This window comes from Girardinichthys multiradiatus, chromosome 20 (assembly GCF_021462225.1).
Source record: "Girardinichthys multiradiatus isolate DD_20200921_A chromosome 20, DD_fGirMul_XY1, whole genome shotgun sequence".
NCBI classification, from domain to species: domain Eukaryota; kingdom Metazoa; phylum Chordata; class Actinopteri; order Cyprinodontiformes; family Goodeidae; genus Girardinichthys; species Girardinichthys multiradiatus.
Window position 1 is genome coordinate 30,667,310 of NC_061812.1, and position 260,493 is coordinate 30,927,802.

At 39.2% G+C, this 260,493-nt stretch overlaps 15 protein-coding genes across 30 annotated transcripts; 9 read left to right on the plus strand and 6 right to left on the minus strand.

Annotated features, from left to right (window-relative positions):
- The first annotated feature begins 11,498 nt into the window (after nucleotides 1-11,498).
- inavab (innate immunity activator b) lies at nucleotides 11,499-36,683 on the plus strand. 4 transcript variants are annotated; one of them, XM_047346956.1, is made up of 12 exons: nucleotides 11,499-11,758; nucleotides 20,918-21,126; nucleotides 21,421-21,498; nucleotides 23,623-23,742; nucleotides 27,446-27,579; nucleotides 29,769-29,891; nucleotides 29,994-30,225; nucleotides 30,396-30,446; nucleotides 31,556-31,862; nucleotides 32,790-32,930; nucleotides 33,090-33,792; nucleotides 35,222-36,683. In XM_047346956.1, the coding sequence occupies exons 4-12, from the start codon at nucleotides 23,688-23,690 to the stop codon at nucleotides 35,312-35,314; spliced, it is 1,839 nt and encodes a 612-aa protein (XP_047202912.1). In that variant the 5' UTR covers nucleotides 11,499-11,758; nucleotides 20,918-21,126; nucleotides 21,421-21,498; nucleotides 23,623-23,687; the 3' UTR covers nucleotides 35,315-36,683. The 4 variants fall into 4 exon arrangements, with proteins under 4 accessions (XP_047202912.1, XP_047202910.1, XP_047202911.1 ...); XM_047346954.1 differs by lacking the exon at nucleotides 21,421-21,498; XM_047346955.1 differs by lacking the exons at nucleotides 20,918-21,126; nucleotides 21,421-21,498.
- Nucleotides 36,684-38,588: 1,905 nt separating this feature from the next.
- adipor1a (adiponectin receptor 1a) lies at nucleotides 38,589-49,196 on the plus strand. 2 transcript variants are annotated; one of them, XM_047346958.1, is made up of 8 exons: nucleotides 38,589-38,738; nucleotides 42,171-42,379; nucleotides 42,469-42,582; nucleotides 44,204-44,375; nucleotides 44,500-44,686; nucleotides 45,545-45,732; nucleotides 46,022-46,215; nucleotides 47,486-49,196. In XM_047346958.1, the coding sequence occupies exons 2-8, from the start codon at nucleotides 42,233-42,235 to the stop codon at nucleotides 47,612-47,614; spliced, it is 1,131 nt and encodes a 376-aa protein (XP_047202914.1). In that variant the 5' UTR covers nucleotides 38,589-38,738; nucleotides 42,171-42,232; the 3' UTR covers nucleotides 47,615-49,196. The 2 variants fall into 2 exon arrangements, with proteins under 2 accessions (XP_047202914.1, XP_047202915.1); XM_047346959.1 differs by lacking the exon at nucleotides 38,589-38,738 and adding an exon at nucleotides 38,775-38,907.
- A 1,988-nt stretch (nucleotides 49,197-51,184) lies between these two features.
- On the plus strand, nucleotides 51,185-53,163 carry rabif (RAB interacting factor). Its single transcript, XM_047347927.1, has 3 exons — nucleotides 51,185-51,318; nucleotides 51,764-51,915; nucleotides 52,605-53,163. Exons 2-3 carry the CDS (start codon nucleotides 51,772-51,774, stop codon nucleotides 52,851-52,853), a joined length of 393 nt encoding a protein of 130 aa, XP_047203883.1. The 5' UTR covers nucleotides 51,185-51,318; nucleotides 51,764-51,771; the 3' UTR covers nucleotides 52,854-53,163.
- An 8,240-nt stretch (nucleotides 53,164-61,403) lies between these two features.
- Nucleotides 61,404-83,007, plus strand: kdm5ba (lysine (K)-specific demethylase 5Ba). The gene is made up of 27 exons (XM_047346384.1): nucleotides 61,404-61,727; nucleotides 65,454-65,531; nucleotides 65,808-65,930; nucleotides 66,100-66,270; nucleotides 66,796-66,921; nucleotides 67,710-67,803; nucleotides 67,898-68,004; nucleotides 68,100-68,258; nucleotides 68,366-68,485; nucleotides 70,469-70,627; nucleotides 71,193-71,374; nucleotides 72,232-72,394; nucleotides 72,540-72,659; nucleotides 72,896-73,090; nucleotides 73,315-73,496; nucleotides 73,709-73,833; nucleotides 73,940-74,090; nucleotides 75,893-76,013; nucleotides 77,812-78,167; nucleotides 78,456-78,594; nucleotides 78,696-78,875; nucleotides 78,962-79,120; nucleotides 79,359-79,778; nucleotides 81,111-81,198; nucleotides 81,286-81,464; nucleotides 81,580-81,840; nucleotides 81,932-83,007. The coding sequence occupies exons 1-27, from the start codon at nucleotides 61,575-61,577 to the stop codon at nucleotides 82,067-82,069; spliced, it is 4,449 nt and encodes a 1,482-aa protein (XP_047202340.1). The 5' UTR covers nucleotides 61,404-61,574; the 3' UTR covers nucleotides 82,070-83,007.
- A 2,788-nt stretch (nucleotides 83,008-85,795) lies between these two features.
- On the plus strand, nucleotides 85,796-91,954 carry nelfcd (negative elongation factor complex member C/D). Its single transcript, XM_047346386.1, has 15 exons — nucleotides 85,796-85,935; nucleotides 86,371-86,480; nucleotides 87,346-87,455; nucleotides 87,556-87,665; nucleotides 88,063-88,170; nucleotides 88,445-88,597; nucleotides 89,016-89,146; nucleotides 89,428-89,593; nucleotides 89,677-89,811; nucleotides 89,897-90,036; nucleotides 90,347-90,461; nucleotides 90,543-90,638; nucleotides 90,722-90,862; nucleotides 91,403-91,532; nucleotides 91,655-91,954. The coding sequence occupies exons 1-15, from the start codon at nucleotides 85,879-85,881 to the stop codon at nucleotides 91,687-91,689; spliced, it is 1,737 nt and encodes a 578-aa protein (XP_047202342.1). The 5' UTR covers nucleotides 85,796-85,878; the 3' UTR covers nucleotides 91,690-91,954.
- Nucleotides 91,955-92,251: 297 nt separating this feature from the next.
- ctsz (cathepsin Z) lies at nucleotides 92,252-101,583 on the minus strand. Its single transcript, XM_047346385.1, has 6 exons — nucleotides 101,318-101,583; nucleotides 98,253-98,416; nucleotides 97,893-98,072; nucleotides 97,654-97,804; nucleotides 94,417-94,579; nucleotides 92,252-92,869 (listed from the first exon to the last, which is right to left on the minus strand). The coding sequence occupies exons 1-6, from the start codon at nucleotides 101,443-101,445 to the stop codon at nucleotides 92,744-92,746; spliced, it is 912 nt and encodes a 303-aa protein (XP_047202341.1). The 5' UTR covers nucleotides 101,446-101,583; the 3' UTR covers nucleotides 92,252-92,743.
- A 9,919-nt stretch (nucleotides 101,584-111,502) lies between these two features.
- Nucleotides 111,503-126,510, minus strand: npepl1 (aminopeptidase like 1). Its single transcript, XM_047348790.1, has 12 exons — nucleotides 126,162-126,510; nucleotides 122,527-122,712; nucleotides 122,188-122,358; nucleotides 121,994-122,083; nucleotides 121,681-121,762; nucleotides 118,638-118,780; nucleotides 117,964-118,041; nucleotides 117,762-117,862; nucleotides 117,445-117,568; nucleotides 117,183-117,359; nucleotides 115,158-115,268; nucleotides 111,503-112,335 (listed from the first exon to the last, which is right to left on the minus strand). Exons 1-12 carry the CDS (start codon nucleotides 126,309-126,311, stop codon nucleotides 112,177-112,179), a joined length of 1,572 nt encoding a protein of 523 aa, XP_047204746.1. The 5' UTR covers nucleotides 126,312-126,510; the 3' UTR covers nucleotides 111,503-112,176.
- An 816-nt stretch (nucleotides 126,511-127,326) lies between these two features.
- Nucleotides 127,327-141,462, minus strand: LOC124857391 (serine/threonine-protein phosphatase 6 regulatory ankyrin repeat subunit C-like). The gene is made up of 28 exons (XM_047348647.1): nucleotides 141,303-141,462; nucleotides 140,882-140,965; nucleotides 139,917-139,995; nucleotides 139,709-139,779; nucleotides 139,427-139,627; nucleotides 139,037-139,124; nucleotides 137,650-137,792; nucleotides 137,004-137,216; nucleotides 136,429-136,507; nucleotides 136,234-136,348; nucleotides 135,806-135,888; nucleotides 135,593-135,701; nucleotides 135,124-135,192; nucleotides 134,895-135,035; nucleotides 134,325-134,381; nucleotides 133,938-134,049; nucleotides 133,781-133,852; nucleotides 133,512-133,713; nucleotides 133,320-133,407; nucleotides 133,019-133,136; nucleotides 132,712-132,931; nucleotides 132,538-132,622; nucleotides 132,340-132,420; nucleotides 130,663-130,808; nucleotides 130,363-130,445; nucleotides 130,123-130,205; nucleotides 129,897-129,988; nucleotides 127,327-129,816 (listed from the first exon to the last, which is right to left on the minus strand). Exons 1-28 carry the CDS (start codon nucleotides 141,327-141,329, stop codon nucleotides 129,632-129,634), a joined length of 3,126 nt encoding a protein of 1,041 aa, XP_047204603.1. The 5' UTR covers nucleotides 141,330-141,462; the 3' UTR covers nucleotides 127,327-129,631.
- Nucleotides 141,463-142,642: 1,180 nt separating this feature from the next.
- On the plus strand, nucleotides 142,643-176,606 carry LOC124857519 (natural resistance-associated macrophage protein 2-like). Of its 6 annotated transcripts, XM_047348808.1 has the most exons (18): nucleotides 142,643-142,778; nucleotides 155,364-155,449; nucleotides 158,198-158,334; nucleotides 158,547-158,666; nucleotides 159,406-159,525; nucleotides 159,631-159,737; nucleotides 159,827-159,897; nucleotides 159,986-160,053; nucleotides 160,933-161,088; nucleotides 161,221-161,379; nucleotides 161,495-161,581; nucleotides 162,576-162,695; nucleotides 162,812-162,961; nucleotides 163,070-163,143; nucleotides 163,482-163,635; nucleotides 164,964-165,017; nucleotides 172,326-172,341; nucleotides 173,383-176,606. In XM_047348808.1, the coding sequence occupies exons 2-18, from the start codon at nucleotides 155,416-155,418 to the stop codon at nucleotides 173,391-173,393; spliced, it is 1,638 nt and encodes a 545-aa protein (XP_047204764.1). In that variant the 5' UTR covers nucleotides 142,643-142,778; nucleotides 155,364-155,415; the 3' UTR covers nucleotides 173,394-176,606. The 6 variants fall into 6 exon arrangements, 3 of the variants coding, with proteins under 3 accessions (XP_047204764.1, XP_047204762.1, XP_047204763.1); XR_007035612.1 differs by having other exon boundaries at nucleotides 164,964-172,628; XR_007035613.1 differs by having other exon boundaries at nucleotides 164,964-172,601.
- Nucleotides 176,607-178,356: 1,750 nt separating this feature from the next.
- On the plus strand, nucleotides 178,357-184,701 carry cnpy2 (canopy FGF signaling regulator 2). Of its 2 annotated transcripts, none has more exons than XM_047348810.1 (6): nucleotides 178,357-178,635; nucleotides 178,813-178,920; nucleotides 179,001-179,116; nucleotides 182,775-182,972; nucleotides 183,137-183,233; nucleotides 183,328-184,701. In XM_047348810.1, the coding sequence occupies exons 2-6, from the start codon at nucleotides 178,821-178,823 to the stop codon at nucleotides 183,369-183,371; spliced, it is 555 nt and encodes a 184-aa protein (XP_047204766.1). In that variant the 5' UTR covers nucleotides 178,357-178,635; nucleotides 178,813-178,820; the 3' UTR covers nucleotides 183,372-184,701. The 2 variants fall into 2 exon arrangements, with proteins under 2 accessions (XP_047204766.1, XP_047204765.1); XM_047348809.1 differs by having other exon boundaries at nucleotides 178,482-178,635; nucleotides 178,793-178,920.
- On the minus strand, nucleotides 183,888-194,223 carry si:ch211-159e12.5 (uncharacterized protein DDB_G0284459). Of its 2 annotated transcripts, XM_047348805.1 has the most exons (3): nucleotides 193,863-194,223; nucleotides 193,619-193,722; nucleotides 183,888-191,677 (listed from the first exon to the last, which is right to left on the minus strand). In XM_047348805.1, exons 2-3 carry the CDS (start codon nucleotides 193,702-193,704, stop codon nucleotides 188,116-188,118), a joined length of 3,648 nt encoding a protein of 1,215 aa, XP_047204761.1. In that variant the 5' UTR covers nucleotides 193,705-193,722; nucleotides 193,863-194,223; the 3' UTR covers nucleotides 183,888-188,115. The 2 variants fall into 2 exon arrangements, with proteins under 2 accessions (XP_047204761.1, XP_047204759.1); XM_047348803.1 differs by having other exon boundaries at nucleotides 193,619-194,223.
- A 3,880-nt stretch (nucleotides 194,224-198,103) lies between these two features.
- LOC124857278 (EEF1A lysine methyltransferase 3-like) lies at nucleotides 198,104-203,077 on the minus strand. The gene is made up of 3 exons (XM_047348480.1): nucleotides 202,045-203,077; nucleotides 201,864-201,975; nucleotides 198,104-198,756 (listed from the first exon to the last, which is right to left on the minus strand). The coding sequence occupies exons 1-3, from the start codon at nucleotides 202,210-202,212 to the stop codon at nucleotides 198,359-198,361; spliced, it is 678 nt and encodes a 225-aa protein (XP_047204436.1). The 5' UTR covers nucleotides 202,213-203,077; the 3' UTR covers nucleotides 198,104-198,358.
- Nucleotides 203,078-203,222: 145 nt separating this feature from the next.
- On the minus strand, nucleotides 203,223-213,945 carry stx16 (syntaxin 16). 3 transcript variants are annotated; one of them, XM_047348476.1, is made up of 9 exons: nucleotides 213,492-213,945; nucleotides 209,729-209,740; nucleotides 209,488-209,595; nucleotides 209,234-209,374; nucleotides 207,051-207,213; nucleotides 206,840-206,928; nucleotides 206,572-206,715; nucleotides 206,358-206,438; nucleotides 203,223-204,625 (listed from the first exon to the last, which is right to left on the minus strand). In XM_047348476.1, exons 1-9 carry the CDS (start codon nucleotides 213,615-213,617, stop codon nucleotides 204,521-204,523), a joined length of 969 nt encoding a protein of 322 aa, XP_047204432.1. In that variant the 5' UTR covers nucleotides 213,618-213,945; the 3' UTR covers nucleotides 203,223-204,520. The 3 variants fall into 3 exon arrangements, with proteins under 3 accessions (XP_047204432.1, XP_047204434.1, XP_047204435.1); XM_047348478.1 differs by having other exon boundaries at nucleotides 213,537-213,944; XM_047348479.1 differs by lacking the exon at nucleotides 209,729-209,740 and having other exon boundaries at nucleotides 213,537-213,945.
- Nucleotides 213,946-217,046: 3,101 nt separating this feature from the next.
- Nucleotides 217,047-243,162, plus strand: dgkab (diacylglycerol kinase, alpha b). Of its 3 annotated transcripts, none has more exons than XM_047348864.1 (24): nucleotides 217,047-217,460; nucleotides 218,045-218,125; nucleotides 219,899-219,975; nucleotides 220,970-221,114; nucleotides 221,940-222,014; nucleotides 222,116-222,165; nucleotides 225,039-225,113; nucleotides 225,208-225,324; nucleotides 226,206-226,323; nucleotides 226,458-226,546; nucleotides 227,886-227,996; nucleotides 228,083-228,181; nucleotides 228,263-228,313; nucleotides 229,774-229,847; nucleotides 236,931-237,005; nucleotides 237,087-237,172; nucleotides 237,256-237,345; nucleotides 237,434-237,594; nucleotides 237,735-237,799; nucleotides 238,181-238,271; nucleotides 239,802-239,982; nucleotides 240,071-240,191; nucleotides 240,422-240,482; nucleotides 242,189-243,162. In XM_047348864.1, exons 2-24 carry the CDS (start codon nucleotides 218,053-218,055, stop codon nucleotides 242,267-242,269), a joined length of 2,166 nt encoding a protein of 721 aa, XP_047204820.1. In that variant the 5' UTR covers nucleotides 217,047-217,460; nucleotides 218,045-218,052; the 3' UTR covers nucleotides 242,270-243,162. The 3 variants fall into 3 exon arrangements, with proteins under 3 accessions (XP_047204820.1, XP_047204819.1, XP_047204821.1); XM_047348863.1 differs by having other exon boundaries at nucleotides 217,049-217,482; XM_047348865.1 differs by lacking the exon at nucleotides 217,047-217,460 and adding an exon at nucleotides 217,602-217,669.
- A 7,814-nt stretch (nucleotides 243,163-250,976) lies between these two features.
- Nucleotides 250,977-257,470, plus strand: LOC124856205 (probable nuclear hormone receptor HR38). Its single transcript, XM_047346480.1, has 7 exons — nucleotides 250,977-251,109; nucleotides 252,524-253,356; nucleotides 254,180-254,309; nucleotides 254,535-254,698; nucleotides 254,812-255,014; nucleotides 255,111-255,289; nucleotides 255,388-257,470. The coding sequence occupies exons 1-7, from the start codon at nucleotides 251,043-251,045 to the stop codon at nucleotides 255,648-255,650; spliced, it is 1,839 nt and encodes a 612-aa protein (XP_047202436.1). The 5' UTR covers nucleotides 250,977-251,042; the 3' UTR covers nucleotides 255,651-257,470.
- Nucleotides 257,471-260,493: the final 3,023 nt, after the last annotated feature.

Consider the following 260,493-nt stretch of genomic DNA (forward strand, 5'->3'; position numbering starts at 1 on the left):
ACAAAAGAAAATGTGCCAAAAGCAAACTACAAAACAGTGATTAAAGGTTCAAAAAACCCAAAAAAAAATACAAGAAAGACAAAGTTGACAAGATGGTGTAGAGGCAATGCAGACAATAACAATAGGAAGCAACACTTCTCGCTTTTCTTTTTTTTTTTTTTTGCTTCTTGCTGTTGTTGTTTTGAGAGTAAGGAAGATAAATTTTTTAAATGAAGTTGATATCATGTGTTATACTAATGAGTAACCCGCTGACTTTATTATTTCCTTGAAAAGTAAAATAGAATATTATTTCCTAACTGATAAATTAAAATCTTTGCAACTCTATTCAGATAGTTTAATACTTGACATTTATTATATACTTTTACATCTCAAAGGTGCCTTTTAGTAAGAATCAAGCTGACTGCTGTGTGCCTTTTAGTTTTTATCTGGGGACTGCACCATAAAGACCTGAGTTGTGAACTACTGAGGGTGGTTGAGCTTCTGGGTGGTTTTATCTAGGAAAAGGAAACACTGTAGCTCTGTCTAAGTGAACTCTGGATTCTTGGTCACCTCTCTTATCAAGGCCCTTTATCCCTGATTGCTCACTGTGGCCAGATGTCCAGATCTAAGGTCCAGGTGACGGCTAACTTCTTCCATTTCCAAATAATGGAGAACACAGGATATTCAAAGTTACCAATATTTTTTGTATATAATATATATAATATTTTTTGTATCCTTCCCCAGATCTGTGCTTTGACCCAATCATGTCTCTGAGGTCCACAGACAGTTTCTTTGACTTCATTATTTGCTTTCTGCTCTGATATGCACTATTAGCTGTGAGATCTTAGATAAACCAGTGTGTTTTATCTAAAATCATGCTGAATCGGCGGAATTTACTACATGTTGACACCAATCAAGCTGCAGGAGCATCTCAAGGATCATTAGTGGAAATCTAATTCACCTGTACTCAATTTTGAGTCATACAGACAACTACTTATGTACTTATTATCTTAAGATGTTTATGATTTTTACAAATTACATAAATGTCTATAAACAAGTATTCAGTTTGTCATTATGGGTTTTTTTGTGTTGACATTTTAAAGATAACTTTACCAAAATCTGTTTAGTCACTCACCTTTAATGTCAGAAAATTTAGAAAAAATGAATGGGTGTGAATAGTTTCTGGTGGCTCACTGAAACAGTATTTCTTTCAGCACCCTGGGTTCGAATCCCGGACCTGGGAACCTTTGCCAATGTCTCCCCCACTTTGTCGTCTTTCCTGTCTACCTACTGTCGTAAAAATGAGAAAAGTAAGGCCTATATAGCCGCAAAAAATATATATATAAAAAAAAAAACAATTTATGATACTACTGTGGGCACGGAGCGAAATCCCCACTGAGTGACAAATTAAGCATAAACCTATTCTGTTTTACTCTATTGAAACACATCTTTCCGCTGTGAGGTCTCCTGAGACAAAGCCTGCAGGTTCTCCATTCTGAGAACTTGCCCTATGATTGAACAGGCCTTCACACACACACAAGACACCTCTTAATACTAAAAATGTAACTTCTCAGAATTCGGACGTGTGTACTTGACTCTGAGAGGGAAGTTCACGTACTAGAAAGTTCAAACGTTCAACCATGCCCACTGGATTTTCAGTGCCGATTGCAGTATGAATCACAGAGTTTCTAAACTGAGAGAACCAGGTTAGATGTCAGACTTTGGTGGCAAGGTCAGGAAATTCCCAGCTTCCTGCTTTGAGACGTAGCGTATTTTTATACCACGCAGCAAAAACACTGCCCTGGCTTACGAGGGGTCAATTTTTTTTTTTTTTTTTTTACTGCTTTTACACCAACACATGTACAGTGGGGAGTATTTGAAATAATGCAGATTTTGCAGGTTTTCCCACTGGCAAAGCATGTTGAAGTCTTTACTTTTTAGGTACTCTTCAACTGTGAGTGATAGAATTTGTGTTTGAAGATTAAAATTAAGATTTCTGACCTAGTCAATGGCCTGAAGAGAAAATCACATTGTGTGAATTTAAGTATTTTATTAGCATTGTATTGCAAGACAGCAGTATTTGATCACCCAACAACCAGTAAGAATCTCAGCTCTCACAGGCCTGTTAGTTCTTCTTTAAGAAGCCCTCCTGTTCTCCACTCATTACTTGTATTTATTGCACCTGTTTGAACTTGTTATCTGTATAAAAGACACCTGTCCTCACACTCAATCAAACAAACTCCAACCTCTCCACAATGGCCAAGACCAAAGTGCTGTGTAAGGATATCAGGTATAAAATAGTAGACCTGCACATGGCTGGGATGGGCTACAGGAAAATAGCCAAGCAGCTTGGTGAGAAGGCAACAACTTTTGGGCAATTATAAGAAAATGGAAGAAGTTCATGGTGATGGTCAATCTCCCTCGTTCTGGGGCTCCATGCAAGATCTCACCTCGTGGGGCATCAGTGATCATGAGGAAGGTGGGGGATAAGCCCAGAACTATATGGCAGGACCTGGTCAATGACTTGAAGAGAGCTGGGAGCACAGTCTTAAAGAAGACCATTAGTAACACACTATGCCACCATGGATCAAAATCCTGCAGCACATGCAAGGTCCCCCTGCTCAAGCCAGTGGATGTCCAGGCCTTTGGGGTAAGAACGCTGTCAAAAGCAATGTGTATGTAAAGACGGAAATGTGTGCATATTAGTCAATAGTTGTGCATAAGTAAAATCCAAAAGAGGTATTGTATATTTTCTCTATAAGAATACAAAATAAAATGTTACAGCTTCAAGAAATTACAAACACAAAGTTCAAGTTTACAGTTGTGGTTTATTCTTTATGAATACAATATGCTGTAACAGTTTGTGAATACGATTTCTTTTCTTTGAGAATACGAATTTACATCAGTGACTTGGTGTCACGTGATCTCAGGCTCAGAATATAGTGGGTGGAGTTATACAATGATGTACAGTAGGTGGCAGTATGCACCTCTGAATTTGTTGCGAACAGCAGAAGAAGAAGCAGCACTAGCGCCAAAAGAACGGACCAAGAAACTACGGTACAAAGTCAAGTAATGTTAAAGTTTATATATGTCTTAATGTCGTTAATATATGCCCCCTCGTCCCTTCTTTTGGCGCTAGTGCTGCTTCTTCTCTTCTTCTGCTGGCGGTTCGCAACACATTCAGAGGTGCATACCGCCACCTACTGTACATCATTGTATAACTCCACCCACTATATTCTGAGCCTGAGATCACGTGACACCAAGTCGTTGATGTAAATTCGTATTAAAGAAAAGAACTTGAACTTTGTGTTTGTAATTTCTTGAAGTTGTAACATTTTGTATTCTTATAGAGAAAATATACAATACCTCTTTTGGATTTTACTTATGCACAACTATTGACTAATATGCACACATTTCCGTCTTTACATACACTGTTTTTGACAGCGTTCTTAGCCCATACAGGCCCCTCTGACGTTTGCCAACTACCATCTGGATGATCCAGAAGAGGAATGGGAGAAGGTCATGTGGTCTGAGACAAAAATAGAGCTTTTTGGTCTAAACTCCACTCACAGTATTTGGAGGAAGAAGGGTGACTACAACGCCAAGAACACAATACCCTACTGTGATCCATGGAGGTGGGGGATGCTTTTCTGCAAAGGGGACAGGACGACTTCACCGTATTGAGGGGAGGATGGATGGAGCCATGTATCGGGAGATCTTAGCCAACAACCTCCTTCCCTCAGTAAGGGCACTGAAGATGGATCATAGCTGGGTCTTTCAGCGTGACAACGACCCGAAGCACATAGCCAGGCCAACTAAGGAGAGGCTCCATAAGAAGCATCTTGAAGTCCTGGAGTGGCCTAGGCAAACTCCAGACCTGAACCCAATCGAAAATCTTTGGAGGGAACTGAAAGTCCGTATTGACCGGTAACAGCCCTGAAACCTGAAGGATCTGGAGATCTGTATGGAGGAGTGGTCCAAAATCCCTGCTGCAGTGTGTGCAAACCTTGTCAAGAACTACAGGAAACGTCTGATATCTGGAATTGCAAACAAAGGTTTATGTACCAAATATTAAGTTTTGTTTTTTTGATTTATCAAATACTTAAGTCATGCAATAAAATGCAAATAAATTACTTAAAAATCCCAATATGAGTTTTCCAGATTTTTGTTTGAGATTGTCATTCAGTTAAAGTACCTAGGAAGAAAATTAAGACTTCTACATGTTTTGCAAGTGGAAAAACCTGCAAAATCGACAGTGTATCAAATACTCGTTCCTCCCGCAGTACTTTTCTTTGAGGAAACCCCCTTTGTATCAGTTAATACCTAGCACGCACAGAAGTCTCTTTCCAATCAGATGCTCTGATCTCCAACTTGAAAATATAAAATAAAAACATTTCATGTAGGACAAAATGTGTCTTCTTTCAAACAAATGCAAAGATTTCTACTTCATTTTAGGAAAAAAAAACATAGATCAAAAACAAAATGATTGAAATATGTGCATTGTTGCTGATTCATTTGAAATTTGTGGAACTGTGCAGCTTGTACATTTCTAACCATGCTTTCAGTTTTAATACGAGAGCTGTTGACAGCTGTTTTCACATTCTCAGATTGCAGTGTCCACTGCCAGTTACTGTTCTCAGGTTTAACATCCAGCTAGTTCACTTGTTTCTGTTAATGGTGCAGAAGAAAATGCCATAATGCAAAAACAGATTGCTTCAGTTTGCATTACCTTTTTTGTATGATTTCATTTGACTAATCTAGTCACCTTCTTGCAGGCAAATGTTAATGCACTGCTCAAAAAAATAAAAGGAGCACTCAAATAACACATCCTAGATCTAAATGAATGAAATATTCTCATTGAATACTTTGTTCTGTACAAAGTTGAATGTGCTGACAAAAAAATCATCGATGGAAATCAAATTTATTAACCATTGGAGACCTGGATTTGGAGTCACACACAAAATTAAAGTGGAAAAACTACAGGCTGATCCAACTTTGTAATGTCCTTAAAACAAGTCAAAATGAGGCTCAGTATTGTGTATGACCTCCCTACAACGCCTGGGCTCCTGATGAGACGGCGGATGGTCTCCTGAGGGATCTCCTCCCAGACCTGGACTAAAGCATCGACCAACTCCTGGACAGTCTGTGGTGCAACGTGATGTTGGTGGATGGAGCGAGACATGATGTGCTCAATAAGATTCAGGTCTGGGGAACGGGCGGGCCAGTCCATAGCTTCAATGTCTTCATCTTTCATTAACTGCTAACACACTCCAGCCACATGAGGTCTAGCATTGTCCTGCATTAGAAGGAACCCAGGAACATATGGTCTCACAAAAGGTCTGAGGATCTCATCTCGGTACCTAATGGTAGTCAGGCTACCTCTGGTGAGCACATGGAGGGCCATGTGGCCCTCCAAAGAAATCCCTCCACACACCATTACTAACCCACTGCCAAACTGGTCATGCTGAAGGATGTTGCAGGCAGCAGATCACTCTCCAAGGTGTCTCCAGACTCTGTCACGTCTGCTCAGTGTGAACCTGCTTTCATCTGTGAAGACCACAGGGCGCCAGTGGCAAATTTGCCAATCCTGGTGTTCTCTGCCAAATGCCAAGCATCCTGCACGTTGTTGGGCTGTGAGCACAACCCCCATTTGTGGACGTCGGGCCCTCATACCATCCTCATGGAGTCGGTTTCTAACCGTTTGTGCAGACACATGCACATTTGTGGCCTGCTGGAGGTCATTTTGCAGGGCTCTGGCAGTGCTCCTCCTGTTCCTCCTTGCACAAAGACGGAGGTAGTGGTCCTGCTGCTGGGCTGTTGCCCTCCTACGTCCTCCTCCACGTCTCCTGGTGTACTGGCCTGTCTCCTGGTAGCGCCTCCAGGCTCTGGGCACTATGCTGACAGACACAGCAAACCTTCTTGCCACAGCTTGCATTGATGTGCCATCCTGGTTGAGCTGCACTACCTGAGCCACTTGTATGGGTTGTAGAGTCCGTCTCATGCTACCACGAGTGTGAAAGCACCACCAACATTCAAAAGTGACCAAAACATCAGCCAGAAAGCATAGGTACTGAGAAGTGGTCTGTGGTCCCCACCTGCAGAACCACTCCTTTATTGAGTGTCTTGCTAATCACCAAATATTTCCCCCTGTTGTCTATTTCATTTACACAACAACATGTGAAATTGATTGTCAATCAGTGTTGCTTCCTAAGAGGACAGTTTGATTTCACAGAAGTTTGATTTACTTGGAGTTATATTGTGTTGTTTTAGTGTTCCCTTTATTTTTTTGAGCAGTGTATATCTTTAAAAGCTGAGCTCAAAATATATGTAGTGTTTTGTATTGCTGTTCACAAACATAACATTATGATCTTCATACAAAACATATTAAAGCACAGGATGTTTCCTTTGCAATTTAAAAATTGCAGACGTTTTTCAAATACAGTTTTCACATGCTAGACTTACATAACTTTAATATAAAAACAAAGTTGGTAGACTGTTGCCTTACAGCAAGAAGGTCCTGGGTTCAATTCCTGACCCGGGGTCTTTTTGCATGGAGTTTGCATGTTCTCACCAGGTACTCCGGCTTCCTCCCACAGTCCAAAGACATGCCTGTTAGGTTAATTGGTCTTTCTAAATTGCCCTTAGGTGTATGAATGAGTGTGTACACGGTTGTTTGTGTGTTGCCCTGCGATGGACTTGCGACCTGTCCAGGGTGGACCCCGCCTCTCGCCCATAGACTGCTGGAGATAGGCACCAGCTCCCCCCGTGACCCATTATGGAATAAGTGGTAGAAAATGACTGACTGTAGTGTGTTTTTTATTGAAAAAAAACAAATATATATACATATATATATATATATATATATATATATATGTATATATATATGTATATATATATAAATATATATATGTATATATATATATATATATATATATATATATATATATATATATGTATATGTGTATATATATGTATATGTATATATATATATATATATATGTATATGTATATATATATATATGAGAAGTCTTGTCTGGTTAAAATATCTCCTGTTAGGCTCACATGACTGGTCTGACAGTCTGGGACATACAAAATGAAAGGTGAGACACTGACTTTCACATCTTATCAAAGTTCCCTTACCCTTCAGCCGCCTGTTTCTGTGCATGTCAATGGTGAGACAATCATCTTGTATTCTTCCCACACCGTTCTTTGTGTAATCTGTTCCGTGGCTGCGCTTTACTCATATCTGGACTCTCATCTCAATACAACATCACTTTTGATCTTATGTGTGTGAACTTGAAATCACCTCACTAAATGACATTTCCATCCAATAGCTCTTTCTACAGTTACTCACAATGTCTTGTGTAACAGAGGTGAAGAGGACACATATGCACAGACGTGTCACAGACATTTTGAGAATCATTAAAAAGTAATTCAGTTTAGTAATTCAGTTTAGGAATTGAAAATTGTTAATGAGATAAATTCATGACACACAGAATAATATATTTCAATTGTTTATTCTTGTACAGTTTATTGATTATACCTTACAGCTAATGAAATCCCTACATTTTGTTTCTCAGAATACTCTAATAATTCACATTATGAATTTAAAAAAGTATTTTAACGCAGGAATTATAGGGCCATGATGGGGGAAACACTAACTCATACGAACTCAACAGTTGTCAGACAGCCGTTGGCATCCTCCACAAAGAAGCAAGGAGGAAAAAAGTGTGCAGCCCAAAAGATTCAAGAGGCAGTAAGAGGTTCAAGAGCTACTGCACACTAACATATCTCTAGAACCTGGTCTAAAACTGCCCCATTCCGTGTGTTAACCCGTCCTGAACCAGAAACAGCGCCACCATCGTCTTACCTGGGCTTAGAAGAAAACGACCAGTCTTGTTGCCCTGTGGTCCAAAGTTATCTTTTCAGATAAAAGTTGATTTAGCATTTTGAAAATTAGGTTTTAGGTGTGTATATTAATCTGAACATAGACATACTTTTCAATTAGTTAAAATGTCTGTATACATCTTCTTAATTTGTTGATTGTAAAATTTAAATATTCTGGGAATTCTTTGAATCATCAAAATGAACAGAAAAAAAACTGTGTAATGAATCAAATCAATATTAAATCACACTTTCTAAACTGAATTACAGAAATAAATTCTCTCTTTCAAGGATATTCTTTATTAAGATCCAACTGTGCTGTAGACTCAAGATGACAATGATGAGAGTCTGGCAGACCTTGAACTAAATGTAGGCTGAATAAGGTAATGATTCACCAACAAGTGGATATAATAATTAGTGAACCCTAGAAGGTAATGAGCAAAACAGCTGAAGATATAAAAATATATAGTAAAACCTATTACCACATGTGACACATTTTCACTCTTTGCTGCAAGAGGCAGACCTAATACATATAATATTTTAAACACATTACTATAAGCAAAGAAAAGGCAAACAAATGATCAGCTGAATTATTTTATTAATAAATGTATGTATTTTTATCAGTGTGGGTTCTTTTTCTGTCCTTAAAGGGGCTACTTTCTGATTGTCTGTCACTCACTCCTTGCCCCGGTCCTCAACTGATTTGTAACTGCCAGTTGACACAAAGTGGTTTCAGTGTGCTGAATAATATCTGAACCAGCGTACCACAGTACCCGATCCCACACATGCACTCTAGTCAGCTGGGGTCACAAATGTGTTTCACTGTTAATTTGTAGATCACAAGCCGAAAGTCAGAAGTTGAGGTAAATCCTGAGGTACATCAGGAGTTTTTTTTTTTTTTTTTTGCTTTGTTTTTAAAATGGGACTTGAATTTAACATCCTGCAATAGTAACATGGCTAAATAAAACTCCTAATATTCTGTTGGGGATTTGGTTATCAATGTGCTCCATAGCCCTGCCAAACACAGAAACCATTTAAAGTTGAAAAGGTAAACATGACCGAAAACCAAAAATACAACATAAACAAATCTCGAAATTACTAAAAAATAAAAAATCAAGACAGTGGATTAAAAAATAACAATGAGACTGTGTTGAACAAAGAAGTTTAATCAAACCATTTTAAAGATGGTGTAAAATAATTGGTTCTGATCAAATTATTACTTTGCTTTTAATGTTCTGTATGCGTAAGGGTCTGTTTCTACTGATGCCTATTAACCCTTTGGATTTTCATTTATCTTTGGTCATTGATTTATTAATCCATTTTCATTTTCATCCATCCATTTTCATAAAAAAAACTTGTGAAGAATACATCGTTTCCCTGAAGTATGCTTACAAAAAGTTTAGTGAGTCTACAGACTGTCTCCGCCCATTTGTTGAAGTTCATCTGCAACGTTGCTTGGCTCCAACTATAGCTGCCCTCAATTCTGTCAGTGGCACCATGCATTTATTTTTCACAGTTAAACCACAAAAATGCAGAGCATTCACACTGTCATCTCACCAACGGTGCAGCGAAATAAATGAAACAACTTGATGTGGTTTCCTAGTTCCTTACTACTTCAGCTGAAGTCTGCATGAGCAACTTTTGATCTGTGCAAACTCAGCTGAAACTTAAGAGAAAGAAAAGGAGGCCAGACGTTACTTAGACAGTGGGCACCGTTTCACTCTAAAATATGAAAAATATGATTAACAGTCCACAATCGGCTCTGTCTGGGGTGCACTCGAGCAAGGCACTGTGTGTGTTTACACAAAATACTTACAGCACTGGAGTATAATCAGATGAGTTTTTTCAATGCTATTAAAGGAAAGATTATAATTCTAGAGCAAAATTATAAAACATATGTGGTATAATCTTTATTTACCTTTCCAGTATGATGATGTTTGTGATGTATCTAATGCAGTGTCCACTCTTTGTGACAGTTTTTTCCCCATCCTATCTATACTCAAATGTTTACTTTATTTTATTTTCTTCCTCTATTATATATGTTTTATGTGAATAAAAATTGGTCTGTTTCTTAGAAGCAGGAAGCTGTTTTAACAACAAAAATAAAATAAAAATGAATGGAACAGAACCAACTTCATCTTTTGACTTTGGAGTCATCATTATGTTTTTCTTAATCCAGGATTTATTAACTTGTTTTGAACTGCATAATTTATTTTTTTAAAGGGATCATAGACTCTAAAGCATGTTTAGTCAATGCTGAATTATTTTAGAAAGGTCCTTTATTGCTAAAGTGTTGCATCTAAAATAGTTTAAATATAAAAATTAGCAGGTGATTTGTTAAATAAAGTACAACATTCTGAGTACACAAACTATCACGTTTTAATGAATTGTTGCTTGATGTTAAATATTTTTACAAATTAATTTTCTGCAAAGTGCACCAATAAATACATATACAAAATATAATGTTCTGTCATTCATTCATTCTTTCATTCAGTGCGAGTTTGCATTTTGTTGTTTCTTTGTTTTGCTCATTTATTTTATTTACGTATTTATTTAAAAAAAAAAAAACTAGTTTAATACGTATGTTCATTCTTTATGTTTACTCGCAGGATTAATAATAGTGAGAAACGGTGTCTGCTCGGTGTTAATGGTCGCAAGTCCCACAACTGAAGGTTCATGTAATGCTCTGCTGACCTCTAGTGGATAGGTTTAAAACCACAGCAACAATGCATGAGAAGGGAATGTTTTCACAAGGTCAAATAATGAATCGTGTAAAAGTATCACATCATTTCTGTGGAATTATCATTTGCTGTCACAAGAATGACTTTCAGGTTTATAATTTTTAAATATAAAATTTGATCAAAATAATACATTTCAATTTTAATTTTTTACAATGTACAAATTCAGAATATTTGGGAGATTCCATTTTTTATTTTTTCAAATTTCAAAGTCTTTGGGCCACATAATTGTAACTGAAAGTCTAAATTATTACTTTTAATTTCTTAGTTGTTATGGTTTTGTATCTCAAAATTCTAATTTTGAAAGTCTAAATAATGAGTTTGACTGTTGAAATTATGATTTTGAATCTCATAATTAGGACTTTAAGGGTCAAAACAATGACTGTCGGAATCAAATGTATTACTTTGAATCTATTTGATGTAATATTACGCTAAGACATTTTTTACACTGGGGGAAACTGCCCACACCACTGAGAATCTATGGGGCGTTCACAAGCATACAAAAACCCAGTAATTTCTCCAGCCCACTAGTACAAAAGATGTAGGCCTCCTATAACTCTTTCAGATAGTCGTTTAACTATAAACTAGGTTATATAGCGATGTTTTTTTCTTGTTGTTTTGTTTGTTAGTTTTTTACACTTAGACTGCAGAAACACAGTACCCCCAAGCGGAGAAACAGAAATAACAAAAATTTCGAAGTTTAGATCTCTTTATAGAAAATGTGCATGGACGTATTGTATGAATCTGCTTCCTTTTAATTTTCAACCATTTATATTACTTAATGAACATGTAATTCCCGAAAACAGGGTCCATACAAAGCAGGTGGTTACCTTGGTGAATGCATGTTGATTCCTGCACGTTTTCGACTGTACGTGAAGGTAACACTGCATTGCTTTACTTTACTGAGCTCCTGAAGTATCTTTTTCAACAACGGCTGCGTTTGGGGGACTAAATTTAGCCTAAAGTTTGGGGGTTTTTTTTCGCGGTTATTATGAGTTTGACGTGACAAATAAACTTGGAGGTTTGTTCATTGCTTTTGTTGGAAGTATAAAGTAGAAACTTCCAGGTTAAATCTGGGAGGATGCGTGCAGCCAATGGAGCGCTGACTGTATGGATGTAGCTGAGGCACGATGCTAGCAAGCTAACTGGCTACAGAGGTAAGAGGAAAAAAAAAAGTTTTCAGTTTTTACAATATAACTTGTTTTTGTATAACACGCTTAGATAAAGCCATAAAACCTCCCATGGTTGGTGGTAACTTAGATGTGAGCGTCGACGTTTTATTTCCTAGGGGGGATGAATCCTCTTTAAGAGGGACAGTAAAGTTTGAGAACCTCTTTAAAGCTGCGGCCCAACAGCAACTGTATGCAGCTGACTGATTACATGATGTACATTCATGGTTTGTTTGATTATACTGGTATTCTGTACTTTGAGGGTTGTAGTGGGGGCACAGGAAGAGACAGACTGACACCGTCTGACAAGTTGGGAGGTAAAGAAAGTATCATCCCTCTGGTCTTCACGCCAATCAGTTTTCCAGGTATAGGCAGAGTGTAAAGCTGATAAACATTACTGTATATCGGTGTATTGTGGAATATCTCTATTAACAGTTTAGAAATATAGTTTCATAAAGAGAATATTAATATGAGAAGAAACAATAAATGTTTTAATAGTTGAAAGTAGATTATACACCCTCTGTGTGAGTTAAAAGAAATATATATATATATATATATATATATATATATATGTGAAAGTATAGTCCGAGCAAACTATCTGCTCAAAAAATCTGCCATTGCCTTGTTTTACTTTTTAGTGTATGCTTTTTAAGTCATCACTTCTGTCCTATCATGAAACCACTCTGAATGTAGGTTAATTATAAAACAGAGCTATATGTTCTGCACATTTGTGATGAACCTTTCAAAGAACACTTTGTTTCATTTTTACTGCTTCAATGATTTACATATATTATTTATATATGAATAGTTAATGCATTGTACTAGAAATATAATAGACAACCACATATGGCAAACAAGCAGTCCTTTGCGATTGCAACATTGCTTCATATAGATATTGTCATGATAACTGCCATTCAAAGTATTGTGCATCTCTAAAGATTAGAACTGAAATGATCTATCACTAACATTTGTTCATTATTTTGTTTCTAATGCACAGACCTAAGCAAGAATATAGCATAAACAACTGCTTGCTGCAGCACTTTTCTGCACTCTGTTCTTCATAAAGTAACACAAGCCTACTGATAGGATTTTAGCTAGATATTTAGTCAGGCTATCAGCTCTGACAGCATTGCTATCAGTTGCTTATTAGAAACAAGGCCATGTGTGCCTTTTTGCTTCACACTATTGAAACTACTCTTAAAATCAGTAAATTACAAAACACTATGGTTTCAGCACGTCTGATGAACCTTTCAAAGAAATCTGATAGGTTCCCTTTTACTGCTTCACTCAGTGTCATGCTAAACCTACAAGCTGGAATCATCTGATCTCTGAATAATACTGTACATTATTCATAGGCAACATGAAACTATATGATATAAATTATTCTTGTTTCAATGAAAGACAAAACTAAAGAGAGCTAAGGCTGTAGGCGAATTTATTTCCATAACATTTTGTTAATAGTAAAATGGGTCAAATTTAAATTCAAAAACTGGTGCTGAGCAGTTTATTTTTTTATACCTGCATCAAATTATGTATTTTAAGTTGCTGTATATATTGGTCAAAGTTGGGTGTTGTTTACGGCTGAAACAATAGAATTAATCGTGAATTATGGATTATTGAAATAATCGTCAACTAATTTAGTAACCGAATAATCGTTAACTGGAGTATACAGACTCTAAAACCTGACATTTGCTCAAAGAACAACCCACTCAGGGTAGTAGTTAAGCCAAAACTGTACAAAAATATATACATTATGCATTTAAGATGAAAAACCTTCTTTCTCTGTAAATATGCTCTATCCAGAACTATAGCTGGCATAGCTTTAGCTTTACCTGGTCCAAATTCTGTAAAGAAATATCTCCTATTAAGCACCTTTTACTATCAGTTATCATTTATTAATTGTAAAATATATTCAACATATTATTCGATTAGCAAAATAATCGTTAGTTGCAGCCCTAGTATTAAGAAAATGATCAGTGTCATTGTACTATAGATGTCTATAGATGACAACAGGGTTTGTGTGGAATCAACAGAGGTTGGGTATTTATGTGCTTTAGAATTTCATACCCCGTCACACTGTTTGAAATGCACAATGGCGTGTGGAGATACACTGCAGTAAATAAACAGTAATCCAGGATCACCTTTTTACTTTTTTCACACATGTCAAAAAAATCACCAGCATGAATGTCTTGAAATTAAAGACGTATGTCCTGCACATATTCGTCACTGCTGCCGAATTTACATAAGCACTACTCGTATGTCCCAACAATGACCCAATATTAACATCACTTAATCTGTATGCTCTGGGTGCACTGTCTGTGCTGATGAAGATTCATTCACCTCTGTATGCCGAATGCTTGAAGTGGCTCCAGCACCAGGGCACTTTGTGTGATTAATTCAGCTAATAGTTACTTAACCACTTGAGGGAAGTTACAGACTGTGCGTACAGCATTAAACTTACATCCACAGATAATCCAAAAAGAAAAAGTATAAAAAAGAAAACTTCATAAAAGTCAAGAAATACCATCTTATTTCACTGCACTCTTAAATGCTTTCTCTTTGATATTTAAGTTGCAAAGTTTTGCTGGCCTTAATTGTAGATGGTTTGGTGTGAGAGAAATAGACTTTGTTTCATCATACTTTTTTGCAATTAGTGTTTAGAAACGAGTGATTTCCGGGTTTCTTTACCATGTTAATGATTCAGTATTCACCAGCTTAGAAATGTATTTAAATGTAACCTCAAGTATAAAAACTGCACGCAATATATGTCATTATTTTTTTAAACAAAGATAAAACCAAAAACATAGAAAAGTTAAAAAAATATTTATATACTGTATATACATAAAAGTACATCCAGAAAATACATAAAACCTTAAAATTTAAAGGGGTTGAGCTATACCTTTTACTATGAAGGCATCTATCATCTTAGTCTGTATATGAAGTTAAACAACCATAACTTAATCTGTCTGATGCAATCACAACTTCTCTTCTTTCATTTCTGGGCTTCATCACTTTTAATTTGTTCATAAAGCAGAAGAGAAGAAGTTGCACAGTAAACAATATAGAGTAATCAAAGAGGATGTTGAAAGCTTATAACTTCTCTGTCCAGACAGGCACAAAGAAATTTAAAGCAGTTAACCACAAGCCGCTGAGGTTTGAAAATCATGTTTTCTGTGTGAACAAACATGAAGTTTAAGACGCTTTCCTGTAAATTTGTGTAAGTTTGGTTCCACGGTGTTCCAGGATGTCTGTGCATTGCTCCAGTCCTGTATGCAAATATCTGCAGCATTGATTCGTGTATGATGGTAGCTGTAGTTTCAGTCAATGAAGAGCCTTTCTGCCTTGCAGCGGACTCATTGGTTAGCTTGTGATTTCTGTGCAGTTTACACATTCCTGAGCTGTGACCTGGGGGCAAGTGGCTTAACCCCCGCAACTTCACAGACCTGTCAGTGGGGTGCTCATTAAAAACTCATGCTGAGTATCCCCACTCAGTTCAAACTTGCATACCTCTACTGGGGGTACCTCGGCACCCAGAGATATCAGTGTTGCCAAAATACACGAGTAATTGATCGGTTTATTGGTTAATATTTGAGTGTTCACAATGTGAACATTTTACACCAGGATAATTCAAGAACTTTAGCAACATAAATGATCATACTACTGGGTTTGAGGATGTTGAGGGATTGTGAATTCATTCCAAACCCTCCTAAAACCAGCATTTGTTTTTAAATAAGTGGTCAAAAGAAATGATGTCCAGTCACAGGGACACCTATGGCAAAATATGTGTTTGTTGTTGACAGAAAAACATTTTTCTGAAGAATTTATCGTTATCCAGTCTTTACAGAAAATGCTAAATAATGCGGCTGAAGGCCTGTGCAGTTAATCAAACATGTGTTTTAATCTCTTTAGGCTCCAAATAATCACAGAAACAATACGATAATGTAATTAGGGCTGCCGCTAATTACTTTTTTTTCCAAGTGTCTAAATTTTCACCAAAAATGTAAACAATTTAATTTCAGTTCATTTCTTTCAACATATAAATTGTGTGTTATTGCTTGCCACAAAAAAGGTTAACAGAGACTTTAGGTAAATGAAAGTATATAGTATGTTATATGTGACTAAATAAAATGAAGCCCAATATTTATCATATGGAAAAATACACCAATATTGAACTGAATATAAATAAAAACTAAGGCTTATTATAGTATTCCGGTTATTATAGTTGACATCACTGATTACTTCAACCAGTCATGGCAGGCCTAAAGGTCACTGAGTAAAATATATTAGAATAATTATTTTTCTACAATTCGCATCTTACTAATCTGTTGGTTTTCAAATTCAATTCAATTCAAAAATACTTTATTAATCCCAAAGGGAAATTAAATAATTTGTTGTTTATAAAGCTAACCTCTGTAGTAAAATCTGCTGCACCCACTTAGTGAATGTTTGTATTTATAGAATTTGGGTCTGGAAAAGTTTTGACCTGTAATACGTTTAGGAAACCTGTGTTTATATAGAGAAGTGAGCTGGATCAGACCGGGATCCTCACAACACTATGTGCAACCAAAACACAGATCATACATTTCTCAAGCTTAAAAACAAGGCAAGTTCAAACTATTCCTCCTATATGTATAAACTTTCTGAGATAAAGGTCTAAAAATAGAAATATACACAAGTAGGGGAGTAACGGAGGCTGCATTGTACTGTTTCAATATGCATCTTTGTGCCACTTTCTTGTGGAAAGACTTGCAACTTGATGCTACATTAGATGATGTGCTTCATCTAAATAAGATGCCCGTTGAACGTTCAAGCCTTTATCTCTGGACGCCAGAGATTAGCATAGTTACTCTTATTACTCTGTCCTGTGGTTGTCCATTTATTAACACCATGTTGAGTTTTGAGAAGCAATGAGTTTACCACGCCTCTAAGTGCGCTGGTGTTACATCATCATGTATGTTTGGTCTACATTAGGAAAAGGCAGTTATATTATTTATTGTTAAAAAATGTATTGTAATAGAAATTAGTTACCCTATGGTAATAATGAGAACCTATAACTGAAAGCAAGGTGGGACTGAAGTCAAATGCCTTGAATGTGTGAACAAACTTGGCCAATAAATCTGATTCTGACATTATTATTTGGTTGATCACTTTTAAAGTTTAGACTATTTTTGTTTGTGTTTGTTTCTTTGGATCATCAAAAAAAATGTGTGTTAATTTGACTGCGTGCAGCCATGAAGACAGATAAACTGTTCAATTCTCTTTTATACTCGTCACCATCAATAAGAGTGTTTTAAACTCTAATTTACTCCTGATCTGCATTAAAGCACGGTGATGCATTTGTTTTAAAGTCATCGTTGTTGGCACATTGCTGTTGTTAAAGAAGAGGGACTTTTTGGTAAAATATGTTGGTGATTAAATGATGTAAAACTATTTTAGCTCCATTCTGTTAAATGATTTCAGAGTCAGATGTTTGTCTAAAGCAGAATGGTTTAAATGCAGTGTTAAAGTAGAAGAAATAATATTCCAGAGATGGAACTGAAGTTGATCGGATCTGATGAAGAGTCATCTGGTGGGATTTTTCTGATGGAGGCTTGGGAGGAAGAGACTCAGTTTAGGGGTGTACTGTTTTGGGGATTGTTTTTTTTTTTTTCTGAACCAATTTAGGCCCCCTTACATGAAAACCTAAAACATAGAAGAAGGTTTATGACATCTGAGTGAATAGAACTGAACTCCCTCATCTATCTTCCCCTATTTAAATAGGGGAAGATAGATGAGGGAGAGGAGATGAAGGGTGAAGGGATGCCCTGCTGAGGCTATGGTAGGGTGGGGTCAAAGGAATGTGGTAAACAGGGATAGATGGGTGAGATGGGTATAAATAAACTGGTGGGGAATTATAGGTGGGGCTGAAGCGGGGGAATTATAGGTGGGGCTGAAGCGGGGGAATTATAGGTGGGGCTGAAGCGTGACCCTGTTTACGAGCCCAAGTTAACATATTAATCAAAGAAATCTTCAAGTATTCATTTCTCCTTGTGTAAAATAACGTTCATATGTTACGGCTAATGTTTTGTGCAGAGTAGATTTCCATGATCCAAGTCATAATCCTCTGCAGTGCACACCTGAGGTGTCTGTGCTTTAGCTTGTTTTCACATCTTCATCAAAATCTCATAAAGATGAATTTAACCACATGAGAGGAGCTGAGAAGGAAGGCAGCAGCTCCGAGGGCGATCGTCTTGTCACTTGATGGCTCCATATCTAACCATGAAGGACTCAAGGGTATTTAAGGAATTTGTTTTGCCAGCTGCTATGTAGTCTGCACAGAACTGCTCTCCGTCTCTCAGGAGCATCTAGTTTATATAAACTAGCCACGACATCCAGTAACTGCTTACCTCCACGGTACTGGAGGGATGTTTGTGTTGTGCTGCAGGACTGTGGGAATTTCATTTTTCTTTACATCATTAGATGACTGTTATTGTCAGATTTTAATTGGCTTCACAGTAGAGTTTTACAATATGTCTCACATTTCCCTTGGCCAGAGTAGGTCATTAGTATGACAGCACTTCCCTCATTTAGGGTTATCAGACTGTTCGGATTGCAGCGTGTTTATACAATATGCTGCTTCTGTTTTGTATAACAAGATTATTTTTTCCTGCTGCCTTTTCCCAACCCATCCTAAGGGTTTAAATCAGCTGCCCTACGATTTTTCCTTCCTGTCATCATGATGTTTATTGAAGTGTTTTTGTAGTCTTCACCATTGTTGTAAATCTTGTGGACAATGTTACATTTTCAAAAATGTCTTTTTAAAAAATTTTTGTATCAATTTTACTTAAATTAGGAAGTAAATTGAGAAGTCTTAATTTTATAGCCTGTTTAAATAGAAATGATATCCCTGCTTCTACTCTGTGGTTTTGTGATTTGAAAGAAAAGCCTTGAAACAAATCATCTGATAAAGATTTCTGCACGGAAACTACCATCTTTTCAAGGACCGCCATGCCAGAAAAAGGAGGCCTACTGTTTGTCATGGTTGATATCTGTAAAATGTGTCCAGTTGTGTTCACACCATCAAGGCCAAATGTAGTTCGTGTTACTGACCCGTAACTATGCAACCTCTGTGACTGAAGCTGTTGCTGCTTCCTCTGTGCCCATGTCATTTGAGAGCTGATTCTCCAGTGTCTGGGAATTGCTGGACCTTTTTGCTGCATGTCTGCGCCCCAACATTCCTGGAAAGCCCAAATGAATGTATAGATTCAGAATGACTTTAAGCCATGCAGTGGCAGAGCAGGTGCTGTAAGTCATCTTAAATCATGCGGACTTCCCGCTGCCATTTGCTTCTCTATGTTTTTACGTGACAGGCCACAAAACATCCTCTGTGCGGGCATTCCGAAAGTAGGTCGTCAAGTGGGAACGTTTCAGCAGCAACATGCAGACGTCTTAGTTAATTATTGATTTTTATTACTGTTAACAGGGTTCTGTAAGGCCTTTTAAAAAGTCTAAGTGTTTAATCACTGGACCTTGAGCCTTTCCTGCAAACCCACAAAATAATTCTGGTCCGGAATTGTTTAGTTTACGTTTAGGTTATTAAAATCAAAATGTTTCTGTTGCCTTACCCATTACTAGCCTGTTTGTCATGGGAGGGTGTATATAATTTATCTGAAAGTAAGGAATTTTGTACTTTATCAACAATCGTTATGAAGCAGGCTGTATACTGCTATAAAGCATTGATATGAGATACTCTGGGTGGAAACACAATGGACACAGTTATATTTAACTTACCGCAGTTATGAAGCAGGTTAAAATCTTATGAATACAGTTAAACCCAAACTAAACTCACCCTAAACCCTGACAAATTTATTTTAAAGTGATCTTTTAATTTTTGGACTGGCCAAATCACAGTCCCAACTTAAATCTGTTGAGGACGCTAAAGATTAGGATGATGACAAGGAGGCCTTTCAACCTCAAAGACCTAGACCTCATCACCAAAGATAAATTGCCAAATTACATGTGGAAACATGCAAAATGATGGTCAGCAGTAATAAAAAGCATCCAATTGGTGTAATCCCAATAGAGATTTTTCCACTGATTTATTAAGAAGGATAATCATCATTTGACATCCCATTTTTAGCTGTATGCTGTAATTTAAAGTCCGTTTTTATTTTTGTGATTGAAGTGAGTCTTACATTTAAATCATCGTGGTTCTATAAAGGTCTTTGAAGTTTATCATACTGAAACTTGCAGGAATCCTGTTTTCAACAACCAGGAGATGCAGTAGTTAACGATTACTCTACTTAGATATCTGCATCACTGTAGTAAAAAACAAGTTAGAATGGTAATTATCAGAAACTGGTAGAATAACTTCTCAAGTGTTATAATCTTTTAAAACCAATAAAAATGGCCAAAAAACCACAAAGCTGTGGTTCCCGAAGGGTGGGTCATGACCCCAAATCAGCAATTGTGGGTTCTTGAGGTCCTCTATACAAATCAAAGGAAATAACAAAAATGACCAAGAATAAAGCACATTTATGGGGTTTTATCTTACAAAGAAAAGAAAAAAAACACGAACAAATTGATTAAACAATTAGTATTGATGTGGTTTGTATTTTATTATACATCTATTTTATCGACTAACAACAAATTCTTGTTTACTGAAGCATTACTAGTCAGAGTCACAAGTCTGCTGAAAAGTTTGGAAAGGACTGGATTAAAGAAAGCTTGGCTTTATTCATTCCTGAAAGTTATTTTGCAATCTTTTCCATAAATCTGAGCCTAACAACAAGTTGGTACAGGAGTCACTTATTGATGTTTTTGTTTCTAAAGTGAGATGACTTGTTGAAATCATTTAAGATCATTTGAGTATGTGTGTGAATGTTAAACATTGATCACAACATATTTAAAAACGAGAAAATGCCTTTTTTAAGCAAGCTGCACCATTTATTTTGTCTTTCTGGTGATTAAGCTAATCAAATATTTGATTAGTGTTGACTGTTTTGTAAACGTTCCTTGGATTTATTAGAGCCAAAGCGATTCTGAAAGGAAACTGTTTCAACCAAGTTGCCACTTGTGTGTTGGTGTGCTGATAAGGGGGTAATGGTAGGTGTAATTCCTCAGTGTGTTGGTCATTGTTGTTGACACAGTTTCAAACTCTGCCAACAGAGTTGGGTTATATGACACCATGCTTAAAGTGATCAGCCCTCTGTGAATGCGGCCACTCCTCTTCAGAAAGCAGCGCGTTCTCAAAGGGCGAGTCGCTCATTCCTGTCAGGACTCCACACCGCTCACATTCTTCCTGACATTCAAGTCACGGATTCTCAGGAGGATAATTTCTCCTTGATTCTGGTGGTTTTTCTTAAATTTCCCACAAAGTAAGTACATTTCACATTACTGTTTATCTGGTGGTGTCTGAGGAACTGTTACTTTAATCTAGTTTCTTTTTTATGATATAGGATTTCTTTTTTTTTCTTTTAAAAGGGTTGATATATCACAGCTGTAGGGATATGTGTTTATAGCATTTTTCTTCTTATAAAAACTCTATAAAGATAAGAATAATAAAGCTGCAGAAATGTTCCTTTGTTGAAAAATCGTTTCTCAAACACCTTGCGTTCTTTAGACATTTCGATACTAAACATGCAGGGTTTCCTACTGCTTTTCCTATTCAGCTAAACTTAAACCAGAAAGTGGGAAACTAACAACTTCTAATGGCCTAAAACAGATGATCAGACTTCTGTGATTTATTTGTGAGTATTTTTCTCTGTATTGTAAGAAAATGCCTGACTGCTTAACCGTTTGATTTAAGTGATGCTGCTTTGAACTCAGCATTGACATATCATCTCAGATGTTTTTTTTTTTTTTTTTTTTTTTTTTTATTTTTTTTTTTTTTTTTCAAAAGATACTTCCAGCCTTTCAAAACAGACCTTTTTTCCTGTGCATCGTTTTCTTACAAAGTTATTTAACGTCACATAAGAGACTTATAGTAGTTGCCACTTTTAGTTCTGGAAACAACTTCTGGTTCTTGTTAATACAGGTCTTCTTGGAAATATTTTTATTGATAAATGTCGAAGATGTTTAAGCCGATCAGGGTGGCTTCTATGCCCTTTAGGTTTTTAAAGCATTCAAAGAAGATGTTTTTTTTATTTTTTTTATCTTGGTTCTTATAGTTGGAGATATTTTAGGTTTTTGGGTTTTTTTTTTCTTCATTTCTGTCAAAATAGCCTTAAATACATGTTAACCTATTGTGTCTGAAATATCACAACTGAACAATCTTCTACTTTTAGCCTTTTGTGCATCAGTGTTTCCCCCTAAAGAAAACAGCAGGATATTTGTGGTTTGATGGCGTAACAATTTCATAGTCACAAGATTTGGGGAGGCAGTTTGTCATCTGCTTGTCATGTTCTCGATGATAAGGGAGACATTTTAATATTTACTGTATGGTCCTCAGTGGCATCATGTGCCAGGACCAAGAAGCTTATCTCTTCAACGACAGCAGGGGAACCTTCTGGAGTGACCATCTCCTGTGTCCTGGAATGCAATCACCATAACATTCCTGGTTAATAATCAAACCAACAGGGCTCGCATTCTGTCTTTCTTTGACATCAGGTGGCTTTATGTCTCAAACCAGTTATTACATGGACTGAGGTATCAGTCATCAGAGAGTTGCCAAACAGGCAGTCACAGGAAACGTTTTAGACAGAGCAGCATGTGTCTGTACTCCCGCTGTTGGAGACACTGACTACACCTGTCTGTGAGGTCAAAAAGGTACGTCACACCTGAATCACTGAAGCTATAAGTCACAGGATTAGGTAATGGCGGGTAGTGTTGGGAAGGAACATTTTGCTGCTCGTCTGTTGTCCGTCAGTGTGATTTATAAGGGCAAATTCTTCATCTTTTGTGAATATTTCTAATGTTGTGCCTGGACTCTTCCTGGCAGAACTTGCTTCATAAATTGTCCGCAGTCTATTGACTCGCTGCTCACTGCACAACTCCAGCCAGCCGGTCCGGTCAGACCTCTATGGGACTGTCTAAACAGCTGTGCTGAATGCTGAGTGGAAGGAAATGGTCTGTCACCAATGAATGAGCTACAAAACGTGGAGAAATTTATTGTGTCAGTACAGGACACTCGATTAGGGAGAGGGAAGCATAAACTTAAGCAAAAATAATGATAACAATTGAGAACAAACACCAGCTAAATTTTGGAGTAGTCTTCAAGTGTGTGATTTTTATTAATTTGTTTTATGCACAACAAACAGCATGATTATTAGCAAGCTGGTGTCAGTTGGTTATTTAGTTAGTCTATCAATGTGGGTAACCTGCCCTCAGACTGCTGTATTACTGACATGCCACTCGTAACATGCCAGATGTGGTTTTTAAATAGCAAAACCTCAATAAGATTGATGGGTGCTGCTCCTATGGTTTCCACACCATGACTGTTGGGATTTTTCTCAATCAGAAATATTTGCCAACAGTCAAGTTTGTCTTTCCTGTGTGAAAGGAAAATGTGTAGGAGCCTCCTTTCAGTCAGCTGGTCAGCAGTATGCAGCAATCGTCGGGGAAGGGGCTGCGGTGTGTTACTCTATGCTCCCTTAAACCACCAAGATCCCTCCAGTTCTTTTAAACAATTTTATGAAGAAAACGTTTGTAATTTTGCAACTGTTGCTGTTTACAACCTTTTTATAACTTTGTACAGCAAACTTGCCCATTAATATGCAATATCTATTTTTAATTATCATAAAAATCTGTTTTCCTACCTCAGAAATTTGGCCAGAAACCTTTATCCTAAAGACTCCACAAACTACCTCTCTTTGTTGTGTTTATTCTAATAAACGTTGAACCTAAAACCAAGTGACTGGAATTGTGATTCACAGGACATGGTGTGGCTGTTATCTTTTGCTTCAACTGAAAACTAGTAACAACAAGTGGATCTACTGACATGGAAGTCACTGGAGAAATCAGCGACACTGACAGCGGCATCATCCTTCATTCAGGTAGAATACTTTTTAATGCTATGTTGTTAAAAATGTTGCACTTAAGTAGCTAGAGATTATCCAGAGATTATCCATTAATCACATGAGGGGTGGACTTATGGAGACCAACAACCAATCAAAATGCTGAGAGTGCCATGTTTACAATTTAGTTTTTTTTATCTCCTTAATGTAAAACAAGAAAAGCAGTAAAACATGGCTCTTCAACATTAATGAAAAGTCTTAAATCTCTGCAACATGAGCTCATTGTCTCTTATCTTCCTGCTGTTTCATTTGATATCATCTCAGTGCACCGCACAGAGCTGCACTCACAGTCGATACCTTCTGCTAAACCCATTGACGTCATTTCCGACTCCATTCATGAATGCTGTTTGTCTTTTAGCTTTGCCAGGCCGTGTTTAATAACTCTTGCTTCAAACAGAGTTTTTTACTTCCCTTTTCTAGCACTTCTGGTACCAAACAGATCAGAGATCCGCTGGTTGTGAAATGTTACCAGATACCGCTCGTCATTTCAGCCTGGCCAGTGAGCACAACCATTAGCGTATCCCAGCGGCTATCCTTCTTGCTGATACAACATGTTGAACAGTGGTGAGACGTCATTCCCATATCCAAGATTTGACTTCTGAGACAAATCAAATGCAGATAAAAGAGCTGTACAAAAATATGATACAGCGAGCTGAGCTTTTTTAATATAGAAGCTTGCTTCTAAATATAAAACTACTGCTCAGACTTTAAAAAAAGAGTTACGCAGTTACACATTTATTTAGAAAGCAATGCTACAGCTTCTTACCTGTTTGTTACAAAGTTAGTCCTACACAGAACAAGAAAAACAAATGCTCTGTCCCTTCCTTCAGCAGGCCATGAAAAGACGACATGACAGACAAGTGAAGGCATACTTTTTATCATGCCTTTCTACATACCTGTGCAAACAGCAGGTACATGAACTCTCCGCACTAACAGCAGTAGGCCTCAATCATTAATCATAGTTTTATGTCTTTGGTTCAGGTGGCAGAGAAATCACCTGGTTGTCCGACCAACATCTCCTGTGTTTCAAGCACATTATTTTCTCCAGTTAAGCCCTCAGCAGGGTCTTACACTTGATTTTTGATTGTTTTTTAATGTCAAGTTAGTTTGAATTAGTCATTCTAGACAGTTAAGGTGAAGTGAAATCAAGTTGTTTGGTATAATGGGAGAGCCATTTTAAAACTGAATAGGGTCCACTGTTTTCAGAGCACCAGATTAGTTTCCATGTCCTGACACATGATCCAGATTAAACTGACCCCACTGATTTTAGCATTTCACTTTCTCTCACTTAATACCATCCTGTTTATTTTAGCCTCAATGCAAATGCTGCAGAGAGTTTAGCAAGAGATTTAATTATATTCTTAGCAGCTAATAAAGAAATGAGGAACTGCCTGTGTAGGCCTGCTAATCATATCCCAGTGTAACTGCAGAACCTGCAGATTTGTTCATTGTGAAACTTTTAGTTACGGGATCTTCCTCTTTCTAAATAACTTCAGGCATCATTCCTATTTTTACTAGAAACACTTGTTTATTTCTAGAATATTTACACATTGCTGAAGGCCTTTTGTCCCTCATATTTCCTTTCTGTTTGTTAGCGTGTACTTGTGCGTAGAATTTGATGTTTGATCAATTTGGATTTTATCATTAAATGTTCTCATTTCACCTGTTTGAAACTGGCCACATGTATTTAGGATGTAGAGATGTTTGTAGACCTTTTGCTATCCAGTGAGTTTAGCTAAGCTGTGCTTAGTAATCGTGTAAAAACAATCTTGCTTCTCTCAACTCCAGGAAGTTTAAATTGTTCCCTTCCTTTACGTTATGTTATATTTATTCTACAAAACTTTTGACCAATGGGTTTTGACCAATTTGTTTATGCAGTAAAGTTCCCATTGAATATGTGATTAAATGGACTTGAGTTGAATTCGTTTAATTCTATTGTAAGGCAAATGAGTCTAAGTTTGGTCAAATTAATCTTTGGCCTTTGTTTTTTGTTTTTTACTACAACACATATGAGCATTTATCTTGCACTTTAGACTAGCCCATTACCAATGGTGCACAATGGAAAATGCATAAAGTGTAAAATCAGTATGAATGTGGTGCTTTTATTTAGAAAGGAATAGTTATTATTTTACATGTGCTGCCCACAGTCATTTCTCTGTTTTGGAAGCTACATTACAACCCCTGTGTGTTTGCCAGTGTTAACTTATGCTAGAAATAGAAACTCTTACAAGAATGTGGCATTTTTACCAATACATGAGCTCCAAAGAGCTATGTTGTCAATGCAATAATAATGAAGAATATGTAAGGAATGCGTGATTTAATGGTTATTTCCATTTGTCATGAATACACATTTGCATGTCAATAACATATTCAATATGTTGGATAAAGTCTCAGTCGAATGGATGCCCACACCTGACACAGAAGATACTGTTACAATCCTCATAAACAAGTTAATATTTGTAATGTAAAATTTAGTGAACATTTTCCTTCTTTCTCTTATTGTCTCTACCTGAACTTGCATGAAAATTACAATTGCTTCCTATAATAATATGACACAAAGGCAAACCGTAGACAGCTTGACTTTCTACACCCAGTGCTGTCTACTAATGTGTCCTTTCTGGCATTCCTTATGCTTTAATGGAGCCACGTGGTTTCTGTCTACACAATGAAAAAGAGTCAGGCTTCAATGAAAAAGGGGAATGTGTCTGGAAATAGAGGGCAGCTTTGGGCTATTGTTGCACTGTCACGTTTTCTTCCTGTTGCACCTCGGATGTTTGTCAGTACCTGCAGGGATTCCTCAAGTAATCTCTGAAAGTATGTGGCCCTCGGTGCATTGTAGCTAATAGCTCCTCCCACCCTTGAGACTAATCTCCATGTAATCAGTCAGATGGCACCAGTCATACTTTTACTTTGTTTATGGGTGCAAAGATCCTGATACTGATTGTGCGGTTTCGGTGTCACTAATGAGGAACGCACAAAAGACAAGAGTTTATTCTTCATTTAGAAAAATTATGCCTAAACTGCCATGTTGGCTGCCGCTGCCTAGTCGCTAACTGAAGAATATGCTTTCCGGTTGAAACTTTGATTCACTGCTGTGTTAATAACCAGATTAGTTTAAAGACAACTTGAATTAAAAATATAAATAAAATATTTCTGCTGATTTTTCCTCTTGAATTATTCCATACACATTAATCAAGGAAGCCTTGTTTCACAATAACACTTTAAACATTCTTGATCTGTTCCTTTAACTATTAATTGGCTTTGTATTAAAAATGTCTGTTTTGCATATTTGTGCTTAAAGAGCAGGTATTGAGTTTGCACACAGACTTGTCACCATAATTCAACGCAGTTCAGCAGCACTGAAAGTGATTATTCAAACAACACCTCTGTGGTCCGGAGTCGACACACGAGCCTTCGCAAAGGCAGAAATTATTCCCTGTACTTGTGTTACAATGGGGGCAAACTTGCACTTATAATAAATTTATATTAAACTTAAAAACAATGTCAGAGTTTTATTGGTCTCTGTTTTATTTTAAATCCCTGTTTTTTTCTGTTTTGAGTTTACTGTGTTACTTATTAATTACATTTTACCCCCTTGTGAGCTTCATTATTAACTACTGCATAATGAACTTTATTACTCTCAGACCGAGTCACGTTTTCATTCTCTCGTTGCCTGACGCAGGCTCCGACAGTCCAACTACGCATGCAAAGGACGTGACCACACACACACGGGCCATGAAGCTGAAACACCAGGCTCTCCAAGACCGGCTGGAGATTTGCATACTGGAGCTAAAGAAGCTCTGCATCCGAGAGGCTGTGAGTCGTGATCTCAGATGAGCCGAATGTTACAGAACACATTTTTAAAGAGGATATTTGTTTGAATTGATATGCAAAGATGTTGGTAGAAAAGCTAAGAAATTTAAACTGGAGGTGTTAGAAGTATGTTTAATCTGTAGAGTCAGCTTGTTGGTGATTCATTACCTTCTTAGCAGGTTGTCTAAATGGCCAGAAGATGATAGACGTCGTAGAAAACTTTATTTACATTTTTATAATCAGATTGACAATAACACAGAAGTTAAAACATTGGAATATACCAAACTGGACTTCAGGGATAATAAGAAGTTTGCTTCTGTTGCCAGTGAGACTCACACTGTTTTAATTGTCCCCGGGAGGTTTCCTTTTATTTTGCCCTACCCCTGAGCAGGGGGCTCGAACCTGCAGCATTCCATCTGCGCATGGCCCTTTATAGCCCCTCCAGAGTGGCCCTTTATTAACAATAATACAGAAGTATTTTTAAATATAAAGGTAACTAGAAAAGTAATCAGAGAGCGCAGACTTCCGCCAAGGCAATGGGCTCATTGACGCATGTCAGCTCTTCTCTATACTAATCATGGTTCTTTTATATAACCATAAAACTAACTAATCCTATAGAGTTGGTATTTGTAAAACTTGGTAAGAATTGTGTATATCTTGATGCTTTAGACAAAGTTTCTTCACCAGGGGCAAGGGCAGAAACGACTCTTCTGCTTGTAAAGGTTGCTGATCTGCCCTTGAAGAATCAAGGAAACTCCATTTGTGAACGTGTAAAACGTTCATTCATGATGTGAACCTTTTCTTTTGTTGTTTATTTCAAGCTTGAAGACACATCTCCAGCAAACAATCTCTCTGTACAAAGCAAAAGAAAGAAAAGCAACTGTAAATATCATTTTTACTAAACGTTCTCCAGAAAACTTTTGTCATTGTGTGAAATTGCTTAAGTTATTAGTAACAGTGGGCAGTGAAAGTATTAGTTTATAAGGTTTTACAGTCGTTATGGATCTTTGATTTAAAAACATTTTTAAACATAGTTTGTTGAAATTCAATTGAAGATACACCTGGCATTTATCGTCTCCATCTCTCCTTTCAGCAAGAGACGTGAATCTGAATTACTTTCTCTTACAAGTTAGAAAACAATCCCACATTTTAGCAGACAGAAAGTTGTTTCTGTATCATAAAGTACAGAAACAGATTGCATCTTTAAGGAGATAAGGAAAAACAGTAAATCATACACCTTCAGACTGGTCCCTACTATCTTCTTCATAATTACCAGTTTAGAGCTCTGCTAACAGATAACAGAAGCTCTTCAAATGTAATGATCTGCCCCATATTCTCCCATTTCATTAGATCAGATGACTAAAGTTTTATTTCAACATCCTACATCTTTCAAAGTGGCATCTTTGTATTTCTGTTAAAACGAATAATCCCTTTAATTATTCAGTCCTAACTTCCTCTATCCGTGTCTCTGTGTCTGCTGAGTGAAAGATGCAGTAAAAACTGGCACACACGTTACAATGTCATTTCCAAACTAGACACATTCAGACATAGGTGCAGTGCTGACACGCATAGGCGCTCCAAGGCGAAATCCCAAGTTGGATCATTGTTTCCCAATGACATTTGGGCTGGGCAGTCCTGTTGAGACATGCTTAGATGAACTAATGAGAGTTACACTGCCTCTCCCTCCACTAAGTGACGGTAAGTACATTCATAGACCACAATTAATGTGCTTATGTAAGAATGGTGTCTCTGTAATAATGGACTTGCCTAAAATGTTTTTATTGTTTTATTGTTGTTTATTCTTCTGCCTACAGAATGTTGTCTTGCTTGATGTGAAACTGATTTTATTAGAAAGTGAAATCCAAAAGTATGCGGTTGTGAAACAAAATCCCCCGTAACGCCAAATTGTGCAACCAGCTCTTTGAACCTGTCTGTCTGAACACGTTAAAAAAGGATCCGATACAGATTCTTGTGTATTGTTTCATAACCGCCATGGAGGTGGTTGGATAAACCCCTTCAAAAGAGTCCAACAGGAAACTAAACATGGGATTTTAACGGTCATTATTTTGAACAAATCTTTGTTTTGATCAACTGTTTAACCAAGCCTCTATCTGACCTTTGAAAATGAAACTTTTAGTGTTGTTAAAATATGAATATATGTTCTGATTATTATATTTTTTGTTATTGTTTAGGAGCTGACAGGTCAGCTGCCAAAAGATTACCCCTTGCTACCAGGAGAGAAGCCTCCTCAGATTCGCAGACGCATCGGAGCTGCGTTTAAACTGGATGAGCAGAACATCCCTCAGGGATCGGGGGTACACGATGCATTTGCAGATTGCAAGGTCTGAGATTTCTGTTTTGACATGATGGAGAAACCTAACATTTCTGTTTTATTCGCTCCCCCGCATCGTTTCCAGAACTCAGAACTGAGTTTGGTGGATGCTGACTTAGCACTTCAGATGAAGATTTACGAAGCTGCTCGCAAGCTCTCTGAGGAAAATCACCTGAGCAAGGCTGTCAGGAGGAGTCGGATACTGCAGTGCAAAACGCAGGAAAAGAAACTGAAGAAGCTGCAGGAGATGGCCTTTCAGCTGCGACTGGAGTGTGGCCGATCATCGCCACTCCCTAGTTTTAAAGTTACACAACAAGGTGAGAGACTCATGAACACAAACAGGCACTGAGTGACAGTTTGATGGCAAATCCCTCTGAATGTCCCTCTGATTTAACTTTTAGAGCTCATGAAACTTCACAGACTTGATTACATCTGGTTAATAAAATGGGAATGATTGTGTTTTGTTTCCTTTTTTTTTTTTTATCAGATCTTGGCACGTCTGATAGCTCTTTATCTGATTCTGTGGTGCAAGATGAAGGTAGGAATTAACATGTCCTAATTTGTACAAGTGGAAAAGTTTTGTGTCATTTTTCCAGTGGGAGGGAGCAGCTTCTATAGTTGGAGGTGTGGGCAAGCAACAATAAAACATACACCGATGTGAAAAACATTTACCTTCTTACAAATTTCTTCTGTTTTTGCTTTTTTGTCACACCTAAATGTTTCAGATTATCAATGCCAATTCAAACTAACAGTGAAAAAGTAATTGTACCCTAAACCAAATAACTGGCTGTGCCACACTTAGCAGCAACAACTGCCTTCAAACTAAAAATTAGTTTTTTCCATCGCTGTGGAGGAATTCTGGCCTAGTTTTCTTTTCTACAGAAACTGATTACCAGACAGTTTCATTTAGGATTTTCTGACAGAGAACAGATTTCCTGGTTCCGTCATTTATGGCAGATTTCCAGCTTCTGAATCAGTATGACTTCCCCTGGCCGTCACACTTCCATCACTATGTTTGACTGTAGGCATCACGTTTCTTTTTTCTAAAATGCTGTGTTAATTATGCCGGTTGTAACAGGACACACACCTTCCAAAAAAATTGAATAATGTGTTGTCAACCCACAGATTATTTTCTCAAAACAGCCTGGGTATGCGGTTTTCTATTTTATTTTATTTCACGTGAAGGCCAAGTTGGTTTTCGATATATTTTTCCCTTGAATGAAAACCTCAATTTTAAACAAATTTTTTTGTTTGCTTTTTACATTATCTTTGCCTATCCATCAGTTGTCAATGCAGTTATTCTTTGTCATAGTCACCGGGGTCCCTACATACAGACCTGATTACATTTGGTTAAAAAACATGAAATAATTAAATATGACCGGGAGAGATTTCCAGCCGTCATCTCTCTGGGTCTGATAAGAAAATGTATTTGTTGATTTGAAACATATTGGTATAACACAAAGAGAAAATAGAATTAATCCATAACGTAGCAAATACTTTTTTACAGTGCTGTATAACCGTTTCATTTGTAAATTACTCCTTCCCTGGTTGCATTTCATAGAAGATGCTGTGCTAAATGATCTTTGCGAAACAATCACTTCTATTATTACTAAATACTTGCCTACTGTGCATGTATATTTTTTCCAGAAGTTACAAGCCAGTTCTTGCAGCCATCCTCAGGGCTTCTGTACCCGGGGGAAACAGATCCTCCCCAGCCTCTCACCATGACCACACATTCCTCCATCGACGGCTCCTACGTGTCTTCATCTGTGGCTCCACAGTCCCCGCTGTCTAACCCCTGTCAGTCTCCTTGTCCCAGCTTTGACTCCAATTTGAGTTTTAACTCCAACCCTGCATACGACCTTCCTCCCATCCAGCACTCCCCATGGTCGGAGTCTAGTCTTGACCAGCCTTACCAGAAGAGCAAGAAGTCACGTTCCTCCAGCACAATGAGGTAAGACAGGCCATCCATCATGACTCCTTTCTTTGGTTTTGAGTTATTTAAGTGAAAATAGGGGTTCTGGGCTTATGGGTGAGCAGCGTTGTGTGGAGTCTTTGCTTTCTAGCTGTGACTCCTAGACATTTGTAACTCTCTTTAAAAGGATGTAAATTGCTTTTTATTTCTGAGATTATAAATTGTTTGTGATCTTACAAAAATGGTGTTTTCTGTAGTAAATATGTAGTAAATATATTGGCACGTTATGTTTGGTCCAACCAGATGTTTCAGTTCTAATGCCGATATAAGAAATCCCTGAACCACATCCTCTGCATCTTGCTGTTCTGTAGAGGATGTCAGTAATCTGTTGGAATGTGCAACACTGCCATCTTCTGATGCAGTGGTGCTACAACATTAAATGGATAGGGCCAACAAACACAACGAGGCATAACATCATGGCCACTAACACAGGAAGTAAATAGCATGTATCTTTTAATTATGGTACCTGTAAGTGGGCGGGTAGAGTACATTAGGCACCAAGCGAACATTTCATCTCTTAGTGACTTAGATGCTAAAAAATTAAGAGAGTTTGAAATGGTCCATGAGTGGATGCTAATATATTAGAAATTACATCACCATGTAAAAAATATTTAGATTTTATAGTCTTGATTAGGGCTGGAGCTAATCAAGGGTCTTAAGTGTAGTTTTTGTGGAAGGCCTGGAGGGTTAAAATTGCTCAAAAAACATAAAGGACTTTATGTATCTAGATTTTTAGGATTTCTTCTTTTTAACGTCTGATGTTATGGTGGTATTGTAATTCTTACTGAGAACCCGCTAACTTGTCTCAAATCTATATGGAGACATAAAGAAAAGAATCACCCTCCTACCACAAAGCCTGTAGTGTTAATCACAATGTTTATTGGAAGATCTGTGTTCTGTCTTCAGTACTCCAGCCAAATCTGAAGTGTTGCCACCGTTGGAGGCTTGCTTACCTCAACAACTCTCCCATATGACATTGAGTCGCACCCCGTCCAACAGCACCCCCTCCACACCAGAGCTGCGTGTCCACAGACAGCTGTCCCTCAGGTAGGTACATCTAAGACAGACTGCCAGTACTGCATGCTTAACGTTCATCTTAGGGAGGGAACATTAACATAATTCATCCTTTCTTATATTATTTAGACATTGTTTTGGCCAGTATACATGTCCACTCATAATTAAAGCTGTTCCTTTGCCATTTCACAGGGTGTCCAATCCTGAATCCTCATTTTATAAGGAACGTGGTCGCACCAGAGGTCCCAGGCGACGACTGACAGAATACCAAATAACATTACCAGAAGCTCATTCTCCTACAATGGGCTACAGCAGCCATGCAAGCTCTGAGGATAGCAGCTCTGAACACTCCTTTTCTATTCACAGCAACTCCCCGTATCAGGAGTTCCCCTCTCATTCACGCAGACAATATCAGACTGCATTCCTCCTTGTCGGCCCAGAAGGCAGCTATGGACCTCAAGGTCTCCCTCCCACTGGCTTTCATCGTAATCCCAGGTCTCTAATGAGCCCTGTGCTTCCGAGACCCTATTACAATGAAGAAATGGTCTACAGCCCTGACATGGATCTGGCTCGGATCCATGTCCCGCAACAAATGCCTTGCACCCCCAACAGATATGACTGTTATTATAGAGATGCTGCTATACCCCACCAGAGAGCACAGAGGCCTTTGCCTCCTGATATCAGACTCACCCCCCCACCACAGTTGGACAAAATACACTACCTCTCTAACGTTCACCCACGCCATATAGTGAATGAGCACCTGAAGTCCTGGCACCGCCGCAGTCAATTCCAACCACCAAGGTCTCGCTCTCTGGACAGACAGGGAGCAGTCAGGCTGAAAAATATGTCAGCTCAAGAGTCCGCTTGCTACCAGAATCACAAATACCACGACCAAGTAAGAAAGCCCAACTGCAATCTTTTCACAGCAGTTGTTTTGATATGTTTACAAGTATTAAAGATTAAAAGTACAGTGCCTTGCAAAAGTTTTCAACTTTATTTTTCACATTTATGTCATGTCGCAACCACAAACTTTGATGCTTTTTTTGGGGGGATTTTCTATGTTACAAACCAACACAGAGTAGTAAATATCTGTGAAGTGGGAGGGAAAGGTACAATACAAAGCAATACATTGTTTTTAACTTGGTGTTTTTTTCTTACAAATGCAAATCTAAAAAAATGTGGCATGCATGTGTATGCAGCCTCCCTAGTTGTGATACCTCTTCATAAAACCCAATGCCACCTTCAGAATTCACACATCTATACATTTTCTCAGAGATTTGTTGATGGGAAGATAAATAGAGCTAAATATAGTGAAACCCTGTTAGAAGCTGCAGAAGATTTCTTTGAAGTCAACACCCTTAAACATACACACAGAGCTTCAGCAGTATGCTTTAGATCATAGCATGTTGACGTGTTAAAATGGACCAGTCAAAGTCCAAACCTAAATCCAATTGAGAATCTGTGGCGAGACTTAAAAACTGATGTTCACAGAAGCTCTCCATCCAATCTGGCTGAGCTGGAACTATTGAGCAAAGAAGTGAATGTCCAAATTTTATTCAGAGCTGGTAGAGACATGTCCTGAAGGTCCCTGAGCTGAATAGATGCGTAATCCACGCGTTTCAGATTTTATCTTGTAAAACGTCTTGAAAATCCTGTATTATTTGCCTTCCACTTCACACAAGTATGCACTACTGTGGTGGTCGGTCATATAAAATCTTAGATTAGTTTTATTATTTCTAATGTGCATGTCTCTAGTGGTTTTATGTCTGTCCTGTTTTTAATTTCAGTAAAGCACTTTGTGTTCCAGTTGTATGAAAAATACTCTATAAATAAAGTTTAATTAATTGATGGAAAATTTCAATAAAATACATTGAAGGTTATGGTTATAATGTGACAAAATGTGGAAAAAAAGGGTACGAGGCACTGTAATCATTAATAACTAAATACATAAAGTTGAACCTCATTGCTTTCATTTAAGAACCTTACGGTGTCTTCTTGTTTTAATGAATTTCATCAAATTATAGCAGTGAAAGGTCCATCCTGTGCATGCTCAGGATAGCAGTGAGCATTAGGTTTGCATCTCTAGCTATTAAAATGTGTCCATGCAGTTTAAATATATCATCTGCCTGTTTTCTGTTTGAGTCTGTTAGTTTGTGCGGAGAATAATCCCTTCCACCTTTCCTCCCAGTTGAAGTTTATGATGAAAAAGACGTATTACACATGTAAAAATAATCGCTTCCACTGAGCAGCAAATGTAACGGTTGTCATTTCATTATCAGGACCTTAAAGATAAATTCTGCTTTTGTTCTTTTGCCAACTTTTAGGTTATCCAAAGAGGAGCGGTGCAGAGAGCTGCAGAAGAAGCTCCAGAGCACTGGCTGATAGACGATGGCTCCCACTACATGAGTCAAGTGTGAAAATCAGACTGATTAATTCACTAACTGCAGTTTTACACGTTGAACTAAAGTACAATGGTCTGAAAATTAATTGTAGTGTTGAAATGTATTCTATCTCCTTGTCTCATTTGAGCACCTAAAATGAGGATAACATTTAGAACATCTTCCCAACAGAAATTCCCTAAGGGTCATAGTTTCCTCAGCAGGGTTGAACATGCTGCGGATGTTTAGATTTGGTTTAGCATTAAGGTCTTATCTCTCTACTTAATGGTACCATGCCGAGGGAATGGAGTCTCTCTGCTGCTGCTTGTCCTGTTCAGTCTGACACCATGACTACTGCCAGCTCAGACATGTTTCTGTCATTAAACACATAAATGTTTTGTATGTGGAGCAGCTAAATGATAGCATAAAGACAACAGGATCTCCTGCAAAAGAATCTCTGTTTGTTGTTGATCAACAAAATTGTTTGTTTTAAAAAAATGTTACATCCTTAAACTGTCAAAATGTATCACATGAATTATGGAATGCCGGTACAATGCTTTAGGTACTTTAGTGTTTGTGTGAGGATGTACAAAGAAAAGTCACATTTTTTCCTAGTAGATGGGAGATGATGTCCTCCTTTTCAACCTGTTTTAGGGAAATAATCAACTATATAATAAAAATTAAAGGCATATCTTTAGACATAATCCACGTTAATGAACTTGAGCTGCCTGTAGACAGCATCTTGAGACTGAGCTCTTTCTTGTGTGTTTTACAGAGAAATGTGACTGTGTTTCTTAGGCTGCCCTGACTAACTTGAATGACTAAACCACTCAGATAGTTAAACCAAGGTACTAACCTAATCATATGACGACAAAAGTAGCAAAGTGATACAAAAGTCGAAACTGAATCTCTTGGCAGCTATTCAGAGGTCGAACTAAAATTCAAATCCTTACAGCTTTAACTTTGTTTTTTTATGTTCTGTTTCATGCACCACAAATAATCTGACTACCAGTGGTTGCCTAACAATACCATCATCTCTTAACCTAGTAAATATTTAACTGCTAGACAAGTTGGGGAAGAAGATTCAAGTGAAAGTTTCAGCTGCATCCTTTTGTCTTGAATTTAATGTGGTTTGCACCCCGAAAACCACAGACAGCTAGAACTTGAAATCAAAACAAACATGGACCAGAGTATATAGAACAAATCTAGTGTCGTCGTTTTTATATATAAATATATATAAATATATTAAATAGAACACAGTCATGTTACCTTGTGTGCCTCTTGTTTTTTTACTGCCTTTTTTTTCTATTTATCTGTGTTTGCACTTACCATTTGGTAAATGTGTTGCTGTTTAACAAAACCTCTGATTTTGGTTTACCTATGGAAGTAAACAAATATTTGAATGTAACTTGGTTTCATTAACTTGTGCCTTTTTTCTTACATGACTTTCGAGCTTTTTTATTGAAAGATTGATATACATGACTTGTAAAGGATTTTCTAAATAATACAGGTATGAATAATAGATTTATTGATGGCTAAATTCAACCCATTACATTAACATCTACATCTAATTCTTTTTCTGTGACAGAGTATTAACCATAAAACATTCATATGCTCAAATTTTCTATTAGCAGGTAGAAATTACAGCCAAATGTTATTTTTTCAGCTGCAGATTTATTTCCATATTGGCTCAGTTTTATTGTACTTCCTACAAAAAAAACCTTCGTTTTTATCAGACAGTTTCAATAATTCCCCCTTTAGAGTCTTTTTACTCTATTATGTTCAAGTGCAGCAGTAATTTTGTGTCCCTCCTCATGTTTCAACTCATTTTACTGGTATATCCGCCATTGCAGTGACATTTATTGGCGTCCCTGGTAAAGATGTGTAAAAAGCCTCAACATAAAGGTATATTGTTATTGTAGCAGCCTAGATCTCACGTTGAAATGTAGAAAAATCCAACCAATTTGAAAACATTTATTCAGAGGTAAAAAACATCCCATGTTAAAAAATAATAAATATATATTTGTTTTTGCTTGCACAATTATTTGGTGTGCTTGATGTTTAAATATCTTGCACAAAGTCCTTCTCACTTAGTCTTCTACAATATCTAACAAGGTTGGAGCATACAGAGAGGCTCTTTTCGGACAGATTTTTCAGAGTTCTCAGTCCTCTCGTATGTTCTCGTCTCTAGTTCAGTCCACAGGTTTTCCATATAGGATTTAGGATCCTTTTGACTGAGACAGAAAGACTGATTTTGTGTCTGATCAACCATTTTTGTGTTGATTTGTCCAAATGTTTTGGATCATTAGCTTATTGAAAGATCCACTGATTTGCATTTCACCAGTAAAAGCCATCAGTTTTTTTGTTTTTCAAAGAGGCAATGATGCCATGCTCTTTAAAAAGGTTCTCAGGGTCGTTGCCAGCGAAACAGGCCCACAGCATCACAGATCCTCCACCTTGCTTAGCAGTGTGCATGAGGTGCTTTTCCTCATATTCATCCTTTAGCTATATAAGGGAGTAGAAAAGGCATACACTTATTTCTTCCTATCCCATCTCATTTTTTATAATTTAATAAATACAGTGAATGTAAAAAAAAAAAAGGATCTTATCTTAAAGCTTTTCACATCTTTATTGTGAAAGATGGATGAAAATTATTCATTTAGGTTTAAGATCATCTTTCAAATGTACCTACATGTTTCTTCTGGCTGGAAGTAATATTAACATTTTGGAGTTGTTCAGCCAGGGTCCCGACTTTATTCTGATAGAGAAGATTAGGGTGATTGCATGGAGGCCTTTAACCTTAAGAGATTTAGTGCTCTTCGTCAAAAATAACGTGTCAAAATACCAGTAGAAACATGCAAAATACGTTGTTTTTTTGTTTGTTTTGCTGTAGTGTCAATAAAAAATTATCCACTGATTATTATTGAAGGAACTATAAATATTTTTTTGACTTGCTGTTTATTAAAATGTTTAAAAAAGAAAGAAATGCAGTATTTTCCGAACTGATTATCATTTTAACATTGTTTTATGATCTTTTGAGAGATGTTTATTATCAGAGATGTCTATTAACAGATTTCCTGGTTAAAGGCAATTAGTTTCACTAAATCTGCCATGGGTATGAATAATTTTGGGCCTAATTGTACAAACACATTCTGTTTCGAGGCTTCACTCCACAAACAGAAATGCAAAACATTAACGTAAGTACGGTTTTAGGATTCAGTTTTGTGTTGTATAATTTTATTACGTCATTTCCCCCCACTAAATAAACTAGCTTGACGTTTTTTCTAAATAAAATTGCCACTTGTTTGGCCAGCGTCGTAAACAAAACGTATTTGATTTAGCTTTTAGTTTGAAAGAACTGGAAGGGATTCAGCTTTGCTAGGAGACTTCAACTTCCGGACGTAGCTTTGTTTCGCTCAACCATAAATAATTTACCTTTCTGGTTAGGAGTCTTCCTCGTCAGGTAACTTCGGGGCATTTGATTAATATTTTTTGCCAGTGTTAACCCTGCTGAGTGTTTAGCTAAGCCTGTGGCCTGGTGTCGTCGTTTGTACATCTCTATTTCTGGCAGCAAGTGCGTTGCAAAAGAATCAATTTCCTGTTCGGCTGGTTGGAGCTCGGTTAGCTAACAGGTAACGTTAGCAACCTGATATTTATGAGGCTGTTCAAAACTAGAGGATTTATCGACCTCATCGGTTCTCAGTGTTTATTAACTCGGCGTATTTTTAAAAGATGTTCCCAACCGTACATTATTCGCACATTAGGATGACTTCGTTTGTATTTTAGGGTAGTTTACATTTTGTTCTCCATGTTCCGTCAGACGCTTTTGTGTTTTGGGGGTAATGAATATCTGTCGAGAAGCCGTTCGCCTACAAACAGCAACTTTGTTGAAGGTTTCGTCGTTATTATTAGCCTTAGCATCACATCAGAAATCATTTTACTGATTGAATCATGTAGATTAATTCTGCCCTGTTAACATGCCTCTCTGGAACCTGTAGTTAAATGTTAATAATGGAAAGTGATTTATGCTACACTGTAAAAAAAAAAAAAAAAAATCACGTATTATTTCACAGTTAAATTAAAAGATTGTATGTCTTCCTTTAATGATTGAGAATCTCTTGTTTAAATCTTGGTTGGTATGAATTTGATAACGACTGAACTCCTTTTGAGAATTAAAAATCTGCTTCAGCTTGTGTAAACTAGTATACTGTAAACCTTTAGTCTGACTAGATAAACTGGATTAGTTAATGGATAAGACTGTTTAAGAAACTTGTCTGCTTTTTTTCTTCTTTTTTTTATAAAATAAAAAATGTATTAATTACTTTGAGCTGATATCAGCCTTTTAACAGAATTAATATAGAGTTGCACAATATATTGCGAATTCATCGGCATTGTAGCATAGGTGTGTGCAGTGTTACTATTTCCAAAGGGCTGTTTAGAAAAGCTATCAAATTACTTGGTCAAGAATTCATTCTTTGCATCCTGGTAATAAAATCAGACATTTGGTTGCAGTGTATGCTGTCACAGATGAGAGAGATAAGGGAGAGAAAATGTGTATTTTTCACAGCTGATCTTGTCCTTTTATGATTTTTCTGATATCTTGCTTATGTGTCATGCTGAAATAATTTTATCTTTGTATGACAACACATTTATATAAGTTTTACTAGCGATGCACTGATCAGGCCTTTTCTGGCCAACACTGATATGCGGTTTTCTGCACTTTCCCAATTTTGATCATTTCCGTTTTGATTTTCTAAAGACTATAACATAGAAGAGAAAAGATGTGTAGATTTGATGGTAGATTTGAGTCCAGCAGAAATCTAGCAACATTTTAAGATTGACCCTAACCTTTGTCTGTTTTTGATTAAATTCAAAGAAGGGCACCAAAGTACCTTGACAGAAATTGGTGAAAGTTCTTAGTTTTGATTCATTTTTTGAATAAAAAAAATATTTAGACTTTTTAGCTTTTAATTCACTGATCACCTGTTCTGGACAATCAAGGGAAAATGTGGCAGATTCTGATTCTTCGCCAGTTGATTGGTGTATCTCTAATATTTGCCAAATTCTTGTTTGATCAAATTTGCTTGATGTTTTTTTAAATAATTCCTTAACTTTCTAAAAGCCAGGTTTTTGATTAGATCCCACTTTAACTTGGACGTTTTCACCGAGATGAAAATACCAATTTACAAAACATTACAGTTGCCGTCCACTTTGCAGTTACATTTGTGTTTCAGCAGAGTGCTGATTTCTACTGTAAACTGGAAGTATTTTTCATGAATGTGTTAAAATACACTGCCCCAAAAAATAAAGGGAAGACTCAAATAACACATCCTAGATCTGAATGAATGAAATATTCTCATTGAATACTTTGTTCTGTACAAAGTTGAATGTGCTGACAACAAAATTACACAAAAATCATCAATGGAAATCAAATTTATTAACCAATGGAGGCCTGGATTTGGAGTCACACACAAAATGAAAGTGGAAAAACAGACTACAGGCTGATCCAACTTTGATGTAATGTCCTTAAAACAAGTCAAAATGAGGTTCAGTATTGTGTGTGGCCTCCATGTACCTGTATGACCTCCCTACAACGCCTGGGCTCCTGATGAGACGGTGGATGGTCTCCTGAGGGATCTCCTCCCAGACCTGGACTAAAGCATCAGCCAACTCCTGGACAGTCTGTGGTGCAACGTGACGTTGGTGGATGGAGCGAGACATGATGTCCCAGATGTTCTCAGTTGGATTCAGGTCTGGGGAACGGGCGGGCCAGTCCATAGCTTCAATGTTTTCATCTTGCAGGAACTGCTGACACACTCCAGCCACATGAAGTCTAGCATTGTCCTGCATTAGGAGGAACCCAGGACCAACCGCACCAGAATATGGTCTCACAAGGGGTCTGAGGATCTCATCTCGGTACCTAATGGTAGTCAGGCTACCTCTGGCGAGCACATGGAGGGCCATGCGGCCTTCCAAAGAAATGCCACTCCACACCATTACTAACCCACTGCCAAACTGGTCATGCTGAAGGATGTTGCAGGCAGCAGATCGCTCTCCACGGTGTCTCCAGACTCTGTCACATGTGCTCATTGTGAACCTGCTTTCATCTGTGAAGAGCACAGGGTGCCAGTGGCGAATTTGCCAATCCTGGTGTTCTCTGGCAAATGCCAAGCATCCTGCACGGTGTTGGGCTGAGAGCACAACCCCCATTGGTGGACGTCGGGCCCTCATACCATCCTCATGGAGTCGGTTTCTAACCATTTGTGCAGACACATGCACATTTGTGGCCTGCTGGAGGTCATTTTGCAGGGCTCTGGAAGTGCTCCTCCTGTTCCTTCTAGCACAAAGGCAGAGGTAGCGGTCCTGCTGCTGGGTTGTTGCCCTCCTCCATGTCTCCTGGTGTACTGGCCTGTCTCCTGGTAGCGCCTCCAGGCTCTGAACACTACGCTGACAGACACAGCAAACCTTCTTGCCACAGCTTGCATTGATGTGCCATCCTGGATGAGCTGCACCACCTGAGCCACTTGTGTGGGTTGTAGAGTCTGTCTCATGCTACCATGAGTGTGAAAGAACCACCAACATTCAAAAGTGACCAAAACATCAGCCAGAAAGCATAGGTACTGAGAAGTGGTCTGTGGTCCCCACCTGCAGAACCAGTCCTTTATTGAGTGTGTCTTGTTAATCGCCAAAGATTTCCCCCTGTTGTCTATTCCATTTGAACAACATCATGTGAAATTGTTTGTCAATCAGTGTTGCTTCCTAAGTGGACAGTTTGATTTCACAGAAGTTTGATTTACTTGGAGTTATATTGTGTTGTTTAAGTGTTCCCTTTATCTTTTTGAGCAGTGTAAATGGCCAATGTAGTACATTAAATGTTGTCATTCCGGGTTCACAGGAGGAAGTGTCCTTGTCCCAATTGAATACAGGACTTTGAGCAGGTCATCGGGCAGTCTCCCTATGTCAGTCCGAAACGGGTCTGCCAGTGATGCAGACTGCCAGATCTCTGAGGACTGCAGTGTCCCAGATGTTGAGCTGATAGAGCTCGGGCCACTGCTGGAGGAAGTAGGGGGTCGGCTGGGTTCATCTAAAGGTGTCCATCCAGAGGTAGGACCTCTCGTTTCTTTGCCTCTAGTCCAGAAAAATGTTAGCATTCTGTGTCTCATTAACAAAGGTCTGTTCTGATCTCTTTAAAGGGAGCAGCAATGATTGCTGATGAGGAAGAGGAGGATGATGAGGTGGGAGAGGTTCTGACTTTACCTCTTCAGGCTCACCATGCCATGGAGAAAATGGAGGAGTTTGTGCACAAGGTAATAAATTGATTCAGTTAAATAAATAGGATTTGTAGTTGGTGTTGGAGCTGTTCCAGTTTCCCCCTCATCATCAGCCACCCTCCCTCTAACTGCTGTAGTCTGGTTGCCCTCAGGGTGGCCTGGCCCCGTTTTTACCACCGCTACATGAGCTCATGTTCATTTTAGTGGGCTCAGCCCTCGAGTTAGCCAGTCTGGCTTCACATCAGTGCTTTCACATCCTGTTGTTGAATCACTTTCTAATGCTACTTTGCTTTACAGTAAATTTATTGGATTTGGGTTACAGTAAATGTTGCCTGTTCTCATTCTCAGATGTGATAAAGACAGCAAACCAGTTTGTTTTGATTCTGTCAAACAAGAATAACCGTTACAGCTGCAGCTTTAAATAACCTCAGCTAACCGACAAGTTCATAATTGTGTACCAGCTCTTTGTAAACTACATGTGGTTCAATAGCAAGCCAAAACAAGCTTTAGATCGTACCATTAGTTTGATTAGTTTTATGAGGTGTTGAAATACTTTTAAGACACCTGACCAGATAAAGTTTGGAGAAACGTTTTACTGACCAGAAGTGAGTTTTGTATATTTATTTGTACATCAAGGCACTCTTGACGTTATTTCTGACACTAGATATGTGTGAATATAAACCATGAAAAGACAAAAGCATTTGTAAGTTGGCTTTTCATTGATGTAGAAAAAAAAACTGGCAGCTTTTTAAAATCAGATTAAACCAGACAGTTTATTTCCTCCTGCAGGTAGTGTCAAGGAGAACTGGGAACACATCTCCACCCGCTGCAACAGAGAAGGCCATAATGCCTATAATAAACAATGAAATCAGACCACAACAGCATTATTCTCAGATTGTTTCATAGATATCAGGGTTTAAAAGCCACATTTTCCCACTCAAAATCAAGCTGTGTGGAAATGTGTAGCTAGAATGGATGCTGAATGAACTGTGCAGATCCTGCTTCTTTGTGGGAGAAAGGAAAAAAGAAGAGCACTATGATCGGGATTAATACCTGCTATCTAAAGACATGATTTATGGCGATTTCATTGTGGTTCAACTCCCGGAACTGAATTCAAATTTCTTCCAGTTCAGAGAAAGTTTGTAATAATCCATAAGTCCTTTAATAATTAAAGTCTGCAGATGTATCTCCTAGGAACAGTAAAACCACATGCAGCTGCAGCAGCTCCGTTAAAACTTAAAGCTGTGAATAATCCTGGGCAGTTGTGACCGTTTTAATTTAAATCTCAGAACATAAACGCAGTAAAATATTCTAACTTTACTGGTTAAAATGATTTTATGTGTTACTCTCTCCATCTCCATAGAGATGCTGAAAGCTAAAATCTGCACAGGCTTTAATGACAGCTTTCCACTAAGTTTGTCTGATTTTAACGTGTTTGAAGACGAAACGCTGAGATATTCACTATCGGTGACTGGGTGTAAATAATGTGTGGGGAAACAAATATACAGCTGGTCCAGGTTCCTGCTTGGGAAAAGATGGGCTTGAAAAACTGACCCAGAAAAATACCCTGGTTCCTGGAAAAGAGTCACAGGTAGTTTGTTCAGTGATTGTGTATTTAGTCCTTCATGCGCAGGTAAACATTGTTGCTGCTTTGCAGGTTTGGGAGGGTCGCTGGAGGGTCATTCCCTTTCATGTCCTGCCAGATTGGCTGAAGGACAACGATTACCTCCTGCATGGACATCGACCTCCAATGCCTTCGTTCAGGGCCTGTTTCGGAAGTATCTTCAGAATTCACACTGAGACGGGAAACATCTGGACTCATCTGTTAGGTAAGCATGAAAACTCATTTACAGTTTCTCCTACTTTTAATCATATGTATTTTTCTCATTTCTGTTATCACCAATTGATCAGCTAAATTGTATGAAGGTCCTAAAGCTTTGCTTCCTTTCTCAGGGTGGATCTTATTCGTCTGTCTGGGCACTTTAACCATGTTGCGCCCCAACATGTATTTTATGGCACCTCTGCAGGAGAAGGTTGTGTTTGGGATGTTCTTCCTGGGAGCAGTCCTCTGCCTCAGCTTCTCCTGGCTTTTTCATACTGTCTACTGCCACTCGGAAAAAGTCTCTCGCACGTTCTCCAAGTAAGGACTTATTGTGCTGGCAAGAAATAACTAAAATAAGTGTCCCTTGCTGGCCAGAAAAAACTAACTAACTAAACTTACAGTTGTACTCTGTTTGCTAATGAGGTAGCTTCTGAGGGCAAAAGTTACACCGTAATTTATTTAGGGTATCAAAACAAACCCTGCTGCATACAAATGTATGCCACACTCAACATTTTATGCATATAATAAATGAAAAAGACTAAACAGGATGAGTCAAGAAAGTGTCTTTCCACTCAGAGAAGCATGGCAGCCTAGCTTAGTTTTGCAAAGTTACATCTCAAACATCCGAAAGACTCCTGCAACAATCTCCTTGGGAAAGAGGAGACCAAACGCACCACGTCACATCTGGAGAAAACCAAACATCAGAACAAATGCCTCGCACCAACTGTGATGCACAGCGGTGCTTAAATGTAAGGCCATCTGTTTGCCTGCTCAAGCTAGACCCAAACTGGGTCACACAACAAGACGCTGATCTCGGGCAGAGTATCAGGTCTGAAGCTAAATAAGTTGACTGAAAAGCTGTGGTGGGACCTTAACAGAGTTGTGCAGAAATGTTAGTTCCTCTTCTCTTTTAAATGAACCATTTTAAGTTTGGATTCCAGCAAATCTCCTGTGGACCAGCTCTTTAAAACAGCCTGTCCTTATTGTTGTTCATCTCTACCTGCTTTGTCTAGTCTTGCTTGGTTTTGATTTTAGAAGAATCAAAGTGCAAATATAGTTGAACATGTTTGACCCGGACAGCTGCATCTGCTTTGGCTTGACCTATTGAGATAAGTGAATGTGTTTTGAGTCTTGGATGGAGACGTTGCGATCATCACTGTCGCCTTCTCTCCTCAGGCTTGACTACTCGGGCATTGCCCTCCTGATCATGGGTTCCTTCGTGCCCTGGCTGTACTACTCCTTCTATTGTTCCCCTCAGCCTCGACTGATCTACCTCACCATTGTATGTGTTCTCGGCATCGCTGCCATCATAGTTGCCCAGTGGGACAGATTCGCCACCCCTCGTCACAGGCCAACAAGAGCAGGTGAGGACAATGTGGTGTTTTTCTTCGCGCTGTTTAATCTGTTGTGTCTTTGGGCATTTTGCTTTGGCTTGATTCTGGTCTTATCACACAGATAATTGTGTTTTGGCTTCACCTTTCCAGAAGTGGGATTTTGTACTTGCAAAGGTTGCGGAGGGAACATTAAGAAACATCTTTTGTTAAAAATGACTGATTCTGCCTTTTTTAATGTCGGAAAATACTTAATTCATGTTCCTTTGTTTTGCATCAAAGTGTTTATATCTTTAAGCATTTCCATTTACTCTGTGCTCAGGCGTGTTCATGGGTCTTGGACTAAGTGGCATTGTCCCCACCATGCACTTCACTATAGAGGAAGGCTTTGTAAAGGCCACCACAGTCGGACAAATGGGTTGGTTTTATCTGATGGGGGCCATGTACATCACTGGTGCTGGTCTGTATGCAGCCAGGATCCCCGAACGCTTTTTCCCTGGAAAGTGTGACATCTGGGTAAGTGTATAATGTGTCAAATACTACAAATGTACAAATTATACACAGAATGGACGGCGTTTGAAATGCTGTTGATACAAAGTTAGGGTTTCAGCATCGTTATTCAAATAACAAATTAATTTTCTTTCTTGGTTTATATTTTATAATTTTAAAAGGTAGATTAAACGGACATTCAGATTAGCTTGTTGTTTGTGTAGTTTTAATAATGCAGAAGACAGGTACTCATGAAATCTGACACAGAAAAGTTCTGTTAACAGTAGAGAACCACTGATCGGAGATTTTGTGGCAATTTCCAAACCTCAAATTTAAAAACCTCTAACTTGGTGATACTGACGCTCAAAGTGTTAAAACGTTTTAGATAAGGCCCAATTCTCAGTCTTAGTCACAGGTCTTAAGTTTAACTTACTGTGACTTGCAGAAACCCTGTTTAGCTGATCCTGATTGTGTATTTAGAACATTAACAATGAATATGTTTATATGAAGATTTAATTGTCCTAATTTGTTGTAAAATTAAAAAGAAATCCAGGAACAGGTTACGAAGGTGTCTTGTTCTGCATTTCTAAAGTAAATTTATAAATGCAGTGACATGTGTACAGGACTATTTACCCATATAAAGCCCCACAATCTCCTTTATTCTTCTGCAAGATAGATCACAGCTCACTAACATTTTTTCTTTCTTTTTGTTTTATTTTGCACACATGCCCCAAATTATAAAAAATATTAAAAACTTCATATTTAAAAGAAAATGTGTATTAAATCTTTCATACAGTTATAGAAACGTATATACAGCTGCCTTAAGAAGCCTTTGTGATTAATCATTAATTATTTATAAGAAGCAAAGTAAGGCCATCTGTTAGAGAGCAGACAATGTTACACAGCTCTGCAGTTTCACAATTATTTCCACTGACAAAATTATTACAGAGTTGACTTTTTTAAATTGTCTTTTTAATATTATATAATAATCATTAATATGGTTAGCATTACTAAAACAGTCTGTCTGTTTTCCCTGTTTACTAAGTACAAAATGATACTAGCTCGGAGACTTCCAGAAGCCTGCTAGCATTTCCAAAATCCAGCACGTTCTGTGACAGATAGAAATCTTTTAGCTCCTGGCCTGGTTGGGGCAGATCGATCATAAAATCGTCCGTTTCTGGTCACCAGCTGATTCATCACTAGTTTACAGGCTCATACCAGCTAAACTTTACCATTTAGATGTATTATTCAACAGTACTGACGCAGATGTCTTTCACGTGTCTTTCCTTTTCCGCAGTTTCATTCTCATCAGATTTTCCATGTTCTGGTCGTGGCGGCAGCGTTCATTCATTTCTATGGCGTCTCCAACCTGCAGGAGTTCCGCTACGGCCTTGAAGGAGGATGCACAGATGACTCTCTACTCTAAAAAGCCCAACTGTGACTTACTTTTCTTTACAGCTACACCCACACAAACAAACACACACACACACACACACACTTAAACACGCAAAATGCTGCTGAACATCAGTATAGTCTTTTTGCTCCTTCTGTACTTCTGGGTTGCTTACATCTTCTTTGGGTTTTCGTGGTCTTTCTGCTTTGGCTCTTTTTGCTCCAGTAAAGTAGCACCTACTAGCCAATGTATTACGGAGGGAACAGACATCAATTATTACCATGATAATTGTCAGATAAGTGTTAAACATAGTGTTTTCAATTAGGAAAAAATGTGGGATTTTAACCAAGTCTGATAGCCTCTTCATAGATTCTCTCTGTTGCCCCCAAGCTCCTCGTGGTCTGTTACAGTTGCACAAAAGGGTACAGAGGGTAATATTATTTATGCTAAAGGAGAAGGCATCAAATGCAAGTCATTCTCACTCACATGCAGGTTAGAGAATGGTTGGGAGGTCCACAGCGGCGTGGAGGCTGGGAAGAACAAACACGGCTGCGCGAGGAGTTGAAACCTGTATGGATGTCACCAGATGTTTGTTTTCCTTGTACCGATATCGATGGCTCATGTTTGGCTTCTCAGCAATAAAAAAGAGTCAGATTTCTAAAATCTCATTGAATAGAAAACTCCAGTGTTTTTATATTGTTTTAAGGTGAATTTGAAACCTGTCCTGGCAGATTGGAGAAAAGCCTCTAATCCACCTGCAGAATAATTTAATGTGCATAGTTTTTATTGAGGAATCAAATAAATTCATTGTTTCCGAGAACATCTTTGATAAAATTATTACAAACTAGATGGGTTTGGATATTTAGGCTCCTATTGACAAACCTCCAAAACAGATTAAAGGTAAGCTTTTCAATGCGACACAGGAGCTGTAATTGTTTGTTGCTGCTGTGTAAAAATCTAGCAACCTAATTCAGGTTAGACTGGGACTACAGGCCATCGCTGATCAATTAGGAATAACGTTTCAGCGATAAACTCTTAGAGTTACTAGTTCCTGAGCTGTGGCCAACGTACGGATCTGAAACGGCGATCAAACCGCATCTTAGTCAGCTGGAGAGTTTTTCTTTTCTGCTTGATTTCAGATCTAAAAAGGTGTAAATGTTTAGCGCACCTTACTTTACAGGATTCGATTCCAGACTGTAATTCATTAAATGAGGTTTAAAATATGCTCTGGATGATTAGTAGAAACTTTTGCGTATTCCTGTGCCTTAGGCCAATGGAAATGTTTTCAAATAAAACGGCCTATCTTAACAGTCAAAGGAGCATCCAGCATTAAGGGATTTTTTCTTCTTTCTTGTTTTCCTCACCATGTATACAATCAAATCATTATTAAAGTTGCAATTCCATTGATAGGTTGTACACAATTCTGTTAAAAGACTCCTTTTTCTAGATGATCTTATTCAAGCTTTATTACAAAGACTAAACATGAGTATCCCTGATTTTGTGTAATGTTCTGTGTAGAAAGTGATGAATCATACATTTCTTTGAAATGTAAATCTAAATATTTATTGATGGTAATATTGGAAAATTATTGTAATAAATTCTTTTCCACATGTAAGTTAATGTTGTTTCATTTTGCAACCGTACATTTGAACACATACAAGTAGACCTATATGCAAAAGCATTCATAGTCCATTAACTATTTCACATTATCCCACATTAAAACCATATTTTATTTTATTTAGATTTTATGATAGACCAACTGAAAGTAGTGCATATTTGTCATTTGAAAAGGTTTTTATTTTGTATTCATTTTTTACTCATGCACATTTAGAAGTTGTGGCGTCCCATTTGTTTTCATCTCCCCTCAGTCAATATTTTATAGAACTATTGTTTTTTTTAATGCAATTACAGCTGCATGTATTTTGGGTCTGTCTCTTTCATCTTTGCACATCTGGGAAAAGCAATTTTCTAGAATAGCGATAGATTCTCAGTTAAAGTCCCAGTAGAGTTCAGCAAACTATATGTTCACGTTTGTGATGATAGGAAAGATTATACTATAGATTTTAGAGGCATCACATCCAAACAACCAGTTAGCATTTTTAGACCATTTAATTGTTGTCATGGAGACTTGGTGACCCCCAAGACGCCACTCTTTGCTGTAGTTCTCAGTAAACTTTGGAGATTTTTTTACTTTCTGTAACTCAATTCAATTCAAAGATACTTTATTGATCCCCGAGGGGAAATTAGTACATCCTGCTCACTGACCAGGGTGCCAAGATAAATATGAGTCCTCATCCAAGTCTTGGGCCAGCGTGATATTAATTTTATACCCCATGGAAACAGAATGTCATAGATTACATAACTTCCAAGAATTTTGTTAAAAACATATTTTTACCATATGGATTTTTTGTTGGCATATTTTCCTATTTATTTTAAATAATTGCTGCTTTTACTATAATGTATGTATTTTATTGCAACAAGATTTGTGCCACCAGCACCATTGCTTATTCCAATTTTATCTCCATATATCAGTGGTTCTTAAACATTTAGATTTTGAGCAATTAAGTAATACTGACACAGACGGGAATAGTGTTATAACTCGGTTATTGCTGTTTAAAATGTGAAAACATTTTTATTAAGTCAGTTTGATGGGCCTCAACATTGATTATACTATTTTTAGCCCTTTATGTCAGCATTTCTGTATTTCTTGTAACTTTTAACGCAAAGGTATCATTTTACAAATATATTTTGTTTTTTATTCATCCACCCATTATCTTCTGCTTATCTGAGATCAGGGTGTGGGGTAACAACTCCTGGAGGGAAACCCACACATCCCTCTCCCCAGCGAATCTCTCCTGCTCATTGGGAGATCCCAAAGCACTTCCAGGTCAGGAGGGCCATATAGTCCCTCCATGATGTTCTGGATTCACCCCAAGATGTCCTCCCAGAGGGAGATGTTTAATAAGCAGAGATGAGGGTCATAAGACACATTATACAATTTGTTAATTAAAAAAAATCTTCTTTAATGTGTGTCCTGTTCCCTTTGAAAACATAATTTTGTATTGGTATTTTCTGGGTCTGGATGTGCAATAAAATGAAATAAATTTTAAAAAGTGGATTTTTAATTTGAACTTATTGTATAAAATAAGGCTCACACCATACCAATCTAACAATTATTATAATAATTATTTTGAAATATGAGATTTATTCCATAAAATGTTTAATACATCAAATTCGTTTGTAACTATTGTTTTATCTAATATTAAATAACTATTTGTTGATACGTAATCAAAACTTGCAAAAATAAAGGCATACATGGTTAAAAATGACTACACATATTAGCATTTGGTTTTCAAGATCACTAAAACACTTCTTGAAACTTTCGTGAACATCAGATGAGACGTGGAACAAATTCTGGAAATTTGAGTATGCAAGTTCTGTTTGTAAGCCCAAAAGCTAATAAACCTCACTGGCGTTATAAAGACTAATCATAGAAATACTGTTTGATTGTTCAATTCAATCTTAAACTGTAGTATTGAATTTGACAACATGACATTATATGAACACATTTAAGCGTCAAAGACATCCTTTGTTGATGCGGCACCTCCTCGCAGGTAGTTGTTTGGCTTCGGACTCGTTTAATGGTTGCACCGTAACATCAGCTAGCATTCCAATGACTAACTTGGCTGTCTAACAGATTGCTTTTCTTCAACATCTTTTTCTGCTTCATAATTCAGGTACGTCTCAAATAAATTGTTCGACGTAAATATGCATGAGTGATATCCAACAGCATTCAATGAGGTCATTTGTCTCGTTGCAGGGGGTCATATTCAATGTTTTTATACGTTTTAGCATAAAAATGAGGCGCCTCTTTTTGGTTGCACTATTTTAGCATATATCTGAGATTATAGTTTACCAGTTGGTCTAAGTGTTCATAAATCAATGAGCGTGTTTACCTGTAATAAACTTCCGCTCTAGAACGTACCGGTTTTGTGCGTTCCGGTGCAATCGCTGTATGAGCTCAGCCTTTGTTCCGTTCAAACATTGGGTTGTATTGGATCAAACGTATAATTCTAGTTGAGGCATTAATTGTCCTTTTATAAGAGTGTGTTTCCCGATTGAAGAGGCGTTGTCTTGAACATCCATGTCTGTATACATCAATGTAAAGTCACTGCTTTTCAGGACGCAACATGGATAACAATCAAGAGTCCAAAGACGGCACTGATCGATCTGACCTGGTGTCTGAGGACGGGAAGAACACCAAGTCTGTTCTGTGTCAGCGGTGCGGGTCCAAGGTGCTGTGTCCTGGGATGGCCGTGTTCACAGAAAACGAAGTATGTTCGATTGATGCAGAGGATGCAAAAAAGAAAAAGTGTACATTTACAGTTTTACTGGTTAGAATAAATGCCACAGATTTAATGTGTAATGTTCCCGTTATTCAACCAAAAGATCATGTTCGTTACTGTAGAATATCTTTTCACTGTTAAAATCAATTTACATTGTTTTTTTAACACAGATATTATAAATATATTCTGAAATTGAGAGAAACATGACCAAGGTGTTGATGTAAACCAGATGTTTTGTGCTTTAATTAAGCATTAAAAACCATTAACTCAGAGACTAGTTGGAAAAAAAAAAGTCTACAAATTTCTGCTCCTTTCTACTACTGGAGAAAAGCGATGTGCAGTCAAAATAAAACACTGACATTTATAATTGTGACTTTTGGTAAACATTACCAGCATGCATAATTCTAAGATAATAATATAAATACTTTAATTAAACGACTGTGATTTAGTATTAGATTGGTTTGAAAGAGTTTTTTTGTCAAACATAGAATTGGTGCTCCTCATTAAAAAGATTTTGAGAATCAAAGTGTAATCCTGCTTTATCTAATTGATTGTACGCATTCTAATTAGATATAAATGCAAAAATACTCCACAACCCTTATTTTACTTTCTGTTTTGTACTCTTAGACAAATCTTTCTGTGCCATCTGTGCCCCTCCTCTCTCTCTCTCTCTCTAGCTGTTCCTACCATCCATGCGGAAAAAGAGCGGCCTCAGCAACGCCGAGGCCTCAGTCGACGGTGACACTCTGACCTCTCACTGGTTAGTGGATGACATGTTCAGTTTTGAGAACGTGGGCTTCACGAAAGACGTGGGCAGAATCAAGTATCTCATCTGTGCAGATTGTGAGATCGGACCAATCGGATGGCACTGTTTGGACGACAAGAAACAATTTTACGTTGCTTTGGACAGAGTGAATCATGAATAATGCTGGAGCAGACATAAGCCCTAAAGGACTTCAGAAATGCTTTGACCAGCTATGCATTCTTTTGTGGATTTGCCCCAATGAATTGACCCTTAATCGATCCATCATAAACACACTTAATGGAACTGCTATGTGTAAACCATTTGTAATAATAAGGTTGTGCCACATTCATTGCTATCTGTCAGACATCATTGTCCTAAGACTAACTAATCTTGACTCACTAATATTAAAATAAGTTTTGAAAGTTTTTCTTTTCTTGCAGCTGTTTCCTGGATGAAATAAAGTCATCAGATTTTATTGCTTATAACATTAAGATGTTTCTAGAGTCTTCTGCAATCTTGGAAAAATATTCTCATAAACTCTCTCTATTTGTCATATTTGAAACTGTGCAAACTGGTGTGCAGTTATATTCAGCCCCCTCTGAATAATATTTGTATTTATGACAGCTGTATTTCCAGCAGCATGTTTTTGGGGATATTTCTCTTCTGGAGATTTGATCGTTGCCTATTCTTTAAAAAATAGCTCTGGTCTGTGAACATCAAATTTTAAGTCCTGCCACAAATTCTAAATTGAAATTAGTTCTGGGCTTTGACAGACTCATTCTAACACATGAATATGCTTTGGTCTAAACCATTGCATTGTAGCTCTGGCTGTATGTTTAGGGTCGTTATCCTGCTGGAAGGTGAACCTCCTCCCCTGTTGCAAGGCTTTTGTTGCCTCCAACAGGTTTCTTGCAGGATTGCCCTGATTTAGCTCCATTTACCCACCCATCCATCAACTCTTGACTAGCCTCTTATTGTGCCTGCTGAAGAGAAACATTCCCACACCACAATGATGCCACCACCACCATGTTCTCATCTGACCAGGGCACCCTCTTCTGGCTTGTAGAAAACTACAATTTTGCAACTGTAGCTTTCTTCTTGCCACTCTTCCGCAAAGGCCAGGCTTGTGAAGTTCACGATTAGTCCTGTCAACAGATTCTTCCACTTGAATTTCTGCGGATCTTTGCAGCTCCTCCAGAGTTACCATGAGGCTATTGACTGCTTCATTGGTAATTGCTCTCAAGGCCCCAGTCTGTCAGTTTAGGTGGGTGTCCTTGTTTTTGTAGATTTACAGTTGTGATAAGTTCAAATCCTGGAATAATGTTGTACACCCTAACCCCGCTATGAACTTCTCAACTTTCTCCCTGACCTGTCTGGTCTGTTTCTTGGTCTTTATGATCCTATTTGTTTGCTAATAACCTCTAATAAACCTTTGAGGCCTTCATGAAACATCTGGATTAAAACTGAGATTAAATTATACATTTCTAGATTATATTCATTTATCAGGTCATTTCTGAAGGCAATTGGTTGTACTGAATTTGAATTTTGGTATCCAGGTAAAGGGGCTAAATATGAATGCATGGCAAACCTTTCTGGTTTTTGCTGGTCAAATATTTTAAAAAACATGCATCATTATTCTTCTCCGTCACAGTTATGCACGACTTTCTGTTTCTAATCACATTAAATCCAAATAAACATTGACGTTTGAGGCTGTAATTTGATAAAGTGTGAAAATGTTCGAGAAGTATGACTTCTGCAATTCAAAATTGTAACTGCAGTGCTAAAATGGTAAATATTAATCGATCTCTGAGCTGCTTTACTTTTAGTTTAGTGCTACATTTCAGGTTAAGCAAAGCACGTAATTCTGGTTCAAATTGTCTCTTGAAGCCTGTTAGGCCCTTTTCAATTACATGCTGCAGTATTTTCTACTCTGCACACGTTTCTCCACTTCATGCAGTATCACAGAGGAAGGATCTTTATTTTATCTTTGCATTGATTAGACGGGCACAGCTTATAAAAAATGGCTTACAATACATGTATAAAATGGGTATTACCCTGAAAATGTTTACTACTGCTTTTTATTACAGAGAAAGTTGAATATAATTTGATTCACAGCTTGCAAGACATAATTAAATCTATTCAATCAATGGTTATTAAATACTAAATAAATGAGGCCATTGCAAATCGTGTAGTTTTATTATAAATCAATGTAAAGCAGCGGTATTTCCCACTGTGTTTGTAGTAAACCCCCAGGCACACATGCCTTTATTTACAATAAAGTGTTTGCTGGATTTAAAAAGTAGAACAGCATCCTAACAAAAACGTTTTAGGATGCTGTTCTACTCTACAACACTAGATGTCCGGATTTGATGGCTTGACAAACTCATTCTACATTGCATCACGTGGTCCATTGTTTGAATATAGCGCACTTTCCAAGCAGCTGCACACACATTAACCCACACATAAACCCTAACACGGTAGTTCTTAATCTTAGTGGAACAAGCACCACAGAAGAAAATACCAAGGTTCCTGAGTACCAGTGGGTATGGGTTGGTATGATAAAGTCACAGTATAATAACATTGAATCACATTGCTGTAGTTTGACAGTATTTACACCATCACTGCGGTTAAAATAACTCGAAAAAAATAGTTTTATTTGTAACATTTATTTTTAAATATTGGAGGCAAGAGGATTGCAAGGTGGGGCAGTAGTTAGCATTGTTGCCTTGCTGCAAGGCCTTGGGTTTGAATCCCAGCCTGGGATCTTTCTGAATGGAGTTTGCATGTTCTCCCCATGCATGCATGGGTTCTCTCTGGGTACTCTGCCACAGTCCAAAAACATGACTGTTGGGTTACCCGGTTACTCAAAATTACACGGGCGTGCATGGTTGTCTTTATGTTCCCCCCGTGATGGATGGGTGATCTGTCCAGGGTGTACCCCGCTTATCGCCCAGCGATCACAGGAGATGGGCACCAGTCCCTCAGTGAGCCTGCAAGGATAAGCGAGTGTAGACGACAGATGGATATTTTGATTTTAATACATAAACCTCATAACACAGTATCAACACCTGACGTTAAAAACACTTATTCATGCACAGATGTAAACATTTCAGTTAATGCTGATGTTAATTCAGATGATATTAAGTTGATGAGAAGCTCCTAATCTATGTCTCTTTCAGTAGACCTTGAGCACACTGCTCTGGTATCTACAGGTCCTTCTCAAAATATTAGCATATTGTGATAAAGTTCATTATTTTCCATAATGTCATGATGAAAATTTAACATTCATATATTTTAAATTCATTGCACACTAACTGAAATATTTTAGGTCTTTTATTGTCTTAATACGGATGATTTTGGCATACAGCTCATGAAAACCCAAAATTCCTATCTCACAAAATTAGCATATCATTAAAAGGGTCTCTAAACGAGCTATGAACCTAATCATCTGAATCAACGAGTTAACTCTAAACACCTGCAAAAGATTCCTGAGGCCTTTAAAACTCCCAGCCTGGTTCATCACTCAAAACCCCAATCATGGGTAAGACTGCTGACCTGACTGCTGTCCAGAAGGCCACTATTGACACCCTCAAGCAAGAGGGTAAGACACAGACAGAAATTTCTGAACGAATAGGCTGTTCCCAGAGTGCTGCATCAAGGCACCTCAGTGGGAAGTCTGTGGGAAGAAAAAAGTATGGCAGAAAACGCTGCACAACGAGAAGAGGTGACCGGACCCTGAGGAAGATTGTGGAGAAGGGCCGATTCCAGACCTTGGGGGACCTGCGGAAGCAGTGGACTGAGTCTGGAGTAGAAACATCCAGAGCCACCGTGCACAGGCGTGTGCAGGAAATGGGCTACAGGTGCCGCATTCCCCAGGTCAAGCCACTTTTGAACCAGAAACAGCGGCAGAAGCGCCTGACCTGGGCTACAGAGAAGCAGCACTGGACTGTTGCTCAGTGGTCCAAAGTACTTTTTTCGGATGAAAGCAAATTCTGCATGTCATTCGGAAATCAAGGTGCCAGAGTCTGGAGGAAGACTGGGGAGAAGGAAATGCCAAAATGCCAGAAGTCCAGTGTCAAGTACCCACAGTCAGTGATGGTCTGGGGTGCCGTGTCAGCTGCTGGTGTTGGTCCACTGTGTTTTATCAAGAACAGGGTCAATGCAGCTAGCTATCAGGAGATTTTGGAGCACTTCATGCTTTCATCTGCTGAAAAGCTTTATGGAGATGAAGATTTCATTTTTCAGCACGACCTGGCACCTGCTCACAGTGCCAAAACCACTGGTAAATGGTTTACTGACCATGGTATCACTGTGCTCAATTGGCCTGCCAACTCTCCTGACCTGAACCCCATAGAGAATCTGTGGGATATTGTGAAGAGAACGTTGAGAGACTCAAGACCCAACACTCTGGATGAGCTAAAGGCCGCTATCGAAGCATCCTGGGCCTCCATAAGACCTCAGCAGTGCCACAGGCTGATTGCCTCCATGTCACGCCGCATTGAAGCAGTCATTTCTGCCAAAGGATTCCCGACCAAGTATTGAGTGCATAACTGTACATGATTATTTGAAGGTTGACGTTTTTTGTATTAAAAACACTTTTCTTTTATTGGTCGGATGAAATATGCTAATTTTGTGAGATAGGAATTTTGGATTTTCATGAGCTGTATGCCAAAATCATCCGTATTAAGACAATAAAAGACCTGAAATATTTCAGTTAGTGTGCAATGCATCTAAAATATATGAATGTTAAATTTTAATCATGACATTATGGAAAGTAATGAACTTTATCACAATATGCTAATATTTTGAGAAGGACCTGTATATTTTGGAACAGTGTCTCTCTGAAAAGAAAAATAGATTGTTTTAAAAATAAAATCTATTTTTCCTAATGGCTGTCTAATGTAAACATGGCAAAAACACTGAATTGTGTGGGTTTCTGAGAGCTGAGTCAGTGACCAGTAGTATGCAAGAGTCTGAAACTGAGAGATGAAGACTAAGGATGCAGAGATGGAGGACAGAGACAGAGAGGTTGATAAAACGATGCACCCCTGACCAGTTGAGCAGCACCAAACAGACCCAATCAAGTCTACAAGCAAATTTGATCCACTTGGTTAAAACTCTGCTGCATTGTTTATGTACTGATCGGAAGATTCTTCTGTTTTTTTTGGATTGGTTCTGAAATCCAAAGAAAGGAAGTACTGAACCACCGACACCTGTGTCAAAATTAAAACACCCGGTGCCTACCTGCAGAAACAACCTTGAGGCTGGGCCAAACAAACAATGTACAGAGAATTTCCGTCTAATAAGCCGACGAGCAAGATGCTCAGAACCACACGTCAAGAAACACATTCCGGATCACTGAGAGGTGACACAGTGAGACCCAGGACTAAAGGTTAAGTGTCTCATCAATTTATCTCAAGCTTTTCTGGGGCATCTGAACCTGTTGGCCTGTGAAGGCCTTCATCTGGTGAATTCTTTTCCAGGCTTTTTGTAAAGTTAAGTCGGGTATTTTAAAATCCAAATTATGTGCATAAACTGTAAGTTTACCTTTCCAGAGAGAAAGGCCTTTTAATAAGGTTAAATCCTTTATTAGCTAAAGAAAACCGGAACTTTCATTCTCAAACACTTTAGAGTTCCCTTTAAGTAGTGAGATTTCATGTTTGTTTGGTTATATCCTCTTAGGTAATCAATCATATCACAGTGATTTCTAATAGTATAATTATTGATACTTTTGTCACTAGATGCAATGTAATCATTCAATTCACAATTGAAGTAGTAATATTCTGATTTTGACAATAAATATATTTTCATGATATAGTTTTCTCATTCCGTTCATACAATTTAGGCTGCCTGAAAAGGAGAATTTAACCTCGGACAGAAAGATATTTAAAGATTTGAGACTGATTATTTATTTAATGAGACTGATAGGATTTTTATTTCATACTGAAGCTACCCATCCCTTGGGTTTAAGCACATTCACCAAGTTAAGTAGTATTAGTTTTCAAGTGCTTATTGCACAGAATATTCTGCCTTTCTGTTGTTCTCTTCACAGAGTAATAAAAGTCTAACAAGCTGATATAAGCTGATTTATTAGTCTGCTAGGGTAGCCTGGAGTCAACTTCTTTACACATAATACCACTCGTAGCTTGCCAACTATAATTTTAAAACAGTGTTACCTTAACATATGAAATGAGTGGCCCACCTTTAGTTTCCACACCAGGACACAATCTGTTTTTTGCAATGTGAGCTGTTTAAAAACATTCATATTTGTATTTTTTGTTAGCAAGGGGGAAGTGTGGTAGCCTCCTTTCAGCCAGCTGACTGGCTGAGCACTGCAACATGTTGGGGAGACGCAGTGTTTTCGAACTCTTTATTCCTTACAGCCATATCAAACTGGACATCTTCTCGGTAACACTAACTAAAGGCAACCCAAGTAGTACAGTTGGAGAACTTTGGCTTTGGTACATTGTTTTCCAATTGTGTTAATAAGATGATTGATGTGTATTTAATGCTTCTCTTGTATTTGGGTTTGAATACTGAAACCATTATTAACACACAATTTTATGGTTTTAGGATACCTTATCAATAGAAGATAAATTAAATTAAAGCAACTGTGCAAATTGTATGTTTCATTATAACAGATGAAGGTGTACACAATAGGAAAAAAGTGTTTTTTTATGATGTATTGAAGCCCTTTTTGTAAAAACTTTTTTGTAAGCTTTGCACATTTACATATGCGCCATTTGTTTTTGCTATAACAACCAGAGCCACCTGCACATTATACTCTCTGAAAGTCACCACCAGGACGCCAAATCGAAACGGAGAACAGGGACATTCAAATCAGCCTTTTCTGAAATGTGAAGCAAAAGCAGCACTAGAGTATTTTTAGCAGCATTTTAACATGTGAGGTTTCTGAAGATCCTGTCAAACAATTTAAGGCTGAGCGAATGAGTCATACCTTTTTACAGTTTATGGAGGTAAGAGGTCTCATCTCAAATAAGGCAGAAAGGTGGTGAAATCCAAAAGTATTTATTTATCTGTTTCAAAGTGTTTACTTGATGCAGCCACTACCTTTAAATAAATACACTAGATGCTATTTGAAAAACCAACACAATGCAGTGATATGAAAGAAAAATGATACGTGGTTTTCAAAATGTATTACAAATAAAAATCCGATTCATACCTCTTTACTCTGATACCCAACATAAAATCAAATGCAGCCAATTGTCTTTAGGGCCCACCTTATTAATAAATAATGCCCAGCTGTGTGTAATTTAATCCCAGTATAAATCCAGCTGTTCTGTGAAGGCCTCAGAGGTTTGTTAGAGAACATTAGTGAACAAACATTATGAAGACTAAGCAACATGGTAAACAGGGATGAAGGTGTAGAGAAGTTTAAAATAGGGTTAGGTCTGATCAATCCAACATCTGAAAATGGAAAGAGTATGGCAAAACTGCAAACCTACTAAGACAGTGGTCCAACTAAACTGACAGAATGGGTAAGGAGAGCATTAACCACAGAAGTAGACATGAGGTCCATGGTTACTCTGGAAGAGCTACAGAGCTACATAACTCAGGTGGAAGAATATGTTGACTAGACAAGTGTTACTTGTGCGATCCACAAATCTGGCTTTTAAATATTATGCGATGAGGAAAACAAACACTCCCCACAGTAAAACATGGTGGTGGCAGCATCATAGTTTGGATGTGGTTTTCTTCAACAGGGACAGGAAAGCTGGTCACAGTTGATAGGAAGATGGAGGATGAACAAAAAAGTGTTAAAGGCTAGAAAGACGAGATTTGGGAAAGGTGAAAAAATTTGGAAATGTTCAAAGGGTATTAACAATTTTCAAGGCACTGCAAATTTTAACTATTTAAATTACCTTATTTACAAGAGTAAAATATATTTAAATTATATATTTATTTTTTGTAATTATTTGATGACGACACGCCTGGTAACAACTTGAACATGCCAACTATAAAAAATTGAAGGGTTTTTGTACAAGTAATGATTTAAGTTATTTTACATTTAATAAATGTTAGTACATTGAATTCAACAGTTTGTCAAAATGTAAAAAATAAATGTAGGATCTCGATTTATTTGTGGCTGTTGGAGTTTTTGGAAACAAATGTTTACCATAAAAATATAAACAATTGGTCCCTGGACATATGACTGCTTTCTACCAATGAACGGGCTTCTCTGGACCATTTAAAAACATAGTCCCGGACAGCGCGCACTGATCTGGTAGGTGTGTTCGGATAGCAAACACAAGAGTACAGTCTTATAAGTCTATTTACTCAGCGCAACCGGGCGGCCTATGGAGTAGGCACCACACATCTCGTCCGTTTATTTGTAAATCCACTGGACGCTGTGCACCGCCGTGCCAAAAAAAAGTGGACGAATCGAACACAGCCAGTATGGAGGAAATCATGTTTGACTAAAACGCGGAACTGAATTAAGTCTTGTTCTCAAAGTGTTAACAGTCTAAATAATTTTCCCATACTGCTCTCGCTTTTAACTGTTTCGAGTTAAAATGGAATTATATCTGCGTCGTTACTGAGCCATTTATCTTCCTATGAATTTACACTGGTTGTACTTCATATAAACAAACAAATACATCGAATTCAGATAAAACATAAATTCACAAAAAGTTTGTTTAGGTGATTTTAAAAGTGCGTAATGTATGTTCTTTTGTGAGATAAGTCCGAGCTCATGGGTGTCTAACTTTTGAAGCGGAAGCACATGGTATACCAGCTAGTCTCCAACTGGATAATACGTCTTTGAGTTCAATGAGTAGACAGTGGACATGAACTGAAAGACACATTTTCAAAGCGATTATAACCGATGTGAGGAAGCCCTTTTCTGTATACCTTCAGCTGGAGTCTTATCAAAGATGCAACAATGACTCAACCGCAGCTGAACGAGTTTATTCCTCCTCCGGAGTGTCCTGTTTTTGAGCCCAGCTGGGAGGAATTCTCCGACCCTTTTGCGTATATCAACAAAATACGACCAATTGCGGAGAAAACTGGCATTTGCAAAATCCGACCACCACCGGTGAGTGTTTTCCTTCTATTTATTTTATTCTGAATTGTTCTCCGTTGTTGCGTGCTGCCGTGGCCTCGGCTTTTGTGGGTAATTTTAGCAAGCAAAGTTGTGTTTTTAGACGGCTTTCAACATGGCGGATTGCGGCTCCGTTGTAAGCTAGCCCGAACTGGAGTTGCTGGCACCAACGGTCAGCAGCTTTTTCAGACATGCCAGTCGGGAGGGAATCTGTGTCACTATCCAAATTATACCGAGAAAAAATTAAGCACGCGTTAAATGATGAACTCTATGAACAAAGCGCCATTTTTTAAAAATAATATTTGAAACTTTTAATTTCGCCAGTATGCAAATATAATGTAAATTGCCTACATTTGCGCAGAATCAAGTGCTTCCTGGAGTCGGGCCTAAATTAAAAAAAAAAGGAAGCTAAAAAAAATTAAACTCCTTATTTGACTATTAACGTATTTCAATGTAAAACGCAAGTTTAGTGGGCAGGATCTGTCGGATTTAGCCAGCATGAGGCTTCAGTTGGGCCCGTTTAAAGCTGCAGTTGTCAGACATCTAACTCTGGCTAACGTACGTGCTCGGTGACCAACTGTTTATGGAGAGAAAAGGGTCTTTCAAACAGGACACTTAATGGACACTTTTTGTCTGTTTACGGCCTTATTGTATGCCATCCCTTCACCCGATCTACGATTATCGAAGTGTTCGCAGTGTTTGGGACACATAGACTAACCTATTCTAAAAAAAATTTTTAAAAATCCTCGCATACTTATTATTTTTTACAGATTATGATAATTGTGTGCGTTTTATACCATAATCCACACTTCTGTTAATTCACAGCTGATTAACATTTCCAATGACAAAGAATGATTGCATAGATTTACAAGGACAGGCAAAACACAAATTAATTTCAATTTGACCTTCTTTTTAAGGTGACAAATTGCAGGGACCTTATTGAGGGTGTGCCCAAACATTAACTTGCATGAGATAAAATGCAGATTCTGCCGAAACAAATTATCTTTGCATGACTGCTGTGTTCTTTGGCTTGTATTCTCTTTTGTCATTTTGATGTCCTGGATGAAAGGGAGTTTTGTGTGGCCTGTGTATTTTCACATAACGTGGCAGTGGTGGCCTGCAGAAATTGGGAAGCAGTAAAAGGCCCACTTTGCACGGTCTAACCAGACAGCCAGGGGTACAGGGAACTGAATTGTTATGAAAACCCGGTGGGTGGGGTGACTGCTTCTCAGTGTTTGCTCATCCAATGGTAGAAAGAAGCCCAGCTCATGTAAACAAAGGCAAGTGAGAGAAGGTTTGAACAAAGATTGACTGCTTATGGTTAGCTTGTCCTCAGAAGAAGAAGTGAAGTAAGACAGATGGTTAACTAATGAAATTTGTTTTTAGGTGTGCATGTGCACTGAGATCTGCCACAGTACATTGCTTGTGTAAATAAATGTATAACAAATTGACAGAAAGAAACTAGTAACTAACTTGTAATTTCCATTGGCATGTATTTTTAACTCTTGAGGGAGTGCTTTTCACATTGTCAATTATATTTTTGTAAGGTGAGGAGAGTTTAACATTGTTTGACAAATGGGCACGCCTCTATATATAGGAGCCTGTTTTTAGAGCTTTCCTGAAGTAACCTCATTGCTGTATTTTATTTCCGTTTTTCTCTCTTCAAAAAGAGTTTTTGAAGCGGAAGTAAACATTTCACCACAACCTGTTTTTGATCAGAGATTTCTGGGTGCAGAGTATGTGGTAAAAATTTCCCCCAGGGCTCTAGGTAGGTTACAGATTGATTTGAGATGTTTTTAAGAGTATTTTTGGGCTGTTTGTTGTGAAATATTGAACACTTGTATTTGTTATTTTAAATGGAAGGTCATTAGGGATTGGCAGTTATCCTATTGTTTATCTGGAAATAAAAATGATAAGACTTGTGAAAATGGCTCCCCGAATACTGACAATGGATGCATTTATAAAAACTATTTAAATTAGGATTTTTGGGGACATGATTAGATGCACTGTGCTGCTGTTATTCAGTAGGTCTTGAGAACTGCTGGGTTGCCGGTTCGAACCCCCACTCCATCCTTCTCAGTCGCTGTGTCCTTGGGCAAGACACTTCACCCAGTTTGCCGGCTGATGGTTGTCAGAGGGCCCGGTGGCGCCGATTGTATGGCAGCCCCACTTCTGTCAGTCTGCCCCAGGCCAGCTGTGTCTACAATGTAGTCTACCACTGCCAGCGTGAATGTGTGTGTGTGATTGGGTGGATGACTGATTGTAGTGTAAAGCACTTTGGTGTCCTCGGACTTGATAAAGCGCTATGCAAGTGGAGGCCATTTTACAAAAATAATGCATGAACTTTGTATTATGTTTTGTGCTGTGATCATGTTTATGGGCAAAACAAAAGTAAGAGTGGTGGGACCTCATGCACTGAAAAAATCCAAGGAATACTTTTCCAAACATTGCTATATTATAGACAAAGGAACTGGTGCACAACACAACAGGTTATTTAATCTATAAAGATGATCTTTCAGCGCCTCTCAGTGCAAGTGTTTGGTTTCTCCAGTAACAGAACTTCACATCAAGACATTAAAGCATCCATATCTGTAAAGGAAAAACTGTGTGATAACTGTGCTTGTTTGTTTTTAGTTGGCCTAAGAATACCAAACTGTGTGAAATGTTATTAAAAGATCCCCTCATGGTACGCCTTCAATAGAGTCCTTTGTCTTCTTTGAACTGTCGTAAATCAGACAACATTTATTATGGTAGTTTAACTCATACTAATACAGACTCTCTAGCCAAACATTAAATATTTCAGTGCTCATTATTATCATGCTATTTGTGAGAAAGGCACATTTTCCTTTACACTCCAGGACAAATTTTCACCAGTCGTTTTACACTCATTTGCAAATCCTCTCACTCGCAGAAGGACGTGTGCCATCACACTTTTAATGGCACACAGCTGAAATTAATTTGCTGATTGTTGAAGAGCAACTCTGTTCTCGAAGCTTGTAGGAAATGCTTGGAATGTACGAAACACAGTTTAAGAGTTTTAAATTTAAGGATCACAATGTTTAGATTAATAGGACGGATGCAGATACCAATCTAGTTTAACATCTGCCTCTCTAACTCTTGTCTATTTTTATGTGCAAGAATTCATTTGCTAAACAAAGTAATCGGTCATTTTAATAAAGCATTTATCTTGTTTTGCTTGGCATTCCGCTGCCTTTTTAATGCTTAAAATCATCACACAAAGTATGTTTATCCATTTGGTTTACATTGAGCCCTGCATTATCCACACGGGGTAACTTTTCCAATGTTGAATGAAGAGGATTTTGTTTGCTTATTTTTGTGCAGTTGCAATAGTTTGAGTTGAATTTGGGTTTTTGGAATGTATTGATAGCTGGAGTAAGAATTTGTTTGACATTCCAGTGACGGGACACAAACAATGGTCTATTGCTTTTTCCCAAACAAATTAGTCTCATTGTAAATCATTCGGCATGGATTAACCAAACGGACAGAATGGATTGCAAATCTAGTTTGAGGACAGTTTCCCAAACAGCAGTAGGCATTTTTTTTTTACTCCTGCACCAATTGTATTCTGTTTTTGGTTTTTTTTCTTTGTTTTTTGTTTGTTTTTTGAAGGAATAAACATTTGAGTAACAGCAACAGTTTCACTGTAACCACCAAAACTATCTCATTCTGTGTGAATAATTTAATTTTTTTTTCCTGCAGGAATGGCAGCCTCCTTTTGCCTGTGATGTTGACAGACTAAAGTTCACACCACGAATACAAAGGCTTAATGAGTTGGAGGTATTTACTTTTTTGTGTTGCTGCCAGTATTGAGCTTAAAACTGTGTTATTCAGTTCATCACTGTGTTCATTCTGCTCTGTTTTCCCTAAACATTTAACACAGTACACAGCATCAGCATATTCGATAATTTCGTCATCATAAGCAGAATAAATATAGCTTTTGTCCATTGAGAAAATAAGATTCGACAAGTTTTACACGTTTCTCTAAGATGGCCTCCTTTTTGTTTTGGAATGCTCTGTGATTTATTCAGTGATTAATATTTGTTTTTCCTCTAGGCTCAAACTAGAGTTAAACTCAATTTCCTGGATCAAATAGCTAAATTCTGGGAGCTCCAAGGATGCACTCTGAAAATTCCTCATGTGGAGAGAAAGATTTTAGATCTGTACCAGCTCAATAAGGTTAGTTAAACAAATGTAATTTCAAAAGATGGCATAGCAGATTCTTTTTTATTATTTATTCTACTTTTATTTGAATATTTAGCAATTACAGATGTATTAGAAAACTTTCCTTTTTCTAAATTCTCAATATTGATTTTTTTTTTTTTTTTTTACTTGTTGCTTTTTCAAGTTGGTGAATGAAGAGGGAGGCTTTGATGCAGTTTGCAGAGAACGCCGCTGGACTAAGATATCAGTCAAGATGGGATTTGCTCCTGGCAAGGCCATCGGCTCTCATCTGAGGGCGCACTATGAGCGGGTCCTCTACCCATATAACCTTTTCCAGATTGGATCCAATCTACCTGTAGGTCCCTTCACCTGTTTTCTATTTACTGCACCAGTCATCAGTCTTATTGCTTACAGCTGTGTGGAAGTTTATTAGACTACTCCAGGCCATTATAACCCACTCTAAAGCTACATGCTGTGCTGTTATGAAGTAGTAGTGACTACTAAACTAAACCCTTTTTTCTTTACAAAGTAAATGTAAAAAAAATATATATATATATCTTTCTTTTAAATTGTAACTTGAGATGACCTTTTGGATTTGTTTTAGTTTCTTTTATTTAGAACTGAAAAGTAACAGTTCCTTCTTCTGCTGCTAAAATATTATTACAGTCATCATGTTATTTTGTATCATTTATTATTTTTGATTTATTTTTTTCCAAGTGTCCATTGCACAGAATATTACTATATATATATATATATTACTATATATATACTATATATATATATATATATTTTGGAAACCTTAATTTTTAAAACCATGATATACTTTATTACAGGTGACCAGCCTAGTTTGACTCATTAAATTGTTTTATTGGTTTTGCAGAAGGCCACATTAACCAATGACACTAAAGACAAGGAGTACACCCCACATGACCTGCCACAGCGTCAGTCTGTGCAGCCCCAGGAGACCTGCACCATCGCTCGTCGAGCTAAACGAATGCGATCTGAAGTAAGTCTGTCAGATTTGTTCTCTTGTCAATTATCATGTGACTTGTAAGTATACTTTAGTTTCCACATTGCAGGTTGAGGTGAACAGTGCATAGCAGGTAAAAGATTAGACACCCAGCATGCTTTTAAACTTAAAATTTTATTGGCTTACCCACAGCAAACATCTTGGATTTGACTGAATAGGATAAATGTCTGATGCCTCTCTGATTGACTGGGTCCTTGCAACGAAGGCCATAAAAGTTGTAAGCTCAAGGTCCATCTGTATTTGACTGAAAGTTTTGCTGTGGCAAAAAAATCTGCACTGCACTGGTTAGAAATTATTTTAAAATTACCTTTTGAGTTCATAGAAGCTTAAAAAGTCTGGATTGACAGTGGTGGAGGTGCATCGTTACACTGTGTGGCGCTGATCCGTAAATTGGGTCTTGATGGAGGCTTAATCAGGAAAAAAAGAGCTTATACTTTTTCAGTGTCATCCCTCAGCACCATGTGAACAACCCCTGGCCACTTGGCAACAAGTGCTTAAATTGGCAATGAACTACAATGTTAAAATAGAACGCATAGCTTTTGTTTACGTCATGTTAACCACAGTATCCATGTTGCTAAGATTTTAATATCTTTTGACTACAATATGAGATGTTTTTATATCACCGGCTTACAGTACAAATAAGCTGTTGACCCGAATTTAAGAGGTGTTCAACTTTTCAGTGGTTTTGTTTGCATCCTAATGGTCTAAGTGGACAGAAATGTACAACTCACTCTGTTTCTCTCTCTCTTCTGTCATGACTGCAGAGACTGTCTTTTAAAAAAGAACCTGTTGAAATTTGTGAGAATCGGCCCAATCTGAGAAGGAGAATGGGAACCTATGTTGCCAAACCAGAACCTGGTAGGAATTATAAATAAAAATGAAATGTTTTGTTCTTCTTTTTTTTTTTTGTGCCTCTTAAAGTGTTTGTTTGATATCCATCCTTGTCTTTCAGTGAGAATGGCAGTCACTGAAATAAAACAGGAGCCAACTGAACACAAGGACCCCACAGAACATGAAGAAATTGATTTAAATAAAATAAACAAACCTCCACAAAATAAAGTAAATCCTTTACGTTGTTTCAAGCTGAGGCCAAACAGTTTTCACATGTGTGTACAGCTTGAAGTTACTACTGCATCACTGTTTTCTCTTTATAGGTGGACCAATACATGTGCCTGATATGTGGTAGTGGAAGTTCAGAGGACCGCTTACTATTGTGCGACGGTTGCGATGACAGCTATCACATCTTTTGTCTTATTCCGCCCCTTCATGATGTCCCTAAAGGTGACTGGAGATGCCCCAAGTGCCTGGCTCAGGTGAGCTGCTCCACATCCTCAGGGAGCTGACATCTGTTCCTGACTGGGATTCTAAAATTGTAGAACCTTGAGGTGTTAAACATGTTTTTTTTTTTTATGTTTTGCAGGAATGTGGTAAACCTCCTGTAGCATTTGGCTTTGAGCAAGCCAGCAGGAGCTACACCCTCCAAGCTTTTGGGGACATGGCTGACTCGTTCAAGTCTGATTACTTTAACATGCCAGTTCATGTAAGGTTACATCAACACCTGTACTAACAATTTACCTTGTAAATGGTTCTAAGCAATGTGCAGTTCTATTTCTTAAGATTGCTGTTTTAATAGTGTTGGTGGCTTAATGTGTAATCATGATGTGGATGAAAATTGATTAGATTTGTACAGAGGCATCAATGAACATGGCAGGTTTTATCGGGGGTAATTATAGTAGGATCATCGTCATGGGTTTTAGTACAGGCCTCAGAAGGTTGTCAATGGTTTCAGTTTAGGTTCAGCTGTAAAGCAAAAGAGCAGCATTGTAAGTGAACACTGGGATGGACAGGGAAGTCTCAAATGATTTGGGCCTTGTCTAAAAACTGCAGCCATGACTGTGACTTTGATGGTTTTAAATATTTTATAGCACAGTTCATTGTGCTCTAAAACCAGTGTTAGCTTAATAAGTAACTCTTAATGTCTTTCTACGGTAGAAATTAGAAGTTATGCCAACAATACCTGCTTTCTTCATCAAGGCTATTATAACACACATATAGGACCCTATATCAGTGATATGGACAAGATCGCGAATACCACAGAATCCAGTGTAGAACCGAGAATATTGTCAAATCTTTGAATTTGTTCAACTGTAGGGTTTCCCTGACAATCTAAGCATTTTCACCTTTTCCACTGATTACAGTGAAAGTTAGACCATGTGGGCCACTGCTGCTTCCTGTCTGCTTGATTTGTGGTCCTCAACAGACATCAGTGTGGGAGAGATCTGACCTCAGCGCTGCAGCTGCTTTAACATCAGTCACTAAGTGTTACTGCATTCAAAACAAAGATCTTAGTTCATGAAGCAGGAGACCAACTCCTTGTTAGTTTTTTTTTGGTTTTTTTCAAAGATGGTGATTTGGATTATTATCATGGTATTAAAAGGCTTTTCTTCTGAAAGTCAGGTAGCCTTTATAAACAAATGATAATGAATAAATAATAAAACTTCAGGTGTTTTTGGTGAAGTGTTGATGGAACAACAGCAGCACTCTAAAACCCAGTTAACTTCCTGGAGGGGACAGAAGATGTTCTCCTCAAATCATTTTCAAAAAGAAAAGAAATAGGTCTGAAAAGAGTAAAGTGTAACACTACTACTGGAAACTGTTACACCATGAAGTTTAAGTTCATATAAACATCATATTTAATTGTACAAAATGGCCTTTTTTCTTTAGTCTAGAGGGGGAATTAAAATCTCTTTGCAGGACCCTGGATCTTGTGAATCATGAAATGTCATCTTTGCATATTAAAAATGCATTGCATGTCTACTCTGCTGTGCCCCTCCCGTTGTGCCTGTTCTCCATCTTACTCAGTGGAGTAGCAAAGGAAAAGCTTGTGTGTTCATTTATGTAAAACATTGGTGGGAATGCGTTCGCTTTGTTTGTGAACATAATAGCTCCACTGTCGTATCAAACACGTATCAGTTTTTTCTTTCTTCTACAAAGATGTAAAAAAAAAAAAAAAAATCTTGAAGGGCTTTAGAAACACTCCAAATCCCAGTACAATTGGGATGTTTTTATATTCAACTTTTTAGTTTGACACGTTAGCCTTATCAATAGAAACGTATAGCTGTCCAGAATGTAAAACCTAGAATATGGAAAATGGGGGGGGGTACATGTTATGATGTTTCACATAAAAATGTTCTGTCAGAATTTCAAAAAGGCTGTTAGTCTAAAATCTTTTTTTGTCCCTTCTGGTACATATATGACTTCATCTAAACAAATGCACTGATAACACATCTTAAAATAATCCTTTTCATGTTACTGGGGGTTTATACTTGCTATACATATATACACTTCCATGGACAGTTTAGTGGTGAAGACCCTGTTAAAACAGAGCAGAGCACAAAAGAAATGACTTGGTGAACTAAATGGTTAGGATTTTGTGCATTTGATGCTGTGCTGTTTTCCTGCCTCAGTAATGTTTTTTTGTTTTGTTTTTATTATCAACGATGAGCGTTGTTTTTGCTTTCAGATGGTTCCTACTGAGCTGGTGGAGAAGGAGTTTTGGCGTCTTGTTAGCACTATTGAGGAAGATGTCACTGTGGAATACGGAGCAGACATTGCCTCGAAGGAGTTTGGGAGTGGTTTTCCTGTGACAAACAGCCATTTTGAAGTCTCTCCAGAGGATGAGGTATTGTATGTCTCCCGTGGCAATACACGTCTCTGCTGATGAAGCGACATGTTGTTTTTTTTGTTTATCATTTGTAAACATTCACATTAAACTGTTCCGTTTTGTTTTTTTGACTGTGCCCAAATTGAGTGAGGATATTAAGTGTTAAACTGGAGAGAAATGGTTCGGCGCTGATGGTGTAGGGGTTAAGCGCGCGACCATATACGGAGGCTACAGTCCTCGAAGTGGCCGTCCCGGGTTCGAGTCCCGGACCCGGCGACATTTGCCGAATGTCTCCCCCTCTCTCTACCCCTCTTTCCTGTCCGCCTACTGTCAAAAACTTAAAAATAAAGGCCACTAGTGCCAAGAAAATATTTCTAAAATGGAGAGAAATCATTTCTACAAAAAAGTAAATAATCTGTTTTGATGAATTCTTGATAGTTTTATTTGTAGAAATAAGCACAAGTACTTTAATATTGTGATATTTGATAATAATATGATATATGTTTGTGATGAGTAATTTCTTTAGCTCGATCTGAGTGTGTAGTGTGAGTTCGGAGTGATGAGACCTGTCTCTGACCTGCAGCATTACCTGACCAGCGGCTGGAACTTGAACAACATGCCCGTTCTCGATGCCTCGGTGCTGACTCACATTACAGCGGACATCTGTGGGATGAAGGTTCCCTGGCTGTATGTGGGAATGTGCTTCTCTTCTTTCTGCTGGCATATCGAGGACCACTGGAGCTACTCCATCAACTACCTTCACTGGTAAAGAGCCCTCTTCTGACTTGGTTATTCCATTGTATTCTTCTCTCACTAAGAACAGTTTGTTTTGTTTTGTGCATGACTTTGCAGCTTTAGATATGTCTGTATATATTCGTGGCTTATCTTAAGTTTTTTTTAAAGCTTTGTCCTGTTTATACCAATTTCAACATATTTAGATTTCTTTTCAACAATCGTAATTCCCAGCATTCACAATAAGTCTTCTATTTGTAACTAATACGACGTCACGCAAAACCTGAGAGCAGTCGCTGTAAAACAAGATTTTCCCACTAAAACAAAGACAAAAAGGTTTTCCTAACTGTTTTTACCATTTTATAATAATAGTTAGGAAAATTACCCTGGTTAGTAACATCAGTAACTGAAAACATCAGCCACTGTGTGTATTTACTAAAGATTTTAGATTCTTACTGTAATACTGAGGGTGCAAATGGCTGCAATCATTTCCAAATCCAGAATGTTTCATAACGGAGCTTGAAAGCTCCAGAGGATACGACGCTGTACTGCATTCAGCCTTTCTGTTATCTAGTGAAGTTATCTCTTTATTTTAAGCAAATAATAGTCTGGAGCAGAAAATAATTTTCCTGTTTTTTAATTGGCTTTTTACAGCTGTCTTGCTTTCACCTCGCCCATACTGAAAATGGATTATTTGGTGTTCTTTACTTACTTATAATTTCCCACCAATGTGCGTTTGGTTAGTTTTTCTGTGCAGGTTCTACTTCATAAAATATTTTCACAATACTTGAAGCCCTGTAAAATAAGCCAGTGTAGAAAATTGATTCATGTATTGCCTTTAATCATTATCGATCACCCTATATGAGTAAAATTGTTTGTCACCTGTGCAGGGGTGAGCCAAAGACATGGTATGGAGCTCCTGGTTATGCTGCAGAGCACCTTGAGTCTGTCATGAAGAAACTGGCTCCTGAGCTGTTTGAGTCTCAGCCAGACCTGCTTCATCAGCTTGTGACCATCATGAATCCCAACACGCTGATGAACAACGGCGTCCCGGTAATCCGCTCAGCTTTTACACTCAGATACTGGGAAACAGACCTATATCATCACACATCACTTCTTTGTTCATTCTGATTCAAAATGAGCATAAGAAATACATTTATTTACCATGTAATAAATGTTCCTTTTTCTGTATGTGTAGATCTACCGTACCAACCAGTGCGCAGGCGAGTTTGTCATCACTTTCCCCAGAGCTTACCACAGTGGATTCAACCAGGGTTTCAACTTTGCTGAAGCTGTCAACTTCTGCACCATGGACTGGGTGAGGGGGCCTATAAGTACCACAATATATCTACATACAAGTTGACTATGGTGTAATCCATTTGTGCCACTTCTTAAAGAGTAGGTTCTTTATTAGAACATCAGTGTCATTTTGGTTGTTCGGAGAAATCTAGCAAAATGCATCAAGAATAAAAAACAAAGGTTTCTCGTTGACTGATGATGATGGTTCTCAATTTTTGCACCTGAACTCAATCTCGCCTTCGTGTTCTCTGGCAGGTGCCCATTGGCCGTAATTGCGTGGACCACTATCGTCAGCTGAGCAGGTACTGTGTCTTCTCCCATGATGAGATGGTTTGCAACATGGCCTTGAAAGCAGACACAATGGATGTGGAGCTGGCATCAGGATTGCTTGAGGACATGACCATAATGATCCAGGAGGAGAGGGAGCTACGAGAAAAAATAAACAAAATGGTGAGAAGATCACGTTTTCGGTTCCTGGGGTTTAGTTAATTCAGAATGAAGACAAGAAGGTGAATGAAACTTAGCTTGACGGTGATGTTCCTAAAAGATGCACCACCTTGCATGAAAGAACACCTTATAGAGATTTAAGTAGGAGACTTTTATTGACTGCACAGATGCCACATTTGGCTTCACTCTCTCCTCTGTGGCTCTGAAATCTGGATATTTGTCTCCAGGGTGTGGTGCAGTCTCGACAGGTTGATTACGAGGTGCTCCCAGATGAGGAGCGGCAGTGCTGCAAGTGTCGGACCACCTGCTACTTGTCTGGTATCACTTGCTTCTGCAGGCCTGACAAGATGGCTTGTTTGCATCATGCCCAGCACCTCTGTTCTTGTCCCCATAGCAACCTCACACTCCAGTGAGTCTTCAGTAATCCAAACAACCGAACAAACTCACCTGTGAATTTTACTGCCTCATGCCACTTATTTTTATTTCCTTCAGACTTGTAAAAAAACATACATTCAGGAATCTTGTCACATGTGTTCTCCTTAACATTTAATGCATTTTCTTAAATATTGGCTTCTGGAGAAGTTTATATTTTCAAAAAAACAGCTTCTGTCTTCTTTTCAGTTATAAATATACCCTTGATGAATTATTTCCCCTGCTGGAAGACGTGAAGCTGAGGTCAGAGTCCTACAAAGAGTGGCTCTCTACTGTCAAAGAAATTGTGGAAAACAAAGGATCCAAGAAAAAAGGTGTCGTATACCCTTTATTAAACGTTACTCCGTCATCCAGTGACACATTTAAACAATTGATTGTGTTGCCCGTGTTTTCTGAGGCACAATTCTGTTTTCTGCTCAGGTTTGGAAGAGCTTCACAGCTTACTGGAGCAAGCTGAAACTAAGGCTTTCCCTAAAATTAGCCTCCTGGATCATCTGTCCGCCGTCACCTCCGAGGCTGACAAAGTTGCTGTGATGGCACAGCAGCTTCTCAATGGAAAGAGGCAGACAAGGTACTAAAAATAGGCTTGAGATGCTGCTGGACTGGAGATCCAGCTGCATTCCTGTTAAATCGTAAGGTAGCATCTCTTTCTCATTGAAGTATTTGCTGTGTTGGTTCTGCTTCATAATTAATCAAGCTAGTTATAAATCACTGCTTTCAAGCAGACATGTTTTGGTTTATCTGTATCCCGTAACTGAATTATTGTTGGTATTGGGGGTGTAACAGTACTGGTATTCATACCAAAAATATCTGGTACAACCTTGTCTGTTCGACATCCAACTTACCTGAAAGCACTCAGCTGAAACAACGACAATCGGAACATAAACATCACAGGTACTGGAGAGAAATCAGCTGACGTCCAAATGGCTATCTGCAGCATTCAATCAGCCCAAACTCCAAACATCATCTGATGCAAGTTGGAGGAATCTTCATTTATAAGAGAGGATTTTCCCAACAGCTGCTCATGCTGCATTCAAGTACAGCAGGGACATGAGGTTGTCGATATATCAAAACAACTCCAAAGTGATTTGAACATGTTTTATTTTCAAAAATGGACACAGTCTTATTTAAAAACATAAACATTGACCATTTTCAAGTGGTTATATTGTTTTATCTCTCTATGCATGCATTGGCTATTCCTGTTTATACAAACAACTATGTTCATTGAAAAAAATTCAACCAAATCTCAAGTCAGTTCTATACTTTCCACTTCTGTGTTTTAAAGCATAATACAATCTAATTAATTTCAGAAATTGAAAAAGACTTTTTGTTTACTGCTGACTGAAGTAAAAATAATATATTTGTATTTATTTGTTTTACCCTAGTTGGTACTTTTATAACAGTTCTTGGAGGCATTGCAGCATGACATCAGATATGGGATTTCTGTGATGAAGTATTTCTCATAGAAATTCTGGGAAGTGAAAGTTCCATCCTGTTGTGTGTACGCGTACACGGCATCTATACATCAGTTTATTAGGAAATCAATCGTTAATATTTTTCTAAATTGTTTTCTAAAAAGAAAATTTGAAAAATGATAACAGTAGAGGGCGAATTGGGGCAGACATCTTTGACTCACAAAACTGTGAATCCGATTCAGCTTTATTGACCAACTTTGAGCAAACAACCGAGGAATTTGACCTCCTTTTCACACGCTCAGTTTCCAGACAAGTAAATACATTATGTAAACTTTGAAAAAGTCTACCCACCTCACCTGGGTGGTGCACCAGCCCCCTGATCAGCGCGTGTGGAGCTTATTGGAGACTCTGTATAAAATGTGTCGGTTTAAAAAGGATGTAAAAATATCTGCATATCTGTCAGTGCTGTCTGATGTTCTGAGCAGTAATGATTTGTCCGGGTAGCAAAGCTACATGAAAGCGAACTTGTCACAAACAAGCATGAGTAAAAATAACATCCAACAACTTTCTACTTCCAGATTCATGGATAGTGGCCAATGTAATAAAATGTCCCTATTCTTTGTCCACTTGCTGCCTGTTTATTCCAAGCATTTTAAGTTTGCATATGGTTGAGGAAACTTCAAATATTTCATTTATCATAATATCTTTGAAAAGTAACAGTCTACATGCAATATTTTCTTGAACTTTTCCTCTTCTTACCTCTATCTGTTGTCTATGCTGTTTGTGGCTAACCAATGCAATGGGTAGATATTAAACACACAATGTGTCTGTTTTTGCCATTTAATGAAAAAAGAATAATGGTGGTTTAAAAAAGCAGTTGAATCTTTCTGCCAGAGATCCATACAACAAAGCTTGTTGGCGTTACTGTCTTGTTAAGCCGTTTCATTTCGTGTGTCAGGTATCGCTCTGGAGGAGGAAAGTCTCAAAACCAGAACGAGTTGACTGTGGAAGAGCTGAGGTCCTTTGTCCAACAGCTGGACAACCTGCCATGTAACATCCGACAGGCTTCTTTACTAAAAGTAAATAATGTATTAATCAATATTCATATAAGGTTAAAGTGTGTTGATGCATTTTTTTCTTAATTCTTTATTCTCAAATACAGGTCCTTCTCAAAATATTAGCATATTGTGATAAAGTTCATTAATTTCCATAATGTAATGATGAAAATTTAACATTCATATATTTTAGATTCATTGCACACTAACTGAAATATTTCAGGTCTTTTATTGTCTTAATACGGATGATTTTGGCATACAGCTCATGAAAAGCCAAAATTCCTATCTCACAAAATTAGCATATTTCATCCGACCAATAAAAGAAAAGTGTTTTTAATACAAAAAACGTCAACCTTCAAATAATCATGTACAGTTATGCACTCAATACTTGGTCGGGAATCCTTTTGCAGAAATGACTGCTTCAATGCGGCGTGGCATGGAGGCAATCAGCCTGTGGCACTGCTGAGGTCTTATGGAGGCCCAGGATGCTTCGATAGCGGCCTTTAGTTCATCCAGAGTGTTGGGTCTTGAGTCTCTCAACGTTCTCTTCACAATATCCCACAGATTCTCTATGGGGTTCAGGTCAGGAGAGTTGGCAGGCCAATTGAGCACAGTGATACCATGGTCAGTAAACCATTTACCAGTGGTTTTGGCACTGTGAGCAGGTGCCAGGTCGTGCTGAAAAATGAAATCTTCATCTCCATAAAGCTTTTCAGCAGATGGAAGCATGAAGTGCTCCAAAATCTCCTGATAGCTAGCTGCATTGACCCTGCCCTTGATAAAACACAGTGGACCAACACCAGCAGCTGACACGGCACCCCAGACCATCACTGACTGTGGGTACTTGACACTGGACTTCTAGCATTTTGGCATTTCCTTCTCCCCAGTCTTCCTCCAGACTCTGGCACCTTGATTTCCGAATGACATGCAGAATTTGCTTTCATCCGAAAAAAGTATTTTGGACCACTGAGCAACAGTCCAGTGCTGCTTCTCTGTAGCCCAGGTCAGGCGCTTCTGCCGCTGTTTCTGGTTCAAAAGTGGCTTGACCTGGGGAATGCGGCACCTGTAGCCCATTTCCTGCACACGCCTGTGCACGGTGGCTCTGGATGTTTCTACTCCAGACTCAGTCCACTGCTTCCGCAGGTCCCCAAAGGTCTGGAATCGGCCCTTCTCCACAATCTTCCTCAGGGTCCGGTCACCTCTTCTCGTTGTGCAGCGTTTTCTGCCACACTTTTTCCTTCCCACAGACTTCCCACTGAGGTACCTTGATACAGCACTCTGGGAACAGCCTATTCGTTCAGAAATTTCTTTCTGTGTCTTACCCTCTTGCTTGAGGGTGTCAATAGTGGCCTTCTGGACAGCAGTCAGGTCGGCAGTCTTACCCATGATTGGGGTTTTGAGTGATGAACCAGGCTGGGAGTTTTAAAGGCCTCAGGAATCTTTTGCAGGTGTTTAGAGTTAACTCGTTGATTCAGATGATTAGGTTCATAGCTCGTTTAGAGACCCTTTTAATGATATGCTAATTTTGTGAGATAGGAATTTTGGGTTTTCATGAGCTGTAAGCCAAAATCATCCGTATTAAGACAATAAAAGACTTGAAATATTTCAGTTAGTGTGCAATGAATCTAAAATATATGAATGTTAAATTTTCATCATTACATTATGGAAAATAATGAACTTTATTACAATATGCTAATATTTTGAGAAGGACCTGTACATGCATCTTTGTTCTTAATCACAGTTACAAAGAAACTCCTGTTTTTAATTAAACTACAAAAACAACAGATATGTGAAATAACCTAATTGCTGTTGTGACCTCCAGGACCTGCTGACCCGGGTGGATGACTTTCAGCAACGCAGCGACCACCTCCTCTCCGACGAGTCACCCAGCCCACAGGAGCTGCAGGACCTGCTGGATGTGAGTCTGGGCCTGGACGTGGAGTTACCGCAGCTTCCCCTGCTGCGGGAAAGGCTGGAGCAGGCCCGATGGCTGGAGGCTGTGCAGCAAGCCAACAGCAGGCCCGACAGCCTGTGTCTGGACACCATGAGGAGGCTGATAGACCAGGGTGTTGGCCTGGCCCCTCACAGCTCTGTGGAGAGAGCAATGGCTCGCCTGCAGGAATTGCTGACTGTGTCGGAGCAGTGGGAAGAGCGTGTGCTCGGTCTACTGGAGGCCAGGTAAGAACTCATTTTCTAAAGTTTAAATTGGCATTTCCACACATTCTACTTTATGGTCTCCAGCTGCTTTAAATAAACCAATTTTTCTGGAAAATAGTCTGATTTATCAGGAATGTTTATGTCCAAACACCTCATCAGATTTAAATATCAACACCAGAAACAGTTTTTCTTTTGTGTTATTTACACCTACTGCCAAGAGATGCAAAAATCGGAGGGCTTTTTTTTTATGTAAATATGTCACGTTACTGGAAAACTGTCCTCTAACAACTGTGTGCTTTGTTTATGTAGGCCGTATCCCAGCATTGACACGCTCGATGCTGCTTTACAAGAAGTAGAGAACATCCCTGCTTATCTGCCTAACTGTCTGCAGCTGAAGGATGTCGTTGCTAAAGCCAAGAAATGGCTTAATGAAGCAGAAATGCTTCAGGTAAAACACACTTTTAGGATGGATAGATAGATAGATAGATAGATAGATAGATAGATAGATAGAGTTTGAACCTTTAAACTAAAAACACTTTTCTTTTCAAGATGGGGGGGCGAATTCCTGTGTTAGACAGCCTTTCTGAGCTGGTCCTCAGAGCAGAGGGTATCCCAGTAAGACTCGACCTACTGAGTCGACTGGAGGCTCTCATTAGCGACGTGCAGAGCTGGAAGGAGAGCGCGGCGAAAACATTCCTACTGAAAAACTCACCCCTCTCTCTCCTTGAGGTAAAAAGATTTTGAGTGTGATTCTATGCAAACCTGCTTTCCAGTGCTAGTTAAAAACCTTAGACCTTTTATTGTTGTGTTTTCAGGTCCTCTGCCCAAGATGTGATGTCGGTTCTGGGCATCACAAGTGCAGATCTAAGAAAGTAAAAGAAGCGCCACAGCTCAATAAAAAAGCTTCCCCAAAACTGGAGTCGGTTTGTGATGTGGAGAGAGCTCTGTCTGAGAGCAAGGACTCTGCCTCTGCTGTGAGTATAACAAAAAGTGTCCACCTCTCACACCATGGGTGTAAGAGGTGGACACATTTTTGTTTTTCTTGGATATAATTATGAATGACTCCAGATTTTTGAAATGTACAAATAAAATCTGAAATGATTAACAGAAGGAAAGTGTTATTTTGACCTCTGTAATAATTTCAGCTATTGTAAATGAGAAAACATCGACTGCAAGAATTGGTTTTTAATTTCTAATTTGATCTCTCTACAGATGAGCACTCTAGCTGATGTCCGACACAGGGAGATGGAGCTCCTGCTGGCTCTTAGAGCTTCAAACGAGTCCAAACTTCTGCCTGCTGAAAACTCCTGTGCACTTAACTCCTGTGTTTGCCAAAAGGCACCTTCGGGTGCCATGGTTCAGTGCGAGCTGTGTCGAGACATTTTTCACAGTGACTGTGTCCCAACAGCTGCAGACCTTGAGTACGGCCAAGCCTGGCTCTGCCCGCTGTGCCAACGGTCAAGGAAGCCTCCTCTGGACAAGGTCCTACCACTGCTGGCCTCGTTGCAGAGAATCCGGGTCCGTCTGCCAGAAGGGGATGCTCTCCGCTTCCTCATTGAAAGAACGGTGCGATGGCAGCACAAAGTCCAGCAGGCCTGCACAGACGGGCTCCTGGAGAAGGTGCCAACCATGGTCAGTTGAACATTAACTTTTTTTTTTCATGCTAAAACCACGAACTTTACTGAATATGACGGAGCAAGACACAAGTAATGCTTAATTGTAAAAATGAAAAGTGTGGCATGCATCCTTTCAGTCGGATACCCCTTAATAAAATCTGTCAAATGCTTTCAGTAGTCACCTTATTAGTAAATTTAGTCCATCTGTGTGTAGTTATTTTTTCCTCGGTATAAAGGACAGGTGTCCTGTGAAGGCCTCAGATGTTTGATAGAAAACATTCGTGAACAAACGGCATCATAGAGAGCAGGGAACACAGCAGATGGAATACAGTTGTGGAGAAGTTTTAAAGCAGTTTTAGGTTATAAAACAATAAACCTCACACCCAGGAGTATTCAATCCATCATCTGAAAATAGAGTATGGCACAACTGCAAACCTACCAAGGCATGGCCTAAAATGACAAGCAGGCCAAATAGGGCATTAATCATAGAAGCATATATGAGGCCCTTGGTGAGTCTGGAGGAGCAGCAGAGATCCGCTGCTCTGGTGGGACCGTCTTTTGTCAGGTCAACTATCAGCCAAGCAGTCCACAAATCTAGCCTTAATGGGATATTGTCAGGAAGTAATGTTTGCAATTTGCCACTAGTCAGAAGAGTCCGAAATTAATCTTTTTGGCCTTAACGCCACTCCCACTGTAAAATGAAATGGTGGCAGCATCATGCTGTGGGGATGCTCTTCTTCAGCAGGTACAGGAAAGTTGATGGGAAGATGGATAGAGCTAGACACAGCAAGATCCTGAAGGAAACCCCGTTAGAGGCTGCAAAAGACCTGAAACTGGGTCGGAGGTTCACCTTCCAGCAGGATGACGACCCTAAACATGCAGGAACTTAATGGGTTTGGACTAAACCATTAATCTTCATGTGGCCTAAAGTCCAGATCTATATCCAGTTTAGAATCTATGCCAACACTCAATTTATGTTCACAGGAGAAGAATGGGTTCGGATGTCAGGCTCTTGATGTGCAGAAATGGTAGAGAATTACAACTGCTAGTCTTTTAGGGCCATTGCAGCAAAACGTGGTTCTAAAAAGTATTAATCCAGAATGGTTGAATACTAAATCACAGCAAACTTCAGAAGAAAATTGTAACAAATTTTGTAAACTGTGTTATTTTACTTGGATTTCACAATTGGACATTACCCTGTGTTGGCCTGTCACCCAGTATCCCAACAAAATACATTAAAATTTGCAGTTGTTTCAAGTCAAAATAGGAACAGGTTCAAAACATTGAAATCTCTGAAGGCAGGTCAGGAGATGTGTGTCTAATACTGTATATCTACATTGTGTTTCAGGCGAGGCTTGGACCTAAATCATCTTCATATCTGACTCAGGAAATAAATGGTTCATTTCACACAAACCATCTCTTTATTCCTCTCCAAGGTGAGTGTTTAAAAGCTGTTCTTTTAAGAATGTTTTTAATTCTTTATTTCTTTTTATTTGAACAGTAAACTGTCATATTTGTTACAGCACTTAGTCCTGAGCTGGAGGAGCTGATGGTGGAGGGGTTCCTGCTGCAGGTCACCCTTCCTGAGACCGAACAGCTCTACAGATATCTGCTGTATAAACTGTCCCCACCACCCTCACACAGCTCCCCCAGTGGGAATGGGACAGAGCAGTCTGAGAAAGACAGTCCCCGGCACAACAAGGTCAAAATCTACTTCTACTTATTTCATTTATTTAGCACTGAAAACAGGAAACCATGAATGATGCAATGAAAGTCAAATTAAAATGGGTTTTTAAGCGTTTTTTTTAAATGTGCAGAATGGAAGCCCCAACCCGAAGAAGGAAGTGAACGGACAAAACAGAAGAACTAAACGGCGTAAGGATAGTTCTGACTCCCAGCATAGTGAGAAGGCTAAAAAGTCTCGCAAGAAGAAGCCCAAGAAGAGCAAAGAAAGAAGTGAAGAGTCCAAGAGGACAAGTTCCCCTTCACACACTGCATCTGACCCTTCTCTTTCAGATTCAGAGGAGGACTTCTCACTGTGTGCTGCACCATGGTGCAGAGAGCCTGAGGGCGATGAGGTATGTTTCTTCTGATGGTTTTGATTTGTTTCTTTTTTCAGTGACATTGATGCTCATATTTACAGTTTAGTATAAATTCTTATCGTTCCAGGTAAACTGGGTCCAGTGTGACGGTAACTGTAATCAGTGGTTCCACCAGGTTTGTGTCGGACTGTCTGCTGAGCGAGCCGAGAGAGAGGACTATATTTGCATAAGCTGCACACAGCCTGATTACAACAGAGGGGAGTGAAGACCAAAAAGTGATGTTGAAGGATGAGCAGTCAATATTACACAAGCCGCAGCACTTAAACGCACACTTGAACTCTGTGTGTGTGCTGTGGTTTCTCCTTTTTACCTTCTGGCTTGCCCTCAGTGAACATGGTGCTATTTCCTTTCCCCCCTAGAGTTACTAAAGACTTCTGTCACTGTTTTTTGTCACTTGGCTGGTTTTTCAGCTAATCCTTTATGAAACTTTCCAAGACTGGATGCGGACGGACGTGGTTTCGGAAAAACCAACGGCGCAGGGATTACCTTTTTTTTTTTTTACCAAAAAAAATTTACTTTGACATTTCATAATTGTTTTTCTTTGACCTACATCTGAACAATGTGAAACTTATATTTTCCTTGTAGATTAAATATTATTTATCTGAGCAATAGCTGAACAGATTCTGGTTCAGTTTCCAACTGAGCTATATTTGTGTGTAGGAAAACTTTGATAAAATGCCTTCCTGAAGCAAAAACCCTGATGAATTCACCTCACAGATTCTAAAAATGTCACTCAGTACAGTAGATATACGTGCACCTATAAACAGAAGCCGCTACTTATCTCCTACAAGTGTAGAAATTTTGCACCTGTTCTTTGCCCATATTCCTCAACAATTTACTGACTTTGATATGAAGTTGGGTTTCCTTTTTGTGCTGTCTGCAGAGGAAGGCGGAAGTCATGGAAAAGACTCGATGTTCAATAAGTGAGAACGAACTGCCCGACATCAAAGGAATGTACATTTTGTTTTTTGGGTGTTTTCACTTAATGGTTGAGGTTGAAAATATTGTGTTGGACTTAGATTTAATACAGACTGTGTGATTTATTTACCACGGGTATATGACCTTTTTCTTGCTCCTTTGGATAAATAATATAATTCATATGTTGCAGTTTGCATTATTAAATAAAATGTTTGTTCCCATAAATGTGGATTCTTTATTTCTCTCTGAGCATGTAGAACTGCATCATGGCGCTTATATATCTTGAGTTAATGTTGGATTGTGCTCTGTAGCAGAATCAGGTAATATGTATACAGCTAACATTCCCAGGTTGGTACTTGTGGTCTAATGAAAATTAGATAAATTACACACACACACACACACAATAGATGGATAGGTAGAATGTGTGTGTTTCTGACTTCATAGATCACAAGAAAAGGTTCAAATAATACCGAAGGTAGTCCATGCAACACGGGTACATTGAAAAAAAATTTGAATATCATCAAAATGTTGAATATTTTTTGTCACTCATTTCAGAAAATGAAACTCATAGAATCGTTGCCTGTGGTGAAACATTTCAAGCCTTAATTTCTTTTAATTTTGACGATTGTCGCTTCCAGGTAATGAAAACCTAAAATTCGGTGTCTCTGAAAATGTTAATATTGCAACACAAAATAAAAAGGAATGTCAGGCTTCTGAAAGTATGTTCATTTTTATTCACTCAATACTTGGTTGAGGCTCTTTTTGCATGAATTACTGCATCAATGCGGCGTGGCATGGAGGCGATCAGTCTGTGGTTCTGCTAAGGTGAAATGGAAGCCCAGGTTGCATTGATAGCTGCCATTAGGTCATTTGCATTGTTGGGTCTGGTGTTTTTCCATCTTTCTCTTGACAACAGCCCATGGATTCTCTGTGGGGTTCAGGTAGGACCAGTTTGCTGGCCAATCAAGCTCAGTAACACCATGGTCTTTGAACAAGCTTTTGGTACCTTTGGCAGTGTGGGCAGGTGCCAAGTCATGCTGGAAAATGATATTGACATCTCCATAAAGTTTGTTAACAGAAGGAAGCATGAAATGCTCTAAGATTTCATGGTAGATGGCTGCATTGACTGTGAACTTCAGAGGTCACTGGACCAAAACCAGTAGATGACATTGCACCCCAAACCATCACTGACTGGCAACGTGGATTATGTGCCTCTCCACTCCTCCAGATCTTGGAACCTTGATTTCCAAATGAAATGCAAACCTTACCTTAATCTGAAAGGAGGACCTGGACCACTGAGCAACAGTACACTTCCTTTTCCTTTTGGTCCAGGTAAGAAGCTTGTAGACCATGTGCAGGATTCATCTGTGCATAGCAGTTCTTAAAGCTCTGAATCCAGCCTCAGTCCAGTCTTTGTGCCGTCCCCCCAAATTTTGAAATTGATTTTACTCGACAATCCTTTCAGGGTTGTGGTTATCCCTGTTGCTGGTGCAGTTTTTCCTTCCACTTAACATCCCATATGCTTGGATACAGCACTCTGTTAACAACCAGCTTATTTAGCAATGACCTTCTGTGTCTTACCCTCCTTGTGGAGGGTGTCAATATCTTCTGGACTTCTGTCCAGTTAGCAGTCTTCCCCATGACTGTGCAGCCCACTGATCCAGACTGAGACCATTTAGAGTCTCAGGAAATGTTTGCAGATTTTTTGAGTTAATTAGCTGATTAGGGTGTAAAACCATGAGTTTCCAATTCCCACCCCAGGGGGGAAATGTAAGCACACTGCCTGCCTCATTAATGGGTACCCAAAGACCTGCAAGACTACTTACTGAAGTTCATAATCACACCCTTAACATTTTTGAAAAAGCAATTCAATTTGCTTGCATTTATACGGTGAAGAAATTAATCCCATTTTAAGAAAGAATTAACAAAGCACATAATTTTGTTATCCATAACAACCCCTATAAAATGTAACTAAGGCTTTTTTCGAAATCTAATTTGTTGCTAATCAGGAATTTGTGATGCATGAAATTCTGTTTCAATGGGTTCTACAAATGACATGACCCTAGGCCCGTCTCTTTAAGTCGCTGACCACTAAGCTGAAGGAGGATCTTTATTTGTCTTTCCACAGCGCACAGTAAGGAGGGTGGTAAGCGGGTAAAAAACCTTGACACTGAAAGAACGGCAGCAGGTATGCCAGAAAATGTTTCTGTACTACCATCACAAATGTAAATACGTGGAATTTGCTGAACGTTACTGGGACTTTAATTAGAATCACATGCTTTGGTGACATTAATCTGAGATTAAGCTTTTCAACAACAAACACTCCAGGGGGGTCTTGCATAAAACACAATATGAAGATGTGGAAAAAGCCCCTCACACCCCCAGTTTGATATGGTGGTGGATTAGAGGACCACAGGTCATGGGGCTGTTTCCCTTCCAAAGGCTCTAGGAACTTTGTTCGAGTCATTCTGAAAAAATGCCTGGTGAACTGTGCCAGTTAATAAGCATAGAAACATCTCTAGACATGAAATGAACCTTCTTGCATGGTCATCTCAGTGCCGAGATCTTAATGTTAGGACTCTGGGGGATCTAGAGAGACTGTGCAGAGGGAAATGGTCCAATTTCCCTCTGAGTCAAACAGAACAATTGTTGTCCTGTTGGCATTTGGCAAAAGAGGTTTGTAAAAATTAACCCAAAATCTATAATATAATTAACTATTTTTTGTTTAAATCAATTATTCGGATCAATATAAGATGTTTTCCCAACAGAAATAAATTAAAAGTTTTGATTTTTCTAATTGTTTTAATTCCTAGCTACTGCAGTGAAAATATTTATTAAAAGCTAGAAATATTTGATCGAATTAAATGGCCGCTAATGCTATTTAGTTAAAATAAATGTAATTGAAGCACCAGGACAACCAATTTCAGGATGTGATTTTAACTTGAAACAAATGAGCCTGTCAGTCTGTGTTCGGGGAAAACGCTCAGGTCACCGTGTCGCCATCTTCCTCCAGTTGTTGTTAGCTTACTTGCTAAAGAGGCAGCATTTAACTGCTGGGTCGGTGCTGGCGCGGCGTCTCCTTTTCTTCCCGTCGCCATGGACGAGGTGTATTACGGAGGTGCAGGAGACTGGGAAAGCTCGGACGGACCCCTGGTGAGAGCGGGACTTGTTGCTGTTTTATGGCCGTTAGTTAGCATTAGCTCGGTTAGCAGGCTAACTAAATACACGGATAATGAGCATTACTCCAATTTGTTAAAGTTTAGCAACGTCATCTTTTTGTGATATTTATGTCTCCACATTAAATCATATTAAATGCTTATATTCGGTTTATTACTTTTAGCAATAGGCAACGTAAAGTTATAATACTGAATATTGATATTGTTACGAAGAATACAGTTGCTTCAGTCTGTAACTGTGACACAAAAGCTCCCAGACAATCTAAATATGATGGGATTTCTATTCTGTATGTTATTGTCCTAATATTTGCTTATCAGTTATGTATACTATGGCCAGAATTAATGTTGGAAAGTGGATGCACGCTGCGTGAAACTTGTCTATATTTACATGCTGCATGTGTTGTGGAATCAGGAGGATGGTTACGATGAAGAAAATGATGGAAAAGTTCAGGAGGACTGTCTGCAGAAATTCTCCAGCAGAGATTACATCATGGAGCCGGCAGTTTTCAACACCCTCAAAAGGTAAGTTTCTACTTTAAAATAGATTTTTTTTTTTTTTAAATCGATTTAAATAAAAAAGTTTTATTGCAAGTCAGTAGAGCATTTTTGATCTAAAAAGCAGAGGAAGTGTCTGGCAAAGCATAAAAAAAAAATACTAACACAAATAAATCTTTGACATATCCAAGACTCTAAGCAACATCGCTCCCACCCGTCTACTATTTATTATTGGAAAAATAATTGGGTGTGTTTTGTGTATTTAGAAATAAGTGAGTGTTAATATTTAAAATGACCAGAAGGGGGCATCATTTGCCCACGTTCGCAACATTCAGTGACGTATGCAACATTAAACACCGTGCTATACAGATTACGTCAGTTTTTACTCTTTGTTACAATTACGTTTTTTCAGATCAGATCAACTGAGTAAATTCAAAAAGTGGCACTCAAATGATGATTTTACGTATTAAGAGGAAAAGCTAACCAAAGAAACCTAGCCCTATATAAATATACAATTTCCCTTCTTGCTATATAATAAATGAACTATCATTAATCACATCTTTGGTTCAGTTTCACTAGCGACACCCAGGCCTAATTACTGCCTGAGAATCAAAAACTACATTTAAGAAAAAAAAATCATACCAACAGTCTAACATGGTGGTGGTAGTGTGATGGTCTGTGACTGCTTTGCGGTTTTAGGACCTGGACAACTTGCTGTAATTAATGGAGCCATGAATTCTGATTTGACCTATACTTGCAAGCCAAGCTCTGAATGGCTAAAAAAAATTGCTCAAAAACAAAATTGAAAGTTTATTAAGGTTGTATTAATAGGAAGGCAATAACAATAAAGGTAAATGCTGTGTTAGAAGTCCTGCTGCTGCTGTTGTTGCAGATATTTCCAAGCAGGTGGCTCTCCAGAACATGTCATCCAGCTTCTCTCTGAGAACTACTCTGCTGTTGCACAGACTGTTAATCTGCTGGCAGAGTGGCTTATTCAGATGGGTGAGTTATGAAATAATTATTGTTTCAGAAACTCTTTAGAATGTGTGCTGTATTGAGGATCAGTTACTAATCTGAAACATATTTCTTTTTGGGGCTACAGGTGTAGAACCTGCTCAGGTTCAAGAGCGAGTAGAAAATCACCTCAAGAGTCTCCTGATAAAGCACTTTGACCCCCAGAAAGCAGATTCCATCTTCACCGTTGAAGGAGAGGTGGGTTTCATGAGCATCTTGTTTGCAATCAGTAGCGAATACATTACAGTCTGTCCCTATTAGAATCGCATGATGTATTGAATTGCATTCGTCACTGCATGTCAGTGTATGACTGCTTGGATGCAGTGTTTGGTAGAACATTAGGTTCAAAGTATCAAGCATGCTCTTTCTACATAATAATAATGTATTTACCCAGTTGTATGGACTCTTAAATATAAATTGCCATAAAATGTAGTTTAGCAGATCCGGACGCTCACAGAAAGTGATATTGTAATGGAAAAGGTTTTACTGCAACCCCATATTACCATGATAAAATTCCACAATAATACTGCTGTTGCATGTTTTCCCAATATTGCTCCTTTATATGAATCTAAATCCAAGTCTGATTTGTTTTTAGACTCCTGCTTGGCTCGAGCAGATGATAGCACACACGACATGGAGGGATCTCTTCTATAAGCTGGCAGAGGCTCACCCTGACTGCCTGATGCTTAATTTCACTGTAAAGGTACAGTACTGTTTTTAATGTTATTGTATTTTCTCATCTGTAGGGGGAGGGGCTGTTTTTTTCTAATTTATTTGATCTGAAATTAAAGACAATCAGATTAACCAATTTATCAGTTCCTGTATTGACTGTAAACTTGCTTCTGATGTCCTGGTACCATACTTATTGCACTCATAGTTAGTTCCATGAAATTCACAAATAAATTAATGTGTTGACGAATTAAGTCGATGGCCAAAGAAAGCTTCTTTATAATTTGTTTTTGCCTGTTTGTGTTCAGCTAATTTCCGATGCTGGTTATCAAGGAGAGATTACTAGTGTTTCCACAGCGTGTCAGCAGCTGGAGGTGTTCTCCCGCGTCCTGAGGACCTCTTTAGCCACGCTGCTGGATGGAGGAGAAGAAAACCTGGAGAAAAACCTGCCAGAATTTGCTGTGAGTCTGTATGCTTTTTTTTTTGTTTTTTTATAGGTGAAAGAGAACTAAAGTTGTTAGAATACTTGCCACTGTAGATCTCCACCCATCTATGGATCTCCATCCATCAATGAATGGAGATCTACTGCTCTTTCACACAAAACAAACAAAAATACCAAGAAGGGAGAGGGAAGCTAAAAAAAACAAGTCACTCTCTCTTTTATAAAGCCGGGCTTTTATGGAATTTAATTCTGTGAATAAAGTGATAAAAACATCATGGTGTCAGAGAGAGGTGCCTGGGTCAGATAAAAGTACTGGAAAGTCCAAAGAAAACTACAGAAGGCCTGATTTCAATCGGTTTTATTAACAATAATAATAAATAAAAAAATCTCAGTTGGAAACTATAATCCTTGCAGACGTTCATTCTTCTTTCCTGCAGAAAATGGTGTGTCACGGCGAGCACACGTACCTCTTTGCCCAGGCAATGATGTCTATCCTGGCTCAGGAGGAGCAGGGCGGTTCAGCTGTTCGTAGGATCAGCCAAGAGGTCCAGAAGTCTGCACACGAGAGGTACTGTTTCCTCGTAACTGAGCCAAAGCATGTTACTTAGGGAGGGTTGACCAGTTCATTTTGGTTGGACCACTGAATAAATGTAATTGACTGCATGAGACTGAAGAGACCAAAAAGTTGGGTTATGTGTTGGCAGGGATGGAAAATCTCATAATGTTTAACTTCCCAGAACGCTTCCTGTTCTGTTGCCAATTCTTTTATGATGGAAAATAAGGTGGCTGGTTTGTCTCTGTGTTTATGATGAATGCCAGTAACAACCATGCTGATGCTGTTTATCACAGGGGTCACGATGCCAGTCAGATAACCCTTGCTCTTGGTACAGCAGCAGCCTACCCTCGAGCCTGTCAGGCACTGGGCGCCATGTTGTCTAAAGGAGCCCTGAATCCTGCTGACATCACAGTTCTCTTCAAGATGTTCAGCAGCATGGACCCTCCTCCTGTGGAGCTGGTAGAAATGAAATCTCTTTCATTTCATTTATATCCACTGCATCCTTGAGCTTCTAATACCTGAAACTATTTTCTTGTCTTTAGATCAGGGTACCGGCCTTTCTGGACCTTTTTATGCAGTCACTTTTTAAGCCTGGGTCAAAAATTAATCAGGACCATAAACACAAATACATCCACATCTTGGCCTACGCTGCTAGTGTGGTTGAGACATGGAAGAAGGTACAGACTATAACAATGCTCTTTGCCTGTCTTCCTGTTTTAAACCACTATAACAGCAGCCCTCCTACCTTTGTTTACATATCAGAACAAGAGAGTCAACATCAATAAAGACGAGTTGAAGTCAACATCTAAGGCCATTGAGACTGTGCACAGCCTTTGCTGCAATGAGAACAAAGGAGCTACAGAGCTGGTGGCTGAACTCGGCACCTTATACCAGTGCATCCGGTGAGTCAGACGCCAAGATCCTCAAAATCTCATTTTTTGTTGCCGTTTCTGTTCTGGGATCTGTTCGTCATGGTTTCTATGCAGTTTGGAAACAATGTTTGGAAAAAGTTTCCATACATTTTCCAGATTCCATTTGCTAAAAGCTAAAAATCATGATTTCTAGAAAAAACAGAAGGCTTTTTACATTGATTTATAGTTTCCCCCTTTCTCTGGTCTTGCCACCTACCAATCTGTGTTTTTCGGTCCAGTTTCATTGATCGTATCTGTACAGCTCGACGTTACAGGAACCTTCTTTCACACTGCTCCGCAGGTTTCCAGTGGTCGCTATGGGAGTTTTAAAGTGGGTGGACTGGACAGTGTCGGAGCCCCGCTACTTCCAGCTCCAAACAGACCACACTCCAGTCCATTTAGCCTTACTAGATGAGGTATGACAACGTTAACAGATGGAAGCGTTTGCTCCTTCAGATGAAATCTGACGAAAGCAACACATTTTTCTTCCACCTCAGATCTGTACGTGCCACCAGCTGCTGCATCCGCAGGTCCTCCAACTGCTCATCAAGCTTTTTGAGACGGAGCACTCTCAGCTGGACGTCATGGAGCAGGTGGATGTTTGTGGCGGTGTCATACCTTCTTCAGGTCTCGGTTGAATTCTCAGCATCTCAGCAATGTTTTGTTTCCATCGTAGCTGGAGCTGAAGAAGACTCTGCTGGACCGAATGGTCCACCTGCTGAGCCGCGGCTACGTTCTGCCGGTCGTCGGCTACATTCGCAAGTGTTTGGAGAAACTCAACACGGATATCTCCCTCATTAGATACTTTGTCACTGAGGTAACAGCTGCTTTTGAGTTTCGGATCAAAATGTTTTATAGAGCTCATTTTAGTGGTCTGTTTGAAGACAAACTATTTCTTCTCTTGATGTTTGTTGCTAACACAAAATTCATTCATCCAGACTAAAGATGTTTATCAGTGCCTAAACGTTTGCTACTAGGTTGTAAGAAAAACACAAAACCACTACTACTACCATTATTATCCAGAAATCTTAGTACTTTGACCAGTTTCTGTGAATTTGTGTGTAAAACGATAATACTTTGCAATATTTTTTATACTTTTTTGTCACATTTTGACATACTGCTATGAATGTTATTGGGATTTCCTTTTGATTTTATGGCAGTAGTCACCTTTTAATCCCATTTATCAGACAAGGCAGAGATGTCTTGTTTATTTTTACAAATTCAAATCTGAAGTGTGGAGTCCATTTGTATTCAGCCGCCTGGTGTAATCGACTAGGAGATGGACCTTTTTATAAAAAAAACAAATGAATGTTTTGTTTTTTTTAACAAAGTTTAGCAGGGAGTGTTTCTCTTTAAGGTGCTGGATGTGATCGCACCTCCCTACACATCGGACTTCGTACAGCTCTTTTTACCCATCCTGGAGAACGACAGTATCGCAGGAACAATCCGGACCGAAGGAGAACATGACCCGGTTGCTGAGTTTATTGGTAAGTAACGGGACAGGTTAAAATTCACTCTACTCTAATTCGCCTTTGCTACTTAGTTTTCGGTTTCTAGAGAGATGTTGCTTCATCCTTTTGAAAGCCTAACGTGTGGTTAACCTTTTCAGCTCATTGCAAGTCAAACTTCATTATGATTAACTGAGATGGAAATGATGCTGAAAATGTCGAAACTCACAAGGAAAGGTCCAAGAAGACCAGATCAATGAGAATCCAGGGTTCAGCTCCGAGATGGACTTCTTGACAAGGCAGCAGTGTCAGATGTTGGGCTGACCAAACAGCTGCTGCTCAAGAGGAAAGGCCTCTGAAGATGCAGCTAAATGTTTTTTCCTCATGTGTATATTTTATTTTCTATGTTTTATCTGAGTTCATGGTTTGTTTTTTTTACAATAAAAATGTGTTTTGTCTGACCTTCTTAATTTTCTCACTAAAAACCCCAAAATAAAACAAAATCATCTTCCTCTTATCGTGCTGCACGGTCAACCAGGTGCCTTGCTGCAAGAAGGTCCTGGGTTCAAATCCAAAAACATGACTGTTAGGATGATCTGTCTCTGAATTCTCTGTGTGTGTTGGACTGGTGACCTGTCCAGGATGTACACCATTTCTTGCCCAATGGTGGCTGTTGGATCCTCCATTTATGCTGGGAAAAAATAAAAACTGTTTAATGTTAACTGTATAAACCTTACATAGAGAATTCCCAAAGGATGTATGAATCATCAGTGTTTATTGGCACAGTTTGAAACAAAGGAGATGATTCGATCTTTATGCTGAAGAATCTTTAGCCCAAAGTAGCAATAATTGACATTAAGTGCTAATAAGGCACATAAAAGTTGTATCTCCTTTATAATATATTATAGTGCAATAATCAGTAACTGAAAACATTCAGTGTCTGCTTGCTTTGGTTTCCTTACAAATTAAAGTGTTTGCGTAGAATATCCTGCAGAACAAAATGTCTCTTCAACAAACTGCATTTAAATTTCTCTAGACAAAAAAGGTTTTAACAGATGCATCAAACCCTCCACCAATTAAAAATTGTTTCAGCCTGCAGGTGTACTCTTCAGTAAAATATTCAGACCTTGGCATTGAATTTAAAAGTATAAAAAAAAAAGGATTCCCTTTTTATCGAGGCATGTAAAGTTTCCCTTCGCCCCGTGACAGGAAGACAACAGATTACAGCATCAGCCTGACCAAGAGCTCATCTAAAGGTAATCTTTGGGGACGATGGGATCTCCATACATGCAGTCCTCTTCAAGCGCCAGGTTGTACTTGCTGCCGCTTCCTCCTTTGTAAGCGCTGGTCACAATCCTGAGCCAGCCCTTCTCACCCTGAGGAGAAAACAAACAATGAGAAAGAGTGTCTGCTAAAAAAATAAATATTTACTTAGAATAACCCCTCAAATTCTCATCAAACCACCACACAGCCAAGCTGGTGTATTTATATGACTAATTCTGATTAACCAAACCAAAGACCATATTAGAAGCACAGTTATGCCCAGCGGTCTCTAATCTTTTCCATTTCTCATATTTAAACAACCTTTACTTAATTTAATGTCTGACAACAAAAACAATAGATTTTTCTATATAATTGTAAATTCAGATACTAAGAGGTTGAATATAACAACGTATTGTGATCTGGGATATTTTAAAACACTAAATCTATGCAAAACATAACATTACAAGCCTGTTTAGGTCATAAGATCAGATTGTTTTTTTTAAACTGACAGAACTTAGGTTGTTATGATTTATTTTAAAACCGAGTCATTCCTCAGACATTGACAGATTTTTAATCTTGAGTTCTGATTTTCCTATCTGTTCTTAAAAACTCTGATCTGAAGTGAATCGAGCTTAAACTACTAGTCTGGTATTCTGTAAAGATTCTGGAGGCTGTCGAATGCCCATCAAACCACCTCCAATAAGAAGCATTGACGTCACATTAATTAACATTAAAACAAAAAATTTCCATAAACGTTTTTTTCAGGTGAAATATGTTGACTTGTTTTTGCTGACACTAGGACGAGGCATATTCAAAAATTACAAACACACAAACTCAAGAAGAATGTGTTTATGCATTGTTTTAACAATATGTGAACACACTTCGTATAAAAGTGCAGTTCCTCTGTGCACCATGTCGATATATTAGTCTTATTTTCCTGACAGTGTTGTGAAGAATGTCAGTCCATCGTTGGAGTTATGTGAAATGACACCTGATCCAGCGAAGTTTGAAGACCTTGATAATGTAACTTAATGGGAACAAGCATCAACAACGTTCTTGTTTCTAGACAGTGATTGGGCCCATAATATTTCCAGCAAGTATTTTAAAAAGGTAATCGGGTTATAATCTGTCATTCAATAAGTTAGCTGGCCCAAATGGGGCTTGGGATCAAACTCCAAATAAATGGAGATAGGGTGTAGTACAAAGAGCTCAGAATTTATCCAATTATATTTGAGATTTGAGCATTTTTATGGCTATTCATCTGAATAGATCACGAACATACTTGACTACAAAGAAAATTAAACTGACTTTGAGGGACAAAAATGGCCGGACATCGGTACGAATTGGCCAAACTTTTAACAGGACCATTTTCTCTCCAAGACCTGATTGTTTAAGCAGCTTTTTTTCCACCTCAGCCTGTTTTAGGTCAGTTTTTGCCAACAGTGATTCCAGAACAAATACGTTTTTTTGGGGTATTTTACTTCTTCACTGTTGACTTGTTTAGAAGTACTTTTTTGTGGTATAACAAGTCTTTTGTATGAAAATACTTGGTCGATGGAAGCATTCAAGAATAAAAAAAATTACGCTTGTGTGTTTACAATTCACAATAGTTTAGATTGACATAAGATTTGAGAATAATGGCAAATAAAGAATGTCTCACCCATGGCTCTCCCCAGGAGTTGCGAACGACCCAGTATTCGACCCCGTCCTCTACTCCCCATCCAGCCACCGACACAATGTGGTTGATGAAAGCTTCCTCCTGGTATTCAGAGTACAGACCTCCAGTGTACGCATCCAGTTTATCTGTGGCCATAATCCCACAGCTGAAGAAAATAAAACATCTCGGGTCATTTCCTGTTTCTGGTTAGGGTTGTAGACGTTACTGAAACACGCTGGAACAAGAATGTTTACTATATACAGGTCCTTCTCAAAATATTAGCATATTGTGATAAAGTTCATTATTTTCCATAATGTCATGATGAAAATTTAACATTCATATATTTTAGATTCATTGCACACTAACTGAAATATTTCAGGTCTTTTATTGTCTTAATTCGGATGATTTTGGCATACAGCTCATGAAAACCCAAAATTCCTATCTCACAAAATTAGCATATCATTAAAAGGGTCTCTAAACGAGCTATGAACCTAATCATCTGAATCAACAAGTTAACTCTAAACACCTGCAAAAGATTCCTGAGGCCTTTAAAACTCCCAGCCTGGTTCATCACTCAAAACCCCAATCATGGGTAAGACTGCCGACCTGACTGCTGTCCAGAAGGCCACTATTGACACCCTCAAGCAAGAGGGTAAGACACAGAAAGACATTTCTGAACGAATAGGCTGTTCCCAGAGTGCTGTATCAAGGCACCTCAGTGGGAAGTCTGTGGGAAGGAAAAAGTGTGGCAGAAAACGCTGCACAACGAGAAGAGGTGACCGGACCCTGAGGAAGATTGTGGAGAAGGGCCGATTCCAGACCTTGGGGGACCTGCGGAAGCAGTGGACTGAGTCTGGAGTAGAAACATCCAGAGCCACCGTGCACAGGCGTGTGCAGGAAATGGGCTACAGGTGCCGCATTCCCCTGACCTGGGCTACAGAGAAGCAGCACTGGACTGTTGCTCAGTGGTCCAAAGTACTTTTTTTGGATTAAAGCAAATTCTGCACGTCATTTGGAAATCAAGGTGCCAGAGTCTGGAGGAAGACTGGGGAGAAGGAAATGCCAAAATGCCAGAAGTCCAGTGTCAAGTACCCACAGTCAGTGATGGTCTGGGGTGCCGTGTCAGCTGCTGGTGTTGGTCCACTGTGTTTTATCAAGGGCAGGGTCAATGCAGCTAGCTATCAGGAGATTTTGGAGCACTTCATGCTTCCATCTGCTGAAAAGCTTTATGGAGATGAAGATTTCATTTTTCAGCACGACCTGGCACCTGCTCACAGTGCCAAAACCACTGGTAAATGGTTTACTGACCATGGTATCACTGTGCTCAATTGGCCTGCCAACTCTCCTGACCTGAACCCCGTAGAGAATCTGTGGGATATTGTGAAGAGAACGTTGAGAGACTCAAGACCCAACACTCTGGATGAGCTAAAGGCCGCTATCGAAGCATCCTGGGCCTCCATAAGACCTCAGCAGTGCCACAGGCTGATTGCCTCCATGCCACGCCGCATTGAAGCAGTCATTTCTGCCAAAGGATTCCCGACCAAGTATTGAGTGCATAACTGTACATGATTATTTGAAGGTTGACGTTTTTTGTATTAAAAACACTTTTCTTTTATTGGTCGGATGAAATATGCTAATTTTGTGAGATAGGAATTTTGGGTTTTCATGAGCTGTATGTCAAAATCATCCGTATTAAGACAATAAAAGACCTGAAATATTTCAGTTAGTGTGCAATGAATCTAAAATATATGAATGTTAAATTTTCATCATTACATTATAGAAAATAATGAACTTTATCACAATATGCTAATATTTTGAGAAGGACCTGTAAAGGCAGAACAGAGTTCACTAAAACTTGCTTCAATAAATATCTTCTATAATAAAATCCTGTAACCTAAGCATGTACCAAAGGTAATCTGCCACCCTGTGTCATCTCCTCTTAAAATGACCATTAATAATTATCATTAACATGTAAGGAGTGTATCTATGTATATCTCCATGCAAATGTTTTGTCAGGTTTCCTGCTTGGAGAGCTGCTGTGATGGATACAGTATTGTGCAAAAGTTTCATTTGTTAAACACTGATACAATTTTTTTCTTCACACCATGTTCATAAGAAGGTTCCTAAGAAGTTGTTCTTTGGGTTTTCTGTAAGTCTGTCGAGGTACTGTGGATATTTCCATCACTGGATTATTCAGGCTCAATTAGCTTCTTGGTGGGTTCTTAAAAACTTGCTGATCTAAACTTAATGAAAAAGAGAAATATAATAAAGGGGGGGAGGGTAGAGATTCATCACAAGTGAATCATCTTTTCAAAAAATAAAGAACCCTGAATTTTTTCAACTTTTTTTCTTCTCAAAGCTGCAAACATCAGCAGATTATTTGTGACAGACTGCACAAAAAGAGTGCATATTTGTGAAGTAAATGAAAAATGATACATGGCTTCGCCCCCTCCCCAATTAAAATGTTTAAAAAGTTTGGAGATTGTATTCAGTCTCCCTGTTGAAAAATAAGGATACCTGCACCATGATGCTGCTACTACCATGGGTCACAGTGGGGATGTTGTGATCAGGGTGGCTTTCCACCACACAGTGTGTACCACAGGTTTGCTGTGTCCTCTAAACAGCTTGTGGTAAACTCTAAATGAGATTTCTCATGGCTTTCTTTCAACAATAGCTTTCCTCTTGCCACACTTCCATGAAGATCAGATTTGTGGAGGGCACAAGTAATAGTTTTCCTGTAAACAGACTCCCCACCTGGGTCGTGGATCCCCGCAGCTCCTGAGGCCTTCATAGAACACCTGGATTTATACTAAAATTTTATTACACACAGGTGGACTCTGTTAACTAATAAGGACACTTATGAAAGCAATTGGTTTGCTGGATTTTATTTAGGGGTATGAGAGAAAAGGGGGATCAGAATCCAATCAGATTTCAGATTTTTATTTGGAAAACATTTTAAAGACCATGTTTTCTGTGATTTTAAAAAAAAAAGAAAAGAAAAAAAAGCATGAATACTTTTGCAAGGTACTTTATGTCAACTGAAGTGTTTGGCCAGTATTTTCAGACTGTGATTATGAGTTGTGTTTGCACGCATGTCCGCTGTGTGTTTCTGTTTCCTGGCAGTCTTCATGCAGGCATTTTTGTATGTGTATCATAAAATGAAACAGACCTGATGTAATGGAATCTGGACCATCATCCCAACTGAATTTTAAATTTAAACCTGACCCAAATGTTACTAACCTGATTGGTCCTTTGGCGTAAATCTCAGCCATCATCTTCTCTCTCCCGCTGACAGAGCCGTAGTCTCCCACCTTCCACATAGTGTAGTTCTTGACGATGTTGCATTGTCCAAAGGTGGTGCAGGTGCCACACTGGTTGAAGGGCTTGCATTCTTTCAGGACACACAGAGCATGTAAATGTCTGATTCACGCTGGATGCACGCTTTTCCTCCTATTACTCCACAGGTTTGGCTCTCTTACCCTGGTCTTTAGCCTGGTAGTTGTTGCAGGTCTCATCTGGGATGCCGTTTGTGTTGGCATACTCCCAAACTCCAGTGTGATCCCCTCCGTGGCAAGTGCCAGCATTACCGCAGTCGACCACATGCTGCACAGAGAGATAGGCAGAAGGCCATGCTCCTTTTCTCTTGATGTTGATGCGATCTAAAAAGGGCAGAAAAATAATGCTTTAAAGATGAAATGATAACCTCAACCAGTTTCTGTCTGGTTAGAAGAGGAAATGAAACTGCTACAAACATGTAAAAATATATTTCTATCCAGTGATGATGCCTCAACCACAGAGTGTTTTAAAGTGTGTGACAGCTAGAGTATGCCGACTAATACCTGCCATGGCGCTGGTGCTGCCATGTGCCCAGCAGGAGCCACAGTACTGGGGAATGTGCTGGTTGCGAGTCGTGCTGACAAAGTTGGTTCCATTGATGTTCCTCCAGTCCCACACCTTGGGCAGTTCAGAGATGTTCAGGTACTCATGGGGTCGAGGACTGGTTCTGGAAAACAGAGGAAACTTTCTGGGGTTTTTTTGTTTTGTTTTTACCTTGGTGTAGATTCAGTTTATATGATTTTCAGACTTTTAATTGAGCAGAACTACAATTTATGCTCCTGCTGAGAGAACATTTAAATCCATAATGACCCGGTTTTTAATCCGACACCACAAACACACTTGTTTTGTGGAATGGTCATTGTTACTGAGCCTACATTCTCAGTTCAAATGTGTAAGTAAAACCGTCAAGGTTATTTTTCACCCTTCCGTTTCACTTCTTTAAGCTCAAAAATAACTCCACTTACAAACTCTAGAGGAACAGCATCCTCTACTTCTCAAATGTTTTATCGCACACATCCAGAACTGTAAAAGAAACCTGACGGATGGTTCTGCAAGGCTTATATTACCACTTTGCACAAATATTCATTTCAGTATTCATTCAACTCCAGTAAATGCAGAGCTGTGGTGGTATTTTTCCACCCTAAACTGAAGTAAACGGTGGTTCTTGCATAAACGCCTTATTGTACAAGAAGAGACTAACTTTATTTTCCAGAAACCTAAGAATTGCTTTTGTTTTGTTTTCATATAGGTTTAAAATCAAAAATCAAAATCAAACTGTATTGTAAAGAATCTGTAATCATTTTAAAGTTTTCAGTCCAGCTTCGACCGGTATACATGTTAAGGTTTTCATGTTTGTGTCAATTTAAGGCTGTCTTCATGCAAAACAAAGCTTTAAAAAAAATACTTTTTGCTTTTTTACAAATAGTTGAAGTTTCTATAAATCAAGAACTGTTTAATTGTTCAGTTAAGAATTATTCATTAACCTATGTGACCATTTTAAATCTGCACAAAGGAAAACATTTTAAAAGAAAAACACCATGTAGATCTTTATTTTACAGTCATTTTGGCCAGTTAGGGAACATTTAGAGAAATAAAACTACTTGCACATACAAGGAGAGAACTTGTTCCCTAAAATGATGAAGGGGGGCCGCTTCCAGGTATCAAGTCAAAGAGTTAAGGTTTCAAAAACTGGAAAGATCTTCCCTCATATCAAACCTACAGGCTAAAGTCTTTTAAACGAGATGCCAATGGAGGCGCTGGAGTGAACAGTGTTTTCTTCTGCTGAATAACAGTAATGCCGTGCTGACCCTCCCCTACATACTGCTGTGCACAGCAGCTCAGCTGGCTGAAAGTAGACTAATACGCTTTTACCTAGCTTACAAGAAATACCAACTTAGCTGCTTGGTAATACGTCCGCTTGCAAAAATCTGAGAGCTGCAACTAAAGCATCGCCCTCCATCACTCGTTAGGATAATGCTGTTTTAAAAGCTTGTTGGAGAGCGATGAGTGGCTCGTCTGTTAATGAGCGGACTGCGTTATTTATTTATTTATTTATTTTGCAAGAGGAATAACTGTAGCTTTTCTGTATAAAATAAAAGCACCTGCATCAAGCTGTAAACACCGTGATACAAATGAAACCGCACTATTTTTGCTCAAAATTATCACACAATGAGAATCTCATACCATACATGTCTAAAGTGACACAATTCGACTGTTTAAATACGCCATAGATTCCCTATAAAAATGTAATACCAGAAGGTATGGGTTGTTTTGGCAGTGAGGGCCGGTACAAAGTCCTGCTGGAAAATGAAATTTTCATAAAGCTAGTCAGCAGACTAGTCAACATGAAGTGCTCTAAAATTTCCAGGTGGGCAACTGTGCTGACTGGGAATCTTACAGCTTCATAAAACCATCACCAGAGATGACATAGCTCCCGAAGTCACTGCTCTCTACCCTAACTCCAGACACTGGGACCTTCATTTCCAAATCAAAATGCACAAATAACATTCAAATGTGGACTTTGGACCACTAAATAACAGTCCAGTCTTTTCCTGCTTAGCCCAGGTAAGATGCTTTTGGTGTGGTTTATAGATCAGGAGTGGCTTTACACAAGAAATGTGACAGTTGTAACCCATGTCCTGGACTCATCCTTGTGTGGTGGCTTTGAACCTCCCCCTCTTAAATGGACTTTGCTTCAGCTCCCTTTTCGTACCACAGGTTTTCCTTCCACCCAACTTTCCACCAATATGCTTACATAATGCACTCCAAACATCCAGATTAATTAGCATAAACATTAAAAGGCTTATGCTGGACAACTGTCAAGTCAGCAGTCTACCCCATAATTGCGTGGGCCATTACATTTTGTACTAACTTTCGTTTTAATTGATCTCATCTAATATTAGATTTGTTTTAAAAAGGTTATTCTTGATTTTCCATTTCCTGTAAGCCATAAACGAAAATGTGCAAAAACAAACATTTTAAATATGTTAATTTGGATATAATGCATTTCACTTTTTGAACTGAATTAGTTAAATCAATGAGCTTTCTGATTAAATCTAAATTTACTCAGAGACACCTGTGTAAATCCCCCCCATCTCGTTCCACAAAAGCTTCCTCTTTTCAGCGACGACTGTGCAGCTGCAGCCCGTCTACTTCCTCCGCCTGCTCGACTCAACCTCGTTGTTTGTGGTTAGACGCTAACAGGGAAACTCTGACGGTAATCTGTTGGTTTACTGTATTTCCTTTAGCTCCAACTGGCACAAAAACAGGAAGAAAATTCAACCAAAACTTCCACACTTTGTAATGGATGCTTATTTTAAGCCACTTTATGTGATGTACGCCCTCTTATATAGAAGAGTATTAAAAAATAAATAAAAATAAAGATATTCCTCATCTTTGAGGCAACTTATTTTGTTCACAGAACTGCTGCTCTCTGATTAGCTAAAAGCTCATAGTAGCTAAAAGCTACCGACGCTTTTAGATGAAGTAAACAAAATAAATTCCCACCGACCACTTTAATGATTTGTAACTTCTAGGTAAAAGTTAGTGAAAAAGCAGCCCCACTAACCTCAGACCGAAGTCGTTTCTCCTCGGTGTGCGGACATAACACGGCTTCTTCTGGTTGAAAAACACTCCGGCAGAAACAGCGGACAGAACGACCGAAAGCAGGACCAGAACCGCGGCAGTCCGAGACATGTCTGACACCTTTCTGTCACAGCGGGGAGGACAGGACTGGGTAATTAATGGACCCCCTGCAGCCGAGACAAGCTGGACACTGACGAGTTAGTGGGGAAAGTCTACACTGAGCAGCAGCCGGTGTTCCGAGATTAAGGTCACATGACTGAGTCAGGCAGCCACATGTTTAACTGGCGGGTCACGAGTTCTACAAAAACAATATGACTCTGCATATTTATAGAGACAGCAGGAAATAACATTGATTATTTGTCAAAATCACTGTTATTCACACTCCCAAAGCTAAAGCATATATGAAGTAAACAGATCGGACGGTAAAATAGCGAGAAACTGCACTTTATGAGGTCGGGAATAACCATTATTAATATGACTCATAGCTGTTTTTCCCATTTATACCATAGTTATATAAAGTATAAGTTCTGTTTCCCTTTTGTTAGAATAGGATAAGAATGCTCATCGACGCACATTACAAGGATAAATGGCCCAAGGTCTGTCACGAATGACCGAAGGCTGGGGCACTGGGTTTGATGGTGGAGCAGCTGGTATAACTGGTTTGATTAGAATGCTACAGCACACTTAGATTAAGGATGGACACCTGCTACTACACAACCTAACAGATAGACACATGGTGACACATAGTCTACTGATAATCACTGAGGGAGGGAACATCCATTGCATCAAAGTGCCAGATATAAAAACTATATGTGACCTTCTATCGAGGCTCTTCGTCATCCTCTAACAGACTGCGACGGTCCGAGACGAGAGCCTCAGCGCAGATCTCTGTAATCATTCCTCTGCCTAATTTAGATTAAAGGAGCTAAAAGTTAGAAACTGGTTGAGAGTCGTTCCTTTAAGACTCTTTAGATAGAGTGTGTGATCGCTTCTGGGGACCAAGTACCAGAGGAACTCCGAGACGTCTGACCGCCAACAGGGTGCAGTAGCTCGGACAAATTGGTGTTTCCGCCCGCGCCCCAGAGGCGAAAACCACTTTTGGATAGGGTTGCCACGGAAGGACAAAACATCACAGCAGAGGCCGCAAACTAAAAGGTAGTGAGATTCCTATAAAAACATTTCCAGTGTTTTTCCTGTAAAAACACTCTGGCTGTGTTGTTAGTTCTGAGTGAGCTGTTTTGTAATTCTTGGAGTTCCGAATAATTGTTGCGAATGCGTTAAGAAGTGATAAGACGTGTTAATAAGCGGTGCGACTTTAGGTGTCACACCGGGAAGAAAGGTACAATCTTCTAAAAGAGACTAAAGTCTGGGGGAGAAGGTTTGAATTTCCTTTATTGCATGCAAGGGAAGATAGTTTTTCCTCGCACACAATATAAAGCGACCTCCCTGAATGAGGCAGCTAATACTTGACTAGGTTTCAAGGTCCTGAGTTCTCTTAAAGAACTCGGAAGCGCCGCCAAGGGGAAGTATTAGTTTTCAGTGGCTCCTTGGACTTCTTAAAAGTTCTTAAAGCTGCTTACTTCCTTGTGAGTAAACACGCAGAGATAAATGCGAATCCTCGGCATGGTTTCAAAGTCCTGCGGTTCTCTTAAAGAACCCAAAAGGGCTGCCGAGAGGGGGTCTTGAGTTTCAATGACTAGTAATTTTTCCTTAAGAAAATTTTAAAAGCTGCTGGCTCCTTTTTGAGTAAACAGCTGTATAAATATAAAAGTGTAACATCAACCGGCCAGTGTGAATGTGTGTGAGTCAATAACAGTGAGCTGACGGAAGTGACGGGGGACACATTACACTGACGGACTTTGACTGCTACATGCTAAGCTAACAGACCATAGCTCACTGAATAAACTCTATTGTGAATAAACTTTGGTGTCTGAGAGATAACGAAATAAGCTCTCATTTGGACCAGGAAACGGTGCTGTACCGCCTGGTTGGCCAGAGTGTGTGAACGTGTGTGTGAAGTGAGAGAATGACTGAGAGAATCACTAGAAAATGAGCTCCCTGCTTGTTCTGTAGGAGCAGGCTTGAAGACAGGGAGGAGAAACATATTAGCAAGTTTCACCCACAAAGACGCTTTAACAAGTTAAAGCAATAGTTTGATGGAGCTTGTTTGGGTCCCGAAATAATTGTCAGGTCACCAGAAAATGGTAAGAAATTATTTTTAACCATTAAGTGACACAAAGTGGTTCCACTCTAAAATTTGGTATTTACAGGGTAATCGATGTTTTATGTGGTCAATGTCTGTCCATTTTGTCTGTTTTTGTGAAATGAATGTCTGTTTCATGTTATGTAAAAATTATGGTATACAGGTCCTTCTCAAAATATAAGCATATTGTGATAAAGTTCATTATTTTCCATAATGTCATGATGAAAATTTAACATTCATATATTTTAGATTCATTGCACACTAACTAAAATATTTAAGGTCTTTTATTGTCTTAATACGGATGATTTTGGCGTACAGCTCATGAAAACCCAAAATTCCTATCCCACAAAATTAGCATATTTCATCCGACCAATAAAAGAAAATTGTTTTTAATACAAAAAACGTCAACCTTCAAATAATCATGTACAGTTATGCACTCAATACTTGGTCGGGAATCCTTTTGCAGAAATGACTGCTTCAATGCGGCGTGGCATGGAGGCAATCAGCCTGTGGCACTGCTGAGGTCTTAAGGAGGCCCAGGATGCTTCGATAGCGGCCTTTAGCTCATCCAGAGTGTTGGGTCTTGAGTCTCTCAACGTTCTCTTCACAATATCCCACAGATTCTCTATGGGGTTCAGGTCAGGAGAGTTGGCAGGCCAATTGAGCACAGTGATACCATGGTCAGTAAACCATTTACCAGTGGTTTTGGCACTGTGAGCAGGTGCCAGGTCGTGCTGAAAAATGAAATCTTCATCTCCATAAAGCTTTTCAGCAGATGGAAGCATGAAGTGCTCCAAAATCTCCTGATAGCTAGCTGCATTGACCCTGCCCTTGATAAAACACAGTGGACCAACACCAGCAGCTGACACGGCACCCCAGACCATCACTGCCTGTGGGTACTTGACACTGGACTTCTGGCATTTTGGCATTTACTTCTCCCTAGTCTTCCTCCAGACTCTGGCACCTTGATTTCCGAATGACATGCAGAATTTGCTTTCATCCGAAAAAAGTACTTTGGACCACTGAGCAACAGTCCAGTGCTGCTTCTCTGTAGCCCAGGTCAGGCGCTTCTGCCGCTGTTTCTGGTTTAAAAGTGGCTTGACCTGGGGAATGCGGCACCTGTAGCCCATTTCCTGCACACGCCTGTGCACGGTGGCTCTGGATGTTTCTACTCCAGACTCAGTCCACTGTTTCCGCAAGTCCCCCAAGGTCTGGAATCGGCCCTTCTCCACAATCTTCCTCAGGGTCTGGTCACCTCTTCTTGTTGTGCAGCGTTTTCTGCCACACTTTTTCCTTCCCACTGAGGTGCCTTGATACAGCACTCTGGGAACAGCCTATTCGTTCAGAAATTTCTTTCTGTGTCTTACCCTCTTGCTTGAGGGTGTCAATAGTGGCCTTCTGGACAGCAGTCAGGTCGGCAGTCTTACCCATGATTGGGGTTTTGAGTGATGAACCAGGCTGGGAGTTTTAAAGGCCTCAGGAATCTTTTGCAGGTGTTTAGAGTTAACTCGTTGATTCAGATGATTAGGTTCATAGCTCGTTTAGAGACCCTTTTAATGATATGCTAATTTTGTGAGATAGGAATTTTGGGTTTTCATGAGCTGTATGCCAAAATCATCCGTATTAAGACAATAAAAGATCTGAAATATTTCAGTTAGTATGCAATGAATCTAAAATATATGAGTGTTAAATTTTCATCATTACATTATGGAAAATAATGAACTTTATCACAATATGCTAATATTTTGAGAAGGACCTGTATGTGGCAGGATACATTTAATTTAAATTGTTTTCTGATATGAAAATAATTGGAATTTTTAGTTTTTAGGTCTGGGGAAACAGTTCAACCAAGAGGTAAACTGGGGAAGCAGTCCTGGCCATGGACTGCCTGCTTGAAGAGTAAAAACATTTTAAACTGTCTGATGCTCAGTGTTATTTATTAAATAAGGTATTATCTATATGCCACCTAAGGGTTGCCACAACAATAATTAGAGACTACAAGAGCAGGTCTGATCCTCAACAGTACCATTATAATATTAGGTCAGTTCTTTATGATAAAACAAAAGCGCCAGAAAGGGAATATCTCTCCTCTCAAAACATGATTTCAACAGATGTTTGGACTTTTTCCAGTCAGGTTCAGAACGATCAAATTATACTCAAATTTAACACAAGATGAAATGCACCTCAACAGAATTACTGGACTGGACTGAAATAGAAAAAACTTGAGTTAACTGAAACAAACTCTAGTTACTTGAAATAAATACAAAATGTAATTAATGAGAAGAACTATAGCTGACTGCAACTGTACGGTGTGTTTATAAAACTGGGTAAGACAAACTAAGATTATAAAACATAACATGCCCTTCATTTAAGCTTTCTAAACTGATGAGTGAGTTTTTTCTACAGGACTCAGTTACAGTTAAATGGAATTGAACCACATTTTGAAAATGGCATCTACGGATTGAGATACTTACATTCCGATTTAATGAACACTGAATGAATACCCTGACCCTTTTTGAATCCTACACTTAAAAAGAGACCAATTGAAGTATGGAAAGACATATATATATATATATCCTTTGAGGCATAGATTCAACAAGGTACTGGAAACATTCCTCAGAGAGTTTGGTCCATATTGACATGATAGCATCACATAGATGCTGCAGATTTGTCGGCTGCACATCCATGGTGCGAATCTCCCGTTCCACCACATCCCAAATTCTCAGGTAGGCTGTGGCGTTGACACGATGCTCAATTGGTACTAAGGGGCCCAACATGTGCCAAGAAAATATCCCCCACACCATTATACCACTACCACCAGCCTGATCTGTTGATACAAGGCAGGATGGATTCATGCTTTCATGTTGTTGACGCCAAATTCTGACCCTACCATCCGAATTTCGGAGCAGAAATCGAGACTCATCAGACCAGGCAACCTTTTTCCAATCTTCTATTGTCCAATTTTAGTGAGCCTGTGTGAACTGTACCCTCAGTTTCCTGATCTTAGCTGACAGGAATGTCACCCGGTGTGGTCTTCTGCTGCTGTAGCCCATCCACCTCAAGGTTTGACGTGTTGTGCATCAGAGACGCTCTTCTGCATGCTTTGGTTGTAACGAGTGGTTATTTGAATTACTGTTGCCTTTCTATCAGCTCGAACCAGTCTGGCCATTCTTCTCTGACCTCTGGAATCAACAAGACATTTGCGCCCACAGAACTGTCGCTCACTGGATATTTTCTCTTTTTCGGACCATTCTCTGTAAATCCTAGAGATGGTAGTGAGTGAAAATCCCAGTAGATTCTGATCAAACCGAGCGTTTGAACTGCAGCAGATCGTCTTGACCATGTCTACATGCCTAAATGCATTGAGTTGCTCCCATGTGATTGGCGGATTAGAAATTTGCATTAACGAGCAGTTGGAAAGGTGTATCTAATAAAGTGGCCGGTGAGTGTATATAAATATATATGTATGTCTGTTTGTGTGTGGATGTAAAGTGCCTTGCAAAAGTATTCGGCCCTCTTGAACTGGTCAACCTCTTGCCACATTTCAGGCTTCAAACATAAATATATAAAATTCTCATTCTTTGTGAAGAATCAACAACAAGTGGGACACAATCGTGAAGTGGAATGAAATTTATTGGATGTGTCAAACTTTTTTAACAAATAAAAAACTGAAAAGTGGGGCATGCAATATTATTCGGCCCCCTTGCGTTAATACTTTGTAGCGCCACCCTCTGCTGCAATTACAGCTGCAAGTCTCTTGGGGTTTGTCTCTATCAGTTTTGCACATTGAGAGACTGAAATTCTTGCCCATTCTTCCTTGCAAAACAGCTGGAGCTCAGTGAGGTTGAATGGAGAGCGTTCGTGAACAGCAGTCTTCAGCTCTTTCCACAGATTCTCGATTGGATTCAGGTCTGGACTTTGACTTGGCCATTCCAACACCTGGATACGTTTATTTGTGAACCATTCCATTGTAGATTTGGCTTTATGTTTTGGATCATTGTCTTGTTGGAAGATAAACCTCCGTCCCAGTCTCAGGTCTCTTGTAGACTCCAACAGGTTTTCTTCCAGAATGGTCCTGTATTTGGCCCCATCCATCTTCCCATCAATTTTGACCATCTTCCCTGTCCCTGCTGACAAAAAGCAGGCCCAGACCATGATGCTGCCACCACCATGTTTGACAGTGGGGATGGTGTGTTCAGGTTGATGAGCTGTGTTGCTTTTACGCCAAACATATCGTTTTGCATTGTGGCCAAACAGTTTGATTTTGGTTTCATCTGACCAGAGCACCTTCTTCCACATGTTTGGTGTGTCTCCCGGGTGACTTGTAGCAAACTTTAAACGAGACTTTTTATGGATATCTTTGAGAAATGGCTTTCTTCTTGCCACTCTTCTATAAAGGCCAGATTTGTGCAGTGTACGACTGATTGTTGTCCTATGGACAGACTCTCCCACCTCAGCTGTAGATCTCTGCAGTTCATCCAGAGTGATCATGGGCCTCTTGGCTGCATCTCTGATCAGTCTTCTCCTTGTTCGAGATGAAAGTTTAGAGGGACGGCCGGGTCTTGGTAGATTTGCAGTGGTCTGATACTCCTTCCATTTCAATATGATTGCTTGCACAGTGCTCCTTGGGATGTTTAAAGCTTGGGAAATCTTTTTGTATCCAAATCCGGCTTTAAACTTCTCCACAACAGTATCTCGGACCTGCCTGGTGTGTTCCTTGGTCTTCATGATGCTCTCTGCGATTTGAACAGAACCCTGAGACTATCACAAAGCAGGTGCATTTCTACGGAGACTTGATTACACACAGGTGGATTCTATTTATCATCATCAGTCATTTGGGACAACATTGGATCATTCAGAGATCCTCACTGAACATCTGGAGTGAGTTTGATGCATTGAAAGTAAAGGGGCCAAATAATATTGCACGCCCCACTTTTCAGTTTTTTATTTGTTAAAAAAGTTTGACACATTCAATAAATTTCATTCCACTTCACGATTGTGTCCCACTTGTTGATTCTTCAGAAAAAATTAGAATTTTATATTTTTATGTTTGAAGCCTGAAATGTGGCAAGAGGTTGAAAAGTTCAACGGGGCCAAATACTTTCGCAAGACACTGTACAGGTCCTTCTCAAAATATTAGCATATTGTGATAAAGTTCATTATTTTCCATAATGTCATGATGAAAATTTAACATTCATATATTTTAGATTCATTGCACACTAACTGAAATATTTCAGGTCTTTTATTGTCTTAATACGGATGATTTTGGCATACAGCTCATGAAAACCCAAAATTCCTATCTCACAAAATTAGCATATTTCATCCGAACAATAAAAGAAAAGCGTTTTTAATACAAAAAACATCAATCTTCAAATAATCATGTACAGTTATGCACTCAATACTTGGTCGGGAATCCTTTTGCAGAAATGACTGCTTCAATGCGGCGTGACATGGAGGCAATCAGCCTGTGGCACTGCTGAGGTCTTATGGAGGCCCAGGATGCTTCGATAGCGGCCTTTAGCTCATCCAGAGTGTTGGGTCTTGAGTCTCTCAACGTTCTCTTCACAATATCCCACAGATTCTCTATGGGGTTCAGGTCAGGAGAGTTGGCAGGCCAATTGAGCACACTGATACCATGGTCAGTAAACCATTTACCAGTGGTTTTGTCACTGTGAGCAGGTGCCAGGTCGTGCTGAAAAATGAAATCTTCATCTCCATAAAGCTTTTCAGCAGATGGAAGCATGAAGTGCTCCAAAATCTCCTGATAGCTAGCTGCATTGACCCTGCCCTTGATAAAACACAGTGGACCAACACCAGCAGCTGACACGGCACCCCAGACCATCACTGACTGTGGGTACTTGACACTGGACTTCGGGCATTTTGGCATTTCCTTCTCCCCAGTCTTCCTCCAGACTCTGGCACCTTGATTTCCGAATGACAGGCAGAATTTGCTTTCATCCGAAAAAAGTATTTTGGACCACTGAGCAACAGTCCAGTGCTGCTTCTCTGTAGCCCAAGTCAGGCGCTTCTGCCGCTGTTTCTGGTTCAAAAGTGGCTTGACCTGGGGAATGTGGCACCTGTAGCCCATTTCCTGCACACTCCTGTGCACGGTGGCTCTGGATGTTTCTACTCCAGACTCAGTCCACTGCTTCCGCAGGTCCCCCAAGGTCTGGAATCGGCCCTTCTCCACAATCTTCCTCAGGGTCTGGTCACCTCTTCTCGTTGTGCAGCGTTTTCTGCCACACTTTTTCCTTCCCACTGAGGTGCCTTGATACAGCACTCTGGGAACAGCCTATTCGTTCAGAAATTTCTTTCTGTGTCTTACCCTCTTGCTTGAGGGTGTCAATAGTGGCCTTCTGGACAGCAGTCAGGTCGGCAGTCTTACCCATGATTGGGGTTTTGAGTGATGAACCAGGCTGGGAGTTTTAAAGGCCTCAGGAATCTTTTGCAGGTGTTTAGAGTTAACTCGTTGATTCAGATGATTAGGTTCATAGCTCGTTTAGAGACCCTTTTAATGATATGCTAATTTTGTAAGATAGGAATTTTGGGTTTTCATGAGCTGTATGCCAAAATCATCCGTATTAAGACAATAAAAGACCTGAAATATTTCAGTTAGTGTGCAATGAATCTAAAATATATGAATGTTAAATTTTCATCATGACATTATGGAAAATAATGAACTTTATCACAATATGCTAATATTTTGAGAAGGACCTGTATATGTGAAACAGATCCTTTAAAAGAGTGTTTATATCCTTGAAACCTTTTTACATTTTCACAAGCGACGATAAAAACAGGGCAAGGCCCACTGTAACTCTGGAGGAGCTGCAGAGAACCACAGCTCAGATGGGAGAATGTTGACAGGGCAGCTATTAGTCACACTCTGTTGTGGAAGCAGTAATCACAATTGTTAAAGACAGCCAAAAGAAATTCAATCGCTCTGATTGGCAGAAAACTAACTCTGTAGACATAATGCCTACTGTGAAACGTGATGGTGGCAGCATCATGCTATGGCGATGGTTTTTAGTACGGACAGAAAGGCTAATGAGAGTTGATGAGAAGATGGATAGAACTAAATACAGGGCAATCCTGGAAGAAAACCTGCCAGAGGTTCACCTTCCAGCACAACGATCCCAAATATACAGCATGAGCTGTACTGTAATGGTTTAGATCAAAACATATTCATGACAAACCAAATTCCAGAAACTAAACCCAGGTAAGGATCTGTGCCCAGGCATGAAAATCATTGTTCACAGATGCTCTCTGTCCAATCTGACAGAAGTTGAGCTATTTTACAGAGTGGCCAAAATCTCTTACTGTGCACTGTAACCCGTAATTGTGACAAAAGACGGTTCTAGAAACTAGTAGGAAAAGTCTTGAATAAGGGGACTGACTGCAAATGTACGGCATGCTTTACAGAATTTCTATTTGTAAAGAATTTGAAAACCATCTCCATCTTTTTCTGTCCATTTCCCACTATTTTATGTTGGTCTATCACGTAAAAATCAGAATTACGTTTCGATTTGTGGTTGTAAAACAAAATGTGGAAAAGTTTCTTTTGCAAGGCCAAAGCTATATGACAAATATGTAATATGGACATGCACATTTGATATGGCACATTTTTCCACATTTATTGGAACCAGTAATTCACAGCTTCCTGTTTCCTTAATAAATGACGTTCAAGCCAGTTTCTCTTTAAAATGTGAAAGACAAGAGAACATACCATTTAAGTGAAGCACGTGATTTCTTTCCATGTTTGGAAATGGCTACAAAGGCTAGAGCTGAGCTGTACTGTGCAACACCTGCATTGAATTCATGATGACTTCAGATATTGTTTCACCTTGCCGATCACATGACTGGCTGAGTGTAAAGGTCTTGTGAGTCAATCAATGATAAAGCTTTGACACAAATGTATTCTTGATTTTGGAACCTTAACAAACCTGGAACAAATACAAAAACATCTGCTTCAAGTTCACATACTAGTTTTATTATTTTCTCAGATGGCACCGCCTTTACTGAGGGACATCATGATTGTCAGACATGTGGAAACACGTCATTGTGAAGGACTGACAAACACTGCTACTAGCATAACATATTACACGTGTTTTAAGCTGACAAAACATCTTATTTCTCTAAAACGAACTGTTAAAACCTGCGGTGGGCACTTAATGCTCGATTTAGTGACAGGATCACGCAGTTCACCAGGATGAATACAAAGTGCAGTGGTTCCCGACAACTTTAACTAATAACCCACCAGAAATCCCAATGTGTAAGACATAATGGCAGAAAACGAATAGTTACAAAGATTCCTGTAGATAAGTTGATTTTAAAGAAAATTCTGTGAGGTATGTGTTAAACTCTTAGTCTTTCAAAAATAATCACAATAAACCTGATTAATAAGACAAACCCCCACTTTTCTTTGATTTCTAATCTTATAGTAAACACCAAAAAAAAAAGATGCAATGGAGCTGATCAGTAATGAGGACAAGTGAAGATCAGTGTTTGATCATCGTCGTTTACACCACTTTTGAATTTATTGATTGTCCATTATCAAACACCAGTTTAAAATGCTTCAACTAACTGGAGGAGCTTCAACCGCCGGGGGTGCTTGGAGGTCGAGGAGTGAACTGTTTGCTGCTCTACACCAGTCTGCGTCTCTTGCAGTCCCGCTCCATCTGGCCTTCAGGCTTGTTGCATGGAGCTCCCAGAGGAGACACCTGGTTCAGCAGGGAGTCATCTGATGCCTGGCCAAACAGGGCCATGAGCAAAGCAACACCGAACCCAGTGGCACGCTCACCCTGCAAAAACAAAAATAAAGTGAACCATTCAGGACTGACCCCAATGCTTGGTGTTTAATTTGCCTTTAATGATCAGTTCCATCATTTATTTGGAGGACCTGATGCTGAACACCAGCATAAAAAATGCTTCCCTGAGACTGTAAAACCAGCTCCGACAGTACCGAAAAAGTGGTTGAGAGCTTCGGTTCTTTAAGAGCCGGGTCAGAGAAACTACCAACAGAAAAGTTACGGGTCGACAAAATGAGTGGCAAAGTCTCTTGTCTTCTGAAAAAGTTAAAGTTCTTACAACTGACTCAACAAAGAAGGCATAAACCCAACAGACAAGACTTGCCTTTAAGCCTACTTCTTTATTTTAATAAATATGTTCAAATCTTTTACCCATTGTACGGCTCTGGAAAAAAAATGGACCACACCAAAATGTTCAGTTGAACCTATTTTAACATTTCTCGTATAAACATTTGTTTCATCCAGGATTTTTCAGGCCTCAAATCATGAAAAGAAGACAAGTTTATATTGATCTTTATTATTATAATCATATTATTAACTTAGGAAGGTTTCATAAATCAGTATTTGGTAGAATAACCCAGATTTTCTATCCCATCAGTCCCTCACTCTCATCACCTCATTAAACCCAGATAAAAGCTATCCTATGTAGAGAGGCTGATTTTAGAACATTTGTAGTGGTCTTTTATTTTTCCCCCCACAGCTAAAAGTTGAAAGTGAGCATTTTAAGCACAAAAAGTCAACATTCTGGTCTTCAGTTGTCTGAGTAACTTGTTTCTTTCTTCTGAAGCATAAAGACAGCAGCTATGTTGGAACATGTCCTCAAGTTTAAATGAATGATTTGTTTGCTAGTTTTATTACACAACAAGGAAGCCTCTTGTAAAAACAGCATCACAGAATAGATTTTTAAATACTTCAGCTACACCTATAATAGTAGGAGTCTACTATCAAAAATATGTCTGTTTGATGATATGTCAAGAGTTCTCATCAATTAATTCCCTCTACTTGTAACCCTTCTCATTTAAAATGAGTTGTTTTAGTAGAAGCAGTAAATACCGGCAGATATTTTAATTGAAATTTATAAACTCGCAGTGGATCATATCTAAATGTAATGGAGCAAACAGATCTACTTCAAAGTCATAATAATGGCCTGATTTGTACTCGTACTTGTCGTTTTCCGCTTTATCCGGGACCGGGTCGCGGGGACAGCAGACTTAGTGGCTCTACTCCGAGCTCCTCCTGGATGGCCGAGCTCCTCACCCTATCTCTAAGGGAGTGCCCGGCCACCCTACGGAGGAAGCTCATTTCAGCCGCTTGTATCCGGGATCTCGTTCTTTCGGTCATGACCCAAAGTTCATGGCCATAGGTGAGGGTAGAAACGTAGACCGACCGGTAAATTGAGAGCTTTGCTTTTCGGCTCAGCTCTATCTTCACCACAACGGACCGGCACAGTGTCCCCATTACTGTGGCAGCCGCACCGATCCGTCTGTCGATCTCCCACTCCATTCTTCCCCCAATCATGAACAAGACCCTGAGATACTTAAACTCCTCCACTTGAGGCAGGAACTCCCCTCCAACCTGAAGAGGACAAGCCACCCTTTTCCGGTCGAGAACCATGGCCTCTGATTTGGAGGAACTGATCCTCATCCCAGCCGCTTCACACTCGGCTGCGAACCGCCACAGCGCATGCTGTAGGTCTTGGCTAGAGGGAGCCAGCAGGACCACGTCATCTGCAAATAGAAGAGACGAAATCCACTGGTCCCCAAACCAGACCCCATCCAGCCCTTGGCTGCGCCTAGAAATCCTGTCCATAAAAGTTATGAACAGGACCGGTGACAAAGGGCAGCCCTGCCGGAGTCCAACATGCACCGGGAACAGGTCCCACTTAGTGCCGGCAATGCGGACCAAACTCCTGCTCTGCTTGTACAGGGACCGGATGGCCCCTAATATAGGGCCCCCGATTCCATACTCCTGGAGCACCCCCCACAGGGCATCACGAGGGACACAGTCGAATGCTTTCTCCAGGTCCACAAAACACATGTGGACCGGTTGGGCAAACTCCATGAACCCTCGAATACCCCGTAGAGAATATAGAGCTGGTCCAGTGTCCCACGACCGGGACGAAAACCACACTGTTCCTCCTGAAGCCGAGGTTCGACTATCGGTCGGACTCTCCTCTCCATTACCCTGGCGTAGGCCTTACCAGGGAGGCTGAGGAGTGTGATCCCCCTGTAGTTGGAACACACCCTCCGGTCCCCCTTCTTACGAAGGGGGACCACCACCCCAGTCTGCCAGTCCAGAGGCACTGTCCCCGACCGCCACGCAATGTTGAAGAGGCGGGTCAACCATGACAGCCCTACAACATCCAGAGACTTGAGGTACTCAGGGCGGATCTCATCCAACCCCGAAGCCTTGCCACCGCGGAGCTTTTTAACCACCTCGGTGACTTCAGCTTGGGTGATGAAAGAGCCCAACCACGAGTCCCCAGCCTGTTTCCACCAGGGAATGCGTGATGGCAGGATTGAGGAGATCCTCGAAGTACTCCTTCCACCGCCCGATAATGTCCTCAGTCGAGGTCAGCAGTCTCCCACCCCCACTATAAACAGTGTTGGCGAAGCACTGCTTCCCCCTCCTGAGGCGCCGGACAGTTTGCCAGAATCGCTTCGGGGCCAACCGGTAGTCCTTCTCCATGGCCTCACCGAACTCCTCCCAGGTCCGAGTTTTTGCCTCTGCCACAGCCCGGCAGAGGCAAAAACTCAGGATAAATATCTGAGGGCTGACTGATCAGACATATCTACAGTAAATCTAAAATTACTCACCGCGTGAACTGGGGAAGCAATGTCGACGTGGACCCAGACACCGGGCCAATCGAAGCCCAAGTGGGAACCAATAAAGAGGCCAGCACAGGAGCTCTGGGCATTCTCACGGTCCTGAAAAACAAAGTGATTACAAAAAATAATATTCAACCCTACATCTGTCGCTTTAACTTTTCACTTCAACATCAACACAGAGATACAACAAATGTTCTGCAAAGTTCTCCATGTGTTACGACTTAAAAAAAGAATACTCCTTAAAGAGAGCTTCATTTTTTATTTACCTGGAATTTAAAATGTCTGCGAAATGTACAAGACATCTGCTCTCTATTAAATAGTTTCAAACATAAGAGGAAAAACAAGATTTCCCAGTTTGGGGTAGAGAGGCACTGAGAAAAATCAGCTGGTGACTTGAATCATAACAGTAACCAGCTGGGTAGAATCTCAAAAATCCTGTCTTTTTCCAATCAGTGAATACACCATACCAAGTGCTGCCATTAGGGTCCAACATTTAAACTACAATAGTATCACAATTTTCCTGTCTCTTTTCCTTTTTTTTTTACAATTACACAGCAAGTCAAGCACTTTCTATAAGCTTTAGTATCTCAGCCACTAAAAATCAGGTGTGAACATTAAGGAGAGTTAGGGCTCCCACAGAGCTAGGTGTACTGTGAGCATCGCGGACTCCGTGAGCACCGTCCAATTTCACACACTTTCTGCAATGAGGAGGAAGAGCTTATTTGCCGTGTAGATTTAAAAAAGAAAAAGAAGAGTAGGTGGAATATGAGGCAATTACACCAAACAAGGAACGAAAAAGGGGAATACACTGTTAGAGCGGTAGTGACGCCATGCGCCCTCGTGACTGGTTATTCGGAGCAGTGCGTCACATGGAAAACATTTCCATGTGGAGACTTTTTCATGCCAAACTGTTTATTGCGTGACACCGCGTATGTGAAAACTGAGCTTTGTTCGGACGTCTGTGGAATCAAGTATGCCCAACTATGTGGGAACAATTAGAGCTAATCCAAATGGACAAACATATTATCGATCTGCAGATTATTAATACAATTATTACAATTGAGATAGAATATAATATCCTACCAAATATTTTGTCCAAGCAGTTGTTTGCCATTGCAATATTGAAAACACTGGACATATTGTTTAACTCCATCAGTGACAAACATCTTCTTCTGTGTGGACACTGTTACTGAGTGAACAACACTCAAAGGTTACCCATTTTTACAAATAGCGGTTTTTACATTATTTCATTTATTAGGGTAAAATAATTCAAGTGTTCAATTCCCACAGCCAGATCTGATAGCTGCCAGACAAGAAATCACTTAACCCTGCCTGACAACATTTAGTTGGCTCAAAGATCTCAAGAGTAACACATCATGCCCAGATCTAAAGTCATTCCCAAACAGATGAGAAACAATCACAGACATCCATCAGGCTTTGGGTCTCCAGTGAACCACAGCTCAGAGTTAAATCCGATTGTTGCCTGACTTTATACCATTCATGCTTGAAGGCCATTATGATGTACTCTGCCAAGTAGAGGGGCAGAAATTCCCGCACAGTGAGGTAAAAGACAGACCGCCAGTTATCACAAACACTTGATGGCAGTTGATCACACCAAGGGGGGCACAACCAGATGGTTTAGGGGGCAATTACTTTTTTTTTTTTTTTAACCTAGAGTCATGTTGATTTGAATAATTTTTTTCCCTTAATAAATGAACTTATAATTTAAAAATATTGTTTTTTGTGTTTTGTTCAATGATCCAAGATGTTTAAATGCTACAAAAAAATGGAAGAATCTGTAAGGGGGAAAACGTTTCTTTTTCACAGCAACTTCCATGTATAAAAAAATACTAAAAGTTAAAAGTTGTTTCTATACCGTCCATAGGTAGGTAAACAAATCTAAATTTAGACAACCAAAATATGTCGGGCCTGCAGCAACGGTTGTTTCCCTCCAAGGCTACTTTTCATGCTTTGAGTCATGAAATATTTAAGTCTCGGGAGCTTGTCACTTACAGCCACAGAGTTTTTCATGTCAGCCACAGCTGAGGTGAATTCGCTGAAATGCATCTCAGGACAGTACACCAGAGGGTGGGTGAGATCGCCGCTGCTGCGACCTGCACGCACACACGCAACCTCCCATTGCTCGCTGTTGGTCATGATGGCAGCGTGGTACTTCCCTGTGGAGATTCCCTGAATGGGAAAACAAGCAGAGGCTGTTAATACAAAGACGATACCTGCATGACATGTTCCTGTGTTAGTTTAACTAAAGAGACACCTGAGCCCCCGTTAGAGTGGCCATATCCAGAATAATGTCAGCAGACAGATCTTTACAGGCGTACACCACTCCATCTGCCAGCACCAGCCTGCCCTCTGCATCAGTGTTGTTGATCTCCACTGTCCTTCAGACAAAAAAACCCCACAATTTTAACTATTTACAGCAGGTCACATACATGTTGGGCCTGGAAAATGATATTAGACACAACCTTAGTGCTGTCATACAGATGCTGGGAGGAGAAATCCCAACCAACAATATTTTAGGAATAAAATAAATTGTAAAGGAAATATATACTTTATAGTGTAAAAGAGTCTCACTTTCCAGAGTAAAGAGTGTGGATATCATCGGGTCGAGTAGCTGTAGGTCCCACAGAGTTCTCCGCAAGACAAAACACTGCATGGAGGTTATCCTTAAAGCCCTGAGGATGACAACGGAGAGACGCGGATCAGAACCACCTTAAGCGTCAGGAACAAAGGGGTGGGTTCAAAACAGCTAGCATCATTTTAGCAGCTACCTCACCTGTTTGATGGTGGCCTTAAAAGCTCCCAAAACAGCAGCAGCTCCACCACAGTCTCTCTTCATTCCAGGCATTGTAGTCTAATGAGAAGTGCACAAAAAGCACGTGTATTTTTATTTTTTACATTAATTCATAAAAAAAAAAGGCATTACAAAACATCCCAAAATTAGTTAAAACTAATCTCAGTCAGTCATTTTCTACCGCTTATTCCATAGTGGGTCGCAGGGAAGCTGGTGCCTATCTCCAGCAGTCTATGGGCGAGAGGCAGGGTACACCCTGGACAGGTCGCCAGTCCATCACAGGTCAACACACATACAACCATGCACACACTCATTCATACACCTAAGGGAAATTTAGAGTTACCAATTAACCTAACAGTCATGTCTTTGGACTGTGGGAGGAAGCCGGAGTACCCGGTGAAAACCCACACATGCACGGGGAGAACATGCAAACTCCATGCAGAAAGACGCACGGCCGGCAGTCGAACCCAGGACCTTCTTGCTGCAAGGCAACAGTGCTACCAACTGCGCCACCATGCAGCCCACCTAATCACAGCCAATCAAGCTTTATTAGTCAGAAAAGTAATGTTTAATTATCATCTATAAATCACCTGATATTTTTCCTACCAACTACTGATCAGAGTGCACAGATTTGGCGTCATGACATCACTGCTCACCTTTCCCTTGATGCTGAGTCCACCAGTGTCATACACGATGCCTTTGCCCACCCATGCGATGGTCTGCGTCGCCCCGTCAGGAGTGTGGCTCAACACCGCTAACGCAGGAGGATTCTCTGCTGCCTTTCCAACGCCATAAATACCTGAGAGAGTGGAGGAAAAGGTCAACGGTTACTAATGAAGAGCTGTAGGAACAAAGTGGCAGAAACTGACAGATTATAAATTGAATCACATTGATGGGTTATTCTTTCATGAATAACTTCTTTTCAAATTGAAACTTTTTTAAATAATTTTTTTCTGGGCACTAGTTGCCTTCATTTATCCCTTTTTTAAAAAAAAATAAGGGAACAGAAAATAGGTGTGTGTGGGGGGGTGGGCACGTAGCAAATGCCAACGGGCCCGGACCGGAATCTGCAACAGCCTGCGTTGAAGACCAAGGCCTCAGCACATGGGTCGCATGCCGAACCCCTGCGCCACTGTTGCCGTGCCCTGGGACTTTATTTAAATATTAAAATTGTTTAATAATAGTTATTATATTATTAAATTTAATAGAGCAGACCATAGATGTGCAGTTTTAACCGTTGTACCCTAAACATGTTCCTTGCCGGAATAAAAACCTAACTCCTACGGACATTAGTTGCTCATCCAGCTCACAGTGCCGGCCTCCACCTGTGAGTGGATCACCAGCTTCCTGACTGACCGGCACCAGCAGGTGAGGCTGGGGAGCATCTTCTCCCTTCACAAGAACCATCAGTGCCGGTGCCCTCTAGGGATGTGTTCTCTTCTTTTCTTCTCTGTGTACACAAATGGCTGAACCTGAGTGGACGCGTCTGTCAAACTGATGCGGTTGTGGTGTGATCCAGGATAACGATAAGTCTGCATACAGACAGGAGGTGGATCGGCTGGTCCACTGCTGTGGTCAGAACCACCTGAAGCTAAACTCACTTAAGACTGTGGTGATAACACCCACCATCCTCAACACCCAGTCCACTGGAGATAACATCAGATTCTTAGGTTCAACCCTTTTTTCAGGATCTAAGATAGTTCACACACAGTCCAGAAAAAGGCCCAGAAGAGAAGGCCCAGAATCTTCTACAGTAACTACAGCCTCAGGAGCTGCTGGTCATCTTCAACACCAACATTATCCAGTCTGCCCTTTGATAATTCATCACTGTCTGGTTTGGTTAAGCCACAAAACAGAGTGCAAGAAACAATCCAGTCTGCATAGAAGTCCATTGTTGCCAACTTTCCCTCCATCCAGAACTTACAGGTACAGGTCTAGAGTCCAGAAAAGGCCAGCTAAAATCTCTGCAGTGCTATCTGCCAAGGAAGCGCCGCCCCAGAGACAGTTTTTTCCCTCAGACCGTCTCCATGGTGAAAACAAGGAGACGCAACCAGAGGACTCAGCTGCTCTTGAAGGAAAACAATAATGCATATATTTGCACTATTCTAACTTGTTTCCTTTGTAAAACAAAACAAATTTGTGTAAATTTAGAAAAATAAGATAGATAAGATGTATAAGTTAAATATATACGTATTTTAAAAAATAGTTTAATCTCCTCTGAAGTAGTGCTGCATGATAAATGTGATAATGTTTGGGAAATATTGCATTAACAGTATCACTTGCAGTAAATAAATAATTAAAAAGTATTAATGACTTTCTGCTGTGGGTTAATAGAAAACATATATCCCAAATGAGTAGTTTATCCAGCTACTGGAGAAAGAAAATAAAATTCATTATTTCCATCTAAATGGGTTTTTAGTAAAGAAGTTGTTTCTGGCTGACATCTGCTGCTTCAGCTAAAAACAACTTAGTTGTAGTTTATGGATGACTTGACCACCTATCCATAATAAACAAATTAAGTATAGAATGATCCTTTATTTGTTCCTCAGTAGTAACATTTATTTGCATCAACATCAAATTGATTGATGGAAGCTCAGTGGCAAACTAAAGATAAGCAATTATAATGAAATAAAATATTTGCATGACAAAATAAAAAGGTACACACTTCTATAAATGACCTGGGCCCTGTCCCAATACCAACACTACGCCCCTCTATGAAGTGTGTACATTGCAGAAGTGCACGTATGGGCTGAAGTGCGCAGGTTATAAGTGTGCAAAATTGGAGAACTGGGACAGTAGGGGTTACATCACCAACTTGCACCTCTGCACCGTAACTGCAACATCAAAAAATGTCGAGACCTGTCGCTGGTTTTGCTGCTAAGAATTATTTTAAAACTGCGACAAACAATTGTTTTGAGGAGAAGAAAGCGCAGGAATCGAAGGAGGCATATAAACCAGACTCTTGCAGAAGTGTTTTCAAAGTTGTGGGCTACAGACCGCCCAGAATCACCTTGCAGCCAGTGGCGTCGAGCCTGGAAAACCAGTAATAAAATATATATCGTCGGCTTGCTGTCTGAACTTTAGGCAGTTCTTATTATTCTGATTTGATGAGCTGATTAAATTGATGATTGTGATTGGTTTTTGCTCAAAACATCACATGCAGCAATGAATTGTGGGTAATATACATCGGCGAAGTCCGCTTAGATGCACGCTTAGTCGAAGGGGGAGGGGCGAAAGACCACTGGAGAATTGGGACACATTATGCACTCGAAACCATCAACGGGTATGCACAACGGGCCACTGTGGCTCAGTAGGAAGAGTAGTCGTCTTGCAATCGGAAGGTTGTGGGTTCGATTCCAGCTTCCTCCTGCTGTATGTCAATGTGCCCCTGGGCAAGGCACTTAACCTCAAGTTGCCTACCGATCTGCGTATCGATGTATGAATGTGTGTGCGTTAGTGAGTGCAATTGGGTGAATGTGGCTCTAGTGTAAAGCGCTTTGAGCGGTCTGTATGACTGGAAAGGCGCTATATAAAATTCAGTCCATTCACCATTTACAATTGCGGGGCACAAAGGTGAAAGTGCGAGTATTGGAACAGGGCCATTAACATTTATCTTGCGTACTTTTAAATTATATATTATATATAACAGAAAAAACCTTTATAAGTACAGAAAGCCACAGACACACGTAAATGCAGTACCTCCAAATCCTCTTTGTTTCAGTTCCTCTCCACGAATGATGACCGGAGTAATTCCTAGTTCATTTCCCACAGCTTTTATTTCCTGAAACGGACAAACATTTGCTACAGTGGAATTATTCCAGCTTATCAAAATGGCAGCACTTTTTTTTTTTTTACTGTCTAGTGTGGAGTATCACTCAGCTTCTATTCAAACAATCAATGAAAGGCTTTCAGAAAAATGAATTTCCAAAAATCTAGCAAAATGTCAGAGTAAGATGCTGTATGAGCTACACTGTAGTGAAGACAACAAAGTTCCCCAAAGACAATCACTTACATCTAAGAAGTGGTCTGTGTTCATCTCATTGCATGGTGTGTCCACAATGCGAGCTGCCAGACGTACACCATCAGCAGCATTGGCGAGACACTGAAACGTACAAAAAACAAATAAAAACTCATTTGAACATTAGAACGTGAAATTCTGGAACTAAAACAGGGAAAACTAAACAGACAAAGCTCACAGAGCAGTACCCGAATTTCAACGTCATCCAGAGGACTGCTGTCGTTACCAACCGCCACAAACTCCACAGTCACGTGCTTTTTCTCAGTCCTGCGAGACGATGCAGAGCGACGGGTGAAGAGGGGAAAGGCCCTGGCGACGGCGCAAGCAGAGGCAAACACATCTGAACGCTCACACACCACCTACAGAGGATAAAACTGCTTAATAACACTAACTTCCTACTGGGTGACCAGGATTGGACCATCACAGGACCCACGGAGAAGATGGACAAAGAAATCATCCCCATTTAGCAAATAAAGGTTGACTCTGACATTTTTACCGTTATAGATAAGACTGATGAAGCTACTGACCACAATGCAGCGGTTGTTCCCTCCAGGAAGGCAAGAACGGATCAGGCGTGACAAAAAGTGGACAGAAGCCGGGGTGTTGTGCCTGCTGACCCGTGAAGGAAGAGCGGCCACCACGGCTTGATTTAGGTACAGGGGGCAGCTGTCTGTGGGGTTCGGGTTCAAAGCATTAAGAGCTGCCTGCCAGGTCTGAAAAAACAAGAAACCAAGGTGAAACTTACGGTTCCCTGGAGGAAAACTATATTTTTTATTGGTGTTTTATAGAGATGAAAAAATATTATGGACACAGTAACTCACTAGTATAATTATACACCGTAAGCTAAAAATGTATAACAATATATATTTACATTTTGTAAACAATTTCAGGTGAAAATCTATATAACTAACCTGATACTCCTGACATACAGGCTATGAAAGCAGCTGTGCAAACTTTTGGACAAGCTATCAATCACTACCGGTTTACAGACGCGGGTTAGGAACGATGACAGAAAAAAAAGTCAGCCGAGACCTGATTAGTTTAACTGTAAAATGAGGTTTGAACAACTTTCTACACAGATAATTTTGTGTACAGGTAAAGCAAAGGCCTCTCAATACCTGGGAAAACAAGGGCACTGAACTGAGTTAAGTAACAAAATTGTCAGTTACTCATTTGAACACCACAAAGTTTTTTTATTAACTGCAAACCTTTGCATGACTACGTAACGCTCACATTTCTTGCCTCGTTATCAGAATATCAAATGATGGCTGCAAAAAAAAAAAAAAAAAAAAAAATCAAAAATCAACTAGATCACAGAACCTGCTAAGCCAAGTAAAACAAATGAACCCAACGTATAACAGCTACAGTATATTTGCTGATTGATGCAAATAAAATAAAAAGACAGCTCTTACTATGCATGGCTTATCTTAATAGAAATATCAGCATGAATGAATTTGTTCTCCATGTATGGCAAAGTTTGGGACTTTGATAGGAAAAACACACATTCAAAAACACTGATATATATTACTGGATTGGACATCACCTATTAGCCCCTACAGATAGTGTTCTTCGCACGCAGACGTCACTGCTATGCATTGAGTCATGTCAACAAAACCCACGTTGTCCCGATGTGGGATGAGCACGCATCTGTCACAAAAACGGACGTAAGGCGCTCATCTTTTATGCAATTTTTATAATATTGCTCATATTAAAGATGAGAAAATTGCTGATGATAAATAGAAATATGTGCTCTCCCTGAACATATATCTCTAAGCAGCGGGGGAACTGTGTATTATAGTGCTGACAGGTATACCTACAGTGCTATAAAGATCGCCATGCTGTCAATTGATTTTTACCAACTCAAGCTGCATAGTTGTTATTATTGTATCACAAGGAGGACCAGAGAGGGAGAAGATAAAAAATAAGAAAGCACCAAGCACCGATGCAGCAAAGTACTGTAAGTTAATATTTATTCATGAGAGAGCAGGTAAGACATAAACACTTGTGGCAGAGAGTGAAAACGCTAGCATAACCAATCCAGCAGAACTAGCTTAATGAGGAGGTTAGTTACACTTCGAGGAATCCAAGTGGCCCAAAATAATCTTAATAAAACAACATTTTTACAAAGAATATTGCAAATTTTAGAATATTTTTAACAAACAGAATCTGAATTGTTTAATGCTGAAACGTCCAGGAATGCAGATTCTGTGTACCCTTCCTAAACTCCACTAATAAATTACTGTACATGACTCCTGAAATCCATGTGTTATATTAGTCAGTCAGTCATTTTCTACCGCTTATTCCATAGTGGGTCACGGGGAAGCTGGTGCCCATCTCCAGCAGTCTATGGGCGAGAGGCAGGGTTCACCCTGGACAGGTCGCCAGTCCATCACAGGGCAACACACAAACAACCATGCACACACTCATTCATACACCTAAGGGCAATTTAGAGTGACCCATTAACCTAACTGGCATGTCTTTGGACTGTGGGAGGAAGCTGGAGTACCCGGAGAGAACCCACGCATGCACGGGGAGAACATGCAAACTCCATGCAGAAAGACTCCAGGCCGGGAATCGAACCCAGGACCTCCTTGCTGCAAGGCAACAGTGCTATCAACTGCGTCACCTTGTGTTATATTATTTAATCTTTATTTAACCAGTTAAACTGCTTGGTTTTAGCATTTTAAACACTGTACCGCCTTTCATGTCTTACCCGTGTGCATCACTTATTTTTCAACAATGTTTCACAAACTACATTTCCTGTCAATTATATCTCACTTGCATTCAAGTCAAACTGTCAAAGCTATGTCTTTCTACTCATTTTTATTGGCCTTTAACGAGAACCAGTTCTGTGTACCTCCGACGCTGCTTCTGCAGCCATCCAAACTCAATGCATAGCAATGGCCCATGTGTGTCATGCAATAGTCACGTGATGTCCAGTCCCGCAAAATATATATCAATTTTCAAGATTGAAACTAGACGTATGCACAGTTTGTTAGTCTGAGGAAGGGCAGCATGCCCAAAATTTTACACAATGATGTGGGAGCGTAATTAGGTGTGTGGGCGTAAACATAAAGCTTTGGATTTTTTTCTTCATCATTTTACTTTTTTATGTTTTGTTGTGGTGACAGACACGCTCACCCATTTCCTTTTCAAAATGAAATTTTTTTTGAGCTAACAAAAAAAAGAAGGTGGAGAGAGTCATTAAAAATTGGTTGATATAATCAAGTGGATCTACTGAAAATCCTCTAAATGTAAATAAGTCATACTGATGGATCCACCAATCAATCAGTCAGAGGTTGTAACTGGCCAACCTTGATTGGTTGCGATTGGTCATTGGTAGGTTTAATCCCACCATTTCAGGTGAACAACCATGGAGCCCATTTTCTGTTGGATTTAGGTAAAAGGTGGAGTTGGTGGAGGTTGGTTGACCTTTGAGGACTTTGAAGAAACTTTTAACATTTTTAAAATAACAGCAACATAAATAAAACTGCAGCACAGACGTCCAGGTTCCACTTTACTGATTAATGTCAAATATATTCCAATAAAGTTCATTGTGTCTGTATACAATACAGTCTTTGGGTTCTTTGTTTTATTAGACAAAAAGGCAGGGACAAAAAAAATTGCGTGTCTAATAACAATACGAGGAGGGCAATTTAACTCAGGCGACTGATTACTCTACGGATAAAAGTATTAACTTCTCTTTTTGCTTGGATCTGATTACTGGACTTTCTAAGACAATCATCGGGAACAAGCTGAACAAGCCTAATCACTCTATAAAGGGGTAAAATAAAAACAAACCTCATAACCAATAAACGGAAAATATGTCTTTAAATGTGATATCAAAATCAATTTCTATTGATCAACCAAATTAAGCATTTAGACAATGTAATACTTACATTTGTTAATGGAGCTGTTCTTTATTTTGGTTATTTACAGATAACGGAGCACAAATGAAAACGATATTATCTATTTCAACCATATTAATACGACTAATAACCAATTAAAAACATGAACATATTTTTTACCTTCCCTCGGGCTACTTTAACATGAAATATCAGAACTTGTGTGAGAACTTTGTCGACTCTCTGTGTTAGCCTGTGTTATCTCCAGTTAGCGAGGCGCTAACACTAGCTAACACCCGGCTATAGCATTCCCTCACCTCTTTGCTCACGACGGGCTGCAGTTTTCCTTTGATGTGGCTCCAGCTGACTTGTTGCAGGTTGTTCTGCTGGCCCAGTATCAGGACGGGCCGACTCTGGGGCTCCGAGTCACCGGCAGAAACCTTAAACTCCAGCACCACGTTCGCCATTTCTGCGACTCAATCCACCGTCTAACAGGAAGCGGTTCGCTGATGGTAAACGTTATGCTGCGTTCAAGGCGCTGACTGGGAACTCGGAGATTTTACTTTCCATCATTAAACAATAATTAAAACAATAAACAAAACGCTGCGCTAAATCAGATTTCCTTGGCGGTAACTCAAATTAGGCTAAAATAAGGCTAATAATCTCATTAGCCTTATTGATGACTATATATGGAGTCCCGGGTCCGGGACTCTATATATAGAGACCCGAAACACGTGTTGTGCGGCGACATTTGCCGAATGTGTCCCCCTCTCTCTACCCCTCTTCCCTGTCTGCCTACTGTCAAAAAATAAAGGCCACTAGTGCCGAAAAAATATCTTTTAAAAAAACCAAACATTAGTATAAAAACAGCATGAAGAAGTCCAATGAACACAACAGACGGGTAAAGTTGAACAAAAAGAGTGTTAGCTTATGAAACTAATTTCCAAGCTCTGAATATTTCACATCGCACTGTTTAATCCGAGTATGGCAAAACCAGAAAACCAGATCCTGCAAAAGACTTGGAACTGGGACAGATGTTCACCTTCCAGCAGGAACCCAGGCTCCAATAGAATAGTTTAAGAATACCCATCTAATAGAATGGTCGAGTCAAAGTCCCAACCTAAATCCAACTGAGAAGCTGTAGCAAGACTGATATTTTGCAGAGAAGGATGGGCAAAAAGTTGGTAGAGACCAACCCTCAAAGATGCAACTGCAGTGAAAGGTGGTCCAACAAAGTATTTTACAAATGCATACTTTTCAGATTTCCATTTGTAAAACTATGCTTCACTTTCCTTGCATTTTAAAATTATGCAGTACTTTGTGTTAAGCTGTCATCTAAAACCTTAATAAAATACAAACACATTTATTGTTATAATGTGACACAATGTTAAAAAATTCAAGACATATTAATAGTTTTGCAAAGGAATTTAACTGATATTTCAGGTACTTAAAAAAGCAAAAAAGGAGAAGATACCACTTGGATGAAATTGGTTTGTTTTACTCTGTCATATAATTGCAACCAGATGTAAAAGAAAATTCTGTATTGAAGTTATTTCGTCTTAAAAACCTCAGTAAGATGCAACACATAACCACAGAGCAGCTCTTGCAGACAAACATCAATCAAAATATTTGCAAGTATTTGTTTTTAACTTCAAACATGAAATAATACCTTTATTTTCAGATTGTAGATACTTAAAGCAAGCTGTACAGTTGTGCAAATGGTTTAAAGCCATAGATACAAGGAGGTATTACTGAGCAACAACACTTTAAATAGAGCAATGGTTGCTTGATTTATTGTAGATGTGTTCAGAACTAAAAAGGAGAATAAACAGCTGGGGAAGGGCCTAAATTCAAAAGGAAAATGAGACTGAGATAAAAAACCAAGATAAACAGTTTGTCTTTAGTATCTCAAATAGAAAGACTGTCTTCATTTCAAAAAGACAAAATAACTTATTGTGGAAACAACGGCTTAATCAGGCTTAAAATACAACGAATCAGGCAAACAATAAGTCGCAAAGAAATCTAATTAAATGTCTTCATTTTGGTGTCAACATTTGTTGAAAATAGTTTAGTTTGACTGTCCTTTAGTCTTAAACTGGCCAAGAAAATAAGATACTCCAATTTTTTTAAACTTTAATTAAAAGTTTACCATTTAACTGAAATTAATTTATCCGAAATTTGTTACTTCTCTATTAAGTTGCAATATTTAAATGTGAAACATCCAGATACATCTGTTGGTTATTGCACCTTCAGTGCAGAACGCAATCACCTGAGGTTATTTCTTTATAAATGAATCTTCTATATAGTACATGTATTTATAAATACACATCCTGTAAACAATTTGATGAAAATCTTTTAAAAATGAAATGTTATAAATGATCATTTATAGTAATAATAATTATATTAGTGTTACTCCCAATGTACAATCAGAAAATAGTCTTATTAATTGCATAAAAGTTTACAGCATCTATTAAATGTTTCTAAAATACCAAATCCAAGGCATTTGTAGATCAAACTCGCACAACAAACAGCCACTTGTTATTGCATGAAAAACATGAAATTGGGAAAATTCCCCAAATACTCCCTGATATTTAGGGTTTAGTTTGTTGAAGGACACAAAATTTTATATACCAGAATGACAATCCGTATATCATTATAAAACAATATTCTCAAATATACAGTGGTGTGTATAAAAGTTAAGTCTGACAACTTGACAACTAGTTAACCCATTCGGCTATGGGACTTAGTCATAGAGGACAAACACTAAAATACTGGATTCCTACTCATTTTTCATTTGAGACCTCCAAACCTTTCCAAACGCAACGTTCCTGAGTTCCCAGTTTTTTATAGTTGTTTTCAAATAGAAAATAGTAAGGTTTAGCATGAATTTATGGCAGATTTCTATAAAGTGGTCAGGGTTTAAATTAGCAAAGAAGGGGAGGTGACCATAAGAAAGCAAAAAAAACAACACGAGAAAGGAAGTCATGAAGGACACAAGAAAGGAAAGAAGTTCACATGGAAGGAAGGCAGGACACTGAGAAGGAAAAAGGAAGAAAACATGGAGACTGAACACAAGAAAGGAAAAATAAACTAACTAGGGGTAGGACACAAGGATGAAAGGACAGAAGGAGGAATCTCCACAGTATGCATAAGAGCACATGGATGGAAGTGGGAAAGAGGAGACAAAACGAAGGGAGAAAGAAAGGACACAATTAGGAAGCACACAAAGGAAGGGCAAAAGGAGGGATAATGGGACAAGTCTGGAAATACGAAGATTTTTCCATAATATCTTCTTCCACACTTATCCAGACCTGAAAAACACTGAAATAAAAATCTATATTTTTCAGGCTGTGCAGAAACCTTTAAAATAATCAAAAGATCTCAGTAAAATTTGTGGCACTTCATGCTCATCAAGTAATATTCGACATACTGGAAATTGTGCCCATTAATATCATAAATTTAAATCAGATAAAATAGGGCTCAGATCGAAAAATGCCCACACTGAGCTATAAAGAGCACCTAAAAGCTAACACTGACTTTTCAGAGTTTAAGTTTAGCTTGTTTAATGCGCTCACATCAACACTCCCATTAAATTCTTCATAGTAATTCATGATTTGCAAAACTTAATCTAAAAGCTCTACAGGAACATATAAGACTGAGAGTAAAGAGACGTAAAAATCTCTACTTGTGCAGGACGATATACATGATGAGCAGCAGCTTGGCACGTGTTCATAACTTGCAGCTCGGAGCTGATAAACTCCCTTCATTGGTGCTCGCCCGGCGGTCTTTAAGCATGACACAAGTTTCCATTGGACCCGCAGGTGGCAGCAATGCTACAGTTCTTCAGGACGGGGCCGAAATGGGAGGCTGTGTCTGCCTCTCTGGGAGGAAACGGCCTCATGGTGGAGAGGATCAAGGCCAGGCAGTCTGCTACGTTTTTGTTTGGGGCGCAGGCCAGAGCTGGGGTGTGGCCTGCAGGGAATCAACAGGCAAGAGGTTTCTGGTTAGAAAAGTCCTTTGATGTTTCTTCCCATAGAAATAAATATTCTTACCATCTTCATCTACAGCCATAACTGCTGCTCCTCTGCTCAGCAACACCTGCACAACAGTGGCCAGGCCTTTTCTCGCTGCAATGTGAAGGGGCCTGCAGGACAAACAGAGGTTTTTACAGTTGCATCAGATAATCATGTCTACGTTGTCACGGCAAATGCTTTAATGAGAGGCTTTTTCAAGTGTTGGTCATGTTGGTGTTGTGCTCAGAGCTTTGCAGCTACTTACATCTGGAGGGAGTTGTTTCTTGCATTGATGAGGGAGGATTCAGTGATGTCCCCGAGGATCAACAGAGCACACATCTCATGACCCTACGGAGTGGAGCACATCGTTCCTGAGTTTAATGAATGATTATTAGACTGCTTGTTATCACTGCTGATGACATTAAATAACCTTGGTTCATGCTAAATTTTAAGCACCACTCCAACCATAAAAATTGATAATAGTGCATTAGTTTGCATGTGTGACCTTGCTGCAGGCTAAGTGAAGTGCTGTGTTATTATTGACGTCCACCAGGGTCAGGTCTGGCTTCGCCTTTTGCAGCAAGAACTCTGAAAGGTAGACAACAAGCAGCAGCTAACAGGTTATTATATTACAAGCATCTACCTGCTGTTTTTAAACAGGATGTAAAACAACTTGTAAAAAACTGAGAAAGAGAGGGTCAAAACTACAAAAACCAAGCACAAAAAGTAGTCAAGAGCTTGAAATAGTTTTGGTCTGTCTCAAGGTGTCAATAACACACCAACTGCACACATTTCAGCTACCTACCAACAGCCATGGTCTGTCCACAGTGTGCTGCAACCATTACAGCAGAGAATCCAAAGTGATCTACAGCATTGACCTGAACTCCATGAGCCAGGACCAGCTGGAGCCCAGCAACGCTCCCTGAATAAGCAGCTGCATGCAGTGGCGTCCTGCACAGGAACACATCAAAACACAAATAAAAGCAGAATGAATTAAAACCTATATAAGCAGTCAAAAAACAAAAATACAAACCAAACAAATACATATAAATCTGTTAATTATGTCAGTCAATACAGTATCGTTTCTGCCATCTCCCAATAGAATAAAAAGTTGTGTGGGAAACTTACAGTGTCTAAACAAAGTATTCAAACCCCTCAGTTTTTCCCATTTTGTCATGTTTAAGACTTTAAACTTCAACGTGTTTTAATGGGATTTTATGTGATCGATCAACTAAATCTGAAAAGTGTGCCAATACTTTGTAGAACTACCATTCAATTCAATTCAATTCAAATTCAATTCAAAGATACTTTATTGATCCCCAAGGGGAAATTACAGCTTCAGGTCTTTTGGGGTCTGACTCTACAAATTTTGCATTTGTAGAGACTGAAATCTTTTCCTATTCTTTAAAATAATTACTTGAGTTCAATCAGATTGTGTGGAGAACATTTGAACATCAATTTTCAAGCCTTGAAACAGATTCTCAATTAGATTTAGGTCTGGACTTTGACTGGGCCATTTTAACACAGATATATTATTTGATCCAAACCATTTCATTGTAACTCTGGCTGTATAGTTAAGGTTGCTGTCCTGCTGGAAAGTGAACTTATGCCTCATTGCAATCCCAGTTTTGCAGCTCTCTGGAACGAGAAGACAGGCGTGTTTTTGTGCGGGCTAGAGCTACCGTGCCAGACAGTACGATGTTGATCCTGCTCAATAGAAGACATTCTTCAAGTAAGGCTTATGTGCCTGAGTAGAGATAAAAGTTAGGTTAGGAACAGGGCGATCAAGGTTCCTCTTTGACTTATTTTTGGTGTGTTTTTGGACTGTTTGTGTTCAGGCCTCGAGCTGGCGCTCTTCTGCAGCTTCCACTGAGTGATGGTGTTTCCTACTGTGTTTTAAAGTTAACCTGGGCTCCACTGACTGGCTTTAAAGCCAGCCATTGAGTTAGATTTTTACTGTTTGAAGATATTTCAAGGTATTTGAGATAATACAACAAACCCATGCTTTGGGTAGTCTATTCCCCTGTGGATCTCTGTTCCCTTCTTATGAATTCCTAAAAAATCATAATCAAAAGATCATAATTACACATCAATGCCCTGGATTGAGCTCAATCCATCTTCCCATCTGTTCTGACTGGCTTCCTTGTGCCTGCTAACGAAGAGCATCACCCAAACATGATGCCACCAACACCATGTTTCACTAGTGGGGGCAACGTGTACATGGTAATGTGCAGAGTCAGTTTTTCACCACACACTATTATACCCCTAATCCACAATGTTCAGTGTTGGATTTAACTTTTGCCACATGTTTGCTGTTTCTTCTACATGGATTGTAGAAAACTGCAAACACGGCCTCTTTTGGGTCCCTTTTTTCTTGCCACTCTTATGTAAAAGCCACATTTTTTAAGTACATTTCTACAGATTCTCCAGAGGCTATGAGCAATGTTAAATCAAGTGAATTTGATATGAAAATAAAACCTACCGTCCTTTGTCATCAGTGTGGACAATATGAGGACCGACAGTCTTCACTAAAAGCCCAGCAGCAGCATCATGTCCACCGATTCTGTGAGGAAAGCAAAAGACATGTTAAAATGATCAATGACTACTATAATCTCATCAAAATGAATGCATACTAAACATTTGTATTCATTAAGGATTTTAGGTATATTGTAACGCTCACAAAGCACAGTGCAATGGAGTGAAGGGATTTCCTTCCTGGTTATAAAGTTTGTTCTCCAGTAAAACGTGTAAACATCCTTCATGACCTGAGGGAGGCAAAAGGTAAAAAGGTTGATTCTCACATACCATTTGCCAAACTGCTTTAGTGAAGACAATATAAAACATAAATTGTCACCATGGTATGCAGCCCAGTGTGTGGGTGTGTAGCCCCTGAAGTCCAACATGGTGTCCAGAGGATCAGCTTTTTTTGCAGCTTTCAGCAGAATGTGGAGCAGCTTTGTGTGACCACAGGATGCAGCAAGGTGGAGCGGTGTCTTTCCCTGAGAGTCTCTGCACAGGGCAGAAGCCCCATGATCCAGCAGAGCCAGAACAGAGTCATCACTGCCCAACATTGCCTGCAAAACAAGCAGACAAAATAGTTGTTTCTGGATGCCGTTAAAAGTCTAATGAAGTTAAAAAGAAGATGATGTGCACTAACTCACGGCTCTGTGCAGGGCAGTAAAGCCTTGTTTATCTGCAGCATCTGGATTTGCATTTTTCTCCAACAGTATGTGGACACAGTCGGTGTGACGTCCCAAAGCTGCCAGGGTGAGAGCTGTCCTAATAAACAAACAGGATTCAATGCTTTACAGGGCCAGGCGGCTAAGGCTGGCTAAAGTATCCTGGCTGGGAAAATTAGCCTTCTGTGATACATTTAATTTAACCTATTGAAACAAAGCTGCATCAAGGAAACCTTTTTTTAATTTAAACAGAACTTTTACAGTCAATAACAGAGTCACTCACTGTCCCTGTGTGTCTTGACAGTCGATGATACTAGCACTTTGTTCCCTGTTGACCAGTAAAAGCAGACAGTCCACTTGGCCTTCAGCAGCTGCTCAAGTGAAAAAGACGGATCATTCAGAGTCTACTAGAGACTAAAACTAGTTAATGTGTGTCGCAAGACCAGGTTAAACGTGCCTGGTGAGCTCTACATACCTGCAGCATGCAGAACAGTCCGCTTCTGCTTGTACTCCTTCAATGTGTAGGAAGCTTGGTGCTCCAACAGGACCTCCACACATTTGGAAAAGCCTCTCTTCGCAGCAAGGTGGAGCGCAGTTTGGCCTTCAATGTCCCGCACATCCAGACTGACTAATGTCTCACAAAGCAAATACAAGGCGTCGCAGTGCCCATAATATGCCTGCAGGAATGAAGTAATTAGTATCAATAAAAGCCTGCAATGAAGTGTCTACAGTTGTCATACTCACGGCTAGGTGCAGAGGACTGATTGGAATATTACTCTCAACCTCTTCAAGACAATTAAAAGAAATCTCCAAGAGCTGCAGGAGTAAAATAAATAAAAAAATGTACCTCCAGGCTGCAGTAACTAACACAGAAAAGAGAAACATAAAAGGCACAACTGACCAGTTCTAGATGCTGTTTGTTCCCATAAGCTGCTGCATAGTGAACAGCACTGTAACCCCTGCTGTTCTTCAGAGTTGGATTGGCCCCGCTGTCGAGCAAAAAGTCTAAACACCTGAAAAAAAGACAGGAAGAATCGTATCGTACAGGTTTTATTGTCTCCAAAAAATAAATTAAAAAAACCCTCCCTTCATTATAATTTTTCCAATTAGTTCTAGGGGGCATTTACATTTTGATTTTCTTGTGGTAGTTTAAAGACACTTATTTGAGACTGTGCTTTAAAGCAGTCGACCTTAATATTGCCCTGGATACACTCACTGCAAACAACACTGGATTACGTAAAGCTGTACATTAAAAGTACTGTTTTCAGCTGACAAGTGATTTACTTACAGGGAGGCTTCTTGTCTTTTTTCCTCACCGAGGTCTGTCTCGTATTGTAATCCCCCCCTGTGGATAAAACATGCAGGTACATTGAAAATAAGGATTATCTGTGCAGAATGAGAGAAAGAACTGCTTCTTCCTGTTTGTTGATGAGACTCTGTTGATTTTTAGGTTGCCCGGCTAATGAGAAACTCATAACTAAGAGGTACCAGGTTGCAGTACCAGGTTATACTGACAACACTGTTCGGGGTGGAAGTTGTTGCTGAGTGAAGAAGACAATGTAGCCATTTCCAATATCAACTAGGTGTCTAGAAATGAAGTCAATAGGAAGCAGAGAGATGGAAGAAGCTGTTTAAAGCTGTATAAAAAATAAATAGAAAAAGCATAATTTTACAGGACTCCGATTTGCGCAGTAGGTAGAGCAGGAAGGCTTGAAAATACATGTTGAACGTAGCTTAATGCCTTCTTATGTTATGTTCTTAAACAGAAATCAGAATCAGCCAAAACTGACATTATCAGCTCAAAGTCATATCTCAACAGATAACATGTATTAGAATAAAATGGCGCAAAGGTTCTCACCCACAGAAAGTGTGTGAAGCAGCAGCATAGTGCAAAGGGCTGCAGCCCGTTAGGTCCGCCTCGTTGACCTCAGCTCCTGCTCTCACTAGAGAAATTGTACATTGGCTGTTCCCATTGGCTGCAGCGTAGTGCAAAGGAGATCTGTGAGACAAAACAGGAAAATCATATATATATATATATATATAAATTAAAGCTTGGGCCATACTGCATCTGTTACCAACTACTGTACCTCCCCAAGTTGTCCTTTATATCCAGTTCAGCTCCACTATTTATTAGCAGATTTAGACACTTAACATTTCTGTAAAGCAGAAGAAAAACAGATATTAGGGGAACCATTAAATATCGTAGGTAGACTCTGCACACCATATGACCATAAATAAAACGAAGATTAAAGTTTTTATACAGTTCCATTTGTCATAATAGCCTTTATTTAAAAGTTGAGCAGAGAGGATAGGAAGCTGAGAGAAAAGAGGAAGACATGTAATAAACAGCCAAGGCTGGGAGTTGCATTCAGGACAGCTACATCATGAACGACTTTATTACATGGAGCACCTGTTCTACCACAAACAACCAAATCTGAGTTTTGATCTGTAGGTTAAATTAGTTAAATTCTTACATTTACTCCAGTACCAAACAATATTTCTGGTCAAGCCTTAATCTGTAGTCAGGTTTGAGTTCAATAACGTTTGACTACTCACCCTCCAGAGGCAGCTGCATGTAGGCAGGTCCTCCCATAATCATCTGGGGTGTTTATATCAAACTCTAGGTTTGGGATCTGGCCATCTTGAATCACATTGTAAAACTGCCCTGAGGTAAAAACAACAACAAAGAAAAACCAAAAAGCTGTCAGCTGCTTAAATCCCACAAGAGCAGAGCTAAAAATAATGATTTAAAAGGGATTCTCATCTCACCATTAGACAGTAACTTGCGGCAACAATCTGGGAAGCCAAACAATGCCGCAAAATGAAGTGGAAGCATCCTGTGAATCCCCTGTCTTTAGAGATCACAACAGTGTAAACTTCAGCATGCATGTGCAAAGACAGGAAACAGTATTAGACCTGAAAACTGAAATAATGACATCTATGATAATTTGCTGTTAACTTGTACAAGTTTCTGCCTGGTTTCTATTTTATCTGCTGCTGAATTATGTTTTTATTGCTGCTTTACACTAAATGAAAATAGCTGCTTCAACTAATATGAAACAGTATATTCATCTTTGAAGTTATTGGAGGGAACAGTAAAGGCTTTTTGAGGGTAAAGCAACATTTATGTGATCATGTTTTCTAATACGTTTTAACCATAGATATGATAAAAAAGCCACTCATTCAGACAGACTCACCTGCCTCTGGCAGCACCGTTGGTCAGCAGAGTACTGGTCAGCAACTCCTGACCGTATCTTGCAGCAACGTGAAGAGGAGTGTTTCCGTTTACATCCAAGCAATCAATCTCGCTACCTGAATGAAGAAGACAAATCTTACATATGATACACCTTTTAATCAGCATCAGTCACATGCTACAACAGGATGTGTGTTACCATTCTGGATCAGGATCTGGGAGCTTGTGAAGCGTCCGTGCATTGCAGCCATGTGTAAAGGGCTTTTTCCTTCCTTATTCTGTTAAACGTTTTGAAGGAGAATTAAACATTTAATCCAATAGAGGTCTTTAATCCATGGTAGTCACTTTAAACACTTTTCAATCTCTTTCAAAGCAAATTTGAACTCTTTTCCAACACTTTCATCATGTGTGAAATATTTGGATTTTGGTTTAACATTACAAGAAATCTGATGCTGCTCTGCTTTAAAGAACCAGCTTTTTTGTGTTATGTATAGAAGAGGGGGAAACAAAAGTCCCTGATCAGGAAACCTCATAAATATGCTAGTTTTATTTTACCTTAATGCTGTTTTATCTTTTTCTGCAAACAGAAAACAGGCACCATTTTTAAAATACTGAAGTTTAAACATTTCCAAGGAGCTCCAGGACCCGCACAAAGCCTTTAAGTAATTGCCCAAATCCTCTTGATCAGGAGATTTAACATTTAAATTAATTACACTCTATAACCTGAAAGGCTTTTTTTTTCCAAATAGTCCTAATTTTATACATAAATTGTACCTGGATGTTGACATCAGCACCATTGTTGACTAGGAGCTCGAGACACAGCACACCGCTGGAAGAGATGGTGGCCAGATGCAGCGGAGTGTTGCCTTGATGGTTGGGCTGGTTTATGTTGGCGCCGCTGTTCACCAGTTCAGTGGCTACAGAGTCCTGGCCGGCATGACAGGCCATGTGGAGTGCCGTGTTCCCAAAATTATTCGGCTCGTCGGGCTGGAAGTACACAAGAAGAATATTGTAGGTTATAAAACCTCTCGATTTTTAAAAGACGTAAATGACTTTGTGTTATATGCTTACATTCTAGTGGCATTTAAAGAAAAACAAACTAACCTCAAAGCTGCATATAACATTATGTTGGTATGTAAAGCATGTTCAGTTGGCTTTTAGTAATTGGTAAAGGTTCAAAAGAAAGGCGTCAAAGATTGTATCTGCAACTTTGAAGTAATGGCTGCAGATGTATTCACACAAGTTTATTATTTAATAAAAAACAAGAAGATACAACCCGATCTAAAAAAAAAAAATAGCGTTGATCTGGGTAAAAAATTTAAAACCGATTATAAAACTCGCTCAATTGAACAAATGTTTGACAATCTCTCAGCAGAAAGATTATTTCTGTTTAAAAGTAGTATTCTGGAAACACTGTTACCTCCACCTGAAGTCTTAGCAGACACCTGACCGCCTCCACGTGTCCGCTGGCAGCTGCAACATGGAGCGGAGTGTAACCGTGTTTCTCTTTGCACATGACATCTACAATGTGGGACAACAGCAGCTTCAAAACGTCCAAATGTCCTGCAAGAAGAGCTTTACAGTTACTGTAGGAATCTTCAATGCTTTCACAAAACAGCACAAGTTACTCACCTGTTGTTACATAACCGGCAAACAGAAACATACCAGACACTGTGTTGAGAGCTAGTTTAACATGAAGACTGTCTTTTTCCCCATCGATTACAGGTTGCCATTTAGATGTAAGATTGGTTGAAACCAGTCAGAACATTGTCTGCAATGTCTAAAAAGGCTGCAATAACTTGGTTGCATAAGTGCACACCCTAAAAGTAAGACTTTGTGAAGCACCCCGGGCAGATTTCAGTTCAAAGCAATTTTTTTATTTTATCAACATGTTGCTTCTGATTGAAAATACTGTTGACGTATAGGAGCGGCGGAGCAGGAGTCCTGATTTTAATCCAATAGAGAATCTGTAGAAGGAATTGAAGATTAGGGTAATGGGAAGGAGGCCTCCCAACCTCTAAGCTTTGGAAGTCATCACCAAAAATAAATCATCAAAATATCAGGAGAAATATGCAAGTAGCTGATCAGTAGTTATAGTAAGGGACTGACCGGTGCAATGACAATAAAGATTTTCCATTGACTATTGTCTAGTGTATAAATAATTAGATTTTTTTAAAGAATGTTAATGAAAATTGTTATTATGAATTATTCTTTTTTTAAAATGATTTTCCTTTAACAATGTTGTATTAGGGTTTGTCTTATTTCCTATCAGAAAGCTATTTGGTTGAATGAAAACAATTTTGACAAAGAAAGACACGGAGGCCTGGCTAAAATATCTAAAGCTTTGAGAAAGTGTCATTGTAGAGTGAAAAGTTTGGCTTTTGCATCATACATCCAACAGGTATGTTTGGCACATAGAGAACACCCACCGTGAAACATGGTAGTGGAAGTACCATGGTTGGGTATTTAAGGTGGATTAAATTAAGAACAGGTCCAAATACCAAACCTGTTTCGACCCAAACCCTTCAGGTGTCTGCTAGAAAGCCGAAGGTAAAGAATGGTTTCATTTCTCAGCATTAAGGTAAGACTTAGCATCCATCAAAATCAACAAAAGAAAGGCTTTATAATAAAATAAGGTTGCTTTATTGTAAAATTAACTTATTTTCATTAATAATTAAGTTACAGGATGGAAAGAGGTGAGACTCCTCTATTTTTCACAATGCTGTTAAAAGATTTTGTTTCTAATATTCAGAAACTTTAATTCTGGATAAAGAGTTGTTTAAAAAAAAAAATCTAACTTTACTCACCAAGATGTGCTGCCCAGTGTACCGGCTGTCTCTCCTCCTTATCTTTGGCATTTGCACTGGCTCCTTTACGCAAGAACAAGTTTACCATCTGTAAAACACAACAACTGGCTAAATAAATGTGCAACCCCCTCTATACCAGTCAAGCAAGACGCCTAGATGGCAAGCCTGTCTGTTATTCATTAGGAGCTATACCTCTACACAGAATAAATATTGTGATAAATATAACGTCCTTTTACACAGTAAAACACAAACTAAAACCCAAGAAAATATCAAGCCATCACTTGTTTTATTAAAGGAAGTAAACCTACTCTAAGGTTTAAAGGAAGACATAAATTATTTTTATGTTTACAGAGAAATCTTTTGTCTCATTTTATCATCTTAACAGGTTACCTCAGAGTGGCCGCTGTGTGCTGCGTGATGTAGAGGCGTTCTTCCCAATTTGTCTGCAACATCCAGGCTGCAAACATGGGGTATGAGGGCTGCAGCACAACCGGTGGCCCAGTTTGCAGCTGCCATGTGTAGGGGAGTATGCCAGAATTTGTCCCTTGCATTGATTTCTGCTTTGTGTTTTAGCAGCAGTTCTACAGCCCTCTGTGGAAAAAAAGAGTAAAAAATCAAATCTAGTAATTGCTTTTCAAATGCTTTCATTTTGAAAAAGGTAAATAAAAATACTTCATTTCTTGAGGCTGCGGCTCGATGTAAAGGAGTGAGCAAGCCCTGGTCCTTAGCGTTTACATTTGCCCCTGTCACAGAGAGTAAAATCATTAACAAACATTAGTTCCTTTCAGATGGGCGCTGCTTGTATGTTTTATTCACTATGCAGTAATTTTCAAGACATTTTTGTCCAAGCACTCTAATAATCCAGACTTCTTTGGTTTACCTGCATTTATAAGCAGTTCCATGACATGAACGTCACCCATATAAGCAGCAGCATGAAGCGGGGTGCTTTGTTCTTGGTCCTGAAATTTAAAATAAATTTTTTTTAAATTCAGGGGCAGAAACATTTCTCCACCTGTAAAAGGAGCCTGTTGTTCTCAGCTCATTAGTTCTGGTTCTGTCTGTGGTCCCTACCCATAGAGGCGTGTCTAGTTGACATCAAAAGGAAGTTAGCAAAAAGATCGTGGTACAAGCATTGTATCATGTAACATTATAGTCCCGGCATGACAGTTGAATAAAGGGTTGCTTACTGGTGCTTTACTCACCACATAGTGGTGTGTTTGTGTTATAAAATGTGCTTTCATTCAGCATCAATATCCCCTTCGATATAATGGAGGGGATATTGAAGCACAAAAAATGAGTGATTACAATTTATACCATGGTCACTCATTACTGTGAAAAAAATGCACATTTTTTTCCTACTCTTAAGCAATGGTATATGGTTGAAATGTAATAGACACCTTAGCATTTAATGTTATTTTCTTGGAGTTTTAAGCTCTCACTCCATCTTTGTTTTAGATAAAGCCTAATGATCACAGACTTAGTAATTTACTCAGAAGATACATTTATTACTTATATTTTTATATTATTGATCATTGTACAACCGTTTTTGTACCAAGTAGAAAATACTGATGCTGCTGGCATTACTTCAGATGTGACTATTTACAAACATATATTAGCCTTAGTGATTTATGTTATCTCAAAACAGCAAATAAAGTGCTAAGTTAGTAAGCGTTTTATATTTAATACACATTGAGAGAAGCATTAAAAGGCGATATCTCTATAGCCTCACTATTTAAGATATTTTGTAGGCAAAGCTGAGCTATAGATAGTTCAATAGAATTTGTTCAACATCTGTAGCAAACAACTTTGACATCACAATAGCAGCTTCAGACAGGATGACCCTACCTGAGCGTTGACACTTTCGTTGTGCTCCAATAAAAATACAACATCTTCGACATTTCGGCTGAATATGGCCTGGATCAATGGAGACTGAAAAAGACATTGGATAGGCAGCACATATAATAAAGAGCATGAAGGAATATATGCTATTAAAATCACCTCATTCTCTCCCTAGGTAGGGTAGAACGCCATGGTCGTAAAGGCTAGCAACTTTAAAGCCGTATTTAAAAAAATACACTTCCCATAACCTTCAAGAAAACTAAAAGTGAAATTAAATTTCCATTGTAAAGAATCCGTGACATAATTAGCCTATAGGAAAACTTTCCTCGTCGTGCAGCTATGATGACTAGCAGCTGTGTACAAAAGTGAAGAGTCGGGTAAGTTTGCCAAAGTTTAAAAATAGCACAGCAAAAGCAGTATTTACTACCTGATCCTTGATGCTTCTCAACTCCATGTCCCAATCACTCAAGAAGCGCCTTCATTGAGACTTTGTGTAAACTTAGCAGCATATCAGCTAATTAGACTAGCTTTAGCTTATTTGGCAACTGGGGTGTTTGGAGCAGTTGTAAAACATCGCGAGAGAATACCGGGAGGCGTGATCTTCTTCTTTTTGTTTAATGACGGTTTGCAAGAAACGGTTAGGTGCATTACCGCCACCAACTGGAATTGAGTGTGGACCGGATTTAATTGCAACATAAACAATATTCTCTTTGTTAACTTAGTCTTTTTAAGGTATTTCATAAAAAAACAATAATATTCCAAACTAGAGACTGCGTCCAAAATGTCTTGCAGGTCCAGTTGCAGTTTGTTCTCTTGTAAATAACGTAAGAGTTCCCTTCTCTCAGCAACATAATTTTTCAAAAAAAAGAAAAAGAAAAAAGACGTGTTGTCTCTTCTTGAAAACAAAATGTAAATTTACCTGTAGCATGTTTCCTAAATGTAAATAATACATTGTTTAAGCCTGTGTGACAAAATGTAATCTTGATATGGTTATTTTATTCTTCCTATTTCGTCCTGTTTTCCTCATTATGGCAACTTTTCCACCTGTCAGTTCTTTCTTTCTCTCACTGTTTCAGCCATCTTCCACCGACCCTTTTCTTTATTTTCTGGTTTCATTTCTGCTTTACTAAATGATACTATTATATTAACTGAATGCTTTTTGTAGCTTGTTTTGCATATTTTTCTGCCAGCTCATTCCCTTTTATTCCTACATGTGAAGGTATACATATAAAACTAATTAAACCCATCGCTTGAATTATGTACAGTAATTGTTGAATTTCTAAGAAAAGGTCTGGTCTGCTGTTTGAATCAAATCAAATTAATCCATCTCAAAGCTAAGATGATTCCCAACATATTCCGTGTTCTTTTAACGTGTTTTAAAAGTGATTTTTGGAACAATGAATAAAATGCAATTTCTGTTATCTGAGTCTTTTGATGCATCCATATAAACTTGAACATACCTATAGTATTTATTGCCTAAATATGTTTGTACTGTACATGGGTCTGAAATGTTATCTTTGTCTATGCAACAGAGTAGGATCAGTATTAATGTCAGGTAATAGAGATGGATGAATTGGTGATTGAGGAACTGTTCAACAGATGTTTATTCAACAGTACATAGAACTTATGCGCCTTCTCGTCCTTCATCGTTAAACCGATTGTTGAAAAAACAGTGGACCTAAATGCGTCCAACGAGTTTGACAGTAGCCCGGTGAACCAACCAATCACAACATTGCAAGTACTGCACATGCGCATTTTGCCTTAAACCTACAGTCGACACGGCGAGCTTTCGCCTGATAACGTGCTTAGCTAACTTCAAGTTTAAACAGATGTTGACTTTTTTAGATTACCCTTGGAATTCAAGGCACAGACTGTTATTTTAACTCCCAGATCTTACATACAGGTAAGACGTTTTAGTTAGTTAGTCCAACGTTAGCAGCGTTAACTAAACATTTCATGGAAAGTGGTTAGCTTAATTTCAATCATAACTGTACGCGGACAGTGACGATGCTGTCGGATCATGCTTGCTTTTATGAGTTTACTGTAGGTTTTATCACAGGATGGTTTATTTATGTGAGTGTTCCGATCGGAATGATGTGTGTTGGTGAGGACTTGATTGTCAGTCTTAAACTATTATTTTTATCTGACTAACATCTCGGGGTTTTAAACCAGCTGCACAAGGTTTTACTGTGTGCCATTATTACAGCATTACTACTTGATAAGCTGCTAATCGTAGTTTCTCTAAAACTTAACAGTAATTTGGTCAAATTGTTGAATTTTTATATCCTTTATTTTTAGTTAATAGAAAATTAACCCCCCCCCCCCCCCCCCCCCCCCCAAATAGCCTTAGAAATAAATTTTTCGTTTTCTGATTAATAGTGTTAATTAAGGTATTTCGTCTTTTGAAGTAAATGATGCACCCTTAAACACTCTAGAAACATACATTTTCTTTCATTCAGAAAATATGTAGTTCGTCAATTGATGCTTAATTTCAAGAAGTGCACCAATCAGGCGTTTCCTGGCCAGTACCGATTTCCAAGTTTTTCAAGGACTGACCTCACGTTTTTAAGTTATTAGAATTGTTTTACTGCTAAGGAATACTGTAATGACAGACAAAATTTCATGAAAAATTTACGAATTACACGATTTCTCTTATTTTTGTCATCAAAATATATGTCCATCCATTGTCTTCCGCTTATCCGGGTTCGGGTTGCAGGGGCCTAAGCAGAGAGACCCAGACTTCCCTCTCCTCAGCCAATTGGGCCAGCTCGTCCGGGGGAATCCCAAGGTATTCCCAGGCCAGTCAAGAAACATAGTCCCTGCAGCGTATCCTGGGTCTTCCTCCCGGTGGGACGTGCCCGGAACACCCCACCAGGGAGGCGTCCAGGAGGCATCCTAACCAGATGCCCGAGCCACCTCAACTGGTTCCTCTCAATGTGGAGGAGCAGCGGCTCTACTCTGAGTCCCTCCCGGATGACCGAGCTTATAACCCTATCTCTAAGGGAGAACCCAAACACCCTGCGGAGGAAACTAATTTCGGCCGCTTGTATCCGTGATCTCGTTCTTTCGGTCACGACCCAAAGCTCATGACCATAGATGAGGGTAGGAACGTAGACCGACCGGTAAATCGAGAGCTTCTCTTTTGACTCAGCTCTCTCTTCACACCGACAGACCGGTACAGCGCCCGCATCACTGCTGACGCAGCACCAATGCGTCTGTTGATCTCCCGCTCCATTTTTCCCCTCATTCGTGAACAAGACCCCAAGATATTTGAACTCCTCCACTTGAGGCAGGACCTCCCCCCCGACCCGGAGAAGGCATTCTACCCTTTTCCGGCTCAAGACCATGGACTCGGACTTGGAGGCATTCATTCTCATCCTGGCCGCTTCACACTCGACTGCGAACTGCTCCATTGAGAGCTGTAGATCACGAGCTGATAAAGCCAATAGGACCACATCATCTGCCAAAAGCAGAGACGCAATCCTACGGCCACCAAAACGGATCCCCTCAAGACCTTGGCTGCGCCAAACAATTCTGTCCATAAAAGTTATGAACAGAATCGGTGACAAAGGGCAACCTTGGCGGAGTCCAACCCTCACCGGAAACGGGTCCGACTTACTGCCGGCAATGCGGACCAAGCTCTGACACCGGTCATACAGGGACCTAACAGCCCGTATCAAAGGGCCTGGTACCCCATACTCCTGGAGCAACCCCACAAGATTCCCTGAGGGACACGGTCAAACGCTTTCTCCAAGTCCACTAAGCACATGTAGACTGGTTGGACGAACTCTCATGAAACCTCCAGGACCCTGCTGAGGATGCAGAGCTGCTCCAGTGTTCCACAGCCAGGACGAAAACCACACTGCTCTTCCTGAATCCAAGGTTCGACTATCCAACGACTCTCCTCTCCAGAACCCCCGAATAGACCTTACCAGGGAGGGTTAAAATATATGTCCCTAAACTTTTCAGATTTTTTAATGAAACTCAAACAACGTGCATCAGAGTTGCAATTTAAACAATTTAATATATAGGTATTTGGTTTGTGGATCACCAAGCAAAGCCTGAGTTGTTTGCTGGTGAAATATGTAAGTCAGAAATAGACTTCAAATGAAAAACCATTTCTTGCTGTGTTTATTACAAAGCATTCTGTAAATAGTCTGCCTCCCGTGAAAACAAGGACACAGAATTGAAGGCGTAATGTGACAAATATGCTCCTAATGTCTGGTTCTCCCAGCAAGTTTTTCTAATTGTCGGCTGATTTTCAAAACCTGTGAGATCCCACATGTGACGATAAAAGATCGTACGATATCGTTGTGACGATAAAATTGTCACACCACACAACAGTGTGTGGTGTGACACCACTCATGAACAGATTTCACTCACAAACATTCAAATTTCAGTCGGGAAATCACACAAACTCTCTCGAGTTTAAACGTGAGTTCACAGTAATTCCCTTCTGTGTTCCAGTCACATTGCTTTCTGATTGGCTACACTTCACATTCAACAGGCTGCGTGTTCGTTTGTGCTCGGGGAACACCCCAGACGGTAGGAAGTCGGGGCAAGACAATCCAACATGTTGAATATCCCCGATTTGAGGCCGGAGCGGTCCCGATGTCCTTCCGAGCAGACTAGATCGCTCTCAACAAACCATACACAGAAAAAATTATCTCATTAGATTATCTTAAGAGCCATCACGATAATCGGGGCATGTGGGAAGGGGAAGATCGGTGCAAAAACCGGCATAAAAATCCTGCCATGTGAACCAGGCATTTCATCTGGTGTTGAAATAAGGGTTTATTTTACACGTTATGTTGGTGTATAGACCTAACCACCATAATTATGCTGGGCAGAGGTAAGCTAAATTATATGTGCTTAGGGGTAATTTCATTTATGAGCCTACTGTACTTGGACCACCCTGGTAACTTCTTCAAGAGACATGTTCATCGGCTTCCATCTAAATCCGTCGTTTTGCTTAATAATGACGTATATTCATTACAAAACTTACAAAATAAAGCCTTATTACCAATTTTCTAAATCTGATGTTTTCCATGTCCTTACTCTCTTAAGAATATAGATTTTTTTTAACATTTAGAGCAGAAGACTGTAAGTCACAATATGTGGGCTGGGACATCGGCTACAACTTGTCAGTTTGGGAGGCGACTTAGATGTAGTGATAGTAAAAGCTGTTCTATGCAGATTATGTTTTAGTTTTAGCTGAGGTTTTCAGGGAAGTTGGATGAATGAGTGACTAAGTGACACCTTGCCTCATTGCACCATCCACATATTGGTCGATGTCAGCATGGTAAATCCAACTTTACAACATTTGGTATTGTTCTAATGAAACATGGTCACACACACATGCTGGTTTATACTTGTGTCACGCTGGCACTATTCTTAAATTTACAATTTATAATCTTGGTGAACAAATAGGGAAATTTTTACAGTCAGTTATCAGGTAATTGCATGCTTTTTCTGTTGTTGGCATTCAGTTGTGGACAAATGTAATGGTTACTCTGGTAAAGAGCCTTAAAATACACAAATTACACACTGTAGGGCTGAAGCTAACGATTATTTTAGTAATCGATTATTCTGACGAGTAATCGCATAAAAAATGGCACATTCTGCAGATTTGTCATTTAAATACTTGGGCCTCTTAAATACATAAATACATGAAATAGAAAATGCAGGTAAATAAATGATTCAATTCCTTTTAAAAATCAAAATTATTTTGCTTAAAATGCAATAACAGCATGTCTTTATTATTCACCTGAACATTTGTAGCTAAGGATGCATCTGCAGCTTAAACAAAACGTTTTAACATCAAAATGCTAAAGCATTAATACAATAGCTGCTTCTGTAGTGAAACTGGTCACAATCAAAAAAGTGCATAAAGTGTCACTTGCACACTGCATTCTAGATTTTCAAATAATAAACATTGCCTTTTATCTATTGAACCTCGCTATCCGTTTCCTCGCACGCGAGTGGTCTGGTTCTGCAGACGTGTGTTGGTTTTCGAGGTCTGCCGCCACTACAGCAGATGTTTCCTGCTGAGGTGTTGCAGCATCAAGGACGTGCTATTCTGGAAAGCTAATTCAGTTTTGCTGTACACACACTGCTCTGTGCTTTCTTTTCTGCTAACTTTAAAGTGATCCCACTCTTTTGACACTTTGTCATTTTCTTTGCGCTTCTTTTTTGCCCCTTGCTTTCTTCCTCCATAGCTAATATTCGCACGACACGACTGTGGCTCAGTAGGAAGAGTAGTCGTCTTGCAATCGGAAGGTTGTGGGTTCGATTCCAGCTTCCTCCTGCTGTATGTCAATGTGCCCCTGGGCAAGGCACTTAACCTCAAGTTGCCTACTGACCTGTGTATCGGTGTATGAATGTGTGAGCGTTAGTGAGTGCGATTGGGTGATTGTGGCTCTAGTGTAAAGCGCTTTGAGTGGTCTGTATGACTGGAAAGGTGCTATATATTTTCAGTCCATTTACCATTTACCCACGAAACATCAGTGTAGGCTATCATTAGTGGAGGTGAGAGAGTTGTGCAACACAGATAACCACCTGGCTGGAACACAGTGTCCTGAATAGTTAAACAGAATTTAGCGAAGCCTAAATTTAGATGATTTTAGTAATCACGGTACTCGACTCATTCGAGGAATAATCTCAGCCCTAAATATAATAGAAACATCTCATCTTTAATTTGAGTACATTGATTGTGTGTGGAAAAATCTTAAGAACTCACTGGTTGCAAACTTATTGGTACCCCTGATGTCATTACTTTGTACAACCTCCTTTTGCCAATAGGAAAGTTCTTATTCTTCTCCAATACCTGGACAATCTCTGTTTGAACAAATCTCTCAAGATGAAGGTGGGCAACTCCAGTCCTCGAAGACCGGTGTCCTGCATGTTTTAGTTATTTCCCTGACCTGGCTTAAATGATTGCACCGTTAGCAGGCACCTACAGAGCTTGGGCTTAGCAGGTTATTCACTTATCTGAACCAAGTGGAGCAGTGATGAATCTAATGCCTCTTTTCCACTAGTCTCTACTCAGCACGGCTCAGTCCAGTTCCACTCAGTTTTTAGGCTTCTCTGTTAGTAATGGTTACATGGAACCGTTTTCTATGTATTTTTATTACCTTCTTGCGGTTCAAAGCGAGCCGAGTTGTGCTGAAAACGGAACATCAGAAGACTGTCAATCACTGATTGGGTGGGGGTGGCATCACTAGCCACAGCATACATATAATAACTAATATCTTCAACTGTTAAATCGTGGTATGCTTGGCTTATTGCATATATGACCACTATAGCAAGCTAGCATTAGGTAGCATTAGCTTACCCTTACACGTCCTTTAGCCTGTACCGCTCCATGGCATCTCTCTCTGTCCTGTACTTATCCGAAGTGCTTCGTCCTGCTGCCCGTAGCCTTCGCCGGCTCTTCTTTCACTCTGAGTCTGATAAAAGCTACAGACCAAGCAGCAGCTCCCCCATTGTTGTTGTGTTTGTGTCACATACAAATCACATCACGTTACGTTTTCGGCCTGTGGGACCTCCTTGCTGTTGATCATCCTGCCCACATTAAGATTTCACTCAATTGCAATAGAAAATGAACCAAGCAGTGCAGAGTAGAACCGAACCGAGACAAACCACGCTGAGTAGGCACTAATGGAAATGGGCATATAAGCTGCAGGATGCTGGCCCTCATAAACTGAAGAGGCCTGCCAGGGTCCTCCTCTGTTCTTGTTTCACTTCATGACACCCCACAATTTTTCTACTGGTCCTTCTCAAAATATTAGCATATTGTGATAAAGTTCATTATTTTCCATAATGTCATGATGAAAATTTAACATTCATATATTTTAGATTCATTGCACACTAACTGAAATATTTCAGGTCTTTTATTGTCTTAATACGGGTGATTTTGGCATACAGCTCATGAAAACCCAAAATTCCTATCTCACAAAATTAGCATATCACTAAAAGGGTCTCTAAACGAGCAATGAACCTAATCATCTGAATCAACGAGTTAACTCTAAACACCTGCAAAACATTCCTGAGGCCTTTAAAACTCCCAGCCTGGTTCATCACTCAAAACCCCAATCATGGGTAAGACTGCCGACCTGACTGCTGTCCAGAAGGCCACTATTGACACCCTCAAGCAAGAGGGTAAGACACAGAAAGAAATTTCTGAACGAATAGGCTGTTCCCAGAGTGCTGTATCAAGGCACCTCAGTGGGAAGTCTGTGGGAAGGAAAACGTGTGGCAGAAAACGCTGCACAACGAGAAGAGGTGACCGGACCCTGAGGAAGATTGTGGAGAAGGGCCGATTCCAGACCTTGGGGGACCTGCGGAAGCAGTGGACTGAGTCTGGAGTAGGAATATTCAGAGCCACCGTGCACAGGCGTGTGCAGGAAATGGGCTACAGGTGCTGCATTCCCCATGTCAAGCCACTTTTGAACCAGAAACAGCGGCAGAAGCACCTGACCTGGGCTACAGAGAAGCAGCACTGGACTGTTGCTCAGTGGTCCAAAGTACTTTTTTCGGATGAAAGCAAATTCTGCATGTCATTCGGAAATCAAGGTGCCAGAGTCTGGAGGAAGACTGGGGAGAAGGAAATGCCAAAATGCCAGAAGTCCAGTGTCAAGTACCCACAGTCAGTGATGGTCTGGGGTGCCGTGTCAGCTGCTGGTGTTGGTCCACTGTGTTTTATCAAGGGCAGGGTCAATGCAGCTAGCTATCAGGAGATTTTGGAGCACTTCATGCTTCCATCTGCTGAAAAGCTTTATGGAGATGAAGATTTCATTTTTCAGCACGACCTGGCACCTGCTCACAGTGCCAAAACCACTGGTAAATGGTTTACTGACCATGGTATCACTGTGCTCAATTGGCCTGCCAACTCTCCTGACCTGAACCCCATAGAGAATCTGTGGGATATTGTGAAGAGAACGTTGAGAGACTCAAGACCCAACACTCTGGATGAGCTAAAGGCCGCTATCGAAGCATCCTGGCCCTCCATAAGACCTCAGCAGTGCCACAGGCTGATTGCCTCCATGCCACACCGCATTGAAGCAGTCATTTCTGCAAAAGGATTCCCGACCAAGTATTGAGTGCATAACTGTACATGATTATTTGAAGGTTGACGTTTTTTGTAGTAAAAACACTTTTCTTTTATTGGTCGGATGAAATATGCTAATTTTGTGAGATAGGAATTTTGGGTTTTCATGAGTTGTATGCCAAAATCATCCATATTAAGACAATAAAAGACCTGAAATATTTCAGTTAGTGTGCAATGAATCTAAAATATATGAATGTTAACTTTTCATCATGACATTATGGAAAATAATGAACTTTATCACAATATGCTAATATTTTGAGAAGGACCTGTATAGGATTATTTTTTTTTTCTGTAGGCCTGGGAACTGAGATGCCCATGGAAGAAGATAGAGTTTTGTGTCTGGTGAACCGTTTCTGTTTTCATTTGGACAAAGGTTTTAAAAACATATTTTTGTGTAATATCTTTTGGTATCTATAGGAGTTAATGATAAAGCCACATAGTCTAACAAGGTTCTCTGAAATTTTGAAGAAAAATAAGCCCACAGTGTTACACATCTAACATTATACTTTTCGGTAGGTAAGAGGTGCTCTTTTACATGTTCATCTTCCTTTTTTTGACTACATCCTCACCTGTGTTTTTTTTCAGTCTTATCTAACCAAATCACACAGCTACAGTTAAACTCCTGGTGTAGTTTAACAAACTCCACATATTTATACATGAAAGGATGGTTTCTGGCATCCTTTTCCTTCCAAACAATTTATATACATGTAGATAACATTTAGCCATCACTTGACCTATGAAGAGTAACCCAAATTTGCCTTGGTTGAATGGAATGTTCTCTTGTCTTTCCCATTTTTGAAGAATGACATAAAGAAGATGTGAGACTTTTTATTTGACACTAAATAGATGTACTGAAATTAAGGACATCTGCATCTTAATGTTAAGAGATAATGCAGTTTATTTCAACGCTATTTTTAGAGATTTTTACTGGGGATTGGTGGGAGGGGGGTTAACAAATTTGACTGCGCCTGTATAGTGAATTTGACAAAATTGTTGCTGTCATTTTGGTAGAGTTGCAAAAGCCATGGCTGTGATCCAAGTCACACTGGGACAGGAACAACAAATACCGACGTGCCAGACACTGTGAAGATAGTAAAATTTTTAGACGAAATAAAACATTGAGCCAGGAGGTTCTGTTGAGACTAAGAGGAAATATAGTGAAATATAGATACCGTTTTCCCACTTACAAAGAATGGAGAGGTCTGTCACTTTCATCGCAGATACACTTCAGCTGTGAGAGACAGAATCTAAAAAAACACCTGGAAAATCACATTGAATGGTATTTAAATAATTAATTTGCATTTATTGCATTAAAAAAGGATCTGACACAATAGAGAAATGGAACTTCATATTTGATACAGAAACCTTTGTTTACAATTACAGAGGTGAGATGCTTCCTGTAGTTCTTGATCAGGTTTGGAGCAGGGATTTTGACCTTCAAATGTTTCTTCTTAGTTGGGCCACAAATGGGCCATTTCTTAGTTGCCCTGGCTGTGTGTTTTGGGCCCTTGTCATGCTAGAAGACCCAGCCACGGGAAGGAGGTTGTTGCAATAAATGTCATGATACATGGCCCCATCCATCTTCCACTCAATACAGTCCAGTTGTCCTGTCCACTTTGCAGACAAGTACCCCCAAAGCATGATGTTTCAACCCCCAAGCTTCACACTTAGGATGGCGTTCTTGGGATTGTACTCATTCTTCTTCTTCCTCCAAACATGGCGAGTGGAGTTCTACATTGGTCTCATCTGACCATATGACCTTCTTCCCTGCCTCCTCTGGGTCGTCCAGATGGTCATAAGCAAACTTGCAATGCGTCTGGACATGCATTGGTCCCCTGCTGCATTGTGCTTCAGGATTTAAATCCATGACGGCGTGATGTGTTACCAATGGTAACCTTGGAGACTGTGGTCCCAGCTCTGTTTGGGTCATTGACCAGGTGTGCTGTGTAGTTCTGGGCTGATCCCTCACCTTCCTCACGATCATCGATACTCCATGAAGTGAGATCTTGCATGGAGCCCCAGTCCGAGGGAGGTTGACAGTAATCTTGAGTTTCTTCCATTTTCTAATAACTGCGCCATCAGTTGTTGCCTTCTCACCAAGCTACTTGCCTATTGTCCTGTAGCTCAGGTCAAACAGTTTTGTCCTTTGACAGCTCTTTGGTCTTGCCCATGGTAGAGAGATTGGAATTTGATTGACTGAGTGTGTGTACAGGTGTGTTTTAGATGGGTAACAAGGTCAAACAGGTGGAGTTAATACAGGTAATGAGTGGAGGATATGAGGGCTTCTTAAAGAAGAACTAACAGGTCTATGAGAGCCAGTATTCTTGCTGGTTAGGAGGTGATCAAATGCAATAAAATGCAAATTAAATATTTAAATATCATACAATGTGATTTTCTGAATTAGTTTTTTTAGATTCTGTGTCTCACAGTTGAGGTTTACCTAAGATAAAAATGACAGACCTCTCCATTATTTGTAAGTGGGAAAACGTGGAAATTCAGGAGTGTATGAACAACTTTTTTCCCCGCTGTATCATGTGTTTGCTCTAAATTACGCCTCATTTATGAATGATATAACTCGAAAGACTGGTAAAAGTGAGAAGACGTTATGAGTTGCAATCTAACCTGTGAACTTTATCAGCACTTCTGTCTCATTTGTTAAACAAAGTCCCATGTGGCCAATACACTTTAGTAGCTAACCTAGAAAAAATAATCCTGTCTTTATGTTGAACCTTGTTCCAGATCAGAATGCTTATGCGTTTGTTTTCAGAAGATTAGCATTAAAAGAGTACCAAAGATTAGGCAACCTTTTAGCTCATGCTGCTGGGAGGAAACATGCTGGGTGAAGATTTAGGAGAGCTGTTGGGTTTTGAGCAGCTTCTGTAAGGGTTGTACTGTTTATGTGTGCAAATTATTGGTAAAATCACCACTACAGAACATTTAGTAGGAGTTCAGAAGTATTTGTTTGATAATTCAAGAACAATATTAGAAATCTGTTGACACTTCTTATTTTCATCCTGTTGCTGGTCTGTCTACCTACAGTGTCTGCTGACTGTGTGGTCACATGAGAGCACATGATAAATAGTTTGGTGTAAGTCATGGTGAATCCAAGAGTCCTTCGGCCCATTTATCAGTCCACTGAGCAAATCTAGCCCTGGCACAATCTCACTACACTGCAGGCTTAAAATATACTTTTCTGTTTACCCTGTTGGTTTGACGTCAGCATGAATCATCACAATCACTGGTACAAAAGAAAATGTGGAAAAATGTGCAAGCACTGTGGGGATCAGTTGTAGAGATAGAAAGAAAGCCATTTCTACTTCAAATATCTCAACGCTGGATTGCATCTTCATAATTTGTATGAATAATTTATATCTGCCAGAGACCGTGTTAGAAGTGTTTTATTTGGGCTAAGGAGAAAAAGGTCTGGACTGTTGCTCAGTGGTGAGAGATCCTACTTTTTACATAGTACGTATTTACATTTCCCTTGGAAACAAGGTCCCAGAGACTGTAGGAACAGTGGAGAGGCACAGCATCCATGTTGCTGAAGTCCAGTGTGACGTTTCCACAGTCAGTGATGATTTGGGAGCCATGTCCTCAGTTGGTGTCGGTCCGCTGTGATTTATCAAGTCCAAAGTCAGAGCAGCTGTCTACCAGGAAATTTTAGAGCACTCCATGCTTCCCCTTGCTGACAAGCTGTAGGAAGATCCTGATGTCATTACCAATACCTGCTTTAAAGTGGAACTAAATCTGATCTAAATGGAATACATCCATGAGACTTTTTTTCATGATTTGGAGGGATCTACCTACGTACCAAATTTCAAATCTCTACAACTTACCAGTTGGTCCATCTCAGTATAGGGGGCGCTGTAGAACCATTTGGCCACGCCTGTTTTTGATTAAATTAAAATAAAAAAACATTATGCGTGAACAATTTTGCGTAAAGTTTGGTGAGTTTTTGTATATGTTAAGGCATCCAAAAAAACAATTTAATAGTAAAGAGAGCAGTTTCCTTGGCAGCACTTTCGCTGTTCAGGCCTCATTACCTCTCAATGCTCGCAGTTCCAACTCCTGACACAGTGAGATGGTTTTATACCGAAACGCGGGTGCTGTGACAGAGACATCTACCAAGCTTTACCCTTTGAACCAATAGGAAAATTCAGCTGCAGTAACCATCGTTCAACCCAAAGAGGGCAGCACTAAGACGGTTTTAGGAAAGATATTGCAGAATTAAACAAGTGTACATTAAAATAAATTTTAAAAAAGCACATTAATATAAAAATAGCAACCTTAAGGCCCAATTTATTCAGTTTATCTGCAAAAAAACTGTTGATTTGGGTGTTGGTTACTCTTTAATGACAATTGGTATAGCTATGCTTGATTAGCCAGCAAACTCAGCTGCCTTAAACCTTTTTGAGAATCAAAGAACGTCAGGATGATCACCTCCAGGCCGAACTGCATTGATGCAAAATTCAGCAAAATTCATGCTGATGATAACTTCTCTACTCACATATCTTCTCTCACAGTGAAGCTGTGTTCAAGAAGGATCAGGTTAGACTGTACTTCTTGGGGCAGCTTTGGTCCTTCAGTGTTTGCAGCAAGATGCTGGAGATCTTCCAAAAGGCTGTGGTGGAGATAGCATTTTCCTCTGAAGTCATGTGTTGTAGCAGCATCAAATCCAGAGATCTGTTCTGGCATGACTGATCTGTTGATGATTGTGCAAAGAAGGAGGCTATAATGAATTTATTTAAAATAGAAGTTTCATTTGTTGGATTGAGATGCCAAACAAGTTAGCTACTGTACTGTGATGCACCTGTAACTATTATGTTTTTACAGCCTTTCTTGCAGATTTTATTATTACTGTTTGTTAATATTGTTTTGTTGATTATTATTGTTGAGGAAGATGCTAAAGAACTTGACTTTTGGATAATTATTCCCAATACCAGTTCAGGGTGCAGTAGTGGTGTTCTGCTGCCTCAGCTCCTCTTTTGCTCCATCATGCCACAGTCATGTGCACAGTCTGTGTTATAAAACACAGCTGTCTGATCAGTTGAGGCTTAGGATTGGATATGAGCTACATATACAATTGAAAGTAATTCTTTTATGGGTTTTGTGTGCAACGATATCTGTCTAGATGCCTGTTACGGAAGAGAAACTGTTTTGCTTGCAGTGGACTCGATGCTTCCTGTGAAAGTTCTCGTCCGCATTGTGGCTTTTGCCTTGATTTAATGTTGCTTAATCATTAGGATGACTTGTGAGTTTTAGGGAGTAAACAAATTCCTGCAAAATCATCGAGGTTGCGTATTTGTTGTGTTTGAAAAGCATGAACAGTCTCATTTCTCCATAGTTACAGGTTTCACTCACATTATTGTCCAATTGCAGGGGTGGCTGATATTCATTCCTCACCCTACTGGGGATCCTGCAGCCTTCCCTGATGACGACCGAGCAGAGCGGAGACCTCTTGGAAGGTAGCCCTCGTTAAGCAATAGAAGCAACACATTACAGCCATTCTCACTCTGGATGCCTCCCTAAGGTTGCAATAAAGTTTCAAATGTATACCTAGCTTATTCAAATTACACCTTTTGAAAGATTTAGGGTATGCTCAGTGTAAAAATCATGATTTGCTTCTCCAGCACCTGTAGATTTTAATTCCCTCAACTTGAAAAATTTTTTGACTCATAGTGCCACAATGTCAGTGTGACATTTAGTCTCCCCTCCCCCCATCCTGTATTGGAAAAAAAAAAACACATGCATTGGCAGCAGCATATAAAAGCAGAGTCATTCTTAAGCAACAGTGGACTTTAGGACCAGCAGTGAGTTAGAGATGAGCGGAGGGAAGCAGGAACACTCCAGGCTCTGTAAGTTGCATTTATACAGGCATACATTTGTCAGCTCAAATAGTAATTATAGGTCAATGAAAAGTTCATTTGTAGTTCTGAAAACAGTCATTTTCCCTTTAAATGTTGTCACAACAAATTTTTGTTGAGTTATTAGGCGTAAGTTGTGTCTGTTTGGAGGTTTTGCGACGACATTGATACGTGTAATTTTAGGTTTTAGACTGCCCGTGTGACAGATCTGCATCAGACATTAGATTGCTTCTTTGCATTGAGAATCTTACTGTACACCTCTGCTGTAAAAAAGTTACATTCACGCCATCCGAAATGTGAGAAGAATGACTTAAGCAAATATTGAACGCAAACAGAAAGAGTTTCAGGTTTTTGTTTATCTTCAGTCATATTTCACGGGGAGACTCTGGATTTGTTGGAGGAGGGTCAGGTGATGTTGATGCTTCGAAGAGATGTTAGTGTTGTGGGACAGCAGCTACTTGGAACCAAGAAACAAGTTTAACTGAGGAGAAAACAACAGTTTTGCTGTCTGAAAATATATAAGGTTGCCTGACTTTTGGGATTACTTCTTTGATTGTGCTTCACCAATACAGAATCATGGTTAAAACAAAACTTCAGAATAATTTAAGCTCTACCGACAAATATGTAATATAAACCCAGATTTTCTGCATGATCTAAAAAGTATTTCAGTTGTACGGAAGCTCATTGCGTTTACCAAAGAAAAAAGAAACAGACATCTTTTCTCATAATTAAGAGAGAAGATCTCTATTTTTTGCGTAATTACGAAACAGTTCCACCAAATGTTGCATTACCTTGAGCATCTTTAATCTGTGCTAACTCACAAATTACAGTACTTGGACACTTCAAATCTTGCCTAGATTGTTCTCCACTAAAGGCAGAATCTTATAAACATAATCTGGTATTTGTGAAAGCTTTGTTTGATTTGTGAAAGTTGCTTTATTGGCATTTGGGCCACATTAGAACTGGTCCTGCTCCAAGGCAGAGTAATCTGGCCTTGGATGTAGGGAGCAACTTAAGTCTATGTGACCAGCTGGCTACACAAACAACTGCAGAGACGTCGAGAAAAGGTTTACCAACAAATTATTCATTTTAATGCAAATAAATAATAAAAAAGGCAAAAGATGTCTTATTGCTCACAGAACAGAAGAAGAGACATCTGTGACTCGTATTATGTGTAGTTCTCCAAATCATTAGCGTGGTTACCCACTTACTAGTTCCTTTGGTCCCACGACTGAGTCACTTTTTGAAGGTCTTATCTGGAGATATTTTTTTATTTCAGAATTTACAAGAAATGTAATTGTAAACCTTATTAAATTAACAAAATCAACAGAAAAAACAAGAACAATCTGAGAATTATACAGGGGCAATAATATAAAGCAAAGTCATGAAGAAATTTGTGTCTCAGTAGAAGAGCAGCAGCGCCATAGCGGGAAGGTTATAGTCCTTGATTAGGCAGTTCTGAGCTCAATTCCTTTGCTGTTTACTGCATGTCTTCCTCTTCTCTTTCTGCCTTTCTTACTTCTAAGCTACTAATCAAGAAAGGCTACTAATGCCACAAAAAAAAAAAGGCCAAAAAACAGAGTGGAATTTCCCCAGCTTCATAATAAAGATGTCACAAATCTTCCTTCTGCTCCACGGGAAGTTTCTGTCCTCCCTGAGCTCGCCTTAGGACACCTGCGTTACCGTTTGACAGGTGTATCGCCCCAGTCAAACTCCCCACCTACCACTGTCCCCGGAGCGGGTCACACCCTGCAAATGCAGGAGTGCTGTATTTTTGGAGCGGGATCAGTTTTAATGTGGTCCAAATGCCGAAAAAAGAAATAATATGGCCTTTTATGGAACTTTCACAAATTAAATCAAGGTTTCAAAATCCCAAACTGTGTTTTAAACATTCTGCTATTAGTGTAGAATAATCTAGTCCAGGTTTGAATAGTCTGAGTACTGTAGTTTTTGAGTTGGAGCAGATTAAAGATGCTCAAGGTAATTCAAAATTAGGTGAAATTGCCCTTTAACTGTTTCCCAAATTGGAAGCTGCAATATCATAATTACGAGATAAGATCTTATAATTATGACAAAAGATGTCTATTTTTATTTTCTTTGGTGAATGCAATCAGCTTCCGTACAGGTGTTGTTATGCTTTCATAAAACTGCAACAAGCACAGTTACAGTTACTGAGAGTAATTCAGAATGAGTAATTACCCGGTTAATAAAGAAACATTACATATTTGAGATCTGGTTCTTTGAAGTAGGTATCTTCTTCCTGATGGGAGAAGAATACATTCTTTAAAAGGAGGATGAACCAAGCCTCTGTGTTTTTACGCAGCTTTCTGTAAAACTTTTCTGTCTCAGATGATTCCCGGCAGGAAAATGGATTCGAGTCGAACCATTACAGCTCCATCTCTCCTCCTGCCTCACCCGTGGCCCAAGAGGAACCGTTCTCCACCTACTTTGAGGAGAGGGTACCCATTCCAGAAAGTCCCAACCAGGTACCAAAAAAAGGATATTTCTAGCAACATGAGTCTAAACCTTTGAGTACATTTTTTAAATTATTTTCTATCCATGTATTGTTTTATGTATTTTTCTGTCTTTTGAGGTTTTAAGTTTTGTTTTTGTTAAAGCTTGACTGAAATGTTTTATGATGATTTATTGCACTTTAAATTTATGACAGTTGTTAGAAATAGAAATTTCTGCCTCTCAGATATTCAGTTTCCGTAAACTCTGGGCCTTCACCGGACCGGGGTTTTTGATGAGCATTGCTTACTTGGATCCTGGGAACATCGAGTCAGACCTGCAATCTGGTGCCAAAGCTGGTTTTCAGGTAACGAATAAAACATGTTAATTTACCCATCAAAACAGACCTCAAAATGTTAGATAAAACTATTTATTAGTACATTTGGATATCTTTTATACTGAGATAAATGGTGAATACTGGATATTTGATCTGCTTTTTTGAGGCAGGATGACCCCATATACAGTAAATAAATATGAAACATAATACGTATGTGAAGGAGAAGGAAGAATCTAATTGGGAAAACTTGCAGTTGCAAAAATAGTTCATACATTAAGTTTACAAATGCCTCAGAGTCCCATTAATTACTAGAGAGGGAGAAGTTTTGCACTAATACAATTTTGGACTTCTGGGTTTTCTAATTTGGCAACAAAAACATGTTAGCACTTAGCTAATGACTAAAGGTTTTTAGTAATTTATATGGGAGACATTACTATACTGGAAAGTGTTCAAGTTTGGTTTTAGATTTTGCTCTTTGACCCCTTTTTGTACAGACACTACATTTTTTTTCTTCCACTTAACTTTCCTTTACCATGCTTGGATAAAGCACTCTGTGATTAGCAAGCTGCTTTGGCGATCACCTTTTAACGAGACCCTCAAGCCAGTAACTGTCTGCTGGACAACTGTCAAGTCAGCTGTATTAAAATGGTGTATACCATATATTATTCTTTAATATTACTCAAATGTATTGAGATGTACCTGTAGGGCCAGTGATTTTAGTAGTAACACGTGTCATTTTTTATTATCTCTCTCTTTCTCTCTCTTGCAGCTCCTATGGGTGCTACTTGGAGCCACCATTATTGGGTTGTTGTTGCAGAGGTTAGCTGCACGCCTCGGGGTCGTCACTGGGATGCACCTGGCTGAAGTTTGCAACCGCCAGTACCGCCCTGTGAGTTCCAACCTGATCCCCTCCTTCCTGTTGGTCAATAACCATTTGTCTAAAGCTAAGGTTGTTCAAGAATTACTTTCTCAAATAAATGGTCGTTTCTTTCAGGTTCCACGGATTATCCTCTGGTTAATGGTCGAGCTGGCCATTATTGGCTCAGACATGCAGGAGGTCATCGGCTGTGCTATAGCTTTCAACCTTCTGTCAGCGGGCAGGTACGGTACTTTGCTTTCTTTTGTGGAATATATATAGATTAAAAGATGAGCGTATCTTTATCCTTTTCTTCCTTTTTGTAATCATTCAGAATCCCACTGTGGGCAGGAGTTCTCATCACCATCACAGACACATTTGTGTTCCTCTTTTTAGACAAATATGGTATGTAATCATCTTTAACCAGATATACAACTCCTTACTGGTTAGGTTTTGTGCCTCCGGGTGTTTTTACGTGTTTTTATTTCTTTAGGCCTGAGGAAACTTGAAGCTTTCTTTGGATTCCTGATTACCATGATGGCTCTGAGTTTTGGTTATGAGGTGAGTTTCCTTCACGTCTGATACAGCAGCGGCCAGAAGTTTACATGCAGCCATCATGGGCATGGATATCATGCTAAATCTGGGTTTTCAAGATGCGACTGAACCGTTCTTTTTTAGAGTGGGATTATTATACGACATAAAACCTAAATCAAGAAGCTTCTGCTATAATTCTGACTGGAAGTGTGACTATTCTTTTTTTTTGAAGAAGAAATGGATAGACCCCATTCAGATTGATTCATTTTCTGGTACATACCCAGACTTTTTTTAGAATAGTTAAAATATTTTCACAAGAATTGAGGTTGAGACTATTCCAGGGGCCTAATGTTAGCCTTCTTTATCTGTTCATAATCCAGCTCCACTGTGTTTGGTTTCTTTGTTCCAACTGTGTCCAAGTTTCTTCTGTTAACTTTTGATTTGAAGTGAAGGTTAAAAAAATGTAGATAGTTTTCATCTTCACTATTCTCCAGAAGGTATTTAGCTCATCTGTGTATGCAGCTGCAACTTTGAGTCAAGTTTAAAGATGTCGACTTTGGAGCTGGAATATTTGCTGATATGCTTTGAAGCTGGAAACCAGTTAAAATAAACTAATTTCATCCAGTAAAAGAGAAAGTGAGGATTATACCTGGCCATTTCTAATGGCTAGAAAAGAATGTGCTTATTCAAACATGTACATCTATTTCTGTTTGTTCAAATCCATTAAATCTATTTGTTGTTTCAGCATTTCACTCTGAAAAAGAACTGTTCAAATGGATTTTAAAAGCTCTTAATTCTGCATGACAATCATGCCCATGATGAGTGTATGAAAAGTTCTGACCGGCGATTTCTGGACATGTAACATTGTTATTTCTTCTTCTTATTTCTCCTATTGTCTCACTTTAGTACGTGCTGGTGAAGCCTGATCAAGGAGAGCTTCTTAAGGGGATGTTTTTGCCGTACTGCGCTAACTGCGGGCCTGTGCAGCTGGAGCAGGCCGTGGGAATCGTTGGTGCTGTCATCATGCCCCACAACATCTACCTGCACTCAGCGCTTGTCAAGGTAAAAAAAAACAACTTTTTTTTACTTTGTAAAAAAAAAAAAGGACAAAGTTGATTAATAGCGGATTTTATAAAATGAGAAATAAAACACAGAAATGGTGGCATTTTTATCTTGTTTGCTTGTTTTCTTTAGTCAAGAGAAGTGGACCGGAAAAATAAGAAAGAGGTAAAAGAAGCCAATAAGTACTTCTTCATCGAGTCATCTATCGCCCTTTTTGTGTCCTTCCTCATCAACGTCTTCGTCGTGGCAGTTTTTGCTCAGGCCTTTCACAATAAAACCAACATGGAGGTGGTGAGTACGCTGTTTGAACAATCTGTAGCTCTACTGATGACGGTCTGTGGTGCTTTTTGCTGCAGAGTAATTTTATCACACAATAAAGATTTAGTTGTTGCTGGTTGTGTTTTAGAATGCTGAGTGCAATGCTACCGGCATCCCCCATAGCGACCTTTTCCCTCTCAATAACGGCACTCTGGAGGTGGACATCTACAAAGGGGTATGTCTGCTCGCTTTACTCCAGCATTAAACTCTGATAAATGGTTTAGGTTCGGAGACTAGAAAATGTTTTTAATCTGTGCAGGTTAAAACATTTACCTGCAGCACAAATAAATGGAGTTACTGGTGGATTTTCTTTTTAAACTCTAACAAAATAAGAAGTTTAACTCTCCCTCAAAGATACTTAAGTAATACTTATATTTAACCCAGATTTATAAGGGAGAAATACAGCTGCCATCTTGATTTTTTTATTAGTCCCTCCTGGCAACACAATGAAACTGTTTGTTTTATTTTAAAAATGTATTACGAGTTTTTTGAGTCCTATTAAAAAAAATTGAAATTGTTGTGAAGATTTATTTTTAAATTTAATGTTTGCTGAACTAGATTGTGAAGAAATTTATTTATTAAAAGAATAAAATATTTTTCTTTAAATAAGACTATGTCCATCTCAGTGAAGTCGAATATCATCAAAAAAATATAATTATTTTTGAAGTGTTACTTTTAAAGTTAAGCTAATGAAAACCCCAAATTCTGTTTCTCAGATGGTTTCATATATTTTAACAAGACCAATAAAAAAGAAATAATAGTGGAGAAGTGCTACGTTATGGCCTAAACAATCATGAGGAATACGTCTAACTGGACAGTTGTCCAGCAGAGAGTCATGGACGTCAAAAAACGTTGTATTTACTTTATATAATTATCAAACTTGCTGAGAAATTCTCTGTTTCATTAACTAAGCAGGTTGTAATTATCTAAATTAACTGCAATAAGCCTTAAACATATCTCACTCTATGAGCAATTAATCTATAAAAATCTAAGTTTGCCTTTTTAAATTGAAATACTGAAATAAACAAACTTTTCAATGATATTGTCATTAGTTGAGCTGCACCTGGATGCATTAAAAACATTCACAGCTCAGTCCTAAAATCAGATCAATAAATATATGAATAAAAAGATAATCACTATCTTTCTGTATGTTGCTGTTATCTGCGTAGGGAGTGGTGCTGGGATGTTTCTTTGGTCCTGTGGCTCTCTACATCTGGGCTATAGGGATTCTGGCAGCTGGACAGAGCTCCACCATGACGGGCACTTACTCTGGACAGTTTGTGATGGAGGTGATAAAACCTGCTGCTTGGCACATTGAATGCAGTATTTGCCACTTTACGGTCTTTTAAAACCCAAACGGATATCTATAATTCTGTAAGTTTGTGCTATTTTCATCTTTGTTCAGGGATTTCTGAACCTGACGTGGTCTCGTTTTGCCCGGGTGCTGCTGACCCGCTCCATCGCTATCACGCCAACTCTCCTCGTCGCCATTTTCCAGGACGTTCAGCATCTGACTGGGATGAATGACTTCCTCAATGTGCTTCAAAGCATGCAGGTCAGCAGAAGCTGTACGAAGCTTTAAGTAATTATGTGCGTCTAAAGTTCGTCTTTTGTTGTGTTTTATGTAACATTGCTGTTTATTGTCATTTTTCTTCTCTATCAGCTTCCATTCGCTTTGATCCCAATTCTGACATTCACCAGTCTGACTTCCATAATGAATGACTTTGCTAATGGGCTGTAAGTAAAATATATATCTTTTCATTTCATAAAGTTTTTCAAGATGTTTCCTGACCCATTAATGTTCCCACAATGGTTTTTAGTTCAGTTCAGCATTATTGGGAGGGAACTGAAAGTTTTAAGAGGGAATGAAAGTGTTTGAGTTACAGAAGTGAGATATTATTGCTTTTCTCTGATTACAAGGTTATGTTTTGTATATTTTAAAGAAATAAAAGGCATTTTAGCCCAACCCAAGATAGTGCTTTATAAACACAAGTGTTAAGAGTTGAGATTTTTTAGCCTTGAACATTTTTGAAAATTGTAATGGTGTATAATGAAGTGTGTTTTTTCCTCTAAAGGGTGTGGAAGATTTCAGGAGGCGTCGTCATCCTGGTGGTTTGCGCCATCAACATGTACTTTGTGATTGTTTACGTGACTGCGTTGAACAGCGTCCTGCTCTATGTTATTGCTGCTCTCCTCTCTGTGGCCTATCTATGCTTCTTGATGTACCTGGTGAGTTGTCATGATTCGTTTGTTTTGTTGTCGTTTTCTTGCTGAGACACTGAGGGAAAACAAAGTAATCCCAGTTTCTGGAATAATTGTTTTCAACAGAATCCCTGGTGGCACAACTACTTTGATCAAACCCCCTTTAAAACAGGACAGCTCTTACTGTTCTCCAATAGCATTTCTTGAGGTTGGAGCACAAAGAGAGAGAGAGAGAGAGATGTTCGACAATTTCTTTTTGCACAATCTGTTTGGATTGTCCACAGTTCTCGGTTCTCTGTCAACCTTTCTTCTCTTCAACTAACCCAACTGTTAGTTGGACTTAGACTGTGATATCCATGGAAGAAGGTTGATTTTGTATCTGCTGAACCATTTCTATGTTTGACCATATCTTCTGAACCATTATCCTGTTGAAAAACCCAGTAATGATCCAGTTTCAGCTTTTAAGACAAAAGTTGCTTGTTTTTTTATAATTTCAAATCTTCTGGTATTTCCAGACCTTTATGATGCCATTCACTCCAACAAGGTCCTTAGGCCCACAGCTTCACAGATCCCCTACCATGCTTAACATTAGACATAAGGTGCTTTTCCACAAATTCATCCTTTTCACTTAACCCACTGAAGTATTTGTTGCCTAAAAGCTCTATTTTAGTCATATATAATCAAAGTACACAGCTCCAGTTAAAGTCCTAGTAAGGTTTTGCAAGGTCCACATGTTTACATTGTGATGATATGAAAGAAAAGGTTTTAAATTTCCCCCAAATGTTTTTCTTCCTTTAAATGGTAAATAGACTGAACAGCTCCTTCCCAGTCATGCCGACCACTCAAAGCGCTTCCCAGTAGAGCCACATTCACCCAGTTGCACTCACTAACGTGCACACTGATGCACAGATCAGTAGGCAACTTGAGGTTAAGTGCCTTGACCAGGGGTACATCAACATGTGGCAAGAGGAACCTGGAATCGAACCCACAACTTTCAGATTGCAAGATGACTACTCTTCCTACTGAGCCACAGTCGCCTTTAAACCTTCAGAGTGTTTCTATCCATTTCCTGACTTATGAAGATCCACATACAGCACATCACAGCCTTTCTGGAACGGCATGTTCTCCTGTCTTTCCATTTTTAAGGAGTCCATTAGAGAAACAACATTTTAGGTTGAAAACAAAATGCTTCAGTTATATTTAAGTGAAAAGCATTTGCTGGAGGTACCGATAATTATTCCACCAGTGTTTTTGTTTGAAAATAATTGATATTCAAACTAATTGGTACTCAAATTGATGATTGAAATCGTAACAAATAATGACTTTTAACACATTATTTATCTCGATGTCTGCAGGTTTGGCACTGCCTGGTTACCTTGGGGGTTTCCTGCTTGGACTGTGGCAGTGGGGTAAGCAACCGACCTGCTGTGCTCATAGAGGAGCAGTCTGAGTACGATTCCTAAAGCTGAACACGACATTAACCGCCTGCATGACTCTTACCTCTGGGGGAAAACTGCACACAACCAGTAATTATTGTAGGATCATGTAGGACCTTGAAGTCAGACTCTCTGCTCTTCTCATGTTATTTTTGTGTAGGGCTGGATATCAACATTTGATGCTTTTTAGGCTCTCAGACATATCAAAACTACATTAGCACAGCATAACTGAGCCAAATGCTAGTGAGAAGTTAATTTTATTAAAACTCTTTACTCTAGAAATGAAATTAGCAGCTGTTTTCGGACTTTAACAAGACATTTAGAATTACTTGGAACAATTTTTGTTATGGAGCAAAGTTATTGTGCTTTCAGTGACTTTTTCCTAGCTTTTTCTAGCTAAGGCATACATCAATAATGCAAGCCTACATTAGACTTTTATTTGTAACATAATCCAAAAGCAGTGCTAGATGCATTTCTAACCTCATAACTAACAAGCAGGTACCGTCCAGCAGAAAACCGTATGAAGCAGCGGGTTTTCTATGTGTTGGAGCTGGACATTTGTGTTTCTTCACATGCACCCCTTCTGGTACACAAATATAAGATCGCAAGGCTACAGTAGATCTGTAAAAATTACATTTGGTTTAGCTGACGAGCAGCTAAAGGTCTCTAATGATAACAAAGACTCCATGATTTAGATCACCTGTTGTTTAAATTCCTTCAAACCCGAGTCCTTGTCCAGGCCTCGCTGTTAAGTCTGATCTAGATTGAATGTGGGGAAAAAAAGTGAACTTCTCAAGAGTATACCTTGTGTTTCTGTCTTATGGAAACTGTTCTAGTAGCAATTTTGAAATTTCAGTAAAACAGATGAAACAATATTTTAAATTAATGACAAAAATATAATATGTTGCATAAAAAGAGGTTTTGCTTCCCACACATCTTCCTAGATTTCGTCTTTTAAATCACTGTTAACTGGAACATTTATTCCGCTTATAAAAAGGAGTTTTATAAGGATTTCCATCCTGACTACCTCAGTGTTCTCTGCTGTTTCATCTATGAGTAGCATCACATTGTACATTTTTTGTTGCATCTAATATTTTAAAAATATTACTGGGTCATAAATAGGTATTGCTTTATTTTTATACGGTAAAAAGCTCTGAATGATATCCAGCCCCAGTGAGTTCTGCCCTCTTGGTTAGTGTTGATTTTGTTTTTGTGTTCTAAGCTGATTCTGCTCCAGCACATAAAGAAAGCTAAAAAAGCAAGTTTCATTGTTATGCGCTGGGGTATGGGGTATGTTTTGTCACTTTTTGTTTTCTCTTTGCACAATGTGAGATTAGACTGAAGCAGGGTTTAATCTTAAATTAGTATTTATAGAAAAAAAATAAATAGAGGGTGCACTCTCATGCAGTTTTACAGACTTATACAAGTTCATAGGTTTTCTGTTACTGCAGCTTCCTCCACTAACAATGTCTTTAGTGCCTCAATAATCCGGTCGCCAGAGAGGCGTGGCCATGCTTCTGCACGTATGTGTTGTCTTCTATATGAGCTCATCACCATACAGACAATGCAGGAGTTTTTTGATATGTCACAGGTGGGGGAAAAACAAAATGGACTGTTAGTTTCCATATGTGACACATGTTTAGCGCATTTATTTATAGAAAAGAATCTTTACACAAGTGGATAAGAGTCTTATGATGTATTCTAGATATATATTCATATGGTTGTTTTGTCAGAATATATTTTTAGCTTTAAAGACTGCGATGCTGGTAGCGTGGAGATGGGTTTGCATCTGAATTACTTTTAAAAATATATATATAAACAGGGAATAATAAAATATATAAAAGAATAATTTATATATTCTATAATTGCATTTTTAAGAATTAAAAAAACCAAAAGTTTAACTTTTCTGAATAAAACTCCATCCTGTAAGATTTCTTTGAAAAAGTCGATGGATGAATGCACATCATTAATGTGAGTTGGTTGAAAACCTCTAACCTTAAAGGAAAGTTTGTTTTTCTAGCTTCAATGTCTGTTTTAAACAGGTTTGTATACCTTTTTTGGATCCGTCTGTTCCAAGTATAAAACTGTTAACTTTTACTGTAGATAATTTGAAACCTAGGATCACTTTGTAGTTTAGCGCTGGAAAGAAAATGCATAGATGAAAACATAAGATATCAAAAATAAACCTGTCAAAGAATATAAATTTGCATTTAGTCATAGTTTAAGAACAGCTGAAAAACATGCAAAAAACATGGCCTAGTATAGTTGTCGTTTGTTTTAATAAAGTGAGGAAAGAACTGGTCATTCTAATGTTTTGCAGAATTTTATGACGGTAAATCATTACTTATGACCAGAAAAAGCCTCTCATATTTTTCATGAAGTTAAGTTGATTCTAAGAAGAAATGAGTAATAAAGCAATACATTTGAAATTGTGTAATATAATAAAGCTGTAAACTGAGCAATATCCAAGTGATGTGAAGATGTTCACAGATGGGAGCACTGTGTTAAAGCAGTAAGCCTAGTTCAGATCTGCATTCAGGAATAACCGTCACAGGAAGGGATCGTTTTCTTCGTTGGAGGGGTTTGTTTGTTTGTTTGTTTATCATGGGTCAAACCCAGCTCCAGATTTATACATTTTAAGCTCTTTCTTTTTTGTTGAACTATATATATATATTTGCTTTTACACAACTTTGAGTTTTTCACTGTTAGGAATACCTCACACAGCTACACAAACAAAAACAAAAAAAGGAAACGCACAAGCGTTACAGAAAACTATCTGAAAGTAATGATGTCTACACTGAAAGTGTTATGTGATATTTTCTTCATTTCTGTTGTTCTATGATGCTGGATGAAGCACCCCATGTGTCCAAAATAAAAGCTAATTATGGATATGTGGACATGTGTTGGAGTCTTCTGTCTCAGCGTCTACAACCTGGCTTGTGATAAGTTGTAATTAACCGTCAAATATATTCGATATACCAAAAGTTTGCACAATCATGACAAAAGGTGGGTTTTTCTGATGTAAAACATTACACCACGTTAAAGTATTTACAAGCTTTTTATGCTGTACAATTTAACAAAAACTTCAAAATCTGGTGAAGCGATTCTTTTCTTTTTACAAAATTACAGTAACTGTGTTGCATGAGTGTGCACACCCTTAAACTAATAACCCGAGGAAGCACTTTTTTTTTTTAATTTAACAGTCAGTGGTCTTTGGTAAGAGTCTATCAGCATTCATCATCCTGACGCGACAAAATTTGCTGATTCTAGCTTGCAAAAATTCTTCAAGTCCTTCATCTTGTTTGGACGTCTCTGCAGTTCTCTTCAGGTGACCCAACAGATATTCTGTCAGATTTGGTTCTAGATAAAATTAAGTCTGACTCGACCATTATAAAACTGTTTACTAAAAAATTATCCTGGATCCTTTTGATTCTTTGTTACCTTTCTGCAAACTAGGGCTTTATCTTGCAAATGTCAGGGAAATCATACTAAACGCCTGGTTCATCACATTCAGTGGAACTTATATTAGATGTGTACTAACAAATTTTGTTTTACTTCTTAGTCAAAGGCATTGCTCATTTAAGCAACCATGGCGCTGGGGGTTATTTAAATTTAAAATGTTTCTTGTTAGCAGATATTTTATTTTATTTTTACAAGATAAATCTCACATTAAAATTGAAAACGTTTTGAAATTACTTATAGTGGTTTCTTTTTTTATTATGCTTTTTTATTATTATTACAAAAAACTTAATTTGTGTGCCCTTTAGTTATTACAATTTATTTACTTTACTTTTTTAGGAGCTGGGATGTGTAGTTCTTTAACAAAAGAAATAAATGACCATGATGAGAAATAATCACCTTTGATCAATCAGATTTTATTTATAGAAGCGGTTTTCATACAGCAAAATTTCCACCTCACACAAGTTACTGGAACTGAGGAAACACTGAAGAATATAAAAACTGCAAGGTTTGAAAACAAAAAAATACTTTCACCATAAGATATAATACTACATTTTTTTCAAAAATTGTGAAAAATAGATAAAAAAGATATTAACGACATTATGATAAAACTAAAATTGCATTAGAACCAAACCCACTCAAACTGTACTCAAAATTTGATAAACAGATAAAGTGAGAGGTGGGTAATAAAAAACTAAAGTTCATGTAAAAACCATGTTAGGAGAAGATTTTTATTTGAATTTTAAAAATATTAACACTCATAGCTCTCCTCGTCTTATCAGAAAGGCTGCTCAAAAACTGTTTCACATGCAGTTAAAAAGTGCATAAATCGCTTTTGGTCATCTGGATATGTGGCAGTATAAAGCTGTGAGCCAACTGGTAGAATATAGGATTAAAAAGTGTGGGACCTAAACATTGAGCCTTGTGGAACTCCATGATCTTATTCATAAAATGTTAATGAAGCATTCCCCCTATTTAAAAATAATTTCCTGTCTTTAGGATACAAACTGAGCCACTTAAGGACAGTTATGGAAATTCCAGTCTGTCCCAAGCTGATGAGGAAACCTAACTAATAATAGTTACGTTGTATTTTTAGAGCAATATGTGGGTTTGGGAGCCTTTGTCCATATACAGTGATAGATTTACAGTCAAAAAGACAGTTATTAGTTTTTAAACACTTTATCTTCAGTTTGTTAGCCGAGGCACACTTCAATCATACCAAAAGATATCACAACATATTGAGTTAACAGTTTACCCCCTTATTACTCACCTCTATTAGGAAAGAGATTGATGGTGGGTCAAAGTTCATGTACTTCATGTGGTTTATATACAAACTGGAAAGCAGGGCAGTGTATCAAAACTGACGTAATAGTAAAACCCTAACAAAAACATAACTATTGTAATATCTAATCTATCAAATCAAATCAATGTTGTGCTAAATAACAGAACTGCCATGTAATATCCTTCTGAGACCCAGAAGAAAAAAGGTTTTGGTATTTAGATTTTTTTTTTTGATAGTTTTAAGTATTAAGGTTGAAAGAAACATATGGCAACAATTTTGTTTTTCATAAATGTTATTTATTTAGATTTTATCAATCGTCTCTTACACTGGACATTGGGTCTTGCTTGGTAAAAAGGTTTTCTTCACTTAATGAGCATTTAAAACTGATAAATTCCAATTACTAAATACTTAAAACAGATCAATCCTTTTTTAAATTCCTAAACATTCAGAACATTTGAATGAATGGCATTAAGTAGTGCTTATAATACCAATTAGATATCTGAAACATGTCTAAATATCAAAAAATCAGCACCGTGATAAATGTAACATCTTTGTCAAATGGAGAGACCCATATTTTTTATGTTATCTTTGGGTGGGGGTTCAACATGCCTTCTCTTAGTATTGTACTCTTCATCTTGAATGTACTCTTCATCTTCATTGCTCCTCTCATCATCATCACTGGCCACCTTGCCAGCTTGCTGACCTAGACTACCCTGTGCCCGAGCAACCAGTTCTTCAGCCAGACGCAAATTAAAGTCAAAATATTGTAGCTTCTTCCTCAATGGTTTCCCAGACACCTGGTGGTCTGACCAGCACTCAATCCAGCTGTTTGTGGCTGCCGATCAAAAACGTGATAGAATGAATAGTCAGTTCTTTTGCGTGGCTTGACTTTGGGTAAAACCTGATTATGCAATCATACAAATCAACCCCACCCATGTTTTTGCTGTACTCAGCTACAAAAGCAGGTCTGGGCACAATAATGCGGCAGCTCTCTTTTGCCGTCCATCCCCTGCAGGTATCTTGGGTGCTCTATTCCATAGCCACTTGAAGCCATCAGAACCACCTTATTGTCCTGCCACTTTCTCACTGCAACCTCTAATGGTTTGTGGACAACCATTTCAGATGTGCCTCTGCCTTGTTCTTGTAACTTTTTAGTTACTTTTTATTGAGACCTCCACTTCCAGAGGGCATCATTCTTTTTCTCCTCCTCAGAGACATTAAGGTCATTAGTGACTTTGATGGTCTGCCTAATCTTGAAGAATCTGTTACGAGACTAGCTATAACAGGGACCCTTGTCTTTGCTGCCCAGTACATGTGGATCCTGGGGTATCTGAGACATGCCATGTAAATGAAGATACCAAAGAAGGCTTTGAGCTCTTCCACAGTGGGGTTAAGGCTGCTTTCAGAGATAAGCACCTCTCACTGGTTTGTGTATTCTGCCATGTTTTCAAAAATGCTGTTATTTATGTATTGTTTGAAGTCATCAGTCGGCTTCTAGTCTTGATGATTGTGCCTAGTGCTTTCCTGCAAGGCATTCTCCTCCAGAACAGGGCTGAAACTAAGTTGATGAAAAAAGGAGATGTATAGTTTAACATAATGCAATATATTATATAATTGCTATTACAAAGTTTTAGATTGTCTCTATGTGTTCTCTATTAAAAAAAGATCAGACTTTCCTTTGCAGAAACTATTTCCAATAAATTCCACGACCCTAGCTTATACATTGCTTTTCATCCATATTGGTTGGTAGATGTCTTCACTTTGGTCCTGTTCAGGCTCCTCTGAACCTTCACCCTTCTGCTCTACTATCTGGCCCTCCTCCTCATCATCTCCTGACAGTTCTTATGTCTAACTCTCCTTTCACAATTCTCTTTGAGATCATCTCTGCCTCACTCAGCCCTCTGTTCCCTGAAGCATGAAATTAGTTAGTCCCGCTGTCCCCTACAGATGACACTGGATAAAACTTGTGTTTTGACAGTGTCAACATCATTGTACATTTCTCAAATTTTACTAAATTATGGTGAAGGCTTTCATATTGAAGAGGAAATGTAATGTTTAGCAACAGACATGATTTTTGAAAGAAAATTGACCACTTACTACCTCTGCTGCCATAAAATGTGGATGCAGGGATTTCCACCATTTTAAAAAGGGAAGTGCATGTTCTCTGTTAGCCACACCCCCACAACTGTGGCATCAGTAGAAAGCCCAGGATGTCCTCTTTACAGCACAGTGAGACTAATATAGGTTGCAAATGTGATGTTTAAATTAGAGGGCTGAAAATCATGTCCCCCACAGAGGACAAAAATGAATTGATGGGTCTCAGGAGGATAAAACCACACACATGTATGTGAGGGGACAAAAACAAACTGGTAAGAACAAGATAGTGACAATATCGGGAAGTTGCTTTACCTTTCCTCAGTGTGGAGCCAAGTTGAGTTTTAGTTACAATATAGTGTCAGCACTATATACTGTTGGAGCAGATGATGTAAAAAAGCACGAATGTGTTTGACTTTAAACTGTCTTTGTACAATCCTTCCTAGAGTCAACAGCCAGAGGGTAAGCTTTTGCTGGTATTAAATTGGCTTTTTTTTCACCAAATTAATTAAGCCCAAATTATTCATACCCCTGACAAATTTCGGTTAATTTTTATCAACATATTATTTGTATGTTTTTGGAGTGGCCCAACTAGTCCCGACTTCAACCTGACAGAGAATCTGTGGAGGGAGTTCAAGATTAGAGTGATGGGAAGGAGGCCTTCCAACCTCAGAAACGTGGAGCTCATCATCAGAATAACATTGGAATCGTGGAAAAAGCTGGTCAGCAAATAAATTAAAGTATTACCGGTAATTGCTTTTTGTCATCCCTGATACTCCTTCCACATTGTTTTATCATCTTATGAGAGATTCATGTCTCATTTCAGAATGACGGAAACAAACTTCTTGATTGAATGAAAGTAATTTTAAATCTAAATCTCTCAGGGGTATGAATAATTTTGGTCTTGACTGTAAACAAGAAAACTTGAGTTTTTAAAGTTATCCTTTTTGTCAAGGTACGCTAATCTGTGCTTTAAAAACAATCAAAACCTGACCCAAATGGACCTGATTTACCTATTAACTCATGCTACTGATTTGGATGTTTCCCTTTCTGTTTCCATCTCACATCTAACTCCCCATGCTATAAAACTCAATTTCTACAGCTGTTTCATGGTCGCTATGATAATAACATCGACCAGTAATGTAACACGTGAAATAGCATATGATGTGGAATAGAAACAGATGCTGTTACTAGTCTAAATCAAAATGTTTTTTAATAGTCTGTAATTTTTCTATATATCATTGTGTCTGATTAACCCTATTGCTATTATAAAGAATTTTGTAACATTGTCAAGAAAAATGCTACACAAATAATGCTACAGTCTTTAGCTTCGTTCGTTACGCAGAGTCTAAATAGCTATTGTCAATTAATAGCATAGCAAGAAAAGTCTTAAGTATGTTTTTTTCTTTATCATTTAGGCTGCATGTGTAATTAAAAAACAGGCTAAACTTTCAATCTAAAGTTTTCTCTCTGATAATAAAATCTTTTTGGTTTCCCTTTCAGATGCCTGGTAGACTGTCTCGTCACACAGACATTTACCTACTGAATGACATGGAGACCGATCCGCAGGCTGGGTGATAATAGGACGCCCGGTGCAGTCTGGTGCTGCACTGTGACTGTAGACACACGACTTGACTAGAGGGACCTTTGAAGCTCGGCCAGTATAGTTTTCTCTTCAACCTTCAGTGTCTAACATCTGCTAAAGTGTCCTTATAGTGCACCAACAGACACTTAAACAGTGAATCCTGGACCTCAACTTGTGTATTAAATGCTATGTGGATGCCTGAGAAGCTGAAAAATACCATCTTCACAAAAGAAAGGACACTAACTGTTGACAGCGACCCACTACATCACATATGCGATCATTTCCGTTGTGGATGAACTAGATAATCAAACCTTAATAATGAATTATCAGAGTTATAGATTGAATGTGGGTGTCCATCATCCCCAACAAGCTGCTGCACACCGCTCCTTATCTTTCATCTCTTTCCCATCTTTAACACTTCTCCATCAGGGGAAAAGAATATTTTAGTTTTTGCAAGCATCTAGATATTTATAAAATGTCATCTCTGTATTAACAGCTCATACTCTATGGCACAGTGTGTTTGTTGTTTTAAATGATAGTTCTTTGTCAGGGACCAAGCTGCTTCCCAACAGGCTACAAAATCATTGGACAAATGACTTATTTTGACTCAGTCATGTAAGAAAATCCTCCTGTTTGGGGAAAAATGTCATCTGGTCTTTAGGTGCTTAGTTTAGGTTGATGGGTGTTACAGGATTGTTATTACTAAAATATAGACAATAACCTTTCAATCTTCTTTCCAAATAATTTGGAGACATTTTTGGGCATTTGGGAAACAAGCATGTTAAATTATACTGAGAAATCATTCATAATTTATACATCCAAAAATGTTCAGTCTCACATTTTCTGTCCACCTGCGTCACTTCAGTTATTGCACCAGGAGTTCTGCTTTCATGCAGATGGGTGAAGAAACCCAGAAAGCAGCAGTAGAACAACGTCTGCCGTGTAAAATGAACTTTGAATGGATTCAAAATTCTTATCATGGGTGTGTAGCTAAAGGGGCTCCGAGATGTGTATAAAATTAAACATGCCCTTTACAAGTAAGTAGAAATAAATGCAGATAAACAACAACACAGTTCATTATTACTGTGGGTCAGTATATGTAAAAATAATCCAGTATGGAAGATTATCATAACATCTGTAGTTAATAGTGGTGTAATAAAACAAATGATTTAATTATGAAAGACAATAAATGACCCAGATCAGTGCATCAGATGACAATCACTTCAAGGTGTTGCTGATACAGAAGGTTGGCAAAACTGCTGAGTTATTTATTTTCTACCATTTTTTATTTATTTTTAGCTAAATAAATAATTGTTTTATTCCTACTAAGAATCAGATTTTTTTTTTGTTTCAATCTGAATCATACAACGCTAAATTATTAGTTCATAGGTAAAATCTCTAATATGTATGTAAAGATTCTAGGGTTTATGAGATATTATATATTGGTTACACTTCCCCCTTTGTTTTTTAATAACATGTAAGAAAATAGCAGTTTTACGTCACTTTCTTTCTGTAACAGTGTTGTAAAATATTTAAAGAGCCCATTTAATCTTCGAGTACGAAGTTGATGTAATCTTATGTTTTGGCAAAGTTAGCTTTTATTTGAAAAACAGTAAATTATTTTATTCATTTTGTACACAGCTGCAGTGTTTTCTTCTACCATATTCCATTATATAATGTAGTGTGAAATAAAACCCATTTTGAGGGGATATTGTGTGTAGGAGAACCAGACCAGCTGTAGTTATGAAACAATGTTTTAGTTCTTTTGAAGGCCAACATCTTCAAACACTCAATCTGAGATGGTCAGAAATGGTGAACTGTGATGCTGCTGCTCATTCTTTGTTTTTAGAGTGACGAACTAAGCTTTGGGCATGCATTGCGCAGTTTGTGACAAGTGGGAGAAAATAATGCTAAGATTAATTATTCTCCTTTAGGTATTTTATTAGTGTCATTATTATAATAAAAATATGTGATAAATACCTAAAATTTGAAGCACACACAATCCAAAGGATAAATCGTCATGTGTTCTCATTTTGTAAACGTTTCCAAGGTTTTAAATGCTTTATACATGTTTAACTTTCTGTTCATGTTACCCTCATTTTATTTAAATGTTACTCCTTCAGTCTGTTTATCTGAAGTCAGTTAATTTTTTTTCTAAAAATCATTTGTGTTTATCTTTCTAATTATGTACATTTTTCCTTGTTTCGAATGTTTTAATTGGTTTAGATGCCATGAGAAGCTACAATAGCCTTGTTTTGGGGGTAAAAAATGGCAGCTGAAGTGAACTGCTGTGATAATGGGGCAGTGTGAGTCGCTGAATGTATCATGTTACTTAAAATTGGTTTATTTTTTTTTATTTAAAAAAATGGACTAGAGTCCATTCAGAGAAATTGATAGAAATCAGAACAGAATCCTCCGAGACACTCTGACACCAGAGGAACAAAATAAGGGTCATTAACCTTTACCTAGAGGAGAATAAAGGAGAGGACAGAAACCCACAGCAAATACTAACATCAAATAATAAACATCTCTACAGTAACACGTGATGACTGTGAATATGCACTACTGATTAGCATCATTAAATCCAAATCCGTTCCCTGACCAAATATCAAACTGAACTTGTGCTTTATGTTATTTCATAAGTGCCTTGTCTGTTCACCAGTGTGCCTCAGCTAAAAAATGTTGGACACTTATTTTTTAAATTTATACTAAACAAAAAAAGCATCTGTTAACTAAATTACATGAGAAAAGATCAGTATATTTAAAGGCCTTACAATGGGCTATAGAAGCTTTTTCTGTTGCGTTTTTGTATATTTGGTTAAAAGAGGTGTTTCATGTGGATTTCCACGTGATTCCAGTTTTTAAGGGAGTTACTATTTTTAAGGCTGTCGCGTTAAATTTGGCACATTTGTTTATAGCCATATTCTGATCTGATCTTTAGATATAAAACTACTGTAATGGTATGTGGTAGTTTATTTCTGAAATTATGAAACTGTGCAGTAGGGTCCACCATTGAGAACAAATGTAAAAGTGGTTTTCTCTCATCTGTATTTTCATGTTTTAATTTAGTATTTTGTTAAACCAAACAATTGGAGCATTCTTAAAAAGCTGTTTGTTAAAAATAAATATATCCATAATTTTAGTGTCTTTTTTTTTGTTAATAACCCCAAAAACAAATTAAACTGCAGCAGCTGTCTAGCCTGTTTTAGTTCTTTCTTATGCTATATCCTTCCAGATTTAATGTGTAATTTTTCTGTATAAATGGACTTAATGCCAGTACAACAAATAGTCTGGTACATTGGTGACGGTCCAGAAAAGTCTTGTTGGAGTTCAGAATCGTAGAGCTTGTACTGATGGACTAATAATACCCTGTAGACAACAGCAGTCCATATGACTGAGCACCATGTTGGTAAATAAGTTACAACTTGTAAATGAAAATAATTTGATGAAGAATTGGTACGCTACTATTCCTTATAACTTATACCATGTAACATCTGTGCTTATAAAATCTATTTAAGAACATCAAAGTTTGGCTTAGAACTTTGCATACATCCTCATCATCTTTGTCATAGTCAGTAATGTCATTAATTTGGAGTTTTAAAAAAAGCTTTTCAACCATTATCTTTCCAAGTTGAAATTATACAACATACACCTTTAATGTATTTTAAAAGCAAGAATTGGGTCTACAAGATTGAAACTTATATACACTTTATTTCTAAAGATTTATTCTAACTAATGCATTGTAAACACTATACACACAGGCTTAAATATTGTACATTCACCCCTCCTTAGAAATGCTTGTTAGAAGGTTGCATAATTCTGGCTGGATATATGATCAATCTTCTTAGTACAAATGTAAAAATGGTTAGTTTCTCAGCCTAGATTGAATTTTTTGGCATAGTCTCCAAATTCACTATGGGTTTGAGGTCGAGGGTTTGGGAAGGTTATTCCAGAAGCTTAACGTTAGCCTGCTTTAACCATTCCAAAATCAATTTGGATGTCTGTTTGAGATCGTTTTCCTGTTGGAACAGCTGTGTCCAAGTTTCAACCATCTAACTGTTGAGTTGAGATGACGGTGAAGAATTTGGAGGTTGTCCTTCATTGTTCCATCCACTTTGTACCATTGGCATCAAAACAGCCCCACAGCATGATGCTGCCACCTCCATGCTTGACAGTTAGAACAGTATTCTTTCTTCCTCTCAATGTGGTCAGATCGCTTAATCTTTGTCTGACCCTAAAATATTCCTCCAGACTCCATTTAGCTGTAGCTACAAATGTTGCTCAGTGTCTGACCTCTCACTGTTTTGACTCACTTACAGTAAAAGCCTGATAACCCTTATGCTCCACTCCTGATGCCACTATTTATGGCTTCTGGTGTCCCCCTAGATGTGGGAACTTCTTGCAAATAGAATCACTGATAAAGTCATATTCGTCGAATTAGAATATGCATTCTGATGAGGCTCCTTTGTCAGATTAAAAGTACCTATTGCAAATAATATTGGTCTGATGTCATATTCTAATCTTAAATGTCATGTTTTCATTCACTGTAAGCAGAACATCATCTTTTAGCAGAAATTAAGGCTTTAAAACATCTGTCTGTGTGTAATTAAAGTAGTTTGCAGTAATATTTAAACTTATTGAACATGACTGTGTACCCATTTCTGGTCTACATTTGAGCTAATTATGCCAAAATGTTTGTCCCTGAGTGCAGTGTTTTATTTCAAGGATAGCAATTAAAATTGGTTGGGGACAAAAAAATCAATTTCTGCTTGGGGGAAACACCTGTCAGGGGAATGAAAATACATTCACTATAAATGATGTATAAATGATGCTAAATGCACATAATAAACCTTCATGGTAACCTATTCAACAGTAGGTTTTCCTAAGGATTATAAAAACGTCTGTGTTAATTCTGCATCTACACCCATATTTGTGCAATAGCTCTCAGGACTGCTGCAACACTTCCGTGTTGTCTCTAAGTTTTATTGAGGTTGCCGTGGTAACAGTGGAGCTGCTGGAATCTTCCCGGCCACGCGGGGGAGCTGTCCGGAAGTGCAGAGCTCGACTCCGGTGGAGAAGCAGCTCCGTTGCTACGTCACCATATTTCACCGAATGCGATAAACTAGCGTGGAAAATCCTGGAAGTTCATCCTGAGGAGCTGCAAGGAATAGGTAAGTTGAAGGAAAAAAAAAAATTAAGCGTCATTTTTAAACCCGCATATTTGTTTAGGTTGTAGAACAGAATGATAAAGCCGAGACGGCGGTTGAGCGTTTCCCAGTGAACCTGTTGTGGCTTCTGGATGTGCTATTGTATCTGATTGTGATATAGGGATATCTGTGTGCTAAGAGACACAGATATGAGGGACGCTGCTCTCCTGCTCGCATCCTGTGTAGTTGTGTGTTTCCTCCTCGGCTTCAGCCGAGCTGCCAGACAAGGACAGGACATCAGATGTGGAGGTATCCGTGTGTCCTCTTCATCAGTTCCCACAACAAATTCAGACAATTCCTTATGTCTCTGTGTTTTGCTGTCTCCTCAGCCTGCAGGGCTCTGGTTGATGAGATGGAGTGGGCCATTTCCCTGGTAGATCCAAAGAAAATGATCCAGACAGGATCCTTCAGGATCAATCCGGACGGGAGTCAGTCCATCAGAGAGGTGAGGCTTCACATCAACAGCCACCTGGTGGTCCACCCCACTGAGGAGGCCTGGATGTAATTTCAGAGTTTGTTACCAGGCTGATCTATTCAGGTGGTGCAACTAAACTGTTGTAAATTAATCAAAAGTAAATTTGTTCTTTCATAAATCTCTGATGTATTATTTATATATTGTATTAAAATATTTATTTTAAAATTACAGTAGAGCTGGTTTTATCTAACCTGTGTAGATCTGATGCATGTCAGAAGCCTCGTTTTCTCTGATAAGTCACAAGTTCCCCATATGGAAATAAGTAAATAATCAATTGCATTCAGGCATGTGGCACTTATTAAAGTTCTGGTTTCAAAACTGCTAAATTTAGGTAGCATCTATGGTTTAAAGTTCATCTAATGAGCATGAGGTTGTCATCACCATGTGTTTGCATGACGATTGTTTATTAAGGGCAATGTGCAGTGTTAGTTGTATTCTACATATAGTGTTCTTTAGGTTCAGTTTTAAAAACTTTGCATCACTTACCGTCCACTTTGTGTTAGTCTACCACATAAAATCTCAATAAAATACATCGAAGTTGGTTTACATAGCAAGACAAAATGTGGAAAAAGTTCTAGAGATATGAAGAATTGTGCAAGTCATTGTATCATGCTTTACAGTTTAAGTTTAAAAAATGCTAACAATAGAAAGACCCCAAAAGGCAGGCAAAATCTGAAATTACTTTACGAGGATACTCGTACTCGTCGTCTTCCGCTTTATCCAGGACCGGGTCGCGGGGGCAGCAGACTCAGCGGGCAGCACACTCAGCAGAGACGCCCAGACGTCCCTCTCCCCAAACACCACCTCCAGCTCCTCCGGGGGGAGCCCAAGATGTTCCCAGGTCAGCCGAGAGACATAGTCCCTCCAGCGTGTCCTGGGCCTCCTCCCGGTGGGACGTGCCTGGAACACCTCCCGAGGAAGGCGTCCAGGAGGCATCCGGTATAGATGCCTCAGCCACCTCAACTGGCTCCTCTCGATGTGGAGGAGCAGCGGCTCTACTCCGAGCCCCTCCCGGATGGCCGAGCTCCTCACCCTATCTCTAAGGGAGTGCCATGCCATCCTACGGAGGAAGCTCATTTCGGCCGCTTGTATCCGGCATCTTGTTCTTTCAGTCATGACCCAAAGTTCATGGCCATAGGTGAGGGTAGGAACGTAGACCGACCGGTAAATCGAGAGCTTCGTTCTTCGGCTCAGCTCTCTCTTCACCACAACGGACCGGCACAGCGCCCCCATTACTGCGGCAGCCGCACCGATCCGTCTGTCGATCTCCCGCTCTATTCTTACCTCACTTGTGAACAAGACCCCGAGATACTTAAACTCCTCCAATTGAGGCAGGAACTCCCCTCCAACCTGAAGAGGACAAGCCACCATTTTCCGGTCGAGAACCATGGCCTCGAACGTGGAGGAGCTGATTTTCATCCCAGCCGCTTCATACTTGGCTGCGAACCGCCCCAGTGAATGCTGTAGGTCATCTGCAAAAAGAAGAGATGAAATCCACTGGTCCCCAAACCAGACCCCCTCCAGCCCTTGGCTGCGCCTAGAAATCCTGTCCATAAAAGTTATGAACAGGACCGGTGACAAAGGGCAGCCCTGCCGGAGTCCAACATGCACCGGGAACAGGTCCGACTTAGTGCCGGCAATGCGAACCAAACGCCTGCTCCGCTTGTACAGAGACCGGATGGCCCCTAATAAAGGGCCTCCGATTCCATACTCCTGGAGCACCCCCCACAGGGCATCACGAGGGACACAGTCGAATGCCTTCTCCAGGTCCACAAAACACATGTGGACCGGTTGGGCAAACTCCCATGAACCCTCGGGTACCCCGTAGAGGGTATAGAGCTGGTCCAGTGTTTTCCACGGCCGGGACGAAAATCACACTGCTCCTCCTGAAGCTGGGGTTCGATTATCGGCCGGACTCTCCTCTCCAATACCCTGGCGTAGGCCTTACCAGGGAGGCTGAGGAATGTGATCCCCCTGTAGTTGGAACACACCCTCCGGTCCCCCTTCTTATGTAGGGGGACCACCACCCCTGTCTGCCAATCCAGAGGCACTGTCCCCGTCCGCCACGCAATGTTGAAGAGACGTGTCAACCATGACAGCCCCACAACATCCAAAGACTTGAGGTACTCAGGGCGGATCTCATCCAACCCCGAAGCCCTGCCACCGCGGAGCTTTTTAGCCACCTCGGTGACTTCAGCCTGGGTGATGAAAGAGTCCAACCCCGAGTCCCCAGCCTCTGTTTCGACCAGGGAATGCGTGATGGCAGGATTGAGGAGATTCTCGAAGTACTCCTTCCACTGGCCGATAATGTCCCCAGTCGAGGTCAGCAGCTCCCCACCCCCACTGTAAACAGTGTTGGCGAAGCACTGCTTCCCCCTCCCAGGTCCGAGTTTTTGCCTCTGCCTCTGCCACCGCCCGGGCCGCGGCACGCTTGGCCCCACGGTACCCGTCAGCCGCCTCAGGAGTCCCACAAGCCAACCACAGCCGATAGGACTCCTTCTTCAGCTTGACAGCATCCCTTACTGCCGTTGTCCACCACCGGGTTCGGGGCTTGATAGTCAGAGACCTCTCCCCAACCCGAAGGTGCAGGGATGTGACCCTCTCATCCACTGGGGTAAACCCCAACACTAGACGGCTGAGCTGGGGTCGACAAGCAAACCCACCCCAGCCCGCCGCCTCTCCCCGTGGGCCACTCCAGAGTAGAAGAGAGTCCAGCCCCTCTCGAGGAGATGGGTTCCAGAGCCCACGCTGTGCGTGGAGGCGAGCCCGACTATTTCTAGTCGATATCTCTCGACCTCCCGCACAAGCTCAGGCTCCTTCCCCCCCCCAGCAAGGTGACATTCCACGTCCCTAGAGCCAGCCTAAGCATCCGGGGATCAGGCCGCCGAGGTCTGCACCTTCGTCCGCCACCCAATCCTCTTTGCCCAATCCTCTTTGTACCGGTCCCTCACGGTTCCCCTTGCAGGTGGTGGGCCCACTGGGGGATGGTCTCGCGTCTCTCGTTCGGGCTTGGCCCGGCCGGTTCCCGCGAGGAGCAACCCAGCCACCAGGCGCTCTCCGACGAGTCCCGACCCCAGGCCTGGCTCCAGGGTGGGACCCCAGCTCCGCCGTACCGGGCGACATCACGTGCCTCGATTTCGTTGTCGCCATAAGGGGTTCTTGAACCACTCTTTGTCTGACCCGTCACCTAGAGCCTGTTTGCCATGGAAGACCCTATCAGGGGCATTTAAGCCCCAGACAACATAGCTTCTAGGATCATTCGAGCACTCAAACCCCTCCACCACGTTAAGGTGGCGGTTCAAGGAGGGGCTTTACAGAGATATTTATATATATTTCTGAAAATTGTGATGACAATAACGATTACGATCAACCCAAATTTTCCTGATACTTGAGGGCAGTTAGAGTCCATCTAAAGGATCAAATATATGATTAATATGCACAGGGTGAATGCATTACACATAACATAAAGTATCCTACCTGATATTGCATCCAAGCAGTCCTATGGCATCGTGATATTGCCCACAGTGATGACTACAGTTGGATATTTTGTGCTCCTCTGGTTGAGCTTTATCCATGTCCTTTGTGGGTAATTTGAGGATTTTTTGGGGGGGATCTTTGCTGCAAACAGGTTCCTCTGGCACGCTCTGAGGGAAACCTCCTGGAGCTGATGGAGAGCGTGTGTGAGAGGATGGAGGACTATGGAGAGCGCACAGATCCGTCCACAAACAGGAAGTCCTATATCAGGGTCAAGTCTCGGACTGGTGAGGCCATGGACCTCTCAGAGGCCACACTGGACTCGAGAGTCACATCCAGTTTAAAATTTGCAGTGAGTACAGTATTCTTTTTAGCCATCTTGCAAAACCAAAGAATTTCCAAGCAAGCTATTAAAGAAATAATGTTTATTGTTTTTTTTTTTATTATTATTTAGTTTATAATGAGACAGATCACATTGAAAATTCACTCTTTATTGTTATAACTTTTTTTCTCAAGTGTGAAACAATTGTTGAACATCACGAAGATGAAATTATCGAATTCTTCGCTTATGAAGTGGACAATGTCAAAGACAAACTCTGTAGTAAAAGGACAGGTATGTCCACCATTGCTTTAGCTCCTCTCTGTTCGATTGTTCCACAGTATTTTTGTGTAAGTTTGATGGGTTTTTTTTGGTGTGTGTTTTGCAGACCTTTGTGACCACGCCTTAAACATTCCCCATGACGAACTTTGATATTCTCTCGTCAGAGCTGCGATCTCTGACACATAAACATTTGGTGCTGTAATGTCTCATGACTTTGCCTCAAGATGTAAACAAGTCTTTTTATATTAGATCACAGAAAACTTCTGAGCACTTTTAGTCTAATTATGCATTTTTTGGTTCCCATCTCATGTACTTTGTTATGTTTGTCCACACTTTCTCTTGTCAACCCTTCAAACACTATTTTTTGTCTTGCTTTTCCTTAATTAAATGTTCTATTAATTATTTCTGAAGTTTGCCATTTTTAAAATTAGATCAAGATTTAGGTTTATGTGGAGTTAGGCTCTCTATGATTAAATGTTTCTTTCTGATCAAACAAATATTTCATGAGTAGTCATTTTCCTATCCCCCTAACATCTGCACATAATCTAGCTGTAATAAATAATACAATTCATTTACAGGGTCCTCTGACTGCAGCCTAAACCCTGGACATTACCCCTGTTTCACAGGTTATATGAATCCACACCCACATATATTGCTTACATTTTGTATGCATGTTTAACAATACACAGTTTTTCTTAATTTTGACATGGTAGTTTTTCTATAATCTGGATTACAAACAGCATCAGAAGAAAACCTTTAAGGAAAAAATCCTGTCCTTGAACCTTCCTCAATTTCTAACAGGAGAAATGTGTTTTATATTTTAGTTTGCCAATAGCTTATTCACCATAGAAACTAATAAATTAATTAATGGCATACAGTGGCGTAATTTAAAACATAATGAATGAAACATTTCAAAAACTCAGATAAAACATTTTTATCAAGATTGATGAACACTAGAACCTCTTTACATCCGACTGGGAGAATTTGTATTAAGATTTCTAGCTTTAAGTGACCTTCTGTTTCATTGTTGGTGATGCGTAAACTCGCTTCTATAAAGGGAAAAAGTATCAGTATTGAGTAGTTTGGTTACTTGTAGTGAACAAAAATATAGAAAGGCTTATTTTTTTCTTTTTTACTTATATTGCATATTGGCTTATTTGGCTTTTTCTTTGATTAGAACATAAAATCTGTGTTGTGATATTTATAATTTTAATTTAAATATGACCATGTATGTTTTAAGTTACCCTGTCATTGTAATCAAACCAAACTCTTGCTACTTTACTAGAGTGATCTGCTGTCAAAAAAGTGTCATAATGCAATGTTGGTGCTGAAAGAACAAGAAGGACACATTCTGACTTTTATTTTGAAAAACAAAAAAAAACTTTGTAATGTTACAAGTGTCCTGAAATTTACACATTTGTATGAACTTTCTACAATTTCAGAATCGGTTTTCTCTTCAAATATATTTTTGTGATGTCAACATGAGTTCAGCTTTGTTATTTCTAGACGTAATTAACCTGAATCATCTCAAATATCAATTTGTGACAAGTTCTCTGATTTACATGTGAGACCTTTATCAAGAAGAGGGCTAAATAAAGCAATAACTAACGTTTTACTGCGAATATCAAATATATTTTATCTTATCTGAGGCACCATGCATTTGTTTTAAATAGATTACCTTATTGGGAATTATTGTAAAGCAAAACTGTATTAACAGGCAGAAGCAACTTTTTTTTATTTTTATATCAACATATATGGTCCTGCAAAAAAGTATTTGCTTGCTTATAGTTTGCTTCCGTTTTTGCTTTTGTGTTGCGTGTTTTAGATCATCAAACAACATTTATGAGACAAAAATAACCAGAGTACAAAAAAGGTTTTGAAATGAAGATTAGGACTTATGGGACAATATTATTACCCCCTCTGTTAAATCACTAGTTTCACTAGTCATACCCTGGCCTAATTACCACCTGACCTGTAGAATCAAGAAATCTCTTAAACAGAACCTGTGTGACAACATGAAGTAGGCACACATCATAGCTTGGCCTAAAATCACTTCAGGAACCGATGAGAAACCGATGAGAAACAAAGGTCATTGACTTTTATCAGTGAGGGAAGAGTTATGAAGCAATTTCTAAGGTTTTGGGACTGCAAGGGACCTCACTGAGAGCCATTATCCACAAATGGAGAAAACATGGAACATTGGTACCCTTTTCCTTGGAGTGATAGGCTGACCAAAATTAGTTCGAAAGAACATTGCCGACTCATCCATAAAGGCACAAACAGAACCCAGAACAACATCTAAACCACTGCAGATCACACTTTCTCAGCCATGGTAGGTGTTCATGGTTCAACTATAAGAAAGAAATTGGGCAAAAATGACCCCCAATGAGTTACATGGTGTAAACTACTGCTGACCAATAAGAAAACAAAGGCCAATCTCACATTTCCAAAGAAAAATTGAATGATCAACATGAGTTTGTGGAAAATATTATGTGGACTGTTGGGAGAAAAGTGCAACATTTTGGAAAGTGTCATGTTACATCTGCTATAAACTAACAGCAATTCTGGCAAGGAAAGGGGTAAGTGTGCAACCCATGTACAGATGTCTTAGTCCTCAAGGCCGTTGATGTTTACTGCCTGCCTTGTTCATCTTTGAAAAGCCCCGAAATGTGGATGAACAATTCTGTTGAGAGGAGTGGGCCAAAAATCCACAGTAATGTAAAAGACTTATTGCAAGTTGTGACAGGGGCTATTACGGTAATTAACTTTTTCCACATAGGGTTTGGATCACTTTTTTTCCCCCTGAATAATTAAAATCATTAAAAACGGTCCATCCGTATTTACTCAGGTTATCTTTGATTTGAAAATCAGTTTGATGATCTGAAACATCTAAGTGTGACAACGTACCAACAGAGAGAAATCCATAATGGGGCAAATACTTTTTCAACGCACCCTAAGTACCTTCCAAACAACAACAACAAAGATATGCCTAAATGTGTGCTTAAAAAGACTAAAAATGTACTTTAAACTAGAGTTCTGTCCTCTGGTGAATCAATTAATCTTTATCCTTTAGAACCTTTCATTCAAAGTAAATTAAAGCATAAAGTACAGAAACAAAGCAAAGACAGAAATAAAAACAAACTAAGCTTGTCATGGAGAAACACTGGGCATATGATTAACGAATATGAATATAAGAATATGAAATAAAGAAAATGTAAGTAACAAAGCATTACATATTTAGTTGGTTAAAAACCATTACGGTCAAAAAATAAAAGATTTCTTTTATCAAGTCACATAGAGAGCTGCCAAAAAGAAATCAGGGTATCTGGTGATGAAAGCAGGTTGGTTTTCAGGACATGACCCTGGAGTAAAGTCCCTCAGCATGTATATATGTGTAGTTTGGAAATGTAAAAACCAAATGTCTGCATTACATCATATCGGGGGACAAAAAATAGTATGAGAATTCAAGAAAGTTCATGTTTGATCTTTTAACACACCCTAGTGTTTATTAACCTGCATCACCAACTAACAGCTTGATTCTAGTCAAACGAATCTCCACACACTGAAACCTCAGCAAACAGTCCTGTCTATTTGCTGTTTTTATCACTCAGCAATCAAATATAAAAGTTCTAAAATTTCTGCTATGGATTCAATACAGGTACTATACCATGCCTTGCAAGAGTATTCATACCTCTTGAAATTTGTCACCATTTGTCACGTTAAAACTACATGTTTTATTGAGAGTTTATGCGATAAATAAATTTAAAGTCCTGCATAATTGGGAAGTGGAAGGAAATGCATACATGCTTTTGCAATTTGAAAAGTCTGGCTTTTGTATACAGCCCCAATGTGTCAGTACTTTGTAGAACTATATTTGCCTGCATTAACAGGTCCTAAATGGATTAAGGTCTGGACTTTGACTGGGCCATTCTAACACAATCTATTGTAGCTCTGGCTGTATGTTGTCCTTATGGCTTTCTTTCAAAATGTTTGTCTTCTTGCCATTCTTCCACAAAGATGGGATTTATGAATTACGTGACTAATAGTTGTTCTGTCAAAATATTTTCCGAAGAGGACTGTGGATCTCTGCAGCTCCTCCAGAGTTACCATAGGCCTCTTTGTTGCTTTTCTGATTAATGCTGTGTTTGTTCAGCTTGTCATGTTAGGTGGACAGCCATGTCTTGGTAGATTTGCAGTCATTCTCTTTAACTTTTCACAATATCCTAAAGCTAAGGATGTTGTTTTATAACTTAAACCTCCTCTAAATCTTTTCCACAACTTTCTCCCAGATCTGTCAGCTGTGTTCCTTGGTTTTAATGATGCTGTTTGTTCACTGCTGTTCTCCAAATAAATGTTGGAGACCTTCACAGAATAGCTGGATTTATGCTGAGAATAAATGACACATCTCTATTCACAATTGAAGAGACTTCTGTTGGCAATTGGTTGTATTGGATTATATTTAGAGATTTTCGATTAAAGGGCGCTAAGTACAGAAGCATGTGAAATTTATTTTAATTTTTATTTGTAAAAGAACGTAAAACTATTATCCTCCCACTTCTCATTTATGTGCTACTTTGGGGTACAATACATGAAGTCCCAATAAAATACGTTGAAGTTGATGGTTTTAATGTGACCAAAAAGGTTAAGGGGTATGAATACTTTTTCAAGCTGCTGTTCGTTCGATGTCTTAGTTTCATTTAACAGATCACTGGCATTTTGATCTACCTCCACTGGACTTCCCTCACAGGAACCACAAATGTTTAGGTCTTCCTCTTTTTCACTTTCTTCTGATTGGGTTTCACCATTTTCTTCACTGGAACATCTTTGCTACTCTTGCTCCTTATATTCTTCACCAGAGAGTCTTGTTTCTCCTCCCACTACAATAACAGTGTCTTCAGAAATGTGGCTGGTGCTGCTCTGCTGTGCTCTCTTCTTCAGCATGGCCCTCTGGCTCTTTGTCATCCTGGTCTACCTGCCTTGTCTCAGCAATGTCATTTAAAACCACATCAGAGACATTCTTCTCAGACTTTATGTCTGCTACCACATTTAGACAACTGGGATCCCACTGCTCACTCACTTCCTCCTCTTCGCTCTCAGAGTCAGGCGCTGTGTGCTTTCTGATGCGACTTACCACGTCCAACAGGGACTGTGGATACTGGGACCTTTTCTTGTGTGCAACAGATGGAGAGAACTTTGTAGAAACATCTTCATCTTGGGGAAGAACAGTTGACAACTGGCTGGATTCTTCACATGAATCCAGATAAAAAGGACTAGAGGCATTTTCCTCATCGGGAGCAGCAGTGATGTCAACATTTTGAGTAGAGCCAGTTGAGTCAGTTTCTAGGAGAGGATCATAGTCTCTGTCTGGTTCTTGTGAAGGAGATGAAAAGTCAGAGATAAGGACCTCACTGCCTGAAGATGATGAAGAAGTATAGTCAGGGCATTTACCTTGTGACTCAGAGTTTTGCAGATTGTCTGTCTTTAGTGGAGTTTGAGTGCCTGTATCTCTCTCATTGCTTCGTGTTTGATTGAAGAGACTTGCAGTCAGACCTGGATTTATTTGGGTCTGCTCCAGAGTCACACCTCTTTCTTTCTTGCACAAAACATCCTCCTCCAAATTAGACTTTGGTAAGAAGCAGTAATCTTCTGTTTCACAAGTTCTTGCATTTTCTTCAATCTCCTCATCTGTTTGAACTGTGAGATCAGAAAGATTCCCGTTGGCTACTAGAGGTTCTTGCTCTTCTTTTGCACAAGTGACGCCTTCAGTTTGGACACATCTAAGCTGTTGTGCTAAAATGTTGAGATCTTCGTCGTTAGTTTCAGCTCTGGATAAATCAGCCTCATCTGTTTGTTGCATCTCTGTGATACATGGATCATCATCCCATTGGTGACATTCGCTGTGTTGATGTGGCAAAACGTCTTTCTTTTCTGTAACCAAGGACTCGTGGTTGACCCCACTTTCAGCTGAATGGGACGTTTCCCCCTCATCATCCTTGTGCTCTGCAACACAATCCACATCAGCTGCTTGGAGCATTACCTCAAGAGGAGGAGGGCTTGGGGGATTGTCTTCACTGATAGTGGAGCTTAAAGGAGAATCAGGGAATTCAGGGAAAAGAGGAGGTGGCTGCACAGGAGGAAGTGATATGTCAGGGTGAGGGTCTACATCTGCATTCTGTGCATCAAGTTCAGAATCAAGACCTTCCTGTATCCTTGAGTCTGATACATTCAGAGAAAGTGAAGAAGAATTATTGAGATCAACAAGCTGCTTTTCATTTTTACTTCCTCCACAAGGGGAATCAACCCCACTGTCTTTCTTCAGTTCAGTTGGGGTTGAAGTGTTGTCCGTTTCGAGTCGGGACTCAGTGTTATCGTCCTCAGTCATGTCGGATGCTTGCTGTTGAGAATCGGTAAAATCTTTACCGTGTTTATTTGCTAGCTGCTTTCTAATGTCATCTTCATCTTTCTCTGCGAGAGGGACCTCTACATGGTCTGCTGTATCCTCGAGGGTTTGCTCAGAAGGTGGTGGTTTGTCCTCCTCATTCTGCTCCTCCTTACACAGATCAGTCAGTGGTTCTTTATTCTCAGTTTGCTGCTTGACGACGGCGCCATGCAGAGGTATTCCAAGGATTCTTTTAGTGCGCTCCTCCAGAGTTTCCCTTTCAGAAAGCGGAGATTGCTGCACACTGGAGATGGAAATGCCACTCTCTTTCTGTTCCTGTTTCTCCAAAAGTGTTGGATCCAGGTCAGCTTCAGGGTGAACTTCATTCCTATTCAAGGCCTCAATACTTGGATCAGTCGTAACTTGAGAAAGCATAGAGTTTGATTCAGATGAGCTGCTTTCATCGTTTTCTGTGGAGCCTAAATAGTGAACTTGCTCTTTCTTTGGTGAAGGAATCAGCTTCACTTTTACAACAACACAGCTAGTGTCTATCACCAGGAGACCTCTCATGTCCTCAGCTTTGTCCGTGATGTCCAGTTTCTTCTTTTCATTGTCCATGGATTGGCTACTTACATCCCCAGCTTCATCCTGGTTCAATATGCTTCCTTTTCTCTCTTTCAAACAGTTTGTGTTGGAGGTCTCAGTTTCAGCCTTGCTACTGGAACTAGGCTCCCTCCATAAAGGGTATTTGGTCAACACAGGCTGCACAGACTGAAGAACACTTCTTTCAAATCCGGATTTTTCCTGGAAACCACTGTCTGCTGTATTTGGTGGGTCGTCTTCAGGCATCACCTTTTCTCTGCATCTGAGTGTCTTTTTATCCATCTGCTCTTTGAGTGCCTGTGAGCTGAAGTCTACATCATCAACGAGCTTGTTCACTTGGTTGTTATCCTTTCTGTCTGTTTCTGTGCTTTGGATGCTTGTTTGGGAGGTGCAGATTGGTAATAATGTGGTTTCAGAGGGGCTAGCTATTCGAGATACGAGACAGAATATGGTCATCCCTCCTGTTTTTCTCTTCAGTCTGAACTTCCTTCCTTCTATGACCTTACAGATTTCTTTATTCTCCATGTTTGACTTCTGAACTGCTTGTATTTTATGAGCTAACATGCCATCAGGTTTCTGTGCATCAATGGGACTGGCTACCTGTAAATCATCTCCTTCATGTTTACTGGACTCCAGTTCCTCCATTTCAGGGCAGGTTTTGATTTCATCTTTCTCCATCTTCCTCTGGGTTTGCAAATCCACTAGGACATCCTGCTTTCTTAGTGTTGGCTGTGACCAGTTGGCTTGCTTCTTACCAACCGGCTGCCAGCCATCATCACGCTGGAATGTCACAGGTGGACTCTGAAGTGGCCTGTTGTAGGGAGGAGGTCCAATATATCTAGGAGGGTTGCTGGATACCCTTGATTGGTATTCAATCTTTTCCTTTATGTAGTTTGTGTCTGTAGCAGGAGGTGCTTCTTTGTCCCACAGCCCAGAGGCTCTGCGGTTTGTATTTAGTTGGCCGTGTTGTAGTTGGACTCGAGGATTTGTCACAAGTTTTTCTCTCTCTGGTGCCTGGCTGCTCTCCGACAGGCCTCGGACCGCCTCTCGTAACTCTGCTTCTAAACGTCTCCTCCTGGGCAGCGAGTGACTGTACCGTGCTGCCCAAGCCTCCAGCTCTCGATAGCTGCTGTCATTCCTCTTAGCAGAAACATCTCTGTTGTAACGGGAAGCGTGACTCAGAAATCCTCTGTGGTACTCCCTCAAAGGTCCGTTAGATGCCCACTCTCTGTCTCTGGGATCACACTGCTGATAGTCTCCCAGGTTCTGGTGGCGCTGATCATGACGGTGTAAAATGAAGGGGAAATTGGGAGAAGAAGAGCTGGGCAGCTCTGGCTCTGTCCAGTTAGTGTACTCCTGCAGAGCTCCTCCTGCTCTTGGTCCTGATACCGTCCACTCACTGGACTCCCTTCCCTGATCCTGCTGCTCTCCATAGTACAGTGTGTTATATGTTGCCTGATGTCTGTCATGATAGCTGTGAGTTAAATGGTGGAAAGATTTGCTTTAAAATTCAACTTGGAATATATTTTTCCCACTGGTAGAAAACAGTTACAAAGAGTTACAATGCATCAAGTGCACTTCACCTTAATAATCAGTCACCTGCAAATTAGTGAAACCCTAACCCTATAATTTACTGCCTTGCAAAAGTATTCCTACCCCACAGCTCATTCTTGTGTAGTAAAAGAAAAATGATATATACAAATAAAAAATCTATCGAGTATGCATATACAGTAACTTTTGGGGAGCTGTAGAGACCCACAGCTCAGGTGGGAGAAACTTTCAACACAACTATTAGTTGTACATTCAACAAATCTTTATGGAAGAGTAGCTAAAACAAAGCCATTGCTAAAATAAAGAGATGAGTAGCCATGTTTAAGGTTTACCACAATCCACATGGAACACATGATAAGGTGCTCTGGTCAGATAAGATCAAAAGGGAAATTTTTATCCTAGACGCAAAACTCTGCTTGTGGAGGAAAACGACCTCTGAACATAACCCTGAACACACCATCCCCACGGGGGTGGTGGCAGCATCATGCTGTGGAGATGCTCTTTTTGAGTAAGACAAAGAAGCTGGTGGTCATCCATCTTCCCATCAAAGGTGATGAGAAGATGGATGAAGCTAAATACAGAAAAAGACTTGATACTGGGGCGGAGATTTATCTTCCAGTAGGACAACAATCTTAAACATACAACCAGAGCTACAATGGAAATATTTAGATCAAAGCATAATCATGTGTTAGAAGGGCCCAGTCAAAGTGTAGACCCAAATCCAATTGAGGATCAGTAATGCAACTACAAAATTGATGTTGACAAATGCTCTCTATTCAGTCTGACTGAGCTTGAGCTCTGTTGCAAAGAACGGGCAAATGAACTGTCTCTGAATGCAAAGAAACGCCTAATCTTTTTATTTTGAAAATATTCTGAAAACCATCCATCATTTGCCTTCAACTTCCCAATCATGCACTACTTGGTGTTGGTTTATAACATAATACTCAAATACATTGAAGATTTTGGTTGTAACATGAGGAATTGTGAAGAAAATTTAAGGGGTGTGGATACTTTTGCAAGGCTTTGTATATTATTACACAGACAATAAATAGCATTTTGAAACAAAATTGTTGCTAGTTTATATTTAATGTCAAGTACATCTTTAATAACTGTTAGAACTGATTATGTTTACTTGCAAATTGAGTACATTATGTGCTCTATCATTAAAGAGTTTTACTACTTTGAAGACTAACTGCTTGAAAAGTGAAGGTCTACTTTATGGTATTTTCTACATAATATATAAGTGCCAAGTTTGCACCGCCTTAAAAAATGTTAATGTTACACTGCTTTTCTTGCTGAAAGAAGCAAGTCCCTGAAAGTCTGCAGGTGTTGCTTCTGAACTCTAACGTGTCAGTGGCTTTAAGGTCCTTAGCTTGGAGATTTATTGTATCTATGATTTCCATCTGGAGTTCTGGCAAAGTGATTCATTCTCATCTGAAAGTTTAGACTTCACCTAACCTCAACTTTGGCCCAAATAAAACCGTCATAGACTTTTTCTCCATTTAAAGCCTGTTTTTGGCCTCGTCCAATTTGAGATTTCTTTGAATGTATTAATGATGATGTGTCTCATAATTCAGTAAATACATAATATTGTGGCCATTTTTTAAATTCTTACTTGTTGAAATGTTTGCCTGCAAAGAGATGAACAGTTTTACATCTTTATTTTACAATATAATATAATATAATATATATAGTTTTCATACAACTGTACAAGTTACTGAGTTTTCAAAACATTTAGTTGAAATTATTGGATGGTTGAATCATTTTCAACAACGAAGTATGTTTTCAAAATGCTTTTTCTGTTATAGTTAATGGTTCAAATTAAATTAAACAAGGTTTTTCTTTTTCTTTTTACTTCACCCACTTGTGTGCACAATTTCTCCCAGGAAGAGTCCCAAATCTGGAGTACAACTGTGGCTGACACTGATCTTCCAACCAGAACTCCATCATTTGCTCCCATGCACATATCTGAAGCATTAAAAAAAGAAAGAATATATATGTAATGGCATTTAGTTCAAGTGTCACAATTTAAAGTAGCCAAACACAGCCTGAGTACATTAAACTAAAATGTTTAAGATATTGTGTCACAAGCGAGTGTTAACACATACCTTCAGAGACCTTGCAGCTCCTAAGGTGAGGTGATGTATAATGAACTCCAAACATGACAAAGTGTTTTAGGGGATGGTGGCTCTCTGTCCTCCTCCCACTCTTTAAACATACACACACACACACACGCACACACACACACAAAATTAAAGGCCCATCCTCTTTTCCGCTGCTCAAGTTTCAGGCAGAGCTGGGTTTTTTTTTTTAATGAAACAATATATCTCCTCTTCTATTTATCCTTAAATTTGCCAAAATGTATTAAATTATTTGCCAAATTATCAAAATAAAATGATTTTAATGATTCTTTATCTCCCATAAGATCTCATGATTTTAAATCACGATAGTACATATTTCATTTAAGAAAGCTTTGTTACTTTATTGTTTTTTTTATTAATTTTGATTGTGGAAAAATAAGAGCTTAATAAATCTGAGTAAAATCTCTTTAAACCTGTTGGTGAATGTTTTATATGTAATCTGGGCTTATTAACAAGTTGCTAGAGTAATGAAACAGTGCAATAATGAAGCGTCAACAAAAACAAGTGATTAGTGTGTTTTGTGACAGTCGCGTGGGAGGTACTGGGCAGGCGTGCAGATAGAGATCTGTTGTTTTGTCCTGTGAATTGTATCTGAGGGAGTGACATGCTGCAGTTGGGTCGTCTCCCTTTCTTTGAAACTCTACAGCGTAACAAACAGGCTTTCCTTTCCTGAACAGAAAAGCTGAACATCAGCAGAGTGCAGGACAGAGGGGATGAAGGACCGGCAGGCGGCTGAAGGGGAGGAAAATCTATTGCCGTTTCACACAACAGTTTGGGAGGAGATCAACTTCAATTCGAGGTTCTCTAATAACTTATTAAAGATAATTTTGCTAGTGGTGTCACTGCCATTTAAAATGTCTTATACTCTTGCACACATAAATTGATTTGGACATTGTTATAAAACAGAAAACAAATAAAGAGCAAAGGGTGTGATAAGAATTAGCAGGTGGATCTTTAATATTCGGATAAACATTTGTTTAAAGTTGATTTTTTGTATTATCTTGTTTTGCAGCTGCAAAATCTCACATTGAAAATTTAAGAGAAATCCAACCTTTTATTTGCAGTAGATAAGATAAACTGCATGTTAATATTTTTTTTCATTTTTAGTTACTGTTGGCAGAAATGTTGGCACCCTTAATCCCTTTAAATAGATCGCTTTCTAGCAGCCTGTCAAGTAATCTGTGACTTTCTGTTTCCCTGCCTGGTGTATAAATATCAAGTGAAACAGGCCGATTTCTTTTAGACATTCTCCATTGAGCGGGACAGAGACTGATATTTATCTTGCCACACAGTCAGCAGGATGGTGAACTGAAAACATATCCAAAGCTCGAAGTATTGTGAGAAGAAAAAGCCTTTTCTATCCATCACAACTGCGAGAGCATCACATACCCTGTACTTCCCATCCTCTCTCCTTGTGTACTTCCCTCTGGACTAGTGGTCTTCCTTCTAAGTTCTTTATTGTTAGGTTTGATATCAACTGCATTATTGTATCCTCATTTGTAAGTCTGCCAAATTCAGTGGACCAAATTTACCAGAGGAGCCAGGGTGGGGGCAGTGTTTTTTCAAGGGGGCACAGAACAAAAAAATAAAACAAAGAAACAGGGCAATATTTCATTGTTTAATAGATTAAGTGAGCCTCTCTGGCTCGAGAGCTGCAGGTAGAAGACCCCTGACCAAGCAGATACTGTGATCATGCCTCAAAACGGCTGAAGCTAAAAGTCAAACACCTTCATTTTAATTCATTGTAAAACTGTAGAGACAAAAAATTCAATTGGACCAATCAGTTAAGGTTTCTGTCCCAGCGCATGTCATCATAAGAAAGTGATTTAGTCGGATGTCATCAGTAGAGGGGCCATGATAGGGGCCTGGACCAGTTGGCCCCTCCCTAGAACCGCCTATAGCCAAACGCATAAGCAAATAAGCAATCTCTACTGCAGCAGTGTGCTTTGATCTCATAACACTAAAAGTAATATTTTCAGCAAGAAATATTACAGGTGGGTTTGACCTGAAGCAAAGAGTGACTTATGAAGAAAAGCACCACATACCAACTGTTAGGTACAGTGGAGGATCTTTAATACTGTGGGCTGTTTGTCTTTGAAAAACACAGGAAAACCTTGTTTAGAGTATGTGACAATATAACTCTCTGAAATACCTGGAAATACTTGACATATACAGGTCCTTCTCAAAATATTAGCATATTGTGATAAAGTTCATTATTTTCCATAATGTCATGATGAAAATTTAACATTCATATATTTTAGATTCATTGCACACTAACTGAAATATTTCAGGTCTTTTATTGTCTTAATACGGATGGTTTTGGCATACAGCTCATGAAAACCCAAAATTCCTATCTCACAAAATTAGCATATCATTAAAAGGGTCTCTAAACGAGCTATGAACCTAATCATCTGAATCAACGAGTTAACTCTAAACACCTGCAAAAGATACCTGAGGCCTTTAAAACTCCCAGCCTGGTTCATCACTCAAAACCCCAATCATGGGTAAGACTGCCGACCTGACTGCTGTCCAGAAGGCCACTATTGACACCCTCAAGCAAGAGGGTAAGACACAGAAAGACATTTCTGAACGAATAGGCTGTTCCCAGAGTGCTGTATCAAGGCACCTCAGTGGGAAGTCTGTGGGAAGAAAAAAGTGTGGCAGAAAACGCTGCACAACGAGAAGAGGTGACCGGACCCTGAGGAAGATTGTGGAGAAGCAGTGGACTGAGTCTGCAGTAGAAACATCCAGAGCCACCGTGCACAGGCATGTGCAGGAAATGGGCTACAGGTGCCGCATTCCCCAGGTCAAGCCACTTTTGAACCAGAAACAGCGGCAGAAGCGCCTGACCTGGGCTACAGAGAAGCAGCACTGGACTGTTGCTCAGTGGTCCAAAGTACTTTTTTTAGATGAAAGCAAATTCTGCATGTCATTTGGAAATCAAGGTGCCAGAGTCTGGAGGAACACTGGGGAGAAGGAAATGCCAAAATGCCAGAAGTCCAGTGTCAAGTACCCACAGTCAGTGATGGTCTGGGGTGCCGTGTCAGCTGCTGGTGTTGGTCCACTGTGTTTTATCAAGGACAGGGTCAATGCAGCTAGCTATCAGGAGATTTTGGAGCACTTCATGCTTCCATCTGCTGAAAAGCTTTATGGAGATGAAGATTTCACTTTTCAGCACAACCTGGCACCTGCTCACAGTGCCAAAACCACTGGTAAATGGTTTACTGGCCATGGTATCAGTGTGCTCAATTGGCCTGCCAACTCTCCTGACCTGAACCCCATAGAGAATCTGTGGGATATTGTGAAGAGAACGTTGAGAGACTCAAGACCCAACACTCTGGATGAGCTAAAGGCCGCTATCGAAGCATCCTGGGCCTCCATAAGACCTCAGCAGTGCCACAGGCTGATTGCCTCCATGCCACGCCGCATTGAAGCAGTCATTTCTGCCAAAGGATTCCCGACCAAGTATTGAGTGCATAACTGTACATGATTATTTGAAGGTTGACGTTTTTTGTATTAAAAACACTTTTCTTTTATTGGTCGGATGAAATATGCTAATTTTGTGAGATAGGAATTTTGGGTTTTCATGAACTGTATGCCAAAATCATCCGTATTAAGACAATAAAAGACCTGAAATATTTCAGTTAGTGTGCAATGAATCTAAAATATATGAATGTTAAATTTTCATCATGACTTTATGGAAAATAATAAACTTTATCACAATATGCTAATATTTTGAGAAGGACCTGTATTAGAAAGAAAATAGGTCATCATCAGATCTTTTAGCAAGATAATTACTAGAAACATGTCGGTCTCCAGGCCTGCATCTTATAGGAAACCTGTTGGAGATGAGCTGAAGAGAAGACTTGGAGAGAGACTGTGTGAAGATAAAGGGTTCAAGATCCCACCTCTGTATGCTTCAACCTTGGTAAATATAATAGGAAAACACTTCATTGTATAATAAGTACAAATAAATGCTCCACTGGGGATTTTGTTAAAAGCAACTACTTCCTGACACTCTGAATTTATATGCTCAAATAAAAAGCTGGAAGAATTTCAGCGCAAAATTATGCAACTGCATTAAAAGCTGCATTTCTTTTAGGGCTTTTTACACAACTTAACAGGAAAGTCAATAAGTACAACAATTTCACTGCACGGTAAAGTCACTACTGAGTTTAAGCATGTTTCAAATGAGGCATCCTCATAAGGCAGGTCTCTTTGATTTATTTCTCTCCCAGAAGAATCATTAATAAAATCTGGTAAAAACATGGTAATACTGAACATTAATGCATTAGTTAAAGAAAAAGCTGCACTATGTATGTTTAAAGTTTAATTGCACTTACAAACACATTAAAACAATACGGTTTGCTGTAACAAGTGCCTTCTTTAAATATCCAGCATAAACCCATTTATAAATTAAATCATTGCTCTCCATTCGGTCACTTATCAAGCTGTCCTTTCTGTTACTCCTCGGCTCTTTTAGACGCCCTGTAGATATTATTATTTTGATAGTCATCACGTTGCACAAGCTCCACGTTAAATCTGCTTGGTAGCTGGTCCTCGTAGAAACTCTGGGTCTGGTGCTCTCTGCGCATTTTGGATGAGAGATACGCCACGGCTCCGTTTTTGCACAAATGAGCCAGTGTCTCCACCAGCAGAGGGTATGTCTCTGGGAGGTAGACGATGTCCGCACAGAGCACCAGATCCCAGTCAGAGGGGAAGGTTAGGTGGTCCTCCCCCCAGCACAGAGGGAGCACAACGGGACGGGCAGAAAGCCAGCCGTTGGGGGGGATGTTAGCAAAGACGTTTCCCTGAAGCTGTGGGAGAACCAGAGGGAGGTCTGTAAGGGTCACCTCTGCACCTGAAAGACGATACGTCATATTACATAAAAATAGAAGCTCTGAGAACATGTCTTAATTCTTTATTGTCGTTTAGGTTGTGAAACACAGAAGATGCTGAAGAAATAACAGACTGATGAGTGTATGGAGCAAATAAAAAGGGTTTTATGCCTGTAATTGAGTTCCTGGAAGAACTGAGGTGCTGGTCGTGTTCGATCAGTTCGATTAGACAGTCAAACAGACCGTTCCTTTTCTGTTCTGTTTTCACAGTAACATAAATGAAGATGACAGACATACAAACAACGCTGTCATCTAGGTTAAACAGAAAATCAAGATTTGATTGAGAGAATAAATAAAACTTTCATATTGTATGTTTTTCACATACAGCCAACATAAATTCCTATTTATGTTTCAACTGATCCCTAATAAGATCAGTTTTATGTCTGTATGTGGTTAGCGCAAATTCAAAAGATAATATAATATAAAAGTAATGAAGAGTAAGATAGGATCTCTGTCACACAGACAGAGAGGACAGTCATCTCTAACTCGGAAACAAATTCCAGTTTAACTAATAACTTCATCTTTCTATCGTTAATTTCCGGTATAGTACAATGTGAAATTAGCCCAACTATTGAAGCTTAGATATAGCACGTCTGGTTAATAGTTTTTTGCTACCTGCCAACAGTTTGTAGTAAATATTTTCCTTTCATGTGGAGTGAGTCCATATGGAAGAATGTCGAGGCAATCAAAGGATAATTTAGGATCCAACATCAAGTTGATTTTAGTGGCCATCTCTTTCCAGTATGGGGACTGTTGCAGTGAGTCCTAGAAGATGTGGAACAGAACTGAAAATTTGCTAGTCCATTGTCTTTGTCAATATCCCAGTTTTTATTGATGAGATATGAAGAATCTTTTTTCCAAATAAATCTTCTCCATGATTCTATTTTAGATATATGTATATAGCCAATCATTTTGAGTAGACATGCTACTTTTTAAATGAGCTCTTTTTTACTAAGGATTATAAGTAATGTTATAAGCCTGGTTATTTAAGGTACTTCCAGTGGTTTAATATTTCCTTTGCTTGCTCTGCCTTTTGGTTTTTAAACACAGGCTTTGGATTGCAGTTGGGTTTTTAAAATTGCACTTTTTATTATGGCTTATTTTGATTTTTTTTAAATCTTATTTGACCTGTCTTACCATTTTAATTTTAATCATTTTATGCATTGTGGCCACTACAGCAGATTGGTTTAGAAAAGCTGTTTTCTTGTACGTGTAGGTGTCTAGTTAATTTTATAGATGCAAAATGAATAGAACAGCGCAGCATCAATGTGTGAAACATTGGAATTGCAAAGGACTGCCTGGATGCAATATTTTGTACCTTGTTACATTTCTGGTGCCATGCATTAAAACTCTGCTTGCCAATAATATATTTGGCCTCCAAGATGGAATTTCATTGTAAAAAGAGAGAAGAAAACAAAAAAAGAAAGTAGAGGTGGTTCAATAGGTGGCTAAAGTGTGATGACCTTAACTGATATCGTTATTGCAACATTCAACTATAATTTCTCAAAGTCATGTTTTCCTAAAGTCAGCCAGCCCTAGTTTATTTCTTAGATGGACTCTACTGTAGTACACTGCCACTTACTGGGCAGTCAGTGCTGGTTTCCAAAAGAAATTCTTCAAACCCACATGGCCCGAGGGTCAGCTGGAAATGCAGAGAAACACATGAATATCTAGCAAGCTCATATATATTATGAGACCATTAACAACTAAGGACAAATATAACTGTGAAAATGTTGAAGTTTTCAATTTTATGAGAAGGAAACGGCAGCCAATCATCTCTTAATTAAAACCGATGCCATGCATCACCGGCTTTGTTTTAACTGGCAATTCCTACCTTTAAAATCAGCAGTAACAAAAAAGCAAAAAAAGTTATTTTTTTGCAGGTTTTTTCACCTGTGTCAGTTACATTTAGTGTCTAAAGTGTGTTACATGGAAAAAAGACCAGCAGGGAAGGTTGTGGAGCTGATGTCTAAGTTCAAATGATTATAATCTGGTGACAAGAATGTTTCTCCAAAAAGAAAGGAATAGGATACAGTAGATGTGGCAGCAGTGGAGCTGAGGATGCTGACGCTCCTTAAGCAGCTCAAGATGAGGAAAGCAAGGATTAGCCACCTGAAAGACCTCCAAGACAAAAAATATCTAAGAAGCTCAAAAAGAATCTGCTTCAATAGGTGGGCCTATTTCATGTCCCTTAGTAGTACTCACAGGTTGCTGTAATTAGGTTGTATATCACGCAGTTCGATGAAAACTCAGTTCCCCTTTGTCCAATGCTATGAACATTACTTGTGTTGTTTCTGTAGAAATGCTCATAGTTAAACTACATATTTTGATTAGAAGTCAAGGTGAAGAGCTGAAGGAGAGAAGGCAGAGCAGCATGTGGGTAAAAGGCAACAAATCAGGAAAAAGTTTAGTTTCTCATCATTACACAAAAAATATATTAGAAAGTATGAAAAATATGAGGTATTAATTTTCCAAATTCATATTTAAAATCTAAATGCTTGTCTATCTGTGAAGAAAGGAGACAAACTATTCACACAGAATGTGTTTAAAAATGTGAATTTCATTTTTATATGTCTAAAATCTGAGTGAGGTTATCATATTTCATGCATGAGAGTTAAGTACATCTGAATATATAAAACATGCAATTTTATTTTTGTAGATGAATTTCGTAATGAGACGAATCTTGAAGGCGCTTTGTATTTAATGATTGATAAATGCTGACATGAATGAATGAATGCATGCATGAACAACATAATTAATGAAATTAATGGATGAATGAATGCATGAATGAATGACATAATTAATGAAACGAATAAATGAATGCATAAATAAATAAATGAATGATTGAATGCATACATGAATTAAATAATTAATGAGACGAATGCATAAATTAATTAATGAATGCATGCATGCATGAATGAAATCATTAAACGAATGAATGCATTCATAAATAAACGAACGAATGAATAAATATGTGTATGAATAAACTAGTGAATCGATGAAATAATGAATTAATGCATGCAATAACTAAGTAATGCATGAACGCATGAATGAATGAACTCCAACTTACCCAGACGAGCAGCCAAAATACCGACCACCCCAGTCCCTGCTCCCAGCTCTATGATGCGCCTTCCTCTCAGCTCCACTGACTGGTCCTCCAAGTAACGGCATAGATGCAACGCCTGTGCACACACACATTATCACACAACAACCCTAACCGTGATACAAAAAGTTACAGCATCCGCTCTTACAGCTTCCCAGACCGGAGCAGCCACGCCGAGGTTGGCCCCGAAGAGCTGTTTTATCCGGAGCTCCTCACCCATCAGCGTGTACACAACCTCCTGGGAAAACGTCTCGGTGAACAGGCAGTCTTCATCGACAGGGAACGGGTCGTCGTCTTCATCCTCAGCATAAATCATGATTTAAGCTTGATAAACTGCGATTTTATTTTTAAGAGTCAAAAGGTGACACTTCTTCCAGGTCAAGCTAGCTAGTGCGGTGGTCTGCAATGATTTTACACATTTATTGTAAAAAGAGGGAGTTTATTCATATTTCAATGTTGAATGTATTTACCTTCCTTTGGTGTTCACTCATAAGGAGGTGATGCAACAAGCAAAATAACTTTCAGCTTTTACTTTGAAAGGAATCAAATGCCCCTTTCGTTTCCGGGTAAGAAAAAACACGAATTATGAACATAATCCAGCTTTAGTAAAATGTAAAGCCTTGATTTTTAATTCAGTTTTTCGCCCAGAAAGGTTTAATGAAGCTACGTTGCAACTTTTATAGGAACTGTTCCTTAAGGTTCCCTGAAAGGTGGTTAAAACTTTCATAATGTGACATTTAGGGAACGTCCCTTAAAAAGGTACCACTATGGTCGGTTGCAGCTTTCACAAATTTACTTTTGTTCCCTAAAATTCCCTGATAGGTAGTTGCAGCACTCACAGTGCAACATTTTAAAAATGACAATAAAATAGTCCCTGAAGTGGTTACTACCCTATAAGCCCATTTCCACCACTGATGTAAAAAAAAACAACAAAAAAACACTTTTGTATCATAATTATGACTTAGCTATTTCATAATAATGATAGTATCTCATAATTATGACTACAATGTGATTTTAAGGAAATGTACCCTTAAAGTTCCTTAAAGGTTTGAAAGCTTGTAAGATGTGACCATCTTTGAACATTGGTTAAAGGTTTCCTGAATTGGTTAATGGTTCAGAAAGTTACTGTCTGGAGATCGGCACCAAATATTCTCTAAAGGTTATAAACTCGAATCCCCAGAGCTACACGTTTCAAGCGTCTGCAGAGTTTCCCTTTATGGAGCCGTAGACGTTTTCCTGTAGAAAGTCACCAATAATTAAAAAGCAAATAAACTTCATGTAACCATGATAAACTGAACCTTAACCGATTAAATATACTGGTAACTGTTGTATTTTTGCTGTCTTTAATATCCACTTTGTGATTATTGGTTCCTTGTGTTCACATCCTGTTGCAATGCTGCCGTTCAGAACACACAGAACACATTTCAGCTTTTTTCTTAAAAAAACAAAACAAACAAAAAAAAGTGTTCTCCTCAACTGTTTCACTTCAAAAACAAAAACATACATGTAGTACCACAAATACCATTTTGTCCATCACAAACAAAACTCCACAACGACGACACAGATGACTAGACAGTTGTGTGAAGTGTAGCGTTAAATACAGATTATAAAGCTCTCTATCATTTAAGTTTCTCAGTCTTTCAAAGAGAAAACAACATAAGTTTTTGCAACACACCCAAATAAAGTGTCCAAACTGAAACCAACAATAATAAAAATCATAATCGTAAGGCCATCTCCAAACGACTGCCTGCGTTGGACAACATCACAGTTTTCAGTTCAGTGGAGTGGGTTTATTTTAAACATACTCTACTCGGTGTACAGTAAATCTACAGGAAACACCTCTGGATTATTTGAAGGTATCAGAAAATAAATAATTCTTTATATCATACAAGCAACAGTAGTATAACCTCCATAACACACCCCCCAGGCCTCAATATGTGCAAACTGCAAGAGTTTAAAAAGGTAGCACTTTATGCATGGCCAATGGAATATAAAAACCAGTGTTTTTACAATGAGCACTTCATTCCAAGTGTAGCGAGTGTGAAAGAAGACTAAAAGCCATGTTAAAGTGGAGCCACTTCAATAAAGTAGGTGGCTAATAAACCACAAGAATATTTTTGGTACTAAAAAGCGTTTCTAATCAACCCAAATACAATTTTTTACATTTCTAAGAGGTCAAATACTGAGATGTAAATATAAGGCAGATCTGAAAATGTATTTGTTATTACACCTAATGTGTTGTTTTTGACTTCCTTCTGGTCCCCCGCAGAAACTGAATGTCTGAATAATTTTAGGCAGAAGTCACTGATCTTCATCACAATCTGTGCTTCGAGTTTCAGCAGAAAAGGCTCCACTTTAGCAGTTTAACATGGGTACTTCAACAACAAAAGGGGTTTTCCTTTCGTTAAGACACAGATATGTCTGCATGGACGGGGCTTCATGCTTAACCAGACTGAAGATGGCTTCTTTCATTCAACAGCAGCTGGAAAACCAAACCGCTCCAAATGCACTTGGAGGGATGTTGAATTCTACTTGATGGTTTCAAGCCAAATCGAGAAGAGTCCAAGTCCAAACATATACACAACAAACACTCAAACAGACAGACACAAAGCCAGAGGAATGATTCATTTGAACTTTGTTCCAAAAAGAATAATAATTAGAACAAGGACTATGACAAAAAGGATCAAAATGACCAGCATCTTCCTGTTTTTCTTCTGATACTGCTCCGCCTGCAATGAAAAGAGGAACAAACATCAGTTCAATTAATCAAGAAAAATTCATCATGAGAAGTCAGATCCTGAGGGTAATTAACAAATGAAAATCACATGTTCTAGGTCTGCCTTCAGTTCCTGATTGTTATTCTGGTATCTTTGAAAATTTAAATACTGAAAGATTATATATTGACATTTAACACTTAAATTATCAAAGTTCCTAAACTATTAAAGTCATTTCCACTAAGCTCCAACAGCAGGTTAGAGCACTCTGATGATCTTACTCATAAAACACAACCAACTTTTCCCCCAAATCTGCTTCCTTACAGTGTAAACTTTTAATCTTAAGAGAAATGAGAACCATGTTTGGGTTCAGCTGATCACTTGTCTTTGCGTTGGGGCTTTGTTCCATTTTAATCTCATTGGTCGGCTCACAATTAATCTACTGCAGCTGAAAACAAACATGAACACAAACCATCCTGCTGTTGCCGTTTTAACACGTTCAACAAGAAATTACAGACAAATTGTTTCTGTCAGAGCTGGCAAAGTTTTATCAGCACTAACAGCACTTTTTATTTTCCTGTGAAACAAAAACATAAAATGCACTTTGACTAACTAAAAGGTGCACATATGTGGTTCATCTCAAAGGGCGAACAAAGTCAAGGTGAGGTCAGTGTACACACTGTCAAGTATGGGGGTGGCAGCATCATGGTAAGGGACAGTTTTACTTCCTGGGGGGTGCAATCCACAACGTGGGTAGAAAAATTAAGAAGGAAGAATACCTCTTGATTGTTTAACTTCATTTCAAATCAACAGCTAGATAGTTGTGCCTTGCACACAAGAACACCTCCAAATATGTTTTGGGAATGGATAAACCAGGCCTGTCTGTTTTAGATGTGTCCCTGCCCCAAACCAGATGCATTAAAGACTGAATTATGTCCTAAGAATGTCTTCAAGTTCTGCAGAGGCTTTGTGCCAGTGGAACATCTAAAACATACAGGAAACAGGCTCTTGAGTACAAGTTGACCACCCCTGCTCTATTGAAAATGTATGGACTGTGCTTAAAGAAATGAATAAATAAATCAGACCCATACTGTGAAAGCGACCAATTTAAATGAGCTCCATCAATTCTGCCACCCAAACTGGTCAACTGTCCAGTGAGAAGCTTGGTTTCTCTTAACAATCGAGCTTTTCTTCAACGTTATAGTTTCTGGTTTTTCCTTTAGCTCTTATCAGCAGATTATGGTTTTGACCAATTCCCTCTTTTATCCAAAGGACTATAACACACGAGAAACAAGTGTGCAGCAAGCTTTTTGACAGAGACAGTGTTTTTGAATCGAAAAGCAAACCATGGATTATTTATGCATGAAAACATGCCTCCCTAAATTTTATTAAACTAAAAAAAAAGTGTAAAAGTGCATACTTTTGGATCATGCATTTGCAGGATGAAAATGGTGAAATTGATCTATTTCATTATGGATCTTCTCTGATTACCGATCAAAGCAGGTGGAAGGAAACTATTTGTATCCAATTTTTCTGCAGCTTGTGAAGCGACATTTATCCACCATAAATTCAAACGTCCTAAGCCATCTGTTGGATATAACCATTTAAGTTGTTTGTTTTATTGTTATTAAAGTTAGAAAAAATGGTTTAGATGCATCATTAAAGACCAAAATCTATAAGGCAGTCCTGAAAACACTGATTGCAGTCAGAATATTAAGACATACAGAAAAGAGCTTATTCTATTTACTTTTTGTAACTGTTTCATGCCATCTTCTGTTTTTACACAGGCCTGCTCCACATTGAAGTCAATTCTGTCCAGAACAGTTCCCTTAGAGAAAAACAAATGTTTTTATCAGAACAAGGAAAATTACAAACTGCTTGAGTTGCACATTATTTTGTACATATAAACCTAATATTTGTAACTATTTAAAAATATTATTAACTCTTCTCCTTTTACGTACCTGCTCCACCACCATTCCTGCCAAGTCTCGGAAAATCTCATTCAGATCCGAGATGGACTGCACTATTTGTCGGATCTCTCTCTCCCGTTCCTCCACTAAAACTGTGTTCTGCTCCACCAGCATTAACTGATCATCTGTGAACCCCTGTGAATTCAAGATTAAAACACACCGTTACAAATAAACACAGAAAACCTTAGGAAACAACTTTTATATCTGAGCAGCAATGCTGTCTAATCTCACTCAGTTCATCTGAACAAAAGCCTGTCACCTTGTCATACAAAGCTAAATCTTCATCCTCTTCCATTAAAGGCCCAGAGTCAAAAAAGTGCTTCGATCGCTCCTCCCGATTCTTTATACCTGGTACAGAAACATGTACATGATTAAAAACAGCAAAATGAAAGAAACACAATCTAAGATGGAGCTATAAACAGCTTGAGGAGAATAAAAACTTTTTTCAACCCCCCAACATCAGTTCTTACGTTTTAAATAGCTGGACTGCGTGTGCCTGAAGTTGATGGACAGGTCCTGCAGGCTCTGTGCGAGGGACGACACCACGTTCACCAACAGCTTCTCCTCCTGCGCGGTGCAGTGGCCCCGGCGAGACTGCAGGCCCGTCACAGCTCGCTGGCATCGGTGGAACATCTGAGCAGAGGACAAGGTTAAGAGCTGTCACCTAAGAACCAATCCAACTAGAAACTGCCTGGTTTTTATTTCACATTTTTAGCCTGTTATTTAATACAAATTATGGTCATGTTCAGTTTTAAGTCAATGATTTAAAAGCATTTCTGTTTTATTAATATCTCGGAGTTTTTCGCTACCGTTCAACAACATAATGATAGTTTTATAAAAGTAGAAATAAAGGAAATAAATGAAAATTACACAAACAAATGTATAATAAATAAAAATAAACTAATTTTTACTTTTACAAAGCTGAATAATTACAAATATACTGACATCTTGCTCCTTTAATAAAAGTCAGATAAGACCAGTCAAAGCAACATGTCAACCAGCAATGATTTTCAAATTGCAAAGAACTAAAAAATGTAAAGGGGAGAATTATGTATGTTCATATTTCTGCATAATACTTTTAAGTCAAATTTAGCTGCAATTGTTCAGTCACTTTCCTCCATTCAACATACTTCAAGTCATATTTTGGCAAATATGACTTAGGCTAACGAAATTTAGGTTGAAAATCACAGCTAAATAGACAAAATAGGAAATAAAACCAAGCATACAATGCCAGATAAATACTCAAGCTCGTATAAAGCCGCAGCGAGATGCTACACTAAATAAATATCTTTTACTGTTTTTATTTTTTGATTTATTATGACAATGATAAACTACATGATTATGCTTACATGCCTCCAAAAGTACAAGTATTGTTGGGTCTGTTGCTTTTTTTTCCCTCCACTTTTGGTTCATGATTGTGAGCACTACTTAACGTAGCTGGTGTCCTGAAGTAGCCTATTCAGTAATGGGTACATTGCTCTTTCTTGATTTTGTTTGTTTTTTCAGGACCGGTAATTCTGTTCGTGGGTCTTGGTGCCGAGTAATCTCAGCCATAAAATCTATTGCCAGGAAAAAACTGCAAAGGATTTTTAAACACTTTTTTATCATCACTTTCATTGTTATCTGAAAAAATTTCTAGATAACCTTTTAAGTACATGTTGCCCATCCCTAGTGGCGAGAGATCAGAATCAGCCAATTTTTCCTCGCTCAGCGATAACCAGATTAAATACAGAAAAATCTGATTTTTTTTTCTTCTACTTATTAGTTCTACAGATTATCAGGAAAACATGCAAAATGCAAGAATGTCGTGATGACGAAATGACGAGCAGCAAACAAGTCGTGTGTTTATTGTATATGTAGTGCCCCGGATACAGGGTGGTCTTTACAGCTACTGGAAGACAGTGATTATTTACAATCCAACAACATGGTTTTATTGAAAAAGTTGCATCTGGGAAACGCTGCTGTTTTGGCAAAGAAACAACGTATTGTAAATATTTTTTTTAATCCACTGGAAAATCTTAACGACAACCCAATACATTTTCTGCTGCATTAAGCAAGCATCAAAACATATTACTGGCATAGAGAGCCTGAATGCATGGTACCCTTGCCATAATGATATCGCATAAAGTCATACTGTAGAAAATATACATTTTCAATATTTTGTGTATGAGTACTATTTAATAACTGCATCAAAACCAATAACTCTCGTCATTTCCAGTCTATAATGCATCAACAAGAGGGGCTTTAATACAGTTTCTGAGAACAAATTGGAAAATGGTGCATCAAATGTTTTAATGCATAAATGGGAATACTGTTATAATTTTATTGAGATTCGTCAATTTGCGGATCAGACCCCAGAAGAGCTAAAAACAGCATCGGAAAGCCTGATTGGTGCATGTTTAGTTACAAGGGAATTTCTGGAGGAATTTCTGACAAACACAGAAGATAGGAGAGGCAGCCAAACTGAGATCGCCTCACGGGAGAAAAGGATCTCATCAAGTTATAGGAGGCATAAACTACGGAGTCTCATTTGAATACTAATAAATGTGTGTATGGTCATCTAATAGTTCCCAGCAAAGCAATTCCAAACAGCGTCGGAACCAGATAAAAAGACCCATTTTGATCTTATGGCAACATCAGTTACTGAATGCACCTGTGTAATCTCCTGAGTTGTGATCTCTATAGCGTGCTCTTCCTCGCTGCTGTCATCCAGGGTGGGACGGTTCATGTGCTTGTCGTGAAGCAAGGCCAGGTCCTTCATCTTCTGCCGAATCCGTGTGATTTCGTACTGGATCTGATAGATCAGCAGCCAAAAAAACATTAATACTGCGTGTTTCATTTTTGAAGACTTGTCCAAAATTGAATGTCGATTCACTCACTGCATCTTCAGCTAATGATCTGATTTACCTCGTCAACACCATCTATCCATTTGGGAGGAAGCTTCTTTGTGACCCCGATAGCAGCTTCTGGATCCAGACTGATCCCAGAGACCAGAGCCATTCGGTCATCAGCCAACTGGGAAAAAACGGGCATAATTATATGAAAATGTTTCTTATAACAACATAACAGTGGGATGATTGTGATGGCGCTCTATTTTAGATTTCCACCACTATTTACTTAACTCTACGATGAAGGAAAACAACAGTACCTCATCAAGCTCCTAATGCATTTGTCAGATAGCAGAGCAGAGCGTTTCCATCCAGCAAAGATAAGCAAAAAGAGAGAAAGGCAGATGTAAAAGACTGAAACCTCAGGAAATAAAACACCAAATACCAAAGAAAAGGTTTTCTGTCTACGGTCAGTAATATATTTGCATTATTAGCTCTAGCAGCTTATATTAGTTCCTTACAATGTACAAATGTTTGTTACGCATATCAGAAATAAATCACCAGATTCATGTAAGATAACGACGAGCCCCCCATACAGCAAGTAAGAAAAAATAAATAAATAAATCACATACACCTTGAAAAAGTATTCTTACTTTTTTACATTGTATAATTTTACCATATTACAACAACAAACATATTATACAACATAATTCTATCGGTAAGAAAAATACTCGGTTTTCTATTCCTCAAAACATTTTTTCCCCAAAAACTGCAGTAAGCATTTGTATTTAACCCCCCTGACTTAATTCTCTGCAGAACCATCTTTAACTGCAGTTACAGCTGCAAGTCTTTTTCAGTTTTTCTCGTCTACAGATTATTGTCCATTCTTCTTTGCAAAATAGCTCAAGCTCAGACAGAATGGAGAGTGGCAGTTAACAACTATTTTCAATTCTTGCTACAGATTTTGAATTGGATTTAAGTCTGGACTTTGACTGGGCCACTCCAACATATGAGAATACGTGTATGTAAACCATTCCATTGTAGCTCTGGCTGTATGTTTAGTGTTATCCTGCTTTAGGGTGAACCTCGGCCCCAGTCTCAACTCTTCTGCAGCCTCAAACAGGTTTTCTTCCAGGATTACCATGCCTTTAACCCCATCCATCTTCCTACATGCCCCCAGCATGATGCTGCCACCACCAGCTTTCATTCCGCAGTGTTTAACATTCACCACAAACAGCATTTTGCAAGGTCAGAAAATGTATTTTCAGCCTTAACTGATGAGACCAAACCTTCTTTCACATGTTTGCAGTTTCTTCTACATTGCATATGGTAAACTGCAGATTGGTGAAGGACACGACCACAACAGTAGTCCTCCTGACAATGGGTTTTCCCACGTGAGCTGTGGATCTCTGCAGCTCCTCCACAGTTACCGCCGTTCCCCTTAGGTTTCTCAAATTAATGCTCTCCTTGTCTTGGTGTATTTCCAGTTGTGCCATGGCCCATTTTCAAATGATGGATTCAGCAGTGTGCTTAGTGTTGGTCTGTCACATAAAATCCAAATAAAATACACTGATGTTTATGGTTAAATCGTGACAAAATGTTAAAAATGTTTAAAGCATATGAATACTTGGTCAAGGCACTGTAATTTAGACAGCAGTTACCAATAAAGAGGAGTTAAACATCGTATTTTTTAAGTTACATTAAAACAAATTTGAAAATATGTCAAAGATTTTAATTTACTATCACCAACGAAAAATGACCAATCAACTTCAAAGAACAAAGTGTTAGTTGCTGTTAGGAGAAACTTGACTATTTTATTTAAAGTTCAACCCTCTACGCTCTCATGTAAACGCCACTGGTGAATTAAATGTTCATCTTCTTATTTAGATACATATTTTAATGATTTTGGCCTTCAAATGTGTTTATTTTAGGCAGCTAGCGAAAATTAGAATACCATCGAAACACCTGGATCAGACACGTCAGATTATAAACACTTTGCTTCACTGCTGATGGGAAACCCTGATCCTTAACTGTTTCTGTAGTAGGTGTGAGTTTACAGCTGAGCAGGTATGTGGTTAAAATGTTCACATCAGGGTGAGATTAGCTGCACCTGACACTTCCTACAGCTTAGAGAGTATCTCCGGGAATAATAAGAGGAATGGTTGGCTACCTTTAGTTCTGCAGAGGTTTCAACACGAACCAGTAGATAAACATCAGGATTTATAATATAGGCTAAAAACATTTTTTAATGGATAAACATTCTAGACTTATATTGGCCTGGGAATGGACCTCATCACATCAGATGATCAACAATAAATGCAGTTTTCATGTCAGGCAGGAAAAGAATGTGAACTATTCCCTGTTTAGGCTTCCTGGTAATCTGATACAAAGCTCTGTCTGTTTTATCTCTATGGGTTTTCATGATGGGGGTTAGCCTTTTTGGAAAAACAGAAGCTTGGAAAGAAAGATCTCAGATAAAGGTGTTTGAATTCTATTAGAGCTCCTCTGGGGGACACAAAGAGTCTTTGAGTAATTTTGAGTAATTTTGAATATCCTTCTAGTTGTTTGAACTCATTTTGCACCTATGTGGGAGTTTTGTTTCCCCCCCCCCCCCCACACCATGTGGTGCCTTGTCTCTCACAGTGCCTCGGAAAAGTATTCATACCCCCTGAATATTTTCAAGTGGTGGTATCACATTACAACCATAACCTTCGATGTATTGTATCTTACGTTATAGACCACAACACAGTGCAAAATTGTGAAATGGAAGGTAGTGGTACATTATTTACAAAAGGTTTTCCAGATACGGTGTGTAATTTAATCTCAACATAAATGCGGGTGTTCTCTGAAGGCCTCAGAGGTTTATTAGAAAACGTTAAAGAACAAGTTGCATCATAAAGATCGAGGAACACAGCAGGGATAAGGTTGTGGAGATGTTTCAAAAAGAGTTTTTTTTTTAAATACCCCAAGCTTTGCGTATCTCACAGAAAATCTTTTGTTCGTTATCTGAAAGGGATGAGTATGGCACAACTCCAAACCTACCAAGACATGAACTGACAGGCTGTGCAAGGAGAGCATTAGCCAAGAGACCCAAAGTTACTCTGGAGGAGGTGCACAGATCCAGAGCTCATGTAGGAAAACGATTAGTCTAACACTCAAAAAATCAGGTCTTTATAAAAGAGTGGAAAGAATAATGCAATTTTTGAAGGAAAGCAATAAGACATGGTCCTTTCAGTTTGCCACAAGCCATATAGAAGACACAACAAACATTGTAGAAGGTGTTTAGGTCAGATGAAAAAAAAAGTGTGGCAGAAACATTACACAACGCCGCACCCAGTCAAACATTGTAAAAGCAGCATGATGCTGAGGGGAAGCTTTGTTTAAGGGTAATCCTTGTAAGAAAACCTGTTGGCAGCTATAAAAGACAGAGGTACACTTTATGTACTTTTTCCTCCAGTAAACGGGTATGCACATTGGCCATTATAGAAAATACTTTGGAGTTTGTTGTACCCTGACAAAAAGTAAAAAAAGTTCAAAGGGTGTGAAAACTTATCTTCAAGTCTGAATATTAAACCTAGTATTGGTTCTTTTACTTAATGAACGATACAAGAAAATAACAGTGCTAATCCAAAACGTCTTAGAGTCAAAGAGGAAATCAGCTACAGTCTAATTCAATTACAGGTCATAGCAACGAGTTGGACCTAGACTACAGCACAGATCTTCCAGAGGAACACATGTAAACACGTTTGAACTCTTTATAGTAATAAAACTAACTTAAATATAGTGTTAAAAACAGACTTTAGCGCTGAGTAATCTTAACAAATGTCATTGTTATAGTTTTTAGCTGCGATTTAGCTCCTGAGGGCAATAAAACACCCTCGCATAGTCCTCCTTCACCTTATGGACTCTCATCCATCAGTCCTGAGGTGAAACAGGGGCCACATCAGCACTGACAGCGCACAGTCCGTTCAAATTTAACTCACAGGATCTACTACTACCCAGGTAGATCTAGCTACGAGGACTCAGCGACTAACTACATGCAAACACACACAGTAAAATGTCAAAACGATGCAGAGCACTCACCGCAGCATTGCTACGTGTACTCAGACGGGGCTCGTATGTACTCACTTGCTCAGCCAATATCTGCCGGTTTTGGATTGCATTGTTCCGCATTAACAAGAAGGCATCGGTCAGACGCCGAGTGGCCATGACTACCTTTTGTTGAACTCTGAGTTAACAGAGGACAAACTGACTGCGGATCAGCCGATGATTTGGTAAATTATGTCCAATGACGCGCTGTTAGCTTTAGCTTTACCTGCGATGAATGAGGGAAAACTTGCGATTTCAACAAAATTGTGGATATCAAATCTCTCCGATCATGCTGAACTGTCAAGCTTCTTTAACATTAAAGTTCAATGTTAAGAGAAGGACCAGAGGTTTCAAGGAAATTTGGGATTTGTGGTCAAATTAGAAACGGCGGCTCCTCTTTCAGGGAACTAAGGAAGTGGGAGTACGTCAACACGTAAACACCTGCGTTAAACGCGTCTTCTTCTACCTGTACAATCATCTGCACTACCCTGATATATCGCCCCCTAGTGCCTCATTCAATTTGTTTTCCTTTTTAAGGCAGCTAAATTTTTTCACCTTCAGGTTTAAAAACCATCGTATCTTTTCCTTACGGGTAAATATTGAGACATGACAGCCGGTTAAAACAGTTTTGTGAAACTGTAAAAACAATGTAAAAATGCTTGGCCATTAAAATATGAACAACAGCATTTCTATTTTAGCTATTTTTATATTAATTATATGTTTCATGTCTTATTTGGAGTACTTATCTTTCCTTTTTTTAAGCTCTTGAACTAAGTTGTTGGTGATCTAATAAATAGACATTTAATTAAACTTTTTTGGTTTTCTTTACAAGATAAAGACAACCAAATAATGTTTGTTTTTTTATTGACCAAATACTAAAACTAACACTGATTGGGTACCTCTAATCCCATAGCTTTATTATGTATCAGTTTTTCAAGGATGACAAACAAAGTTTGTACAAGAGGTTGCATTTTTAAACAAAATATCATTGAATTAATAATATTTTAACAGTTAAGACACTTGTTGTGGTCTTATTTTTTTATGTTAGTCTATTTTACTGTTGTGAATAGCTGTAAAACAATAACAAAAATGTTAATGCATTTTTAATAAAAAAAAAACAACTATTGTTTATATTATTAATTAAGATAAGGGCATTGCATTAGTAAACCCCATAAGGCCAGGTTTATCATTTCTGATTGCTCTAATTCTTTAACAAAGTTGGTATTTTCCTCAAAATCCTAAACCTACAGGTCCTTCTCAAAATATTAGCATATTGTGATGAAGTTCATTATTTTCCATAATGTAATGATGAAAATTTAACATTCATATATTTTAGATTCATTGCACACTAACTGAAATATTTCAGGTCTTTTATTGTCTTAATACGGATGATTGTGGCATACAGCTCATGAAAACCCAAAATTCCTATCTCACAAAATTTGCATATTTCATCAATAAAAGAAAAGTGTTTTTAATACAAAAAACGTCAACCTTCAAATAATCATGTACAGTTATGCACTCAATACTTGGTCGGGAATCCTTTTGCAGAAATGACTGCTTCAATGCGGCGTGGTATGGAGGCAATCAGCCTGTGGCACTGCTGAGGTCTTAATGGAGGCCCAGGATGCTTCGATAGCGGCCTTTAGCTCATCCAGAGTGTTGGGTCTTGAGTCTCTCAACGTTCTCTTCACAATATCCCACAGATTCTCTATGGGGTTCAGGTCAGGAGAGTTGGCAGGCCAATTGAGCACAGTGATACCATGGTCAGTAAACCATTTACCAGTGGTTTTGGCACTGTGAGCAGGTGCCAGGTCGTGCTGAAAAATGAAATCTTCATCTCCATAAAGCTTTTCAGCAGATGGAAGCATGAAGTGCTCCAAAATCTCCTGATAGCTAGCTGCATTGACCCGGCCCTTGATAAAACACAGTGGACCAACACCAGCAGCTGACACGGCACCCCAGACCATCACTGACTGTGGGTACTTGACACTGGACTTCTGGCATTTTGGCATTTCCTTCTCCCCAGTCTTCCTCCAGACTCTGGCACCTTGATTTCCGAATGACATGCAGAATTTGCTTTCATCCGAAAAAAGTACTTTGGACCACTGAGCAACAGTCCAGTGCTGCTTCTCTGTAGCCCAGGTCAGGCGCTTCTGCCGCTGTTTCTGGTTCAAAAGTGGCTTGACCTGGGGAATGCGGCACCTGTAGCCCATTTCCTGCACACACCTGTGCACGGTGGCTCTGGATGTTTCTAGTCCAGACTCAGTCCACTGCTTCCGCAGGTCCCCCAAGGTCTGGAATCGGCCCTTCTCCACAATCTTCCTCAGGGTCTGGTCACCTCTTCTCGTTGTGCAGCGTTTTCTGCCACACTTTTTCCTTCCCACAGACTTCCCACTGAGGAGCCTTGATACAGCACTCTGGGAACAGCCTATTCGTACAGAAATTTATTTCTGTGTCTTACCTTCTTGCTTGAGGGTGTCAATTGTGGTCTTCTGGACAGCAGTCAGGTCGGCAGTCTTACCCATGATTGGGGTTTTGAGTGATGAACCAGGCTGGGAGTTTTAAAGGCCTCAGGAATCTTTTGCAGGTGTTTAGAGTTAACTCGTTGATTCAGATGATTAGGTTCATAGCTCGTTTAGAGACCCTTTTAATGATATGCTAATTTTGTGAGATAGGAATTTTGGGTTTTCATGAGCTGTATGCCAAAATCATCCGTATTAAGACAATAAAAGACCTGAAATATTTCAGTTAGTGTGCAATGAATCTAAAATATATGAATGTTAAATTTTCATCATGACATTGTGGAAAATAATGAACTTTATCACAATATGCTAATATTTTGAGAAGGACCTGTATTTTATGCCCTCTGGTAGAGTAATACTGTACAGTAATAAGTAATCTAATTTAAAAATCCAAACTTAACTGGACACAACTGGTTTCAAAAAATGATTTATTTCCAGTCATACAACAAAAAATACTTAAAAAAAACTGGTGAAAATGTGTCTGTCAATGATAATTCAATATTCAGATTGCCTACAAACATGAGAAGCACAGATGATGCCCGCTATGGCATAGTGCACCTGGTGCCTAAACAACTGAAGAACCCCTAGACTTATGCAACTGCCCTATTCACTGTAAATACAAATGACTGCATCTCTAATACACAAAACAACTACATGTTTAAATTCTCTGATGATACAGCCATTCTCTGCCTCGTCTCAGATTCACCAGATTCAATAACCTACAGACAGCAGATCCAACATTTTGTCCAGTGGTGCGAGACACATTTCTTGATTTTTAATGTCCAAAAAAATCAGTACATGATCGTTAGTGGGAGACCACTTACCATTGGTCATCTATAATCACAGTATTGCCCAGGTGGATTCATACAACTACCTCGGAATACAAATAGACAGTAATTTCACATGGCCTGCTCAGGTTGACCATGTTTGCACCAGGGTCCAGCAGCGATTGCATTTCCTCCACAGGCTGGTCAGAGGTGGTGTTCATTAGAGCATCATTAGGCACATCATCTCAGTCTGGTTTGGTAACCTGTCTGTCCAGGTTGAATCATTGAAAAACATTTCATTTGTCCCCTGGTGTTTGTGGGTACCAAATAGATTCTGCACGTGGAGAGCCTGAACCCAGCTCCGATTTTAAATTTTTTAACGCTATAGTTAAAAAAGAAAAGAAAATAAAAGGTGGGGTCCGTTTGTTTGCGCGCCTTCAGGCACAAGCGCGGGGCGGGGTGGTACCACTATCTGTAATTATGTCGCTGAAAGCTCCTCCTCCGTTCATTCTTAATCCCTCTGGCTCTGTCCACTAATACTGGGGCTGAAATTTATCCACAAGGATCAAGCAGCCACCGTTAGCAAACGTTACCAGAGCTCCCTGCTGACTTTATCCGCCACCGGGACAGTGGTTTTGACGCACTTCTGCAGCAGCTTGGTCCGACAGGCCGAGGCAAGTTTTCAGTAGAGCCCGGGTGAGTTCAGCCTCCGCTTTCTTCCTGCTTGAACACCTGTGTGACTCTTACTATCCCGGGGAGTTTAAAAGCCCCTACTTCTACCAGCCACTCTGCTTTTACATTATAATCCTCTCTGATGGATGCGTCCCCTTTCAAAGGGTGGCTTTAACTGCTGATTTATCTTCTGCTTGAGTTGACGATTAAGGTAATGGGACATTACATTTTTCAAGCAGCTTGTCAGCCTGCTGGGGTTGAATTATCTGCAGCTCCTAGTTAATTGTGCAAGGGTTGAGCAGCCTATAGGAATGGCGCAACTTCTTGGATTCTCTGTTTTTTTACACATGGAAACAAATATTTAGTCTGTACAATCCAGTTTGATTAAGACTATATTACTTAAAAACACATTCAGCTGGTAGATTATCTTTGAAAGGAGGCGTGTTTTACTCACCACTGGTATGCCTAGTGCTTGGAATGGAGACAAACCAGTACATGCCTTTGTAACAGGCAGGGACAAACGAAATCCATGTAAATGTTTCATACATGTGCTTGTCTGGTTCTTTTTGTCTTGTTTTTCTTGCAGTGATCATCATGGCCTCAGCCGATGAAACAGAAGGTGGCCTGACTCCTGTGGACTTTATACAGCTGCAGCATTACATGGAAGGTGAGTTCTCGTTTCACATTTATATCGATCCAGCAATGATCACAAAAACCAAACATCTACGTTAATAAAATTGCAAAAAGGTGCAATTTTGTTTTGCATAGGAAGTGCCCCTTGAACTTGTTTGGATTAAGTAGAATTGAAACCACAATCTTCAATGTATGTTGTTAGGATTTTATGTAATTATTGGATTTTATGTTACATGCTTATATATTTATTTCCCTAAAGGCACCCCCTAAATAAAATCCAGTCCTACTAATGCTTTCAGAAGTCACCTAATTAATAAATGGAAGCTACATGTTGGTTATTTAATCTACTTGATGACTCTGGAGGAGCTCCAGAGATCCACTGCTCAGGTGGGAGAATGTCAACATGACAACTCTGTTCAAATTTAAGTCTTTCAATAGACACAGTGCTCTAGTCAGATGAGAGAAAAACTGACCTTTTTTGGGCCTAAACAAAAAACATTATGAGTGACTAAAAGCAACACATCCAGAATGAAACATGAGCGTTATGCTGTGTTGAGGGAGGGACAGTGAAGGTGGTCAGTTGATTTTAACATGGGTGGAGCTATATGCAGAAACATTTAGGAAAAACCCTGTCAGAGACTGCAGAAATCATGGTACTGGGCTGAAGGTTCACCTCCCAGCAGGACAGCAACCCTAAACATACAGGAACAACTACAATAGGTTAGTTTGGATCAAAGCAAATCTATGTATTGGGCCCAGTGAAAGTCCAGACCTAAATCTAATTGAGAACCTGCGAAAATTAATATCTTCAGATGCTTTCCATCTGATCTGATTTCCCTCTCAGCTCACAGTTTTGCAGTACTTGCTAACTACTATTAAAAAAAATTTACTACATGAAGATTTCTGGTTGTAATGTGACAAATGTAAAAACGTTCAAGAAGGGGGGGGTGAATACTTTTGCAAGGATTGTTGTGTATGTTTTGTAAATAAGAGGTCAGACAAAGACTTACATTTCAGAACAGGATTTTTAAAGGTAAACTGTGAACTACTGTAAGCTGTTTCTTTGAACCACTCAAATGCAGTTAGAGCTATTTCTGAAAGTCAACAAATGCTAACTAAGATAAGCGGCGTGAGCAGAACAACTGTCAAAGTCCACTCAGACCAAGACCAGTCCACACACCCAAATCAGATAGGTGTCCAACCTTTTCATGCTGTTTAAAGTGACAGCGGCCGTGGACTCCATCTGACTGAGTGAACTGTGAGCACATTAACTCTCATTCACCTTCTCTGCAGAATCCATTAAACTGGAAGAGAAAGCTGTGGCTCTGGGGTCACAGCCAATGTAAAATTATATGGAACCTGTTAACGGGGAACAACAGAAGCTGCACCACGCTAAAAATACTCTGTGTACTCAAAGGCTTTGCAAGAAATGAAATGGGTCTGTAGGCCTCTATTATGATGCTGGATAATGGATGAATAGATAATTACATGAACCATGTGCTCAGGTCTGGATCTGTCAAAGACAATGTGTGTTGGCTCAGATTGCAGGGCCCGAACCTAACGTTAATGTTTTATACACACACAGTTTATGCATGGCCTCATTTAGTAATAATCTCACTTTCTAGTACTTGTTTTAACAAGAACAAACCATGTGTCTAACCTGGATTTGCAATTAGACATTAATATTGTTATTGTAGGATTTGTTATTGTCAGTTGAGTTGAAGAGAAGGTCACATTTTTTTTTGTTAATTTTGTTTCCCAGTTTATTACTTAAGTTTCATTTTCATCTCCATAAATCTCCATGCAGAAAGCAGTTTGAGAGTCAGAGATGTGATTAAGGAGTTTCATCCAGGTGGTCGTTATGCCAAGTACACTACTGGAGAGGTAATTAATGCTTGTTTAATCCATCCATCCATCCATCCATCCATCCATGCGTTTCATTCATGAATACCCCCCTCAAACCAATCTAAAGGCAGAAAATTATCTCTGTTCTGTCATTAGATCAAAGGCTGCATAGTTTAACACCATATCCTGATCGACTGCACTTGCATAAAAACAATAGAAGCTTTGTTCAAAAAGGAAATGACAGAGGCTTTTTTAAATCAAGTCCTTGTTTACTCTCTTTCTAATGGCACCCTGGGCAGTGGCCCATATAGCTGATATCACAAAACTGTCCGTCCGTCATCCTCCGCAGTAGAGCTCAGACTAAATCCACCAATTCTGATTTAGAAGAAAACTCTTTCAAAAAATGAACATTCAATGTCATATTAATGTCGTCCTTCAAGCACAAGTAAATATTAATAGGTCATCTGGCTGTTGATTATTTATCCATTTGGTAGTTTTCCAGGTTTGCTCATTTCACTTTTCACAACTGATGATTTAATATAATTTTTCTTAACTATTGCTAGTCTGCTATAAGAGAATGCATTTATGTGATTCCAAAAGATATCTACTAGTCAGTGGTCCCCAATAGTTATTTTGGTGCTATCAGATTTTTCATTTTTAACAAGAGTCATTTTGCACCAAACAGGGATCAGAACCAAAAGAAGCCAAATTAGGGTGTACAACAAAATCTTAAGAAAATCTGGTTCAATTTAGATATTCATGATTTGTGCGTTTTTATAATCATTTATTTTGATAATACATGAGAATCTCTAACTACTGAGATAAATTAACTGATAGGCAATGGTTCAATTACATGCATTCATGTAAAGTATTATTGTAAAATTTTATTTGTTTGCTTGAATACGGTCATCTGATTTTGGATTTAAATTTGAATTTAATTTTTACCTTCATTAATTGTCCTTGAACTGTAGTCCTAGTGAAACAAAATGTGTGTTCCAGTGTAAATGTTATGTAATCCTGTGTGTCTGCTCAGTGCCTCAGTGTAGAGGGCTTCTGTCTCTTCCTGAAAACCTACTTGGAAGTGGAGGACTTCCCTCCAAACTTCTGCCAAAAGCTATTTCGTTATTTTCAACAAGCGGAGAAAGACGGGTCTCCAAAAAGCTCCATGCCCAAAGAAGGTAATTCATTACAGTATTCGACATGTTTTCACTTAGGAAGGTGTGTTATTGTTCATGTAGGAGTAGGTCTTTCAGCACTTCCTTAAAATGATAAAAGAAAGGAATGCTACAGTTAAAAGAAAGGAATGCTACAGTTTTCTCAGTGTTCTCACCTGTTAGTAATTTTTTTTGGTTCTGTGTCACTGTGTTACAGAAATGAGGCTACAGGTATTGTTTGTACTGGCCTTCAGAAAGTTTCAGGGCTGCACCTAATGATTATTTTATTAATCGAGTATCAATTATTCTGATGATTAATCAAGTAATCGGACAAATAATTGGCGCATTCTGCAGGTTGATGTTTCCTGCTCAGGTGTTGCATCGTGGATGTGCTTTTATTAATTCATTTGTGCAGTACATATACTGCACTGTCTTATTTTTGTAATAAGTTTAAAGTGATCACACACTTGACACTTTTAGTCGTTTTCTCAGCGCTTTTATCTCCCTCCGTAGCTGCTAACCCTACTTGGCATCCATGTATCAGCAGCCTAGGCTATCATTAGTGGAAGTGAGAGCGTTGTGCAACACAAATAACCACCTGGCTGGAACACAGTGCGCCGAATAGTTGAACTGAATTTAACGAAGCCTTGAGGAAGATAACTTGCCCTGAGGAATTTTAAAAATTGATGTACTGAACTCTTTCATGTAATCGTTTCAGCTCTAGAAAGCTTTTTGTGACGTTTTCTCCTATATTACAGAAACATTTTATTCTAAAAGTAAAGTTGTACTGTTTAAATCTATGTAAGGCAACAAAGTTTTCCAGTTACATCAAAGAGTCTGTATTTTCAGGAGGGGTCTTTCTTCGTGACGTATCCTGTTACTTCTCGGTTCTGGAGGAAGGACAGCCACGGGAAAAGCTTGAGTGTTGGTTCATTTCACATTTTATTCAGTGTCCACCGCTGATGGGACTGATGAATTAGAACTGACTGTATAGAAGTGACTGACAGATTTCTGTTTTGTTCCAGTTACATTCAAACTTTATGACAAAGATGGAAATGGACTTTTGGACAGTTCTGTAAGTATAAATGAGACTTTGGTGCTTTAATAAAAACAAGATAAATTAATAAAAAAAGAATGGAAAAAAAAAGCTCTTTATCAAAATGCCTTTAAATTACTGAGGTTTTTCTACTTCCTGGGCGTTTTAGAGCACTAAAACATGACTGGATGTCGGTAATTTTTCTTTTCTCTTTCAACTGACCTGGTTGGCTGACAATTGGACACACACATACAGGTCCTTCTCAAAATATTAGCATATTGTGATAAAGTTCATTATTTTCCATAATGTCATGATGAAAATTTAACATTCATATATTTTAGATTCATTGCACACTAACTGAAATATTTCAGGTCTTTTATTGTCTTAATACGGATGATTTTGGCATACAGCTCATGAAAACCCAAAATTCCTATCTCACAAAATTAGCATATCATTAAAAGGGTCTCTAAACGAGCTTTGAACCTAATCATCTGAATCAACGAGTTAACTCTAAACACCTGCAAAAGATTCCTGAGGCCTTTAAAACTCCAGCCTGGTTCATCACTCAAAACCCCAATCATGGGTAAGACTGTCAGACCTGACTGCTGTCCAGAAGGCCACTATTGACACCCTCAAGCAAGAGGGTAAGACACAGAAATACATTTCTGAACGAATAGGCTGTTCCCAGAGTGCTGTATCAAGGCACCTCAGTGGGAAGTCTGTGGGAAGGAAAAAGTGTGGCAGAAAACGCTGCACAACGAGAAGAGGTGACCGGACCCTGAGGAAGATTGTGGAGAAGGGCCGATTCCAGACCTTGGGGGACCTGCGGAAGCAGTGGACTGAGTCTGGAGTAGAAACATCCAGAGCCACCGTGCACAGGCGTGTGCAGGAAATGGGCTACAGGTGCCGCATTCCCCAGGTCAAGCCACTTTTGAACCAGAAACAGCGGCAGAAGCGCCTGACCTGGGCTACAGAGAAGCAGCACTGGACTGTTGCTCAGTGGTCCAAAGTACTTTTTTCGGATGAAAGCAAATTCTGCATGTCATTCGGAAATCAAGGTGCCAGAGTCTGGAAGAAGACTGGGGAGAAGGAAATGCCAAAATGCTAGAAGTCCAGTGTCAAGTACCCACAGTCAGTGATGGTCTGGGGTGCCGTGTCAGCTGCTGGTGTTGGTCCACTGTGTTTTATCAAGGGCAGGATCAATGCAGCTAGCTATCAGGAGATTTTGGAGCACTTCATGCTTCCATCTGCTGAAAAGTTTTATGGAGATGAAGATTTCATTTTTCAGCACGACCTGGCACCTGCTCACAGTGCCAAAACCACTAGTAAAGGGTTTACTGACCATGGTATCACTGTGCTCAATTGGCCTGCCAACTCTCCTGACCTGAACCCCATAGAGAATCTGTGGGATATTGTGAAGAGAACGTTGAGAGACTCAAGACCCAACACTCTGGATGAGCTAAAGGCCGCTATCGAAGCATCCTGGGCCTCCATAAGACCTCAGCAGTGCCACAGGCTGATTGCCTCCATGCCACGCCGCATTGAAGCAGTCATTTCTGCAAAAGGATTCCCGACCAAGTATTGAGTGCATAACTGTACATGATTATTTGAAGGTTGATGTTTTTTGTATTAAAAACACTTTTCTTTTATTGGTCGGATGAAATATGCAAATTTTGTGAGATAGAAATTTTGGGTTTTCATGAGCTGTATGCCACAATCATCCATATTAAGACAATAAAAGACCTGAAATATTTCAGTTAGTGTGCAATGAATCTAAAATATATGAATGTTAAATTTTCATCATTACATTATAGAAAATAATGAACTTTATCACAATTTGCTAATATTTTGAGAAGGACCTGTACTTACACAGGGGTTATTGTCATTAGCGCACAACCACTACAAAACAAAACATAAAACAAATGGGCACAATTAATTATAATTAATATATAAGTATATTATTATATATATATATATATATATATATATATAATTAATTTCTTTATTTCCTCCCCTCCCCTCTTTCCCCTCATCTAGTTTTCATGTGTCCTCCTCTGCCCCCTGTCACTGCTTCAGCTAGGCTATTTGTTTAACCAGGGAGCTGATTAAAAAAATGAGGCTGATTTTGGATGAAGCGGGGCAAATGTCACTTTTCATGTTACAACCTTGTGCTCGTAGAACAAGTGGTGTGATAAATTACTTCCTGGCTTTTACACATTGATGCAGTTTCCTGATCAGGTGAGCCTGTAGGTCGCTGAAACACGGTGTAGCCCCACCCGATGGAAATGGCATGCGGACCAAACCACTTTGTGGAATGGGGGGGGCCATGATCTTTTAATAATTAAGAAACACATTTTATGTTTTTAATTTAAATCGCTTGAATTGTACTTTTATTTAACATTACTATATATTCTTTTTAATTATTTGTAATTCCAATGATTTTTGGGGGGGACATCTTTATGGAATGGTGGTTCACATCCCCTGTGTCCTCTCGGGATTTTCGCCGATGTCTCAAGTTGAACTCAAGCTTGTGGAGTTCTTCTTGCAACACTGGTAAATAAAATTTTGCCACAGTTCATCAACCACACAGGTACATTCAACACATTTTTTTTTTTAAAATAAGTACAGAAAGTGTCAATCAGTCAGCCAGAGATCAAACTTGTCCAGTTTTCCCTTGATCGGCTCTGATTTGTGATTGGTCGGTTAAAATACTGGAAAATCTAAATCCAATCTGTGCATCAAACGTTTGTTGAGCTTTGAGGTATTTTTTTCGATTAATGTGGCCCTTTTACATTAACCTTTCAGTGCACTGGATTTTCTGGTTGTTCTTGATTATAATCTGTTTTTGCACACTGATCAAGATTGATGAGATTGTGTCAAATTTTACGAGAACTCTCCCATCTCTTCTCCAGGAAGTGGACCGTATAATTGCACAGATGATGCGAGCTGCTGATTACCTGGGCTGGGACGTGACTGAACTGAGACCAGTAAAACTTCCTTTTCTATGCTTTTTTTGTCTTAAAATATATAAACAAACTATAAATATCTTTTTTTTAATTGAAAAATATGATGTTTTTACAGGTTCTCAAAGACATGATGAGTGCAATAGATGTAGACGACAGTGGGACTGTTACTCTGGAGGAATGGGTGAAGGGAGGCTTGAACAATGTACCTTTGCTTGTACTGCTTGGACTGAGGGTGAGCACCAATGGCGCAGAGACAACATTTTATAGTTTTACTACAACCTCCCTCCTCTTGTTACAGGTGCATCTGTAAATTAAAATCAAAATATAGAAAATTGTATTTATTTCAATAGTTCAGTAAAGTTAATGAAACTCATATTTTGTAGACATACATTAGACCCAGAGTGATATATTCCAGGCGTTTATTTCTATTAATTTTGATGGTTATGGTTTAGAGCTAAAAAAAGGTAAACAAATTCAGGTTCTCCTAAGATTTGAAGAGTAAATAACACAAAAAAATAGATTTTTACAGACAGAAATGAAATGTTTTGACCTACACAAACAAAGGGGGAGTCTGCAGCTTTGTCAGCTGTCCAGCATTCATTAAGACCCTCCACAAGGAGGCTAAGCCACAAAAGATCACTGCTGCAGAGGCTGGTTGTTCACACAGTGCTGATTAATAGAATGTTCATTGGAAGGAAAAAAGTATGGTAGATTAAGCTGCAAAAGGAGCCCAGACCAAGTATGGAGTCATATACTGTGCAGTACACAGTAATGAGCCCGATATTTCAGTATTAAAACTAATTTTTTTTATTGCTCTCATGTAATGTACTAGTTGTCGGAGGAACTGAGTTTGGGGGGTTTTATTAGCTGTAAGGCATAGTCTTTAAAATGAATAGATTAAAAAAGATTACAGTGTGTGTATTAGCTCCACATTTAAGATTGAATTATTCAAATAAATTTTATTTCAGTAATTTTCTAATTTATTGAGCTGCCCCTTTAATGTGGCCTTGAGTCCAAAAACTCAATCGAGTTCATTTCAGAACTCAGTTCTGCTTCATGAGCGTCTTTCTTTCTCTGTAACTTTGAATCCTCCTCTTCCTTCCTCACCCACAGATGACCGAGAAGGATGGCCAGCACATCTGGAGGCTGAAGCATTTCAACAAACCCACCTACTGCGGCGTGTGTGAGAACATGCTGCTCGGCCTCGGCAAGCAAGGACTCTACTGCAACTGTAAGAGCTCGCCGCTGCCACCAGGGGGCAGTCGAGCTTCTTTTCTGGTTTTCTTACCTCGCCGGTTTGCTGATGTTGTCCGTGCATTTTCTGAAAGCAGATTATGTCTGTCCTGTTTATATTTTTCTTCTTAGATTGTGCTTACACTGTCCACAACCAGTGCGCCAACAAAAATCCTGAACCTTGTGCCCGGACCTTTGTCAAAAACAAACAGGAAATTGGTGTAAGGAACACAAAGCATGACTTTTAATTTCTATTTCCTTCAACCAGTTTAGTTTTATTCTAGTTTTTCAGCTTAACACCTCAGTTTATTAGTAAATTTTAATTTTATATTAAATTACAGCTACAGATATGTTTAAGAGTTTTATTGCGTCTCTTTTTTTCTTTTACCAACCGAAAGTCACATAACAGTAACTGTAAACACTTTAACTACAGGGACATTACAGTGCATTAGTCAGCCAGGGCAACCCATCAGTTTTTTAAGTGCGGATTACAGCTGGCACAGTCTGCTCTGTGCAGCTGGTAAATGTCCTAATTCTGCATAAGGACACACAATGGTCTGCTCAATCTCCTTTTCAGTGTGTGATGTCATGGCACACAGGTCTTTACGGTCATGTTGCTGATCTGAACAGTGTGGTCGGTGTACAGGGCTTCCTTTGTGTTTGGGATGCAGGAGTATTAGTAGTGTGCTTTAATGGTGTTTTGTACATCGTGGGTACATTTGTTGGCACTCCTGGTAAAGACGTGTAAAAAACAAAACATTAGATACTGTAAATTGCGTAATCCCATTTTGAATCTTTAAGTCTTTTTTTGAGTGGGTAAAATTACTCAGTGTGAGAAATACTTGTCTTTGACAATGGCTACAATTGTAGTCTGTTTAAAATAAATGATGATGATCAAGATGATTTATTTTTAGTTTGTTAGCTGATCAGAAATTTTAGGAACTTCGTAGTAATTCGTGACTCGCTGTTTCCTATAGGGGTTAAATATGACGTTACTAACATTTCTAACAGTTAGCAGGACTCAAACGTTCACCGTTAAAGAACTGCAGGAAAGAGTGGCATGTACCTATCACCAAGTCTCAATGTCAGCCATTAGATGCCGTCTACATGCCAGCAGGTTGTGTGGGAATGATGTCAGTATAAAGCTGTTTCTGTCCAACCATCACACACATAAACCTGTGGAGTTTGCTAAGCTCAGCTGAGAATTTAACTGAATTTGGGTGTTAATCATATAAGAATAAGGATAAGCTTTTCACCAACAAACAGCCCAGGTGGGTTTGGTGTGAAATAAAAAATAAATATGTGGAAAAGCACCTCATGGTGGTGAATCTGTGATTCTTTGGACCTGCTTCTGTTCCAAAGGGCCCAGGAACCTAGTTGGAATGCATAGCATCATGAATCTTTTAAAATACCAAGATATTTTAAATGAAACACTGCAATCTTAAATCGTTTGTTTTAAATCACCACAATTTAGAACATGAACTTCCAGACCTACCAGTTTTATTATAAAAATAATAATGCAATGGAATATACAGTGATTATGATTCTGTTTTACTTCAGAAAGCAACTCATGACTGGATCAAAGCTGACTGTAACTCTAGCAAGTGTCAGGTGTGCTTTAAGAAGATCAAAACTTTAGCGGGGAAGCACTGCGTGTGGTGCCAGGAGACGGTGAGGATGGCTCTTTGGATACTTTGACACAAAGCTGAAAGATGGATGGAAACATATTTGGGAACTAAATTTGGTTTATTCCCCAGCGACATGATGACTGTGTTGTGCCTGGGGTACCGAAATGTGACTGTGGCCCACTGAAAGACCATATATTGCCACCATGGGCCATCTATCCTGTCTCAAAGGTTAATTGAGTAAACATGGTTTGATGACATTTTTGGTTTTAATTCAGGATCATTGTAGTTAATGGTTTTTTAATGCTGCAGGAGGAGGATACCAACCTGCTGAATGTCACTCCTGATGGCCACATCCTGCAGGTATGTTATTACATTTTAAAACCTGAGCATGTTATTCAGCATCCTTGCATTTATCATCTCAATATCATTGCTTTCGGTAGGCTAAATACAATATCTGAGTATTTAAAAAAACATTTTTATTCTTGCCAAATAGATGCCAAGCATGTGTCTGGGGTGGATAACTGTTTTGAAGTAATAATAAATCTATGCATCCTTCACATAAGGTTTCTGGTGAGACACTTGCATGAAATTGTCAGGGACCAAAATGTTCTATTTATTTTAGGCTTTTAATGATTCATCTGAACTGTACTTTTTTCAAGATGTAATATTTATACAACAATTTTAAATAATTTTACAAACAAGAATTGAGTGCACAAGATTCAATTTATTGTAGATTTTCTCTAATGCACACATAGTCAATATTTTAAATTCAGGCCCAAATAAACGCACACACCTCTGTTAATATTTGGATAAACATGCCTTAGCAAGGTGTCCTTCAACCACAGAAGCTTCAACAAACCTCTGGCATAACTCTGGCCAGAAAGTCGAGCAATTTTCTTTAATTGCAGAGTTAATTGGTAGAATTCATTTAAAATTGCTAGATTTCCTGCCACAGATTTGGCTTTTAATTGTTGAGATCCGTGCCATTCAGTAAGTTTAGTGTTAGCTTGCCTCACCCGTTTAAAAATCTGCTATCATGCATGTTTGGGTTCACTGTGTTGTTGTATCACTGTCTTACTGGTGACAGAATCATGCTGAAGGTCTGGTTCAATACTACTTTTACTGGTGAACTCCACAAATGCAATAATGAAAAAGGAGAACTATTTCCAAGTTCATCCACCTTACCTTAAATTAACAAATAGTTGAAACTTAGAGACAACTGGATGTTCCGAAAGGACAGTGATCCCAAAAACACACTTATGCTGGTTCTGGAAAGGTTAAAGAGATCTAACATGATGCTTATGGAGTATTCCTGAGCTCAAATTAACTGACTTGAAAATTTATGGACTTTTGTAAAGTCAGTTTAATGTCAGGAAACCAACCAGTCCAATGCACTGAGGAGAGAAGTTGTCAAACATGTAACCATAATTATTTCAGAAGCTTGTTGATGGCTCCAAAAAAGGTGGGATGGGGGTGAAGGACATTAATCCAAATATTAGTGGCGGTGTATGTACATATTTGAGTCTGCATGTGTAATTGTGACCTTGTGTGAAAAGTCCAAGTAATAGTTTGTGCAACCAGTTCTTGTGTCGGGAAGTCATTAAAGTTGCATGTTGTGTTACCAGTACACTGTGAAAAAGGAATGGTTCAGTTAATAGAGACCCAAACGAAAAACATTACATTCATTACAATGAAGAGTGTATGTAAACTGCTGACCAAAACTGTACATGAAATGACAAATTTAGCACAAATCCTAACAAATGTGGTTTTGAAATTATTTATTCAATCTAAAACACATTTATTTGTTCTGTCCTTTTCAGATTGCTCCTATTTTAGATACTCATCCTTTGCTGGTATTTGTAAATCCTAAAAGCGGAGGGAAGCAGGGTGAACGGTGAGAAACATAAACAAAATATGAGTATACATGTATATCTAAAAAAAATTAGATTATCACGACAGTTTTTTTTTTTTTCTCAGTCATTTCAGGAACTGAATCTCATATTTCAAGCCTTAATTTCTTGTAATTTTGATGATTATGGCTTACAGAAAATGAAGGAGCATTGGGTAAGCCGTATTCATCACTTCCTGTTTTCGCTGTTGCACTCGGTGGATTTTTTGGTGTGTGAAGCTCTCTCGTTTGATCTGATTTCTCTCTACTATGATATCTCTTACTTGTTCTAATACATAAGCACGTTAAAACACATACTTTCTGTTGCTGCATTTAACGTTTGGGGAGTCTCCGTGTTTTACACGGTTTTTCTAGTAGTGGTAAGGGGTCGCTAGCTTAGCTTTAGCTCCACCATGTCTACCTGTTCTGTTGTTTCTCTGAGTCTCCTGCTCTCTCTGTCAGATGTTCAGTTACTCCTCTGCCTCCTTTAGTGATAATGGTACGTGTAATAAATGTAGCATTTTTGTAGCTTTGGAGGTGAGGGTGTCGGAATTGGAGGCCCGGCTCCACGCTGTTGAAAAACCAGCAGATAGCCGAGGCCCCTATGGTGCGTTAACACCGTACGCGGATTCCGCGATAGGAGCAGCCGATTTACATGTTATCCCTATGTAGAGGTGTGCACAGGAGCGGAGCGGTGCGAAGGAAACGAAAGACGTGGTGCGAAAGGTGCGCCGAGTGGAGCGAGAGCGATGGAAAAGTTGAAAAATCAGAATTTTTCCTAAATTCTCTTCGCGTCAACCAATCAGGAACTGGATGTGGCTGTGACGTAGGGTGAAAGACCGCAGTGGAGAAGAAGCGGTTGTCAGTGAAGATGGACAACCAGATCATAGTGGCGGTGTGCGGCAAGCCAGAGTTGTATGACTCAACTAATTACTTTTACCGAGACAAGTACAGAAAGGACCTGGCCTGGTTATGTTCAGGCACAAATATCTTATATTTAGGAGATGTGGACATTAAAAAGCTGAGATTTATTTAGTCACCGAAGACAGATGGTCAGGCGTTCAGCAGCTGGGTACAGTGCCGGTAGTTGGTGTCCCGGAGGCCGATTCGTCTCCCAATGCGGGACAGCAGATCTTCGAACTGGGTAGAAGGAAGTACTGCTGAAAATCGACCGTCATCCGACCGTCATCCAGACGCAGCTCCTGGAGTAGGTGGTGGTAATCTCCGAACTGTTCCCGTCCCTGAAGAATCTGGTGAACCCAGGGACGTCGGCGGCGTTTTTCGGCTCTCCACAGGTAAAACACCGTAATTATCCATGAAATCCATGTCGGCCATGTTCAGTTGAAACCAGCAAGCAGCAGATGGAAGCTCCTCCTATTTGATGACGCGGCGAAGCGTTGCCGCTTGTTGCCAAATGGCAACGCGGAATGTCAAGCGGGCAAAAGCACACAAATGAGGCGAAATATTTGCAGAATCCTTGTTTGGTGTGAACGCACCAGCCAGCGCGGAGACACCAAGGGTAGCTCCCCGTAGCAGTCCTTCAGCAGAGCCTGCACAGCCGGGGCCTCAGGCCAGCTGGGCGACGGTACATAGAAAGCATAGTCCTAGATCCCAGCCCACAGGTCACCACCAACCCGTCTGCGTTTCTAACAGATTTTCCCCGCTCAGTGACACACCCGCTGAGAAGCCAACTCTGGTAATTGGCAGCTCCATAGTCAGAAACGTGGCACTAGAGACACCAGCGACCATAGTCAAATGTCTGCCAGGGGCCAGAACGGGTGACGTCAAATCCTACCTGAAACTGCTGGCTAAGGATAAGCGTAGATACAGTAAGATTGCTATTCACGCTGGCAGTAATGACACCCGGTTACGTCAATCGGAGGTCACCAAAGTTAGTGTTGCTTCAGTGTGTAAGTTTGCCAAAACAATGTCGGACTCCGTAATTTTCTCTGGTCCCCTCCCCGATCTGAACAGTGATGACATATTTAGCCGCATGTTGTCATTCAACCACTGGCTGTCTAGGTGGTGTCCAGAAAACAATGTGGGCTACATTGATAATTGGCGAACATTTTGGGGAAAATCTGGTCTGATCCGGAGAAACGGCATGCATCCCACTTTGGATGGAGCTGCTCTTCTTTCTAGGAATCTGGCCGAATTTATTAGTTCTCCAAACCTCTGACAACCCAGGGTTCAGACCAGGAAGCAGGGTTGTAGTTTAATACTCCTCTCTGCAGCTTCTGTACTACTACCCACCCATTACCCTATTAAGACAGTGTCTCGGCCACGGCCAAAATTGAATAGATTAAAAAATAATCTAAAACGAGGAAATCAAGAAAATCTTATAAAAATAAACACAACTCAAGACTAAAAAGAAAAATAAAACAATTAAATGTGGCCTACTGAATATAAGATCTCTCTCTTCAAAGACTTTGCTAGTTAGTGACCTGATTTGTGATAATCAGATTGATTTATTTTGCCTCACAGAAACCTGGCTGCAGCAAGAGGATTATGTTACTATAAATGAGTCAACTCCTACTAATTATTTAAATTTTCACATTCCTCGAAATACTGGGCGAGGAGTAGCAACCATCTTTCAGTCCGATTTATTGACTAGTCCCAGACCAATCGATAGCTACAACTCTTTTGAGTATTTAATCCTTAGTTTTCCTCATCCAAATTGCAAAGCACCAAAACCACTTCTGTTGGTTGTTTTGAACCATCCACCAGGCCCTTACTCTCAATTTTTAGATCAGTTTTCAGACCTTTTATCTGATTTAGTGTTAAATACAGATACGGTTATTATAGTGGGGGATTTTAACATTCATGTTGACACTGAAAGTGATAGCTTAAATATAGCCTTTTAATGCTATCTTAGGCTCAATTGGCTTGCTCAAAACATTAACAAACCTACCCACCTTTGTCTTCATTCTCTGGACCTTGTGCAGACATATGGCATTGAGTGTAAAGACATAACAATATTTTCTCATAACCCTGTCCTGTCTGACCATTTTTTCATAACCTTTGAGTTTAATTTAACCAAGTACTCCACACCTGAAAGAAAATTTCGTTATAGTAGATCATTATCAGACAATGCTGTAACAATCTTTAAAGAATCTGTTCCACTTTTGATTTCCTCATTATCACAGAAAAGCACAGTGGAGGGCAATAATTTTGTTTCTTCCCCTTCACAAATTGATTCTCTTGTTCATAGTGTTACTTCATCATTGCGTGGTGCATTAGACAATGCAGCCCCCTTGAAAAAGAAGATAATTGTTTATAGGAAGCTAGCTTCCTGGTTTAATTCAGAGCTGCGTACTTTAAAGCACAATGTTAGAAAATTGGAGAGAAAATGGTGCTCTACACACCTAGAGGATTCCTACTTAATCTGGAAAAATAGCCTACTGTTGTATAAAAAGACACTTCACCAAGCTAGAACAGCTTATTTCTCATCATTAATAGAAGTGAACAAGAATAATCCTAGGTTTCTCTTTAGTACAGTTGCTAAACTTACACAGAGTCATAGCTCTGTTGAGCCATCCATAACCTTAGCTCTCAGCAGTCATGACTTTATGGGATTCTTCCAAAATAAAATGTATTCTATTAAAAAGAAAATCTTTGACATAGTCCCGAAGATGATTACTTCATCCTCAGCAAGTGAGACAACATTGGAAGTAACTGTAGAACCTGATCTGTGTTTGGACTGCTTTGATCCTGTGGACCTTCCTGAGTTATCAGAAATATTAGCTTCATCTAAACCTTCAACTTGTATGTTAGACCCAATCCCAACCAAATTATTTAAGGAAGAGTTCCCTCTGATTACCAGCCCCATTTTAGATATGATTAATTTATCCTTAGTAAATGGATATGTACCACAGGCTTTTAAGTTAGCTGTAATTAAACCTTTGCTTAAGAAACCTTCGCTTGATCGAGATGACATAAATTACAGACCTACAGTATATCCAATCTTCCATTCTTATCTAAAATTCTTGAGAAAATAGTTGCTAATCAAATGTGTGAGCATTTACACAGCAATGACCTGTTTGAAGAGTTTCAGTCAGGTTTCAGAGCTCATCATAGCACTGAAACAGCTCTGCTGAAAGTCACTAATGATATTCTTATGGCCTCAGATAATGGACTTGTGTCTGTACGTGTCCTGTTAGATCTCAGCGCTGCATTTGATACAGTCGATCATAATATTCTCTTAGAAAGGCTGGAATATGCTGTAGGGATCAGGGGAACAGCGCTAGGCTGGTTTAAATCTTATCTGTCTGACAGATTCCAGTTTGTTCATGTAAATGATAAATCATCTTTAAACTCCAGGGTTAATTGTGGAGTACCACAGGGTTCAGAACCTGGGCCAATTCTCTTCACTATATATATGATTCCAATAGGTCAAATTATCAGGCAGCATGGGGTAAATTTTCACTGTTAAGCTGATGATACTCAGTTTTACTTATCCATAAATCCTGATGAGCCCAACCAGTTAGACAGACTACAAACATGTCTCGAAGACATAAAAACTTGGATGACTTTAAATTTTCTGCTTCTAAATTCAGACAAGACAGAAGTTGTCCTCTTTGGACCGGAGTCTTTAAAACAGAAACTGCTTAGTCAATCACTTAACCTGGATGGCATTAAATTGACCTCCGATAATAAAGTAAAAAACTTTGGTGTTATTTTTTACCAGGACATGTAATTTAAATCCCATATTAAACAGGTTTCTAGGATTTCCTTCTTTCATCTCCGGAACATTGCCAAAATTAGAAATATCCTGTCCAGGAGTGACGCTGAAAAACTAGTCCATGCATTTGTTACCTCAAGGCTGGACTATTGTAATTCTTTACTATCAGGATGTCCACAAAATGCAGTTAAAAGCCTTCAGCTGATTCAAAATGCTGCAGCAAGAGTTCTAATGAAAATTAAAAAGAGAGATCATATTTCTCCTATTTTAGCTTCCCTTCATTGGCTCCCTGTTAAATCCAGAATAGAATTTAAAATTCTCCTCCTCACATATAAAGCCCTTAATGATCTAGCTCCATCATACATCAGAGATCTGATTGGTCCATATGTTCCTAACAGAGCACTTCGTTCTCAGACTGCAGGTTTACTGGTGGTTCCTAGAGTCTCTAGAAGTAGAATAGGAGGCAGATCCTTTAGTTATCAGGCTCCTCTCCTGTGGAACCAGCTCCCAGCTTTAGTCCGTGAGGCAGACACCCTGTCTACTTTTAAGGCTAGGCTTAAAACTTTTCTTTTTGATAAAGCTTATAGTTAGAGTGGCTTAGTTTATCCTGAGCTATCTTCCTTATTTTTTTTACCTCCATCTTCTTCCCTCCCTGTTGGATGGAGTAAGGGGGAGTCAGGTTTAGCCTAAACCGGCTCAGTTATGGTTGAGGTGCAAACACACCCTCCATTTCTGCTACCTGTATGACCCCCTCTCTTTTCCAATGGTTATGGTCAATCTGACAGAGAGAGGAATCCCAATCGTTGTGGTTTTTAGTATAACAAAGGCCATCAGTGGGCTCTAGATGGACAAACTGTCTACTTTTAAGTCTTGGCTTAAAACTTTCCTTTTTGATAAAGCTTATAGTTAGAGTGGCTTAGGTTATCCTGAGCTATCTCTCTGTAGTTATGCTGCTATAGGCTTAGGCTGCTGGAGGACATAATGACCACATTCACTCTCTTCGCTACATTCTCACACTACTCTCCAAATTTGCTTAATTTGCTGTTATTTCAGTTTCTAACTTTATGTTCTCTCTTTTCTCTTCCTAGAAGCTACACCTGGCCTGACTCTGTGTCTACCTCTGACACCTTTCTGGAGAGGGGCATCGTCCAAGCTTCTGCTGGCAACAACTTAATGCTCACCCTCTACCAATGATCCACATGGCCCTGTCTTTTAGTGTTTAACCCTTTCTCTCTCCTAGATATGGCGATTGACTGAGCTTTTACTGTGACTAACTCTAGGTGCTCTCTTTCAGACTCTAACCTTGAAAACTGGCTCAGAGTTTATCTGTTCTTTCTTTCTAGGTGAAACGACTAAAGGAGCTACAGTACATCCATTAACATTTACTTTTCCTTCCCATAGAAAGTACTCCTGGATCAGTGCTTCTGTGTTCTTTTTGTGTCTCTGCTCTGTTCTCTCAAACCCCCAGTCGGTTGTGGCAGATGGCCGCTCAGACTGAGCCTGGTTCTGCTGGAGGTTTCTTCCTGTTAAAAGGGAGTTTTTCCTCTCCACTGTCGCTACATGCATGCTCAGTATGAGGGATTGCTGCAAAGTCAACGCCAGTGACTGTCCACTGTCTCTACATGCTCATCCAGGAGGAGGGAATGCTGCAAGTCACTGACTGGATGCAATCTGCTGGGTTTCCTTAGATAGAAAAACGTTTTATCCAATTTGAATAAATAACTGAATCTGACTGCACTGTTCAATGGTTAGGATTAATTGGAATGTATGTACCTGACTTTTGGGAAGTGCCTTGAGACAACATGTGTTGTGAATTGGCGCTATATAAATAAACTGAATTGAATTGAAAACACAAAATTTGAATATTACATAACATAAATAAAAAAGGGTATTTTAAACAGAACATGGAGCACGAAAATGCCCATATTCTCCTGCTGATGATTTTAGTAGCTCTTGAGGACTGGAGTTGGAGACTCCTGACTTAGAGGCTCAGGAAACCTTTGCAGGAGTTTTGAGTCAATTAGCTGATTAGGACGTGACACCATTCCATTTCCAATATTGTTTTATAATTTTCTAATTTTCGGAGATAGAATTTTCTGTTGTAATTTTCTGTAAGCCATAATCATCAAAATTACAAGAAATAAAGGCTTGAAATATTTCACTAAGTGTAATGAATGCATATATGTGTTACACTTTCTGAAATGAGTAACAGAAGTATTAAACTTTTTCACGATAGTCTAATTTTTTAGTGTACCTGTAGTTTAATAGACACTACAGGTTTTTATATACAGTGCACAATGTGATTATTGTTAAAAAATGTTGCTACTTTATCTCCTAGTACCTGCGCATGTATTTTACTGTGTCACCAGACCTTAGTGTAGAAGTGATGGATATATCTATTTTCCCAGAGTTCTCAGGAAGTTTCATCGCCTGCTGAACCCACGTCAGGTGTACAACTTAACCAATGGAGGTCCCACTCGAGGGTACAGTAAACCAGTGATCTGCAAGTTCAGTGTATGCATCTTTGAATGACCGTTTTATCAACACAAGCTTCGTTCTTTTAGGCTACACTTCTTTCGAAATCTACGTCAGTTCAGGATCTTGGTGTGTGGGGGAGATGGCACAGTCGGGTGGCTCCTGGATGCTATTGGTATTACACGTCCCTCTAACTTTCAGAGAGAAAAATGGAAAAGCAGTCACTTGAAAGAAATATTGAAATACTTGTGATTTCAGACAAAGCGAACATCTCAGTGCATCCTCCAGTTGCTGTGCTGCCCCTTGGAACTGGAAATGACATGGCTCGCTGCCTGCGCTGGGGAGGAGGTAAAACAATCAAACAAAAGCCCTGATAAGCATGTATACTGGAACTGGGGCATGGGGATTAAAGTTGTCGCATCGTAACTCTTGCAAGGATACGACGGGTCTGACTTGAGGGAAATCCTGAAGGAGATTGAAGGAAGTGAGAGGATTCCTCTGGATCGCTGGAGCATCAGAGTGACTCCAACAAACCCCAAGGATGTAGGAGACCCTGTCCCATATGAAATCATGAACAACTATTTCTCCATTGGAGTGGTAAGGACATCACATACATCTATCCATGGATCTCTCTCTATCTCTGTCTCTAGCTCTCTCTCTTCAACCCAAACTGATATTGATGCACAAAAAGATCAATGTATTGTTCTAAAATTTTATTTATTTAAAACTGCATGCAGGATGCTTCCATTGCTCATCGTTTTCACTCCATGAGAGAGAAACATCCACAAAAGTTCAACAGTCGGTGAGGACTTTCTGACGAGGGGTGTTATCCTCAATCACCCTCATGTTCACCTTTTATACTGTGTTTGGATGATTTACAATTTAACCAATCCTGTACTACCCTGTACTTGGTCTGGCCCTGATATTTTGTTTTAGATCTTGGGACCATAGACCTCTCTGTTAAGATCTGGTTTGTTGTGATTGGCCACATTCTGGATGATTGCACAATGCTTGTGAACTGCATACGTAACAAATGGTGGGGAATATGTTCAGTGCAGCCTAATGCCAAAGAATTTAGTTTTTGGTCATTACATCTACGTTAGACCCATTAAAGTTGAGCATTTTATGTAAACCTCTGGTACTGTAACTTTAAATTAACAACATTTTTTTTATTTTTTTTAAGAATGAAGAACAAACTTATGTATTTTGAGTTTGCTACTTCTGAGTCCATCTCAGCCTCTTGCAAGAATCTGAAGGGATGTCTCAGTATTACGGTAAAGTTTTTTACATAAATTAGACTGTTTTCACAATACATGTTTCATCATGACCAAATATGTTTTCCTCTGTTGCGTTCCCAGTCCTCCTACCTTAACACTAATGCCAAATATATCATCTCTTCTATAGGACATTTCGTCAAAATTTGCTAAATGTTTCTTTACATCTGAGAGGTTTCTGTGCCCTCCCCATCTGTTTGAGCCTTAATATAAAAGAGGAAACACCATTAGTATTTAGAAAATCGTATCAGTATATGCTGGTCAGGTCTCTGCGATCCTGTTCAATATTTTGAAGCTGGCACAGCATAATTTGGCGAGTGTAGTAAGAAGGAGCCATGTTTACAAAATCCAGACTCTGGTACTTTTCACTGATCACTGTGAGCTGACCACAAAGACACTCAAAAACCTAAAGTTCTCTACTAAAACTACTAAAAATATGTTGTAAACCCTCTGAGCAGATGCTAACACTTTTTCCTCCTCAATGAGGCTTCTTTTTGACTTTGATTCAAATACATTTTACATTTAAACTGCAGCTTAAATAACCCCACAACTTATTTGTTCTCCCAGGAACCAGTCCATATGCAGAATATAAAGGGTTGCGTACTCCTTCAAAGCTGGGAGCCCTATTCCACAGGGGAAGGGCAGCACAAACCAGCCTCTGTGTACATGGGACTTGGTCATAGTGAAGTTTATTTTGATATGGAGATTGTTTGTTCCAGCTGCTTAGCAATATCCTTTTACTTTAAGTCACAGCACTGGTCGGATGTGATGTCCATCGAGGATTACAGGCAGTGCACTGCAATCTAGATGCACCCCAGAAGACCTCTCTAAGACTCTAAAAATATCCTACATGTTCTAGTCATTATTAAATGTCAAAGTGTGGTCTGACTCTAGTTGTGAAAGGGGCCTTACATAGTAGTTTTAGCTTTTAGAATATTAAATTATTTTAGAGTACACTACAGGTCAAAAGTTTTAGATACACATTGTCACTTAATATGTCTCTATTTTCATGACTATTTACATTGTAGATTCTCAACAAAGGCAACAAATCTATGAATGAGCACACAAGGGATTATAAAGTAAACAAAAAGTGTGAAATACTACTCTTAACAGTTTCATATTTTATATTTTTCAAAATAGCCACCCTGCTTTTATTGCTTTTCTCTCGGCGTTCTCTCCATGAGCTTCATGAGGTGGTCACCTGAAATGGTTTTCCAAAGAGTCCTAAAAACTACCCAGAGCTTCAGTGAGAGACGGCCAAAGGTTAATATTTCAGTCATTACAGCAAAGGGCGGCTACTTTAAGGAATCTAAAATAAAAAAAACTTAGTTATTTTACAATTTTTTTGTTTGCTACATAATACCATATGTGTTCATTCAGTTTTTTTTTTTTTTTTTTTGCCTTAAGTGAGAATCTATGTAGAATGTAAATAGTCCTAAACATAAAGAAAACCATTAAATGAGAAAGTGGTTCTGAAACTTTTGACTGTTGTAATGTATGAATTATAAATGTTTGTTCTTGGTTTTACAGTGCTGTGGAAAACCTCTCAACCTGGACAACATCTCCTTAGAGGGTATAGCCATCCTCAACATACCCAGCATGCATGGAGGCTCCAACGTCTGGGGTGAATCAAAGAAAACTGATGGTGCTCCAGAAGCTGTGCACAGTGAAGTCATCACTGACCGAGAACTCCTCAAAACAGCCACACAAGGTGAGTCTCCTTAATCAGCTGGTCAGCTCTCTAGGAGTCTGACAAACTCCTTGAAATCTATATGAGAGGTTTGCTGCTTTCCTTTTAGATATAAGCGATAAACGTTTCGAGGTGGTGGGGCTGGAAGGAGTCTTGGAGATGGGTCAGATCTACACCGGGCTGAAGAGCGCTGGGCACAGACTGGCACAGACCTCCGAAATCACCATCAGGTTTGAACCTTCTAGAAAAAAATTACATGAATTCTTGTCAGTTTATTACTGACCCACATCCTAAAAACAATGGAAGACATCAGAATGAACATGATCCATTGTTATTTTACGTCCACCCCTGAGGTTGTTCGGCTGCTTTGCCTTGGAGGTTTTTCAGTTTTTTCGCTAGTCAAGTATTCATATGTCAAACCGTATGATTAACTCTTACTGTCTTTGATTTCCACTTGCAGCACTACCAAAGCTCTGCCCATGCAGATTGATGGGGAGCCCTGGATGCAGCCTCCTTGTGAGGTAAGTGGTAATAACTTGATAACCATAAGTGTTCAGATTCATATATAAAACATATCTTCTGTTTATGCTTTGGTGCCGAGGTTCACTAATATTTACTGTATGTTTTTTTTCCAGAAGAACTTTAATTTATCTATAGAAACATTTATGCATTGTAAGCATTTTGGGAAATTGGTCTCTTGTCATTTCCAAATATTATATGTTTTGAAGCTTTTGGTCATTACAATTATAATGGAACAAGGTGTGAGAAGTAGGGAAAACGGTGCCTAGTTAAAGTAAAAATATGTCAGTTTTTATGTAACAACCACAAACTGTAATCATTTCTATTGGGATTTTACGTGATAGATCAACACAAAATAGTGAAGCTCTTTAAAGTGGAAAAAAAACTTGATTTCCATTTTTTCTATTTTTTTTTAATTAAAAAGTAAAAAAGCATGGCATGAACTTGTATTCAGACTCCTTTACTCTGATGTCCTTAAATGAAATCCAGTGGAACCACTGCTTTCAAAAATCACCTAACTGGTAAATAAGTCCAGATGTGTGTAACTTTGTCCCAGTATAAATCCAGCTGTTCTTTGAAGGCCTTAGAGGCTTGTTAGAGATTAGTGAACAAACAGCATCATATAGACCACAGCAGACCGGTCAGGGAAAAGCCTCGGAGAGGTTTAAAGAAAACAGTATCGCAGGCTTTGAAAATTTCACAGAAAATTTCACTGTTCAATCTATCATCTTAAAAATGGAAAAGATCATGCCACAACTGCAAACTTACCAAACATGGCCGTCCAGTCCACCTAAACAGAGAATTAAGCAGCGTAGCAGCAAAGTGAACCATGGTACCTCTGAAGGAGTTGTAAAGATCCTTAGCTAAGGTAGGTGAATCTGTTAAGAGGAAAACTGTTAGTCATGCGTCACACAAGGTTTGTCATAAGTCATGTAGGGAATAAAACAAACGTGGAATAAATGTGCTCTGGTCAGAAGAGTGAATTTTCTGGCCAACATGCAAAAATGGCCGGTGTGGTGGAAAACCCATCATTGCATATTAGCCTGAGCACACCATCCCTACAGTGAAACATAGTGGAGGCAGCAATATGCTGTCCGAATACATTTTTTCCACGATGACTTAAATAAAAGTTGATGAGATGGTAGATGGAGCTAATTACAGGATAATCCAATGGAATGGTTTAGATCAAAGCATATATTCATGTGTTAGGATGGTCTAGTTAAAGTCCAGATCTAAATCCAATGGAAAACCTGTTGTGAGTCTTAAAAATTGATGTTCAGAGATGATCTCCATCCAATTTGACTGAGCTTGAGCTAATTTGAGAAGAGGACCTGGCAAAATGTTCAGTACCTATTTGTGCCAACCCAAGAGACTTGCAGCTGTTCTTGGAGCAAAAGGTGGTCCACAAGTTATTGATTTCGTAGGGCCAAATGCAATTACACAACATCCTTTTTTAAAAATGTTTATTTGTAAAACAAGTATTGAAAAACATGCATCAATTTCATTCCACTTCACACTTATTCACTCATAAAAAACCAAAAAAAAATACATTGACATCTGTGGTCATGTGAGGACACATGAACAATAACAAGAATCTTAGAGCAATTTTACTAAAAAGTGCAGAACATACTCTGTTGGTTTAAGTTACATATTTTTAATGAACGCATACAAAAAGGCTTTGTTAACCCAAATTGTTTTACGTTTTCAGATCCGAATAATTCACCAGAACCAAGCCAATATGCTCATGGCTGCACCGACCAAACCATCTGGCTTCTTTCACCTCAAGTAACCACCAGATCTTCCGCATCTTCCAGTCTGCAGAGGGTCACAGCTGAGTATTTAAAGTCTGACACTGAACATATGTAACTGTGTGTTTTATCCTATGTGTACTTCTCATTCTGTCCCTGTCATGGTTTTAACGTACCCGCTTGAACTACTTGAAAAATATTTAAACTTTGCTTGTCTCAAATCCGAATCGCTGCTTCTGTGTGCCAATTTAAATGTAATGCAACCTGTGTCTGTAAATGGAACCAGAAATATTCTCTACATCAATAAGGAATATGTGTTCACTATGTCTATTTTATGTTGTGAAAATGGTTTGTGGTAAAACATGTTTGCAGTGGTGTATTGTCAAGTTTCCTCTGTTCTTAATGTAGCTTGTAGTGAAGCAGCTTTGTCTCGGCAGCTCACACGCTTCTTCATCTCAACCATATGTCATAAAAGTCGCCGTCAGTGTTTTTCCCTTTTTACATAAGGAAATTCAATAATTATGCCAATGTTTTACGAGGAATATGAGACTAACCTGTTTTCAATGTCTCCATTTTATTTTTTAAAGATTCCAGCTTATTTAAATGTTGCTTTAAAAAAAACTCTTGTCAATGCCATTCCTCAATGTTTTATTTAAGACAAACTAGATGAGTTGTATAAGCTTCATGGATGTAAACATTATTTAACAGTTGTGCTAATAAGATTGTGATGCTCTTTTACAAAGGCATTCAATATTTCTGGTAGTGAATGTTTGCCAAAATGTGAGGGAATTAAGCCAAAATATGATTATTTTCTGAGTGTTGTAAATTATTTGTCAGCTATCATTGAATATCTGTCATTTGTATGTTCCTGGTGTTTATTCTTCTATTAAATGATGCTTGTGCAACATTAAATAAGAAAGATGTACTAAAGTCATCCCAGATGGAGTGAGTTGCTAATAAGAAGGTCTCAGGCGTTCTTTTTGAATTTATGACATTTCTGACACTGGGTAGTGTCAATCTTTCATATAATTTCAAACTTTCATGGTCACATTTAATGGCTCCTTTGGTACAGATGTGTAAAAATGTGTAAAATCTTAAACTGAAAAAAGAATAAAATCAGTGGAGAAAAAAAATCCCCCCCCAAAAAAAGAAGTAGTTTTTAACAAAATTGTTACGACAGTTATTTGTACCTCCATTTTCAATAATTCAACAAATTTTTGCCAACAGGAAAGCAATTAGTCCTTTCTTATGGAGAGCATGCAGAGAGTGGGATCTTCACAGAGTCTCCAGATCCTTTAGATTGTCCACTGTGTCCTCTCTTATGCTATCTTCTCTTCGGCTCACCCTGCATATTTTCTGTAGGATTTATCTCTAGGGACTGTGATGGCCATGGAAAAAAGGCTGATTTTGTGTTTGATGAGCTATTTTTGTGGTAATATGGCCATGTTTTACATAATTATCCTGCTAAAAGACACAGTGATGACACATTTTAATTTTTTTAGAATTCACCAGATTTTTATGTACACCCTTCTGGTTTTGCAAAGAGTTCATGATGCTATGTACTCTAACATGGTTCCCAAGGAGGAGAAACAGGCCTCCAGCATCGCAGATTCTCAACCCCTGCTAAGTTGCACATTCATCATTTTATATCACAGCAAACCAACTGGGAGTAGTTGTGGCCACAAAGCTCAATCTTAATCTTATGTGACCAAACCATGCAGTGAAATTTACAGCAGAGTTGCCCAACTCTGCATGTTTTACATTTTTAATGGTAGGACAGAAAAGGCTTTTCAGGCAGTAGGCAAGTGTGCAACCTGATGGCTGTTATGGAGACCTAGTGACCCCAACATGCCACTCTTTGCAGCAGTTCTCAGTGAAGTTTGTAGATTTTTGTTTACCTTACTACTGAGTGTGTGTGGTGACAAGTCAAAGTTTGATTCTAGATTCTAGAACATTTAAAACTTAAAAATAAGTAAAAAAATCAATACATTTGTTTATTAAAGAATAGTTAGGTATGCTTAAAACTGCGCCTGTGGTGAAAATTGATCATTATTTTGTAACAGCCATTTTTCCAATGAATATACTCAAACTAAAGATGGGGTTTTCATTCTGAGACCATACTAGCGCAATGGAAAATTAATGTAAAAGGTTGTTTGCACATCTTTAATGTATTATTACCAGGAGTTTACTAGTGAATCAGATGTTAACTATAATGTGATAGCAATATCAAAAAGCACAAAGGTTTACATATTAAATTGCCCATGTATTTGGCTGAATAATGTGGATGTTCATAACATGTTTCATTTGATTACTATATAGTGACTTCTTTTTATTTTGTTGCACTAGTGGCTATTATTTTAAAAGTGAACTGACAGGAAATGGGGTGGAGAGAGAGGGGGAAGACATCCAATAAAGGGCTGGAACTTGAACCCATGACAGCCTGCGTCAAGGACTCAGGCATGGCTTTTGTGCTTTACCCCTGTGCCACCGTCGCGTCCCTAGAAAGTCCCTTTTTAAACTATGAATTTACATTTTCACACTGCAGAATTTGTTTTCAGTAGAACATATTTCTTGTTGAATTGAAAGTACTTCCTAATTAAAGTATGCAGTACATAAAAACTTAGCAGTGGCTGAACCAGTGCACTGACTTGTGCATTTATTCATCACTGAAAGCATGTGGGAGGCATAACCTCATGTGTTGCCCACTTAATGAAATTCTAAGTTGGAGTTGGTGAAATCTTATTACAAACATTGCAGCCCACAGTGAGGCAGGCTTCGCAGCAGTGTGGGAGGAAGAGCAGGAAGGCTGTAATCCACAAGTAGTGAGGTAAAAACCCAGGAGGTTGAGTGATGCAGCTGCCAGGATCAAAGAAGGAGGCACTGACATAAAGGACTGTAGATGATGGTGGAAGCACCAAAGAGGGCACTGGTGGGGAGAATGCATAACATCAGGGAAAATTAGTATTGAACATGTTTGTCTTTGTACATATATATATATATATAATGGACCTGTTAACATGAAATTTATATTACATGTTGGTACCAAAGTAAGTAATCCATATTTAGTAGAAAAGCCTTTAATGATGGTGACAGTTTCAAGACATCCTCTGTATGGTTATATAAGTAGCATGTGTTGTCTGAAAGACAGTCCCACAGCTTGTTGTTCTTACCTTCAAACCTCAGTGTTGGTATGGTGTCTTTGTGGTGTTGTAGAGTCCCATTCTTCCTCCAAACAAGATTTGTGCAATGGCATCCAAAGGTTTTAAATTATGGTCTCATTATTCTCCCAGTATTTCATTGGTTTAACCAAATATTCTGGAGCAAGCTTTAAATGTGCTTTAACTTCTTCTGTCGTAGAGTCTTGTGTTGTGAGCATGCATAGAGGCCATTTCAGCTGAGTGCATTACTTTATTAAAACAACGCACATGCTAATTCAAGGTGATTCTGAAGTTTTCTGCTTGTGGACTTTGGTACTTGGTCGATGGTCCTAATTATTATTTTGACTCCGCCCTCTGAAATCCTGGAAGGAACTAACAGTTTTGGCTGCTTTATGGTGAAATTATGTTCTCTCCACTTTCAGATTTTCAGCCCCAGTGAGGCTCACCGACACATTCTGAATTTTATAAGTAACCAATGCAATCAGTATGTTTTACAAGAAAGCTTCAAAGGTCTTGAGGAGTTCTTTGCCTTTATCCATTATGACATGATTATAAGATACCTTTTCATAGGCCATCATTTAGGACTAAATCATCTAATGTTTATTTCTACTGATATGGAGCAGGATTGATTTTTTTCTAAATGAAAATGGACAGATTTCAGATGTTCAATACTTATTCCCTATGTCATTTCACTTTGTTTCCCATAATTTAAGGTATTTTAGCTGTTACTGATATCTGGTGCGAATGTGATGTTAAAAGCCTCATTAGAAATACATTTACTGAGATGTACAATAAGGTGTTCAATATTATTTTTCTTGCTCCATACAAGAAAATCAACCAAATTAGCCGAATCTTGGTTAAATTCGAAACTAAACTGCCAAATTTGAGATTGGTAGAGGACCGTTTACCCACATTGGACTAAAGCTGACTCAGAAATAGACTTATGGTAACTATTTGAGAACTCATCATTGAGAGTCATCTCCACACCATCGTCACAGCACTGAATATTTGATAGCCAGGTCAACATGTTACACTAAACTAATTACTTGCAATTAGTAACATTCAGGAGATTATTAGTGAGGTAAATTTGACTCTGTTAATATAAGATCACCTATAAAAGTACTTGACCATGTGATACTCTGAACTAACAACAGGAATGTTGTGAAATGTGTGCGCACTTTTCTATCCATATCTCTGTATGTTCTAATGAGCCAGAGCAAAAGAGATAGGAAGATGATATGTCTCACGTGTTTGTTGCATACAGAGAGCATGGCACTCAAACCCTCTATAATTACCTCCAGTAACTTCAGACCATCTGGGTAGGTTGCACTCAGTGGCTTCTCTAAAAGACAACTCTTGCTTTTTTTCTACAGAAGCTGGACAGGACCCAACCGTCCCCTGAGAGGGTTGAAGTCTTAATATGAGTGTTGGTTTGTCTGGTTGTTGTGGAGATGTTATAACATAAGGGGGATTAGGTGAGACTTAAATTGATGCTGACAAATGGATATCAGCAGCTGCGGCTGTCACCTCCATGCAGATTTTCCAATGATGACATTTTAGTACTGATGGCATCTCTTCACTACAGATGCTTGCAGTTCTCATATTTTGAGAGTCAAAGTAAGGCTCTTTATTTCTTTAAACATGGCATCAAGCCCCCGTCTCCCATTACAGTCCATTTAGCAGCTCAAACTTTCTGTGTCATGACATTGTATTGCTGTTCTTTCTAAACGTCTTAACTTAAATGGCAGCTTAAACCTTCAGATGTACTGCATGGATGTTGTAGAACTATAATGTATTTAGCTCTTTATGTAGGTAAGACCGAAGTGGGTTGAGATTTTAAGGTGTCATCAAAGTTAGCTATTTAGAAATGAGTCCAAAACCCAGTGCCCAGTGGGTGGACTCATCTGCTGATGGAGATAGTGTGAAATAGTTGAGATGTCCAGTTAAGGTGTTAGTTAAAGCAATTTACTAAACAGAAATTGCAAAAATGAACAGTCTTCATGGTTTTTTTTTTTAAATATGGTTGTCATAATATTAGGCTTTACACTGCAATAACAAAAATGCACTATGCAGATTGTCAAAATATATATACATTTTTAGGTCTATATGAGGTACAAAATTGCACATTACTTTGAATTAAATTCATAATTGAAAAGTAATCAATAAATTAACACATACAGAGGTTGGACAATTAAACTGAAACACCTGGTTTTAGACCACAATAATTTATTAGTATGGTGTAGGGCCTCCTTTTGCGGCCAATACAGTGTCAATTCGTCTTGGGAATGACATATACAAGTCCTGCACAGAAGTCAGAGGGATTTTAAGCCATTCTTCTTGCAGGATAGTGGCCAGGTCACTACATGATACTGGTGGAGGAAAACGTTTCCTGACTCGCTCCTCCAAAACACCCCAAAGTGGCTCAATAATATTTAGATCTGGTGACTGTGCAGGCCATGGGAGATGTTCAACTTCACTTTCATGTTCATCAAACCAATCTTTCACCAGTCTTGCTGTGTTTATTGGTACATTGCCATCCTGATACACGGCACCGCCTTCAGGATACAATGTTTGAACCATTGGATGCACATGGTCCTCAAGAATGGTTCGGTAGTCCTTGGCAGTGACGCGGCCATCTAGCACAAGTATTGGGCCAAGGGAATGCCATGATATGGCAGCCCAAACCATCACTGATCCACCCCCGTGCTTCACTCTTGGCATGCAACAGTCTGGGTGGTACGCTTCTTTGGGGCTTCTCCACACCGTAATTCTCCCAGATGTGGGGAAAACAGTAAAGGTGGACTCATCAGAGAACAATACATGTTTCACATTGTCCACAGCCCAAGATTTGCGCTCCTTGCACCATTGAAACCGACGTTTGGCATTAGCATGAGTGACCAAATGTTTGGCTATAGCAGCCCGGCCGTGTATATTGACCCTGTGGAGCTCCCGGCGGACAGTTCTGGTGGAAACAGGAGAGTTGAGGTGCACATTTAATTCTGCTGTGATTTGGGCAGCCGTGGCTTTATGTTTTTTGGATACAATCCAGGTTAGCACCTGAACATCCCTTTCAGACAGCTTCCTCTTGCGTCCACAGTTAATCCTGTTGGATGTGGTTCGTCCTTCTTGATGGTATGCTGACATTACCCTGGATACCGTGGCTCTTGATACATCACAAAGACTTGTTGTCTTGGTCACAGATGCGCCAGCAAGACGTGCACCAACAATTTGTCCTCTTTTGAACTCTTTTGAATATTTTGAGCAAAACTGTGCTCTTACCCTGCTAATTGAACCTTCACACTCTGCTCTTACTGGTGCAATGTGCAATCAATGAAGACTGGCTACCAGGCTGGTCCAATTTAGCCATGAAACGTCCCACACTAAAAGGACAGGTGTTTCAGTTTCATTGTCCAACCCTTGTAGGTGCCAAATGCAACAATTCTGCCAGTGAGAAATCAAGAAAAAGGCACCATAGTATCAGTAATGTTAATCAACTTTCTTAAATTCTTTTATATTTGTTTGCTGGGAACAAACAAAACAACTGACAAAAATACATATATTTCAAAAATTATATTAAAACAAATTATAGCTGGTTTTGGCATACTTTAATGGACCATCTTCACAAACATTTGAAGAGATTTCCCTACACAATAAACATACCGTAAATTATTATTCTAGGTTATCTTAAGAAGAGATTTTTAAAATAATATTCTATTGACTTTACAGAAGTTTTTTTTACAGGAAAATAACAATCTCTCCCAATACAACATTATACATCTCCAATCTCTCCCAACACAACATTATACATCTCCAGAAAGGTTCAAAAGGGTGGCCAGATGGGGGCCACTGATAATCTTGGGGTGACACACTGCACCTGCAAAGCAGGTTTTACTTTACTATGGGCTTCAATGTGCGAGCTATAAAGACCAAAAAATGTACACTTGATTACCAAAAGTATTTATTCGTGCAACTTCAAGCAGGTCTGAACTTGAGTGAAACACGTAAAGGTCTTCTGTCAGGGGTGCGGCACTGGCACTGCCGTAGGGTGTGCCACCCACGTATGGAGAGGCTTCGGTCCTTGTAGTGGCTCCCAACGGGTTCAAACCCGGCCACGGCAACCTGTGCTGCATGTCTTCCCCCTCTCTTCAACCCTTTTCCTGTCCGCCTACTTTCCAAGAAAAATGACAAAATAAAAGCCACAAAAAAAGGGTGTCTGGTGGAGGTTTGGCTCTGTTTGTTGCTGAGTTGCTTTATCTCCTCAGCTCTACCACTTTGTTACAATACCACAAACAGTTGACTGTGAAATGTGTATTTGCCTGGACATTTCATTAATGCATTTATTACACAGGTGGAATCCTATCGAGGTATTACACAAGAGCTTACTGATATGCCTGTTGCCATTGGAGTAATTGAAACACCTGAACTAACAGATTTAGATGGGTTAGTGAATATGTTTGGTAGTATAGGCATATATAATTAAAATTAGATGTATATAAATAAATAAATAATCATTTAACTTGTCATCCCCTTTTCTAAATTAATATTCATTACAAATACTTTGCATATTAGATTGGGCAAATCAGAAGGGGGTTGGTGCCACTGAGTATCTGAAAAAATTATTATTCGGTTAAACTGTAAAACCTTGATTAAATAACACCTATAATTATTAACATACCAATTTTTGTGTAAATATTTGTGTTTTAAACAATTAAGTGCACACCTTTTTTCCTCCACATATGTCTCAGTGAATAGAGTCGTCGTCTTCCAATTGGAAAGTTGTGAGAATAATTCCTGCTACCAGCTACCTGCCACTTGGCAAGGCACTTAAACCTAAAGTGCCTGCAGATCTGCTTATCTGGGGGGATGTGGCTCTAGTGTAAAGGCCAATGAGTGGTTGGTATGACTAGAATAGTGCTGTATAAAATTCAGTCCATTACAACCTTTATGTCAAATAAATAAATAAAACTAGTAATATACAGATGGTTTCCCAACTGTGTAGCTCTCCCTTCGTGTTGCTTTATTTTGCAGTTATGGAATGCTTAAGTTGGGCTGTTAGAAATATTATAGTTTGTCTTTTTTTCACAAAAAATGTGAAAATATGAACCCATAAAGTGTAAAATACAAAGTTAATGAATACCAAATAGTTTAGATATTTGCAACTGTTAACTTTTATGGAGAGTTAGTTTGGATTTTGACAGATGACAATCCCATATCAAAAACAGAAAGAAAAGCTGGTTTTGTTTTCCGGTCTGACCTGTGATAACATACCTCACACGTGTATTTAAACTAAATTTCCAGTCAAAAATGTCTTCGCCTCCTAACTAAATGTTATTTTTAGCCTTTTTTCATTCAGTAATAACCCTATGTGAACGCCGCAGGATATATTTAGCCTAACGTTCACTCTCGGCTCTTGCGTCAATGGAATCCCGTGCGTGCGTCACGCCAGACTACGTCTGCGTCTCGAGCGCTGGAGGCTGATTGGCTGCGCTCCCGGAACGTTTTACCGCCCCGTTCACCATGTTTGGGCATGGACCCGCCTTTTTGTCGACCCAGCCAAAATAAAACAAGAGTGTATGGAGCCGACTGCTCTGACCCAGGGTGTGTGTGACAGTGTGCCTGAATGGGTGGGTGTGCCGACAGCAGCTGACGGAGATGAATGCATCTGTTTTACTGGATTGAATCACATAAAAAAGCTTCAAAAACAGGATATTCACATAAAATAGGTAAGTGAAAGTACTTTTTATACAAGAGTCTTTATATACGTTACCTGGTATTCACTTTTATTGACAGCTACAGCAAAAATTAAACTTGTAAGAAGTCTGACATGGAAAGTGGCACAATATTTTGAACTTTTTTAAAAAGATGTGTTTTAGTGTCTGTTAATGCAGTAAGGTTTACTTAGCTCAGAGTGGTGCCGTTTAACACAGTTATAATCAGGTTTAGGCGGTTTGTTTGTATTGCTTCAGTCGAATTAACGTAACTGTAATAAGTTAACTTTTATAGCCGCCACTAAAGCAAAGGAAATCACTTTAGCAGATTTAACTGGCTTGATAAATGAGGAAATTACATTTCACCAGGGGTAGAATAGGAATTAAAATAAAACTTAGTGGGATGGTTGATATATGTCCATTCAGCTATAGTAGCACACATATATGTACAAACAGGCTTCATCACCTTTCCCACTCGAACTGGCACTAAGTCAGACATGAAATACAATCTGCAACACTACATGGTATGGCTGCTGTGAAAGAGGGTTCCCCTCCACTCAGGGAGGTTTTCAAAGCATTAGCAGCCAGTAACACAATATCTAACAATATCCGAAGAGGACTGATAGGGCCTGAAGCAAGAGAAATGGCACGTTGGATGAAATGAGACGGAGCACTTTCAAGCCGCTAACATTGGCTACTGTTTACATGGTTACAGTGGAAAGCTTGCAAAGGTTTGACTTAAATGATACAAATACTGTAATATACTTTAGTCTTTCAGTTTGCTGAAAAAAAACTGAAGGGTATTAAAGTATGAAAGATCAGTTTATTTAGAGTGACCTCTTAACACACTTTACAAGACAAATAGTTCTAGTTAATATCCAATCACATTAAGATAGATAATCAAACCAGTCCAATTTTTACAAATACAATAAAATCTTATAGATAGATTCATACTTAATTATACAGAGTTAAATTTGATAGTGATTATAATGCAATACAGTCAAATTCAGTTGATCATGTAATTTCTATTTGTCAACCGGTTAATGAGTTACTGAATTTGTAGCAATCCTTCATCTTAAGCAAGCATGTGGCGACCATGGAGCGGAACCAGCTTCTTTTAACAGGAAGTAACTTCAGGTGTAGGCTCAGTATGGCCGTCAATCTGACACTACTGACTGGTCATTCAAACGACTTCAAGTGGATGCAGAAACAACATAGAAACACTGATCAAGGGGTATTTTTTATTGTGAAAGGGAAACTGTATATCCAGATCATAGCCCCAATATGATGTGTAGAAGTTTGATGAAATTACACTGACATACATTTTGAAAGAAATCACAAAGCAATAGTTTTGCTGTTTCAATGTATGAACAAAATACCACTTGTTTTACACTAACAAACTTTTTTTTTTTTGTCTCCTGTGTCTTAGCGATGCCCTGTGTACAAGCCCAGTATGCATCCCTGCCCTATGACAACTACTTCGGCTCAGAGCTTTTAAACCCAGACCTCAGTGCCAAACTGATTATGGAAATCTCTGGCCAAAAGGACCAGCTGTCAGCATCCTCACTACCTAGCATCAACACCTTGATGGGAAATGGGTACATTGGGGAGTTTGATGCTTACTCCTGCAAGATTAACACTTTCCCTCCTGCCTCTGCAGCTTCTTGCAGCCACCCTGCTGCAGTCGAAAGACCTAGCCCACAGACGGAGAACCAAGCTTTCAAGCTGGATGATCTCCAAGTTTATGGCTGTTACCCAGGATCATTTTCTCTTAGCTGTCTTGAAGAAACACACTCATCATGTGGCTCTGAATATTATGGAAGCCCTATCTACGGCACTGGTTCTCCTCAAACACCAGGCTTTCAGTCAGAGTCTGCAGCTGTCTGGGATTGCCCTTTCAGCTCTTTTCCCCCAGCATTCCCGTCCTCTGTTGACAAGGCCACCATGGCTCAGGAGTTTTCATTTTTTACCTTCAGTAATACACAAGAGCAGCACTCTCCTTTGGGTCAACATCAGGATGTGCCACCTTGTCAAGATGATTTCTTTCTCCCACCACATCAACGTGTTTCTTCACTTCTCTGCCCCCCCATGTCCCTTGAAGATGCACTACTGGAAAGCCCGAGAACACTGGATGGGGCTGTAATGTCTCTGAAAACCTCTAACCCTGGTTCCAGTGAGGGTCGCTGTGCAGTTTGTGGTGACAACGCATCCTGTCAGCACTATGGGGTCCGGACCTGTGAGGGATGCAAAGGTTTCTTTAAGGTAAGAAAGACATTAACCAGTCGTCAAGTGGAGGAAAAAAACATTTGGCCTAAAATGCTGCGGCAAATGCACAGTATCTAAAAGTTGTATTTTTAAGAAATCTGGGACAAAACAAAAAAGAGTTGACAGAGGAACTGATAGACTCCTCATTATTCAGATGACCATCCATTGTATGCCACATTTTCAGCTAAAAGCTCACTAGTGTCGGAATTATGGATTCAACTGCAAGTTTAACTTAAACATGGTCTCACGACACTGGCTCATTCTTTGCGATTGGAGCTTTTTTAAGCCTAACTGAAAAAAAGTCTTTAAAGACATTCAGGTATTGAAATGAAAATTAAGGGAAAAGAAGACAAAAAGAAAAGTGTTTACATGTTTTCAGAAAGCCTGAACATGTCTAGATACATATTCTATTTCTATTATTATTGCTTCAATTTCAATTTCTTTATATATATTGCTAATTGGATACATTAGCATGTTGCTATTGATAGCAAACATTACCAGTTAGCTTGTTGCTGTTGATGGCAAACTAACACAAATGTTGACAGCAACATGCTATCAATAATGTTTACTATCAGTAGCAACTTGGTATTGATAGCATGCTATTATAGCCAACAAGTGGTAATGTTTGGTAGTATAGTTAGCTAATATTGTTGCTAAATGCTAAGTATTTTGTTAGCCAAAAGTAAAAACATGTTTTTATACATAGGAAGATTTTCTGGATTTAATAACTAATAATTTGGATAATATGCCATCTTTTATTGGAATACACAGTTGTCTCTGTTATATACTATAGTAATGCTTTTTGTATTTTGTTTCACAGCGAACTGTCCAGAAAAATGCAAAGTATGTTTGCCTCGCCAGTAAAGACTGCCCGGTGGATAAGAGGAGGAGAAACCGATGCCAATTCTGCCGTTTCCAGAAATGTCTTGCAGTGGGAATGGTCAAAGAAGGTAAAGCAATGTCAGACTCTCTCAAAGTGTTCAGTGGTCTAATGTATGATAACAAACTAGGATTTGCAGTGACAGTTTTTGGAAAAAAAAGGCTATGTGCAACTTGAGTTTTACAGCACCAGCTGAAGAAAAGAGGCCACTGAAACTGATACTGAAGTTGTTTGAAGTATGTATCAGTTGATATGTAAGGGTCATACATGTGTGTTCCTCTCCTTGTCCTTTTAGTTGTTCGCACAGACAGCCTCAAAGGCCGCAGAGGTCGCCTCCCATCCAAACCCAAGACTGCAGTTGAGACGTCATCAACAGCTCCCAGTGTGAACATCATCCCTTCTCTCATCAGGGCTCACTTGGACTCTGACCCAAGCATCGGAAAGCTCGACTACTCCAAGGTAAACCTATGACTTTCAGTTGGCCCAGATTTCCTTTCCATTTGATAACAGCAGTTTTAATAAAACCAGTGGCTTAAGCGGTAATTACCATTCTCGATTTGTTTTCTCTGCAGTATCAAGAGAAGACAGACAATCTGAAAGAAAATGAGGATGCCAGGGATATTCAGCAGTTCTATGACCTGCTGACTGGTGCCTTGGATGTAATAAGAAACTGGGCTCAAACCATCCCAGGATTCACAGACTTCTGCACAGAGGACCAGGAGCTTCTTCTTGAATCTGCCTTTGTTGAGCTCTTTATTCTTCGTGTTGCATACAGGTTGGTTATATATCTCAACTGTTAAAATAAACTTAATGTTATAAATTGTTTAACCTTTCAGTGCTCTAATGTTTGTAATTGTTTAAAACTGCTCAGGTCAAAGCCAGAGAAAAGCAAGCTGATCTTTTGTAATGGCCTGGTCCTCCACCGACAGCAGTGCGCTAACAGTTTTGGTGGTTGGATTGACTCCATCATGGATTTTTCACAGAGCCTTCACCGCATGAACCTAGATGTCTCACTGTTTGCCTGTCTTTCAGCATTTGTCATCATCACCGGTTAGTGCCTTTGTCTCCTTTTCAGTTAAGCAAACCTTTGTTGATTAATAAATTTTTATTTAAGACTGTAATCTAACGGTAGCATAATTTATACCTAGACCGCCATGGCCTGAAGGAGCCGAAAAGAGTAGAGGACTTTCAGAGCAACCTCATCAGCTGTTTAGGGGAACACATGAGTGGAACTGGATCAGAAGTGACATGGACGCAACCCAACTACCTGTCCCGTCTTCTGGGAAAACTCCCGGAGCTGAGAACTTTGTGTACTCAGGGCCAGCAACGCATCTTTTACTTGAAACTGGAGGACTTGGTACCCCCTCCTCCAATTGTGGAAAAAATCTTTATGGATACACTGCCCTTTTAAGAACATAACGTTCAAGAAGACAGCACTAAGAAGAAAGGTTGTCCACACAGTACACTGACTAGTGGGCTATCATGTCTGATATTCTCTAAGAGATCATTATTTTTTACTAATATATTTTGAAAGTGAATGTGATACTTTTCGTGGCACCACATGGGATTGATATCAGTGCTGAGATTGTATCAGCATTTACGTAAGAACATATGTTTTTCAGTATGTTTTATGAGATTTGTAAATCTACTTTGTTGCTGAGGTACATATGTTTGTGTTATTGTGTTCTGCAGCTTTTATGATTTGAATTTCTTAGAAGACACAATGCGTTGCTCCAGAATACTCTCAGAAACACTAATTTCTTAAGAGACTAGTTCATGATCCCACGCTGAAGCTAAAACTTCAGCTTCTTTTCAGCGTAGATATATCTACTTCTACATTTCATAAATTATAGTTCTATTTTTGCTCTCTCGAAAGGTCTAGGACCAAAGTTTAACAAACTTTTTATTTTGATACAATCATTTATATACCTTACCACCTTAAGCTTTAGAAAAAAGTCTTTGCTGCCTTTTTGGAGCACCTTGTTAAAGCAGATACTGTTTAAACTCCCGATAAACTCCTTGTAAGGTGTCTGCAACTATATTTTTCTGCTTTTACAGTGAAACTAGATTATGTGCTGGGTATAAACACAATGTGCCTTCATAACTCCTTTGTCCAAGAATCCCACTAATTGACATTTGTCCCCATTCACTATAGATGTAAACAATAAGGATCCATATGGAAATGAGTAATGTACAGCACCCTCCACAATTATTGGCACCCCTTGTTAAGATTTGTCAAAAAGCCTTAAATGATCATTACAGAGAGTTGATGACCTCAAGATGCTTTTCTTTGTTACACGTCTTTGAGATCAACTCTCACCTGTCTTTCTTGATTTTCAAGGTTTCTAGTCTTTCCCATTTTGACAAGTGTCTAAGAGAAATGGGTCTCTGGGTCTCACATATTTATACCACAGGGAAATAGGAAGTAATTGAATACTAAACCTGTCAATGAAGTGTAGATTAAAAATGCATTATTTTGTTTTAAAGGAAATTGTTGGGAGTGTCATTAACTGTGAGGGTTCTGTATATCAGAGCTGGAGCTCCTTTTGATATAAAGTGCCTGAGGCATGTGTTCATTCTGTTATGCCACGGTTCTCGGGTGATGAAATGTCTGTGAGACTATAATCCTGTTCACATGCTCTTGAGGCAATGAAAGTTATAAGGGCATCTCCATCTAAGATTAAAATAGATCTAGCAGGTGTCAATGTCTTCTTGTCCCCACAATAAATAAATCTTGGTGCATTTTATATGAAAGTATAGCACTTAATGCCTGAAGAGTTATATGCATAGACATAATGTATATTTTTTGTTTGACATTTATTTCTTTTTATTGCAGATACATTATCTGTAATTATGTTTTTAAATCATCAACCTGTGTTTAGTACATGTTAAATGTAGTTCTTTCATCATTTTTTTTTTAAATCATGAGGACTCAGTAAAATGTGATGACAAGATGAGCAGCTATTAAGACTCTAATGTTCTGACAGAACAAACAATTCTTTCTCATATGGTATGTGTATTGTTTGGGATATGTATGCACATTGGAAATGTTGCCATAGTGTTTGTAAAACAGGGCAAAGATCCCAAAAGTCAACAAATACTTGCCATAAATTATATTTTTCTTTAAAATAATGTGACTGATCTCAATTTATTTTCAAACAGTTGTTCAAGAGATTATATTTTGTGTATCAACTTGATTAAAATGCCTTTAATTTGCTCTTCAAATGTGAATATTTCTGTGGCAATTTTTCTTCTTTTAGGTCCATAATTAAAACTGTCCTTAATTATTAGAAATTAATGTATTTAAAGCAAAAATTGGAACACTGGGCTTCAGTGTTCAGACAAAATAAACTAAACATCTTACTCCAACTTGAGGAGGAGGGGGTGTTGAGAGGGGCAGGGGGCTGTACATAGATTATGTGTAGAGCATTAGGCTTTCAACATCAAGTGGTCAGGCAGTCACTAAGTATAGCTAGCAAACAGTAACTTTTTCCATCTTTATGCGTAATATAAAGTTTACACCCTTCATCCCAATAGATGCACAATACAAACAATAGAAGTGCAATAAAAGCTACACACATACTTTATAGTCTTGTGTTGATTTGAAATACACCAGTGTAGAAAACATTGCAACAACTTTCCAGCTGCTGACCTGCAAAAAGCTTTTACTATTTGAATATTATGTAACCAGCCTCCCTGGTAAGGCCTACGCCAGGGTAATGGAGTGGAGAGTCTGGCCGATAGTCGAACCTCGGCTTCAGGAGGAGCAGTGTGGTTTTTGTCCCGGCCGTGGAACACTGGACCAGCTCTATACCCTCTACAGGGTACTTGAGGGTTCATGGGAGTTTGCCCAACTGGTCTACATGTGTTTTGTGGACCTGGAGAAGGCATTTGACTGTGTCCCTCGTGATGCCCTGTGGGGGGTGCTCCAGGAGTATGGAATTGGGGGGCCCTTTACTAGGGGCCATCCGGTCTCTGTACAAGCAGAGCAGGAGTTTGGTTCGCATTGCCGGCACTAACTTGGACCTGTTCCCAGTGCACGTTGGACTCCGGCAAGGCTGCCCTTTGTCACCGGTTGTTGGACCATTTGTTTGCTGAATATTGGACCATTTGCACGTTGGTGGACGCCACTATGCCCTTTTCAATGTCATCGGCCATTTTGTACCGCAGGATAGCCTGTTCCTACAAATCCCGGCGGTCTGATATGACGGGGCGTCCCAAGTCTGACGTCACAAGACACTATATAGGAAGGCGCCCATTTTGAAAACTCGCCTTCAGCTGGAGACTGTGACGCGGTGACCACGCAACTGATGCGTCATCTGGAGAAGAGTCCCGAGTGGATTTCATTTATTCTCCTTCGTTGGCCAACGAAAAATTCATAACTGAGGTTTCTGGAATGAGAAGGCCAGAAATTTCACTTTGCCAATCGAAGACATGAGTTTAACACATAATTAAAAAAACAATGGAGTTTCAAGGAGACGGATCGCCAGCTTGTTTTGTCCAGTCAACTCCTGACGGTCAGATCATATTTTCCCCTTTCACCAAGGAGGCCAGAGGACAAAGATTGACCGCTCTTCCTGAAGTTAACTGTGGACGCACATTAACTTCCAACTTTTTTTCCTCTCTTCAACTCTGCTCAGAAGGAAGACAACGACAAGTAAAACCCATCCTTTATTTTTATTTATTTCTTAGAAAAGGTCTGGGCAGGGTAGAGGAGGTTTTAGTGCGATTAGATTCGCCATTTAATCTAATGTGTTCTGAATTATATGTGCATGCAACCTTTTTATTGAAACTTTGACGTGCTGTGTTGGATGTCTGGAAGCCGCTGTGCTGCCCAGCTTTGTGTGCGCTTTGCGGGGTTATTTACCACCTGGGAGCAAGCGCAGGTGCGCTGTGAGACTGGACTGTTATAATAACCTCATGGTGAATTGTGTGCTCACCCCGCACAGAGTTAGGGGATGTTTTATGACTGAATTGCAGTTTGAGCTACGCTCCCCACCTCCACTCACCGTATTTAACGGTTGTAATTATCAAAGATGTTGAGCCACAATTACAACACCAGAAAACATCTCTGGTCTCGATTCATAAATGAGGATTTTGGTTAAGAAATTAATTTGGTCAAATTATGATTTTTTATTATAATTATTGATAAAGATTAATTAATCAATAATCATAATTCTAACACGGTCCTGTTCATAACTTTCATGGACAGGATTTCTAGGCACAACCAAGGGCCAGAGGGGGTCTGGTTTGGGGACCAGTGGATTTCGTCTCTTCTTTTTGCAGATGACGTGGTCCTGCTGGCCCCATCTAGCCAAGACCTACAGCATGCGCTGGGGGGGGTTCGCAGCCGAGTGTGAAACGGCTGTGATGAAGAACAGCTCCTCCAAGTCCGAGGCCATGGTTCTCGACTGGAAAAGGGTGACTTGTCCTCTTCAGGTTGGAGGGGAGTTTCTGCCTCAAGTGGAGGAGTTTAAGTATCTCAGGGTCTTGTTCACAAGTGGGGGAAGAATGGAGCGCCGGTCGGTTGTGGTGAAGAGAGAGCTGAGCTGAAAAGCGAAGCTCTCGATTTACCAGTCGGTCTATGTTCCTACCCTCACCTATGGCCATGAACTTTGGGTCATGACCGAAAGAACGAGATCTCGGATAAAAGCGGCTGAAATGAGCTTCCTCCGTAGGGTGACCGGGCACTCCCTTAGAGATAGGGTGAAGAGCTCGGCCATCCGGGAGGAGCTCGGAGTAGAGCCGCTGCTCCTCCACATTGAGAGGAGCCAGTTGAGGTGGCTCGGGCATCTATACCGGATGCCTCCTGGACGTCTTCCTCGGGAGGTGTTCCAGGCACGCCCCACCGCGAGGAGGCCCAGGGGACGGCCCAGGACACACAGGAGGGATGTCTGGGCGTCTCTGCTGAGTCTGCTGACCCCACAACCCGGTCCCGGATAAAGCGGAAGACGACAAGTACGAGTACAAGTACGAGTAACCAAATAATACCAATAGGTCAGTTGCACATGTACATCGACAACAGCCTTGGCATCCATTGTGTTATTTTTTATATTTGTATGACCATGTTTTTATCTCTATTAACAAGTCTAGAAAAAAATCGCATTCATTAACAGTTATCTTTTATTTTAATTTAATCTCTGAGATCAGCTGAAGGATTCATATTTTTTGTTTTACAACCCACAAATGTGTCACAATATAATATAGCTTAATATAGTTTTTTGTTTTTTAAAAAGAAATAGATGCACAGGAAG

What these genes read in the sequence shown, in the direction of transcription:
- inavab (XM_047346956.1), top strand. Translation starts at nt 23,688, where the DNA reads ATGGAAGTCACTGGAGAAATCAGCGACACTGACAGCGGCATCATCCTT. An exon ending in TTCTGTGGTGCAAGATGAAG is followed by an intron (nt 30,447 to 31,555) that starts GTAGGAATTAAC and finishes TATTTTTTCCAG; the next exon opens with AAGTTACAAGCCAGTTCTTG. An exon ending in CACAGACAGCTGTCCCTCAG is followed by an intron (nt 32,931 to 33,089) that starts GTAGGTACATCT and finishes GCCATTTCACAG; the next exon opens with GGTGTCCAATCCTGAATCCT.
- adipor1a (XM_047346958.1), top strand. Translation starts at nt 42,233, where the DNA reads ATGTCAGTCCGAAACGGGTCTGCCAGTGATGCAGACTGCCAGATCTCT. An exon ending in TCACAGGCCAACAAGAGCAG is followed by an intron (nt 45,733 to 46,021) that starts GTGAGGACAATG and finishes CTCTGTGCTCAG; the next exon opens with GCGTGTTCATGGGTCTTGGA. An exon ending in CTGGAAAGTGTGACATCTGG is followed by an intron (nt 46,216 to 47,485) that starts GTAAGTGTATAA and finishes CCTTTTCCGCAG; the next exon opens with TTTCATTCTCATCAGATTTT.
- rabif (XM_047347927.1), top strand. Translation starts at nt 51,772, where the DNA reads ATGGATAACAATCAAGAGTCCAAAGACGGCACTGATCGATCTGACCTG. An exon ending in CCGTGTTCACAGAAAACGAA is followed by an intron (nt 51,916 to 52,604) that starts GTATGTTCGATT and finishes CTCTCTCTCTAG; the next exon opens with CTGTTCCTACCATCCATGCG.
- kdm5ba (XM_047346384.1), top strand. Translation starts at nt 61,575, where the DNA reads ATGACTCAACCGCAGCTGAACGAGTTTATTCCTCCTCCGGAGTGTCCT. An exon ending in GAGAAAAAATAAACAAAATG is followed by an intron (nt 73,091 to 73,314) that starts GTGAGAAGATCA and finishes ATTTGTCTCCAG; the next exon opens with GGTGTGGTGCAGTCTCGACA. An exon ending in CTCGGTCTACTGGAGGCCAG is followed by an intron (nt 78,168 to 78,455) that starts GTAAGAACTCAT and finishes TTGTTTATGTAG; the next exon opens with GCCGTATCCCAGCATTGACA.
- nelfcd (XM_047346386.1), top strand. Translation starts at nt 85,879, where the DNA reads ATGGACGAGGTGTATTACGGAGGTGCAGGAGACTGGGAAAGCTCGGAC. An exon ending in GTTTTCAACACCCTCAAAAG is followed by an intron (nt 86,481 to 87,345) that starts GTAAGTTTCTAC and finishes CTGTTGTTGCAG; the next exon opens with ATATTTCCAAGCAGGTGGCT. An exon ending in TGGTTGAGACATGGAAGAAG is followed by an intron (nt 89,812 to 89,896) that starts GTACAGACTATA and finishes TTTACATATCAG; the next exon opens with AACAAGAGAGTCAACATCAA.
- ctsz (XM_047346385.1), bottom strand. Translation starts at nt 101,445, where the DNA reads ATGTCTCGGACTGCCGCGGTTCTGGTCCTGCTTTCGGTCGTTCTGTCC. An exon ending in CAGCACCAGCGCCATGGCAG is followed by an intron (nt 98,073 to 98,252) that starts GTATTAGTCGGC and finishes TGCCCTTTTTAG; the next exon opens with ATCGCATCAACATCAAGAGA. An exon ending in TACGCCAAAGGACCAATCAG is followed by an intron (nt 94,580 to 97,653) that starts GTTAGTAACATT and finishes TATTTTCTTCAG; the next exon opens with CTGTGGGATTATGGCCACAG.
- npepl1 (XM_047348790.1), bottom strand. Translation starts at nt 126,311, where the DNA reads ATGGCGAACGTGGTGCTGGAGTTTAAGGTTTCTGCCGGTGACTCGGAG. An exon ending in GAAACAAAGAGGATTTGGAG is followed by an intron (nt 118,781 to 121,680) that starts GTACTGCATTTA and finishes CCACTCTCTCAG; the next exon opens with GTATTTATGGCGTTGGAAAG. An exon ending in GACTCAGCATCAAGGGAAAG is followed by an intron (nt 118,042 to 118,637) that starts GTGAGCAGTGAT and finishes ACTTCTCATTAG; the next exon opens with ACTACAATGCCTGGAATGAA.
- LOC124857391 (XM_047348647.1), bottom strand. Translation starts at nt 141,329, where the DNA reads ATGGAGTTGAGAAGCATCAAGGATCAG. An exon ending in GACTGTTCTGCATGCTGCAG is followed by an intron (nt 133,408 to 133,511) that starts GTATGTAGAGCT and finishes TCACTTGAGCAG; the next exon opens with CTGCTGAAGGCCAAGTGGAC. An exon ending in CACACTGATGACAAAGGACG is followed by an intron (nt 130,809 to 132,339) that starts GTAGGTTTTATT and finishes GTTCCTGTGCAG; the next exon opens with GACGCCACTGCATGCAGCTG.
- LOC124857519 (XM_047348806.1), top strand. Translation starts at nt 155,416, where the DNA reads ATGACGACCGAGCAGAGCGGAGACCTCTTGGAAG. An exon ending in TTCCAGAAAGTCCCAACCAG is followed by an intron (nt 158,335 to 158,546) that starts GTACCAAAAAAA and finishes TCTGCCTCTCAG; the next exon opens with ATATTCAGTTTCCGTAAACT. An exon ending in CTGGACAGTTTGTGATGGAG is followed by an intron (nt 162,696 to 162,811) that starts GTGATAAAACCT and finishes ATCTTTGTTCAG; the next exon opens with GGATTTCTGAACCTGACGTG.
- cnpy2 (XM_047348810.1), top strand. Translation starts at nt 178,821, where the DNA reads ATGAGGGACGCTGCTCTCCTGCTCGCATCCTGTGTAGTTGTGTGTTTC. An exon ending in GGAGTCAGTCCATCAGAGAG is followed by an intron (nt 179,117 to 182,774) that starts GTGAGGCTTCAC and finishes TGCTGCAAACAG; the next exon opens with GTTCCTCTGGCACGCTCTGA. An exon ending in CATCCAGTTTAAAATTTGCA is followed by an intron (nt 182,973 to 183,136) that starts GTGAGTACAGTA and finishes TTTTTTCTCAAG; the next exon opens with TGTGAAACAATTGTTGAACA.
- si:ch211-159e12.5 (XM_047348803.1), bottom strand. Translation starts at nt 193,731, where the DNA reads ATGCTTCAGATATGTGCATGGGAGCAAATGATGGAGTTCTGGTTGGAA. An exon ending in GGGAGAAATTGTGCACACAA is followed by an intron (nt 191,678 to 193,618) that starts GTGGGTGAAGTA and finishes TTTAACTCACAG; the next exon opens with CTATCATGACAGACATCAGG.
- LOC124857278 (XM_047348480.1), bottom strand. Translation starts at nt 202,212, where the DNA reads ATGATTTATGCTGAGGATGAAGACGACGACCCGTTCCCTGTCGATGAA. An exon ending in CTGCTCCGGTCTGGGAAGCT is followed by an intron (nt 201,976 to 202,044) that starts GTAAGAGCGGAT and finishes GTGTGTGCACAG; the next exon opens with GCGTTGCATCTATGCCGTTA. An exon ending in TATTTTGGCTGCTCGTCTGG is followed by an intron (nt 198,757 to 201,863) that starts GTAAGTTGGAGT and finishes ATCGTCTTTCAG; the next exon opens with GTGCAGAGGTGACCCTTACA.
- stx16 (XM_047348476.1), bottom strand. Translation starts at nt 213,617, where the DNA reads ATGGCCACTCGGCGTCTGACCGATGCCTTCTTGTTAATGCGGAACAAT. An exon ending in GGATAGATGGTGTTGACGAG is followed by an intron (nt 209,375 to 209,487) that starts GTAAATCAGATC and finishes CTGATCTATCAG; the next exon opens with ATCCAGTACGAAATCACACG. An exon ending in GCAGTCCAGCTATTTAAAAC is followed by an intron (nt 206,929 to 207,050) that starts GTAAGAACTGAT and finishes TTTCTGTACCAG; the next exon opens with GTATAAAGAATCGGGAGGAG.
- dgkab (XM_047348864.1), top strand. Translation starts at nt 218,053, where the DNA reads ATGGCCTCAGCCGATGAAACAGAAGGTGGCCTGACTCCTGTGGACTTT. An exon ending in CCATCTATCCTGTCTCAAAG is followed by an intron (nt 228,182 to 228,262) that starts GTTAATTGAGTA and finishes TTAATGCTGCAG; the next exon opens with GAGGAGGATACCAACCTGCT. An exon ending in CCACAAAAGTTCAACAGTCG is followed by an intron (nt 237,800 to 238,180) that starts GTGAGGACTTTC and finishes ATTTTTTTTAAG; the next exon opens with AATGAAGAACAAACTTATGT.
- LOC124856205 (XM_047346480.1), top strand. Translation starts at nt 251,043, where the DNA reads ATGCATCTGTTTTACTGGATTGAATCACATAAAAAAGCTTCAAAAACA. An exon ending in GAAAGCTCGACTACTCCAAG is followed by an intron (nt 254,699 to 254,811) that starts GTAAACCTATGA and finishes TTTTCTCTGCAG; the next exon opens with TATCAAGAGAAGACAGACAA. An exon ending in ATTCTTCGTGTTGCATACAG is followed by an intron (nt 255,015 to 255,110) that starts GTTGGTTATATA and finishes AAAACTGCTCAG; the next exon opens with GTCAAAGCCAGAGAAAAGCA.